Source organism: Heloderma suspectum, chromosome 2 (assembly GCF_057233095.1).
Source record: "Heloderma suspectum isolate Gila_16-S chromosome 2, 16-S_ref, whole genome shotgun sequence".
Lineage (NCBI taxonomy): Eukaryota > Metazoa > Chordata > Lepidosauria > Squamata > Helodermatidae > Heloderma > Heloderma suspectum.
Genome location: NC_139459.1, coordinates 184,164,219 through 184,452,576, shown reverse-complemented (window position 1 = coordinate 184,452,576; position 288,358 = coordinate 184,164,219). Strand labels below are relative to the sequence as shown.

The following is a 288,358-nucleotide window of genomic DNA, read 5'->3' as shown; positions in this document are numbered from 1 at the left end:
TGCCAGGAAGCTGGGAGCCCCCAGCTGCCAGGTGCTGTCGCTGGCCCTGAGCCTCAGATGCACCCACTGCATCAGCCAGAGCCAGGTGCAAAAGGCATACATTTAGAATTAAGTGTGAGGCCAGGGATTTCTTTTAAGCACCAAAACTAAATGGAGCTCACATTGTCCTTCCACATAAAAGTCTACTCTTCCTGGCTACACTAAGCTTTCTTCATTTTGGCAGTATAATTTAGGGTGAGGAAGGGGAAGTTATTCTATTGCTGCTACTGTTGAACACTGGGGAGTCAGAAATCCTTGCCAGTCTATTGCAAATCATCCACAGATCTACTGGTAGATCCTGATCTACCTTCTGCCCACCCCTGTTCTGAACATACCTGGTCATGATTTGGCTTCCTGTAAATGGGTTATGTTTAATGTTGGTCCTACTTACAGCAAACCCATTGAAATGAACTGGACTTAAGTTGAGACCTGCTGAAATGAATAGGACTTAAGTTAGTCATGACTAACTTAAGAAGCCCCATGCATTTCAATGGGTCTACGCTAACTAGGACTAACATTGGATACAACTCAGTGTTAACGTCCACATTTTGCAAAGAAGTATCAAGCCTTTTGTGATTACAAAAAAATAAAGAAGCAAAACCCAAAGGTGAACATGCAAAGAGAGTGACTGCTGAAGGCTCTGAAATTAAACTTCATGGGTGTGCAAGCAAATGAGATGTGCTCCAATCACAGGCAGCCACCAGCCATCGAAAGATATTAAAGGAAAAAACTTCAGCTTCCGTATAATTTAGCAACCAGAGTTCACTTGACACAACATTCCAGCAATAACACTCCAATTTCAAGATAGTGTTGCACATTCTCCAGCAAAGACAACTCCATTTCAAATGGCATGAAGTTTTGCTGAGAACAGAATTTGGACTCTTTGCTGGGAAGCCTTGCCATCAACCCTAGAAGCCCTACTTCTTAATCCTGGGAGTGTGGGGACAAGCTGTGGTTACTTGATGGTAACGAATTCTTTCTGTACATGCTCGGAGGTGCTTTTATTTGTTATTACTTCACATACTCCCATTTTCTGTCCAACCTAGATTTTATGCCTGTCCTGCAGCACATATTCAGCCCTGATAAGAGGGGCAAGGGGCTGCATTTGTAGAAGGAACTAGCCATACTGGGCACAGTTGTAAATATGGACTGGGAAGCAACTTCTCACTTGCAGACTACAAGAGCATGTGTGGGCAGAAAAGTATAGGCAGAAATGGGCCATGCGTAGCTCTACATCCTCCCCTATTGAGACTCATTAGCATGCCTTGTTCCTTTTGCCTTACCTAGGACTGGTGGAATTCCACTTCGTTTTCAACATACTGCTGAACATGGAATGTGGTTGTGCATGACTGGCTCTACTACTAAATCTATCAGGACCTCCTGTGGGAAGGTGAGGCTTGGGGAAACCACAGTATAGGGAGAGCCAATGTGGTGTACTGGTTAGAGTGCCAGACTGGGACTCAGGAGATCCAAGTTCTAGTCCCCACTCAGCCATGAAGCTCACTGGGTGACTTTGGGCCAGTCACAGATTCTCAGTCTAACCTACCTCACAGGGTTGTTGTGAGAATAAAATGGAGGAGGAAGACCATGTACATCACCCTGGGTTCCTTGGAGGAAAGGCGGGATATAAATATAACACGTTAATAAAATATATAGATCAGGGGAAGAGGGCCTGAGGGCCTCAAGATGTTGGACTCCAACCCCCATCAGCCCCAGCCAGCATAATTGGTGGTCAGGGATGATGGGAGTTGTAATCCAACATCTAGAAGGCCTAAAGTTGCTCAGCTGTGATACAGACAAGCCATTTTGGAACACAATCCATGCGCCTTCCTTGCCACACACAGAGAAAAATTAATAAAGCCTTCTTGTGTGCAAAGCCTTGCAACTCACCTGTACTTCTTGCCTTCCAGCTGCTCAGAGGGAAAGCCCGGGTTGTGGCTAGGCTGTCTGCCTTCATTGTGTCGGATGCTGTCCATGAATAAGTCATCACCTTGTGCTTTGGCTTCTTCTACCCTGTTATGTTCATGCTCTTTGCCATCTTTGGAGGTCAGTATTGCCTTGAAAGATTGGTGCTCATCAGAGAAGCAGCCATTTAAAAAAATTAAAAAGATTGCTTTTTCTCCGCCATGTCTCCAAATGCACAAGGCTTCTAGCATCGTAACATTATTTGAAAATGATTTTTCAGAAAATGGTCGCAATAAAGCCAACCATAACTACACCCAGTGCTCAGATTACAGGAGGGGACATTTTGTAGCAACCCCCTTAGCTACTCTTTTAGCTCCTACTTACCTCCCCATTTTTGATGGGGAAAGAACCCATGAACCAGAGCTTTGCACATGAAGGCTAGCACAAAACCTCAAGTGCATGTGTTTCTGAGTGTGAGAGAGAAACAAACATATCTGCCAATCCTCCACCATGTGTTTAGGAACCCATCGTTTGCTTGTGTGTATATATGCCATACCCATGAATCACAGATTAGACCCTTCATTGCAGAAACTCCCCTATCCAACAGTCCAGCCACCTCCTTAGCTTCTGGTGAATTTAAAGATTTTTTAACTGTTGGTCTTTATGGTATTCATGATTGTTGTTGTTGTTCAGTCGTGTCCGACTCTTCGTGACCCCATGGACCATAGCACGCCAGGCCTTCCTGTCCTGCGCTCTCTTCCGGAGCGTGCTCAAGTTGGTATTCATGATATGTACCACAAAATCCTTTTTTGCGAGCGGTGGGTGGGTCAGGGTGTTCTTTATTGTCTGCTTGTGTTTGTTTTGTGCCTGTTTGCGTTCCTTTTTCTTCTCCTTGTTTGGGCACCACTTCCATTTTCTGAAGGAAGCCCAAGTTTGTTTCAGCTCTACTTGGGGGTCAGCGGAGATTGGTGGCTCCAATTTCGGTGGGCTATGAATCCATTCTGGGTTTCAGTCAGAACCAGCCAGAACTCTAAAGAGCTATCAAAGGTGCTGAACCTATTTTGGGGACAGGGTTTCATGCTTTGGATAGCTCCTTTAGAGTTCTGGCTGGTTCTGACTGAAACCCAGAATGGATTTATAGCCTCACTGAAATCTAAGCCACCAGCCTCCACTGTTGGGGTGGATGTTAAAATAGGAGTTGCTACTCTTCCAGGATCCAGGAATTAAGAGATGTATAGAGATGGCTCTCAGAAACAGCTGGTATAGGGATATAGAGACAGCTGTATAAGGATGGCTCCCAGAACAGCTGGTACAGGAATACAGAAAGAGCAGTATAGGAATGGCTCTCAGAAACAGCTGGTATAGGGATACAGAAACAGCTGTATAGGGATGGCTCTCAGAAACAGCTGGTACAGGGATATAGAAAGAGCTGTATAGGGATGGCTCTCTGAACAACTGGTATAGGGATATAGAAAGAGCTGTATAGGGATGGCTCTCTGAACAGCTGGTATAGGGATATAGAAAGCTGTATAGGGATGGCTCTCTGAAATAGCTGGTATAGGGGTATAGAAACAGTTGTATGGGGATATAGAAACAGCGGTATAGGGATTGCTCTCAGAAACAGCTGGTGGAGATGTCCGTTTGGTTCAATGTAGTCTAATCCTGCCCCCAATTCTTCTTCACAGTGATCTTTAACTTCATCCTCAATGATAAGAGAAAGAGCCCCATCTGGAACGTCCTCATGTGGATCTCCCTCTATGTGGGCCAAGGAATCCAGGTCTGCTTGTACTGCCAAGAGTGGTATGCCCAAGTCCACTGCCCACTCAAGGAGGTAAGCATACTCATGGAATCAGAGCAAGCCCTTCATTTCTCCCTCATGTCATTTGTTCTATGTATCCAATGTCTCCTGCCCTGAAATGTATGGGCCTGGATGGGTGCTAATTTATACAACAGCTTGTATAATTCTGCCATGATCTCAAGAATAGGGCCTCTCAAGACCATCAGTAAATGACAGAAGAACTTGTAATAATTTAAATCCCAGCAAGGGATGACTCCTCTGTTAGGCCTGGCAGCAGCCAATGACAGCTTGGTGGGTGCTGTCTGAATGCAAATCTGATGGACTTTTGTAAGTAAACAAGTTCAAGGCCCCTCAGTATCATGGAAGTTACAGGATTAAAAATACATATTGGCATGGATTTCAGCACCAGCTTCAGTTGCCGGTTGTGCTCACAGTTAAAAGAAAGCTATAGCAATGTCACCTTGAAAGGCAAAATATCTGCTTTGGATATAAACTGAAAGGAAAAGCCCACCTTAAGGTTGCTGGTTTTTTGCATTAATTCTGGTCCAGTAGGAATGGATCTGGCACATCAGTGCAACTTTTATGAAGGCATCCCCTTCAGTGTCTGAGTGCTTGTTATCACAACAGTCATAAGGGAGGGGGTGGGATATTAATCTATTAATAAAGTATCACTTCATTATTTATATTGCAATACTACTAGCTACTAATACTATTACTACTTATAATTCTATTATCGCTCCATCACTTGCACTGCAACGAGTGTGGAGAATGTGGTTAGGGAGACATTTTTCTCCCTTTCTCAAAATACTAGAATATGGGGTCATCCTGTGAGGCCAATTGTGGGAGATTCAGGAGAGATAAAAGGAAGGACTTCTTCACACAGTGCATAAAATTATGGAATTTGCTACCACAGGTTGTAGTGATGGCCACCAGTTTGGATAGCTTTAAAAGGAGGTTGGACAAATTCATGGAGGAGAAGGCTGTCAGTGGTTACTACTTCTGATAGCTACTGTATGTGCTCCCTCCAGTACCAGAGGCAGTGATCCTATGCACGCCAGTTGCTCAGGTACATGGGCAGGAGGGTGCCCTTGCACTCGTGTCCTGCTTGTGGGTTCCTGGTCGACAGCTGGACGACCACTGTGTGAACAGAATGCTGGACTGATCCAGCAGGGCTCTTTTTATGTTCTTAAAAGGGTGGAAAGGCAGGACTCTGCCCCAAGGAGCTTACAATCTGAATTTCAGCAGTGGAGGGGGGACAACAAAGGGAAGGAAGGGATGGGTAACAAGGGATGACTGCAATGGTGGTAATGATGGATCTATTAAAAAAATAGATACATAAAAATTAGATACATAAGAGGAGTCCTGTTGGATTGGACCAAAGTCTACTGCAGCATCCTGATGCACACAGGGGCCAGCCCAATGCTTCAGAGAAGCCCACAAGCAGGCCATTCCACACTGTTGTTCCTCATCAGCTGGTATTCATTGGCATGCTGGTTCTGTATGGCCATCATGTCTATTCTTCAAGTCCAGGTCACCTGCTGGCTCCAGGATTTTGGGAGGCCCATGGCCAAGGCACCCACAGTGGGTTCTTTTAATCTGCAAGGGGGCAGGACAAACAGACATAAGAATTCTCTCACATTGCCTTTGTGAGGCAATTCTCTCACACTGCCTTTGCCAGTGTGGTGGCTAGACTGTTGACTGGGAATCAGGAGATCTGGGTTCTAGTCCCCACTCGGCCATGAAAGCTCACTGGGTGACTTTGGGCCAGTCACAGACTCTCAGCCCAACCTACCTCACACGGTTGTTGTTGTGAGGATAAAATGGAAAGGAGGAGGATTAGGTACGCCACCTTGAGTTAAGGAGGAAAAAAGGCAGGATATAAAATATAATAAATAAATAAATGAAAATGAAAATTGCCCTTAACCTTCCTGATGCTCTGGGTAGACACTCTATTATAGTCTAGGGATGTTGAACCTCTTTCAGCCTGAGGGCCAAATCCCATTTTGGAGAGGCTCTCAGGGGCCGCATTCCAGTGGTGGGCGGGGCCAGAGACAAAGGGGCGGGGCCAAAACACCAGCATATTTTAACTTCAAGCTCTTCCTGCCAGTAACTCAGCCTCAGGAGAGGCATTTTGACCCTTTAGAATGAGGAAAAAATGGCACAGAAGCCAGGAAACCACCAAACCATCCATGGTCAGGGGAAAGGCCTCTGATATGGCCCCTGGGGCTGAGGTTCTATGTCTCTTCTATAGAGAAAATGGTGTTGTTGTTGGTGGGCCTTTTGGTGGTCTTGGAGCCCCAACATATGCCTGGCCTTGCTGACGTCTGGACCCAAACCTAGCCACCAAATACAAATGGAAGGCTCGACATCTTATCTCTCTTTGCCTCATGGACGTTCTTTTCCTCAATGTTCCCCTCTCTCTCATGTTTTCTTTCTTTCTTTTTTCTTTCTTTCAGAGTACCTTCTTGGGAATAGTGACCCCACGTTCTTGGTCATGTCATGTCTAGGCCGCTTCTCCACACCAACAACCTTTCGGAAAGCCACCTCTTCCCATCACCTCTTTCCCCCACCCTCTCTTTCTCCCCGTATCTGAGTCTTCTATTATCTTTCATTGATCTCCCTCCTCTTCTTGCCGCTTTTACTCTTTTCACAGAGGAAACTGAAGCGGAACACAAGGGGGGGGTGTCATCTGATAGCTTATTGTTGTTGTTGTTCAGTCGTTCAGTCGTGTCCGACTCTTCGTGACCCCATGGACCATAGCACGCCAGGCCTTCCTGTCCTGCGCTCTCTCCCGGAGCGTGCTCAAGTTCATATTCATTGCATCCGTGATGCTATCTAGCCATCTCATCCTCTGCCGTCCCCTTCTCCTTTGGCCTTCCATCTTTCCCAGCATCAGGGTCTTTTCCAGGGAGTTTTCTCTTCGCATTAGGTGGCCAAAATATTGGAGCTTCAGCTTCATTATCTGTCCTTCCAATGAGCACTCAGGGTTGATTTCCTTTAGGATGGACTGATTTGACCTCCTTGCAGTCCAGGGGACTCGTAAGAGTCTTCTCCAGCACCACAGTTCGAAAGCATCGATTCTTCGGCGCTCAGCCTTCCTTATAGTCCAGCTCTCACAGCCATACATTACTACTGGGAAAACCATAGCTTTGATTAGACGGACCTTTGTCGGCAAGGTGATGTCTCTGCTTCTTACTATGCTGTCTAGGTTGGCCATAGCTTTCCTCCCAAGGAGCAAGCGTCTTTTAATTTCATGGCTACAGTCACCGTCTGCGGTGATCTTGGAGCCCAAGAAAGTAAAATCTGTCACTGCTTCCATTTCTTCCCCTTCTATATGCCAGGAAGTGATGGGGCCAGATGACATGATCTTCGTTTTTTTAATGTTGAGTTTCAAACCAGCTTTTGCACTCTCCTCTTTCACCCTCAACAAGAGGCTCTTGAGATCCTCTTCGCTTTCTGCCATTAGGGTGGTATCGTCTGCATATCGGAGGTTGTTGATAATTCTCCCGGCAATCTTAATTCCGACCTCTGATTCATCCAACCCGGCATTTCTCATGATGTACTCTGCATATAAGTTAAATAAGCAGGGTGACAATATGCAGCCTTGTCGTACTCCTTTCCCAATTTTGAACCACTCGCTTGTTCCATGTGTGGTTCTTACTGTTGCTTCTTGACCCTCGTACAGGTTTCTCAGGAGACAGGTAAGGTGGTCTGGTACTCCCATCACTTTAAGAATTTGCCACAGTTTGTTGTGATCCACACAATCAAAGGCTTTAGCGTAGTCAATGAAGCAGAAATAGACGTTTTTCTGGAATTCTCTTGCTTTCTCCATGATGCAGCGAATGTTGGCGATTTGATCTCTAGTTCCTCTGCCACTTCGAAACCCAGCTTGTACTTCCAGTAGTTCTCGGTTCGCATAATGAAGAGAACTTCTGAAAGTGTCTTGACAGAGGGTGAAATTTCATTCTTCATACACAAAGGTCCCTTAGAGTGACAACACTGGAGTAGCTCATTTGAGAAATCAAAGCCATTATTCAAAAATGTCTAGAGAAAAGTAAGTATGCTCTATATATTCCACGTGTGCTGGACAGTCACTGAATCTTGTTGGTCATGCTGCAGCTGATTGCTGCCTAGATGCAGTAATTTTTTTTTTAAAAAAAAAATTGCTGTTGTGCAACAAGTATACACTTTCTCCTAAGCCTCTACTAAATGCTATTGTTGTTGTTGTTGTTCAGTCGTGTCCGACTCTTCGTGACCCCATGGACCACAGTACGCCAGGCCTTCCTGTCCTCCGCTCTCTCCTGGAGCGTGTTCAAGTCCATATTCATTGCATTGGCGATGCTCTCTAGCCATCTCATCCTCTGCCGTCCCCTTCTCCTTTTGCCTTCAATCTTTCCCAGCATCAGGGTCTTTTCCAGGGAGTTTTCTCTTCGCATTAGGTGGCCAAAATATTTGAGCTTCAACTTCAGTATCTGTCCTTCCAATGAGCACTCAGGGTTGGTTTCCTTTAGGATTGACTGATTTGACCTCCTTGCAGTCCAGGGGACTCGTAAGAGTCTTCTTCAGCACCACAGTTCGAAAGCATCGATTCTTCGGCACTCAGCCTTCCTTATAGTCCAGCTCTCACAGCCATATGTTGCTACTGGGAAAACCATAGCTTTGATTAGACGGACCTTTGTCGGCAAGGTGATGTCTCTGCTTCTTACTATGCTGTCTAGGTTTGCCATAGCTTTCCTCCCAAGGAACAAGCATCTTTTAATTTCATGGCTGCAGTAACCATCTGCGGTGATCCTGGAGCCCAAGGAAATAAAATCTGTCACTGCTTCCATTTCTTCCCCTTCCGTATGCCAGGAAGTGATGGGGCCAGATGCCATGATTTTAGTTTTTTTAATGTTGAGTTTCAAACCAGCTTGTGCACTCTCCACTTTCATCCTCAACAAGAGGCTCTTGAGATCCGCTTCGCTTTCTGCCATTAGGGTGGTATCGTCTGCATATTTGAGGTTGTTGATAATTCTCCCGGCAATCTTAATTCCGACCTGTGATTCATACAACCCGGCGTTTCTCATGATGTACTCTGCATATAAATTAAATAAACAAGGCGACAATATACAGCCTTATCGTACTCCTTTCCCAATTTTGAACCAATCGGTTGTTCCATGTCCGATGTTGCTTCTTGACCCTCGTACAGGTTTCTCAGGAGACAGGTAAGGTGGTCTGGTACTCCCATCTCTTTCAGAATTTGCCACAGTTTGTTGTGATCCACACAATCAAAGGCTTTAGTGTAGTCAATGAAGCAGAAATAGACGTTTTTCTGGAATTCTCTTGCTTTCTCCATGATGCAGCGAATGTTGGCGATTTGATCTCTAGTTCCTCTGCCTCTTCGAAACCCAGCTTGTACTTCCAGTAGTTCTCGGTTCGCATACTGCTGAAGCCTAGCTTGTAGGATTTTGAGCATCACCTTGCTGGCATGTGAAATGAGCGCAATTGTACGGTAGTTTGAACACTCTTTGGCATTGCCCTTCTTTGGAATTGGAATGTAAACTGACCTTTTCCAGTCTTGTGGCCACTGTTGAGTGTTCCAGATTTGTTGGCATACTGAGTGCAGCACTTTAACAGCATCATCTTTTAGGATCTTAAATAGCTCAGCTGGAATACTGTCATCTCCGCTAGCTTTGTTGTTAGTAATGCTTCCTAAGGCCCACTTGACTTCACTCTCTAGGATGTCCGGCTCAAGTTCAGTGACCGCACTGTCATGTCTATCAGGGACATTAAGATCTTTCCTGTATAGTTCTTCTGTGTATTCTTTCCACCTCTTCTTAATCTCATCTGCTTCTGTTAGGTCCCTGCCTTCTTTGTCCTTTATCATGCCCGTCTTTGCACAAGACGTTCCCTTGAGATCTCCGATTCTTAGGTCCAAAATCTACAGTAACAAAACACCTATCTGACACCAGGTGGGAAACACATACAAAGGTTACTTCAGCTACAGCTATAATACAGTTATTGATGCTTTTACTCATATCCACACTAATGACAGTGAAAAGAGTTATACAAGAGAAGCTTGCATTCTTCTGTAGAAAATGGAACAATTAGAGTTTGTTCATGTTAGAACCTTGGAATCATTTGATAGATCAGTTCCACAAAACTAGCAAGGCCCTACAGGACCCACAGATTAGCCTTAGACATGTGCAAATTTTACTCATCACTCTATCAGTTTTGTGAAATAAACCAGAGAGTTTTGATGACATTGAACTCAAAGTGAAAGGAAACTCACCTGATGTAGACTATGGCTGAATCTACACACAGCAGTTTTACCACTATCATACTGCAGTAATAACTATTGGTGCCCATTGGTGTCATGTGCACCAATAGTTATCACTGCAGTATGATAACAGTAAAACTGCTATGTGTAGATTCAGCCTATAAGTGTGTGAATAAAAGAAAAACAGTGAACAATAAGGAAGTCAGTTATTATGGTGCACCTAATGCTGATGAAAGGCTTTCTCCAAGAGACGAATTTCACATAAAATGCTTTCATTCCAATAACGGATGCCCTCGAAGTCAGCTTAAAGAAAAAGAGCAATCATGTTCAATAATGTTGCAAAAAGAATCACATTTTTGATTGATTTAGAAGCCTCAGAAGAACAGCTGTGTGAAGGTGTAAACCTTCTGATGAAAGGCTCTCCCATCAACCTTGTTGGGAAATAAAATAAAATCCTACTACTATGAACTTGAGCACTCTCCGGGAGAGAGCGGAGGACAGGAAGGCCTGGTGTGCTATGGTCCGTGGGGTCACGAAGAGTCGGACACAACTGAACAACGGAACAACAAATCCTACTACTACCGTGATCCGCAGATCTTAAGATGCACACACAGCTACGTGCAAGAATCTCTGCAGGCTCCCAGGTTATTGGTGCTTAACCTTAGGGCAGAGCTTTCCAAACTTTTCATGTTGGTGACACACTTCTTTGACATGCATCATTTTGTGACATGGTAATTCAGTTTTACTAGCAAACCGGAGGTTAAACTAACCCGTTATAAGAGATACGGACACATACATAAATTGTAATAACAAAATGTATGGGGATAGAACATATCTCATGAAAACCTTTCATTTATATTTTTTAAAATATATGATTTGTAAGATAATAACATACATTGTTGTAATTTATGAGTAACAGTATGTAAATATGTGCAAGAAAATTTGAAAAATAAACAAAATTAACTAAAGTATTTACAATACATATTAGGACACATAGGCCCAGGTAGGAGCTCAGCTGCAAAAACACATGAAGTAGAGAAGCAAAAGTCCAACAAAAATGGTGTAAATATACATGTCTCACTACAAGGCTGTATTGCTGTAAATATTTGCAATGCCTATATCCAGAGTCCAGTGCCAGCACTCTCCGGTGGTACACTGCCGGTGGGTGGCTAATCCACAATTACAGCAGAGTAAAAATAAAAATGGCAGAAATCAAATCATAAGTGCCACGTGGTGGGTGGCTTGCTGTTTGCCACACTGGGTTTGGGAGGGTGGCCTCCCTTCAGCCAGCAGCAGGTGGTTGACTGGGTGACAGCCTGCAGCTGCGCTTGCCTGGGTGACTGGGAGCACACTGATTCTGGGGCTTCTGGCCTCCACTGAGCTCCGTTCCGACTGGCCAAGATGGCGGACGGCCCGCTTGGTGCAGTCCCAGTCCCAGGCGGTGTTTCCACCTGTGCGCTACTCTGGCCTGGCCGCACAGGAGCACGGTGCAGAAGTCCGCGAAGGGCGTGCTCGAAATCTCGCAGGGCTGGGGGCCGCTGCCACTTCTCCGTGCCAGCGTCCGCCAAGCTCTGTTCCCAGGGCGGCGCCTCCCCTCCCTCTCTTCGCCCCGCGCCTCTGCGTCGCCGTACTGCTCCAACACCACCAATCACGTGCGTCCTACGTCAAGACGCCACATGATCCTAAAGCAGCAATGCCTTAGCTGCTTTAACATTAGCTGCTTTAGGAAGCTCCGGGGAGGGGCCAAGGGAAGCAAACGTGGGCAAGGGAGCTTCGCAGTGCCCTTCCGCACAATTTTCTGCATTTTGCGCGACACACCTACACACTGCCGCCAACAGTTTGGAAAGCTCTGCCTTAAGGAGTGGGAGAGAAGGGAGATTTAGAAAGGCGACACAAGTTCAAGCCATCTAATCCAGCCTTCTCCAACTTGTTGCCCTCCAGACGTTTAGGGACTTCACCTCCCATCCGCCACAGCCACCATAGCCAATGGTCAGAAACGTTGGGAGTTGTAGTCGAAAGCATCGGGAAGGCACCTAGCGAAAGCTGCCCTAATCCACCCCACGCCTCCAGCCTTCCTCGACCCTGTTCCTGGCATCGAGGCTCCTCCCCTTCCCAGCAAATCGGACCGAAAGCGAAACATCTTGTGTGGAAGGAAGCGCCACGTAACATCCTCCGCGCGCGCTTTTTGCGCTTCCTTTGTCCTTCCCAGCGGCTGCAAGGCGGAGCCCGCCTCGGCTCGGCTGTCGGTGCCGAGAGACATCGGGGCGGCGGCAAGACCCATGTTACTTGGGCTGACCCGCCCCTTGCGGCCTGCTGTCGCTTCCCCGCTTCCAGGGGTTTGAGTAGCCGCCATGGACGTGAGAGGGCGGCTGCTGCGGACCCTCGAGGACCTGACCCAGGATCAGCTCCGGACGTTTGTTTTCCATCTGCACTCGATCCCACGGGGAAAGCTTGAGAACGTCACCCCGGTCATGCTAGCCGAGCTTCTCATGCAGTTTTATTCCGACAAAGTATTAGCGGTCACCGCCGAGGTGCTAGCGAAGATCCCCAGGATAGATCTCCTCCGAGAGCTCCAGCGCGAGGCCGAAGGGGCAGGGGGCACCGCGGAGCGCAGCGGAGGGGACACGCTTCGGGAGGAAGCCTCTGCGGCGGCAGCCACACCACCACGACCAGGTGAGTAGAGAGCGCGGTCTGGGCTCCTCCAACCCAAGCCAACGGGCTGGGCTCTGGGGGCGCTGTCCAAGGGCAAAACCCAACATAAGCCCTACTTAGAGTAGACCCATTGGAATAAGTGGGACTTAAGTCAGGACTAACTTCAGCCCCACTCACTTTAGTGGGTCCACTGTAAGTAGGACTTATGTTGGATTTTGCCCACTGACTTTTACTTTATCCTACACTCAGTCCCAGAGCTACTACTTGTTGATACGATTGTGATTCTTTCTGTGCCATCAATATGTGGTCCTGGCACTTTAAAGAGTAAGCACGTACACACACATGCATGCACCCGCAAATCAAAGGCCGCAATGTTGATCTATAAGGAGAGAGAGAGGAAAAAACCCAAAATCCACAGCCAAGACCAACTAAAATGTCACAAAAAGGTAATCGGGCTTTGGAGTTCTCCGCAACTCTTCATCAGGTGGGACGGTACACAGAGCAGGAGGGAGCTGGGGGGACAAAACAAGGTTTTAAAAAATAGTCTAGCTCCTGTTTCCAGAGGCAAACGGGTTGGTAGAGGAGCCTGTTGCCTTTTGCAGCTTGAGTGTGTGGAGAGGAAACTGTTCCAGATTTGGAACAAATCCATGCCAAGCGGGCTGCCCTATTTGGCAATCGGTGACCAATAGTTCTCTCACAAGGGACAATGGGTAGACATTCTTCACTCAGCCTCAAACTGCATTTGCTTGCTTGCCAAAAAAAATTAATGATATATCGACATGGCCCTTATTTAGGGGACCAGCTGTGCTGAGCAGGGAGATGTGTTGACCTGGATGGTTCTTACAGGTTCACACACTTGGCTGTCAGGGCTCTGTATGACCTGTATGGTCTGTATACATGGCTTCCAGTTTCAAGCTGGGTCGAAGTCATAGTAGTTCTTTGAGTTTGGCTATATATATATATATATAAAATGTATTTATGCAAAATATTGTTTAGCCTGCTCTTCAGCCAAAAATGTTCCCGGGAGTGGCTTACATGCAGTCAACAAAACAAGGCATAGGTGGCTTCACATATGACAAGGCAGCTATCATTAAGCTGGGACAACTGACCCCATAGTAGGGATGTACGAAAGTCACTCACCTTTTCGAAGGGTGATATCACCGGGGGGGGGGAGGCGCTCCGTTCCTCCCCCCGAAATTCTGGCTGGGGGGGGCGCTCCGTCCCTCCCACCCCCGAATCCTGGCTGGCCGGCTCCGCAAATGGCGGCGGCCATAGCTGCCGCCGTTTGCATCCCTGCAGACAGCCATGATAGGCTACGTAAATGTTTACGTAGCCTATCACGGCTGATTTAAAAGAAAAAAAAAACAGTGCATACGCAAATGGCGGCGCCCATGGGCGCCACCATTTGCGTTCCTTATTTTGGCACGTCTTAGTCTACGTAAACATTTACATAGACTAAGACGGCGAAAATAAGGGGAACGCAAATAGTGTAGACGCCGCTATAAGGGGAACGCAAATAGCATACCGCTGCCGGAGCTGCCGCCACCAGGAAGATTCGCCGAAGGTAAGTCCCGTCCCGGGGGGGGCAGGGGGGCAGACCGTTTCGCCACCGATTTCGAGGGGCCGAATGCGCTGGCATTCGGCCTCCCCGAGATTCATGGCGAAATTCTCTGACATCCCTACACCATAGTAAGCTGTCCAGCAAAGAAGTCTCGGAAGTCCAGGAGTCACCCTGTATCAGCTGCTTAACAGCTTCCTGTGTGGCACCTGCAGCTGTCCAGGAACAGGACTGTCCATAACATGCAACTGTCAAGGCTCACATGGCTCTTACCTGTCCATTAATTCCATGGTGCAACTGCCCCATTGAAAGTAAGCATGGCTAGGTAGAAGTGATGCGGCGCCAATGTCAGGCAGAAGTGGGCAGATACTTGGGGAGCACAGTCTGTGGGGGCTGTAGGGCCTGGGCAGATGCCTTAGGGTTCTTAAAGGAACTGCAGTCTAGAGTGGACTCAGCAAACACAGGAGCAGAAGTCTGGGTTGCCACTGCTGAAAATTGAGGGCAGGGACATGCTGAGAGAGTCTGAAAAGCATGACATCTGGGCCATCTAAGGGGGCAGAAGCAAGTGAGGATACTTTCCCCAACCTCCATGCCCACCCTTGATACTGCCACATGGACCACGTGGTAAAGCCCAACCTCTCAGAATTTCAGAGGAGCAAAGGAGTGGCAAGATTGGTCTTAAACCTAAACAACTGTCTCTGTATGTGGTATATAGGGTCTGTTTTTTAAAGAACGTACAGTGTGGATTGTGATCGACTGGATTGACTTGCTGAATTATGAGATTGTACTCCTCAGAAATAACTATTCTGAGTTTTTGGAAAAGGCTATGGTTTGTAAAGAAATCCATGAAACTTGCTAGCCCCTGAAACATTCGGTTTGCCTGTGTTATATTTTACATACCTATGTTAGTGTGCTGTAGCCTTAAAGATGTATTTGTTATAAAGCTTTTCAGCCACTTCTTTAAATACCCAGAGCAATATACAATAAAACAAAGCATTAAAACATTCTAACAACCAAGGATTGTATCCAGTGTTAGTCCTACTTAGAGTAGAAGCATAGAAATGAATGGAACTTAGTTAGACTAACGTTGAATACAACCCCCAAATGCCTTTTGTAAAGTTTGTTGCCTGGATTCTTACTCTTACCAGGCAAGAGGTTGCCCGTCTGTCTGTCTATCAGTCTGGACTATATAGCAAAGAATAGATCTCTGGCAAGCCCCATCTTACATGCACTTATGCATCTCATAACCTTTCTCTCTCCCCCGCTCCTCCAATTTTGCAGTGCAACCCAGGGTGGTCTCAGACCAGGACCTGATGAAGCTATCCCAAAAGATGGGCAAGAAATGGAGGGAGATCGGGATTGGATTCCTGGGGGTTTGCTGCTCACTCCTAGAGCAGATTGAAGAGGACAATCCCAGCAGCACGTCCATGCGAGCCTTCTACATGCTTAAGGATTGGAAGAAACGTGAAAAAGGGGGAGCCACTGCAGCCCGGCTGTACAACATCCTCAACCAGGAAGAGGTGCAGCTCGATCACAGTGCTTATGTGTTCCTGATAGAGGACCCCTGAAAGAGTTTTTCAAGGACAGAAGGCTACCCGACAACCTTTCAAGAGATGGACTTCACCAGCACTCAGGAGCTGTCGTTCCCTATCTCACCACATGTGAATGCTGCCCTTGAATACACATGTATTCAGTATGATCCAGTTGCAGGAAATGTTACCAAAAAACCCCACAAATACAATAACAGGCAGAAAATATTGACACATTTACAAGGCAGCCTGTCAGGCCCCATCCTGTAGCCCCAGACACAAAATTAGCCTTTTCTTTGCCCACTTCTTACCTTCCCAAAGTAAATGCTGGCACTAATTGAGAACCAGTTTGCTGTAGTGGCTAGACTGTTGGACTGGGAGTTGGGAGGTCTGGGTTCTAGCCCCCACTGAGCTATGGAAGCTCACTGGGTGACTTTAGGCCAGTCACAGACTCTCAGCCCAGCCTACCTCACAGGGTTGTTGTTGTGAGGATGAAATGGAGGAGGAGGAGGATCGTATATGCCACCTTGGGTTCCTTGAGGAGGAAAAAAGCCAGGATAGAAATGTAATAAATAAAGAATTGTCCTCTTCCTTGGGCATCCCCTGCCTACATGACTTGATGTCCATTCAGTGGTTCCTGTCCATCAAAGTCACCTCCAGCCAAACAGCACATAACTTGGCTAAAAGCCCTTTTTGAATTGTCTCTTCATTGTTCCTCGCCCTTCACCTTGACCAATGCAAGATGCTCTCAGAAATATCAACAACGGATCCCCAATATATCTCTAGCTCTCCTAGATAATTTTAGGCAGACCAAGAGTTGTGGTGTAGATTTTGTTTTCCTGTTTGATTATGCTTTCTCACTACTTTCTTCCCTCTATCCCATTTTTACCTATAATAAATTTGCTTAATGGGATTATTGGGCTGGATTACCTTCCATATTTGCACCTTCGAGGGTTGGCTCTTCCTCCTATGTTGCCTAGACCATTTGAGCTATGCTTACCGAGTGCCAACTGAGGCACCAAGGAAGGGGAAGCATGATGGGCTAAGTACTGGCCAGCAGAGGCTGGGGCCTTAGCTAGCTATCTTTCTCATGAGTAAATGCTTAGAGGATTCTTAACTCACTATGTGAACTACCTGCGGACCATTCATTGACTTGGTTTGCATGTAATGACAAGACTATGATTTGTCATTGAATCATGGGTTGTCGTTACAAGCGAAACCTGCACCGTGGTTTAACTATGGGTTGTTAATCATGAACAACGCACAGTTCACAACTCAACAACAAACCATGGGATCTCTTCCTGGGTTGCTCATAGTTAACACTTAAACCATAGTGCAGGATTCACGTGTAACAAGAACCCATGATTCAGTGACAACCCATACTCAGCCCACACTCTGGGTTGCTGTTATGTGCAAATCAGGCCATAGAGTATGCCAGGGATCTTGAGGAAGCCTTTTAATTTCAGCCCCTGGCCTACCTTGGTAGGTCGCTTTCACCATCCAAGGTGGTTACGAGGCCATACCTTATTTATCATTGGTCCATATCTTGCAGTATGTACAAATGAATGACTAGTTTTATTATACATGCTGAAGATTTTGCTTCCTAATTGTGTTCCAGATAAGCACTCATTTTAAGTTTTGTTACCATCCACACTTGTGCCATATTTGCCTTTGGGGGAGGGATATGAAAAATTGTTAATACTTTCCAAATAAATTTAGAAGAATATCTACATCTCTCCCTTCATTGTATTCCTCATTGTCTGTTTTAAACTGTATGCTCTTTGGGGGCAGGGACCTGTTTTTTCCCCATGTAAGGATGTTGTTGGATCAAACAATACATTAAAAAGCACAGGAGGACAAGGACGTGCTCATGCATAGATTTAAGGTTTGCAGTGCATTGCTTGGTCTTGCTTTTTATGTTTTCTTCCATTTAAAAAATGATTAAAGAGATAGAGCAGGAAAATACATCTTAATAAGCCTTTATTTTAAAAAAAAAAAAGGTGAAAGAGAAAGCAGACCAAAGAATAGGACTTTGCACCCTTGGTCCTCTACGGTGGGGATGGGAGGCTGATAGGTGCTACCGCACACTCACCCTCCACTTCTGCTAGCTCCTTGCAGCAGCCTTGGCCATTCCACTTTCTTTCTGGTGTTGCTGCTCTTCAAAAGGTCCAGTGAAAGATATTCCAGATACCTTTGGAAGAACCATGGTGTTTCAAAGAGGGGTGAAGTGAGAGAGACCCAGGAAGGGTGAGTTATAAGCACTAGGGAGCTGCAGCATTCCCTGTTTTTTGCAAGGTTGGCAAAAGAAGGCAGTGGAGAAAGCGAACTGTGAAGGCTCCTAGATTTCAGAGACAGTCCATCCCACCTTCCTCACAGAAGGGTCTACAGAAATGGGCTGAAGGGAAGAGCAGCAGGTCACAGCTGCTACAGGTCTCTGCCAAGCCTCTCAATCTCATCTAGGAAGAAGTCCAAATCCTCTCTGGTGACTGCTGGATTGGTGACCACCTGGCGGAAGAAGTTGACCCTGTTGCCATGTGGCTGGTAGCCCACCATCATAGACCCTTTCTTCATCATCCGCTCCTTAATAAGAGGAGCCACCTAACGCAGGGAAAGCAGAATTGGATTGAATTATTAGGGTCTTAGGAGAAGGGAAGGGTTGTGTTTTTATCATTACGCCTTTGAACCTTACCTCTTAGATATATACAAAATGTAATATAGTGGCTTCCAGACGTGCGTAATGATAGCAAAACAAATACTTGTGCTATTTGCATTTTTCTCTTACACTACATAGGAGGAATTTTCTATGAAGAGTCAGCAAAACCCATTCATCCAGGGTTGACTCATACATGCTTGTGCATCCACATCTTGTAACTTAATACTCAGTGGTATCAGAACAGCGCTGCTAGATCAGACAAAAGGTCCAACTGGCCCAGCATCCAGTTTCCAACCATTTAGAGCACTGGCTCCCAGCCTTGGGTCCCCAGATGTTGTTGGACTACAATTGCCACCGCCCCTGACCCAGCATGGCCAATGGTCAGTGATAATGGGAGTTGTGATTCAACAAGGCTGGGAACCACTGCAGTGGAGAATGAAAGTCATAGCTTTCCCCCAGTGGGTTGTATCCAATTGGGGGAAGTTGCATTCATTTCAATGGGTCAACTCTTAAGACTAACATTGGATACAAACCACAGTTGCCTCAGTGTTCAGAGGCAGCATCTGGTATTCAACAATGTGCCCGCCTCTGAACACTGACATTCCATTAATCTGTCATAGGCCATAGGCATTAAAACCTTTTCTCCATGAATTTCTCTCATCCCTTTTAAAAGCCTGAGACTGCAACAAGTTAATTATGGATTGTGTGCAGAAGTACTTCCTTTCGCCTGTCCTGACCGGCAGCTAAACATATGAGCTGTTTCCATTTGCAAGTGCCATGTTGGAGAGGTGGTGGCAGGTCATTGGAACACAGCTCTCTGGAGTAGTGGATCTGTAATGGCTTGTCTGCATGTGCAAGTCTCTGCTTGACACTGCAGTCATCAAGCAACGAATGTGCACGTGAACCTGCCTTGAAGCTTTCCTGTGTTCCAAGAAATACTGAAGCAGGAGTGAGTCCTGCTTCCCAATTCAGCACTGCTAGTGACTGAAATGGGTCTCGCACACAGCTGCCTGCCACCCCGCAGAAAGCCAAGCCTCACATTACTGGGGAAGGCAAAAACAAAATAAAAGAATAATCCACCATGATTATTCCATGAGTCTCATGGAAGTTTTTTTTATGCTTCCAAATTATGGTAAGCAGTCAGGGTTGCAGGGGTTGAGCCAGGAACTTCAGAATCTGGGCTGGACTCTGGCCCAGCGCTGGCCATGGACTGTGTGCGCTCAGGCCTGGCAGCTCTCGAGTCACAGAAGGAGTGTGCAACATTGGCCCCTGCAACCGGCAGGTAGCATGAAGCCTCTGAACTGGCCAGTCCTGATGTCAAGATTATGCCTGGCCATTGTATCCTGCGCTTCCAAGGATTTCAAGGAATCTGAGCCTCCCTGAATTTGGGGGCAGGTGCCTCTGGCCCTGGGCTGGTTTTGACAACCAGACCACAAACATAAGAGCCTTCCATTGACTCGTTCCATAGGGAATTCTTATTGGGTGTGACTCCAGCCTACCAAGGCAACTTCATGCCCTTAGCTGTGGCAGAGAAAAGGGGTCTACTTCAAACATAATCATTAAAAACGGGTGAGCAACACACACATCCCAGTTGTTTTTGTGGCTGTTTTGCCCTGCTCCCACCACTGCGAAATTACTGTAAGCAAAAAAGGTGCGTGGGGAGTGTGCCCCTTGCTTACAAGCAGAATCACGTTCTTGGGAGTGCAATTCTGCTGGCAAATAATGCTGCCTGCTCCCCACATGCCTTGTTTGCCCACAGAACCGCTGCTCTTTTGCAATTTCAGCAGCAGCAATTTTGGTGGAGGTGGGGCATGGCCCCCAGCAGGTTCCAGGAGGGCAGCGTGGCCCCCTGGCCCTTAGAGGTTGCCCACCCCAATTTAGAAGATTCTAAGCCCTCCTTGACCCCAATGGTGTTGCAGTAAGAGCATGTGTATAACCCCTATGGCTTCCTAGTTTCACAGGATGGAAAGGTGAGATGCCAGGGGCCTTTTTAGCCCTCCCAGCTCAGGGTCCCCATACTTGCCTTCCCCAGTCTTAGACAGTAATCGGTGCAATCCTCCTGCCCCCGTAGGCTGGGAGGCACATACCAAAAACACAGATTGATGAACTCTGGCTAGAAGCAAAAAAAGAGCAAGAAGATATCCTCAGGGAAGTGTTTGGGACCATAATTCTTCCCCTCACCTCTCCACCCCGCTCCACTGTGCAGTGCAATGTTTTTGGGCCCCAGTGAATATTTCAATAGCATACGTGGGCACCCACAAAACCAATCCCTATTTGTCTGTCTACATTAATCCTTCTATGCAACGCCCCCTAACCGAGACTCTGACTGGGGAAAAGGGAAATGTTTGGAAAAGGCCAAAGAACAACGCCAGGCATCAGCACTGGAAACCTTGATCCCTAATCCCAGATGCACCATAACACCAGTGGAGGAGCCTGTACTTTTTGCCTGTGGAACGCTCCAAGTTCAGTTCCTGACATCTCCAAAAGGATCTCAAGCAATGGGGCTAAGGAAGGGCCCTGCCAAGAGCTGCTGCCCGGTCAGATCTGACAACATTGGGCCGTAGATGGATCAGTGGTCTCCAAATCAGTGTAAGGCAGGTTCCCATGTGTGAAAGCAGTCTGAGATTACTCACTAGTGAGAGAAATAGAACCCTGGACATGCCTAGAGGCGCTCTTTTTCATGCCCCTTCATACGTCCTAGGGTTAAGCTCTGTCAATATCTTCTTATATAAGAATACGGTAGCGTAAGGCTTATTACTCGAGATCTACCAGACCAGTTTTGCTCATTTTTGTTTGAAGTTTGAGCAATGTAGAGGTGCAGAAAATTTTGAAAGTTCAGACAAGTTCAAAGCTCGAATTTTAATAGCAGTTAATTTCATCCACACCAAACAGGGAGGGCAGCCCCTCCACCAGAGGGATGATGGACAGCACTACTCAGCCAATCAGTGTGGTGTGAAGGTGGGCCCCAGGCACAGCCAGGCTATCGCTGCCAGTGGGGAGGGAGAAGGGGACAGAGGTGCCCAATTGGGGCATGTTGGGGAGGGGGCAGGGTCATGCCACATGTAAATTTCGGGGGGGGCTTCACTATGCATGAACTACATTTGCATTATTCATCAGCCCCTCTGTGGTGAGGGGACTGAGGGGGCAAACATTGGGAAAGGAGCAGGACTACTCGTGCCCATGACAACATGGGCTTTACACCAGTTGAATAGAGATTCCAGGTCTGCAGCCTGTTGAGTCCAGGAGCTCAGGGAGGCCTTACCTCTATTACCAGCTGAAAACCTTCTCTCTTCTTAATCTCATCAGTCAGATACCTAGAAAAAAAGGAAGGGAATGCCAAGGAACCATATTGACCTACATGCCATTCACCCGCTGATGACAAAGCAATGGAGGTGTTCACTCCGTTCCCTATGCTTTGGATAAGGAAATGTTGGCGGGAGAGCTCCTACTCCACCCTCACCCCTGGTGCACACCTGGCGAAGGCAAAGGCCCTGTCCACTCTCTGCTCCAAGCCCTTGGTGCCATTGGCCTTCCACATCAGCCACAGCTTGAGGCAGTCTACTTTGCGTCCGCACTGGATGGTTTGGTCCCCCCTGTCATAAGCCATGTTGTAGAACTTGTCCGTCTGGAAGAGGTAGGTGGCTTTGGCACAGTGGCACCTCTGCAGCAGGCCCTGCCAGGGAGGGGAGGTCAAAACAGATTTCTTTTGAGTACTTCTATATTTCAGTTTAAAACATGTATATCCTCCCTGTCCATTAAAAATGCTCAAAACAGCTTACGACAACAGTTCAAATAAGAAAGACCCAAGATAAAAACGCAAGATAGAGGGCTTCTTCACATGGAGCTGATATCGCGAGATCAAGATTGGTTACTCACGGAGTTTGCAGGTCGTTTAAATGACGCCGTCAATGTCCAGGGCGCCTCCTGCAATTTATGAGATTTATCCCGCAACTGGAAAGCGTGGAGAAAGTCCAACTTTTCTCTAGGAAGCGCTTATGAAACGCTTTACTCGGGCTGAATCTACAGATAGCAGTTATACTGTTATCATACCTTTATCATAACCATTGGTGCCCCTTGGTGTCATGTGTTCCAATAGTTATGATAACAGTATGATAATGGTATAACTGCTATGCGTAGATTCAGCCTTGCTGTGTACTTTACTTTCTGTAATGGTGCTAAAATGAGCAGCGCCATCTACTGGCTGTAAAATTGAATCTACAACTCCTCAAGAATGTATTTATCAAGAAAAACGAACAAAGGCAAGCAGCCTGTGTGAGGAGCCAATCATGATCTGGTGAAGAATCAGAAAACAGAAGCCCTGATAATTTGAAGGATAAAGGGTCTGGTGTGGTGAAGCTCAAAGACAGCTTGGGAGAGGGCAAATTAAAATCTCAAAAATTTAGGGCGTTTAAAACATCAACAGTTTGGCAAGGCTGGATAACTTCTTACCTTTTTTTTGATGGGATTCCTAGTTCATGCTAGCAGTTAAATGGTAACACTTCTTTGTACGTTTGTTTGCATTTCTAACTAAAAGCTAAAGGTTGCCTTTCAGTGAGCAGAAGATACTTAGTTAAAGCTCAAAATGTGTTTTGCAAATTGAACCTATGCAGTCAGAAGGAAGCACCACTGAGTTCAATGGAGCTTACTGCCATATGCATGAGATTGCAGTCATCCTATGTAAAGTTAATTGTGAGATTTAATTTGTTTTGGATGTCTGTGTTTTATGATGGAGTTTTTCACCAGAGTGTAAGCGTCACTGAGTATAAATAACAGAAAAGCAGGGTATGAATATATATTTACTGGGGGCAGTGACTATAAATTCTCCTTGGCACATCGCTATGTGGCCTGTCACGATGAGCTCCTGCACTTCAAAATTTACATCTCATTGTGCCCAATTAATTCAATACCTTTTGAATCCCAGTTTTGATGTATTTTTTAAGTTTCTAGCCTTTATGACTTGAATCAGGTTTAAATGTATGTGGGCAATGCTTGGTAAAACTTCAGAGACAGAGGGCAGGTAGGCAATATTTGCCTTAATCACAGTGGGGGGATTCCAGTGTTCTACATAGTTCCTCCCCTACAGTAGCAGGTAGAAGTTATTATGCAAAATAAATTAGCAAATCTATGCAAATCTGTATATCTTGGGTGCAGAGCACAAACAGCCATCCCCTAGACTTTTGGACAGGGGTTGGAATAGATAGCGTTTTGGTTCCTTTCAATCATATAAATAGGAGGGGGAGGTTTCTTAAGTTGAAATGGTTAACAATTCCCAGAAAGACTGTCTTCCTATCCAGGAAGGGAGGGTAGCTGAATACCTACAGAGCTGTCTTGGAGCAGGAAGGCAGAACACTGTAGCCCAGTCATAAGCATTTTGTGAGGGTTCCAAGCCACAGAATCTGCCCTATGGGGAAAACAGAAAAACAAATATCTTATGGCTGATTCCAACAATTACCAAAGTAGCCAAAAGTCCTAAGAGGCATGAGAAAGTAATACACAATGTATGTGGGGAGAGAGAAAATGGGGGCAGAATAGATTACAGTATTCAAAATGAACTAGACTTTTCCAAAAGGAAGTGCCTGTAAAGTGAATTTCAACATTTACATGTCAATGCAGACAGCCCTGGGTGAATTTTGTGAATGCCTAATTTCCCCACCTTTAGAACAGATGCAGGTGACGGCTGACAATAAAATTTAGGTGACCGTCAACATTGACTGGTGTATCTCTAAGTTTTTTGATGCTCACAATTGTCTGGGATTGTTATGCACACGTGAATGTTGACTGAAGATGTTCAGCTGGCCTCACAAGCCAATGGAGGCACAGCAGGCCTTATAAAACATTTCCACAAAAGCCACCGCCTTGGTCTGAGCAAGTTGCCACACTAGGTAACAGCCCTGGCTGTATCCTTCCAGTGATGTACAGCCCACCCTCTCACAAGAAATAGCATCTACCTCTCGATCCCATCCAGAAGTTGCCGGTGTCTTTGGGAGAGAAGGGCACTGCCACCCCAAGCAGCCTACAGGGGGGTAAGAGAGGCGTATGAGTCTTTAAGAATTCATCTGCGCTGAAGCAGGTGGGTGAAGTGTTCATGTGACCAGAAATCCCAACCTGAAAATACCCAGAGAGTGTTCCCATAACTCCAGTATAACTCCAGGGCTAGCTGACCAGATCTAGAATGGGAGCCTTACCCATTTGTGCATCTAATCCGTCACAGGGAGCTGTGGCTACTTACCAAGAAGGGCTGGTTGTGGGCCAAAGCCATAACTTCTCACCCTACACTGACAGCTCAGGCACCATTAATAAGTTTTAGTAAGTAGATGCACACCACTTATCTCCGTAACTATGAGGGTTAGAAATGTGATTGTTGTTGTTTTTTTAAAAGATGACAGCCTCTCAAGACACGAACTCTGCACGAAGCACCAAAATCCGGGCTTATGTGGTATGACCACAGACATGAAGTGAACACACTGCCCTGCTTCCCTCAAGCTTTTTTCCTGCCTTGATTTGTGTTCCTCGGTGCTCCTGTTTCCTTCATTCCCACATCCTCTGCAAAGACACATTGGATAGTAATTAAATAATACCCACCTCACAGAGGAGGCTGCCTGCTGCATCTCTCATGACTGATCCACTAATACAGCCTTTTCTCATCAGCCTCATGGGGTGGGTTACTCTGCTGCTTCACTGTGTTAGGTGTGAATGCAGCATACAGTCACTCATACAGAGACACAACAGAATTACCCACCCTCAGAAGACGCTGCCGGTTGCATCTCTGCATGAGGACAGTTTTGTAATCCCAGCCCAAGAGGAATGGGATTTGGACATCATCATCAGAAAAAAGATTGTATCAGGGAATGAATTTTGACATCACGAAAGCACTACTGGGGCAGCATCAAAATGTAGTCCCATGGATATCAAATACTGGCTAAGTTCCAAAGAGAACTGGCTGTAGGCAAAAGCTCTTCTGTGTGCATGGTGAAAAAGCTGATTTTACCTTCTGGCCACAGCCCCTCACACTACAATGAATGCCACTTCTGGAGAAGTTGGGATGGGAGTGGGGGAAGAGCTCAAAGGGCTGTGATAGGAAGAGGACCTTAAAAGCCTGGAACAGTGCGCATGGCCCTTTGGATCCTGGCCATTATGTCAGAAGAACCCCATCTGTCGCCCAACAACTTGGTCTGGTGGCATCCAGGGTTTAATTATACAAAATCTCTCCCCCAACCCCATGCCCCTAAACAGGCATCTCCCACCATCCCCAAGGATCTGTAGGGGGCTCTCCCCTCAGCATTACTGTACTTACATCCACATGTAGCCAGACCCTGTGCCTTGCACACACTTCTGCAATCTCAGCCACGGGATCAAAGGCTCCCAGGACAGTGGTGCCACAGGTGGCGTTGACAAAGAAGGGGAACGCCCGCTGGAAGGGAAGAACCACAAGAGCAGGCATTGGTTGAGGGAAGGTAAGTATTTAGGGGACCTAATTAAACATTACAGGAGATGCATGGCTGCCACGAGCCCACGTTCTCCCTCACCCCATGTGTCTCCTTGATAACATGTGTTAAAAGGAACGCATGACCTGACATCATGGCATTCAGCAAGTGGCAGCCTAAGAATTGGAGTGGGGCCGGGAAAATGATTAATGTGATGATGGAACAGCACTTGTCTCTTTTACCAACATTACACAGATGCGGGGGGGGGTAGGAAGGGGGGATGTACACTCATACCTATATGTCACATACTTATGCATGTATTTAAACCCTTAAGCAGAACCAAGTACGAAGTGCAAGTTCACATACCCTCAGTTCCTCCCCCTCCAGAGGAAACCTACCTCAGATTTGGCCTGATTGATCTGTTTCTCCAGGTCAGCAGGGATCATTCTTCCCCTGAGGAAGAAAGAAGTGACTGAAGTGACCCATGCACAAATGTCATTTCATAAATATCTCCTTACTTAAACCACCTTGGCTTAGACCCAATCTATCCAAGCAGCAGAATCATGTGGTGCAAGGGTTTTTCCCCCTGGATTTTATTATTTTAGTTTGCAGGTATGGAAACTCATGTTTCAATGCTCCCCTGTGCGAAACGCCCTGTGCATAGAAAACTAGCATATCAGGGGAAAGAGCTTTAGGCTTGCCTTCTCTCTGAAGTACTAGCTTTCTATGTGCAGGGATATTTTTTTCCCATGGAAAAGCATTCAAAATAAGATCCCCTACCTACTTGCACTCTGAAATGGCATCATCCAGAAAAGGGTGCTCCACATTTTTCTTCTGCTTGTTCAGATCAGCACTTACTGTAAGGATCCATACAGAACAACTTTGTTTTACCCCACAATGAATGGGTATATGCAAAGTGGCACAGAGGTCTAAGCACTGCTCACTGTAACTCTAGGTCCTGATTTAATGTGCTACCTTAACCTTTTAGAAATGTTTGTGAAAGGATTTGAGGGAAACAATATTTGTTGTCTTAAGGGCTAGAAACTTGGGTTGTAGTTGTTTTAAAAAAGAAAGCTCAGATTCTCAAAATGCTAATTTCTATGCCCATTATCAATTCCTACACAGAGCCCTGACTCCAGGGTTGTCATTTTTCAATAAACATTAGGTGGGGTGGGTAAAAACCTAGAAATGAAAAGGCAGTTCAGCAATGGAATAATGCAGCCTAGGGCGGTTGTGGGATCTCTGTCCTCAGGGATTTCCCAGGAAAAGTGGAGTGGCATCTGCCAAGGATGCTTTCAGTAGAGAAGTATCTTTTCATAGATCAGATGGCTGCTAGTTTAGATGATCCACTGTTAACATCGGGAGCCTTGGGTCTGGTTATCCATATATCCAAGGATTTCAAATTATGAAAACTCTCACTTTTCATCAACTGCAACAAGGTAGACGTTGTCTGTACCAATGCCCAAGAATGCTGCTCCCTTCTGGATGGAGTAGTGGCACTGGAAGGGAAGCCGGAAAAAGAGGGGATTGGAGATTATGCCAGCTCAAGAACCTATTATCAAGATCCAGGCATTTCATTTGGCAGTATGTGATGAGCTTTAATTGATCCTGGATTTGTTTTATGGTTTGGCTGATTATCAAAATTGGTTTCAGTATATACTGTCTTTGTGTATAGTCTCTGTATACTGTCTGTTTCTTATATTTTTAAGTTTTGCATATTGTATTTTTAATGTTTTAACCATTGTAAACTGCCCAGAGAGCTTTGGCTATAGGGTGGTATAGAAATGTAAATAATAACAACAACAACAACAACAACAACAACAGCCTTCTTGTATAATTTCAGCATTTGGGTCTACTTAAAGTGAGTTTCCTTAATTCAATATGATTTTTTAAAAAGCATTTCCAAATAATTAATTTAATGTTATTGATTGTAAATTGCTCTGTGTGTGTGTGTCTGTGTTTAACAGAAAGGCAATTAATGTATTTTATAAATATACAACTGCAAGAATAAATAGCAATTTGCATTTATATTCAGTTACATAAATCCAAGCAATCCTTATCACAGCCTTGGGGAGAACATTCCAAAGACAGGGTAGCATAGCCAAAAAAGGCCCTGTCACCATTCTCCACCCATCTAGCTTCATAGATGGGTTCACAGACCTCAAGCCACATAGGGCTTTAAAAGGAAGGGCCTTATCACTCTCAGCCTCAACCCTCTATTTGCAATATATGAGGTTAATAATATTGACCTACTTTATGAAGTTAGCCGGGTGAAGAATGGTGACAGGGCCTTTTCAGCTGTGGTCCCTGACTCAGGAATTCTCTCCTCGAGAAGGCTCACCTGGCACCTACTCTTACGTCTTTTAATGCCAGGGAAAAACCTTTGTATTTGGCCAGGCCCTTTTAAAAATCTGGTGAATGTGTTCGGGGGGGGGCGAAGAGAGAGAAAGACAACTCAACAAAGGGGTGCTGTTCTAGCCCTGTTAACTTCATGCCCTGCTATAGGCTCCCCAGAAGCATCTGGCTGCCAACTGCTGCCAAGAGGATCCTGGACTTGATGGGTCCTTGGTCTGATCCAGCAGGGCTCTTCTTATGTGCACATCTGGATGCAACTATGAACTCACTGTTTGTTTGTTTCTTTTATCCATACATACAATTTTTATCCTGCCCTCCAGTAACATACTCTTGGGGCAGATCACATCAGTAAGCCAACAATTGTAACAATCAAAATTTGAAGCAGCAGGGGACAGCACTAAAAGCATGCACAAGCTTCAGAGGGACAGACTAAAGAAACATTCACAATGCAACTCCATGCATGTTCTTCAACTCAAGGGGAATTACTTTTAAGTAGACATGCACAGAATTATCATGTCAGTCGATGTTTAAAAAGGGTCTGGAAAAATTAAAAAATATTTGCCTTTCCCCTGACTGGCTTGGGGAAAGAAGCTTTGTGGGGAGGTACTCGGTACTGTTGAAGCAAGATGTCCCACTGATCTGCGGTGCTTCCAGACAAGGCTTTTATCACCCCATCTCCCTGCCTCATTTACTGAATTTTACAGGGGGTCCAGACGACATTTTCTGTCATTTGTAGTCCTACGTTTTCCCACCACCTCTTCCATCTTTTTCTTATCAGAAAAAAAAATCTGTTAAGTGTGGGGGAGAGGGAGATGGAATAGCTGCACAAGGCCTTCTGATTGTAATTTATTTATTTATTTAATTTCATTTCTATATTGTCCAATAGGCAAAGCTCTCTGGGCATTTCACATTGTGAGTACCAGGAGCCCTCCATCTGGAAGCACCCTTGATCTATTTGGGCTAGAGAGTTTCCATCCAAATAAACAGGACACAAGTGGCAGGTTCAGAGTGGATAAAAGGGGAAAGAAGGGTGCTCTAGTGAACATCGCAGAGGAGTGGAGAGATTTCCCCGCACCAACCTCTCACTGGCTGGACTGGATCTGGCAGAGGGAGCCATCATGGATCCCAGATTATATGGCTTCTCATCACCTGTCCCCCCAGCCCACCCCAGACAACACACGCGCACACACACAAAGCTCACTGGCTGGGAGGCTGCCAGAGCCTTCTCTGCGCCTCGTAAGGTGTGAGGGTGGTAAAAAGCAACCAATGATTATATTATGGATCAGATCCTTGGAGCCGGTGGGCAGTGGGCTGCCCAAACCAGTTGGTAGCAGGAGACAATATCTACTAACTCTCACCTTAGACAGCAAGTATACCCACAGTATGACTGGGAAAAGCTGGCAGTTCAGCAGCGGAGCATTTTGCAGATCAGAAACGTAAATAAATTAAGGTGTTGTGGGGGCTCACAGTTAAACCTGTTTGATTATGTCCCGGGTCTTCGTTGAGGGATGGGGGGCCAGCCTGGAACTATGGCCAATGCCCAAGCGTTGCGGGGTTCAATGTCATCAGGGCCCAGACCCATGAAGGCCCACTGAGAACCTGTACAGCTATTTTGGCTCTCTCTGAAGAGAGATCCAGGCAGCTGCGAAACAGCGTGCCCGGACCCATGCCCAGTGGCATTGTGCCCCAGAGTCTCCAGTGATGATGGCACAGGGAAACTCTGGGTGTTCTCAGTTCACACACGTACGCCCTTCTACACCTCATTTGTCATGCCTTCACAGTCCCTGATGCTTACAAGGCATTCTCCACCCACCGTCCAAATGCTGGAGCCAGTCTGGCCTGGAATCATACAGCACTAAAAGGTTTATTGTGTGCTGGCTGTATACATGGAGAAGTGGACACCAGGATGTAACCCGGTGTTTGCCACTGCTACAGCCAAAAGCTGTAGGAGAATCACAAGCACCCCCAAGGAGACAAGTCTGTGTGAACCACAGGCAGGGCCAGCTCAAGGCATTTGCTGCCTAAAGCGAAGGTCAAAATGCCCATTCCACATACAGAGTCCAACCAGACTGACAGTAACCCATGTTATTTCAATGTTGGTAATGGAACAATGTCCCTCACCATACCTGATGGCAGCAGACTAGTTTAGGGGTTGCAGGGCAGGCTGCCCGGAACACACAGTTCTGTCCTGCAATATTTTGCTGCTGTCCCACCCATTTGCTACCTAAGATGGCTGGCTTGCTATTCCTAATGGCAGGCCCAGCCCTGACCAAATGTAAAATCTCCCTTCCTCTTGACATTAAAAAAGATTTGCCTCAAAAGAATACCATACCTCCTGTGATGTGAAAGCTGCCAGTTTTGGTATTGCCCAGTTACCCTTCTGCTTGCAGTCTGGGAAGCAGTGGTACCGTGCCACATTCATGGCATACATGTTGGAGATGGAGCCCCCTGCAGAGAAAAAGAGCCCAGAGAGCTCACAATCTAAATTATTTAGACACACACACACACACACACGTATAGCAAGGGCTATGTGTGTGTTGTAATTCTGCAGAAGCACAGCAAAGTCACAGAATTGATACTGAGTGCAGAATTCAGCTTCCTGAAAATATTAGCTTTCGGAAAATATCACTTTTTAAAAAAATGCAAGTTCCTACCCCTCATGACTCTAAAGATATGGTTAAAAAGCTGTGGGTAATGCCCTCTAAAATCTCAGAAGCCAGAGGCCTGGTTAAATAAGATTTCAGGTGGATGAGGAAGCAGTGAAGCACTGCATAGCTCCTTAGCCATCCCCTTGACTAGCAAAACCAGAATACATTATGCAAATAGTCAAGAATCACCATATAAATTACACAAATAGGGAACATTATAGAAATTGGCCCATGTTGCAGAATGCATAATTTTTGGTGCAGAACTTGGATTGCCTGGACACATAAATTGTATATTTATAGCTCAGAACACAGTCCTTCCTATAGCCCACACATCCTTTGGGAAACTCAGAGCAGCTTGCTTGGGATTCTCAGGCAATCTCCCAGGCTGCAACCTGCTTAGTTTTAAGAACGTAACAGCATCAAATCACTTTCTGTCGACAACAGAGACCAGCGAAAGATCAGAGATTTGCAATGAATAATGAAGAAGGTTTGGTAGGAAATAGGGAGGCATAAGGTGAGGCTACAGTGAATTGGGGAAGTCTCTGTTAAAGAGATATGTCTTGTATGTGAGGGAGGGAAGACAAGTATGATGAGGACCAGAGAGAGGGAGAGTGTTCCAGGCAGAGATGCAACATGGTGGAAACAAAGGAAGATGGCAATGGGTAGGGACTATTAGCTTAGTGGCAGAGCATGTGGTTTGCACGCTGAAGATCCCAGGTTCAATTGTTGGCATCTCTAGTTGAAAGGACAGGAAACATGAAAGACCCTTGCCTGACAGCTGCTGCTGGTCAGAATTGACAAAGATGGACTAGATGGACAAACATCCTGACCTGGTAAAGGCGGTTCCCTGTGACAATAGATGAAGTTGTGCCTGAAGGAAGAGAAGTGTAAGAAGGGGCAAGCCAAGAGATCCAAGAACTGAAGAGCATTTACATTAAAGGCTAGAGGTCAGGAACAACCTGAAACGAGTGAAGAAAAAAAGAGCAGAAATACAGCTTGTTTCCACCTACCGACACATGATCATTGTAATGTCAAATCTCAAGGTTAGCATAGGATTTCTGTGGTGATATTCTCAAATATGTTCAGTGCAACATGATCTAGATAGGACAGGTGGGTTAAATTTACTTTAACTGAACACTGAATGACACATGGTATAGTACTGGTGTAGAGTAGCCTTAAAACATGCAAGAAGTATCACCCTGTGGCTTTAGGAGGGCTCACACACCGGGGCAGAAGATCCCATCTCCACTCTCCCAGCCAATCAGCTCCCGCAGCTTCTTCAGCACCACCTCCTCCATCAACACAAAGACAGGGGCGATCTCATATGTGTACCTAGAACAGAAGGAACAGGCGGGTGGGTGGATTTGCCCAGGTCATTCACCTGCAACTGCAAAGGGGCAGGACTTGCGAGCTTCACCCAGGAACAGCACTTGTCATTCAAGTCAAAATCTCTCTGTGAATGTTTAAAGGGATATTGGCAGGCCTATGAGTAATCTAAGGTATAAAGCTATACAGCTGGATGAGAACCTCACCACTAAAGTTGCTCAGCAGGGAGAGCACAGCCGCTGAAACATATATCAAAATGTCCGATAAAATAAAATTAGTAAAAGGAGTTCACAAAATGGGTGTGGGCATGGGAGGGAGGGAGTTATGTCACTCATCACTAACTGAGTCACAGCGAGCATCTCATAGCTGTGCTGACACTCATGCAATCACATTTCACACAAAAAATAACAAAAGGAATGGATGCATTTTCTGGGGGAAGAAACCCATTTTCTCAGGTATAAAAATACTGTATTTTCAGAGCGCTCAAAATTCAGTGTGTTGGATCCAGACTAAAACCACTTCGAAAGGGAGAGCTCCTAGTGCTACTAATTAGAAAGCATTGTGCAGCAAGTCCATCTTTTGCTCGTTAATGGATTTTCAACGGCAAGGAAAAAGATGGAAGAAGGGGTGGGAAAACATGGGACAGTTATGAGTGGAAGATGATGTCATCTGGACCCAACCCGCCCCCACCCGCTGTAAAATTCTGTAAATGAGGCAGGGTGATAGCACAATAAAAGACTCATCTGGAAGCACCCTAAATTAGTTGAACTTAGTGCCCACTGAAATCAATGGAACTTAAGTTTTAAGTAATTTGTTCCATTTATTTCAGTGGGTCCCAAGTTCAATTAACTTAGTTCAGATCCAGCCCAGTATCCCTGAAACAAAGGGAACAGCGCAATCTGATGCATTTTTATATGGAAGCAAGTCCCGCTCATTTCAAAGGAACCTAATCCCTAATAAGTGTGCAGCCTAAGTCTCACAGAAAGGTGTGAGGAATGTGTGCAGCAAATGAATAACAAATGTGCTTTTTCCCCATCCACCTATTCCAAAGACTGAGGGCTTTTCTACACCAAGCATTTTTGTGGGCTCATCATTCCCTACTCATGGTTATTTACGGGTCCTCCAGTTTCACATCTGTGTCGAAATACCACTTTCAGCAACTTTTTTTTAGAGCAGGGAAAATGTGGTATTTAATCGAAAAAAACAAAGAAATCTCTTTTTTCACTTGTGTAGTTGCACTACTCCACTATACCACAATGCCACCTAGAGGTAATGAAGCAGAAAAGCAAGAAAGGAAATGCTCTTCATGTAGTGCTCGGATCTCAATTCTGTGACAAAACCAAAAGTAGATACAGCGGATTAACAGCTGATTAATAGCCTCATGTAGAAAAGCTCTTAAACTGGAATAATAGTCATTCCTTCTCCTGAGGGGGCCCTGAGAACTATAGTTCTGTGAGGTGGGTTGGAGATCTCCTCCAACAAAGAATTTTCAGCATCCTAACTAAAGTATTATTCCTAAGCCCCAGATTTCTCTTCCAGCTGTGCAACTCTGGCTTCCAAAAGATCCACCCTCCCTGTTATTCCCTCAATAGACTCTTGTAACACTACTATAGAGTCTTTAATCATCTTTAAGTCTCCAGCTATAACTCTAAATAATGTCATAACTTCTCCCTTGGGTAGTTCTTGAGGCAGAGCCTTCGCTGAACTAGCAGTACATGGGGTGGACTGGGTGCTACTTTCCCCTTGGTAACTTTGCTCGTCACCATTGGGCCAAACAAAGACAACAAAACAACAACACGTAGTTGGCAAAGAAAGAGAAAATAATTTATCACGAGTGAAAGACAGAAAATCAGGCAATTACCAGGATAATGAGGCAGAGGACGCAGGAGCCAGCCAAAAGATGGCAGCAAAAGCTGCCATTTTAAACGGGTGCATTCCTAGGATTCTTTTGGTGACAATTAAACTGGTATAAGGCTGATACACGGGTTTGGTGTAGACAAGCCCAGAGTGTGGAAACACCTTTAGGCCCAAACTTCAGGTTACGAGGCAATAGGTGGGAGCTGACAACCTGCATTTTCCCAGTAATGTGTAGTAGAAAAAGAAGTGTGATGTGACATCATTATGTTAGTATTCACTCACATGCTGAGACCCAGTATGACGTAGCAGTTTGAGTGTCAGACTAGGATGCGGGACACCTAGGCTCACTGAGCCATGAAACCCACTGGGTAACCTTGAGCCGGTCACTATCTCTCATTCTAACCTACCTCACAGGGTTGTTGTGAAGATAAAATGGGGAGGGAGAACGATATATAGCTCCATGTATAGAACACAGGAAATACATGTAATTAATAAAAGGAAAGGTTCCTCCTGTGCAAGCACCGAGTCATTGCTGACTCCTAGGGGGACACTGCTTGTGCTGGCGTTTTCATGGCAGACTATAAACAAAGACATAAATAAATTGCTGCTTTGCTTCATTGCTTGCTGATTGCAGTGGATGGGAAAATGCTCATAAAATGTCATGACATGACATCACTTATTTTTCCCCAACTACACATTACCAGGGAAACGCTGATTGGCTGCATTAAAGGAGGTGCTTTATTCTTAGAGGAACACTATGCCGTCAACCCTCCTGGATCAAGGATAGAGACAGATGATCTATTTGATATGATATCATTGAACGTTGTTTTTAAAAAGGATTGTTGTCCATGGTGGCAATCCCATTTTTGCCTCTGGTAAAGATTTTTGCACGTTTTGGTACTGTTTCACAACCTGCAAAACCTGTTTGATTACAAGCAACAACAGAGCACAAAAGAAATATGTGGGTATACCATAGGAAGCAATGCCTTTCCTCAAACCACTTTCAGCTCCCTTTAAAAATGACAGTCTTGTCTCCAGACCAAAAAAGCCACAGCAGAGTTGGTCTGTGTCAGAGCAGAGCCCTGTAACCTATTTTTAATGCCAAGTTTCACCAGAAAGCCCTGTTCACCAGAAAGCCAGTTCATCATCATCAGAAAGTGCAAAACACCTACTGGCTGGTGTTGAGCATCTCTGTGATCAGCCGTCCAGCCAGCGCGTGGGGATCAAGCCCTGAAAACAGCTGGTTAAAAAAGCGTGGATGACCTGGGAAAAAGGGGGGGGGGGGAGAGAGAGAGAGAGAGAGAGAGAGAGAACAGCTTTGCTAATTTTAGGCTACTTTAGATCTGCGATGATGTATCCAGCACCATCACTTTACCAAATACAATAATCTCTTGTAGGGGAAAAGTGAGGAACACACTGCAGTATATAAAGATTTAGTAAATTGCACTACTGTAAAGGACCTGTTGTCTGCAATAATCCCCACAAAAGTATTTCGTACTTTGGTTGCCTGCATTCATGTGAATGTTGTTGTCTCTTTTTGCCAAAACATGCTGCGTTGCAAAGGGCTTGTTTACATTTGCATTTCTACATGATTTATATTTGCAGGAATATTCATAGTGGTTTCCATATGGCTATCCTGAATCCTAGCCCTATGTTTGCAAGGACAAAGATTTCCAGGTTGCTTAAGCCACACACTTCGGCTCATGATTTCAGTTACCTTTGAGACACTGTGCTTATAGGATATTTTAAATCCACATGGCTTTACATCAAAAATAATGAACATGTTACTTGTTGCATGGTCACTCAGCCTGAGAGAAAACAGAGGCATAGCAAGAGCCCGAAATTATCTAGGGGCCTTCTCCATTATTTTAAACTTAATCTCTTGGTACACACTTAATTCATGCAAAAATTAATAATAATAAAATGACAGACTGAACTAAACTGAGAGATCATGATCACAAGGTAACAGGCCATGGAAACAAGACCTAATTTACTAAGGGCTTATTTACAGAAACTGGTACAGGAACAATATTCCTGTAGATTTGGGGGAGGAACTATACTCTCTTGCAGGTTAGTTGTCAGTGCAAAACACTCACATGTTTTCACACTGTATCTGATAACATTCCGACAACGCTCCAGCAACATCTCCTGTGGCTCCCCACAGTCTTTTAGATCCAGGTCCAGAATTTGCTGCAGCTCCTCAGGCTCTTTCCAATCACATACCTGCAAACAGGGTGGTCAGCTAATATCCAAAGATCCTGTAGAGTCACATATAAGCTAAAAATCTGAACAGCGCAATGCTCTCCTCAAGTTATGCCAACTGGATGAGGAGAGGATTGCTACTAAATCCTGTATACTAGCACAGCTCCAAATGATGCTAGCATACGATGGCACACTGATGCTGTTATAACTTTAAGTCAACAAAAGTTCTACATCATTGTAACTACAGTCGTGTATGGGAGTGGGTGGAAATGGGGGAGGAGCGTTCACCACAGCTAATTTATTTAAAAATAAGTTGTGAGTTACCCTTCCTCTACCAGGGTGCTGCACAGAAACATAAGAACAATAGTTACAACAACAACAACAAATATGAAACTGTTTGTACCATATATCCAGCGGTACCAGTGAAATTGTAAACAACATTCAGGCAGGCTTATGCAGGAGAAGGTGTTAAACTTGATGTCTTTTCTATCTGAGCGCCATACTAAATGAAACCATCGGGGATTCATGACTGGATCTCCGACAGATTCTTTCAGAGTTAAAAGCGGCCATACAAGCATTCTTGCTAGTCTAGGCACACTAGAGCAAGAAGCTGAGGGTGCAAACCTACGGTCCCTGGCAGGGCGTGCCAGAAACTATAGGATTCTGTGGACATCCCCTTCCACAGGCAGAGAGGGAGATCTGCTGCAAAGGTCCTCCCTTGACCAGCAATGACAAGGTCTGTTGCTGTCACTGCTCTACTGTTGCTCCTCCAATGACAGTAAAGGCGCGCGCGGGGGGGGGGGGGGGCATTCTAGGTGTGTGTGTCAGGGGTGGATCAGGGCAGGTTATGGTTCCCCCAGATTCAAAGCACCCTCATTCCCTGAACAAACACCCCGAAATGGGAGGAAAACGATCCCAGCTCTGGAGCTGGCATAGTGATTTCCCTTCCCATTGGAATCTATGGGGTGGGGGGTGGGGAGAACAACCAGGAAGGAAAAGGGAGAGAAAAGGTAAGAAGCTGTCCTGTTTTGCCCTAGTCTGTAGGGCTTAGGAAGTGGCAGTTCTTCTGGAAGTGGCAGTCCCATAGGATTGGTCTGCTCAAAATATATTTTTGACCCCTGGTCCAGACTACCATCTGAAGTATATAGTGGCCGCCCATAATGTAGAAACTGGCCATCCCTGGCCCAGAGAAAGTGGAGTGGGAAACCCCAAGGTCATATTGTGAAAATGAGCTCTGAAAGCCTTACCTTTTCAGAGACATCCATCCCTTTTCTGACACCTTCCTCAAGCATGATCTGGAATGCTTCCTGCAGGAACTCCTCACCAGCCACTTTATCAAAGCCAGGAGATAACAAGGCGTCCTCTGCCATTGTCAGCCACACCTCTTAAGCAGGCTCCTGCAGATCAAGGCAACATGAAATGTCAAATCACCAGAAAAAGGCAAAACCATCTTGGGATATTTCTGCATTGATACGTTACATATCCCAGAATATTCTACAGACAATTACTGCAATCTGCACCATATCCTGAATCGTGTTTCTGATTAGAATGCCACTCTTGGGTTTTGCCCTGGGTAAGTTGGTGCTTCTTCAAAGACAAACTAGCCTTCCTCCAGTATCCTTTCCAATGTCTATGCTAATTTAGAGGTTTAGCACACTCCCTTTTATATTCATGTATAATAACTTTCATGATCCAAAATGCAGTAAACCAACAGTTAAACTTTTCCTAATTACATTATAAAGGAGTCATAATTTAGAGGAAGAAAGAAATACTATAACTACTGCTGCTGCTGATCATCAGCTACTTTTAGGATAACACCAAAATACATTTAGGCAAAAGTGATAGCATCCACACCGGGGGCCAGTGTCAAGGGTAGGCACGGTTGGGCAACTGCCAAGGGCCTGGCAGGGGGCCACTGACAAGAGCCTCCTGGAGGCGTTCTTCCTCTTCACCACTGCAAGCTGCTCGTTCACTTGCCTCTCTCTCACTCCTCGCCTGCCAAACAATGGTGGCAAGCAAACAAATGGGAGCGCTGATGAGCAAAGTATGAGGAGAAAGAGCACCTGGTGACAATGACTGTGAGAAGGCAGATGCACTAAGGGAGGGAGCCCATTGAGGGTGTCTTGCCCAAGGGTCCTAAAAATCCTGGAGCTGGCACTGGTCCATGCACTCCCTTCTTGTACTGCTTTACAGCTCAAGAGAGCTCAGCTAGCCCTAATTTCTAAAAAGGGCAGACAACCAGCAACATTACATTACCACGCCCCTTATCACAATGCATTACAACTTCAGGATTCTCTTGTTTTTAAAAGATTTTGTTTGTATTTATTGGTTTGGTTCTTTGATAACAGTGTTTTCCCTCTACAGCAGTGCAGTACACATCTATAGTGTGTGGTCTATGTGTTTGGTTTCTAAAGCCTGCCTCTATTCCTGCAGAGGAATGAGATACCACACCAGTAGCACTACTAGGATTAGGGTTGTACTAATTAAGACTAAGTGCTGTGCTCATGTGAAACACTAGGATTTCTGTGCTAAGAAAAGCAGAATTCCATGAACCATATAAATTATGTATATTAAACAAATTTGCATATATATGCTTACTATATTACATCACTGATTCTGCCTCCAAGGATCAGGGAGTGGGCAAGAAGTTACACAGAAAACAGAGAAACTATCAGCTTATAAAACAGGCAAGATATAGCACAACCTAATATCATGTTCATACTGCTGAAAACTGAAATGATTAAATTTTATCTTTTGTCTTAATCTTATTTTTTATTATATAAATAAATATGATTATTCACTGTATAAATAATTTTCTCCATACCTTTTATATTACATTATATTAATATATTATAAAGGCATGGAGAGGTAAAATCTCCCCATCGTAATTCCCCCCCAGCAAAATGACAGCATAATTTAACAATGGTTAAGATCTTGATTTTTTTATATAAATTAAAAGTGCAATCCAATACATGTCTACTCAGAAGTAAGGCCCCCTGAGTTCAAGAATTGCTACCCAAGCATACTAATTTAACTTGAATCTTATGTAATAACTGGTACCTTGATTAGTTTATTTTCCTGTTCCTTCTCCCTACCTTTCCTCCCCTTGTCAGTAAGAGGGTATAGCTTTGGACCTGCAATGAAATGCTGCAGTGTGGAATATTTCTGTTCAGGGTTCCAGCCAGCCATGCCCACTTAAGAGGTTATTCCATTCCATTTCCTCTTCCACCCAATCAGCATTCTGTGGCCACTGAGAATGTTCAGTCCTCACTGGAATGCTTGGAGTAGGAGGGAGGGCAGGGTGCCTCCTTGACAGGTTTTTTTAAAAAGATGTTTGTACTTCTGCCAACATGCTGATACCTCCCGCTTATGCATGGGTGGTGCTATTTTGGGTACATAAGGACTGGCACTTACCCTCCCAAATCGCAAATAGAGAGAATGATGCCATTATTTTAAATGATAAACTGCCTTGAATGCACAGGCAGAAAGGTGATACGAGATATATATATATGTGTGTGTGTGTGTGTGTGCACGCGCGCGCGCATGTGTGCAATAAGTAAGTAAACAAACAAAGACACATTCCCCCACACACACCTTGTTTTCTGACCACTGGAAATATTAGTCATCACTCCCTGCACTAACCCACAATACCTTAAAGCTCTTATTTCCAGCCATAAAAGTTAAAACTGGTGTGCACATTGTTGTTGTTTTTTAATGCAACTTCTAATGCAATTCATAATGATGAATTGTGTCAGGTACCACATTCCAAACTTGCTGGTCTGACTGCAGCACAACTGCAATACATGTCTCACCCTAAGGATTACTAGCTTCACCTCCCTATAGCCTCGATTGTATCTTGATGATTTCTTTATGCTAGTAGTGTCATTCATTCATTCATTCATTCATTCATAGTGTCAGTCAGTCATTCAGCTGGATGTCCTCGCTGTTTCTCTCTTCCAGGGTTCATCAACCTTCTTTGGTTCTTTGGTGTCCAGCAACCTTCCTCTCTCCTGTCGAACGGGACTTAGGTGCTTTCTGTCAGACAGACTCCATTGCTTCCTGCAGAGGGATTATTCCATTCAGAGCATTCACCCTCTCCTTTAGATGGTCAAAATCTCTTCTAGCACGAAGCCCCATTCAGCACTGAAAACTCTTTCAGTCCACACAGATATCACTTTGTAGGGATTATTCTCCCACGTCAGAGTGGGAAGGAGGAGAGAACATTATGCCCAATTGCTATGGTTACCTGCTCAATTCTGCACCCGTCTCCACAGATTTCTGGGACAAAGTACAAAGAGAGTGACCTCTGTTACTGACAAGTAACATTATACACAGTGGGAGTAGAGATATTTGCGTGAGAACCATGCTATCTTGCTTGCTATACCAGAAAAGCCCCTTTTTTAACGTACTGTTTATTTTTAACTCTGAAGATTAAAAATGGGGCACACTGAGGTCCTTTTGAGATGCCAAAAGAAGCATTTGTAATTGATGGTGCCCAAAATGGCACTGTGTTCCAGTGGTTCTACATTTCCTATCACCATCTAATAGTAATATGGGGGGGTTGCATAAATATACAAAATACATATTTGGAGGCGACATGCCTCTGAAATTCCCTTCCCAAGGAGGAAGCATTGGTGCCTTCATAGTACTGTCCTGTTTACTTCTACAGGCTTTTGGTGGCTCATGCAGTATAACCCTAAGCATGCTTACTTAGAAGTCTCCCATTGAGCTCATGTGGGCTCACTTTAGCATGCTCAGAATAGCAGCTTCAGCTTGTTTTGTTTTAGCTCCTGCTTGATTAGCAGTTGTTGTGTTTGTTTTTGCTGCTACTTTTTATTCAGTTGCTGTTAAATACTGTTAAATACATGTTTTAACAAATATTATCATGATTTGGAGCCATCTTGGACACATTGCTGGAAAAGTGGAGTACAAATATAAGAATTGTTATAATAATTCTGGCGGTACGCAGATGGGACACTGGTGAAGACTGTTGATCCTTTCTGTTAGATGTGAATTGAGATGAGTGTAGCCTGCAACACACCCAACAACACAGTCCACTGCACTGCAGGGGAAAATCGGTAACAGTGAAAAATCTGTGTTTCAGGTAAGCTTGACCGCCATTCAGAACTCCTAACAGACAACTGAGGAAGTCCTGGCACACAACCACCACTGCAAAAAATACTGAAATAAACTGGAGGATTGTGAAATTCTTTTCTGAACCCTTGTAAGTGATCAACTTATGCCCTTTAGCACAGGATGTCCTCAGCCTTATCTGACTTGCAGAGCCATAAAAATTTGTTATTGGCTGCCACTATTGCCAGCCATCCAGCCTTGTGCTATATTAAACCATGCAGTAGGTGTCCTTCCTCAAAGTTCACTTAAGGTAGGGATATTTCCACAAGCTAATGCAAAGTCTCCCAGTTTTAACAGCTGGGACAAAGGTTTGGGTCTTGGTTTTTCCCTGTAAAATAACTGGTCACACCTCACTCTTACATTTAAAAAAATAACATATATTTCTCAGTTAGCTCCCCACACAACAGGCAGGCATTGTCTTCTTATAACTACAGGGCAGCCCAGTTAACAGTTAGGCATCAAGGAAAGAAGTAGTGCATTTTTGTAAATGGATAACCATGAATAATAAGACCCAACTAGACATAGGGAGATCATCATAGCGCAACATGTAAGTGAACCTGTTTGCACGGAAGGATGGAAGCCACCACCTCCTCCACTATGCAAGGAAAAACTTCAGCCTGCAGTGTGAAACAGCTGATTTACTTGTGAGTCACAAGCACTCCAGCGTAGCCAAGTTAGGGCACAATCCTGGCTGGGGCATGCTGGGGTTGTAGGCCTTTTTTCTGTCTAAAAAAGCATAGGATTGAGCCCTAAGCCTCTGAAGGTTTCAGCTGGCAGCTTTAGCTGTGCCTTTGACAATTGTTTTATGTGCAAACATTAGCAGGTGATCAAGCTTATCACCAGGCTGTGAAAAGCTCTGCCTGCTGGTTTTCTGCAGATCAAGCTGCAATTCAAGATATGAGAGCATGCTGGGGCAGTTTCCTCTGCTCAAGTTGGCAACTCTTACTTCCTCTGCCCAACCATGTACCCACATTTGTGATCATGTTGAGAAATTTAGCAATAGAGAACCCACAGTAGAGTGACTGAGCAAAAGTTTTCTGCAGATCAGGCTGGTTCAAGACACAAGGGCATGCCAGGACAGATTTTCAGCTAAGTTGGCAAATCTGCTTTCTATGCCCAACCATGTACCCACGTACATGATCATGGAGAAATTTAGCAATAGAAAACCTTCAGTAGAGTGACTGAGAAAATGCAGAGGAGGACAGGAATTCTGTATCTTTTAATAGTTCAGAAAGAAGGAACTTCAACAGGTGCAGTCTTTCCTCTCACCTGTATAACAAATTGCATCTTTTGAAATACACTGGGAGGTACACTGGTTTGATATGGATGTTGCTGTTACTATGCTACTGTTGTTGAATTGTTTTTATTAACTTAAATTACTTTAACTTTTCATTCATATGTACATATATATCTCACTGAGGCTCCTAGTGGTCTGAAAGACAGGACAGAAATGAGTAGGAATTGATAATTATAAAAAAAATATCAAAGCTACAGGACAAGGCCTGTCCTCCTTTGCATCAGGTCACTGTAGGCCATGCACATGGCTTTAATATGGATCAACGTTCAGCTCTGGAACATGTGATTTAAAACAGCATGCCTGTAGACATAGGGTGTTTTTACATTAAGCAAAACTCCCACAAAACCCCACATCCTTTCCAGAGTTTCCTGCTTTCAGTTTCTTTGTGGGATTAGGAAGGGCTTCTTTACATGGCAGCCACATGGTTTGAACTGAGGGAGTGTCTCCCTCCCTCCCTGGCATGTATGCAAAGCAGAGGGGTGTCTTGTTTCGTAGCTTAACTTCTGCTGTACTGATTTCTCACAGCCCCCAGGAAACTTCTGACTTACTTCTGAGTAGACATAAGATCACCCTGTAAGTCAGCAACCTTCAGCACACTTTCTTGGGAGTAAGCCTCACTGAACTTAATAGGGTGCTCTGAAACAATAGAGGATGTTGCTTCTGAGTTTGGTGGGGTGTGGGATCAGATGTGTCTCCCTTTGTTGCAGGGAGGCATTTTACCCTCCTCTCCCTCCAATTGAGAAATGCAGACGCAGGAGACGGAAATGGCAGGCGATTCTTGCCCTCGCTCTTGTCAAATCTCATCCTGCCTGCGCCCCCATCAACTGAAAACAAACGCCCACAGCAGGCAGACACAGAGGTTTCTTCAGCTATTGGGGAATTTCACAGGGAGGTCATGGCGCTCCTGTTCCATGGGCTGGAAAAAATACCACATTTTTTGCGTTTGGGGAAAACATGAGATTGTTGTTGTTCAGTCGTTCAGTCGTGTCCGACTCTTCGTGACCCCATGGACCATAGCACGCCAGGCCTTCCTGTCCTGCGCTCTCTCCCGGAGCGTGCTCAAGTTCATATTCATTGCATCCGTGATGCTATCTAGCCATCTCATCCTCTGCCGTCCCCTTCTCCTTTTGCCTTCAGTCTTTCCCAGCATCAGGGTCTTTTCCAGGGAGTTTTCTCTTCGCATTAGGTGGCCAAAATATTGGAGCTTCAGCTTCATTATCTGTCCTTCCAATGAGCACTCAGGGTTGATTTCCTTTAGGATGGACTGATTTGACCTCCTTGCAGTCCAGGGGACTCGTAAGAGTCTTCTCCAGCACCACAGTTCGAAAGCATCAATTCTTCGGCGCTCAGCCTTCCTTATAGTCCAGCTCTCACAGCCATACATTACTACTGGGAAAACCATAGCTTTGATTAGACGGACCTTTGTCGGCAAGGTGATGTCTCCACTTCTTACTATGCTGTCTAGGTTGGCCATAGCTTTCCTCCCAAGGAGCAAGCGTCTTTTAATTTCATGGCTACAGTCACCGTCTGCGGTGATCTTGGAGCCCAAGAAAGTAAAATCTGTCACTGCTTCCATTTCTTCCCCTTCTATATGCCAGGAAGTGATAGGGCCAGATGACATGATCTTCGTTTTTTTAATGTTGAGTTTCAAACCAGCTTTTGCACTCTCCTCTTTCACCCTCAACAAGAGGCTCTTGAGATCCTCTTCGCTTTCTGCCATTAGGGTGGTATCGTCTGCATATCGGAGGTTGTTGATAATTCTCCCGGCAATCTTAATTCCGACCTCTGATTCATCCAACCCGGCATTTCTCATGATGTACTCTGCATATAAGTTAAAAACATGAGATAGGCTGGAGGAAATGGCAAGAGACACACTGGAGGATATCGGCATCATCTGAAGAGCTCGCAAACTTCCCAGAGAGAGCCATCTCAACAGCAGGATAAAAGCTCTGTGTGATAAACCCCATAAGTACGGTGCTTTCCTCTTGGCACTGGGTAACCACAACTCAACTTGTCCTTGCACACTGGGAATTAGGAGGCAAGGTCTGCTGAGGGTGTGAACTGCAGGTACTCCAGTCTGAACTGAGGTACCTCTAGTTTTACGACTAACCAGTGCCCAAAGGCCTTCCCATGCAACACAGTGTATCCTGCAAAGAAATCCAGGCGGACTTCCTTAGGAAGACCTAGAGCGTCACAAGCCTCTCACATGAAACAGGGTGGGTACTGTAGCACGCTTTCAGGAAGGTTTCCTTCCTCTCGCTCATCTGCTTTACAGGGCCTGGTAACCTTGGTAACATCCCCCCTCCTTCCTCTGCTCCCTACCAAGATGGCGGCCGCAGGAGCACCCACAGACCCCCAGGAACCCCCCGGGGACGCGCGTGCGCGAAGCCAGCAGCCCAGCGGAAGCGGTTGCGGCGCGTACCGGGCTCCGATGCTTCCGCTTCCGGGACGGCGGCGGGGGCCGGGAGGGCGCGGCAGCGGCGCCTGCTTGCACTTGTCTCCCCGGGAGCCGGGGAGCTGGAGCGGCGGAGTCAGGTGCGGCTTCTGCACGCGCGCGCCGGTTTCCCGGAGGCTGCGCGCGCCTTTGGCCTGGCGCGGCCGGGCTGCCCGCTCACTGTGAGCTCTTGCGGCGGACGGGCTGCCCCTGCGCCGCGCCGCGCCGGCCGGGTTCTGCCTGGCGCCTGCTTGGGGCCTGGCCTCGCGTACGCTCCCCGCCCGGGGGCTTGCACGGCGCGTCCGCCCGGGGCGCCTGCTCGCGCGGTTCCGTGCTGGAGCCTTGCCCCGCTCGTGCACGAGGCTCCGTGGCGCGCGCGCCAGCTGCGCTGCTGCAGTAACGGCGGAGGTGGGGGCGGTGTTTGCAGAGGCGGCTCTGGCGAGAAGCGGGTATGGGGAGATCGAGCTGCACCGGGAGGTCTCTGGCTCGAATTTTGCTTGTGTTGTGAATTCAGTAGGTCAGCCGTCCCCCAAACTAGGGAGCCCTCCGGATGTTTTGGACTACAACTCCCATCAGCGCTTGCCAGCGTGGCCAATGGTCAGGGGTTATGGGGTGGGTAGTCCAAAACATCTGGAGGGCGCCAGGTTGAGGACAGGCTGCTCCAGGTGGTCCTACGTAAACCACCTCAGACACACGCGCCCATCTGCAATAAGGGACGATAACACTGACGCACCTTGGTCCACGCTTCCACCTTGAGCACTCTGAAGCAACCTATAAATACTAAGTATCCTTATGATTAGCCCTCACATTTATACCCCAGCTTTTCTCCAAGGAGGCCAGGATGGTGTACGTAAGTGAGGTTTACACCTCCCCTTTCCTCATTCCACGGATGGTCAGCTTGTGGCCCTCCAGATATTGCTGGACTGCAACTCCTGTCATCCCTCACCATTGGAGGCTGGTGCTATTGGGAGTTGCAGTCCACCAACACCTGGAGGGCCCCAAGTTGCCCATGCCTACCTTATTCTCACAACAACCCTGAAAGAGTGTGTAGTAGGCTGTCATAGTTGGAGCTGCTTCACACCATTCCTACATAGAACAGCATTTCTGTTAGGATCACGTGGGTTTTACATTCATTCCTATCTAGGCTGAAAGACAATTCATAAATTTATTTTATAAATAAACAAGATTTGTGAGAATGTATCACAAACACATAATGAGAATGTATGCAAAGGATTGCTGCATGTGAAAAACAATGTGGATGTGACTCTGAAAGGTCCACATGTCTGACTGCTTGGTTGCTTTCTCTTATGCCTGGAACACTATCCCAGACCATCTGCTGGAAATTTCCTCTCTTTGTTCAAGTTGCTTCTCAAATCCTACTTTTGCTATAAAACTCTTGCCTGATCCCTTATGTCTCCAGCCCCAAATGCAACTGAGACTGCAATCCTGTACCCATCTACTTGGGAGTAAGTCCCACTGAACTCAGTGGGGATTGCTTCTGAGTAGACATGCACAGGATTGCACTGTAAGTATGTTTAACTGCCTTTGCTGATGCTTATCTGGCCCCTATTATTTCTTTTGTTTGCTTCCTTTGACTTTCCCTTCCCTCTCCTCCTGGAAGGCTTCCCACACTAACAAAACTTAGATTGTATGCTCCTTGGGCAGGGACTTGTCTATTTCACTTATACCATAAAGCAGCATGCATATTAAGGGTGCTGTTTACATTGTAACTGTCACGCGTTATAATCTTTATGCAAATTTCATATTGATCGTTACACAGCAGAGGACTGTTGCAAATTGTGAGGCGGCTCTTACCCGGAATTACTTCTCAAGTGTCTCATGTAATGTAATTTGGGATCTCAGCAATTTGAAAGTGCATGAACATACACTAAACAAAGCTGGTCTAATAAAAGCAATTGGTTTGTTTATAATTCTGCCTGTTCCTCTTGGAGGAGACAGTTTGATGTTAGTAGCAGTCCTTACTTGGAGCCATTGACTGCCTGATGCCTGTTGTCCCCTCCAACCTTTACACTGATCCACTCTGAGCAAATTGCATAGAAAATACTAGACCCCAAGCCAGACCTCGTGTTGGGAACACTGGCCATGTTGGATGAAGATATAAGTATCTTCATGTATTTTATTCTGATACAGCAAAAGCTCACTCAATAATATACTTGGACGGGCCTTTTGTTGAAATGTGTTGAGCATTTTTCACAAAATATATTACTACATTGTAGCACCTGCCAGAAGTCCACCTCTTCATTTTTCAGTAGTGTGGATGACAAGAGTCTCAGCCCTCAACTGAAAAACTTCATGCAGCAATGAGCAGTGTTCCCTATAGGATCCAGGGGACCCGTACCTTTTGGGACTGTTTTCTTTGTCCACGCTATGCAAGTTTACTGTTTTGTGTGTCATTAATATTCACTCTCTTTCTGTGTGTGCAACACTGTAGATATCTGGTCACTGTATTGTGGGCGTGCATGCCCTTTTAGTGTGATAGGTGGAATGTGGTAGTATTAATTTACATGATTACACCGGGTTCTCAGCATTAGCTGTTTCCGTCAACTAATTACTGTTTTGTTACATTTGGGGGTTGTGCTTTGTAGGGTTAAAAGATCATTTGAGCTTTAAACATGCTCTTCTGTTATGCTTTGGTCATCCGAAGTCATTCTGTAACTTGTCTATGTGTATCAGTATTTTGGGTTCTGAACATCACATAGAAAGCTAAAAGGAATGCCTGGTTTTGGATGCTAGATTGATTTCATATGATGCTTGGATACCTGTGGGAACTTGCCATGAACTGCTTCCCTATGAATTTCTTAGTATTGTAATCTGATCCAAAGACCCATTGCTTATAGGGGAGTGTGTATAATGTGTTCACATGTGTCTCTGGAGATATTCTGAAATGGAGATTGCTCAAATGAGAGGCCTCTTGACTGGAAAAATGAGCATGTGGATTTGCCATTGGTATGTGAGCCTGGACAATTGCTTAAGTGCTGTGCATCTCTGTTCCCTTTTCTAGATTGACACTGGGAAGCTTTTTGATTTCCAGCATGATCCTAAAGTCTGCCATGCAAGGTTTTTTTTTTTTTAAGTGTGTAGGCTTACATGCAAAGGCTCTTGAACAAGTGTCATGTTGCAGGTCATGGTTTTGCAGGAGTGTAGCAAATGACCTAGGCTGTTGCACTAGCACAGCCGTGAGGATATTGCACAAACCATTTAGGAGTTGGATGTCAGTGAAAAGTTGTTCTTGCATGGGTGGGTCTGGGGAGTAGTATCAGTATCCTGTCCTTGTTAGTGAAACTAGGGACACCAGCACCTTGTGCCATTGCAATATTGCAACCACAATATATGATGAAGTAGAAAAAGGTCTGTACATGTGTGTGCTCCTAACATTTATTTATTTAGTTCAATAACTGTTTCTTTTGGTTTAACCCACAGGTGGACATTAGAGGAGGAGACACACTGATACCGTGGCAGCTGTGCAAGGAGGACCTTAGCATCCTTTCTCCAGAGAGTGTTATCCCGAAGGGGGATTTAGGTTTGGGGTGACTCATCCACAAAAGCTGCACAGTTTGTAACTTTCCTCAGCTTTTAACAAGGCTGAGGAAACTGGCTGCGCACCATTCTGGGCTCTCCAACTCCAGAAAGATGTCAACAAAGTGGAAGGTATTGGACGGGACCAGCGCAGAAACGATTTACTGAAAAATCTTTGTAGTCGTAAAATTCTTCCCTGGGCAAGAGAGAGAGAGCGTAAGGACTTGGCGTAATCTACGTGTTGAGGACTATCAGACTAACGCGATGGCTCAGGTAACAGGCCCCGGTTCTCCCATCCTATCCAACAGGAATTCATCATTGTAAGAGGTGGCTGCTGCGAAGGGCCCTTGGTGGCTATCGGTTCTGTGTAACGTAAACGGCTCAGCTCTCAATAGCCTTCTCCAGTTGCCAGCATTCCTAAGCCTGTGTTGTTGGACTCTCCCTGGTCAAGGTGCTCGGGGGCCAGGTCATCCTGGCCCTGTCTTCACAGCCATGATCAGGGATTATGGGAGTTGTAGTCCAAAACGTCTCGAGGGCGCCACGTTGTGTGAGGTAGTCTAGCCTGAGAGAGAGAGTGATTGACCTAAGGTTACCCATTGAGTTTCATGGCTGAGCTGGGATCTAAACCTGGGTTTCCCTGGTTCTAATACAGCGCTCTATCTCTTTAACAGTGAACTAACTCACATTGAATCTGGCCCAGTGCTTATTAGTTTATTGCAGTATGCACTTATTTGAGTAATTAGAGACAGATTTCCCCTTCTCATCTCCCCTTCCCCAATCATCACTTTGTCCTAGAATCCCACAGCCTTAGGAAAAGGCCACTATCGAATCAAAAGGGAGAGACAAACTAGATGTTCTCGCCATTAATTCTTACTTTGGCTGGCTGAATTTATTCAGTGTAGGGCTGGTCCCTACTACCTTGCCCAGTGGCAATACTGTACTTCTCTTTAAGTCATTTTTGTCATCAGTTACTGTGTGTGATGCCTTTACTGAGCATGCTGATGTTTGGCATAAAATGGCCCAGCTGCTGTGCAGTTAAGCCATCCCTCCCTACTACATTTGGTCTTAGAGCTGGAACTTAGCTGGGCTCTGCATCCCTCTACTTGTGCCTCATTTTGCAGCCTTCTCTGAATCTCTCGACGCATCCTCTTTTTCTTTGTGAGCTGCTTCCACTTTTTTGAAAATTCACACAGGGAAGGGGCTATTAGAAAGCCCAAGCGCTACTTTCTATGTGAAAGTGAATTTTGAGTAAGGCCCCTGGGGGCTCAAATCTCATACTTCTGATACCCAAAAGATGCGGGGTTTCCGCCATCCTCTGGCCATGTCCCTCCACTTTTTAAAATGCAAAAGAGGCAACATTAGAAGCAGTCCTTAAGTCTGCCTCTTGGCTTTGGAAGAAAGCAAGTGCTGTCGCTTGAGCTACTTGTCTTTACCTTATTTCACTTGGGAGAGGTTCAAATGATCCTCCGCCCCTGATTTAGGAATGCTTGCTAGGATAAGTTTTAAAAAAACCTCCTGTGGCCTAGATGACACACAGAGATAACCTTGCAAGCCTGCATGCATATAGTTCTGTTCTTATTTGTAACCCACCAACATACTACAGCTTGTAAACAACCACTTGACTGGTTGCCTCTAGTGAGTAAGAATTGCCTGCAGGTGACAAAGCAAGGCAGTTCTATAAAAGCTGGCCCTTTTATCTCTCTTTAAAGGTACAAATAGGTGGACTTGTTTAGAAGGCTTTGTTACTCAGATCACTTTGGATGTGTATCAGCATCTGAGAGCCAGAGAAGACAAGCATGTGTACCAAGCTGGCCTTTTCTGTTTCAAGGAACTGACAAAATTATCTCACTGTACTGACCTAGCTGGAGGTCTGCTCTCCATCAGATGCCAGTAGTGTTAAGCCACATCCTGTGTTGGTAAACATGCACCCACCTGGGGCGGCATGGGCACATGTCAGATTGCAACCCATAGCTTAGAAGGCATGGCTGCATTCTCATAAGGGCTCATTAGCTTGAATTGTATTCGCTTTCATTCCTCAGTTTGTATTTGTTTCTCTGCAGGCAAGTCTCCTGGCCTGCGAGGGACTCTCTGGGGTTTGTCTTGTGCCTACCGTTGCCAGCAAGAAGATGATGCCGAAGCAAAGCTCTAAGCAGGTGGAGAATGGAGAGAGAGGGGGTGCGCCGGACATGCTGGTACGGGCCAGCCTATTTTCAGCTGTCTGCTGCTCTACCATGCACTCCTTTGTGCCCTCTTCCAGTCGTGTCAGTGGGTGACAAAGCAGAAGAGCCAAGACAGGGAACTTGGCATGTAGAGTCCTGGGTTAAATTGCAAGCATGTTTTGTAACCTGTCTCCTGCTTTCTCTCTGCTAGAGTCATCGCAAGGAAAGTGAGAAATCACGCAGCCGGAAGGAAGAGGACGCAACAGAAGGTTCGCCACCTAAAAAGTCCCTTAAAAAGGCAGGTAATCTTACATCATATGGACTAGCAGAGCTCTAGCCCTCCTCAGAAGGATCTTCCTGCTCTTGTAAAGCCATCAAGCAAATCGTTGTGGGGCTGGACACTGGCTCCACAACTTGGAAGTGGCCCACTCCTTGAAGGGTGTGTGTGTTTGTGTTTGGGGGGGGGGGGGACTCTTGCATTGGACAGCAATATTTTAATTTATTTTTAGAATGTTTCTACCCCACTTTCAGTCCCTGAAAGGGCCCTCAAGGCAGCTTCCAAATTAAAAACATGAAAATATAATTAAACTAATGAAAGATAAAAACAAATACAATGCATCAATTAAATCCTTAAAACAGCAGCAAGAGAGGGACATAAAACAACAGGGTCAGTTTAAAAATACATTGCCACAGCAGGAGGTTAAAACAGGTTAAAGGCATGGTGGGATGAAAGCTCTCTGCCGCCCTCCCAAACCTTGAGAGAGGGGGCCAACTACATCTCTTTCGGGAGGGAGTTCCACAATCTGAGTGCCACTACCAATAAGGCCTGCTCTCATGTCCCCTCCAGAGGTAGTGGAACACCTGTGGAATGAGCTCCCTAGAGAGGTTCTCCTGGCACCTACGTTGTACTCCTTCCAGCACCAGCTGAAGACCTTTTTATTTTCCCAGTATTTTAACATTGTAGCTTCCTAGTCTTTTAGCTCTGGTGTTTTAAATCTGTATTTCAAATCCCTGCATTGCTGCTAAGTTTTATTCTGGTTGTACTGTTATATTGTGATTTTAAGATTTCATATTTTATATTGTTTTATGCTGCATTTTGCAGTTTTAATTTTTGTGAATTGCCCGTAGAGCTTCAGCTATTGGGTGGTATAGAAATAAACAAACAAACAAACAAACGTGGAGCAGGGCCTCAGATGTTGAACACAGTACATGAGGAGGTTCATGCAGGAGGATGAAATCTGGTCCCAAGCCGTTTAGGGCTCTGTAGGTAACACTCTGAATTGTGTCTGAAAATGAATTGAAAGCCAGTGCAAATGAAAAAAACCCTGGTATAAGATGTTCCGAGAAGCGGAACACCAGAAACCTCTTTAGCCATTACGTTTTGCACCAGTTGGAGTTTCCGCACACACTTCAGAGGCAGCGCCATGTGGATATGACCAGGGCATTCATGTCCATGGCTAAATCTGTATGATCCAGAAAAGGATGCAGCTGTTGCACATGCTGAAGCAAAGGCGATCCTGGCCAGAGCTGCCACCTGGGCCTTTAGGAGCAAGCCTGGGTCCAGGAGCACTCATGAACTGCCAACTTGATCCTTCAAGGACAGCCAGCAAAAGCTGTAATTCCAATTGTTAACTTATCCACTAGGTTGGTTGTTTTAAAATGTTCTCTTCAAGAAAGCCCCTTCATGCTTGGGCATGAGGCACTGGAAAATAAGAAATGAGAAAACGTGGCACACTGCACATTAACACTGAATTGGGAATGCAGGAAGTGGTACCCAAAGAAAGCAATGCTGTGTTTCTCATGGATTTGTGAAGCATCCCCCAACATGTCCACCATGTGATTCTGTCTGTCTGTCTGTCTCTGTCACACAAACACACACACGATGTTTGTGTTTTGATCTGGTGGGGATCAGAACAGTCCTACAGCTTGTTGTGGTATTTTAGTCTAAATATAATCTTTATTAACATGTCTTAATTGCAAGGAACATGGATCTTCAGTTGAAGCCAAGGTGAGGTGTCTTGTCATATCATAGGAAAGCTGAACAGGGAATGGGAAATCCATGGTTATCCCTACCACAGCCTCCTCTGAGCAAACATTATGTAACCTCCATTTAATATTAGCCACTATGGAATTTTACTTATTTAAAATTATTTCTAGCCCGCCTTTAAGGGCGGAACCCTTTCACGGGGAATTTCCTGCCCTGTGAAACATAAGGACTCTTGGTGTCCTGTGGAGCTGTAACCTGGGCCCAGTGGATAGCTTCAGATAAGTCATAGGAATTTGAGGTGCTCTCTTAGGCTCAGTTAAAGAGATTTGCAGGATTGGGACAAACTGAATTTAATCAGGGTTAATGCTACTGGGTTGGTAATTTATCTGTCACTTCTGCTACACTCCACAAATGGCAGATAGTGCTTGTTGGTTTCAGAGGGTGTGATAAGAACCTTGGGATTCCATGAGAGACTTTTAGGTACTGACCTTCTATAAGGGGAGTTGAGTGCCTCTCATTTGAGGAGTACACCACATTACATAGGCTTACAACGTCGGAATAAATGGCTGGAGATGGAGCAGGCATCTGTGTGCACTGGTGTGGATGAAGAAAACAACCCCAACCCCTTCTATCTGTAATAATCATTTTCTGCAATCCATTTTGAAAGTTTGAGACACCTGCCACAAAGTTGTAGCTCCAGGTGTCTCTCCAATATCTACTTTGGGAAGACAGGGCTTCCTTATCCCTGAATTTCAAATCTGGAAGATGCCCATATTACTAGGTTCTTGGTCAAGGGCAGAAGAGCTACCGCACTCACTTTGTGAGTAATAATGAGCGAGTTTCTTTACCTTGGTATCTGTACTTGCAGCTGAAGCACCTTATTCCATCTCCACAACATAACTCTGATAGTTCTCCCTTCAATTAAGGAGTGGTACAGTAAAGTATGGGAAGTAATTACCATAGAGTATTAACTCTGTTAAAGACATCAAGTCCTAGGTACAAAGATGATTTTAAAGAAAAGAGGTTCCCTTTCCTGACTGTGAAGTTGATTCTGCGGATTGGAAATATATAAAAGGCCATGTTCATTTCCTTCAATTGTTTGTTGATCTAGAGTACTTTATGTTTTTGTTAGCATCAGGTTTGTATGCATACTCTTGTAAGCTATATCTTAAATTCTTGGAATGGGTCCTTCCAGTCTTTCGTCCCCTGAGTTTGGTTTACTTGTTTTCCTATTTTATTTTTTGTTACAGAAAGGAGTGCCCTGTTTGCAAAATGTTTTTTAAAAACATATGTATTTAGAAAATACAGATTTTTAAAAAGTTAAAAAACTCCAGAAGTTAATAGCCTGTCTGAAACAGACCAAAGACCCACCCCACCCATCTTCAGTAGTGACCAAACCCAGATGCTTCTGGTTTGTTAACAGCACAGGGCATTAGTAGGTCTGTATCCTTCTTTAAAAAATAAAATTGTGTGTTAATTCTTCAGCCTTTCTAAGTCATGCAAATACAGCACGTTTGCATGGTTTAACATTGTTTTTGTGTTGTATGATTCATTCTGTTTTTGCTAGTTATGGGGAATAGCTAAGAATCTATGTAGGAAACTAAAGCATGAGCAGTAAAAATCTTATTCAGAACACCCTCTTGTTTCTGAGGGCCATTAAATGCACCTTTGCATTTAACAGGGATGTTTTTTCAAAGGCAAACAGTATCAGCTGGGAGGGCTGTTAATTATTAAGGTTGCCCTTCAAAGCAAATACTAACTTCAGAGGAGGGTTTTTCATCAGGAACACAGATGAGGAAGAAAGGGTTAAACTCCCCCTCCCTGCCTGCTGCAATCCTGATAATGATCAGCTCCCTTCCAGTTTGTTTGTTTGCCTGGGGGGAGGGGGGGGGACACCCTGCAGGTTAAGTGCAAATACCCATTTAACATCACATTTGGTTTGGCCCTGATACTTCATCAGGTTCTTTCTGTGCATTTTCAAATGTATCTTCACATCCATAAGGGCTAGAAACTTGCTTTTGTAAAATTATGATGATAATGAAATGAAAGCTGAGACCAGTGTGGTACAGTTGATAGAATTTTGGCTTGATCTGAGGAGGCCTGGGGGTCTGTTCCAGCCTAATGTCCCATGCCTTTTATCCAAGGTAGATTATCTATGCCACCATGAACTTTTTCCTTTACATAAAAATATAACTTTGTTGCTTTCCTGCAAAATTGCAGCATACTCACAGACCTTGCTAGTAGGACTGAGAAAGTATTTCAGATTCCTTGGTGCCATCATTAATTTTTTAGGAGGCCTCATGAGAACTTGCAGCATTTGCTATACCCAGGGCAGCAAATATCTTGAGCTTTGAGTCAGAGAACTGTGAGTAGAAGGAAAAATAGTATTTATTGGAGCTCTCCTGTGAACGCATGCAGAAGACTTCAAGCAGTGCAGTACCACAATGCTTTGGAGTTTGCTTTACCATACAAGAAACATGGTGAATAAGGAAAATATGGGTTTTAGCATATAAATCCTTGGAGGCCATAAAAAGAGACGATGCAAAGTCTTGTGTAACGGCTTACACAGATGGCTCACTTTTCTCATGCAACGCTTTCCTTATAAGCTGGAAGCATCCCTTCCATGAGCAGGAAAGGCACCTCTGGATCCAAGCCTTTGATTCCTGGATATCTTCTGGAGGCAGGATGCAGGCTTAGGTGAACTAGAGCACAGATGATCTTATGGCATCAAGTTCCATATGTCAGCATAGCTGACTGTAAAAAAGAAGAAAGGGGGAGGAGGAGAGATAGAAAGAGAGAGCGCATCGGCCAGTATCCAAAGAACCATGAAACTTAAACTTCACGAGCCCAAGGAGACTTTGGATTTGTTTTGCTTGAACAGCCAGCTTTCTCCCCGTGTTGAATGCAAAACCACTTTTGAATCTTAAGAAGGCTTTCAAAGGCTATTTGCAGTGTCATTTAGGTCAGCTGTTTTAATCCAAACAGTTCTTTGGATCTGCTCATTGTTCATTATAATTTGTTTTACACTGTAGGCATGTTTGTTCCACTGGGTACCCTTGAACTGTAACATTATACAAAGGGTGAAGACCTGTTCTCCCATTTTCTTAGTTCAGGGTAGGCAACCTGGTGCCCTTCGGATGTTTTGGACTGCATCTCCCATAAACCCTAGCCAAAATGGCGAGTGGTCAGGGATTATGTGAGTTTTACCCCAAAACATGTGGAGGGCACCAGGTTGTTTAGCCCTGGCTAGTCCAATCCACTCATAGTTTTCAATACTTTAGGCTCAGTCACAGCATCCCCATTTCTCTGTCTGGATAACCAAGCCATGAAAGTCGATGTGAAGGGGTGGAGGGGGGTGGGTTTAAACCTTGCTGACTGTATTTGGGCCAAGGCTTCAGATTTCTCCTGGGAGCTTTTGGAGCTTAAACCAAGGCTGGGTATGATTTGCACTGCAGAGAGGAGACTCTTGAGGCAAGGATTTTTTTTTCTTCCCAGTCCATACGGCTCATGTGTGCTTGTAAAACGTGACACCTAGGACTGGAGAGCCAGCAGCCTGCCTATGCAGTAGCAGCAGAGAGCTGTAGAAGCCATGGCTGGGGAAGGAGCAGAGACATGGCAAGCCAGTCAGAGAGGCTTAGTGGCCCTGCTGCTATGCCCTACAAGCCCATCCTTGAGGTCAGGGGCCCTGATGGGCATGTTATGTGTTAGCCAAGAAGGTGGCAGTAACAGCATATCCCTCCATTGCAGGTGGTGGTGATTGAGCAGAATGGATCCTTCCAGCTCCGGATCCCCAAGAACTTTATTTGTGAGCACTGCTATGGTGCGTTCCGGAGTAGCTACCACCTCAAGAGGCACATCCTCATCCATACGGGTAAGTGGGAGGGAGGCGGTTTGGAAGCCAGGGTCTTCTGCAGTCAGTGGTACCTGAGGACTGTATGGGAAGCGAGTTGCTTCATTGCCAACATTGACCCTGTAAATACAGCTGCTGCTCAGATGTCAGCTTTCTGCAGCAAGGCTTTGCCCATGGATAGGCTTGTCTGAGGAAGCTTGCCTTAGAAAGCTATCAGAAGGTAAAGATTCTGGTTCTGTTTTCATTTCACCACACTGTTTGAGAGCCCCCCCCCCCCCCCCGTAATCCGTAATAACTGAGCTGCTCATTCTCAGACGGTATGAGTCAGTGTCAGGTTGAAGTTTCTGAGGCTTCTTGGCCAAACACCCTCCATGGGCCCCCTCCCTCAATGAGACAACCTACTCACAGTCATTGTGAGTCATTGTGTTACCAGTCATTGTGTTACCAGCTGCTGTTGCTCCTCATCCTCTTTCTCGTCCCAGCTACCATTTGCTTGCTTGACAGGCTAAGAGCCAGTAAGCAGGTAAACAGCGGCATTTGCTGCTGCTCCTTCTCACCATCACTGTTGTCTGGACCAGAGTGAGAGGCGGTCGAACAAGCAGGTTGCAGTAGTGAAGAGGAGCAAGTCCAGGGAGCTCTTGTCAATGGGCCCCTGCTGGGATGTGGGTCCTCGGCAGGTGCCCAACCACACCTACCCTTGATGTCAGCCCTGCATCAAGCATCTGTCTCCTCCATTCACCATGCAAGTGGCTGCAATGGCGCAATTCCACCAGCTGAAAAACAGTAGTGAAGGTGCTTTCTGGCAGCGCCTGTTGTGATGTAGGGACTAATTCAGGCAGGGTGCCTAAAAACTGTGTAAGCATATTCCCAAAGGTTCATCTCCACTGAATAGGCTCTGGCTGCCCAAATTATTTTCAGTTCCACAGGGGGCAACCTGACACATTCAGACTTCCTTTGCGTACTTTGGTATTTACTCCTTGGTATTTGCTTGCCTTGCATTGTCCTCCAGTGAACAAGAGCGTCTCTCTGTAGTTCGTTGTACAGCTTCAAAGTGCTGTTCTGATCACTTGCCCTGTCCTTGCTCTGCCACTAGATGGCCCTTCTCCCTTTGAAATGCATCCGGGGAGAGGCCCAGCAGGCAACCTTGACTGCTCAGCGTAATTTGGAAGGCTCAGACCAGCAACTCTATCCGGGAGAGAGAATTCCTTCCCAGTCTCATTTCAGGTTAGCCACTGACCTGGGCTGAAGGGCAAGCTCGCCCTTCCCAGCCTATGGCTTGGTTTACTTGTGAGATTTGTGAACAGTTTGTTCGCTAAGCACCCTCTCTTTTCTTGCCTTGTGGCGCATTGGTCCAGAATTTGTAGATTAATCCCTGGGTTGGATGAGTGGCCAGCTGTTTCTCAGTGCAGGAGATGGGAAGAGATTTGGTCCCTTCCGTCGCTGATGTGCCGGGCTAGGAAAAAGGGGATGAACAAGGCAGTTCCAGAAAAGTTTGCTGCTTGGTTCTGGAGGATGTGTTGCCAGTTTTGAATTGCCCAGTGAACTGCACCGATAAATACCCACATGTGCGTGCACATCTGTGTGCTCAGTCTCTGATACACACGCAACTGTGTACGTCCTCACAACCAAACGAAGCCACAGGTTTTATCTGTCGAATTGAGCGGAGGAGAGTCCCCTATTCCTCCTTTAGCCAAACAAATGGAGCCTGGGAACACAAGGAAGAGCTGCCTCTGGCCAACTCTCATACACAAGCAGCAGCTTCCTCCCTGAAGTAACTTGCTTGAGAAAAAGTGCTCCACCTTCTCATGATCTGGAGTGTCCATCTCCAGAAAAAGGATCCATTGTGCAGCCAAAAAAAAAAGAATAAGAGAAACAGCAGTAAGAGTGTTTACTGCAGTTTCATTTGGTTGTGGAATATGCATGGGGCACAATCCACTGAAATGGATAGAGGTTGCACAAGAATCTGGCCTTTGCACAGCTCTCCTTTGTTTCTTTGAGACTTTCATAAGACATTCCTGATGTACTGGGCCCTTTAAGCAATAATGAGCTCCGTCCCACCCATCCCCAAGCACTTGTTTGCTCACTCTTGCAGGTGAGAAGCCATTTGAGTGTGATGTGTGTGATATGCGCTTCATCCAGAAATACCACCTGGAGCGTCACAAACGTGTGCACAGTGGGGAGAAGCCATACCAGTGTGAGCGCTGCCTGCAGGTAATGCCTCTGTCCCCTTGATTTACCAGTCAGGTGGGATGTGTTAACACCCTTGTTTGATGTTTGCCAGGCCTCCCTGCATCAGCCATGGAGAGCGTCACTATTGGCCGGTATAGAAATATTAATTAATTAATTAATTAATTAATTAATGAGTGGTGCCTTTCTCCTCTTAAGAGATCCTTTGGTTGGGTGGGATTCTCCATGGAGTAGGTTCAGAAGGCTGTGGCCAGCAACTCTCCCCAGCAAGGGGGGCTCCTGGGAATATTCAGATGATCCCATTGTAGTGGCAGGAAGAGATTCCCAGCTGTGTAAAGTTGATTAGTCTATTTTGATGGGCAATTAATGTATTCTCAGAAGCTCTGGAGGGGACTGTACTTCAAATAGTCAGAGAGTAGGGCTTTAGTCAGGCCATATGTGTGGGACGTATACCAAGAAAAGCTGGATTTTGCAGCCTGTATAAATTATGCAGATCAAGGAACTGCATTATTTCATCTTATTTAGATGTTTTGTTTTGCTAATCATTTGCTGGTTCATTCTGCTAGTTAAGCCAAGAAGCTTTACAGAGTTGTGACTCTGTGAAATTTCACAAAGTCTTGTCCGTATACTCAACCCTGGATTTAGGGCTGTAGATGGCTCTTTGTGCTTACCCCATGATTATTACTCCCTACCTGTACAGCCCACCTTTTTTCCAGTCTACCTTTTCCCATTATTATTTTTTTGTACATGGCCTTACTAATGCTCTGCAGTCAGAGTCTATAGCCCAGTGCAGATTTAGCACCTCATCATACTTAGCCCTAACTAGGATTTGTTTCTTGAGCTCCAGCTATGGTGCCAAACGCACAGTGAAACTATGGTTTAGGCTCCTGGAGCACATGGGTAGGGAGACACCAGTTGGATCTGATTGTCACCTTGCCGACAGTAAGAGGTAGGAGAGGCAGGCATACCACGTTCACCATGGTTTGCTCTGGGCAGCTGTAATGCTTAACCATGGTTAAAACAAATGCTAGTTTTCAAACCATGATGTCTCACAGTCCCTTAACAGTTTATGTATCTATATGCAACTTGTGGCCCTCCAAATGTTGTTGGACTGCAGCGCCCATCAGCCCTAGCCAGCATAGCCAGTGGTGGGGAATGATGGGAGTTGCAGTCCAATGACATCTGGAGGGCCACAAGTTGCCCACCCCCATCTATACTGTATTGTACTTACGGTGGTGAAGCCTTGGCTTAGTTGGGCTCGTGCTCGGGTGCCCCTCTTTCATGCTGAGGGCCAAATTCAGTTTCAGAGAAGTTCTCGGTGGCCCTACGTTCCAGTGGTGGGCAGGGGCTTAAGGCAAAGGGGGTTGGGCCAAAATAGAAATAATACCAGCATATTTTAGCTTAAAGCTCTTTCTGCCAGTAACTTAAGCCTTAGGAGAGGCATTTCGGCCCTTCAGAATATGGGGAAAATGGCACGAAAGCTGGAAAACGATCAACCGATTGGTGGTCAAAGGAAAGCAGGTGTGGCCAGAGGAAGGGGCGTGGCCATCTGAGGGACTGTGGAAGGCTGGATAGGGCCTCCGGGCCGGGGGTTCGCCACTCCTGAGCTAGCGTGTGACAGAAATGGCATGGAATGTTTAGTTACTCGTGGAACTTTGAATGGTTTGCAACCCAGCTTCTGTGAGGGAAGAGAGATTGTCACTTTAGCTGCAGTTTAAATCTCTTGCAGGGCAAGGCAAGGACATGGAAGTTGACCCAGGGCAGCAGAAAGCTAAAGGATAGGGAGATGAGAAGTAAAGAGGCTGAAGAAAGGATGCAGAGTAGACTGTGGGCTGAGAAAAAACAACCTGAAGGCATGGTAGGGCTTGAGGAGGTTTGAGGAGACAAAGAATTGAGGCAAGAGGTGACTTTGAAGAAATGCTTAAGATGAGCAGGGGCTGTGTGCTATGATATGTGGGGAGGGAGAGGAGTGCTGTAGGGGCTTGCCAAGAGAGGGTGACTGAAGGACATGAGACAAAGTAGGCAATAGGCTGAAAAGCAGGGAACTGAAGGAACAATTGGTGGTGGAGATATAAAACGGGGGCCAAGTAGGATTGGGGCAAAACTACAGATGGGAGTTTGGGGCAGAAGAGACTGAGCACTGTACATAAGAAGAAGTAGGCAGACAAGGGAGGGAGCCAGAGGGGCATCCTGTCACTTGCAGCCTGTGCCATCACTACAGAATGGTGATCCAGCATTCCAAAGGCCAAGCTGCACATGGGAGGCTGAATTTCCCATATTGATTTCAGTTAGCCAGCTACCACTTTGGCATGCAGGCGTCTAGTTCAGATGCAGTGCATTTCCATGGTGAAGCAAAACAAACCACAGTTCAGCACTAAGCCTGCTTAGTATAGGACTTGTAACTTCCCCTTTGAGGCCCCTGCATGGACACCATTGTGTTGCTTCCTTCCATGGGCAGCACAATGGTGTCCATGCAAGGGCCTCAAATGTTTCTCCTGAGCTCCTGAGATGTTTCTCTCCTTTTCTCTCTATTCCTTTCAGAGCTTCTCCAGGACAGACCGGCTGCTGAGACACAAACGAATGTGCCAGGGTTGCCCGAGCAAAGCATCCGACTCGCAGCTGCTACTTTAGGGGTAGGCCAGGAAAGGGGCATTTAGAAGGAGCTGGGAAGCCAAGAGGATTCTCTGTGGGTCCTTTTCTTTGTTGTTTTGGTTTTTGCGCTTGTGTTTGCCTGCTGGGCCTACCCCTGTGGAAGGGGCAGAGCTGAGCAGGGCACAGACTTTCCAACAAGGTCTTGACACTGTAAATAAGTTGAGGACAAACCAGGGCTGGCTCTCAGCCAGCAGAAGTCCCTTGCGCTTGTGGATAAACTTTGGGTGTGTGTTTTGTTTTTGTTGAAGATATCACCATTTGCCTCCGGAAAGGCTTTGAGAGAATGGCTGGGCCTCCTTCCTGCAAGTCCTTGTAATGATGTTCGATGCTGTTGATGGACAGATGGTCTGCCAGCTTGCCCAACCTTTGGGCTTGCAAAGATGGGAGAAGAACCGTCTAATCATTTTTTTAAGTATAATTTGGGGGGGGGGGGGGGGACACATCAAGCACCAAACTGTTTTACAGAGCTGACACACAAAAGCAATGGATATAAGAGACTGGTTAGCAGCAGCAGATTTTTTTTTTTTAATTCCAGGGTTCACAGGAATCCATCTCATCTGAGCTTTGACATAAGGTCTACAGAACCTTTTTTATTTTTTACAGTATCTGGGTTTGTGATTAAGTTCCTTTCTTGACCTTCAGGTTTCAAGAAACAAGGTGTGAAGGGCCTGGCGTATGCTGCGGGGTCCCTTTCAGGTGTTACTGCTGGCACGATCCAAGAGAGGATGCTGATGAGATCCAGCTGGCTGAAAGGACAACATGTGGCTGCTTCCAGTGAGGGAAGGAGCTTCTGATGTTTTATCAGAAGTTTACTCCTGTCCCTCTCCCCCTCCACATATCCATACATTCAGGACCCACCCCACTGAATGCCTCTTCACACAAAGCTCTTAGTCTTGTCAAATGGGAGTCCTCGTTTTCCTAGATATATGAGCTGGCTGTAGTCCAGGGTCACTAATCTCAAAAGTCTTCCTCTGGCAGCGGGGAGCTATAATCTGTTTTGGGTTGCACGGGAAAAGAATTCAGGCCTCTATGAACCTCAGAACAAGACATTTGGGGACCAAGGACCAGCATGCCCTTGCTTATTAAATCAGTTTATACTGCCTTGGGTCAGACAAAGCTCTACTGCTATCTTAGGAAAACCATGGCCCGAGAGAGGCAAAGGTCACTGGTTGCTCTTGGCTGTCCAGCTGAAATGGAAAAAGAAGGCACTTTCCAAAAGATTCAGCCTGATTCAGAATATGCAGTTCTGGCCAGTGCTGTTTTCTCTGCAAGAAAGAGTAAGGAAAGCAGAAGTCCACCAAAATCTGGCATTGGTTCTAGCATTCACAGATGGGTGCCTCTGTGGGTGGGGTAAAGAGAACAACCTGCCTACTTTGCCAGTGGAACCCACGTGTTGTGAATGGACATCGATATCAGCTCCAACTACATCATTTGTGTGTAAGCAGAATTCCCCCTCTCCTTCCCACCCACCTCCATGGAATTAACTTCTACCAGGCTTTTGCAAGCTTCTGTTGGGTCCTGGTTCCCACTCATCCCTTGTGGCAAGCCAGGTTTTGAGACATACATCAGTAGAGGTCTGGTTTCCCCTGAGCTCATTTTGTGCACAGAGAGAGAGAAAGAGCTGTTGAAGGCTTAGGTCCCCCCCCCCCCAAATGCACTGGAAAGGTTTGTAAATAGAGGGAGGACACTTAAGTTCAAGAAGGTTTTCTCCAAAAGTAAGTCACCTAAGGGATCCCAGTGTACTAGCAACAGGTGCCGCTACACTGCAGAGGCTGAGCTGAAAAACAACACTTGTTAACTTGAAGAGATCATATTTTTATTACATTCTTGATAATTTCCTAAAAGCCTGTCTCCTGGAGCAGCTTTGCTTCTTAGACTCTCTTGCCGTTATGTAGTCAACCTGAACTTTGGTTGGAGCTCTACATGGGAGAAGAGGTTTTTTTTTTAAAAAAAATTAGTCATTATGCTTAATATCCTCTAATGTGGGGCTCCCGGTGGCTTGCCATCCTGGGAGCTGACCCAGCTCCACACCTGCTTAGCTTCAGCAGTGCTACAGTTTCAAATGCTCCCAGACCATTCAGCAGGCTTCAAACATATGAGAGAGTTTGAGTACTATTTGGCTGTCTGGATAGGCAAAGTGCCAACTGGAACAGAAGGAGCCATCGGGAATATATGGAGGACTTCCATCACCATTAGTTCTATCTGTGCTTCTAAAGAGCGAGCCGTAGGTCCAGCGGTCCTGGTGCAAGGTGAGGATTATGCTAAATCTAAAACGGCTTCCAACCTTATTGGCTGCTTCTCCTGTAGGCTGTTCAAGCAGACATGGAAGAGAACTTTTCAAGTTCTTTTTCCTTTGTGTGTGGTGGAAGAGCCAGTGTTCCTTCACTCCCTTCACCTTAAGTAGGTCAGTGGAAAAATGAGCCCATTTTAGCTGAAATTACTAACTCTGCACTTCATTGTGCTGAATGATTAGTATGCCTGATTTTAGTATAACTCTGAGAATAGCCTGTTGCTATTTTGGTGAGCCACCAAGCTTAAAAAGAATTGGCAAACGAGATCAAATATTTATTGATCCAGTGTGTTTCCTGTGCATTTTGTAGCATAGAAGACTGAAGAACCAGCACACTTAAATCTGTAAACTTCTTTGTTCTGAATTTTCCCTGATGAAGGACCATTATATACAAAGGAGTCTAAAATGCACTGGATCAATAAATATTTGTTATTTACCGCATTGCTTTTTTTAAACTCTTGGTGGCCTATTTGGGGTTGCTGTTTTGTTGGATGCTGTTTTGGTGGGACCAGCAAAAAGAGTCATGCAGAAATGGCAGCTCTTTAGAAAAATAAAAATGTTGAGCAAACATGCAGCTTTCTTTCAACTTTCTGGGGACTGCTTTTCACAAAAGAAAACGGAACAGTGCATTAGAAAATGTTTGTGGAAATTCGGGATGTCAGAGAATTTCGCCACGAATCTCAGGGAGGCCAAATGCCAGCGCATTCGGCCCCCCGAAATCGGTGGCGAAACGGTCTGCCCCCCCCTCGGGACGAGACTTACCTTGGGCGAATCTACCTGGCGGCTGCAGCGGCGGTTCAGCGGCGGCCGGTCTTCTGACCGGCTGCCGCCATTTCCAAGTTAAAAACAAAACAAAACACGTGATAGGCTACGTAAAGATTTACGTAGCCTATCACGGCTAGATTTTTAAAAAAAATACCGTGATAGGCTACATAAATGTTTATGTAGCCTATCACGGCTGAGTTTAAAAAAAACAAACAACCGCGCATATGCAAATGGCGGCGCCCATGGGCGCCGCCATTTGCGTTCCTTATTTTGGCACGTCTAGGCCACATAAACATTTACGTAGACTATGGCGAAAATAAGGGGAAGGCAAATAGCGTAGCGTCTACGCTATTTGCGTTCCCCTTATTTTTGCCGTAGTCTACGTAAATGTTTACGTAGACTAGACGTGCCAAAATAAGGAACGCAAATGGCGCCCATGGGCACCGCTATTCGCGTACATGCTGTATTTTTTTTTTAACTCAGCCGTGATAGGCTACGTAAACATTTATGTAGCCTATCATGGCTGACTGCAGGGACGCAAACGGCAGCGGCTACGGCCGCCGCCATTTGCAGTCCTGGCCGGCCAGGATTCGCTGCGGAAGGGACAGGGCGCCTCCCCCCCCGGGCAGAATTTCAGGGGGAGGGACGGAGCGCCTCCCCCCCACCGCGAATCAAATTTCGTCACAGGTAAGTGACTTTCGTACATCCCTAGGAAATACAGGGATCCTGTCTTGTGCCACAATTCTAGGGGGAAGCAGTGGTGTGTTAAATTGGGACAGTCTTGCTCCAGCAGGAAATGCCTCATTCTCAAACACTAAGCAATGTTGTGCCTGCCCTTTTCTGGTTAATCCTTTGGCATTAATCCATCAGTAATTGAGACATGGAATACAAAGCGTATTCACTGTTGCCGGTTATTTCCCCATTCAGCAGGCTAGAAGTCTGAATCGCTTGAGTGAGCTGCCTCATTCTGCCAGATCACTTGCGTGCCAAACAGGGTAATTATCCATCATTGCTTAGATAGGTTTTTTAGAGGCCTGCTTGCCATCATGCCTGCTGCTTGTGGGAAATCAGGAGGCTATCTTAACACTGTGTGATCTGTGGAGTGAGCACTCTTCCACCTCCTGTTACACTTGGTCAGGGTGATCATTTGGTAGCCCTTAATCTAGTTTTTCATTGAACAAGCCAGCAACGGAAAACTCTGATGGAGTGCTGCCTTTGCTCTGTAGCCAGTCCTCTCTGCTCTTAGGATTGTGAAGGCATAGAAATAGCTAACGTGAAACATTGACTTGCACGTGAGCTTTGCAGCTGAGGTTTTTCTCAGAACCTGGCTAGTATGTAGAAAGGAAGGGATGGGAGAGAAGGCAAGCAGGCAGTGTAGCTGGTTGATGGGGAGGGTGTAGCCTCTGTTTTCTGTTGCAGCCATCTTCCTTGTACATTGGAATGCAGCCAGCTTGTAGTCCATCCACTACCACAAGTCACCATTTCAGCACGCTGAGCTATGGTTCCAGTCGACCCTGAAGGTGAACTGTTTGTGAGGCAGGACTGTCTGTAAACTCACCTACCATATTCAAGTACTCTGTAAGGATGTTTTCTAAGGAAGAAGCTTGCAGAGGTTTCAGATTTCTGGGGACAAATGGCTTTGGGGAAGTACTGAAAATAGGTCCTCATGTGTTCAGGGGACTTTAGCCCAGTTTCCAATATTTACTCCGGAGTGAGTAGAGCAGTTCAGCAGAACAAGATGGTAAAGTTTTTTCTAGACTATACTACTGAAAGAAATGATGCCCTGCACACAGAAAGATAGCATGTCAGGGGAAAGGGGTGCAACCTAACCTTCTCTCTAACATGCTATGGGCAGGAAGTCTCCATTCAACCTCTCCCACTTTGTCTCTGCCTGAAATAGCATGGTGAGTAAAGCAATTCAAGCACCTCAGCATTTGTAACTTATACAGGATTTGTTGTCTGATTTTTGGCAGTTAACTTTGTTCCCTCAAGTAAATTGGTATCAGCACCTACAACTGGATGCTGATATCAATTGAAAATGGTCCACAATAAAATAATAGGTGTCATTGTTAAAAGGGTTCTTGCAGTTCTTATTAGTTGACGTGACATTGACTAGATAGAAACGGAAGTGAAACTTCATTAGAATTTCACTGACAGTCACTGGGAGAGGTGCAAAAGGCCATGATGGTTTCAAAATGAATCTTGTTTGTTCAAATACTCACACGAAGAGGCAGTTGTGTTGAAAGAAAGTTGTAATTTGACAAGGGTTCAGGAAAGTGAGATTAACAATTCCTTAAAGTCAAAAAACACAATGTGGTATCAATTCACTCCTATTTTTACATGTTCCTGATGGTGCCAGTAGGCTGCTAACTGAATGGGGATGGCTCGGCAAGTCCACGCAGCAGCTTGGCAGTTGGGTTCTGCATAAACTGTGACATTTGTTCCCCTAGCATGGAATATGTCCACCCAAACCCACATGCAGCTACAGCCTGTGTTCATGCAGCATCTTCCTTTCCTGGATGTTGTGGAAATGCCAGTGTTTTGAGAGCATATGCCATGAAGTGGTGGACTGTTGCCCACTGGTTTCCTCCAATCTCAAGATGTTCTTTGTCATGGCCTAGCATTGATGCACATGTGGGGAGGCGGTTTTAGGGGAAGCTGCGTTTGTCCCCAGCCCTCTACCTTCTCTGTCTTCCTCATTGGAAGTTGCTGACCATCTGTCAGCTGGCATGGCCTGGAACTTGTTGAAACTCCCTTTTTCTTTCCAGTGGCTGGTGCACAAGATGAATTGGACCCTGTGATTCTTCGTGTGTGCAGTGAGGTGCGTTAGGGTGCTTCCCTGTGGGTAGAGATTTTGCTGGCCTTGATTTAGGAATTTGGGTGAAGTGGCAGAAATTAAGAGGATCTGTTCATGCAGTTCATACTGGCTTTCACACACTCCTTCCATTCACAGGAAGAGGAAGGAAAATCCTAGCACTTCAGCCTGAACAGAGAATCTGAATTTGCCCATATTGTTACAGCCTCGTATCAAAGTACAATGGCTTATATTTTTTTTTAAATTTTCCTTCCCCACCCTCCCTTTTAATTCACTTAATTTACTATGGGGGAGGGAGTTGAGGGAGGGATATGTTACCCAAGGGCAGGATCACTTTTAAACTGTAGTTTTTATAAGATGTTATAAACTTGTATCTTTTTACCATTACAGTGTGGTGTCTGTTTCTTTTTGTGATGTTTAGGATACTGAAATAAAATGTGCTTGAATATTATACATGCAATGGCCCCACGCTGTCTGAGTGCCCAAAAATGGAGCAAGGGTTCCTTATCGGGCGTCAGGCCGCTGCTCCATCTAGTTCAGTACTGTCTGTGCTGAGTTTCAGTGGCTCACCAGAATGCCAGGCAAGAGTCTTCCCCAGTCCTAGCTAGAGATGCTTCAGATTGAACCTGGAACCTTTTGCATGCAAAGCAGGTGCTCTACCATTGAGCAGCTGCAGCCCTTCCCTGTGAGTTCTCAGAGGCTCCCTTTGATTTCTAAGGTACAATATACATGTAAGATTGGTGGATGGAGAGAAGCTCATCCCTGCTGCAGCTATTGGGAGAGCTTGTCAACCACCACCAGGAGGTGGCCTTTTGTCTGCGATGTCTGAACCAAAAGCAGCCATATTCAATCTGGACGAATTAGTTTAATTGGGTTTTTATCAAAAGCCACAAAAAAAACCCTCATGTGTTATCTCAAAAATGATTCGTTTCTTATACTACTAGACCATCCAAAACCCCGTTCTCTGAGCAGTGTACACATCAAATACAAAACAATGATAAAAGCAGCACATAATAAAACCAACAGCAAAGGATAAAACAGTGCAGCATAAAAATCAGAGTAACAAACCAGCAGCTGAATAAAAGTGTTAAGGTCAAAACGCACTAAAAACGTTCCTTAAAATCCCACAGAGAATAAAAGGGTCTTCACCTGGTGTTGAAAAGACTATAATCTAGTTGCTAGGTGAACAACTTTGGGGGAAGAATTCCACAGATGGGGTGCTACTGCTGAACAGGCCTTTCTTGTAGCCACCCACCTTGCCTCATTTCGTGGCGGCACCTGGTGGGTGGTGCACCCACAGAATCCCAGGGGAGAAGAAACAAGATTAATTGATGAGGCTGGACAGCCATCTGTCAGGGATGCTGTGACTTGGATTCCTGCATTGCGCAGGAGGTTGGACTCGATGGTCTGGTAGGCACCTTCCAACCCTACTGTTCTATGATTCTATGATTATTACTTTAATTTTATGGTGTGCATGCAGCTGCTAGCTATGACAGCCACTCAACGCTTGACTGGGAGTGTGCTGGGGGCTGACCATCCCTTGCTTGTGAGAATCTAAAAGGGTGTCACTGCTGGAAACAGAACGCTGAACTACGGTGAGGTGGGTCTGCGCTATTAAAGCAGCCTTCCCCAACCTGGCACTGTCCAGATGTGCTGGACTACAACTACAGCATCTGGAGGGTGCCATGTTGGGAAGGCTGTACTAAGGCGATTGCTTATTCTAGCAATTCCCAATCTCTGGTCTGGAGCCTACTAGTGGGCTATGAGAATCCAAACTACCTACCTACAGTAGAGCCTAGCTACTGCTGCTTTGAATGATTCGCTGCTCTACCTGTCTTCCAGCCAACCTCTGCTTGGTGGCATTGCTACTACATCAAATGAGTGGATAATTGCATAGAATTACCTGCCTCAGAGGAGAGGCACCCAGAACAATGACTCACACCCAAAAAAACAGGAGGAGAGGTTTCCTCCTGAAAGTGGATCATTCTAACTCTTATGCCACTGATTTGGGGGGGGGGGGGTACTTGAGAATCTGGATGAATCACAGTGCCAACAGGCTTTTACTTTGAGATCGCTCTTGAGGTATGATTTGCATCTGGTTCAAATTCTATGTATCGCATTTGGGGGTTATCCTGTTCTTGTCCTGTGAGATAGGTCAAACTAAGAGATGCGGGTGTGCCCAATGCTGCACTCAGCTGTAATGATGAGTGAGGATTCGAACACGCAGCTCTCTGGTCCAAGCCCAGGATTATATCCAGCAATTGGCACACTGAGACTGTGTTTGTGGTGCATTAGTCATTGAATTTGGGATTGATGAATGTGGTGGTGGCTCCCTGGAACAGTGGGTTGTCCACCTACAAAAGAAGTTGGAAGAAGTCAGTAACAGTGAGTGGTGTTTATGCTACATCTGCAAGTGGATAACCAGTGAGCAGCTCCATTTTGTGATACACTTAACTACATCGCACTACAATGCACTGAGGTTCATTATGTGACTTCTCTATAAAACCATCAGCAGCCTGCTTTGTTCCAGAACTGGTGGTTCTGGACCCACTTGAGTTGCAGATCTAGTTATGTTTTGTTTTTAAATAAGTGTTATTATTTATATAAATTACACATATATCTAATACTAAACATGATATGAACTAAATTGTATACAGTCAGTAAGATTTTTTAGAATATGAATGAATGAATATATATGTATGTATGTATATGTGTATGTGTATATATGTGTGTGTGTGTGTGTATACACACACACACACACACACACTTATTTATTTATTTATTTATTGCATTTCTATCCCGCCTTTTTTCCTCTTGCAAGGAACCCAAGGCAGCTTACATTCTCCTCACCCTCCTCTCCATTTTATCCTCAAAACACCCCTGTGAGGTAGGTTGGGCTGAGAGTCTGTGACTGGCCCCTAGTCACCCAGTGAGCTTCCATGGCCGAGTGTGGACTAGAACCCGGATCTCCCAGCTCCCAGTCCAACACTCTAGCCACTACACCACACTGGCTCTATACAATAATACAAACTAGAAACATAAATAAATCTATATGACCGTCCTAATTTAAATATAAAATATTACAAGAAAATCTTATATTTACCAATATCAAAATTGTACCTTAATTTCATAGAAAGGAGACCAGCTAATATTAAATTTTCCAATTCTTTATTTGCCTTCCCCCAGTCTTATAAACACTGTTCGTTTTGTCAGTTCTGCAATTTTCCAGCCCTTTGTTAACCATTCTGTAAGTGAGGAGACGGAGGTGCTTCTCTACAATTGAGCTACCAAACTTCTTGCCACCGTTAATAAGTTCCAAATTAACTCTCATCTGAATCAAATTGCTCAGAAGGCACATAGGGGTTTTAAAAAGAAAGCGGGTCCTCAAATGAATGTTTGAGCTAAAGATGGGTCTCGGGTAGGGATGGATGAATCCTTCAGTTTTGGTTTCTCATTTTTTCCGATCTTAAGTTTGGTTCGTTTCGAACTTTGAGAATTTTTCCAGTCTTCAGTTAGTTCTGAACTTTGAGAATTTGTTTTTTAAAGTTTTCATGGAAATTCTTTTTTTGCACATTTCTCCCAGGACGTGTATTTTTGTATGCATTATTGTCTAATACACACTTTCTGAAAGCAGTTTTCCTAATGCATTTTTATTATTTTAAAGTTATTAATTTTAAATAATTATTAAATGCATAATTAATGCATTTTAATATTATTTTCCCTAATATATGCATCTTTGTATCTTTTTTAATTGGCAAGCTCCATACCAAAATTCAGAGAATTGCATATTTCAAAGAGTAACTGAGTTTCAGTTCACATAATGGTTTGAAAGTGTGAAATGTGGTACGTATGGAAAATGTGAAGTGACTGAATTTCTCCTCCATCCCTAGTCTGAGGTATGAAATAGTGATAAGGAAATGGCCATCGTGGGGTAGGGGGAGGTATACAATCAGACAAATGAGGTGCATGTAATTGGCATTATAAAAAATGGAAAGTTTTTTAGCTCTCCAGGTTGTAGAGCTCTGGGCTTTGGACATGCTGCGAGGGTGACCTTGTTCTAGTCTCATTGTTCTCTTCTAAGACAAGAGTATAGTTGGGAGTCAGCTGTTCATTTGGATAGAGCCGAATCATTTCCTAAGCAGATGAGGAGAAGGTGGAATCCTATTTTAGGGATGTACGGATTGCGTAAAATCTGTCTGTGTTTTGCGGATTGTCAGGCACCTTTTGTTCTGTCATCTGCCCATCGGCGGAATCAGATTTTTTGTAGTTTCTGCTTTTGCACAAATGCTCATTTGCGCACATGTGAAATTGTGCAAATTCCTGCAAAATATGCAAATGTGCATTTTCACACTTTAGCCTGGAGGAAAATGCACATTTTTGGCAGGTTTTTTATTTTGCTATTTTTCTGCCATGAAATTTGTGCAAAATTCAGGAAAGTTAGAAGAATGGTGCGCAAGTCAACAGAATCTGCCCAATGGGAAAAGCCTTCCCGCTGCGGAATCCATGGGTCGGATCATAAAAATCTGAATTCATTTGGTTCCATTGCAAATTTCTCCGACATCCCTACCCTGTCCTACAGAATGACCACCTGCAGGGCTGGCTGAGTGAGCAAGATGTGAATTGTGGCGTTTCAGTCAAGGAAACTGAAAGCACTGACCTTGTTCCACTTGGCACCTTTGCGCTCCTTTTCAAAGCGCTTGAACTCTCTCCGGTCACGGACCTCCACAGCGCTGCGATATGCCAGAATGAGGGCAAGCCCCCCAGCCACCAAGCCTAGTACCAAGACCATCACCAGCATGTGTGTCTGCATAATAGCATCTGACAGGGTAGAAGAAAGGAGGTGAGGAAATCTGCAAGGTGGTCACCACCTTGCCCTGCAGGATCTGGTGAAGCTATTACCCTTCCCATCATCATTTCCTTGAGCTTTCCCCACTCCTGCTATAGTTGCACACACTGGGTTGAATCAGGATTTACACTGGGTCAACTGCACTGGGAGAAGTGGATTTCCCTGCCCTCTCCTTCCTGTGTCAGCCCCCTGAAAATGCTACTCTGAGAGTTGGGAGTCCCTGTCAAATGTGGTGAACTGTGAGGGGTGACCCCCAAAAATTTGGCAGAGGAATGGAGCCCATCCTCTCATAGAAGCCAGAGCCTGGATCCAACCCACTTTCTTCTACCAGTCAGCATTCATGCCCACCTCCTTCCTATTTGCAGGGTTCAGGATACCTTCTTCCTTATAACTATACCAAGATTCAAACTTCCTCCCTGTGTGTTTTTAGGGTTGGAAATGTCACATGATGCAGGTCTTCTACAACAGCTCCCCTTTAGCATGCAAGAATAGGCACCTATCGGGGATGCTGTAGTAGCAGGTTTCATGTATGGGCAGAGGGTGGACTGGAACAGCCATCCCCAACCTAGTCCTGGTCATGCTGGCTGTTGTAGTCTGAGACATCTGGAGGGCAACAGGCTGGAGAAGGCTGGACTAGACCCTTTGAGGTCCCTTCTGATTTTCTGATTCTAAGTAGGACACAGTCCTTTACCACAGCATACATCAGGCCGAAGCCTAGGCTTGAACGTTTCTTCCTGCCAGGCTAACTCTGTGGTCAGGGGTTGGGGGACGGACAGAGGAATTCAAATATGCAACGGTGTACCGGAGCCAGGGCTCCCAGAGAGGCAGCACCTCCTCTTTTTGTTTAGCAGGGACCCTGATCTAATCTGCCACCCCTGTCAAAATTCCCTATTTCCTCTGAGCTTAGCTGCAATTTTCACAGTTGCTGGGGAGAAATGAATTTTCCCAGCAACAATATATTTTTCCCTGCTGTGATGCAGAGCATTTGGCGTCTTGGCGTTGGCCTGGTCTTGAATGAGCAATCCAGACCCATGGGCTTTACAAAAGACCTGCTCCTGGGGGAGATGGAAATTGCCAGAACTGGTTCACTGATATGGCTCAATGCAGCTGCCTGAACTTTTGGACTCTCCTCAGGGCATGGGTGTGGAGACTTGTCATGATGAGCACCTGCCCTTCAAAATTTACCACGACTCCTTTGCAAATACACGCTTCCCCTTCCGCATTCTAAAGTGGCACAGTTGTGGCAGGGCTCTCTGGTGTGATTTTTCCGAGTATGTAGATCAGTCTACCTCTGTGACGTGACTTACTGGACCATACCACTTCACAGCATGTGTGGGAGAGTGCACATTTGACTATTCTCCCCATTTAAAAACAAATGACTAACCTATATAACTCGCACGTGCGGGAGAAGTCTTAACAGGGCAGTCCTATGCGTGTGTACTCAGAAGTAAATCCCACTGAGTTTAATGGGACTTGCCCTCTAGTAAGGGTGCTTACGATTGCACTGTAAGCCCGTCCCTCTTAAAGAGAAGAATCCTGCAAACTCTGAGGACCGTTGCTGCCAGCATGAGATGTGTCTGCCTTTTAAAATTAGAAGGGCTGGCACTGGCACAGGGGTGGATCGGTAGCACCTTTCCTCACAGGAATTACAGGGCGAGGGAAGGGATAGACTTGAAAATGTCTTCCACCTCTACTGGTGCAAGGAACTCTGTTCCCTACATAGGCAGAAGGGCAGAGTTTGGTGGTGGCTGTTATTTCTATAGTACCATCAATATACACGGCACGTTACATTCAGTCATACATATCTTGGGATACAAGTTATTTTGACTGGAGGACTTGGTTGCTTAGGTGACACCAAGACGTGTCCTGTTTGCTTTAGTTTAACGTGCTGCCAACAACCTAAGAACAGTCTGGCTGGACCCGACCAAAAGGCCCATCTAGTCCAGCACCCTGTTTCCCACAGTGGCCAACCAGATGCTTTCGGGCAGCCCACCAGCAGGACATGAGTGCAATAGCTCCCGCTGCTGTTCCTCAGCAGCAGGTATGTGGAGTCAACAGTTCTCTGACCCACCTTTTCTTCCTGTCAGGGGTAGGCACGGTTGGGCACCTGTTGAGGACCCACTGACAAGACCACCCTGGACCTGCTCCTCTTCACCACTGCAGCCTGCCAGCTCACCTGCCTCTTGCTCTGGCCCGGACGATGGTGGTGGGGAGGAGGAGCAGCCAGTGCCACTGCCCCTTGCTCCCTGGCTCTTGCTTGGCAAGCTAGCAAGTGGTGACAATGATAGGGGGGAGGAGGAGGGGGCTATGGGGCGTCTCTTTGGAACCTGGAGCCAGCACTGCTCTTTGGGCTCTCTCTTCCACTCACCCTCTTTGCTGCTCACAGTCAGGGTGATTCTGCCTGTCTCGTCCTTCTCGATGAGGTAGATGAGGAGGCTGCCGTCTTCTGCCTTCGCCTGGCACCACCTCTCGCTCACAGGGGCTGCTGGCACCACCGTCACCGTCTGGTTGCAGGCGGTGCTGCAGTTCCCACTCAGCAGCCCGGTCCCAAAGCTCTTGCACTCAGCACAGTCCCTGCAAGTGTACGGAGGAGCGAGTTCCCCCCCCCATGCTTTTACTCACTCCGGTTCCACTCCTGCGTAGAGCTTCCTCCTCTCCACACGCATGTCCCAGCACCCAGAAGGAAATATTTGGCCACATCAGCAGGGATGACCGAGGTCAGAGCGATGTAGCTTGATCACCGTGCCTGAGTGCTCCCAGGTTGGGAGCTGAGTTTGTAATGAGGCGGAAATGTGCAGTGGATGGAATCGTCCATTTTGGGGACTCGCAAATGAAATCTCGGAGGGTTGGATCCAGATTTATTCACGCTTAGAGTAGACTCACAGAGTTCATTGGTAGTTCATTTAGTCATGACTATTATTTCAGTGGGTCTACTCTTAAGTATGACTAAGTCTGAATCCAACCCAGATAGCATATTCATTGCTTTAATGAAGTCAGCTAACTGGTAGGCTTTCTACTGCTACTGGGCTCTCTGTACTGCACTGCACATTGTACCACGCCAACACAGCATGGCTCGCTAGAAAAATGTCCTTCTGCTGTAGTGCCTATTAGGCACTAGTGGCCTCTTTTAAATATTAAACACAGGGATGGATCCAGGGTTTGCCTTCAGTTAATGGAAGGGCTCCACTCACGGAAGGTGCCTCTGCCAGATTTTTATGGACCCCCCCTCCCGCCCACACCACAGCTCACCTCACTCAGCAAGGGCCCCTGACCCTCTGTGTAGCATTTTCAAATGGCTAGAGGCAGTGGAGACTAGTGGCTCTGATTTCAGTGGGGCTGTGAATCCATTCCAGGCTTCAGTCAGAGCCAGCCAGAACTCTAAAGCAGCTAAAGCAGCTCCCAGGTGCAGAACCCTATCCCCCAAATAGGTTCAGCTCCCTTAGAGTTCTGTCTGGTTCTGACTGAAACTCGGGACGGATTCCCAGCCCCACCAAAATCAGAGCCACCAGCCTCCACCAGCTGGAGGGGCTGCTTGGGGAGGACAGGGTGGGGAACTCTGCTCCTGCCAGCCCAGTGGCAAATGCCCAAATCTGGATCCAACCCAGAGTTAGCAGAATAATTGAAAGAGTGGTCCGTGCTCACACTGGAGTCATTTGATGCCCTGGGGTTGGATAGAGAATCGTTCTGCCATCAGAAGGCTACTGCTGCCAGAACAGGATTTCTGCATCCAGTCTTCCTCTCCTCTCTGCAACCCACCATGTGCCCTCCAAATCTCCAGAGGGTTCCCCAACCTCTGGAGCAGATTTGGAGGGCACGTCGGAGGGAGGGTGTTGCAGGGGGAAGAGAGAACATGGGAGTCCCGTTCTGCCAGGGGTATCCTTCTGCTGGCAGAACGATGATTCTGGGTCCAAGCCCTTCTTCCTTCCTTCTGCACACCTGTATTGTGATGGGTAGTGGACACCTCAGGGTTGCCAGCTCTTTCATTGCAGTTGTATACTGCAGCCTCAATACTATGAAAATACACAATCAAGGCTGCAGTATTTGCATATAATTACAAAAATGCATCCCAACACCCATTACAAAGTAGATCAAGCCTTTGCCTGCTGAGCCTCCTCCCCGCTCCCCTCATTTGTCCATCTCTACCTGCACTCCTGAGATCATGCCACAGTCTCACCTGTGCTCCTCGCAGGGTGTCTGGCAGTCAAGACAGTGGTTGCAGTGACTGCCAAACCAACCAGCGTCACATTGGCATCCATTGCAGACACAGTGTCCGTGACCACTGCATTCGGTGCCCTCCCGTGCGCACCCACTGGTATCCAGGCTGCACTCACATGCACTGCCCGTGTAGTTCGGATAGCATTCGCAGTTGCCACATCTGCATTGCCCATTGCCTATCAGCAGGGAGAGATGGTAGTTGGCACCATGGGTTTCCTTCGCAGAACCAGTTCCACCCATAAATATATGTAGATCTTATTCAGCCACTCCTCTCTGCCTTCTGAGATTTTAGCAGGCATTGCCTGCACGCTTTCAATCATCTCTTCATAATAGGGATGTCAGAGGAATCTGTCCATGGAGTGGAGTTCTCCGAGCTTTCAGTAGCTCCCCCCGCCCGCCCCCAGTCTTCAGCTCACTTCCCTGTGAGCTGGCCCGACTCGATCTGCATCGAGTCGGGCCAGCTCACAGATTTTCCAGTTGTTGTTTCTCTTAGCAATAGAAAGTTGCACATATTGCAGGCACAATTTGAGTAATTTGTGCAAATCCCATGCGTAATTTGTGCAAATTAAATTCCAGCTTCAATTTGTGCAATTTGCAGGTGCAATTTGTGCAACTTTCGATTGACAAGGGGAAAAAACACGAACAGTTCCCGGATTTTGAGGAAAGCCCACAGCTTGGCTTGCAAATGCAAGCCAACCCGGGTGGGCAGCAAGGATCTGTTGGGCAGCAAAATGGACAGATTTTTAAAGGATGGACATTCCTACTTCATATCCATATGAGCTAGAAACTTGCTCTCTTTAAATGAAAGCTAGCAGTTTGAGGAAGATGAATCCTGTACTCCATACCCCCCATTGCGGTGCACCTACAGTATTGGGCATTAATAACCAGCTTTCCATTAAAGTAATGGAGATACTCATGATGATACTATGGTTGTAAAAAGCCCCTCAGGCTGCCATTCTATACACAGCTGGAAGTAAGTCCCACTGAACTCAGCGGGGCTTACTTCTGAGTAGACATGTATAGGACTGCACTGTCAGTGTCATACTCATTTATCCCCCACTGGTGCAGCTAATGATGGCCTTTCCCAGAATTCACAAGGTTCAAGAAAGGTGACAATCTTAGCACTGAAAGACAACACTTGATTTTACCTGCACAGAGCTGCCCGTTGCGCCGGTCACAATCGGTGTTGTCGCAGCTGCAAAGGGGCCCGCTCGCCTGGCCATTGCACTGGCATTTCCCACACACACATTGGCCCTTCCCACTGCAGACTGGGCCCGTGTCGTTCACATCTTGGCACATGGCCTCTGGGTCAACCATCTCCTCTTGCTTGCACTCACAGAGCTGCCCGATGTAGCCCTCCTGACAGCTATAATGGCAAAGAGGGTGCGTGGGGGGTGGTCAAACTGGAGCTGCTCTGGGTTTGCAGAGTCTCATCATAGCTAACTGCCCACTTCCTGAATAGATCATGTCAGGCCTCCTGCTCTATTATCTCCCCCCGGGCCCACTGGCTCTACACCTTTCTCTTCTTCCCGCAACAAGCTTAGTTGACTTCTGTCACCTGGAAGAACAACCAAAATTATAAAAGGATTTGGAGCTCCTTCTTATGAAGGAAGACTAATGTATTGTAAATCAGATTTGTTTTAATTTGGGGGTGGGGGCAGAAAGAGATAGAGGTTTCTAGAATTTTGAACAGTGAGAACTGGAGATTGGATAGAGTAATTATTTGCCCTCTCATATAATACTAGATTTTAGGGGATTGGATCCAAATTTAAGATGGATCAATTGTGCTGGCAGAAGTGGACTTTCCAGACCCCTGAAAATGCTATACAGAGGGACAAGAGGAGCTTTTCTCACAGAAGGGCCTTTCCTTTCATGGAAGGCAGATCCTGAGTTCAACCCAGGGTCAGTCATTGTAAAACGGATTGGCAGTAGATTCAGTACAGAGGGGCAGGGAGAAGTATTTCCTCACACAACATGTAACTAACAAGGAATTCACTGTCAATGGCTAAGAGCTTAGATGGCTTTTTTAAATGATTAGACCAGGGGTGGGCAACAGTGCCCATGGGCCGCATGCAGGCCCCACCAACCCCCTGATGGCCCCCAACACGCCACAGAAATTCATGGTGGCAAAAAATCATTAATTTACCACTACAGAGCAAGCTAAATTTGACCTGTTTACCATTCTGGAGTGGTAAAGGGACTGGGTTTTTTTGCCAGCACTGGGGCAGGGGAGAGCAGCCCATGGGGGGGGGGGAGGTGAGTGACAGAGAGAGAGACAGCGCCCCTGCGCATAGATTAGGCAGATCTATGGAGGATAGCTCTGTCAACAGCTGTTATCTAGGATAGCTAAATGGAATGTCTTTACTCAGAGGAAGGGTAACCCCAAATACAAATTGCTAGGAAGAGGGTCAAACAGCAGAGGAATGCCCTGAAAAATCCCCTGTGCCCAAGGACATTGGTCTGGCTATATCACTGCTCAGCTTGCTGTGTGGAGCTAAGATGTCTCTCTTCCAGTGGGCACTGTTATTTCAAATCCAATTTTTGTTGTAATTTTGAGACATTCTGATCATACTTTAAAAAATTTTCCTATAACACTGTTAGCCACCTTGGAGGGTTTTAAAAAATGATACGAAAAGGCAGGGTTCTTTTAAAAAGTTGTAATAAAATATAAAAATAAATACATAAATACCTGCAGATGCCACAGGTGAGATTGCCGTAGCCACCAGAACAGTGTTGTGCGTAGGGTTGGCGGTCTCTGCACTGGCACTCACACATCGTCGTCAGCTCTACCTGCAGTTCCTCGCCGACTCCCAGCACTCGTAACACCAGTTTCTGGGGCCCAGGTAGGCAGGTGGTGGCCTTGATCCTCACTGTGAATTGCACCTATGGAAGGGAAGTGAATGAGATAAGCAGAGAGCAACGCCCCGCGTTAGGGCCAGCCCTACCATTAGGCAGAGTCAGATGGCTGCTTCAGGCAGCAGACACTGAGGGGCAGGGAGCTGCTGTGAGGACAGAGCTGTGATTGTAATGTGGCCTGCCCTAAGCCCCCTAAGCTCTCCTGCTGCCCTCAGGTCCAGTGGAGGACACGGCCTGTCACCAGTGTTGAGGTAAGCCTCAACCACCAGTCTGACTGGCTTCTGTACATGGAATGGTGAGGGCGTCATCTTGTCCTTCGCCTCTGGCATTAAAATGTCTTGGGCTGGCCCTGCTCGGCATGGCTATCCATATTGCTCTAAGCCACACCCATTGGGCTAACCCTGTTCCTGCAATATAGGCCTCATTTGTGATTTAGGCCTCCTTTGGAACTGAAGAAAGTAAGCACTCACCAATTCGTTGATGTGTACACCAAGGCATTCTCCACCCTGTGAACGTCCGTACGTTTCCGAGTTACCACAATGCGAGTCATAAGCAACAGAGATGCTGGGAGGGAGGTCTGTGGAGTGCTCCAAATTTACAGAGGATGAGAGGCTCTGTGGAGAGACTGACAATGAGGATGCGCCGTACCTGGCTTACAGAGAGTGATCCTGTCTTCTGAGGCTGTGGCGCTGCATTGGGAGAAGGGGCCAGAAGGCCATGAAGGCCAGCCTTGTATACACAAATCAGAGAAATACTTAGCTGCATTTGTCAAAAACTTTCCTCAGACTGTGAAAATAGACTAAATATAATTTGTTATTATGGAAAACCATAAAGAAAACCTCCAAGCTTCCAATGGATTTCACCTATATTTTTGTCTGTAAAGTAAAGGGGAAAAGATGTTAAGGGTGCAATCCTATGCATATTCAGGGAGAAAAAACGGGCATAGGATTATGCCTTAAAAGTACTACTATCTGTCAACAACTAAATTTAAATTTGATGCATTTGTTTGTTTGTCATTGTAATGTCTGTGTTTTTTTAAAGAAAAACTGCATTTCAACAATGTAAAGTGCCTGGGGAAAATGTGTATATTTAAAAAATGCATACAAACCCCCCAAAATATGGTTTTCCATATGGATTAAAAACAATAATCCCAATCTCGTAAGGAAACAGGATGGAACAAGCTTGACCTTACAAATCCAACAATCTTGGCCGGAGCAAGATTGACAGATCTGTCCATCCCGCTTTATTATTATAATATTTTATCATCATCATCTACTATTATTCCAGCCTTGTAAATAACTCCACAAAAGCTATTAGCCTGCAAAAAGGTTTACTAGCCTGCTTGGTGGCGGTGGAGGAGGGATGGAGAGCTCCTTCCCTCCACCAGCAGCCCACTGCATTTCTTTGCTAGGCGTAGAGGAGGGGGCTTCCTTCCTCCGGCAGCCGCATGAGGAAGGACGGGGGCTCTCTCTCTCTCCTGGCAACCTGCTCACTTGCCTGCATGCAGTTCCTTGCTACCTGTCACTACCAGGCGAGTGCTTCAATGCAAGGCTGTATTATTATCAAGGCAGGACCCTTCATGATTTCCCCCACTCCTGGATTAGAGTGTGCCACGAGGAGAGGGCAGAATCCGCTAATATGTACCATGCCAGAAGAGCCTGAAAAACAGAAGTCTTCACTTCCATTCCCTTATACCAGCCTTCTTCAACCTGGTGCCCTTCAGATGTTTTGGACTACAACTACCAGCATTCCTGACCATTGACCATGCTGGCTGGGAATGATGGGAATTATTATTTATTTATTATTTATTATTAAATTTATTAATCGCCCATCTGGCTGGTCACCCAGAATTGAACTGAAGTCTAAAACATCTAGAGGGCACCAGGTTAGGGAAGGCTGATTTGTACTGTGTTTTTCATCAAAGGAGCTCAGAGAGACTTACAACTGCTTTCCCCCCCCCACCCCCAGCAGTGCACAGTGCCTGCTTAACTCCAAGCAGTGTAACACCAGTTTTGTTCTTAAAAGTAATAATAATGCCTTCAAACCATTCCCTGACAGAGCTCAAGCAGAATACATGGTGCTTCCCTGTGGTCTCTTATACGAGTACAGATCAGGTCCATCCCCACTTAATTTTAGACATGCTATAGCATTGACAAGGGCCTACAGACAGCCCTGGATGACTCAAGCAAGTGAGCCAGGCTACATATGCTACCAGAAGGAAGGAATTGCCCACTGGCTTATTCGCCTATCTGATGAAAATGCCTTCCCAGACCCACATATGGATGAGACACACTTTTCATATGAGGGGTGGGGGAATGAACAGTGTTTGCTGCAGAAGACTAACGCAACTGCCCCTCTGGACGTTTTCACATGGAAACACTCTAAACCTCAGCAGCCGGCATGCCCACCCCCACTTTGGGCCTGGCTCTGCTCTGTGGAGCTCTGGGATTCCTGCTGACCTTCCCCACCCTCCCAAAGGCTTCTGCCCCTTTTGCTACCCCTGCTCCTCCTCACACGGTAGGCATCTGCAATGAGCTGCACCACATTGCTGGAATCCTCCTTCAGTTCTCCAACCACCGACTTGGGGATGTGTCTGCTCAGCTCCTAGAGAGGAAAAGAAAGGCCGAGAGTGAGGTACACCTACCCATGCCTCAGACACCCCCTCACAGAGACACCCACTCCTTCCAGATCAGCACTCACTTCATACATAAGTAGCCTGGAGCCCGTCACTGCAAAGATGGGCTGGATGTTGGATTCAGACAGCACCTCGGCCAAGTGCGCAACTGAGGGGTAGTCCTGCAAAGAGACAGCGCCTGGGATAGTACTGAGAGAGTCTTTACCCCATTTTCCTCTCTCTTGTCTACTACATTGTCCCCCAATCCCTTTGGTGTAGATAGCATGGCTCTCTGCCCTTTGATCTAAAAGTTCTAAATTCTGCAAAAATTAAGCAAACAATAACATCCCCGCCCCAGTCAAAAACATCAGTCATGATCTTTAAAAGACCGCAGATGCAACCATAGGTCAATAGTAGAGCACATGCTCTGCATGCAGAAGTCCCAGGTTCAATCCCAAGTATCTCCAGTTAAGAGGATGTGCAACGGTAGGGCTGTAGGGAAAGGCCCCTGCCCAAGATCCTGGATACACCTTGCCAGACAGATTAGATAACATTGGGTTAGGCAGACCCATGGCCTGACTCAATTATAAGGCAGCATCATACGTTTGTATGAATAGAACCTTCTCTGCTCAAATAACCAGCCATACACTTTATTTGACACAGTATGGGGCATTCACAAGATACTTCTCTGTGCCTGGAATAGATGCCCTCCAGATGTTTTAGATTATAACACCCATAACCCCCAGCAAGCATGGCCGGTAATGAGGGATTATGGGGAATGTAGTCCAAAACATCTGGATGACACCAGGTTGCCTACCACCGCTCTATGCCAAAGAAGCTGGCTTGTAGTGATTTCACAAGACATCATATAAAAAGTGAATTTACTCCATGGCCCAAAGTAGATGTGATGCTAGATACACATCTATCACCATACATGGCAGTTTCACGTCTATAAAATTTAGTTGCATTGTGATATCATGACAAGCATGCATTCCCCCAACCCACCATCATTGACTGCCATTGGTGGGAGAAACGTGGGATATCATGGCATCATGACACAGATATTCCTAGGCATGCTGGAGGAGGTGAGCTAGACCCACACCATTTTTGGTGTGTCACTGCCATTTTTGGTGGCAGTGACACAATTATTGCCGTATCTTCTTGTTCTTGTTCAGTCGTTCAGTCGTGTCCGACTCTTCGTGACCCCATGGACCATAGCACGCCAGGCCTTCCTGTCCTGCGCTCTCTCCCGGAGTGTGCTCAAGTCCATATTCATTGCATCAGTGACGTTATCTAGCCATCTCATCCTCTGCCGTCCCCTTCTCCTTTTGCCTTCAGTCTTTCCCAGCATCAGGGTCTTTTCCAGGGAGTTTTCTCTTTGCATTAGGTGGCCAAAATATTTGAGCTTCAGCTTCAGTATCTGTCTTTCCAATGAGCACTCAGGGTTGATTTCCTTTAGGATTGACTGATTTGACTTCCTTGCAGTCCAGGGGACTCGTAAGAGTCTTCTCCAGCACCACAGTTCGAAAGCATCAATTCTTCGGCGCTCAGCCTTCCTTATAGTCCAGCTCTCACAGCCATACGTTACTACTGGGAAAACCATAGCTTTGATTAGACGGACCTTTGTCGGCAAGGTGATGTCTCTGCTTCTTACTATGCTGTCTAGGTTTGCCATAGCTTTCCTCCCAAGGAGCAAGCGTCTTTTAATTTCATGGCTACAGTCACCATCTGGGGTGATCTTGGAGCCCAAGAAAGTAAAATCTGTCACTGCTTCCATTTCTTCCCCTTCTATATGCCAGGAAGTGATGGGGTCAGATGCCATGATCTTAGTTTTTTTAATGTTGAGTTTCAAACCAGCTTGTGCACTCTCCACTTTCACCCTCAACAAGAGGCTCTTTAGATCCTCTTCGCTTTCTGCCATTAGGGTGGTATCGTCTGCATATCGAAGGTTGTTGATAATTCTCCCGGCAATCTTAATTCCAACCTGTGATTCATCCAGCCCGGCGTTTCTCATGATGTACTCTGCATATAAATTAAATAAGCAGGGTGACAATATGCAGCCTTGTTGTACTCCTTGCCCAATCTGGAAACAATCGGTTGTTCCATGTCTGGTTCTTACTGTTGCTTCTTGTCCCTCGTACAGGTTTCTCGGGAGACAGGTAAGGTGGTCTGGTACTCCCATCTCTTTAAGAATTTGTCAGAGTTTGTTGTGATCCACACAATCAAAGGCTTTAGTGTAGTCAATGAAGCAGAAATAGACGTTTTTCTGGAATTCTCTTGCTTTCTCCATGATGCAGCGAATGTTGGCGATTTGATCTCTAGTTCCTCTGCCTCTTCGAAACCCAGCTTGTACTTCCGGTAGTTCTCGGTTCACATGCTGCTGAAGCCTAGCTTGTAGGATTTTGAGCATCACCTTGCTGGCATGTGAAATGAGTGCAATTGTACGGTAGTTTGAACACTCTTTGGCATTGCCCTTCTTTGGAATTGGAATGTAAACTGACTTTTTCCAGTCTTGTGGCCACTGTTGAGTGTTCCAAATTTGTCGGCATATTGAGTGCAGCACTTTAACAGCATCATCTTTTAGGATTTTAAATAGCTCGGCTGGAATACTGTCATCTCCACTAGCTTTGTTGTTAGTAATGCTTCCTAAGGCCCACTTGACTTCACTCTCAAGGATGTCCGGCTCAAGTTCAGTGACTGCACTATCATGGCTATCAGGGACATTCAGATCTTTCCTGTATAGTTCTTCTGTGTATTCTTGCCACCTCTTCTTAATCTCATCTGCTTCTGTTAGGTCCCTGCCTTCTTTGTCCTTTATCATGCCCGTCTTTGCACAAAACATTCCCTTGAGATCTCCAATTTTCTTGAAAATATCTCTAGTCTTTCCCATTCTACTGTTTTCCTCGATTTCTTTGCATTGTTCATTTAAGAAGGCCTTCTTGTCTGTCCTTGCTATTCTCTGGAAATCTGCATTCAGCTGGATATATCTTCCCCTTTCTCCCTTGCTTTTCGCTTCCCTTCTTTCCTCAGCTACTTGTAAAGCCTCATCAGACAGCCACTTTGCTTTCTTGCATTTCTTTTTCTTTGGGATGGATTTCGTTGCTGCTTCCTGAACAATGTTACGGACCTCCGTCCATAGTTCCTCAGGCACTCTGTCTATCAGGTCTAATCCCTGAAATCTAGTTGTCACCTCCACTGTATATTCATAAGGGATATGATTTAGGTCATACCTGAATGGTTTAGTGGTTTTCCCTACGTTTTTCAATTTAAGCCGACATTTTGCAAGAAGCAGCTCATGATCTGAGCCACAGTCAGCTCCAGGTCTTGTTTTTACTGACTGTATGGAGCTTCTCCATCTTTGGCTGCAAAGGACATAATCAATCTGATTTCGATATTGACCATCTGGTGATGTCCATGTGTAGAGTCGCCTCTTGTGCTGTTGGAAAAGAGTGTTTGCTATGATCAGTGTGTTCTCTTGGCAAAACTCTATTAGCCTGTGTCCTGCTTCATTTTGTACACCAAGGCCATGCTTGCCTGTTATCCCGGTGATTTCTTGACTTCCTACTTTAGCATTCCAATCCCCTATGATGAAGAGGACATCTTTTTTTTGGTGTTAGTTCTAGAAGGTGTTGTAGGTCTTCATAGAACTGATCAACCTCAGCTTCTTCGGCCTCAGTGGTTGGGGCATAGACTTGAATTACTGTGATGTTGAATGGTTTGCCTTGGATTCATATTGAGATCATTCTGTCATTTTTGAGATTGTACCCCAGTACTGCTTTTCCCACCCTTTTGTTGACTATGCGTGCTACTCCATTTCTTCTAAGGGATTCTTGGCCACAGTAGCAGATATGATGGTCACCTGAATTAAATTCGCCCATGCTTGTCCATTTTAGTTCGCTGATTCCCAAGATGTCGATGTTCAGTCTTGCCATCTCATGTTTGACCACCTCCAGCTTACCTTGATTCATTGATCTGACATTCCAGGTTCCTAAACAATATTGTTCTTTACAGCATCGGATTTTATTTTCACCACCAGACACATCCACAGCTGAGTGTCCTTTCGGCTTTGGCCCAGCCGCTTCACTCTTTCTGGCGCTACTTGGAAATACCCTCTGCTCTTCCCCAGTAGCATATTGGACACCTTCCGACCTGAGGGGCTCATCTTCCGGCGTCATATCTTTTAGCCTTGTGATAAGTTCCATGGGGTTTTCTTGGCAAGAATACTGGAGTGGGTTGCCATTTCCTTCTCCAGTGGACCACATTTTGTCAGAACTCTCCACCATGACCTGTCCATCTTGGGTGGCCCTGCATGGCATAGCTTATGGCTTCACTGAGTTACGCAAGCCCCTTCGCCACAACAAGGCTGTGATCCATGAAGGGGATTGCCGCATCTAGTGAGGGCCTAAGAGCATGGTTGTGCAGTATACACTCTCATATTCAATATTGTTTCTCAGAGAAGACATTAATTTTTTTTTCCCATGGGACTCCCCCCTGCCTACAGTCAGACATAAGGCCTACATAATCCATGCCGGCATCACAGTTGTCACTGGCTCCATGTAGGATGTAACACTGCCTAATTGGCTACTCAGCCAATCAGAAGCACACACACCTCTTCCTCCTTATTCCTACTTCCTCACACTCCTCTCTCTTTCAGTTTCAGAGCAGTAACTACGGTTACTGATAACATTAACCACAGTTACAGCCAGAACACTGCAAGCATCAGTAAAAATAGGTTTGCATATTGTGGGTTTGGACGTGCTTTTGCACATGTAACACTGACCATCTTTAGTTCCAAAACTGAAAGGGGCTGAGAGGGATGCCTGTGTGAGAATGGGAGAAGCACACGAGACTAGGGGTGGGGGAGGATGGAGTAGCCCACGAGGCACTCCTGATCACCTAACCATTGTTAAGTGATCGGGCAGGGTTACAACTGCACTGAGCCATCAGCATTTTATATACCAGGGATGGAGAATGTATGGTCCTCTGGATGTTGTTGGACCGCACTCTATCGCTATTGCCTTTCAAAAGGGTTGAGAGGGACCTACATATAGGTGGCTTTTTGTGTATAGACCATTGGCATCCAGGTGGCATCGCCCATCATTGGGCATATAGACTCCACCCAGCTTTCCATCCCCTGCTGTGTGGAAAGCGGCGTCTGAAGTGAAGACCAATAACCTTGTCACATCACGCCAGCCAATCTGTTCCTGGAAGAAGAGAGAAAATTATACTGCAATTCACCAACACAAAAGTCTTCTTTCAAAGGAAAAACCTTGATACACCAAAATTTTGTGTTTGGGTATCTGTACATGAGCACAAAACATGACATGAGAATGTAACATTTTCAGGGCAGGTTCACATGGCATGCTAAGAGAGCCGGGGGCGGGGTGGTGGGGGAGGCGGGGAGAAAGATTCACAAGATTTCAAGATTTGCTACATTTAGAGAGTTCAAAATTCAGATTTTTGAGCCAGATTCCAGAATCAAACCAAATTCGAAATTGGTTTTTTTGATTGGCTAAATGAATGAACAAATGTAAGATAAAATTCAAACTGTGAATTTACATGGCAACTGTGAAATACATTCATCTACTGCATGTCATCTCTCAAATATTATCAAGTACTCCTATGAACTGGTACAAAATTAGCAACAGTTCCCCTTGGATAGCAGCTTTAGGCTGCTTCAGGATGCCAGCTATCAGATACTGCCAAATGTTTACTACTCCTACTGCAGGCTCTCTGGATGTCATCGGCCAGTGACGTACTTCTTCACATAGCATATAGTTAAGTATGGAAAACACTACCAGAAGATGTAGTGCTGGCCACCAATCTGGATGGCTTTAAAAGGGGATTAGACAAATTCTTGGAGGACAGGGGCTACTAGTCCTGATGGCTATATGCTACCTCCAGTATCAGAGGCAGTGAGCCTGTCAATACCAGTTGCTTGGGAACATAAGCAGGAGGGTGCTTTCTTATTCATGTCCCTCTTGTTGGCTTCCCACAGTTATCTGGTTGGTTAGTGTGGGAAACAGGATACTGGCCTAGATAGGCCTTTTGTTCTATCTAACAGGGTTCCTCTTATTATGTTCTTAACCACAGAACATGGTCCAGATGAGGAAAACTAATGGTATTGATCAGCAGGTATTTAGCATCCCTTGAATGGAAATTTGAACCCAGGATAAAACGTACAGGTGGACCAAGTCAATGTGAAACCTTCATTGCTTTGGGATCTCTCTTAGTGCTGTTCCCCATTTGCACAGGTTCAAGGCTGCACATTTTGTACAAGCATGCCTCTATCTGCTGCCTCACAACTATACCCAAACAGAAGAGGATTAGCGTGGGTTAGTTACTGCACACGTTAGTATTTGCGCACATTTGGGGTCATACATTTGTGTGCATGTGTGCGCACACTCCTGCATATGCGTTATTATCGAAACCTATGTGCACCTCCCAACCATAGACCATCAGTGGCTCTCTGGACAGCTGTGCACAGAGAGCCCTCTCACCTTGCAAACAGCCGCCTGCATGATAGCATCAAAGCCTCCCTCGGCATCATCCATGTTACCCGAAATGTGTTGCTGACTGACTCTGCTCTCAAATTCGCTGGCGTTGTCGGTGAGCGCCAGCACATGCCGATAGCTAAACGGTGACTGGCAGGTATTGCTTGAACTTGGGCAGGGCCTCCGCCACTTTGAGGGTGCTGTGCTCACGTAGGGCAGCACTGTCTTGTCAACGAAGGAGCCAAATCCTACAATGCAGAGATTCTGCTGTTTTCCTTAGTCCATGTTTGAGATGTGCTTTCAATCTCCTCCCTCCTTTTTCTTTTCTGGACAAAACCCCATAGCATATCCCGTCCTTGCCATCTCAACCAGCTCATACCAACAAGGTTAAAGCAGCAGCCAGGAGGATTTTGGAGGGACCCGCCTCCTCAACTTGGGGATATCCCACACCCTTTCCTTTAAAATTTCAGCTTTCACTAAAAAAAAGATTTAAAATGATGGTGCAAAGATACAATCCATCCAAAAGGTAAACACTTTGAAGTCCAACTGATCTCAATGGGGGAAAATCATCAGGGTTTATGGTACACTTACTAGGGCAGCCTCCCCTAACCTGGTGCCCTTCAGCATGGCTATTTGTGATGCTGGCTGGGGATGATGGAAGTTGTAGCCAAACACATCTGGAAGGCACCTTACTTACTTACTACATTTCTATACTGCCCAACAGCCTAAAATACAGCATGACAAAACAAACACAACACTTTAAAAAGTTTAAAACAGAATAAAACCAAAGTAAAAAACAGAGTCAAAGCCAGCACCAGGTTAGGCAAGATGGTACTGGGGAGTCAGCCCCATTAAGCATGTCTGAGAGCATCTCTACACCAGCCTAAAATCCTGTATTAAAACGGGGCTTTCTGCTTCCGTTTTAAATGCAGGATCACAACTGACTCCCTTTACACGTGCTTCCTTTCCCCCCTCCCCTTCCCCCCTCCTTCTCCCAGTATCCGAGTCTTCCATTATCTTTCACTGATCTCACTCCTCTTCTTGCTGCTTTAACTCTTTTCACTGAGGAAACTGAAGTGGCATACAACGGGAACACAAGGGGGGGCAATTTGATAGTTCATTATCTGCAATCTATTTAAAAATGGAACAAAGGGCATTTAGTGCAAGAGATGCCTGGAGGGTCATGGCAGGGACGTGGCGTCAGGCAATCTCAATCGCAGGATAAAAGCTCCATGTGAAGGAGCCCTAAATTTGCATTGTTAGAAGTATTTAACATTGGCTGAATCATGCCAGAGGTTGCAATCCTATATAAACACTTAGGAGTAAGCCTCATTGGAGTTATTGTTTACTTACTTCTGAGTAAACATGTAGAGGGTTGCACTGTTAGTCTCTGGTCCATCATCATCATCATCATCATCAACATTATTATTATTAAAGAAAACTTATACTCCACCCTTCCAATGCATTTGCATTGCTCAAGGCAGATTTCAAAACAATTCAAAACAAAACATTTTCCTAAAAGAAATAAAACAGCACAGAAGTGACACATATGGGTACATAAGGAAAAATGGGCAGGAAGTATTCTACCCGGCTACTCAGTAGGAAGTTAACCTCTTTCCACCTTCCAGTGATCTGACCAATGAATGCAAAAGGCCCTGAGTTGACAGACAGGCACCTGACACAGGAATTCCTAAAATGTTAAATAACTTTAGTTTAAGCATATCTGAATGCTTTTCAGTTAGGGGTTCTTGTTTTGCTGTTTTGCAGTGACTTACAATGCCTCTCCTGCCCTGCAGCTGTAGGGCTGGATACATATTTAGGTGCATGCAACTGGGCTGGCAGAAGCAGTGTTCCCACCTCCTCCTCCTCCTCCTCACGGCAGCTCATTAAGGCCCTGGAAACACTACACAGAGAATTGGGGGACCCTGCTGAATGGGGTGAACTGTGGTGCAGGGAGGAGGGAGGGATCCCTGAAAATCAGGTGGCGGCACCTTCCGTGAGCAGAGCCCTCTGTCCATGGAAGGCAGCACCTGGATCCAACCTGTAGCCACTGCACAAGTTTTGACTTCAGTCCACACACCAATCTTCACCGAGGTGGTCACGTCACGGAGGGCAGCCAGCAGGTCACTTCCAAGTCGCTTGATGTTCTCCAGGTCATCCTTCATGGAGTAGGAGAGGTCCATGAGATAGTACAGATCCACAGGATAGCCTTCAGCCCGTCTGAAGCGGACTGTGAAACTCTGCTCCTCTCCTGGGGACACAGAATAGGAAGGAAAGATGCTGGAATAGGTGTGAGCGAGAGGAAACCCAAGGCTACTAAATTAGTTATCTAGCTATCCATTTGCCAGACTTGTGAATAGTTATTCCCAGCCTTCCTCAACCTGGGCCCCTCCAGAGGTGTTGGACTGCAATTCCCATCATTCCCAGCCAGCATGGCAGAGGAGTTGTAGTCCAACACATCTGGAGGGCCCCAGGTTGGGGAAGGCTGGATTAAACATTCACCCAAATAACTAAAGAAGCAGTTAGTCCCATAGCAACCTGCCCATCCTTTAAGACCTTCTGCCAAGGACCTTCTCCAGGTACTTCTTCCACCAGAAGTATAACAATGATCTACAGGGCAGAGGGCTTCCTTGGCAGTTGTACTACAGCTATGGATGCCCCCTTGCCAAAAAAGTCCACCTCGTGCCAATGCTGCAGCCTTTTAGATGCCAGTGAAAACTTTTTTTCTTAATTTACCCAGGGGTATTAACAGCTTTTCCCAATTAATTAAGCATGTTTTTGGTCTATTTTAAGGTTTAACCTGCCATTTTATTTCTTGGGGGGGGGGCATTGTATTTGTTTTATGCTGTACCCCACCCTGAAATCTGATTTGATGAAACATGTTTTAAACACACACACAAATGCCCAGATCAACTCATGGTTTATATGCATATCTGAACCACGAATTCACCTGCCCCCATAGAAAAAAAAAGTGTGTGTGGAGGTTATGGTGTTCAAAATAAGACCAAACAGCACTACAACTACCAATACATACACAACAGTAATTGGATAGACCTGCTTATATAAAACAAACATAGATTTCATAGAATACAATTGCGACATTGCTCTACTTCAGGGAAAGGCAACCTTTTTGGGCTGTGGGCACATTTAGCACTTTAAGAAACTGTCATGGCTACCACCACAAAATGGCTACCATGGGAGGTGTGGCTAACCATAAAGGAAAATTAACCTCCCAAAAGGCTGAGTACAAGGCAGAGGTGAGGTCTGAGCCCCAACACTTGGCTCCCTTGCCCCCCGCTGCTCTCTTTATCCCCCACCCCAAGCTTAGCAGGCAGAAATGAGAGGAGGAGTACCTTTTTCTTTTTTCTCTTCTTTTTCTTGGCGGCTGGGCATGCTACAGAGGCTACTGTTGCCCTGCAGCTGCCCGCCAACTTCATTCCTAGGAACGTCTCTGAGCCCCACCTGTGGCTGAGAGACATTTCTGGGGAAAGAAGATGGCAATGGCTGCAGGCCCCCCGTTTCTTTGAAGTGATCCCAGCTGCAAGTAAGAAAGTGTGCTAATTCTAAAAAATGGGAGGGGTAGGGCACCACGGTGGGCACCAAGAAAGATGTCTGGGGGCACACTGGTGCCCATGGGCACCATGTTGCCTACCTCTGCTCTATATGGTGCAATTATTATATCCGAGTAACGTTAATAATGCCAATCCCAGAGGCTTTGCCCATTTATTGTTGTTTATGTACTGAAGATGCTAATGCTGTTTTGGACACAATTCCTTAGTCCGAGGTATTACGCCCATGCGCGACTCAAATAGACTACTAGACCAGGGTGGGGAACCTGTGGTCCTCCAGATTTTGTTGGGCTACAACTACCATCATCCCTGATCATTGGCCATGCTGGCTGGGGCTGATGATGTCCAACAACATCTGGAGAGCCACAGATTCCCCATCCCTGGACTAGAGAAAGAGTTAAACATTAATATGGGGAAGATTGTGTGAATCTCAGGTTATATTACTATTACTACTATTATTATTACATTTATATCCTGCCCTTTTCCTCTTGGAAGGACTTCAAGGCAGCTTACATGATCCTCCTCCTCTCCATTTTATCCTCACAACAACCCTGTGAGGTAGGTTAGGCTGAGAGTCTGTAACTCGCCTAAAGTTACCCAGGAAGTGTCATGGCCAAGTGGGTGCTTGAACCCGGGTCTCCCATATCCTAGTCCAACACTCCAGCCACTACTCCATACTGGCTCTCAGTTCATTTCCAGCACAGAGGTAGTTCTGGTAGAGCACGGAGGGAGGAGAAACAGTTTTTAATAAAAGCGGGTATTTGCCCTGCCATTCAGTGCTGCTCTGAAAGAGGCAGCAAGTGCAGTTTCCCCAGAAATCGGGGGGTGGGGGGTGGCACTGCTTCTACCTGGACCATCTTTGCAAAACAGCCACAGGCTGTTCTTTCCACTTGAAGGACTTACCAGGCCGAAGCTGAAGAGAAATCTTTTGAGGTGCCAGCTGAGTGATGGTCTGGTGTTGGGTGCTGTTGCTCAGGGGCCTGTCCTCCAGTATATGCTGCTGGCCACGGGGGTCCATGATCTCACTGGGGAGGCAGCCACGACGCTCCAACTCCAGCCGAGGGGCACAGCGCCCTGTGTCTGACTCACCTGCTTGCATGAAATCCTGGGGAAGAATGGAGAAGGGAGTTTCCAGCATTGCCTCAGTGCACACACACACTTCTCTTCACAGGGATGTACTAAAACGAATGGCAGAAAATGACCAATGGCATGCATAGGTTCCTTCTGAATGGCTTTTGGGATATGCATTAAACCCAGGTGATTGCTTACTAAATGGTGGCATTTAAGGATCATCCCCAACCAGCCAGAGCAGCTTTCCAAATGGCCATTGAAACGCATCGGAATGAGTTGGGTTCCCACACCCTGACATTCATTTTAATATATCTCAACTATTCACAGTATTGCAACGTAGGTTATACAGTATCTTAGTCACTGCATGTCAGAAGGAAACAGAAGAAAACATGGCAGCTGGAAATGGGGCACTGAAAGCCATAATTTGTCTGGTTAAAAGGGGGCAAGGTAATCCTAAACTTAATAAGTTTAAGTTTTGGCATTTGATGCAGAATTCAGCATCTTGAGAATAAGGGGCGGGAGGGGGTAAAGAAGAAAAGAAACAAGATTCTCACTATTGGTGAACTGTTTGCTTAATTAGACTGATAGACTGAAACCTAAGAAGGCACCCCCCAATTAACCATTCTGCAAACATTTAAAACATCTTAAACATTGTCAGCATAACACAGGCACTTAGGAAAACAGCAAGTGGCAAGTGCCATCTTACAAGAGGCATCTCGGAAGAGGGAGCATGCCTTTTCTAAAGATTAAGCTTCCTGGAGTACGTTAATGTCATCTAAAAACAAAAGGGTGCTGTTTTTCTCTACAACTGTAACAGTTTTCTCATATGGAGGTGTAAACTCACTCACAAGATTAAAACTCACGGATATAATGACTTGACTATGATTTCTTTAAACAGGGGACAGCTCTAGTTCTCTCTCTCTCTTACGGATTTGCAGAGAAGCTTTGGAAAGGGAGGAGGGGGCCTGCCTGGTGAAATTGTGTTCAGGTTGAGAGGAGGAGGTAACCAGCATTTCCACAGCCAGGCGCTTCTGCACTGCATGGCTGCCTTGTCTGCCACCCGCTCCCCACTTCTGCCACAATCTATGCCCACCAGAGGGGCCATGGCTCAGGAACAGAGCACCTGCTTTGCATGCAGAAGGTCGATCCCTGGCTTCTCCAGGGAGGGCTGGAAAAACTCCCGCCTGAAACCCTGGGGAGCCAGTGCTGCCAGTCAGTGTCCACAATACTGGGCTAGATGGACCGAGAGTCTGACTCAGGATAAGGCAGCTTCCTAGGTTCCTACACAGGGCAAATTATGCAAAATAAGTAAATGTGTATTACTGTACATAATGGGCAACATGCATTCAGTTTACAGAATCATACGTTTCCCCGCACCCTTAAAAATAGCACATACATAAATAACCCTGGCAATTATGATGCAGGAAACCCCAAACATGTGAGTGTCTTTCCGGGGCCGGCCCTACCATTAGGCAGAGTGAGGTAGTTGTCTCAGGTAGCTGATGCTCAGTGGTGGCAGCAAGGTGTTGGAGTAGAGAGCTGTGGGCCACATGGCCTGCCTTGCCTAGGGATGTTGGAGAAATCACCCTTTGGAATCTGGCCTCCGGAGTCTGCGTCGGGACGGCGCCTCTTACCTCCGCTCTGGGAGGATTCCTGCCGGACCAGCACGCCTGCTCCGGATCCTCCAGCAATAGCATTTTGCTTTGAGAAAGACAGCCATGAAGCCCTGAGTTTTACATAAATAAAGCCATAAACAGCTGCGAGGGCTTTACGGCCGCAAGTGGTGTCCACTACGCCATTTGCGGCTGTCTTTCTCAAAGCAAAACAGCAATGGCAGTCGCCATTGCTGTATTGCTGGAGGATCTGGAGCAAGCGTGCCAGTCCACGGAACCCAGCGCACACGCGGCCGCTCAAGAGGATCCTGGGGGGGAGGAACAGATCGCCTCCCCCCCATCTGCAGAACCCCCCGAACAGAAGGTAGGGGTTTTGTACATCCCTAGCCTTGCCCTGCTAAGCTAGCCTGCAGCCTTCAGGTGTGATGGAGGATGCTGTCCGTTTGTGAGCGTTGAGGAAAGATTCAGCTACCGGTCCAGTTGACTCCTGTACATGGAATGGCAAGGGGTGCCATCTTGTCCATCATCTTAGGCAGCAAAATGTCTTTGGCCCTGATCTCATGTGTGCCACTGGAGAAACCTCTTGCTTTTCATATAAAAGCCAGAAACCCTTTCCCACCTCTTCTCCTCCCCCATCTCCCGCCACTGCCAAATTGCCAAGGCATGCGAAACAGCAGCCCCCTCATATCAGTCGAGCTGCAGTGTTTTCCTATTTCTATAGGTGAAAAAACCACACTGGGCTGAAGCCTGTTTGCCTTTTAACCACTGTTTTATCAAGATAATCTGTCCCCACCCAACTTTTCAGAAGGCCTTTCCACGATGCAGAAAGAACAATGCACAGCTCAGTTGATCAGGGCTGATATCAGCGGTCATGGAGCACCCGCCAAGGACCACACCCTGCCAGGGGGCCCACAGCGAGCCCCCAGAGCCCTCTGGCCCTGCTGTTGCTGCCCTGTTCACTTGCCATCTCTAAGATGGGTGACTTTGGGCCTGTCACAGACTCTCAGCCCAACCTACCTCAAGGGTTGTTGTTGTTGTTGTGAGGATAAAATGGAGAGGAGGAGAAGGATAATGTAAGCTACCTTGGGTTCCTTACAAGAGGAAAAATGGATATAAATACATTAAATAAATAAGATGAAAGCAGTGACAAGACCAAGGAGATAGAGCAACATCCTCGCACACTCTCTCTAGATAGTTGGGCAGATTGAGTCCAGAGGGAGAAGAGGGGCCCATTTAGAAAGTAGGGGAGCCCAGTGATAGCATCTTGCCCAAGGGCTTCCCAAAACCTGGACGAGGCCCTGCAGGTTATATTGGTACATCATATAACCCCTTGTGACTGAATGTGTCCCATTAATTGATGTTTCCCTCCTACTGTCCATATTGAAATATTATATACGTTCATGAATTGTATAGATGCGTACTAGTCGAACAGATGCCATGGGTTGCCATGTTTCTGAAGTTCAGACCCCCCAAGACTGAGAGGGAAGAGCACAGGAGCTAAAGGATGGGACCTGGCAGATCAGGCAGTGGAACCTGGTGTCACCTGGTGGGATAGAGGAAGGCACTTATTGGTAGGGGGGAAGAACATGGTTCCTAGACAGCAAGAGAGACATCAGGGGAGGGGGGTGTTGGGAGGACAGGTGAACAGCAAAAGTTATCATCAAGCCAAACAGAAAATACCCCATGCTTTTGTTCCTGAGATTTTACACCTTACCTTGAGAAGAAGGCTAAAACCTGAAGACCTGGGAATCCTAGCAGAGGGTTATAGTCATGCTGTTGTTGTTTTTAAGTTAGTTCCATGGGGGTGCCCATAGGAGAGGACAGCTGCAACTTAACTTGTACATTGTGCTAGCTTGTTTAAAACTGGAGATATAATAAAAATCTGAGAAGGGAAATATGAAAAATAAGATCACCCAGCTCAGTGCTTGATCTTGGTGAGATACAGGTTCTAGTAGCTAGGGGCTAGATTTGGATGTTTGTGACAGCTTGCAAACCAACAAGAAAACTTTACTCAAGTTTTCTAGCCCTTATGGCTGCAAAAAAAAAGAGTTTTGTCCTTCCTCCGTTCAGGTGCTGGAGAGAACTTAGTGTCTATTGAAAATAAGAGAAGCGGGTGGGAGCGGATGGGAGTCATGACTCCCACGTTCTATTCTGAACCAAAACCAATGCAGCCTGATGGAACACACTGACTGAATTAGTCCCTCGCAGATCAAGATTCCAAATAGTGTAGCTCAGCTGTGGGCTTGCTCATTTCTTGACCTTGGAGGCAAATAACTCTCTCTCTTTTACAGTGTAATCCTACACAGGTCTAATTGGAAGTAAACCCTATTGGATTCAATGGGACTTACTCTCACATAAATGAGGGGCCTCTTCTCCCATTATGTTCTTTTCTCTCTTCTCTCAGGCATTTGGCAGTGTATAATGAGTCTCTCTATTGTCTCTGGCTGATGGTTTAAATTGTTTTAGATATATGTTGTTGTTGTTGTTTGTGTTATTTGTTCTGTGTCATTACACGAATGGTTTTATATTTTATATAATGTATTTTAATGGTTTTTAGTTTTTGTGAACCGCCCAGAGAGCTTCAGCTATGGTATAGAAATATAATAAATGAATGAACGAAATGAATGTTCCTGGCATGGGAGCTGCTGTTAACACATCTACTTTCCATGTGTTTTGGGTAACATGACAAGCCCCCAGGAATATGGGAAAGCCAATGCAAATGTTGATGATGGTGGTGGTGGTGGTGATGTGACTCTCCCACATGCCAGCTTCATCCACTCTGGAAACTGAAGAAATGCTGGTGTGGGGATGAGGCACAGTACGGGCTCCTCCCAGGTAACTGGGGTCTTTTCACGTTTCCTCAGTAGCACGGGAAGGATCCATGCTCAAAGGGGCTGGGAAATGATGAGTGCAATTGCTGTGTCCTGTGTTTCTTTTAAGACACTGTAATGGAGAAGCTCCCATGTGACAAAAACAACATTAGAATAGGACCTGAGGTGGCAGAATTCTTGACTGTACCACTTTAGACAGCAGGTGGATTGGAGGGGGGTCATATTTATGAATGCTCACCCATATATATATATATATATATACACATACACACACACACACACACACTTACATACATATCCCATTACACTTAGTGAACAAGCACATCAGGAAGAATGGTTCAGCACATCCCTCTCCATGCTGGGCTTGTTTACTACATGCAGGGAAGTTGTTGTTGTTGTTGTTGTTTTTAATCATAATATGAATTTAAACTCTGAAGTGGTATGCTCTATAATTCTGAAATTTTGTCATCAGAAGGCTCCAGGACCCCAACAACACATGCACTGGCAGGCGCATAGTTTCTGCCAAATAGCGTCTCCTCAATTACAGTTTATTAAAAGAGACACAGGACACACCAGTTGTGCTCACCACTTCCCTGCCTCTTCAAGTAGAAAATTCTTATGGATCCAGGGAGCCAGAGGGCTGTGGTGTGTGTATAATTGAACAATTCTACTTGTTTTTAATTCTATGTTCTGTTGAGGCATTTCCCCCACCTCAGCTTCAAATTCAGTTGTTACAAGTCAATATACACAGTAAACGAAAGTGACAAGACCGTACTACTATTCACACATAACACAATTCATAAAATAAAGCCCAAGCCTCAGCTCAAGCAACCAGGCAGGATGTGGTGAGCAACAATTTCCCTGTGGCAGGGATGGCACCTGCGTGGGTTTCCGGCCATAGCAGCCATCCTTGCCCTTGTGGGCTGGCTGATCAGTAGCTCCTCTTTTACTCAAAGAGGCTTTTGCTAGGAGGCCCATCTCTGCTGTGCTTGAAGCGGGAGGCATATGGGCCATCACGGCCTCACCCAGAGAACATTACCAGCTCCAGGATCTAGAGGGCCCTTCGGCAAGACACCTTCCATGGGCCCCCCGAGTCTCCCTTCTCACTTCCAGTCTCACCAGCAGCTCTTGCTCCTCCTCCTCTTTCTCAGCATGGCCACCACTTGCTTGTTTGGCAGGCAGGGAGCAAGTAGTCAGTGGCATCTGCCGCTCCTCCCCACCACTGTCGTCTGGGCCAGAGCGAGAGGCAGGGAAACGAGCAGGTTGCGATGGTGAAGAGGGGGAGCAAGTCCAGAGAGCTCTTGTCAGTGGGTCCCTGCTGGGGTTCGGGCCCTCAGTAAGCTGCCCAGCCATGCCTACCCTTGATGCTGGTCCTGCCAGAGAATGATGGTAGAGATTTCTTGGGAGAAGGGTGGGGTTGTTTCCCCCAATGACACTCACCCAGCTTACCATTTTAGGAATAAACCAGGCCTACAGAGGTGCCAGCTGAGGGGTAATATTCAAGTTTCATGGCCCGCTGTCCTTTGGGCAGTCAGAAAGCAGTTGGCTTGTGGTGCTAGGCCAGAAAGCGTATGCCATTTCTGATGCCATCTTGCCCTTTGCCTGAGGCAGCAAAATATCTTGAGCCAGCCTTGATCATAAGGTCCCATGGCATGAGAACACCGTAATAAACAAGATTTAAAAACTTCCTAAAAATTGGGACTGTGTTTGCTTTTGAAAAAGAAATGCCAGGCCTCAAGCCTGTGTGGAAGCCCTGGAAGGAAGCCCTGCTCCTTAATTTCATGTGTCTGTGTCTGTGTTGCAGTTGCTCAAAGCTGAAGGCACTTTGTACATGTTCAGAGGTACTTTTCTTATATAATGTTATTTCATTTCTGTTTCTTTAAAGAAGGGACCTGGCCAAAGACATGGAGAATCAGTGCTACAAAAATAGCTTGCAAGAAAAAATAAATCCCTGATGAGAAGTCGCTGCATGGCTGCTTTGCTGACTCATAAAAGCAAAAGAAAGTCTTAAATGTATTATTTTTTTAACTACTCTGCTGTGAATAGGGTTGTCACCTCTTTTTTCTCATGGATCTCATGCCTTTTACAGCTGCATGACAAGCTAAAATTCAACATATGCTGCATTCTCCAGATACTGATGCAATGATACAGAGAGCATCACCTGTTGAATTTATGCTTACTAGGCAGCTGTGATAAGGCATGTGAGCCCTGCTTCAGTGGTGGGCGGGAAAATATCACTCCTCCTCAATTTGAAGACAAATGTATGATTGAAATATCCATACTGCATGTGGAAGTAGATTCCGATGGATCCCAGTTTTACTGTACTCAGGTAGGGGGTCGCAGAGTCTGCAATAGCTACATAGGGAGAGTTGGTGGGGCAGGAGAGAGCAGAGAAGCAGGATGACAGGCTACCAAAAGAAAAATCTCACTCCACCCCTATTGAATCCTGTTACTTATTCCCACCATGGTTCCTTGAAGGAAATCTCTAAGCTAAAGGTCGGATCCAGGATCTGCCTTCCACAAAAGGAAAGGCTCCATTCGTGTAAAGTCCTCTGTCTGTAGCATTTCAGGGGGCTGGAGGGGCTGCTGTGGGAAGGAGGGGGCAGGAAAGTCTATTTCCACCAGCACAGCTGATTCAGCATCAATCTGGATCCAACTCTTGTCAGATAATTTCCAAATCTGAAGAAGGTTCTCCAATATAAAGGCCTGGCTAACAAAAGGCACGGGAGCACTCTCAGGGCTTCAGTAGCCTCAAACCTGAGCAGTTGCCAGTATTGACTTGCTGACTCAGTCCTTGCCTTTCTTACACAATGAGAGAAAGTCTGTGGGAGAAACTGGACTGAAAGAGGAAAGGGGTGAACTGGAGGCCAGGCTCACAGCTTGCCATCTACAGATGCTGCTGCCTTCAAGGAAACCATTCGTCTTTGCCAAGGGCGCAGCTGTTTTGCTAGAAGGGTCATAGGATCGGGAGCCCAAAGGGCTGTCCAAAATACTCACCCTCCAGCCCATCAAGGTTACACACACTGCAGCAGTACAAGCAAGGACGTACAGCTCAGAAAGATGACAATAGCTTTAATTATGGAGAGAGGTGGCTATGGGGAAAGAGGTGGATTTTGGATGCTTTTCTGTGTGGCTCTGAGAATGTCATCATCATCATCTTGTATGGCTGTGTGTATTCTTCCCTTGTGATATGTTCCATGGGGTTTTCTTGGCAAGAATACTGGAGTGGGTTGCCATTTCCTTCTCCAGTGGACCACATTTTGTCAGAACTCTCCACCATGACCTGTCCGTCTTGGGTGGCCCTGCACGGCATAGCTGATGGCTTCACTGAGTTCAAGCAGTGACAGATTTTACTTTCTTGGGCTCCAAGATCACCGCAGATGGTGACTGTAGCCATGAAATTAAAAGATGCTTGCTCCTTGGGACGAAAGCTATGGCACACCTAGACAGCATAGTAAGAAGCAGAGACATCACCTTGCTGTCAAAGGTCCGTATAATCAAAGCTATGGTTTTCCCAGTAGTAACGTATGGCTGTGAGAGCTGGACTATAAGGAAGGCTGAGCGCCGAAGAATTGATGCTTTCGAACTGCGGTGCTGGAGAAGACTCTTACGAGTCCCCTGGACTGCAAGGAGGTCAAATCAGTCCATCCTAAAGGAAATCAACCCTGACTGCTCATTGGAAGGACAGATACTGAAGCTGAAGCTCAAATATTTTGGCCACCTAATGCGAAGAGAAAACTCTCTGGAAAAGACCCTGATGCTGGGAAAGATTGAAGGCAAAAGGAGAAGGGGACAGCAGAGGATGAGATGGCTAGATAGCATCACCGATGCAATGAATATGGACTTGAGCACACTCCGGGAGAGAGCGGAGGACAGGAAGGCCTGGCGTGCTATGGTCCATGGGGTCATGAAGAGTCGGACACGACTTAACGACTGAACAACAACAATTCTTCCTTATTGATTTGAGCTTGCCATCATAAACCTACTTGATTCTCTGTGTAATAGGAGTTGGTGGTACAGGTGAAAGTGAGTCGAAGTGCTTTTGTATGACTGTGTGAATTCTTCTCCCTCAACTTTGCACTCATGATCTTCAAGTTCATGTGCCTCAGTTCTGCCTTTCTGTGGTGCAAGGGATTCAAAGGACTGCTCCACCCCCTCCCCCCATTGACATAAGAACAACTCTGACTCTGGTGACCCTTTGGCTCCACAGCTGGTGACCCTGTCCACACAGGGTCCACACGCCCTACCAGTTCCAGTGGACACCAGCTCCCACTGCCTTCAGACAACTCAAGCAAGCAAGCAAGCCAAGCTGCATGCTACCATATCTCATGGTGGTTAGAAATATATATCTTTTCCCAGGCATCTGTTAGCTGGTTGGAGAAAAGAAAGATGTTGAAAATGCACAGAATACCTCTCGCACACAACACTAATGAATCACAACCAGGTCCTTAAAGCGCTGGGTGCCCATCCTAGGAAAAATGCTCCCTGAGTCCCCCAAGGGAATGTTAGGTAGGTTGGAGAGAGAAAAAATGTCAGAGGTCCATGAGATGGACGACTCACCAATTGTTTGCACCAGGCACAGCTGGGGTGGGACTGAATACACTCATGGCAGGAGGGACGAGGCTGGCATGACCCTGCAAAGGAAGCATGCATGGGCATAATCAGGCTCAGCAAAAAACATTTTGCTGCCTGAAGCAAAAGACAAGATGGTGCCCCCCATTCCACATACAGAAGCTGACTGGATTGGAAATTGGATCTTCAGCACTGGCAATGGAACAGCATTCTCCACCACACCTGACCTGAGGGCAGCAGGCTAGTTTAGGGGGTGCTGGACAGGCTGTGTGGTACACATAACTCTTCCCTCCAAGAGAGGAGAATGGCCAGGGGGCTCTGAAGGAACAGCTAGGAAGCTGCTGCTGCTGCCCTCCAGCATCCGCCGCCTGAGGCAGTCGCTTCACTCTGTAGGCCAGCCTTGGAAATAATCCATTCACTGCTGGTCCCAGATCACCATCATCACCTCCTCTGTCTTCCCCTCTTTATTCTCTTTATTTCTCTTTATTTCCTGAGCAAAGAATCTTCCCAAATTCATTCCAGAGATTAATGAGACTTCATTGAGACTGCTTCCTTCTCTGGACCATTTTGCTGTCAGTTTGCCGACAGCACTCTCCTAATACAGCCCTCCACTCAGCAAGTTAGGAGCAAGGATGCCTCTACCCCACGAAACTGGGTAAAGCCTCCTCCTTTGGGTGCAATCCATATGTTTCCCCCTGCAGGGCAAGTAGCAGTTTCAGGGGAGGAGAGGGAGAATCAGATCAGGGGAAACGGTACGGGGGGGGGGGGGTTAAACGATCCCTCCCTCAGTGCCATGGCTCCAATCCGATTCTCCCACCAGCACACGTATCCTAAAGAAGTTTCATGGTATTATGCTGAGCTCTTGGAAGAATCATGGCCCAGCTACTGTATGCAAATTTCAGTTACCCGAATTTCAGCCTTGAGGGGCAGAGTTTGTTCATTTTGTTTTGAAATTCATACATGTGTTGATGAATCCTGAGTCAAATCCCACTAAGTACCAACTTGCCAAAATGATACTTGTTTTCTTCCTCCTCCCCGCTCCCAACCTCCTAAAAGCAGCAGCATCTCCAATAGTGGGGAGAAAAAGGCAAAAATATGCCAGTTCAATGCAAAACTTGGAGAATCTGCATGAAATTTCCCCACCCGCCTATCCCCAATTTGTGTTGGCTACAGAATCTGCATTTGTCAGGCTTGGGGGCAGAGACCCATCTTGGAAAAGGGCGCCAGTGTCATCACTGCCAGCCTCTCCCAAGCTGGTGTCCAGCAGATGTGTTGGCAGTGGCATAGGGCAGCCAGGGCTCACAGGGACACAGCACTGACATGTTTTGATTAGCAGGGATGATGATGTCATCCGCCGACCCCCTTGGAATTCCCTGTTCCCTTTCATCTTAGCTGAAATCCTCACAGTAGCTTTGGGGAGGAGGGTGAATTTTCCAAGCAACAATTATTGTTCCCTGTTATAATGCAGAGTATTTTCCAGTGGCTTGATCTTGAATGGGAAACTGAGACCCATTCGCTTTACAAAAGACCTGCTCCTGGTGGAGATGAAAACAGCTAGAACTAGCCTGTGGATCAACACAGCTGCCTGAAGTTTTGGACCTTCCTAGGGGGCATGGCTACGGGGAATGTGTCATTATGAGCAGCGGCACTTCAAAATTTACCGCTATACCACTGTATGTTGGACTGCCACTCACACAATCTCCCGCTAGCATGGCCTTTGGCCATGCCGGCTGGAGATGATGGGATGGGAATAGTAGTCTGACACACCTGGAGGGCACAAGGTTGCGTAAAGCCAGCATTTCATTTCATTTCTTATATTTCTATATTGCCCCACAGCCTCTGGGCGGTTCACAAAAATTAAGAACCATTAAAAATACATTATACATACCGCAAACCATTCACATAAACACATATAAACAGTCAGCACACACACAAAGACAACGTATGTCTAAAACCCATCCCATCTGCTCAGCGCTCAGGAGTGGGTGTGCCCCCGAGTATGTTGCTAGTCCCTCGGCAAAATTAATCCAGGCCTTCCTCCAACCAGATTCCCTCCTTCTCTGTCCTATGAACTGTCACCAGCAGCAGCCATTCCAGCAGGCTGTGTGCAGAGGGAGGTGAGAGGGGAAGCAGGGCCATTCCTCCAGCCCTGCTGAAAGACTTAGTTTCCCCCTCTTCCCTCCCCATTCCTTTTTCCTTGTGTGTCGTGTCTTTTTAGATTGTACGCAAGCAGGCGGGGGCTGTCTTGTTCTACTGATTATATATGAGCCGCTTGGGGAGCCTTTTTGGTGGAGCAGCACCATAAAAATACTTCAAATAAATAAATATTCCCATATTTTCCCCTGCCCCCCCCCCGACACCCATTTTCTGTAAAAATTTCTCCCTGCTGACACACCTGGTGGTTAACCCACTTCAGTAGGATAACTTGTCCCATCTTCTGTCTCCTCCTCCTCCTCTTGCAATCTTGTTTCTCCATGCTGGCTGCCACTAAACACTCTGAACCCACGATGGCTCCAGCTATCCAGCAAAGCACCAGGCTCAGACCAATAAGGCTTCATTCCTTATACACACTTACCTGGGAGTATGTGTTGAATACAGTGGCATTTACGTCTGAGTAAACACACATAAGATTGCTCTGCAAGTCAAGAGGGCTACTCTGGAGAAAAACGATATAGAGTTTGTAGGATGGCCAAAATTCTGATCCCCATCTTCACATACACACACACACATGCCACTTCTCCACTTTACCTATATCTGGTATCTTCTCTCCACACGCCATTGCTAGGAACATAAGCCAAAGCCACAGTCCGGAAGTCCACCTTGTGGGAAGCATGGCCTGGAAAGCAAAAGAAGAATGGTTACTTGGAGCAATTTGGCAATTGCTGTGAGTGAGAAAGAGAAAAGAGACAGATGCTGCTTCCTTCCTCCCTGAAAGAAAAGGACGGTAAAATTATTATCAGAATGGACATTTAGGGGAGGGGCCAAAGCTTAGTGGTAGAGCGTACACTTTGCATGCAGAAGGTCTCAGGTTCAGTCCCTGGCATTGTCAGTTAAAAAAACAACCCTTCCGCTCTTAACCGGCCCAGGATAGTGCTTTCATGTGTGCAACCCGTCAGAGCAATGCACAGTGCCGGCTCTAGATTTTGGAGTGTGCTTGAGCAAGACACCCTCCATGGGCCCCCTCTTTTCTCTGCCTTCTCACCACAATTGCCACCAGCCATTCTCTTTCTCATCACCGCTACCACTTGCGCGCTTGACAGGCAAAAAGCCAGTGAGCAGGGAGGCCGTGGCATCTGTGCTCTTCCTCCTCACCCCCCCCCCTTGGGTGCGTGAAGGTGAGGAGCATGTGAAGATGTATGTTGCACTGGTGAACAAGCGGAACAACTGCAGAGGGCTCTTGTCTGCTGGGACACGTGTGGGGCTTCGGCAGGTGCCCGACCATGCCTACCAGTCCTGACAATGCATACAGATATACACGTGCTTGCAATCCAAATGTGATGTTCTGGAAAACTCAACGAAGTGATGAAAAGAAGTTTGCAATGGTGTTTCCAAATTGAGTGCCTTTCCAGAGGGCACCTTTTCTGAAATGTGAGTAAAATCATGCTTTTGAAACAAGAAGGGAGATGCATGCACGACTTAGTCATTCTGTGCCAACTGCAAGAGCTAGGAAATCTCACGAAAGCGTGCTCAAAAGAGAAAGCTTACTCAAAAGAGGAGAAAGCTGAGAACCCCCACCCTAAACGTTTCAAACCAAAGCCAGCCTAATTCCCAGTCTTTGATTTCTGCAAAAGAAAACCAACAGACGCCATGAACCAGAATTCAAACCTGCCTTGAACCTATAGCCTCTCTGCTGACCACATATTCTTATCCTTTGTATTATGCGCTAAGGGTCAGATTATTAGGGTAAGATTTTAGAGAGAGATTTGGGGAGGTCTGCATTTGAGGAGACTGTAATCTATCTGCTTTGTGGGCAAGATAAACATCTACCTGCAAGGACTGCATGCTTTCTCACTACAGTAATTGGTGTTAGAGAAAATTTCTTAAAGGAGAACGCTGAGCCTTGTCTGGTAGATTCATGAGTGGTTTAGTATCATTTTATACAGGTTTGTGTGCACTGTAGTTGTTTTAGCTAGAGATCCAGAATTTTAAGATTATTCTATATCAGCAGTGTCGAACCTCAAGCAAGGGGCTACACACCCCTTCCTCCAACCACTGATCATTTGGTGATTACCCAGGTTTTGCATGTTTTTTTCCCTATTCTAAAAGGCTGCAGTGCCTCTCCTAAGGCTTATTCACTGGCAGTAAGAGCTTGAAGATAGAATATCCTGGTATTTTTGATATTTTGGTCCTGCCCCTTTTGCCTTTGGCCCCACCCACCTCTGGAATGGGCCCCCAAAAAGCTTCCCCAAAATTGAATTTGGCCCTTGGACTGAAAGAGGTTCAACATCTCTATTCGATATGATTTGGTTTTGTGTAGGGCTGTACACAGACCCTCCCCCCTGCAACCCGCTTCGGAGCTTCTGAATTGGCCCTGACCCACTTCGGACCACTTCGGCCCAATCCTGACTTGCTTTGGACTCCGGATCCGAAATAAGATCCAGACATCTAAATTGCTGCCCACCAAGGTCCCTGTTCCTTACTTGGACCCGTCACAAACACCCGCAACCGTCGGCCTCTTCAAGGGAGTCGCCATTTTCTTTTAAAATGGTGACTTGTCTATTTCTGTATATCAAATGTTGTGCAAATGGCAGCCGTAAGGCAGTCATTTATGCAACATTACAGGCGTAAATGGGCCATTTTAAAAGAAAATGGCGACTCCCTTGAATAGGCCGATGGCTGCAGGCGCTCGCAACAGGCCTGGGTAAGGAACAAAGGACTTGCATGGCTCGGCAGGTGACTTGCATCCGGGGGGGGGGGGGGCGGAGAGCACCCAGATTGGTCTGAAAGGGTCCAAAGTTAGTCAGATCGATCCGACCTACTTTGGACTGCTTTGGACCAAATCACCCCACTTTGGTTCAGAATTCAGATCCAGATCTGAAGTGATGCACAGCCCTGGTTTTGTGTTCACTTTATATAATTATGTTATCTTTGTATTGATATCTAGCATCTTTTGTTAAATGTTTGTTTTGTGATGATCTGACAGCTATACACAGATAAACAAATCTAATCTGATCTGCTAACCACAGCTGTAGCTAGCAATTCAGCAGCAAGGCAATGGTGCTCCGCATATGCTCAGAGGCAACTTCTTGCTTATGGCTCCTTCTCATGTTCCATATTGGAGCCCTAGCAATTGAAACAACTTCTGAAGCTGACGCCACGATTTCAAAGTCAGTGTCTGGCTCAAAATTTAAACTCCAGTTACACCAACAAACATCTCTGCGGTATTACAAAATCCATTGTTTCAACACTGCCCCTCCCTTCCTTTGAAAAAGGCCCACCCTAAAAATGCGTGGCTAGTTTCCTTCTGCCTGAGCTGTGTAAAGGGTTTGGAGAGAGAACCACTGCCTGCACTTTTAGAGGAAGTGTACAGAGGCAGCTAATGAACCTTATTTATATCCTGCTTTTCTTTTGTGGCGCTTCCAGGCGGTGTACATGGGATTCCCCTGCTGGTCTTCCATTCAGGCACGGACCAAACCTAGCACTGCCTAGCTTCAGCCAAGTTGTTTCTTCATGCACCTTCAGGCCAGGGGTGTCGAACCTCTTTCAGCCCACGGGCCAATTTCAATGTCCGAGAAGCTCTTGGGGGCCTCATTCCAGTGGTGGGCAGGGCCAAAGGCAGGAGGAGATGGGGCCAAAGGCAAAAGGGGTGGGGCCAGCATGCCAGCATAGTATAGCTTAAAGCTCTTACTGCCTGTAATTAAGCCTTAGGGGAGGCATTCCAACCTTTTGAAATGGGGGGGGGGGCTTACTCCCTGGTAAGTGTACATAGCATTAGAGTCTAAGAGAGGTTATTTAAGGATACATTATTCAGTAACATCACCACCACCACCACCACCCCCGTCCAGCCAAGCTCAACAGGCTAAATTTGCAACCAGGAGTTTAAAAATTAAACGTATAAGAGACATTAAAAGCGTCAACAGTGTTTTTTCCATCCACACTAGAGAGACCAACACTGCAATTGCATTTTATTGCAAAAAAAAGAAGAAGCAACAAATCAAGCCTGAAAAAATACACAGGGCAACACAGAAAACCCGACTGCTATGGAATTGGACAACAATATTGTCTGGATTCTCTGTAAAAATTGAATGAACAAAGGATGGCAATTCCAGACAAAAAGGCTAGTGTTGAACAGGGTGGCCAGCTGTCCTACTTTACAGCCAACAGCCCTCTATTTAAAGGGCTGTCAGAGGACAGTCCTCTATTTGAGGAGCTGTCCAGTCCAAGTCCAGTTTAAAGACAAAAAACCCTAAGAAGGGAGAGCACGGAGGGGCCTTGACACTGCTCATCAACACTTGGCAGCAGAATGGGCAGCTACATAGGTCAGCTGGCCATGGTGGTGAGGTGTATTTCATTTATATTTTAATTACATTAATTATTTCTAAATCTGCATCTTCACATATAAATTAGTATCTGCAAATTTAATGCAAATCTGTGCTTCTTTTGTCCATCTTTTGGCAATGTATTTCTGCTTCTTTTTGGCAATGTGTAAATGTCACCCTAGTGTGGAAGCAAAGTGTATTGATTTCTAGCACTTGGGGACGGGGGGCGTCTGGAAGCATGGATTGCTTAGGAAATTATTCTTTCTTTCATTCATTCAGTTTATGAGGTGCCCTATAGCTGAAGCATTAAGGGTGACATACATAAGAAAAGCAAATACAATAAAACCAATGCTAAAACACATTGGAAGAATTGTTTTCGTGGTGTGCATGTGTGTTGGTGTGTGTGTGTGTGTGTGTGAGAGAGAGAGAGAGAGAGAGAGAAGAGGAGGAGGAGGAGACCGGGGAGCATGCATAAACAAGTACAATTCCTCTTTGGCCAGTTGTCTTTCCCATATACTAGATGTGTCACACAATATTGAAGTTACCCGAATTATAAAGCAAAATGAGCCCTTGACCATTTGATGTGCTGTTGCTATTCTGCTCAGCATATAAGAAGACACAAGGGTAGGGTGTGGATTTTCAATTCTTCTCTAGGGGAGAACAATCTTTTTGCTGTCCCAGCTCTGAGAAAGAAATGCCACACCACCCTGATGCCTTCATATAAACAAATCAAACAACCAGCAATCTACATTTGCCTTATTTTTCATGGTGGACAGCCACTTGTCAGCAATGCTTTGAACTGGATTCCTGCATTGAGCAGGGGGCTGAATCGATGCTCTCATAGGCCCCATCCAACCCCACTATTCTATGATTCATTGTGTTGGCTTCCTTATAAGGACTTTTTTGTCTGAGTTCACACCTGCTGTGGCATCAGGAACAAAAACAAAGGGTGTGAAGATGCAACACAGACTTGAAAGAAGTATGATATATTTCTCGTTTGTGGTATACACACGCTAATTTCATTTGTCCAATGTCTTCTCAAACTGTTTCGCCATTTTTTTATGCTTCAAAAACCTTGCAAAACATATAAAAGACCAGGACAAAACATGTGTGTACATACTAGGATATAAACAATTTATAGCTGCATGAAGCCACTTCCAGGCAAGTCCCTTAAAAATGAATGTCATTGTGTGTGTCTTGGCACAATTAAAACTTGATTTCTTTACTTTAATGTCCATTATACAAAAAATAGAAGTCTTTCCATTTGAATACATCTTGAATTGACTATTTTATTATGGGGCAATATGGGAATCTATAGATGGAAAGACTTGAGAGAAGGCGTTAAAAATCACAGATACGATCTGAAGGAAGTTAGGTACATGGAAGAGCTGGTTAATTCATTACTCACTGTGGCTGTAACATTAGGTGATGAATCATATGTGTGAATGGGTTATCTCACATATTTAATAGAAAAGAGGGAACTTTCAGATCAATGTTTTTCGGAGGAATCTGTTCACATTTCAGCGGATTATTCTGCGTGTGTGAAACATCCTGAAATCTCCTTGAAATCATTATTATTTAAGCACACTGTTAAGCACTTGAATCCTATCAACTTCCATACACAGCCATTAGGGCATTCTACTCTGTTAAAAAACAAACAAACCTGGGTTGTGAATAAAATGCAGGGCATCAATTTGACCAGTATTTTTAGATTAGGGTCCTTCTGAATCAAAATCTTGTTATTTTTACTCAGAGAAATGTAACACAGTTTGGGAAATATGGGAACATAAATCAGATGAAAGAAACACTGGAAACAGTTTATGATATTCTAAATAAATATTAATGTAATTGGGTTTGTTTTAAATAGCTTTTATTGTACTTTGAATTCTATGTAAGCCACCCTGGGAATTCATTGAAGGGAAGGGGTATAAATCCCTATAATTCACACACAGAGGGTATTGTGGCAGGTTAAAGAGTCATCAGTTTGTGTCATGAGCTTTTATGGCTTGGAGTTTCAATAGAAGCATGAAGTGTTATTCTCAGTTGGCTGATAATATGCACTATAATACTGTAACTTTAAGAATTAGTACCTGAGTTTGCTTGTTTTCCTGTTCACTCCACATCCTCTTTTCATTTTGTATTGTGTCAATTAGATTTTAGCCTTGTTTTTAAAAAATCTTTGTACAGTGCCTAAGAAACTTTAGTTGCTTGATAAACGAGTAACAAAAACAAGTGGGTCTTGCAACAAGATTTTGCAATGTGAAGTGCTTATGTTTAGTGATGCTGTTTTCTAGGATACTCCATTACGATCTCCCTCCCCTGGTTCTATCTATCTTTGCCCTTTAGGTTTTCCCCTACATCTTTTATAAACCCATTTACCAAATATATTTTGTATTTCTTTTTAATTTTTTATTTATAAACACAAATACAAAGTCAGTCAAATAACTTTAACAAGAGAAATAGTGGGGTGGGGGAAGCCTATAAACCAATATAATACAGTACCATTTCATCCTATCCTAAGGCTGCAATCTGTTTGATTCTATGCATGTTTAAACAGAAATTTGTCCAACAACTCCCAGCATGGCTGGCTGGGGAAAGCTGGCAGTTCTAGGCCTTTCTTCTGTCTAAACATGGATAGGATTGTACCTTAAGGCTGCAATCCTATGCACACCTATCAAGGAGAAAGCTCCATTGAATCCAATGGGACATGTCTGAATAGAAATGCATAGGATTGTGCTGTAAATTACATAACACAGAAACACTATTCTAATACCAAATAAAAGGGCTGCATTTTAAGAAAATAAATCTGTTTGAAGCATTATTAGCCCATTGCTTTTATGGACCAGTTCTGTCCATTTGTCCATACGAGCCAATTCTAGTACTTTAAACCACCATTCCCTATTACTTGGTACAGTTGGTGATTTCCAACATTTTGCCAGCACAATCTTTGTAGCCACCAAATGATTAGCAACCACGTACACCTGATTCACATTTGAGACATCAGTTATATAACAATATTAATAAAACATGCACAAATTATATTCCATCATTTTTTCTATTTCACGAAAGATTTGCCTCCAATATAATTGTACTCTAGGACAACACCAGAAAACATGTAATAAACCAATATCCAGTTCACCACATTTCCAACAACCAAATATGTTGAGACAATATAGTCTCTTCACTCCAGCTGGATTCATATACCAAGAAAATATAACTTTTAAATGGGCCTCTTTCAATGTCATAAAATGGAAAACTTTTTATTTATACCAAAGACCTTCTGCCAAACTTCATTTCCAATAGCCATACTTAAACCCCTTGCCCATGTCAACTTACAGTCACGGCCAGAAATATTGGAACAAGGATAACTGTTTTGGCAGTTGGCCTCTGCACACCACCACATTGAAGTTGAAAGGAAACACACCCAGATGGGAGCGAAGTTAGGACTTTCAGCTGTAATTCAAGGGGTTTGACAAAAGTGGGGCACTAACCATTCAGGAAGGACAGCCAGTGGCATGCACACACACCCGTCATTGGGGGCTCAAAAGTAATGGAACAAACCAACATCATTTCAAACTTAAGGGTCGCCTTTAATACCTGGATGAAAACTCTTTGCAGTCAATGACTGCCTGAGGTCTGGAAGCCATGGACATGACCAAATGCTGAGTTTCCTCCCTCGAGATGCTTTGCCAGGCCCTTACTGCAGCTGCCTTCAGCTGCTGCTTGTTCGTGGTTCTTTCTGCCTTCAGTCTTGTCTTCAGTAAGTGAAAAGCATGCTCTATTGGGGTGAGAACAGGTGACTGACTTGGCCATTGAAGAACATCCCACTTCTTTGCCTGGAGAAACTCTGGGGTAGCTTTTGCTGTATGTTTTCGGTAATTATCCATCTGCAATATGAAGCGGCGTCCTATCAGTTTGGCAGCATTTGGCTGAATCTGAGCAGAAAGTATAGCCCTATAAACTTCAGAATTCATCCTGCTGCTTTTATCAGCAGTCAGGTCATCAATAAACACCAGTGACCCTGTTCCATTGGCAGCCATACATGCCTATGCCATAACACTGCCTCCACCATGTTTGACAGATGATGTGGTATGCTTTGGATCATGAGCTGTTCCTTTCCTTCTCCATATGTTTCACTTCCCATCATTCTGGTACAAGTTAATCTTGGTTTCATCAGTCCAAACAGTCTTCTTCCAGAACTGGGCAGGCTTTTTTAGGTGTTTGCCGGCAAAAGCTAATCTGGCCTGTCTATTCTTGAGCGTTCCCAGTGGTTTGCACCTTGTTGTGAAGCCTCTGTATTTACATTCATAAAGCCGTCTCTTGACTGTAGATGTTGACAATGACATGCCTACCTCCTCAAGAGCGTTCTTGACTTGGCTAGATGTTGTGAAAGGGTTCCTCTTCACCATGAGCAGAATTCAGCGGTCATCCACTTTAGTTGTCTTCCATGGTCTTCCAGGCCTTTTGCTGTTGCTGAGCTTGCCAGTTAATTCCTTCTTTTTCAGGATGTTCCAAACTGTTGCGATGGCCACTCCCACTGTTTTTGCTACCTCTCTGATGTGTTTATTTTGTTTCCTCAGCCTAATGATGGCCTCCTTCACTTGCATGGATGCCTCTTTGGACCTCATGTTGGGAGTTCCAGGGAACAGCTACCAAATGCAAATGTAACATTCAGAACCACCGCCAGGCCTTTTATCTGCTTGGCTGGTCATGGGGCACCCAGGAAACAGGCCACACCTGGCCATGCAGCTGCTTGTCAGCCATTCGTTCCATTACTTATGAGCCACCAACGATGGGTGTGTGTGCATGCCACTGGCTGTACTTCCTGAATGGTTAGTGCCCCACTTCTGTCAAACCCCTTGAATTACAGCTGAAAGTCCTGACTTCGCTCCCATCTGGGTGTGTTTCCTTTCAACTTCAATGTGGTGGTGTACAGAGGCCAACTGCCAAAACAGTTATCCTTGTTGCAAAATTTCTGGCCCTGACTTTGTTTTACTTTCTGAAATGATTTAGAGCTTTTCTACAAGAGGCATTTATTGCGTGCTCATGATTCCTCACTCACGGTAGTTTGCAAGTGCTTTAGACAATGTCATTCTCCTCCAGGGCCTCTCCCATGCTTTCCAGGCATTTTCACGGGCATTTTTTTTTATCAAGGAAAGTCTGGTATTTGTGGGAATGGTGGAATAAAATGCTAGTGTAGTTGTGTAATTCCGCTATGCCACAGTGCCACATAGAGGTTCTTCAGTGGAACATATAGAAAGGCAGAGAAAGGGGGGAAACCTGGGAAAAAAACCTGTGTAGAGAATCCAGTCTTAATTCCACAAATAATCTGGAAGCAGAAACCATGGTAAAGTGATAGATTAAAAGCCATATATAGAAAAGCCCTTAATATATCTTAGAATACACGTCTTTGCCCTCTAATGTCATCAAAAGCTCCTCAAATCAGGTCATTTTTCAAAGTTGTGTTATTATTCCTTGTTGGATCTGAAGTTATTGGTACCACGGTGGTATCCACTCCTGACTCCCAAGATGTTCCCTACGGATCATCCCTGCATTTGAAATTAAGTCCCTTAAATCTATAACAATTTTTCTCTCCCAAATCCTCAATCTTCAAATAGATTTCCAAACTTGTCATGCTTAAGTAGAGAGGCCAAAGGCGAAATCTCCAGACTTAACTTTTGGTACCTAGTCCAAGTTTTCAAGATCAGATGCAGGATCAAGTTTCAAACCTACCATATTTATTCGTATTTCTTTTTTCCCCCAGGGCAAAATATCCAAGGGAGCAGAAACCCATTCCTGCTCCAACATATATTCCTTACTGGACTTCTGTGAACCACATCTTCACCCATAAAAGCTCAGCTGGTTTGTAACATAATAACATAAACTTTAGTCCTCCTCCTAATTTTGAAGCTTTTAACATATATATCTTATTTCTAGAGGGTTTCTTATCCCAAACAAAATACATCAATTCTTTTTCCTTTTCTTTCTGTTGCCAATTGGCAAGGACAAAGCCATAGACAAAAACGTAGATAGCACTGCCATCTTAATAACTGAATGTTTTGTTAACCAAGATACATTTAATGTAGACTACTGTTCAAAATCCTTCTTTATTCTGACCAACAGTTGTTGATCATTTACCCTTACACAATTTCTAATATCTTTAGAAAGTTTAAATCTCAGAGACCTCATTTCTTTACTAATCTGTTCCAATACCAATGCTTGCAACACTGCCCGTTCTTGTTTTTGACATATTTGAACAGATTATCTCAGACTTTTTCTTACTGACTTTATAACCTGAAAGCACTGCATATTTGTCTACAATTTGGAATAATAGTACAACAGATAACAGGGGATATTCTAATGAAATCAGAACATCGTCTGCATATAAAGACATTTCAACAGATTTGGAACCGGCTTTAACTCCCTTTATCGTATTATAAACGATTCCCCCATGCCAATAGCTCCTTCTTGTGTGTGGGAGGTGCTGTTTTGGCTACATACAGATCGGCACTCACCCCCGTACATCACTCACAGGGGGAACATGTGGGATCTGCATCAAAATGTTCCAGTGGGGACTGCTTCTGTCCAGGATTCCAGACATCCCATTCCATCCCCTCCCAGGTTTTCTTTCCTTTTCTCCCAACCATGAGTCAGCCTTCCATGCCCACTCAGCATATTCAGTTGCCTTCAGGCTATTTTTAGAGGGTTTCTGCCTATGAGGGTTTCCCCCCTAAAGATGTACCTCTGCAGAATGTGGGGCTCCCCCAAGTCTGCTGATACCTCCCTTTTGTGCGTGGATGGTACCATTTTGGCTACATGAGGACCAGCACTTGGAGAACGTAGATTGCACTGTGATGATTACACACGCACAGGTATAGAGGAAAACAGACCATGAAATGCAAGACATGCAGTTTCTGCACAGCTCAATTGTATACAAGATATCCACAGTCACTATAAACAACTATACAGTTGGTGATAGCACAATTTTCCTAACTCTTCTAATTTAACACCTGTAGTGGGAGACCATAAAACCTTGCACCTCACTGAGTCCTAAATGAATATAATCAAAGTTACTGAAATTCACAAGCTGAAAAAATATACAAAAAGGAGGATAAAACTGAGGTGTAATGCTTAAAGCTGAGCAATAGACAGAAGATATATATAGGAATTAACAACCTTCATACTCTGAATGAAAGAAAAATCAATATGAAATGATGCATTAATAGCATTTTAACACCAGAAAAATTACATATGATCAATGATGAGACACGATTTTTAGTTGTTGGAAACTTAATTTCCAGAATGTTCGGAAGTGAGGAACATTATACCTCTGGTGGTGGCAATATGGTTTTGGTGTAGCAAAAATAATGTTGGTGTGACATTTTAAACATTATTAATAATATGACTGACAACACTGAGCTGACCTCCACAACCCCTTCCAACCCTTAAATGCTCTGACACTAACAGAATGGGAGACAGATCTGGGACACGTTCTGCAAATAAAATCCCCTGTTCAAGCCTCGTGGAAATGAACAGGATAATAACAATTATCTTGGGTTTCAGCTGTAGGTTATATCCACTAATGGTGCTGCAAATTTGCTACCTGAAGTAGCCACCTCATTAAGTCTTACTTTATTTTCTGTCCTGCCTTTCTGCCAAAAAAAATGCTGCTCAAGGCAGCCAACAGTAAAATTCTGATTAACAAAATCTTAAAACAGAGCATGAAAACAAATTAGTTAAAAACACAATTAAAAATACAACAATAAAAGAAATCAACAGCACCAACCAACTAAAAACTCCTTCAGTAGCAGACCAACTTTCATGCTAAAGGCCTGCCTGAATAAAAATATCTTTGCTTGCTGGTGGAACGACAACAGAGTGGGGATCAACCTAACTTCTCTTGGCAAGGAGTTCCGGAGCCTGGGAGCAGCCACTGAGAGAAGGGGGGCCTCCTCCAAAGACCTTAGGACTAATTGCAAGGATGGGGATCCCCTGGCCAGGAGGCCAAATTTGACCCACAAGACTGGCCCATCCAACTCAAAGAGCCTCAGGCAAGGGCCCTCCCCTAAGCCGCACTCCCTGAAGACTAGCAGAGGAAGGAATTTCTGCTGTTATCTCTGATGAGAGACTGGAGATACCTTGTGTGCTGCTCCCCCTCCCATCTGGGAGGGCAAGTGACATGCTAAAGGGAATCCCTGCTGTTATCTCCGATCAATGATAGGAGATAACAGCAGAGATTCCCCTTAGTGCACTGCTTGCCATCCCAATTGGCAGGGTGAGCAGTGCGTTAAGTGCTTTGCCCACCCTGTGTCTTCCTCAATGGGGAAAGACGCGGAACAGACCAAGCCATCCCAAACTATGCCCTGGCTGATGGAGTGCTCCTCCAGTCAGGTCCCCAACAAAAGCGCTGGCTGGAGGAACTCTAGCCAGCACAATGGCCAGGGACCAGATGACACCAGAGGATATGGGTGTGGCCCCACCCCTGACGTCATCTGGTCCGCAGAGGGCTGAGTGGGTGGGTCATTTGGCCCCCACCCAAATACAGTTCCCCACCCCTGCTTTATGGACTTGGTAGGGTGACCTACCTTAAAAACAAAAATCAAGCTAAAAGCTTTCATGAAAGAAATATCCAGGACCCATGGAGTTTGTCAATGTGCTGTTTGTGAGGAGTTGGTTTTCAGAATGACCCCAAAATGAACTTGCCTCAGTAGGAAAAGACAACAATAAACCCTAAGTAGAACCACCTGCATGGCCACAGTCTGACACAGCATGTGGTGATGCATTGTGAAAGCTCACGAAGTTTCCTCCTCAGATTGTTAGAAATTCATCACTGAGCATCCTGTTCTTACTCAAATTATTTTGCGTGCCATGTTTATTTTATTTAAGTAGGGAGGGGCTGTTGCTCAGTGGTGGAGCTCCAGTTTCCATGCAGAAGGTTCCAGGTTCAGTCTCCAGCATCTCCAGTTAAAAGGATTCCAGGTACCAGGTGATGGGAAAGATCTCCTTGGAGACCCACTACTAGTCAAAGTAGGTAATACTGGTTTCCTACCTGTGTCAGCCATCTGCCTCTCTCTGGGTGCCTCCAGAGTCCAGACAGAGGGGTCCTAGTGCTAGCCCGCAGAAGGCATTGTGCAGCTATTCTGTCTTTTCTTTCTTAACATATTTCCCATAGTAATGAAAAACTATGGAAGAAGCAGTAGGAAAGCAAGAGAGGGCTATGAGTGGAAGATGATGTCATCTGGAGCCCCGTAAAATTCCATGAATGAGGCAGGGCAATAGTGCAATAACAGCCTAGCCTAGAAGTGCTCTCTCTCCTTCCATACAAATAAATACGCAAAATACCTAGGGAAGTCTTCCCTAATCTTGTGCCCTCCAAATGTTTTGGACCTCAGCTCCCATCAGCCCCAGCCAGCATGACCAATGGTAAGGAATGATGGGAGTGGTAGTCCAAAACATCTTGGGGCTCAGCCTCCCATGTTCCCTGGCACCCATTTAATCATCCTGTCAAACCCAAAATCTGGATGGCAGAACAGTGGGTTTCTTCTTCTCTCTCCCACCTTCCCACTTAATGCATATTTATTGGTAAATGATTTTTAATGCACAATTATTGGTATTTTTAACATTCTAATCCAACTTAGTGACTGTAAATATGGAACCAGGTGGTGATAGCCATTTCGGATTACTAAACATCGAGTATGAGGATGTTGTGATCTGGGCTATGTTACATAAGTAAAGTAAGACTGCCTTAGTTATTTCCACTCATGTGACCTTAGATTAACAAATGTATTTTCTCTAGGTTTCTGTACTCACAGATTTCTTATAGAAAAGAAAAAAAGTTCTACGATTTAAATATGTTGGGTTTGCAAATTTGAATCAGTTTACTGTTCTGTTTCAATCTCCTTCCTTCTCTTTCCTATCTGATTTGAATTTTTATCTCTCATCCTCTTGCTTGCATCATTCAATCACATTATCATTAAGTCAGTCAGAAAATGTACATAGCCTCAGACAAAAGAACAATGCCAGGGTGCTGTAGTCACTCTCTTTCCCAACTTTTTGCATTTAAGATTATGAAACCCTAAATACACTTGCCAGAAAGGGTCCTGTTGAACTTATTGGGACTTGCTCCTGAGTAAACATGTTTATGATTGCACGGTAAAACAGGGTGGGCAGAAGGTAGATAGGGATCTACTGGTAGGTCTCTAGGTTAATTTGCAGTAGGTACGGGTTTCTGATAACCAATTGTTTAACAATAGCAACAGCAAAAGGACTTTTATCATCTAAATTACGCTGTTGAAATGAAGAGGTGCTTGGGGTAGCCAAGAGTGTTTGTGTGCGGAAGAACTGTGAGCTCAACAAGTCCTATGATGAATGCTTGAAAGCACTGGGTATGTTTAGTCTTTCAGAAGAGAAGATTAACTATAGCTGTCTTCAAATATCTGAAGGGCGATCATGCAGAAGATGGAGTAGACCTGTTCTCTGTTGCTCCAGAGAACAGTGCTAGAACCAATGGATGGAAATTACAGGGAAGCAGATTTCAACTAAACAGTAGGAGAAACTTCCTAACTGTGAGAGTTATTCAGCAGTTGAACAGAATGCCTCGGGATGTGGTGGGTTCTCATTCACTGGAGGTATTCAAGCAGATATATTTCAGGGATGATGCAACTGCATCCTGGGCCCAATCTGTACAGATGATTTAGTGCACAATGAGAGAGCACATCAAGGTAATTCATGGCACATGATGCTGTCGTCACCCTGCAGCAACTGCGCAGCTTCCTTCTCAAAAAGGTGCATTTTCGCAAAGTCCTTTTAGTGCATCTTTTTTCCTTAAACGCGGCTCCCACACAGTTCTGCTGCAGTGTGCCCCATTTCCTGAATTAAATCCTGCATACTGGGTGTGCCTAGGGGTGTGTCTGTGACCTAGCTGTGACCTGGTCAAGGGTGGGGCCATCCCTCCCCCCCCATTCTTCCCACCCCCACCCCAGCAGTAGCCACTTTGGACACAGGCTTCTCTTCCCACTTAGCACTATTACACAGTAATAGCAGCACTATTTGCCTGCTGGCCTTTCCTGATTATTTTTACTTTGCACTACAACATTGCTACTTCACAATCCTGTAACTGCGCAATTGTGCAATGTTGCATTGGCACGATAATCAGAAATGAATTGTTCCGGGGGCAGTCACTCACATGGGGAACAGGTCTTCAATACTGCTGATTCACAGTCCTGTAATCGCACAATAGTGCAATGTCGCATTATCCCTCTATAATACCTCATGTGGGGAGCAGGGCTTCCATATTGCTGCTTCACAGTCCTGATGGATGCGAGGGGAGAGAGGTGTTGGGTAAACTATGGGACACAATTCATCTCTTCCATTAAACTTCCCTGAGCAAGGAAGCATTGAAAGGGGCAGGGAAGCAAGTCTCTCTCATGCACTGAGCAGCATCTACATGGTTGATGATGTTCAGTTCTACATGCTGGACTCCTCCCACCCAACCCCGAAGTATGGCAGCTTCAAGTGCTGTTTGGCCTGTGAAAGTGGAGTTTTAGGTAGTCCACCTTTTTTTACTCCACCTTTTTTTGCTTTGTGTGCCACTGATGGGCCAAAGTGATTTCATGTAAATCCGGATATAACCAAACGACACTTCTGAAACCATTTCCATGTAGATTGGGCCCTGGAGTGCAGAACCACTGAGCAGGGGGTTGAACTAAATGATCTCCAAGGTCCCTTCCAGCTCCATAATTTTATGAATCCTGATTCCTAGGCTCAGAGGTACCCTGTTCCTTAATTCTAAGAGTATGTCTTTTCCTGGTTCTGGTTGGTGGATCTTTGGATTCTAATAAAAAGAAAAACAAAGTGGATCCCTCAAGCCTGAAGTACCCCTGCTGTAAACGAATTGCAGATTCCATATCTATTCTAGATTGTCAACAATTTACTGTACAAATGGCATTTTCAACCAAGGTGTTTTATATCCTTGCTTTAATCAAGCTGAGAAATGTAGTGGGTTGTTGTTGTTTTTTTGCATAATTTGGAAAAGTAGAAGGGATACGTTTGGTATGCAGAAGCAGTGGGGGGAGACAATGGGCCCCTCAAGGATGAGGCTGCCTGCCCAAACATGCACATTCTTCCTGAGTTTTAAACCCTTACCAAAAAATGGCCACATGTTTGTATGCAGCCATGAGGACTAGAATCTTGCTCTTTCATTGTTGTTGTTGCTGCAGTTGTAAGAAAAAGCAAACAAAAGATATTCTTTCTAATGTCAAAGAAACCATAAAAATAGAAGGGACCATTTACTCCAGTGATTCTTCAATTCTGGTCTACGGACCAAAGAAAATAGCAGAGGGAAATTCTGAAGAGGCAATCTACTGGTCAGTTTAAATTTTAGAACTCAAAATAGAACGGCAGTTTGAAGTTTCCACTGTAACAATTTGTAAGATCATGCATACACCACTTCAGCTGTGTGCCTCCCCATGCATGCATAGAGCTTTGCTGGATCATGGCCCAAATGGACAAATGCAACAGGTGACTCTTTTATACATCATCCCACCAGGTAGCCATAAGAAAACACAGTAGCCTAGAAAGAACCCTGATGCAACAAAGCAGAAGAACCTCAGATGCAGCAGGCATGACATTCAAATTACAGATGCCGGGGAAATACCAGCACCTGATTTAATTGAGAAACAACCTTAGCCTTTCTTCACAGAACAAGCATATTTGTCAAATGGCAGGAAAATAGGTAGAAAAGGTTTTTGGAAATGGAATAAATACTATATTCTCCAACAAAAGGCAAACAAGAGAATGAGCTTACACTGTAACATTCTCTGAACATTATGAAGAATTTCCTAACGAGAAGTCAGACCGTGGAGCAAATTATATCCAATGTAAAATATCAGAACTGGTGTGGGGCAGCAAAGAGAGAGTTGGATTTGAATCCCAGACATCTGGATCCATGTCCCACCTCTCTGCAATGGGCTTAGACAAATGGGCTCAGTTCATCATCTGCAAAATGGAAACAATTGGGACCTAACTCACAGAGTAGCTGGGAAGGTAAAAATAAAGGATTGTAACACACTTCATACACCAAAAGTACTAATACATGTTAAACAGAAGAAATATCATAAAGGCTTCTTTCTTTTTCTTTTTTTGGTCACAGTTAGCAGAAACGCCTTCCAAGGATGGATGGTGCGAAAGCAATTTTGAATCAATGTGAGTGTGGACTAGGTCAGGGGTGGGCAGAAGGTAGAGTTAGATATACGGGTGATGTGCAGTTGATCCACAACCATTTCTGACTCCCAGGTGTTTGATAGCAGCAGCACAACAAAATGACTCACCTCCCTGCCCTTAATTAAACTGCTGAAAAGACAAAAGCTTGAGGTAACCAAGAATGGATTTCTGTGTGAAAGGATTGTGAGCTCTGTTCAGTCTTGGTACTCTATCAGGATAAATCCCTGGGCTCAGAATGCTTTAATTCTAAGTGTATATCTTTTGCACCAGGCTCCAGTTGGCGAGTATAGGGGGTTCTAGTAAGAACAAAAAACATACGTCCTGCAAGCATGAAGTCTCTGCCCACCCCTAGACTAGGTTATCTTTTTGATTTATGCATCTAAGGGCACATGGCTGGCTGGGGAATGCTGGGAGTTTTAGGGCTTTTTTCTGTTTAAACACTCATAGGATTGTGCCCTAAGAATATCAGAAAGGTCATGCTGGTTTCTCTACACCACAATTCACGGTGACTAACCAGATGCTTCGGGGAAGCTCAGAAGCATGGCCATTTGCCTGTTGTTTGTCATCAGACTATTCTTCTTTGGAGGTACACAGCCTCTAAACATGGAGGTTCCATTTAGCTATCCATTGAAATTTCATTTCATTTATTACGTTTCTATACTGCTCAATAGCCAAAACTCTCTAGGCAGTTTATAAAGAACAAAACCTTGAAAATACGATTTTGTACATTATATAAAAACCGTTGCATGTAAACAGACCGCACATACACGCACAAATATATATACAAACAATTTTAACAATCAACAATAAGAAATCCCATGACTTGTTTAAAAACTTTATCATATGCTACCAAATGCCTGAGAGCAGAGGAAGTGCTTAACCTGGCACCTGGAGGTTTCATTTCCAGGTATTGACCTATCCTCCATCAATGAGTCTAATTCTTCTTAAAAATAAATTAAAAAAATATTATTTACATAATGCCTCACAATCTTTCAGTCTCAAAGACTGGAGAAGAAGCATGTGACACAACACACAGGGAGAGAAAGTGGGGGAGATATTTAAGGGCTAGATGCCTGGGAGAATAGAAGGGTCTCCAACTGCTCCTTAACTCCACCCTCCCTGCTCCTTTAATTTTTAGGATCCCATGTAGGGTTGCCAACTCTTCAACCAGTGAACGTTGCTATGCCATTAACGATCCACAGATCCTAGCAGATGATGACATTTCTGCTGTAACAAGCTTCATCTTTTATTTCTGCACACTGCACAGCTCTTAAGGCACAAGAGAAGCCTGGTCAGTCATGTGTGTTTTGTTGTGCTTTTTTCTCATCCGATAAGCAACCCTACCCATTGTCCTGCAGTTCAAGACAAAGCATTTCCAGTCCTCACAAAACAAATAAATAAACAAACCTTTGTTGGAAGTACTAAGACAACTCACAATCCCACGCCTTTGCTCACTTGGAAGCTGGTTCCTGGTCACTCTGTCATTGAGGATGGAGCAAGGGAAGAGCAGCAGGGTGGGCTGGAGGGACCTTGGATCCTGGGTCTTTGGGGGCTGTTTCCCAGTTCACAGGAGCAGCAAGCAGGCTGGCTGGGCACTTCCTCAGCTGCTGCACTCAGCTCTTCTGCTTGTGAGTGACAATTTGCATGCATCTTTTGTTTCTTCTACAGGCTGAGAGGAAGCCCAAAGGTCTTAAGCGAATAGAAAGAGAGCGAAGCTGGGGAAACCTAAAAGGGATTGGTATTAGGAAGAGAGGAGAGAGAGAGAGAGAGAGGCCAAGTTTGAGGGCTGGCTCTACCATTGGGCAGAGTGAGGTGGCTACCTCTGGCAGCAAATGTTGAGAGTTGGGAAGCAGCAGCAAGGCGCTGGAGGCCACCATTGTGTGTGTGCCACATGGCCTGTCCTGCAACCCCATAAGGTGCAGTGGACACTGTCCTGTTACTGGGGGGGAAGGGGGGGCAGTAGGACTCCCAACATGGAATGGGGCAGGGGGAGGGCACTTTCTTGTCCTTCCTGTCAAGCAGCAAAATATTGGGCCAGCTGTGCCCTTTGATATGAGGAAAAGCTTTTGACATAAATATTATGAATTACTAATGTAGAGCCAGCCCTACCATTAGGCAGAAGGGGGCAGCTGCCTCAGGCAAAAGATGCCAGGGGATAGGGCAGGAGCTTCCTCAGTGCTCCCTCTAAGTCCCTTAAGCTAAACCTCTGCCCTCAGGTGTGGTGGAGAATGCAGCCCTGTCACCAGTGTTAAAGCAGCAGCAGGGGGAAGATATCTTGTTCTTCACCTCTGGTGGCAAAATGTCTTGAACCATTCCTGTGCTAATGTTTCACACAGGAACTGCTGTTAAATAGCTCGACTACAGCTGCCAGGGAAAAGTTGGAAATCCTGGCTGAAGGCTCCTGTGCCTTTGACAGCTATGCAACAGGTAGAAATTCAGTGGGCGGTGCTCTTCCCATCAGTGCCCTCTCTGACCTAAAGAAAGCTCCACTTGTTGGTTTTCTGCCTGCAAAACCGTTATTAATGTCATGGGGGCCCTGAGAGTGGCAGGCTGTGGGAAATAAATGCAATGGAGCAGAAACTGAAAAATAGGCAGGGAGGGAAGGTAAAAGTGGGTTGCTTTTGGACCCGGGTTCTGTCTCGGTGTATTATTTATTTATCTGAAGAAATTTTACTATCATTCTTCATTTGAAACAGGCTCCCCACCTGCCCCAGAACTGCTTATGAAGATCAGTCATAAGACAGTCCCTGCCCTCAGGGTTACAATATAAAAGTCACGACACAAAAGGAAAGGGGATTGGTAGGGAAGAGGAACAAAAAAAACTCAGGCAGTGGTTTCTTAGCTACAGAGTTCATCAGATAGTAATTCAGCAGGTCACAGAGCTGGATGTAAGCACCATGGAACGGCAGCTGCTTCCTCTTGCTCTGGTGGCCTCAGCAATGGCAGTTGGTAGCTGGAGGGAGGGAAGCCGTCAGAGCTGGAGCCGTATCTAGGCATGATGGAGGGCTGTAGCTATGGATAAGCCCTTATCTCTCCATCCCAGTTCTTTATGTACAACACTGGAACGATAATATTAATGGTGTACCTCAAAGTATTATTGTGAGCACAAATGAAATTAAAAATTATTTGCAAATTCAGTGGTCAAAATAAATGACTGCCATAGCCAATTGTATCTTTGTGGTGTAAGCAGCTGCTATAAATTATAGTCAGTATAATCTGGCTGGACTGGCTGCTGCTTCAACACTGGTGACGGGGCTGAATCCTCCACCACAACTGAGGGCCGAGGTCTAGCTTAGGGGACTTAGGGGGAGCACCGAAGGAGATCCTGCCCTGTCCCCCAGCATCTCCTGCCTGAGGCAGCTGCCTCCTTCTGGAAAAGTGAGATATAAATATTTTAATAAATAAATATAACCCAATCCACAGCTGACGCCAGAACCATAGCCAGGGGTCGGTGGGTCAGCCCCCCCCCCCGCCTCATGACTGTGCTATCCCAGCTGGAGAACTCGTTTGCCCCACCTCGCTGGGTAGGTTTGTTTCAGAGAAAAAGGTTTTTACATTTGCGAAGACAGCTTTCATTTAATGACGAGGAGCTTGGATTTAGAATAAAAACATTTCTGTGTTGTTGTTTTAAATCATCCGCTGGTGTTTCCCAAAAGGGGCAGTTCTCCAGACTCCACCCATCTGGCCCACCCAGCACTCTCCACTCAAAATTCCCCACCCGCATCCACCCACCCGGGCTCAGGGTGAATGTTCCAAGATCACTGTCCCCCTTGTGTGCTCCTGGGGGGTAAAAATCTCCCTTTAGCTACAGTGTGAGAATGGCAGGATGTTGTTTAAGAAGGCTGAGAAATAACTGTAGGGGTGGATTTCTGTCCTCCACATACTGCTTTAAGTCTGTTAAATCCTAACCCTGCATGAGTGCCTAGATAAGGATAAGGCCTGGCCAGGCTACCTTCAAAGAGAAGACAGCAAGTGCAGAGTCCGTTTTATGTAATGTTTCACAACATCTTTTTACCTCAGAAATGGTTCTCTCTGACTGAAGTATGAGGTGCTAAATGTATTATACTCTATAATAATTATAGGGTAGCTAAAAGATGGGGTTTTCCTAAGCTTACTCAAGGCTGACAGTGATCTCAGCTTTTGCCAGTACCTCTCTTTTCACACTGAAGTGCCTTTCCCCCCCCCTTTTTTTTTTTAGGAATCCCCCCTTTTAGCCCCCATAATGGTGAGTATGGCAGGATCAGGGGGCAGGGTGGGGGGAGTAAGGGTAACTGAAAACAGATATGTTTCAAGATCATTTTAATATTACCCTTTTAGGGCGCAATCCTATGCATGTTTAGACAGAGAAAAGGCCTACAACTCCCAGCATTCCCCAGCCAGCCAGCATGCTGGGAGTTGTAGGCCTTTTCTCTGTCTAAACATGCATAGGATTGCACCCTTAAGCACCTTGCCACATTCACAGTCATAGTAGCTAAAAGGGGATCCCCCCGCCCCCCAAGTTTCCAGAAGGAAGGAAGAAAACTGGTAAGAGATGGGAATGCAAAGACATCTGTGAGGTGGTAGGAAGAGAAAAATAAAAGGTGGGGGGAGCGAAGGGGGTTCAGAAAAAAAAGGGGGGCAAGGTAACAGAGAGAGAAGTGGTGACGCAGAAGTAGAAAGTAGATGCAGAAAGAAAAAGAAGAGTTGGGGGGGCAGGGGGGACAAAATGGTTTTGAGAGGCCAGTAGCATGACAGCTAGGATTTAGGGACCTGTGGTAGTAGAGAGAGAGAGGGGAGCGCATGGTATGGGGTGTAGGGTGGGGGGAAAGGGCAACTGAGAGATGTGGTGCAAAGAGACAGTTCAATCCTATCCATTTCTAGTCAGAAGGAAGTCCTATGGAGTTCAGCAGGACTTAATCCTAGGATGGTATGTATAGGACTGCAGTCTGAAAGTTGTAGAACAAAGTGTCCTATGAGAGACAGAGAGAAAAAGGGAAACAAAATAGGTTAAAAAGAAATCACTATGTTAAAAATAGGGCAAAAATATATTTTTTTGTTCCACAATTAATGTAGGAATTATTAGTATTTCATGTTTAACTAGTTAGCTTATTATAAGATTTCAACATCATTGCAAATAGAGAAAAGAAATGATTAAAAATGCACAACAAAATAAAAGCAAGCAACATAGGCAGGTTATATGTTAAAATGTACTCAGACCTGCTTCCAAATAGTTAATGTCATTAGTTGCAATAAATTTTGCTCTCAGTTTTCTGTGTGGCCACAGCCAGTCTTGCAAGTCTGAATGTATCATGTTTCTCTCTGTTTGGCAGAGAGACTGTAGCTCAGTGGTAGAGCGCATAACTTGCAGGCAAAAGACCATAGGTTCAATCCCTGGCATCTCCAGGCAGACCTGAGAAAAAAACCCATCTGAAAATCCAGAGAGCTGTTGCTAGTCTGTTTTAACCAGAACTAGATGGTCTGGCCTGGTAAAAGGCAGCTTCCTATGTTCCTAATTATTTTAACTAAAAATTAGCAACGTAGTCCTCCTGAGTGAGTTAATAAAAATGTGACAGGGGCCTTTAGAATTCTAGGAGTTGTGCGCCTGAGTTGTAGACAGGTGCAGTGCAGCAGCTCCTCCCCTTCCATTTGGGAAAATTGTGCTGCAGACACCCTTTCTGTCTTCTTTAGCAAGAGGAAGAGCTCCAAGAAGAGGAATAGGGGGGTTCTGCATGCCCCCAAGCAGCATGACACTGTGCTTCCTGATTAACAAAGGCCTGCAAGTGCCCCCAAACATCCATCACTTGCCCAACTGTCTCATGCACACAGCAGCATGAGACTTTTTCAGCATTACCACATAGATAAAAAATCTATACAGCAAGTACACACACACTCACACGCAGATCATTAATTTAACTAGGAAAGTCAAATATGCACTCAGCACCATTCTGCATTTAAAACAAAGAGGTCTAAAAGTGTTCCATTGGGGCTGGATTGTTCCTTTCTTGTTTCTTGACCTTATTCTTTTCTTTTTTCTTTTTCTATTTTTGTATTGGTATCTCATTAAAGATTAAAACCAAAAGTTGGAGGAAATAAGCTGCAGTTGTTTTTTCACTTCCTACTAGTTGAAGCTCACACTCTGGGGTTTTTAACATTTTAAATCTGTCAATAACTTTATTTGTTGTATGCTATTAATATCTTTAATTCTCCTGAAACGGAACAAAACTCAAAATATACTCATCAGTTAGTTGAAGAGGTTTGTAATGTAATTTTCAGTTCTCTTTGACTCATATAGTCTGCATACATTCACTCTTTTTATGTGAGATGTATATTTAAGGAATGGGCTCATTTTTAAGGGGTGGGAAGCATCTGCACTTAAACATAACTGCCCCTATTTGGCTGATATCTTTCTGATGTAACAATTTATTGACAGTAAAATACACATTAAAAAAACAAAGGAAGCCATGTTGGCCATAAGAAAAAATCCAAAATCCATAGTGGTGTTAATACTTTTATGAGGCCAGCCCAAAGATTACCCCCAAATATGCACGTTTTCAAGATATCCAGATCTCTTCATCAGGCAAGATGGAAGTATGGCTTTTAGAAATTCACGTAGATGCTTAGACATTTCTGTTGGTTATGAGGAAATCACCGATTCTCAATTAATTTCTTTGAAGCCCTATCTTGCAAGGAAGGTTGGCTAAAGTGCTGCCTGAGGGTCAGCCCCTGTAGCCTTAATCATCCATGAACTGGACTTGATCAGTTATTCTGATATCACAATTTTGTAATTGGTTTCTCTCCATCAGATTTATTGGTATATTCAAGAAGTTATGGTCTGAAGTGACCCTGATTTATTTTTTTTTTTTAAATGAAGCAGGGTCCCTTTCATCCCTGCATAAGGATTTGCCTGCATACTGGCAAGATCAGCTGCCTCAACTGAATTTAATTTTCCCCTTTCCACTATGAATATTGGTGAGCAACCAAGCCATGCTGCCTGTCATAATGTTATTTCATTATTACATTTATATTATGCCCTTCTTTCCTGAAATGCTCAGGGTGGTGTACTTGGTTTTCCCTACACCTTCATTTTATCCTCACAATAACCCTGTGAGGTAAGTTATGCTGAGAGACAGACAGACAGGCCCAAGGCCACCTAGTGAGCTTTGTGGTTGAGTGGGGATTTGAACCCAGGTCTCCCAGTTGGTAATCTGACACTTTCACCACTGTACCACACTGAAGTTATGGTTCCAGTGTTTTAGCCAATTGCTGTATTCATGCCTTTAACAACAGCTTCGGCATTTTCTCCATGCTGTGAAAAGTGCCACCTACTAGCTTCTACAGACTGAGCTGTTGTTAAAGGAGGAGGAGCAGCTGGGCCAGGTTTGTTTTTGGTCATCTGGCAATCCCAGGTGAAGTGCTTGGGCAAAAGAGGGAGGCTGACACACAACGCCTGAGAGGCTGTGACCGCACCATCTCCTGTAGCTTGTGGTTTACCTAATCTGGTGCTAAACTACTTCTCTTTGCTCAATGCAAGGGCGGGGAGGAACCTCTTTCAGCCCCAGAGCAGAATTCAGTGCAAACGGGCAGGCCCAAAGGCAAAATGGGTGGGGCCAGAATATTAAAAAAACACCCAAATTGGAACCCCAGGAGGCCTGGATTTGGCCCCTCAGCCCAAGGTTCTCCACCCCAGCTTAATGGATTGCTCGGATAGCACGAATTGCTTTGTGAGGAACTGACTGGAATAAGAATGACACTGCCAGCATTGGCAACAGTTTGAACCGGATGGTCTTTTGTTTCTAGTCTGGCCAGATACAAAAGAGGACTCAGGGCTCCGACAACTTTAATAGCTGTGTAGAAGAGGAAATTTCAGTAGATGTCCAGCAGGTGGATGACAGCCTACAACGTCTGGACACCCCTGTAAAATTATGAGGAAGACGGACAATGGCGCCATACAAACCTTGTCTGGAAACACCTGCTGTGCCTGTTGAGGGTCAGGGCTAGGGGTGGGGAAATGTGACTATATAGATTCATCAGTCATACACATTGAAAATAATTTGGCATTGATATAAGTTACGTTTTAGGAAACTTTTTAACCAGCCTGTCATATACACAGTTAGGGTGGTTAACAGATTCATAAAAAGGTGGATTTTGACCTCTCTCTTTCTCTCTCATTTTACATTTTCCTATTTATATTCCTAAAGTAAGGGAAAACAACTCTTTTGGATCAAATGTGTTTCACGGACAGAATTTCAGCATTTGATTAAAGGAGTCTCTGTTATAAAGAAAGCACTGGGTCTTTTGACTACTTCCTCTGAGTACATGCAAATTGATTGTTAGTCTGAACATAATTGCTCCAGAATTCTAGCTGAAATGGTCATCTATCATAAAGAATATGGAATCAACCCCCTTATTTCTTTCTAGGATCTAAAGTTATAATAAATGATTTTCACATCGTGTGTGTGTGTGTGTGTGTGTGTGAGATACTGTATCTCTCTCTCTCCAGTATATACTCTGTGTGTGTGTGTGTGTGTATATATATATTCCTGTGCATTTTTAATTTATTACACCCTTTAAAGGCTTATTTATGGATGAAGTAAGGATCCTATTCCCTGGTGGTTGTGAGTACAGGATCGCTAGTATTTCAAGCAGCCACAGTAGCTTTGCCAGCAGATTGCTCTGCAGGCATTAGGAGACTTATCTCCCTGCTGCTGAAAGCGTCACCTGCTGATTTCTGCATATCAAGTAACTGTTAAAGGTACAAGAGCAGGTCAGGCTGCATTTCTTCTGGTTGGCTGGCAATTCTCAGAATTAGCCTCGAGTACAAGGACATAAACTTGTGTGCAGAATATGGGCACATAACCTCTTGGATGAATTTATGCAGACACATTTGTCTGAGAGGAAAGAGCTATGTGTATGAGGAAGGAAGGAAGGATGTGTGTGTGTGTATACACATGTGTATGTGAAAGAGAGAGAGAGAGAGAGAGAACTGACTGACTGTCTGTACATGAGGTAAGACAGATGGGGAGATTGTGTGAGAGAAGGAGCTGGGACGGAAACGTTTGTTTCAGTATGTGGTGGGGAAAATGTTTTGAAAGTACACATAAGCGCAGGATGCACTACAGCTGGATTACACACGCATAGACGTCAGTATGGGGAGCAAAATTCAGGGTTCTGAGAATCCCAGCTTTTGTCTTTTTTTTAAAAAAAAGGTACAGTTGCTCTGGGAGTGCGCACCAGAAGGGAGGCCAGCTTGGCCTCCAGCAATGGCCAGTGGGCCAAAGGCCACTGGGAAGCTGTACCCTCTAGCCCAGGGGTGGGACACCTCTTTCAGCGCAAGGGCCAAATTCCATTTTGTAGATGCTCTCGGGGGCCACATTCTAGTGCTGGTCAGGGCCAAAGGCAAAACAGGTGGGGCTAAAAAAATTAAAGGCTTTTTAGCATAAAGCCCTTACTGCCAGTAACTCAGCCCTAGGAGAGGCATTTTGACCTTTTAGAATGGGGAAAGAACTGCACAAAAGCCAGAAAACAACCAAATGATTGGTCATTGGGGGAAAGCGTACTTAATTCTAAGTAGACATGTATAGGGTTGTGCCATTAATAAACACCAGAGGGTAGCCATGTTAGTCTAATACAGCAAAAACATCAAAGAGTCTTGTTGAACTCGCTGTTTACAATTCTCTCTTCCCCCCACCCCCCACCTCATATGCACTGTATATATACCTGGAACTCCCCATAATACACCATGCATCTGATGAAGTGAGCTATTGTCCAGAAAAGCTTATGCCAGAATGAATGTGTTAATCTTTGAGGTGTCGTAAGACTTTGTTGTTTTTGCTGTTAATAACGTTTCTTTGAGTTTATGTTCATGCAGAAGATGGAGTCATATGGGTGGGGCATAGCCTTTCCTCCAAGGAATTCTGGGCAATGGACATGGTTCTCCCTCTCCCCATTTTATCTTCACAAAAATCTGTGAAGTAGGTTATAGGCTGAGAGGGAGAGAGAGTGGCTCAAAGCCGTCTAGTGAATTTCATGGCTCAATGGGGAAAGTCCAGGTAGAGCAAAACCAAACTCAGTCCCCTTCAATCCTCTGAAGTGTAGCAGCTGCCTCACAGACAGAAATACAAGCTGTGCAGCTTTCCCCACATTTAATAGCTAAACTGTTGGACACTGGACAGAACATAGGGTTGGTATAGTTTCTGCAAATCCTAGTTAGAATAGATAGGATTAAGTTGATGGGACTAGATAAAGATTGAACAAGGAGCTGTGAGGAATGGGTTGAGGAGAGCTTAATGCATAGGAAAAAGTTCTGGGAATAGACTATTCTACATGTTCAGCATGGAATCTCTGCTTTTTTCCCCGTATAAAAACACACACCACAACTTTCTAGACATTATTATGTAAATAAACTAGAAAACCCATGAGCAGTGCCTGGTGAAATCTTGGAGGCCAAACAGAGACAATCAGGGGATGGAGTTTCAGTGTTGCAAATAACTCTCCTGGCCCTACCTTTTCGCCAACTGAAGCAGAATAAATTATTTTAAAAATAAGCAAATATATGCAAATTTCAGAATATATCCAAACCTACTCAGTCTAGTAAGAATTTCAAAATATATGCAAATCTACCCAATAGATTTAGGGAGCAATCTTATGGCCACTAGTCAGCAGCTAGACTGCCATAGGATATGTCGGGTTTCCAGGAACCGACCTCAGAGCCCGTGCTCTGAGGTCGGTTCTTGGAGAACTGCCCTTCCCCCACTCCCATGCTGTCTCAAAAGCAGCTTGGAACAGCCTTGTGCAACGCGCTCGGAAAAGCACGGAGCAGCGAAAACGGGGCAGTCCAGGGCGTCCTGGGGCGAGGAAGGCAGAAATGCCGGTACGACACTTCCCCTGCTCCGCCTTCCCGCAGCTAGCCGAAATTGGCTGTCTAATCTCAAATGCAGAGTGGCTGAAGCGTGGAGGGGATGTTCCACTCTGTGGTTCTCCTGCCCTGTATTGGATAGGCAGTCGCCTCCGAGTTCAAAGGCAGCGGGCCACCTATCCCCATAGGATTGTGCCCTTAGAATGTTAGCGTATATGCATATTTGCCCAATATATTCAGAATTTCAGTGCATTTTTGGTACACCCAATTCAACTATGGAGAAGGGTTGCCAATGGATCAGAGAGGTCTGCTCTTGTGCTTTTAAAAGGGACATGACACATGGAAATGGGCAGGTAAAGCCTTTCACAACAGGGAGGTAAAGAAAATTGGTTGCTAAAGTTGCAAATTTCATTGCTGATAAAACGTGCATTAAGTTGCTAATTAAGGCACAACTAAAGAGGCTGGCGCGCGCACACACACACACACACACACACACGAATGAACAAACAAACTTGGCTATGCCTTCCTCACACAGATAGCTCAGGCCTGTCTTTTACCACGTTAGGGGAGGCCTGGGCCCAAACTCAAAGTGACACACAGTTGTGTCTTGCTTCTCCTCCCTCCATTATTTTAATCCAGGGATAGGGAACTTGTAGCTCTCCAGATGTTGTTGAATTCCAGCTCCTATCAACCCAAGCTAGCACAACCAATGCTTAGGTTTGATGAGGATTGTAGATTCCATCCCTGATTTATCCGAAAGGCTGTGAGTTGAAGCAGAGAAATGGCAGGGGAGAATAGGGATGTCAGAGAAATCCGCAATGGATTCAAATGAGTTCAGATTTCTGTAAATCTGACCCACTGATTCTGCAGCAGACCACCTTTTTCCAAGTTGTGCAGATTCCATGGATTTGTGGACTGATTTTTTTTTTACTTTCTGGGAATTGTACGCAACTTTAGTGGTACAAAAATATGAAGAAAAAACTCTGTCCCAAAATGCACATCTCCCCCCCCCCCCAAGTGTGAAAATGTGGATGTTGGGGGAATTTTCACATTTTTTGATTTTTTATTCAGTTTTGGGGAGATTTGCACAAATCTGCATTAACGCTAATGCACATTAGTGAATGCAGATTTGCGTATTAGCTCACATGCAAATTAGCACAAGTAGAATGAAATTCTCCTACAAAAAATCCGATTCCATCAATGAGTGGACAACGAAACGAAAGACGCTTGACAATCCACAAAACACAGACAGAACAGATTTAACAAAATCTTTACATCCCTAGGGGGGGATTCACTTAATCTTAGGGTGGCCAGATGCAAAAGATGACAGGGCTTCTGCACCTTTAAGAGTTGTGGACAAGAGGGAATTTTAACATGAGGGAAGTTTCCAGAATGGCGAACATGTCATCACAGCAGTGCTAGCACCACCTGGTGGACAAAATGCAAACCTACAATCATATTTGCCTGGCAGACATCATAATTCAACCCACTCCTTTGTTCTTTGTTTATTGGAAGGAGCTTGTACAGAGGTGCAGAACTTATAGCGCAGCTTAATGTAGATCTAAAATAATAAAAGAGGGCATGTGTGTGTCTGTCAGGTGTCTAGGTTTCATGATTTAAGACTAGGAAACCTTGACAACTGAAACCTTGCATGCGTACTAAGGGGGCCCTAGGAATGTGCACCTCAGGGTTATTTTTTAAAACACATTTTAATAATTTGAATGTGACCATGTGTTTGGAGTCTGCACTGCCACCTCTGCTCACTAGGTGGCAGACTTCCCTAACCATCACGTAACTTTCCAGTCAACGGTTTGAAGTCAGGGGAAGGTAATCAGAGGGGCAGATACACACATCTGCCCCCTTGCCCTTGCGGTGTGGCAGACCCCCCCCCCAGGGAATAGACAGACCCCACCCTCAAAGGGCTATAAAAGGGATGGCACGTCTCAACTCTGACAGATGCTCAACTTTCCTTGAAGGCTTCGCTGTAGCAAACTACGGGCTATTCCAAATCATGCAAAGCTGGGTCCTAGTAACAAGTAAGCAAGCTGGTAAATAATGCCTTTCCAGCTACTAATTTAAGGTAATTGCAAATCAGCTCGATGTATTCCCTCACACACCCAAATCGAGCAGGTAAGACTCAGTGAATCTAGTTTGAATCTCTTGACTGCCACAAACTCACTGGATGGCACTTACAGTCTCAGTCCCCCCCCCGCCTTCTGGCAATATAACAGTAATAATGGCCTCCCTCCTAAGCTTGTTGTACACATTACTATGAGAATGGATTCGATCCAGATTTGGGCATGTGCAATTGGGTTGGCTTAAGCAGACCTCCTTGCCCCCTCCTCCCCACAGCAGTCCCTCCAGCCCTCTGGAAATGCTACACAGAGGGCCAGAGAATGAGAATCCTGCTGAATGGGGTGAGCTGTGGTGCCAGGGAGGCGAGGGGGAACCCCTCAATGGAGGCAGATGAACCGTCCATGAATGGAGACCTTCCATCTTCAGAAGAGAGACCCTGGATCCAACCCAGTGTATGCAAAATGCTTTGAACATTCAAATGTCTGTATAAAAGCCTTTTTATTCTCTACCTCTCTCTTCTCGTGCTGAGGGAGGTTGTAGTTAGAGCAACTGGTATTCAGAGATATGCTGCTTCTGATCATTTATCACAGCTATTAATAGCTGTTCGTAGACCTATCTGCCACGAATTTTGTCCATTTTTTTTTAAGCGATCTACACGAGTAGCCATCACCACAGCTTGTGATTCTGAATTCAGAGACAGGGCCATTTCTGTAGCAGGACTCCCAACGAGGGAACTTCTTCCAAGGGAGGTCAAGGTTGGCTCCATCCCTACCGAGTTTTAGGTGGGCAGTAAAAAATGTACTGTTTTGCCAGGCCTTTGGTGGATTTTGATATTATTGTTTCTGTTTTTATTCTGTTGTGATTTCATGGAATTGTTGTTTTTAAATGGTACACCACTTTGAGGGCCCTGGTGGGCAGAAAAGCGATTTATAAATACTTTACATAAATAAAAATGTGTGTATTGTAATCAACCTACTTGATATCACCCAACAGAAATGAAAAACAAGCAAACAATAGTACAGCTATATCCCCATTTTGAAATGGTAGGTAGGTGTGAATACAGCCAAGATGTAATCCAGGCCTCACTTCCTACTCCAGTAGGTATTATTTTAAAATCTTCTACACTGGCTTTCAGTATAAATAGTATAAAAAGAAGCATCACAGAAATGTAAAAGAAAGGTATGTGATCCAGGCTTGAATTGATGCAGAAATGGTGCTTGCATCAACCTCTCTGCCTCTTGTGGCAAATCCAGCATGGTTTAGCTTGAAGCTCTTAGTGCCAGCAATGAAGCCTTAGAGAAAAATAAATTCAGAAGAGGGTGTTTGAATTTCCATCACTTTATTTTGCAAAAATAGAAAAGCCCCCTCTTCTGCGGCACGGCTGGGAGTGCAGGGGCAGGAGAGATTCCTCTAAAATACCATGGGAAGCTGGTCTGTAAACATCACAGAAGGGCTTCACCCTCTTTTCCATCCCACCCCACAGCAAACAAACAGACCCCATTTTAAGGCCTGGGGTATTTACTTATTTCATTTCATTTCATTTCATTTTGGCAGCTTAAAACGACTGGGGAAGAAGCCAAGGCAGTTGAGCAGAGCCCCTTGTTCCTTGGGGAACTGGCACCCCTCATCCTGCTCTGGGATAAGGTAGGGTGAAGACATAACTCTCCTGTGCTACCTATCCCCCTCCCTGGTGTAAACATAGGCAAATAAATAAATCTACCGAAAGTGTTGCCCCACTCATGGCCAGCAGGGGGCAGCAGCACTTTCAGCTCTCATCCCAAAGCAGCAGCAGAGGCGGTCAAGATAACCCCTCCACCCTTGCAATGGGGCTAATGCCCTCCCCCAGTGCTGATGCAAACTCCAGCAAGGGTGGCCGCCTGCCTTTCTCCCCTGATGAAGGTTCTGCAGGGGGAGGAGATGTAGAGTGAGATGGAATAGCAGCTGCTAATGGTGAAACATCAGCAAAGGACGATGATGCGATGCCACCCTCCCCCCTCCAACCCCCTTGTAGTGTTAGGGTTTCATTCATTTCATATCGCTAGGAGCAGAGGGGGGTGGGATAATAATAAAAGCCTTCAGAAAGACTTTGGTCCTCGAGTGATAAGAAAAAGCATCTGCTGTATCTTTTATTTGGTCCATTGGAATGGGGGTGGTTGCGATGTTGCAGCAAAGGCAGTCCCATCTAGGCCTAAGGGAAGGAGACCCACTCCATTTCCAGAAGTGGTCCCACCCCTTCCCCTCCATCAAAGTGCTGGGGAAGCAGAGTTAAAGGCAAGCAAGAGTGCCCCCCCCCCCACCTTTCCATATGACCTTTGGAGAGCGGCAGCTGGCTTCTTGGGAGGAGACAGAAGGGGGCGCTGAGGGACAGCAAGTGGGTTCAAGTCTATAGCTCTACACCCCTCACCTCCACCCTTTCCTTGATATCTTTGGTATCTGGCATCCTTTGCAGTCTGTTTTCCCAGAATTCTTAGCACCGGGGTCAAAAGCATCCCAAGCAAGAACAGATACAGTTTCCCCCACCCCCACCCTGCCCCACAACCCTGATATCCCCCTGCCTTGGGACTGGGGAGGCAGGGGGAAGGACTGCTGCCCCTCCCCAAACCCCACTATGGGATTGATCTCTGCCTCAACAATAAAACATTAGCACTTTATACAGCTAAAACAAAGAAGCCCCCTTCCCCCACCCAACCCTACAACTCACCTCCCTCAAAAACAATTCCACATCCCATTGGAATCCACAAGAGATGGATATTAACACACACACACGCACATCCAACAAGCCCACAATGGGAATGCCAATACTGAAGTCCTCCCTGGCTTCATTCTCCCCGTGCCCCATAATCCTTGGTCCAAGTTCCCTGTGTGTGCAGTGGGGGCAGGCAGGCGTGCATGAGGGGTGGGGTGTTGGAGGGCATGCCATCCCTCTGTCTTCAGAAACTTGAATAAATAGTGTCTTGGATGTCTGGATCCCCTGGCTTGGGAGGCTGAAGAGTACAGCTGACCTCCAGCCAAGACTGTGGAGTAGGTAGGAGGGAGGAGGCCACGAATCACTGCATAGGGCCCACGTGCTGCAGAGTCTCTTTATTGGCTCTTGCGGTGCCCCTTTTTTCTCACAGGTGCAGGGGGGCGGGGAATTGCACATCTGGAGCTCATCCCATTTTGAAAGGGAGAGTCTCCAAGTCTAAGCCCCTTGGGGGCTTTCCCAGGTCCTGAATATTTGGCTTGAAGGCGCCCGACTCAACTGGACAGGCCATGGGGGGACTTTGGCAAAGCTTTGGGGTTGAGGAGCAAAGGCTTCAGAATATGCATCCAAGGCCCCCAAAAGGAAAAGGTTAAGGCAAGAGGCATCCACCCCAAGTCACCAAACACAGTGGAGGAGAGGGAGATGTGGCTGGCGCCTCCTCGTTGGTTTTAAGTGTTGCCGTGACACCCGACTCCGGCTGATGGGCCAAGAGCAGGAAAGGCAAGCATTAATGAAAGAGTCTCAGAGGATATGGGCAACGGGAAGGACGGAGGAGATACATGTAGAGGGGCTTTCTCCTGGCCTTTCCTAGCCTAGATCCTGGCTCTCTTGAGATGCTAGGGTGCCTTCTCCTGGCTCCTGGTGTCGGCTGGGCTCTCCTCAGTGCTGGGCGGATCTGCCAGTGGCGGGGGCTGCGACAGCTCATCTTCGAACATCTCAGGATTTTCCAGCATCTCTCGGATGAGCGGTGGCATGGGCCCGGGGATCTCCATCTTCAGGGTGATGGCTCGTTCGGCACCTGTTGCAGGGGAGAAGAGAGAAAAAAGGAGGCATGAGAAGCCATGAGTTTCCCAGCGGGAAAGGCGGAGCTGCATATTGCAAGTTTGACCACGAGCAGGTCTGTCCAGGGCACAACCGTGGAAAGTGCATGGCAGGAGCCAGTGCATTTTCATGTACCGATTGCCAACTCGCCCCCTATGGACGAAATCCAGCCCCCAAGAAGGCCTTTCACGGGGAGAATGGGCTGGAGGTGGAGGAACCAAAGATTTGCAGTGGAGGAGAAGCAGAACCTTTCTGCTTCAGTGCTGCCACTTTTTCCCCTTGGTGGGGGAGCTGCACTCAGTGACTTCTGTCTTTCCATCCCTGTTGCAGAGGAACCAGAGATATCAGAGATTCCACCCACCAACCAGCACATAATGGGCAAAGGGGGAAGGAAGGAGTCAAGGAGAACAGCATTTCCTCCACAATGTCAGGAAGCAAAAAATGGCAGTACTGAAAATGAGAAGCACTCTGCATCATTCCACCACGAATCCAGTTAAGCCTGTTTGGAGGTGAGGCAATCAGCCCTGAACCATGCAAGGTCTCTCAATCTCCCTCCCCACCAAACAAAATGCAATTCATAAGTCCCAACAACGTCTATGAGTGTGATTAACCTTAGACACAGAAGCCATTTCCAATGACTAAATTATTGCAATTAAGAGGCATGGGGGAAGGTCCGTAGCTCAGTGGCAGAACACCTCTTTTGCATGCAGAAGGTCCCAGGTTCGATTCCCAGCATCTCCAGGTAGGGCTGGAAAGACTCCTGCCTGAAACCCTGGAGAGCCGCTGCCAATCAGTGTTGACAATACTGAGCTATATAGACCAATGCTTTGACTCAGTATAAAGCAGCTTCCTAAGTTGCTATTCAGACTGAAACCAATCATTGGGTGGCCACGAGGGGCTGCTTCATGCATTACAGAAGGTCCACATAACAATCAGTTCTATGTAGAAAACTGCACACATTCACATCTAGAGCATTACATAGATACTCCTGTATGTGGAACTGGAATTATAATAAGAATTATTATTATTATTATTATTATTATTATTATTTTCTTGGATGTCTTTCTCCCCCCAAAAAGAAGCAAGGTGACTTACAATAGAATTAAAACATACAAATGCTAAAAGAGCTACAAAAATTATCCATTAAAATACAACCATAAAACAGCTGAAACATCAGTGATGGCCTTCAACTGAGGTATTAAACAGCCCATCATACACCAACAAATGCCTGGGAATAGAGGAAAGTCTTAACCTGACACTGAAATGGTGACAATGTTGACACCAGGCAGGCCTCACTGGGGACAGTGTTCTGTAACTGGGGGGTTGGGGGCACCACCAAGAAGGCCCTCTCCCTTGGTGCCATCCTTTGAACCTCGCTTGGAGGAGGTGCTCAGAGCAGGGCCTCAGTTGATGCGTGTAGTATATGGGTAGTTCATACCAGGAGAGGTGCTCCATCAGGTATTGTGGTCCTGAGCCATATAGGGCTTTATAGATTAAAACTAGCATCTTGAATTGGGCTCAGAAATGTATAGGGAGCCAGTGCTAGCAGGCCAGAATGATGATTTGTGTTGATGGTTTGTGCTCACCTTTGGTGCTGATCCCCCGCAGGTCAGTGATTTTCATCAGCATGCGGGGGAACATGTAAGGCTTGTTGGGCCGGCGTCGGCGAGCATAGATCTTCAGCGCTTCCAGCAGTGGCTCCTGCAGTTTGTCCACTTTCTCGGGCTCTTCCAGGTCCATTCGATCTGTGGAGAAGAGAAAGACGTGGAGCACTGTTTGGCTGGTTGGTTGCTTTATTTTCTGTAGGATGCCTTGATCGTTTCATAGAAAGGTGGGGCAGAAATGCTATAAATACAGAAGGTGTAATTTAGAGAGGGTTCCTGGCCAAACTTGAAGGTTGTGATGGACTGTGGAATGGAGGCTGAAACTAGGAATGCTGGAGAGATTCAATACGGACTAAAATGAGCTCGGACTTCTAAGAATCCAACCTGCGGAATCTGCTGCGGAGCGACCCCCTCAGGCCGTGCACAGCCCGTGGACTTTCGGATGATTTTTTTACTTTCCCGAAATTTACACATATAAATTCATAGGAAAATAGTACATTTCTGCTGAGGAAACCTTGAATGGAATGGGGGACAATCCACTACATGTTACGTACTAAGGTAAATTATGTAAATACTTACATAATTATTTGTGTATTTTTCAGCACGACAAAAAAAATGTATTTGCATCCGTCTGTGGGCGGACGATGGAACAGAAGATACCTGACAATCCGCGAAACACAGACAGAGCGGACTTTACACAGTCCGTACATCCCTAGCTTAGACCACTTAGGGTATTTTTGGTGGGTTGAAGGGCCACAATGGCTTCCCCAGAACCCGTGGCGGGCCACACCCCTCCCCTGCCATCAGACATGGCCGTGTGGCTGGATTCCCAGGGTTGCTGCTGGGAAACAAGGTGTGTGGAGAATGTGCCCCTCGTTTCCCAGCAGAATCACAGTTTCTGCAAAGAAACAGGGTGTGCAATGATTCCTCTGCAGAATTGCATTCCCCACCCCTGCCAGTTAAACAGCGCGATTCTGCTGAGAAACAAGGCACGTGCTCCGCACACGCTTTGTTTCCCAGCAGAATTGCTGAGAATCTGGCAGCCATGACAGTGGACCCAGTGGGCATCACAAAAACCTCCATGGGGGGTGCCACGTGCAGCCCATCTGTCACGTGCCGCCCGCCCCGATTTGGGGCATCTCCAGCAATTCAAATTGCATTCATAAGATGGTAAGGAGCCAGCATGGGCACTCGTAACAGCCCACCTTATCCTGTCGAAAATCTCCTTGGAGGGAAGGGCCCAAATGAGAGGAGATAAAATAGATTAGATAGATAAATTAAATAGACAGACAGATTCACCTAGAGTAACCAGTGCTGTAACAGCAAGTGAGCAACCATTTAAAAACACAGCTATGTACATGTGTCTAATTGGCATAATTTTTCAAATTGCAGATCATAGCCTCTCTGGTTGCAGAATTGGGGAGGGGGTCCCCCACACCATATACACACTATTCTTTTAGAGTACTATTCTAAGCCTCCTGCAGATGCCATTCCCCAGCCTTGCCCCCTCCAGAGGTGTTGGGCTACAACTCCCATTATCCCCAGCCAGAATGCACAACAAACCATCTGCTGGGGATGATGGCAGTTGTAGTCCAACCCTTCTGGAAATCGCCAGGCTGAAGAAGCCTGTCTTAGTCCTTTGCCTTCTGATGGAGAAAAAAGATAACTACACTGTCAGCGCTCTTGCCTGCTCCCTACAGCAGCTCCGTAAGCAGCGCTTGTGAGAATCAGAGCCTTCTCCTCTGTAAGACAAGGCTCCCTTCACCACCAGCTAAACTTAAAAAACCTGCAGAGTCCTGCTACAGGGTCCTTACCTCCACAGATGAGGCAGATGGCGCTGAGCAGGCCTGTCTCCGTGTCGTCCATCTCAAGGGGCAGGAGCTGCCCAGCAAAGGCAAAGACCAAGTCAGTGAGAGGCCCAAATCCAGCATTGTGCATCTGGGTACGGTTCAGAGTCAGCCCGTCAGAGAAGGTCATGGTGTCCTGGTCCGGGGTGTAGCGGGTGCAAATACGGAGCATCTGCAGCAGACAGGTGGGGGACAGGGGGAAGATGGCACAGGTAAGATGGTCAAAAAGAATATCGCAAGGAGAGGGAGCCAGATCTGCATGCCAGCTTCCATCATATCTTCCCTGGTTCTGTATAGGTGCACACAATCCAGTATCCTGAGAATCTCAGCCTTTCAAGTGCATTCTGCCCTTCAACCCTACAATGATTGGTCTGAAAGTGCTTGGAAGATGCCCAGAGAAACCTGAGCAGCCAGATGTAAAGCTGAGCAGAATTTCTAGCAGACAAAAGGAGTGGGGGGCTCCCCAACATCCCGCCTAGCCCTCCCCATACTTAGCAGGAGCATCATGATTCAAGTATCTACATACTTTCGCATCATTTAGACACCTTGCCAAATTTGGGCCACCTTGGAACAAATTTTATTCCTGTGGTTACGCACGTGCAGCCCCCACCCACGCACTGACAGCCAAGGTCACACACCCTCCCCCTTTCATCAGCTCCCACGGACTGCTGTGGCTGAGCCCCTCACCAGGATGTCTAGGCAGGCCGCTTTGAGCAGGGTGATTTGGTCAGCAATGCTGAGACTGGTGAAGCCTGGCAGGCGTTTGGCAAACTCCACGATCTTGATGATGCACTTGGTGGCCAGTTCACTGAACTTGTCCCATAGCCCCAGGTCCAGCTGGACTCTGTGATCTGCGCTGGAGTTCTGGAAGGGAAGACAAGAGATCAGGCATTAGGACTGCTGCTGCTTTGCCCCCCACCCCTCGCATCTCTCTCTCTCTCTCTCCCCCCCCCCTCCCTGTGAGATAGATGAGACAGACAGAATCATTCATCCATCTGTCTCAAAATATATTTAGTGCTAAAGGTTTTGGCTTCCACCCTCTTCAGTAGCTGTGATATTATGTGTACACACACACACACACACACACAGGAAAACAAACCAGCTTCATAAACTATGGTTTGAAGTTAGCTTGTTTCCACTAACCACAGTTACAATTAACCACATTTTGTCCAGATTTCTGATGATATGGCATGCTGTGGTTATTCTAAAATAGGGCTGTAGCTCGGTGGTAGAGCACATGCTTGCATGCAGAAGATTCCAGGTTCAATCCCTGGCATCTCCAGGTAAGGCTGGGAAAGAATCCTGCCTGAAGCCCTGGAGAGCCGCTGCCAGTCAGTGTTGACAATACTGGGCTAGACGGACCATGGCTCTGACTCAGTGGGGTGGTTTGCACAATCACCACGACTTAAGCCATGGTGCCTTGTTTAAGCCATGGTCTGTGCCGGGCATCATTTGAATAATCACCACCTGGGCGTGGCTTGTTGTGTCATGTGAACCCAGGCAACATGGCTTGAGGGTTAAACAAGCCACAAATAACCCAACAATAGCCCACAGGTTATTTGAGGATTGTTTAGCTATCAAACAAGCCATGCCGCCCAGGAAGAGACAACAAGACAAGCTGTGCCTGAACAGTGATTATTCAGATCGTGCCCAACATGCGCCATGGCTTAAACAAGTGACTGTGGCTTGTTTAAGCTGCGGTGATGGTGTGAACCAGTCACTACAAGCCAGCTTCCTATGTCCCTATGTTCACAAACTCCTCATTGTGTCCATGCCAGGAGAGGGGGAATCAAGCCTATGGGGAGGCCAGGATCATTCTTGTAATGCTAAATGCCTTACCGTGGTGTATTTGCCCAACTGGCAGAGGGAAGGGAAGGTTTCCTGATGAGCTTTGCTGACTTTCTGGATGAGCTCTTCCAGCTCAGGCGTCATTTCATAGCTATCCACCACCACCTCCTCTTTCACATCCTTTTTCTTCTTGTTGCGGTCATTCCTCACGGCTGAAAGGAGAAAGGGGGAAGGTGAGGGGAACGGGACATGCTGTGGACCTGAGCCAGGCTGGTAACTTCTTAGGTTCTTATGATCTGACCAAATCAATTCAGCACCCAAATGCTCAGGGTTTAATTTACATCTCCGGGAAAGAGCAAGTGATAGAGATCAATCGCTGTCAAATCATTCTCAGGATACACAGCGGGAGCAGGGGTGTTGGCTCTCCTGCAAGAGGCATCTGCCTAGGAAGACAGTACTGCCTAGAACAGGGATGTTGAGACTCTTTCAGCCAGCGGGCTGAATTCCATTCCATTCCAGGGATAGGCAGCACTGGAGGCAAAAGGGCTGGGGCCAAAATTACCAAACATACCAGCACACTGTAACTTCAAGCTCTTACTACCAGTAACCAAGACTTGGAAGAGGCATTTCAACCTTTTCGAATGGGGGCAAAGCAGCACAAAGGGCACAAAACCACCAAATGACTGGTGGCTGGGGGGAAGGGGATGTGTCTCCGGGGGAACCCTAGAGGGCAGGATTGGGACCTAGGTCTGAAGTTTTGCACCCCTGGTCTAAAGCAGGGGATGGCAACCTGGCATACTCTAGATGTTTTTGACAATAACTCAGAATGGGAGCTATAGCACAAAGCAGGCACCAGGTTGCCTACACAAAGACAAAAAAAGAAAAGAAAAGCCAGCGCCAATATTTATAGTTCCTGATGAGTTTCAAGAATGTCTCTTTACAAAGGGCAACTGAATAATATAGAATATCAAAGCATCTTTAAAAACTGATTTACATGCCTTAAAAAATCCACAGTTTAAATACATCTTACAACTTCAAAGCATACCAACAATTGCAAACTATATATTTTTCACACTGATATATAAGATAGCAATATTGCAAATACCAGAAAACAATTCAAAAAACAAAAACCTACTTCTTATTAACGTCCAAACAATGGGCAGTATCCAAGGTAGTCCTACACAGACTAGGCCCATTCATTTCAACAGGTCTACTCTATGTAGGAGTACCACTGGATACTGCCCAGTGCTTAGAACTCCTGGCTTCTGCCCAGTGCTTAGAACTCCTGGCTTCTAACTCACACATGGAAGATAAACGAACCAGCTTACACACACACACTGAGAGGATTTTTCTTAGCTACCAGTTCCTTACTAAGTGAATTGCAGGTCTCAATCTCATTGTTAGACAAGTGTGTGTTTTTTAAAATCCTGTTATTGCTTACTACTTCACTGTAATGCTATCCCAAAATAAATATATTTTTATAAAACAAAAATGAAAAAATCAAACTATATAAAATATACTCCTACAATTCATATTCTAAAACAGTACTGCTGACCCATGTCACCACATCCCCAAAGGCTGGAGTAACTATCAATCAGTTAGCATCTAACTCAAAAAAGGAATATAATGCCTTCATTTAACCCTTTCAGGGTCACAGTGCCCAATCTCAGGAACCATGCAGCCTCCTTCCACCTTCCTGGTGGCAAAAAGTGGGCTTACCAGGTGCCACTGAAAGCAATAGGTAGATGGGACAGTTGCCAGCATCCGAGGCAGCAGGTAAAGGGTGCGAGGGAACTGTAGCCAACTAGTACATTTGTGGATGAGGTGAGGCCTGAACCAGGGCCAGCCCTATCATTAGGCAGAGTGAGGCAGTCGCCTCAGGCAGCAGATGCTGGAGGTGGCAGCAAGGTGGTAGAAGACAGAGCTGTGGCTGTGTGGCCTGCCCTGTGCCCCTGAAGCTAGCCTGCTCCCTTCAGGTATAGTGAAGGATGCTGTCCCATTGCCAGTGTTGAAGAAAGATTCAGCCACCAGTCCAGTCAGCTTTTGTACCATCTTGTCCTTCACCTCAGACAGCAAAATGTCTTGGGCTGGCCCTGGCCTGAACTAGAGATTTCCCACCTCACAGAAACATTGGAAGCTGCCTCATACCAGGTCAGACGATTCGTCCATCTAGCCCAGTATTGTCTGGCTGGCAGCCGCTTTCCAGGCTCTCAGGCAGAGAAGTGCCCTTTCCCATCATCTCCTGCCTGATCCTTTTAGCTGGAGACTCCACGGATTAAACCTGAGACCTTTGGTGTGCAAAGCAGGTGCTCTGCCACTCAGCTATGGGCACAGTATTAGCCACTGCAACCCCTTTCTTTGCCTGGCGCTGAAGGATGCTCCTAAGCCTTCACGAATGCCTGGCAGGGAGAACTGCAGCCAGTGCCGCTTCTCCTTTCACTGCACCTTTGTGAACTGAGAAGCCACCCTTTTGCCAAATACCACTCCACCATGCTGCTGCTGCTGCTATTTAAAAACCAACAACACAGCAGTCTGCTTGGGATCAGAAAGGAGCCATCTTTTTCTTCCAGATTCCAAGCCTCTGCCATCACCCTGCTCTCTAGGCTGCACAGCAGATTCCTCAACCTGAAACATGTGCCAAGCTGTCACGGAAGCACTCTGGGAGCGGTGCTCAGCCAGAGGCAAACAGGAAGAAATAACCAAGACAGCCAGATAGAGGACTGCAGAGCTGTTGGATAGGATGGGGGTGGGGGGTTACTATAACTCACTCCACCCAACAGGGACTACTTCCTCTTCCCTAGGGAATAACAATAACTGAGGTCAGAGCTTCTCCAGCGACAGGACAGAGATCCCATCTCTGTATAGCTTGTGATGCACTGAGCTGAATACAGCAATGTACTGTGGCCTACCAGGGGTGTGGCCAACCTCCCCTCCCTATTTTTGCAGTCTCAAGCAGGTTGGGGGGAGGGGCAGAGAGCCCCTGGTTGGTCCCAGCACATGATCACTGGGCTGCCTTTGGCTTGGTGAGCTACAAATTGTGCGGGCCTGCGGCAAGCTCTGATGGCAAACTAGCTCAGCTGTAGCATCCATCTCAGACCTTTGCCTGGCAGTTTCTGAACAGACCGGAGGTCCCATTTTAGTGCCTGTACGAAAGATACAGAGAGAACATTCAGATTGCTGGAGCATGAAAACCTATTTGGCTTCTAACTCAAAGGCTTCTGTTCTGTGTGTGTATACTTTTTTAAAATCCTGTTTGCTGTGCAAAAATGTAACATTGCAGGACTATGGTCTGAAAGCACATGATGCTACAACCTTGCTGAAGCTAAGCAGGTCTGGGTCTGGTCACTGCCTGGATGGGTGGCTGCTCAGGATCCCCATGTACGTTGCCTTGAATTCCATGGGGAATTCCCTTTTCATGGGGAAAAGGTGGGGGTATACGTGAAATAAATAAGCAAGCATCTTCATTACCACCTCTGAGAAATGGCTGGAGTTAATTCTATCCATGGGAGAGCAAATAAAAGACTGACATGGAAAACTGATAGAAATTACCTTGGTGGTAAAAATTAGTTTCATCCACCCCAAATGTCAGAAAAACATAGTGGGCTGAATCCAGACATGGTCATACTTAGAGTAGATTCACTTAAATCAATAGGGCCCATAATTTCAATGGGTGTAGACTAACCATGATAAAATCTGGATCAAACCCAGTGTGTGTAAAAGTCCCAAATTCTGTACGAGAAGCACAATATTAGTGGCTTGGATGCTACAGGCACTTCACCATAACAGCTCAGCATGAATTCACTGGGTGGTGTCCAATGTTGGTCCTACTTCAAGTAGACCCAGTGAAATGAATGAAGCTTAAGTTAACACTGAATGCAACACATTATCTGTCTTCTCCAATCTGGTGCTCCCCAGACGCTGGGATCATGGCTAGGGATTATGGAAGTTGTAGTCCAACACAACTGGAGGGCACCACCCTTAGGGAAGGGTGCATTTGTTCTTTGTACATTTTTACCACCCTCCTGTACACCCAAACAGATTGGTTAAAGAATAACAAAAGGTCCTGGGGGGGGGGGGGCACACACACTTTAATTTTTAACCTGTCTCTGATTAGGAAGGACTATGGGACTAGGGGATGGACATTATAAAAGATACTTAAGATTACTTAGCCATCATACTAATAATCTTGTTGTATTATTATCAGAGTGCTTAAGGAGCAATTTACAGTGCAGTCCTATGGGTACAGGCTGAAATCCTATGCACACTTTCCCGGTAATATAGTGGGATTTACTTCTGAGCACACATACACAATATTGTGCTTCTTTTCACTGCTCTGGCTTTTCAGTGAATCCTTATGGGAAAAAGCAGGGATTCCAATTCACTCGAGCAGTTGTGAAGGCAGCGAAAAGGGATGTGGTCTTGTCTGTGTGGCAATGGAAGGAAACCTTCTTCCCGTGTCCAGGAAGAATCAAAAGGCTGAAATGGAACTGGGGCCATCTATCCCAGTTCCCACAAGGCAGGACTGTCCACTTACCGATGCCTCACAGGTTAACCAGGCAGACCACAGAATACCACAATGGGGAGAGCATCTGCATTGCCAGAGCAAGTAGCTCCAGATGTCTCGAAACAAGAGACCCAGATCCAGGGCCCTCTAGGCAAGGAATCTGGAAAAGGCCCATAGCTCAGTGGTAGAGCACCTTTTGTGCATGCAGAAGGTTCCAGGTTCAATCCCCGGCATCTCTAGGTACGGCTGGAAAAGCTCCTACTTGAAGCACTGGAGAGCTGCTACCAGTCAGTGTCAACAATACTGGGCTAGATAGACCAAGGACTGATTGGACTAATTCAGTTACAAGGGAAGCTTCCTGCGTTCCTATGGATGCTGCAAAAATTTCTCAGACCAAGGTTCTCTTGGGCTGGTGTGTGTGTGTGTGTTCACTGGGGGGCTGGAGATGTCCTCCTCCAACAAGGGGTGTCCGCCGCACCAGTACCACCCAAGCCCTGCCACCATCATGCCTCCCTTATTGAGAGTCCTGGGGTTGCGTGTGCACTCTCTTCGGCCTGAGCCTTCCCTGGCTGCCCTTCCTGTTCACCCCAGGATAAAGCGCCAGGGATCTGGGAACAGGATACGCCAATCGACAGGATATACACTTATAGCCACAGTCAGCACAATGCTGATGGGGGCTGGGGGGGGTGACTGCCAGCCAAGCCATACAGCCGAGCTCTGGAGGGGGGATAAAACATACAGTGCAGACAACACAACACACTGCCTTGAGGGAGTTCCCCCCAAATTACCCCCCCCCCACACACACACACACACACGCACGCACACAGCAACATGAATGCGGAAGCCCTCGCTTTCAAGATGCAAAGGTATACGGTGAAAGAGGCGCCGAGGCAACAAGGTTGAATGGGAGATGTCTAGCCAAGAGGGCAAACTCCTCATCTCCTCGGTTCTGTGCTTTCGCCAGCAAACCCCTGCCCCCCAGTCCCAAATCTAAGCCTAGATGGGATATGGAGGGGAAGGGAGGAGGGACTCCGCTGGCCCAAATCCCTCAGGCTATCCGTTTCCTGTCTCCGTAGTGACAACCCATCGGGATAACATTCTCCCCACCCCCAGCCCAACTGCCACACACCCCTCGCCCAATCCTCCCACCCACTTCTCCCTTTAAAGTGACAGGCCCTTGGAAATAAATCGCCAGCTTTTGAGACATAGACATTCCTAATTAGGGGCTCTTAAAGAGACGGTGATTAATGTGAGCCCTGGCCCAGGCCCGTGCGAAGACATGCCTAAGCAGTCGGGAGTAAAAGCAACAGCCGCTGAGAGGCACTCTGTCTCTGAAAAGGCTCAGCAGCTGACAGCACTCTGAAAGTGGTGGCAAACCCGCCCTGCCCGGCCCAGAAATGACCAAAGGACCTCCTCCTATGGGAGTCTGTTTGTTTGTTGATACTCCATGGGAGCGCTTTTGGAATTGTTTCCCCTCAGAGGAAGACACGTGGAAAACATTTCATTAGAACAAAATATCAACATGGATTCCTCCCCCCACTCCCACCCCCAGGGGGGAAATGACCATAATCTAGTCTCTTGCTCAGGCATCTTTCCTGAACAATCCAGGTACGCCTTTTCAGTTCTGAGGTAAACGTTTCCCCCAACATTTTCCTCCAGGGGAAAATCCATCCCAAAGCGCCACCTTGGAAGAAAATGTTATACAGCCTGAAACCAGATATGGAAAGCAGATGGCTGAGCAGGAGTCTGCAGACTGCAGAAGATCCCTTGCTCTGGTCAGGACCGTGTGCATTCTCTGAGATGCGCCTGCGATTGTATCTCGGCAACACAGGCCTTGGTATCGGGCGCAAAAACTCTGTATCCCATGCGTAATGTGTAAATCAGTCCACAGCGACAGAGGCTGGGGTGGGGCAGGGGTGAGGAGCTGCATATACATAGGCCATTCCTTAAAAGAATGTGGTTGTAGACTCAGAAATGCCTCGATCATTTGGACATGCCCTGGAACACAGAGACTCATAGACTCATAGGGTTGGAAGGGGCCTACAAGACCATCGAGTCCAACAGTGCATGCTCAACTTTGCCTCTACATGGACGCAGATGTGATCAGTGGATGGGTGCACATGGATCCATGATATAAATGTTGTATGGTCCCTGCCCAAATCCACAGGAGGAATCTTTTAATGGTTACTGGGGTGTCTGGTTGGTCCCTGTGGGAACAGAATGCTGGTCTAGATAGGCCTTTGGTCTGATCCAGCACAGGTCTTTTTATGTTCTTAACCCGCTTGGTCTCCTACTTGCACTATACTGCTCCTTATGCTTAGAACATGCATCCCTCTGCCAGTCTATCGTACCACTTCCCTTTATACTAGGGGTGGGGAACTACTTAGTCCCCGGGGGCTGGACTGCACCTGTAGAAGACCCCCATGGGCCAGATGTTGGCACTGGGCAGGGCTACGTCCACAAAGTGGGTGTGCCACATGCCCCAAATGGGCAGGGCCACTGCTGGCATGCAAGGCACTCAGCAGCAGGGCCATCTCCAGGTTTTTCACGGTACCTGGGCAAGACACCCTCCATGGGCCCCCTCCCTCAGTGAGCCTACCTTCTCGCAATCATTGTCAGCAGCTGCTAGTGCTCTTCATCCTCTCTCTCACCATTGCTACCACTTGCTGGCTTCACAGGCAAGAGAGCCTGTGAGCAAGCAGGCCACAGCATTCTCCTCCTTCTCACCACCACCGCTGTCTGGGCCAGAGCGAGAGGCAAGTGAAGAAGCAGGTTGCACTGGTGAAGAGGAGGAGCAACTCCAGGGGCTCTTGTCAGTGGGCTCTTGCTGGGGGGTGGGCCCTCGGCAGGTGACCAGCCCTGGCACTGAGCCAGTGCCTCAAGGAGGCACCAGCTCAGTGGCTCACTTGTTCTGCCCACCTCATGCCCTCCCTGTTAGGGGAGGATGCGGGGTGGGTGAAGCTCTGACTGTGCCTGTGCCTGGGGGAGATGCTCTTCTGGACTCCAGCTCAGTGACGATGCCTTCTGCCCGTGGGAAGGATGAAGGAGGAGCAAAGCACAGAGCTCTGCAGCCTCGAGGACCACTTGGCTTGGCTTCTTCCTGCCTCAGGAGCCAGATGCACCTCCCCCTGCGCCTTTCCCAGTCAGGATAGTGCCCAGCTTCAAGGAGCGCTCTTAATCTCCCCCTCACAACTGAGCTGATGGGGAGAGCAAAGGCAAGGAAGCATGGCCTAGCAGAAGGGGGTGCTCCTTCCTAGAATGCCTCACAGGCCAGACTGGGGAGCCTTGAGGTTCCCCACGGCTGCTTTGCACTTTCAGATCCCTTCTCAAAACCCACTTCTTCCCAAAGCCCTCGCCAGCCTACCACAGCCTCTTCTTTTCTGTTCAATTTGCTGTCCATTCACCTTGCCTCAAGCCCTGTCCACGTCAACTCTGTGTTCTGTACGGCGCTTGCCATGCTATGGATGCCCCAGTCCTGTTAAATAGGAGATGGCGACCACCCTGGCTTCAGCTTTCCACCAGGCCACAGGAAGGCCTAATACACTCCCTTCCCCGCTCCCAAAGTGGACCCAACACGCAAGCCCCAATGGAGGCGCTCACCTTCTTTGGACATGCCAACCTCAAAGCACTTCTGCAGGCGACAATATTGGCAGCGGTTACGGGTGACCTTGTTGATCTGACAGTTCTTGTCCCGGTGGCAAGTGTAGACCATGTTTTTCTGGATGCTCCGCCGAAAAAAGCCCTGGAGGGTCATGGAGAGAAGGTGACCAAGTACGTTGGTGAGGTGGAAGAAGACCACCCTCCCAGGGAGTTCCAGGGCATGGTCTGAAGGCACATGAAGCAGCCACCTTGCTGAAACTAAGCAGGTCTGGGTCTGGGAGACCACCTGGGTACCAGATGTAGCCACTTTGAGTTCCATGATGGAAGAAAGGTGGGATGGAAATGCAATTAATTAATTAATTCCAAGCAGTCCTCTCTCCAAGACTTCTTTCCCAAGGCCAACTGTACTAGCACAGGGCACCGACTGACTCTCTCAGCCTGCTGCTTAAAGGGCCACTGAGCAGCTCAGAGGGCTATTTCGGATGTTGCCTCTTAACCAGCATGAATCCGAAGACCTATGGCAGTATTAGTTTTGAATCTTTACACACATGTATATCAGGATAGAAAAACAGCCTACCCAAGCTTGGCACCCTCCAGAGGTGTTAGATGGGAGTTGTTGTCCAACACATCTGAAGGGCACTAGGTTGGGGAAGACTTATATAAAAGGAATAGAAGCAGCTGCCTTGTATGCACTCAGACCATCCATCCTTCTAGCCCAGGATGGTTTTGGCAGACTGGCAGCCACTCTCCAAGGTCTCAGGCACATGAAGCTATTCCAAGGTCTTCTATCTGTGATCCTTTTAACCTGTGAAAAGAGCTGTGGTATCGTGTAAAGCAACCTCCTCTTCCTGGTGCCCTCCAGATGTTTCAGACTACAACTCCCATCAGCCTCAGCCAGCACTGCCAGTGTTCAGGGCAGATGGGAGTTGTAGTCCAAAACATCTGAAGGGCGCCAGGTTAAGGGAGGTGTGTGTAGGGACTAGGTGTGCAAGCCGAGAAGTCCCAAATCCAAATATGGCCTCCGCTGCAAAGCTTCCCTGAAAGGCCTTAGGCAAGCTATGAGCACTCAGCTGCCTCTGTTCCCCAGCTGCAATATGGGGACAATAATACTGGCCTGCTTTACAGGGGCGATTGTAAGGATTGCTGAGATAATGCTTTGGATGCTCTAGAGCAGGAGTGTCAGACCTCTTTCAGCCCAAGGGCCAAATTCAATTTTGGGCAGGGCCAAAATATTAAAAATACCAACATATTTTAGCTTCCTGCCAATAACTAAGCCTTAGGAGAGGCATTTCCATCTTTTAGGGTGCAATCCTATGCATGTTTAGAAAGAAAAAAGTCCTACAACTCCCAGCATTCCTCAGCCAGTATGCTAGGAATTCTAGGACTTTTTCCTGTCTAAACATGCATAGGATTGCACCCTTAGAATGGGGAAAAACTGCACAAAAGCTGGGAAACCACCCAATGATTGGTGGTTGGGGGAAAGGGGTGTGGCCATCTGGAGAACCCTGGAGGGCTGGATTTGACCCCTGGGCCTGAGTTCCTGCACCCTTGCACTAAAGCATGTATACATGATAAAGATTACAAAGTCAGTGACTGAACCTGGGACCTTATCAATGAAAAAAGCTCCAGCACCGAGGAGCAAACTGGACAATATGTGAAACGTGTGATAGCACTGCACGACCCTCTTGCTTTTGCTGTTGTCAAACTGCAGCCATGGGGGTGGGAAAGAGAACTGGGATCAAGGCTGCGGCAGGGAGTTCAGTCTTTACCACCACACACCATGGTCCCAATGAAAATTGCCTCCCCTCCCCGGCGGCTAACTGCTGTGCCAATATTGGTGCCAATATCAGCTTCCTCCTATGGCAAATAGAACTTGAGAGATTTTTTGTCAGGACTGCAGCACAGAAGTGGGGAACAAGGGGAGGATTAATCCCAATCTTGAGTGGGAACACACACACCCTTCCCCCATGGCTGCTACTGAACAACAACAAAACCGGACACGTGAAATGCGATCGTGCATTTCACCTCTCGTCTGGTTTGGCCCTGAACCTTGCCTAGCATGCTGCAGAATCCTCTTCAGGCAGAGAAGGGAAGAACGAACATGCACACTTGCAACTGGGCAAAAGCACAGCGCCTCTGAATTGGCCAGCTCTGGTATAAATATGAGGCACCTGTCCTTTTTCCTGCCGTTCCTTGCTGTGCTTTCAGGCAGAAAGTCTGAGTATAGTTCTCAGCTCCAGCGAATGACCTGAGGCATCCTAATTTGGAGGACATGCACTCCAGGTCAGGAATCAGGGTGGCCACCCACAGCCCCGGCCTAACTCTGATGATATTTAGAGGATCTTATAGAATATTCCGGGCAGAATTTCTGCAACCAGAAACCCCTGATTCTGCAACCAGAAAACCCAGCTTCAGCAACTGGAACAAAGGATGCCAAGTCAGCATACATTTGCTTGTTTTGCACATTTCATCTGGTTTACATAATCTGTTTTGGGTGTTGGCACACTTGGAATTCCCTACTGCAAACATTCTTTTGTGGAGGAAGGGAGGCCTGGATGAAGTAGCCAACCACACCCTTCTGGCTGAGCAGCTGCAGGCACAATGCTGGCTTTAGCTCTGGATTTTGGCGAGCCCAGCCATGAGGAGGCCACTGCCCCAGGTAGCTGGGGAGTACATCCCACCACCCTCCCTGCTGCCCTGAACCCAGCAGACTCCTGTTACTCACCTTGCAGCCCTCGCAGGAGCTAACCCCGTAATGGTAGCCAGAGGACTTGTCGTTGCAGACAAAACAAGGTTTGTAGACACGTGGCGGTGGGGGTGGAGAGGGGGAGCTGGGCACCATCTCCTCTGAACTTGTGCTTTGGGTCTCCACCGCTGCAGAGGGAAAGAAGGGAGCGTCAGACAGAAATGCTGACATTCAACACCCAAGAACAAGCACTGGTAAAAATAGATAAAATGTCAGATTACATTTATTTTATTTTATTTTTTTTTTTTAAGGAAGCTTCTAGTCCCCAGCGTTATGGAGTAGGGTGGGGAGAACCATCAAGCTCTAAACCAGCCTTTCCCCAACCATGCTGGCTGTGGCTTATGCGAGTTGTAGTGGCTGGGCAAAGGCTGGTTTAAACACATGGTATCCCTCTTGGAGGAAGAAGCTATCCTTCTGTTTCTTCCATCATAGAATATGGAACCACATATGTCTGTGCATGGTTGGCTATACCTTTTAAAACAGGGCTTCTCAAATGGGGGGGGCAGGCTCCTAGAATCCTAGAATAGTAGGGTTGGAAGGGGCCTACAAGGCCATCAAGTCCAACCCCCTGCTCAATGCAGGAATCCAAGTCAGAGCATCCCTGACAGATGGCTGTCCAGCCTCGTCTTGAACGCCTCCAGTGTGGGACAGCCCACCACCTCCCTAGGTAATTGGTTCCATTGTTGTATTGCTCTAACAGTCAGGAAGTTTCTCCTGATGTTCAGCCGGAATCTGGCTTCCTGTAACTTGAGCCCATGATTCCGTGTCCTGCACTCTGGGATGATGGAGAAGAGATCCTGGCCTTCCTCTCTGGGACAGCCTTTCAAGTCTTTGAAGAGCGCTATCCTATCTCCCCTCAGTCTTCTCTTCTCAAGGCTAAACATGCCCAGCTCTTTTAGTCCCTCTTCATAGGGCTTTGTTTCCAGTCCCTTGATCATCTTTGTTGCCCTCCTCTGAATCCTCTCCAGCTTGTCTGCATCCTTCTTAAAGTGTGGTGCTCAGAACTGGACACAGTACTCCAGATGAGGCCGAACCAGTACTGAGCAGAGGGGAACTAGTACTTCCCAGGATTTGGAAGCTATGCTTCTATTAATGCCGCCCAAAATAGCATTGGCCTTTTTTGCAGCCACATCACATTGTTGGCTCATATTCAGCTTGTGATCGACAACAATTCCAAGATCCTTCTCGCTTGCAGTGCTGTTGAGCCACGTATCCCCCATCTTGTAACTGTGCATTTGGTTTCTTTTTCCTAGGTGCAGATCTTGGCATTTATCCCTATTAAATGTCATTCTGTTGTTTTTTGCCCAGCGCTCCCATCTATCAAGATCCCTTTGAATTTTGTTTCTGTCTTCCAAAGTATTAGCTATCCCACCCAATTTTGTGTCACCTGCAAATCTGATCAGCATTCCCTGCACCTCCTCCTCCAAGTCATTAATAAAAATGTTGAAGAGCACTGGGCCCAGGACTGAGCCCTGTTGGAGGGAACTGGTGGCTTTCAAAGAAGGGTGAGTAGTTTCCAAGAAAAATAAGATCCCACAGCAGGGGGACTTTCCTTCTCCGATCTACCTGGATGGGCTGAATCCTCCAGCAGTGGACACTCACCTGATCTACACTAAGTTTTGAGGGGGGCCTGCATCCCCAATGCCCCATAATCTCAACCTGATATGGGAAGAAGGAAGTTCAGGAAGAGTTTTGTTCAGCAATAGCTTCTCCGGATATGATTCCTATTGGGGTTTGCTCCTTTTCAAATGCCAATGTTGGGTTAATACCCAAATCCATAGATTTTCACTTGCTGCAGTTGTAGGCTTTGAGAATCTCCACCAGCTCACCCATGGAACAGATTATCAGAGCTGGGTTTGGAGAGTGTTGGCTTTGGGGACCATAAGATAAAGAAAGTACAGAAGGCAGGGACAAGTTCAGAAAGTCTGAGGAACCCTGATTTATAGGCTTTAACAGAAGGGACAGCTAGACCCATCCATCAGGGAGATGTACTCCCACCTTACAAATAATTTATACAGGACTCTGCAAAGTGCTTTACAATCTTTTGCAGTTTCCACTCACAACACTAAAGGAAATGCCTGGAAAAAGTTTTCTGGAACCTTAGAGATTAACAGGTCGATGGCAGCATAAGCTTTTGTGCACTAGAACCCATTTCATCATCAGGTACCATTCATCTAATCATGCATCAGTCTTTCTCTAGTTCACAAAAGCTTAGTACACAATAGATACCTTCTCATCCATCTAATTACTTGGGCTGTAGTCCATGGAAGCTTACGCAACAAACAAGCTGTTAGTTATTAAAATGCCACAAGATTTTGTGTGCCACATAAGAAGAGCTGTGCTGGATCAGACCAAAGGTCTATTTAGCCAACATTCTGTTCCCACAGTGGACAACCAGATACCCTAATGCAGTGGTGGGCAACTTGTGGCCCTCCAGATGTTTTGGCCAATATAGTCAATAATGAGGGATCATGGGAGATGTAGGCCAAAACATCTTGAAGGCCACGAAGTGCCCACCCCTGCTGATGGAAAACCCATAAGCGGGACATGAACACATTAGGACCCTCCCTGTTGTGTACCCCAGAAACTGATATTGAAAGACATTCTGCTTCTGAGCACAGAGGTATCATAGAGCCATCATGACGGCCACTGACAACCTTATCCTCCATGAATTTGTCTAATCCCCCTTTAAAGCTGTCCAAGTTGGTGGCCTACATCTTGTGGTAGTGAATTCTATAGTTTAACTATGCTGTGTGAAGAAGTGCTTCCTTTTAACCTGTCCTGAATCTCCTACCAATCAGCTTCCTTGGCTGACACCCCTGAGTCTCCCTATCCAGTTTCTCCACACCATGCATAATTTTATATACCATACAAACACACACACACACACAGAGTAACCGACTAACATGACCACCTCAAGAATCACTTTTGTTCCCATTTTATTTTGCAAAATGGGAAAACTGAGGCCAAAAGAACGTTACTTGCCTGCGGCTGTCTCATGACTGAGTAGAATCTTGACCTCAGGTGTTCCAGGTCCCCATCTGACACTTAACCACAGACGGCAGAACAAAAACATGTACTGGGAAGAACTCAGCCAAAGGCCTGGGGCAAGTTTGTTGGGTATTTGGGGTGGGAGGGGGGAACATGGTCACAGCTTGGTCAGCCAGTATTACAGTACAAAGTGTAACTGTGCATGGCTTATACAGAGAGAGAGAGCACAGTTGCTTGGGAAGGAGTCAACACTGAAAGATTTAGTCCTAAACTCCATGCCTCTTGCCCTCACCGTGACCCAGGGCGCCTGGACAGAGTTCCTTCAGCTCAAGCAGCGTTTTTCCACCGCCCCAACCTGGGCAAAGCATGGAACTGTTTGCAATTCTAGCTTTCAACACAGACCGAATTTCCTGTGACAAGGCCCTAAATGCCACATTCCAGGCCAAACAGGTTGGAATTGTTACCAGAGCTGTGTAACCTAATCCCTTTCCCTGGGGGAGGGAGGAAAGGAATGACCCTGCCCCAAAAGAGACATAGGTTAGAAAAGCTGGGGTGGGAGGCAGCCTTTTTAGTCCAGTTTTCCCTCCTGTAAAAGTCCCATTTTCCCCAGGAATTGGGGGTGTTTGAATTTTCAGGGTTGGTGAGACTGAGGGGGTGGGACCTTTCTCCCCTGGCAAATGGGGACTTGGGCTGTATGGAGCCATAACAAAGAAAAGAAAGATGTTTCCATAAAATCACTACTGTTTCATCCGATTTCACTTAAGTCTCAGTTAAAAGTTAACTCCAACTTTCTCATCTTCTATTTGCAGTTTTGCTCAGCTCTGCTAATGACCTTCTTGAATGCAGCATGTTCATTTTTTAGCTGCCTCTCCTTAGGTCTGGACCTTCACTTCACTCTCATGATTAGACAGATGAAGGCAACATCTTTCTTTCAGAATATACCATTTATTTAATTAATTACATTTCTAATCCACCCAATAACTAATGTTCTCTGGGTGGATTACAAATACGCATTGATGAAAAAGAATGCTGAACCATTGTGGTTTGCTTTTAGAAGCAGCCAGAGGTGAATTCTTAAATCAGACTTCCCCAACCTGGTATGCCCCCCCAGTGTGTTGAGGGACAACGCCCATCATCCCAACCCAGCACGCCCACTGGATTGGGGATGATGGGAGTTGTAATCCAATACATCTGGAAGGTGCCAGGTTCAGGAAGGCTGTCCTAAATGTTCATTCGTTCAGGGAAATGAAGCACCAGGATTGGGCTGAAATGATTTTTTGTCAACTAGAAAACAACAGTGTTGCAGCTGATCGGTTGATCTGGGGGCTGTTTGAATGTTTGTGTGGGGCAGCCTTTCCCAATGGTGCCCTCCAGAAGTGTCAGATTTCAACTCCCATTATTCCCAGCCAGCACGGTTATGAAAATGATGCGCGTTGCAGTCCAACACATCTTCAGGGCACCAGTTTAAGGAAGGCTGGTGGAGGGAATTCCCTGCTTACAATATGCCAGGGGTCCTATGAATGGGCAGGAGTGAAGGGATACAAAAGCCTTCCCTCCTCACCCCCACTTCAGCTTTCCACTATCTTCCATACCTTCCAATCCTGGCTCTAGCACAAACTTTGTTTGCAAAAGGAAATCAGCATTTTGTAGCCACTCTACTACAATAGATAACCAGCAAATCCCAAGCAGCCATCCTGTCTCTTGGGCCCAGTCCTTATAAGTGAGCTTACAATAAACAAATGCAGCCTTCCCACCCTCACAAATAACCCTCCAATGAATATTCAGTGCACACGACAATAACAGCCCATTTGTGTATTTCTCTTTCACCCTTTATGAATGACTCTACAATAAACAAACTAATGCATGCAGCTTGGGGCTAGGCAAGAACACGGCAAATCTTCTACTATTATGTCTCTACTGTGCTGAAGCAGATTCTTCACATACTGCAGAAAAGCCACAGAATGTGGTTTTGGGCACACAATTCCTGAGAATCTCAGCATTCTTTCATTTTTAAAAAGAGCAAGTTTCTGGTCCTTGTGGTCGTGACCATATGCTTAAAAGCACATGCATGGATAATGCCTGGTCAAATCTTAGAACAGGTTTCCCCAACCTGGTGCCCTCCAGATATGGTCAGGAATTATGGGAATTTTAGTTCAAAACATCCAGACAACATCAAGCTGGAGAAGGCTGTCTCATAAGTGAGGAGTGGATGAAAAAAAAGTGGGTTCAAAAAAGGTGATTTGGAGCTCAGACCTCACGTCTGCCTTGTACTTGGGTTCTTGGGTAAGTTACTTCTATTTTAGTCCCACCAATTTGCCTTCTGGGAAATGGGTGTTTCGTGATGCGCCACTCCCACCATGGCAGTCATTTTGTTAATATGGGAGCCTCCTCCGCCATGGCAGGCATTTTGTGAGAGTGCCCACAACACTCTCAAAATTCCAAATGCGCCCACTAACCCAAAAAGGTTGGGGACCCCTGCATTAGCACTGATCAGCTTTTCAGTGGTGACAGCTGATCCAACCAACCAGCTGTGTCCTGTTAATGCTGAACAGCTGATCAACAATGGCAGCAGCTGATTGAAATCCACATCTCCTGGTTAAATGACATTTCTTCCATCCAACCTGTTCCATTGTTCCTCACGCCAATTAGATAAACGAATTCTGTATTACAATAGACACAACACATAAACCAGTAGTGTGAAGATTGTGCATGGATGCCATTTGGAATTAAACACATTTTCATATTACATATTCTTTACTCTCTCCCAAGATGAAAGTAGGAGAGGGCCCAAAGCTCAGTAGCAGAGCACATGCTTTGCATGCAAAAGGTCCTGGTTCTAGTATAAAGAATCTTAGTTGCGCATCTGCCCGAGATCTTTGGGGGCTGTTCCCAGCCAGGGTAGCACACAAAACTGAGTTGTATGGACCAATGAACAGTATGTAATGCAGGGGTGGGCACAGGAACATGACATATACTGAGTCACACCTTTGGTCCATCAATCTCAGTGCTGTTGACACTGACTGGCAGCAGCAGCTCTCCAGAGTTTCAGGCAGGATTCTTTCCTAGCCCTACCTGGAGATGCCGGGGATCAAACCTGGGATGTTCTGCATGCAAAGCAGCTGCTCTACCACTGAGCTATGGCCCCTCCCACTTGTGGCAACCTGTGGCCTTCCAGGTGTTGTTAGACTACAGCTCTCATCAGCCCTAGCCAGCACAGCCAATTGTGAAGGATGATGTGAGTTGCAGTCTAATGACATCTGGAGGGCCACAAGTTGCCCACCCTGATATAAAGCAATTCCTGGAGATGCCCTGATATAAAGCAATTCCATACACTCATTTCAAATATGTGCTTCTGAGACAGTAAAGACTGCTCTTTCAGCCCATTTCGGAGAAGCTCTCAGGGGCCACATTCCAGTGTTGGGCGGGGCAAAAGGGGCAATTGGTCAAAATACTAAACATATCAGTGTATTTTAGCTTAAAGCTCTTCCTTCCAGTAACTCAGCCTTAGGAGAGGCATTTCAACCTTCTGGAATGGGGAAAAAATTGCACAAAAGCCAGGAAACCCCCAAATGATAGGTGGTTGGGGAAAGGGGGTGAGGCCAGGGGAGGAGGACTGGATTTGACCTCCAGGCTTGAGGTTCTTCACCCCTGCTTTATTAATTACATTTCTGTAGTTGCTACAGGAAACCCCAGAATTAAATCAGTGGTAATCAAGGTTGCTGCTTTCCTCTAAGATAGCGTTGGGAGGGAGATTCAGTATCTGTTGTCCGCATCCTGGCGGCATCAGTGTTAAAGTGACAGTCACAGTCAAGGGGCAGCTCCTTGATTCAAGGTGGCTCCTTCCATTTTCCCAGAGAGTAACTGCTGGAACAGAGTATCCGTTTCAAAGCTGTGCTTAAGGGCCCAACACAGCCCAGTCCAGGCTTGACTGCCCACCCACTTAAGTTCTTCACACAGCCAGAGTGCAGACTGCAGATTACCTCTCAATATAGCCAGGGCCTATGTGAAGGAGAGGCAGCTGGCAGGCTGGGGGCTAAATCTGGCCCCCAGAGCTTGTCTCCCATTCCAAAAGGCGCCTCAGCTGCTTTCTCCCACATGGGAGTTAAGAGATAGGCAAAGGGCTCCTTTAACACCCTCCTCCTCAGATCTGCAACAGAGTCTTTGGCAGAGGTCTCTTATTACACACCTTGGCTGCTTTCCACTGCCTACAAATCAAGACACGGGCAAACAGATGTCAAGGGGTATGTTGCTGTTCATACTTGGAGGAGAAGGAGCCCTTTGCTTGTGTTCTGGCTCAAGTTGGAGCAAGTCATAGGGGCAGGGAGCCAATGTTGATGGCCCTTCCACCCTTATTCAGAATCTAGCCTATTAAAAGTAGTTGCTGAACAAATGCCTTTACCAGGGCTGGGCAAACATATTGCCCTCCAGATGTTCTGGCTTACAATTCCCCTCACCATTGGCTATGTTGGCTAGGGCTGATGGGAGTTGTCAGCCAAAACATCTGGAGGGCCACAAGTTGCCTATAGCACTGAGATCCTTTAAAAGGCCCCACAACCCTATTCTTATGGCAAGTTCTTTGCTTCCATTTCAGCCACATCTTCATTACTTCGGATGTAGATTAACATTATATTTGCACCAGTTTCTTTTGATATTTCATGTATGTTATTTGTAGGGTTATTATTAGTAGCAGTATTGTTATCAGAGCACTGCTAGAGCATCCTTTTTTTAATGGGAGTTTGATGTTATGTCTCTTAACATGACCTGTTTAATGCAAGTATATTATTGATATTGGATGTTGTTAACTGACCTCTTTGTACATCTTGCACTTATTTAGATTTTAATGTTTTAAATGAACTGTAGCTGAGTTAACAATGTATTGTATTCTAATTATGATTGCATTTATTTGTTTTGTGAACCACTTTGAGCACAATGTACTGTGGAAAATGCAGTATACAAATACATTTACTATGAGTATGCTAGTATCTAGTGGGTATATACAATCCCTTCCCACTCTCACCATAACCCTGAAAAGCGGGTCACCAGCATTCCCATGATGCCAATGAAGAACTGAGGCCAGGAGACAGTGATGTGATCTGTATATCCCCCAAGTTCCAACATTATATTCAAAGGACCACACAGGCATTGTGCAAGGAACTGCTGTTTGTCTCTCTCATGCAGTGACTCATAGATTGTGAAGGATGCTGTCTTAGCTAAGGATGTTCTCTAGGCAACTGTTTCTAAGTGATGCCTCTTAAGGGAACTCTTGGATACAAGCTAACATAGAATTGTACATTGTATTTGGATCTGACAGTGCTGGGTTCAAGTCCCACAGACTCATCCCTCGCCCCACCAATTCTCACTGCCATGGCTGCTGGTGAGGAGGAACAGGGTTCAGATCTAAAGCGGGGCAGCTGGTGGGTCTGAAGCAAGCACCACTGGTGAACAGAGTGGGGGCTTGAAGCCTTGCCAAAGATCCTGAAGGTAGTCTGAAAAGATGTGTTATGCAAGCAACTACTGCACAAAACTGGGGGATTAAATACCCTCAGGCCCTGCCCTTTGTCACCCTGGTCTAGTGGTGGCTGAAACCAGGCCTCAGTTCTGAGAAAAGCCCAGGATTTGTGGAGAACGTTAAATTTCTTAAGGAGTGACAAACAGAATAAGCCATCAGTTCTCCACCTCATCTGGCTTACTGGCAGCAATATTCTGTGGAGCAAGGCAGTGACTTTGGGGGGCTAGTAAGAACAGCCTCAGGGCTGGTCCCTCTTTTATCCCAATACTGGGGCCTCAGTTCCTGACCACAACCTCCCTCCCAGCCTTCCCCACCCTGCTGCCATTCAGATGTTTTGGACTATAACTCCCATCAGCCCCAGTCAGCACCACCTATTATCAGGGATGATGGGAATTGTAGTCCAAAACATATGGACGGCGGCAGGGTTGGGAAAGCTGCGTGTGTGATTCCTGAGAAATGGTACATACCCCATTTGGTCTACTCTCCTGTTAGGCCTCAGCAATTCAAGAGTAGGCAGATATCAGAAGGACCAGAGGCAGAAGTGTAATCGAAATCAGGCAGGGGTCAATACTTGAAGTAGCGGGGGGGGGGGCTATACAAGCAAATGCAAGGTCAATATCAAGCAGGGGGCGATGATCCTAAACAGGAAAAGGGAAAACTAGCAACAAGTTTCTCAGACTGAGGAGCAACTCTAAGGCTAGGGCTTTATAGAGCTTGGTGTATGGGGACTGGCCCTTGGGGATCAACTGACTGGATATTCAGGCAGGCTGGTGCTGCAGCCTAGATGTGCCCGGAGCTCGGTTTGTTGTGCTCATAGAGGAGACAGAGTGCCAATGGCACAGGGGGTAGGAACATAAGAAGCTGCCTTATACTGAGTCAGATCATTGGTCCATCTAGCCCAGTATTGTCAACACTGACAGGCAGTGGCTCTCCAAAGTTTCAGGCAAGAGACTTTCCAGCCCTACCTGGAGATGCCAGGGATTGAACCTGGAATCTTCTGCATCCCAAATATGTGCTCTTCCACTGAGCTATAAGGCACCAGAGCCTGACAAATGGGAGCTCTGGTCAGAGACACATGCACCAGAATCCTACACCTTTGTCCTTCCAGGTGGACTTGCAAGCCACTGAACTGCATTCAGATTCAAGCCCAGCCATGATACATTCTCAGCCTCTGCTCCCTGCTTGTAAAATGGAAACAACTGTGGCCTACCACACAGGGTTATTGTGAGGTTCAATGCAATAAAGCAAATCAAGTATTCTACAATTTTTTTAAGTGATACATAAACAGGGCTACCTACTCTTCTGCAAGCCAATACAGATTCCTACCATGACTCTTCTCCTGGTCTTGATCTATAATCCAGTATCTCCCCGCCTCCCAAGAAACACACCCTTCTTCCATGAGATCGAAGGAAAGCATTTTCAGTTCTCCTTCTACTGAATTCCTTGCTTAGCAATTCTGCCCCAGATTCTTCTCAGCTCCCCCACAAACCTCTGCCTCCCCATGGAGCCCTCATCAGCATCAGAGAAGAAGGGACAATTAGAAGCTCATGAATGTTAACCCACTGCATTATCCTCTTCTTTCAGATAAGACAATAGGCATTTGGAGGCTGCTCCCTTGGCTCCAACAGTGCATGACTGACTCCCCAGGGCCAGGAGATAGAGGCAGACAAAAGGGGCCCCCGCCAGGTGATTAGATCTCAATGCAAGGCCTTTATTTACCTGAAAGTAGCCCGTAAACACAGAGAGATATGCATGAAAAGCTGGTGAGAATTAAAAGAGACTGATAAGAGAGAAAGAATGCAAGATCTTGGATGAGGATGTGCAGGGAATGCTGATCGAATTTCAGGTGACACAAAATTGGGTGGGATAGCTAATACTTTGGAAAACAGAAACAAAATTCAAAGGGAACTTGATAGACGGGAGCGCTGGGCAGAAAACAACAGAATGACATTTCATAGGGATAAATGCCAAGTTCTGCACCTAGGAAAAAGAAACCAAATGCACAGTTACAAGATGGGGGATACGTGGCTCAACAACACTGCAAGCAAGAAGGATCTTGGAATTGTTGTCGATCACAAGCTGAATATGAGCCAACAATGTGATGTGGCTGCAAAAAAGGCCAATGCTATTTTGGGCGGCATTAATAGAAGCATAGCTTCCAAATCCTGGGAAGTACTAGCTTCCCTCTACTCAGCACTGGTTCGGCCTCATCTGGAGTACTGTGTCCAGTTCTGGGTACCACACTTTAAGAAGGATGCAGACAAGCTGGAGAGGATTCAGAGGAGGGCAACAAAGATGATCAAGGGACTGGAAACAAAGCCCTATGAAGAGGGACTAAAAGAGCTGGGCATGTTTAGCCTTGAGAAGACTGAGGGGAGATAGGATAGCGCTCTTCAAAGACTTGAAAGGCTGTCCCAGAGAGGAAGGCCAGGATCTCTTCTCCATCATCCCAGAGTGCAGGACACGGAATCATGGGCTCAAGTTACAGGAAGCCAGATTCCGGCTGAACATCAGGAGAAACATCAATATTTAGAGCAATACGACAATGGCACCCATTGCCACATTAGAGGCATTCAAGATGAGGCCGGACAGCCATCTGCCAGGGATGCTTTGACTTGGATTCCTGCACTGAGCAGGGGGTTGGACTCGATGGTCTTGTAGGCCCCTTCCAACCCTACTATTCTATGATTCTAGGATTCTATGATCTCTCTCTCTCTCTCTCTCTCTCTCTCTCACACACACACACACACACACACACAGTGCTGTAAGGTAACCGCACAGTGGGATTTTTTAATTGCAAAGCTCACCTTTGCAAACACTACCTCTTGGGAGTCCTCTGAACCACATCAAGGCTGTTTTTCTTTCTTGCCTCAAGAAGACAGAAAGTGGATAACATTCTGTTCCTTAGTAGATTGATGTAGCTATATGCACAAGTTTGTGCTTCATAGGGCTGTTCATTAGGCAGAATGGAAAGACAGGTAAATCTCAAGCATAGAAAGGTCACCCTGTTATAAGTGACTGAAAAGAAGACACAAGTTTGGTTGTAGACAAGTTCTTGTGGCTGTGGGCCTCAGGAGAACACCTCAGTGAAACAGGATTGCCACTTTTTTTTTTTTTACTGGCCCCTGCTTGTGTGCCTTACATTGAAATCAGAAGATGAAGGTTTCCACTTTGCAGAGATAAACAATCTTGCTAAAATCTGCATATCCATCTCCTATTAAAGGCACAAAAGCAAGGGCCCATAATTTTTTTGGCAACCTAAATGTGAAATGATTCTCTACTGAACGAACTAACAGTCAAAGCGAGTTTTTGAGTTACACAGATCTCTTTCAGGCATACGTATTAAACCAAAAATCCAAAATAAAAGATTAGAGATGTGATATATAGAAGAAATATTTGTTTGGATTGCTGAGACCTAGTCAAAATGAAGATGGATCAATTTAAGCTGATATTCTCTCTGCCATTTAGGCTGCAATCTTAAACATACTGACTTGGGGGTAAGTTCCACTGAAATCAGCAGGGCTTATTCCTGAGTAAACATGCGTAGATCAGGCTGACAAATGTGTTCCTTTCAAAGTAACTGAATTTGCAGTAGCAGCACAGTATAAGAGAAGGTTTATGGGGAAAATGCTGTGAACTGTAAATCATCCTTCTCTGAAGTTTTGATCACCATATCTCCCTTTTAGAAAGTTTGATTAATAAATTGGTGATTGATTAACTAGAGATGTGACACATACATGCAGGTTTGGGGGGGAAATCATATCTCTAGTTGACACTTGTATCAATTTTGTTTTCATTTGATTTTAGAGAAAGCATAAAGTTTTAAAGTACCAGCCCTACCCAGGGCTGAATAAACACTTCAAACACTTAGGTCTCAGTATCACATTTCTAGGTACATAGGTGATCATGGGTCTGGGATTTTTTCTGGGCTATGCTGTTTAGATACACCTTAGCTATTCACATACACTGCTGAATATATATACACGTGTGTGTGTGTGTGTGTGTGTGTGTGTGTGTGTGTGTATTATTTATTTATATATATATATATATATATATATATAAATATATATATATAAATGTTAAAGAGTCAAACATGATTATGGATTTGTTTGGGGTTGAAAGGTGGTTCTTTTGAAGTGGTGGGTAGAATGGTTTTCTGTCCAAGCAACATTTCAAATCATGTTGCACCAAACAAAGCAGTAAAAAATATGTCAACACAATAATCTCTTTTGTTTAGGCAAATGGTAAAACTAAATATACAGACATTTACAGTTGTTGTTGTTACTGTTGTTATTATAATACAGCAATCTTTATACCTTGTGCCATACAGAGTTTCATGGGCAAAACAGACAGGGTCCCTGCCCTCAAGGAGTTCAATACATTTTTTAAAACTTTCTACTTCAAGGCAGGAAGAAGGATCAGATACAGGTGATGGGAAAGAGTCTTCTCTGCCTGGAGAGTTGCTGCTGGTCAGGGTAGACAACTAAGGTGGCCATGTGTCCTATTTTACAGAGGACAATCCTCTCTTTGAAGGTGTCCTCTATTTGACGGGCTCTCCAGTCCAAGTCTGGTTTAAAGTCAAAGAACCCTAAGAAGGGGAGAGCAGGCAGGGGCCTTGAAGTTGCCCATCAACACTTCACACCTGGACAGCAGACTGAATGGGCCCAGAATCCTAAGTTGTTATTTTTACAGTCGCAGCTATACATACAAATTAGCACATGCACATTATATGCAAACATGTTTGTCGTCTTTTGTCCTCTTTCCTAGTGATGCATTTCCTCTTTTTTGGCAATGAGTAAAGTGGCCACCCTATAGACAATATTGGACAAATACCTGAGCCTGGTATAAGGCACCTTCCCAACTAAGTAAGGAATACTTTCCATGCTAACATGTCTGCTGAGGAGCCCGCAAAAGTCTCCCAAGGAGACCAGCGTGGATTGCAATAAAATGCTAGGGCATGTTCTGTGGTACAGTATCAGCTCATGTGGAGCTGTGCGTCCAGGTCTTTTAGGTCTCACTGATGACCTGCAAGAGCTGACAGTGTGCCTGGGAACACATCCAACTTGCCCTGCCTTGTGGCTGCCCACTGGGTAGAAAAGAAGCTGCATACACCATGTAAGGTATGGAGGAGAGCATGATTTTTCTAAACCCTTACTGTGAACACCTAGACCTCCGCGTGGCAAGTTGTAACATGCAGTGTGGAGGACCTGACAGACATTTGCACCTAACCATTTGTGCATTAACAAAGGCAAGCTTCCATGGCCATTTTCTGTCAGCTTTCCTACATGGGTTTGCCTGAATGCAGTCTAGAAAATACGCTTTGGAGAGTACCCTTCCAAACCATCAATGCTGAGAAGGAGTAAAGCCCCTCCTGGCAGTTCAGCGCAGGTTGCTGAGCCAGAGAACAGACATGTTTTACTGGACTCCCCCTACTGCATCCGACAGCTCCCAGCTTGCCTGCCTGGCACTGCACAGCATGGAGAATGGAACGATCATCATGCTGTGGCAAAGGAACCAAAGCCAAGGCCACCCAAAGCTCCCCGAACAGCCACCGGAAGCTGAACTGTCGGGCTTTTGAGGCATCATTAAGTGAGATAAAGAGCATGTTCCGCAACAGGTGGGAGCAGAGGGCAGGACATAAATTCCACCGCAGCGGGACAGGGCTCTCCTGCCTCTGCAGACAGAGGGGAAGAGCCGGCCTGGCCATAAATCCCCCTGCGCTGACAACAATCTGATGCTCCGACAGAGGAAACAAACCCAAACATGTTCCCAGAGGGCAGGAGGCCACTGCACCTTCGCCCAGGCAGGACAAGTGGCATGAAATATGGTTGTCAGCCCCCACTGGGAATGAGGGGAAGTGTCCAGCCCTGGCCCTCCGAGGAACTCTCGAAGGCAGGAAATCCTAATATACAGCCCAGCAAGAGCTTGGGAACAACACATTCATTATGATTTCAAATGCTTCTATAGCTGGCCGAGTGCATAAAGTGCTTAGGGGCCCTGGAGCCCTTCTTTGATTCTGCCAAACAAGGGGGCAGAATTTTGGACTGTATCACTTCAGACTGCAGTCGTATTTTTGAATGCTTCCCATGTGTTGTTGGTTTTTAAATGCCCAACAACCCCCTGCATATAGTCTACTAGAACATGAGAAAGGATCAAAATAGGCCACTGCCTGATGTGCCTGTTTTATTACAGATTAATTTGTTTGTTTATATGATTTATATACTGCTCAACTGGCAGAAGCCCTCAGGGCGGTTTACAATCCTAAAAACAAACGGAAGAATAAAATAGCAACCAACACAATACAGAACAACCAAAACAATAATAAAACAAGTAAAATTTTAGAACGTGGTAGGACATTCAAAAATATTACCCTCCTCTTTCCTGGCAGTCTGAAGCAAAACATTTCTGAAACAGGGCACTTCTAAGTTGCATTCATCTTCCCAAGTCTTTCAAGGAGATCGTCAAAACACCCATTTTACAGACAAGGAATCCAGATTACATGTTCAAAACTTCAAACACAGGTCTACACTTGCACATGGGGGCATGAGTCACATGGGAGTGAACAACTGTGCTGGCAATTGGTTTTCCATCCCACTACATGTGCTGGATCTATTTCAAATGGTGTTCTATCAAATATTAAAAACCAAATAAATAAATAAACAAACAAACCTGACAGCCATTCTATTATGGAATATATATGTGCGTGTGTGTATATATCCTTGTACTGGAATGTGGACTGCACATGGAAATGAGAGTGGGAACATCTGCCTGAGGAATAGGAACATAGGAAGTTGCTGTATTCCAGGTCAAACTATCTGTCCATCTAGCCCAGTATTGTTTACTATGACTGGCAGTGGCTCTCCAGGGCCTGAAGTTCCCATTACCTGCTACCTGATCCTTTTCAATTTGGAGATAGAAGAGATCAAACCTGGGACCTTCTATTTGCAAGGCATGTGCTCTACCCCTGAGCTAAACCTCACAGGGCTGAATTAACTATTACACAAAATCATCTGCAGCGTAGGCCCTGCTCTAATTGTGTAGAATTGCCCATGTGAAAAGTGAGCCCACCTAGTCCAGCAAGATCTTTCTAGGAAGCTAACAAGCAGATCACGAAGACAAACAGCCATCCCCTGTTGCTCGTCCCCAGCATCTGGTTGTTGTTGTTGTTCAGTCGTTCAGTCGTGTCCGACTCTTCGTGACCCCATGGACCATAGCACGCCAGGCCTTCCTGTCCTGCGCTCTCTCCCGGAGCGTGCTCAAGTTCATATTCATTGCATCCGTGATGCTATCTAGCCATCTCATCCTCTGCCGTCCCCTTCTCCTTTTGCCTTCAGTCTTTCCCAGCATCAGGGTCTTTTCCAGGGAGTTTTCTCTTCGCATTAGGTGGCCAAAATATTGGAGCTTCAGCTTCATTATCTGTCCTTCCAATGAGCACTCAGGGTTGATTTCCTTTAGGATGGACTGATTTGACCTCCTTGCAGTCCAGGGGACTCGTAAGAGTCTTCTCCAGCACCACATCTCCAGCATCTGGTACTCTGGTACTATCTCTGAACATGGAAGTTTCATTTAGCTGCCATGTGGCAGATTCAAATCCCGCCTGACTTTTCCCAGAGTTGAGAACACATGTGAAGTTAGTGCATCCTGGACTGAATACACATCTGCATTAAAGATTTGGACTGTTTTGTATCACTATTTTTTTTTTTTCAACCACAGCCACTTTTCTACTCAACATATTCATTCATTCCAAGTCGGACAAAACCCAAAAGCTTTCACCCCAAAACAGCTTAGGGTAGAAGCTACAACTGACTCATTCCTGCCGGGATTCCTGGCAAAATGCAAATCCCCTTGCCCTCCCACCTCCCAACACTTCACAGAGTAAGACTTTGCATTTCTAAAAGGGGGCTGGGAGCTGCGTTCTTATATCAGCTTATTGATGGTAGCCACTGTTTGCAGAGGGAGAGGCACCAGCAGACAGACAGGTGGTGTGCTCCATACATGTCTGGGATCTGGACACCAGTTTAGCAAGAATTACCAGAAGAAGAATCCCAAAGGGGTAAGCATACTGCTTTAATTATCTATTTACTGTATTTATAACCCATTTTTCAACATAGGTTCACAAGGCAGTGTACACAATAATAAACACACACACATCCAATTATGTCAACAAGTCTAAAAATATTCCATGTCAACAAGTGTAAAACTAATTAAAATAGTAAAAAAGAAGCAGCAGCAGCAGCAAGAAAACAATCTTAGTCTGTAGCAGGTAGAAGTCAAAAAGGAGTCAGGGCACCTTGGAGGCTAGGGCCCAGTTTTACACATTGCAACATGACTGCTACCTCCTGCCCCACATGGCTGACCCGCTGCTGTAGAGCTAATGCTCCACGTCATGCAGGATGCCCCCACTGCATGGTGCTTCCCAGGTTGGCAGCCATGGCCCGATGGAGGTGTAGCACCAGCATGGCAACAGATCCTGCGATCCAGGCTGCTCACACTTTACTGAATGGACAAGCAGGGCTGACCACAGAGGGAGAAGCAATCAGGCCCCAAAGCGAATGTGTAAATTGGGCCTAAGTGGTTTAGTATAGCAGGAGCCACTCAAGTAATGTATCTCTTATTCAGTGCACTTGGGGAAGTATTGTAGTTCAGTGGTAAAGAACCTGCTTTGCATACAAAAGGTTCTGACTTCAACTCCCAGCATCTCCAGATAGTGCAGGGAAAAAACCCTGTCTGAAACTCTGTAAAGCTGCTGTCAGTCAGTGTGGACCAGGGATGGGGAGCCAGGTGCCCACCAAATGTTGCTGGGCTACAGCACCCATCATCCTTCATCACTGGCTATGCTGGCTGGGGCTGATGGATTTTGGAGTCTGACAACATCTGGAGGGCTACAGGTTCCCCACCCTTGGTGTAGGCAATATTGAGCTAGAGGGACCAAAGCTCTGACCTTGTATAAGGCAGCTTCCTATCTTCTCAATTGTTTAGCACAAATTTCTGTGGATAGTGTTCTAGCTCTCCGGATACTTGGCCTGCTGTATGTGTTTTATATTATTATTTCTTCATTATTTTTATATTTAGCTCTGATCTTATTTACTTGGCTTCTATACAATATATCTTACTCCATGTGCATATATGCCTACTAAACCCATGGCAAATTTGTCCGCTTGGTGAAGTAAGCACTTGCCTATGAAAGTGCATGTCGCAGCAATTACGCTGGCAGTAATACTCCACCAGGCGTTCAAAGGGGAAGGGTCTAAGGCTCTGGATGTTGCCAAATGTTACTTTGGAGAATGGTACCGCTGGTATTAAGAGAGCAGAATTTGGCCCATGTGGATGGCTGTGCTCTTTGGAACTAGAGCTTTTCCCATACTTGGGGTTGGATCCAGATCCATCGTTCTGCCAGCTGAAGGATACCACTGGTGGAATGGGACTTCCACATCCCTCCTCCCCCATGCAGTGGTCCGCACACCCTCCAAATCTGCCCTGGAGGTGTGGGGGACCCTCTGGAACAGATCTGAGGCACATGGGAGGCTGCAGGGGGCAGAATGGGATGCAAAAGTCCCGTTCCACAAGCAATATCCTTCCACTGGTGGAATGACGAATATGGAGTCAACCCCAGGCATTTAGTGTAAAATCGCCATGCCTCATTCACTTGCATTTTACAAATGGCTCACACAACACCATCATCCATTTGTAATCCACAGCTGTTTTCCCAGTACTTATTCTCTCTTTTTTCTTATTGCAAGAAGTCCGACTTTTTTAGAAGGATGGAAGCTTAGTGCGGTCTCCACAAGTGTGGATGCGCGTAGCGCTACTCCTTTGTCTCTGTAAAGATGTTTTAACATTGGCAATTACATATCAGGCAAATGAACTTATCACTGCTCAGCACACATTTACTATAAACTTTGCGGGAGGTACCATTATATAACCCTGTTAATTTTTTAATGATCCTGTAACACTAAAGTGCTTCTTCAGCTATTTGTTTGACATATTAAAATATTAGCAAAGTACTGCTTAAATGAAAAAGCATCATAGCGCTACAGCACTAATAAAGGGGGAAAAAACCCTTTGGGTCACCGCAACTTTAGCAATATGTTTTTTCCTAATGAAATATTTCCAATCTAGTTTTTTTTCCTGCAAATAAAACATTTCCAATCTACACTTCCAAAACAAATGTAACACACTTTGTTTCTTGATATCTCATGGGTAGCAGTGACTAAACACACTTAAAGGAATACATGCACTAAATAAGTTGATGTTCCTTTTTAAGGGATTGCTCAGATTTCCCCACCCACCCACCCACCCAAACAGCCATTCAGGTGAATTGGTCTTTTCACTTCCCCACCCACAGCAGTTACATCATGCTCACTGTTGTGGATGGAACATAGGGGTTAAACATAGAGAAGTGCAATATCTTCAGTAGTATAGGAAGTCAACTGCAATTCCACTTGTAGGTTACAGTAGAAGAGCAATGCTTTATTAGTGTTGGGAGACACCCATCTGGAAGCAGCCTGAAGCCAGGTCTTGATGCGATAAAAATAAAAGTGATGTGGACGGTCCTATAACAGATAAAAAGAATTTACTGCATGGCTGCAATTATGCACCACAAATTGTGTAAACTGACTTCCAACAAGGTATTGAGAGCATGCTGTTAAAACTGAGCTATAATTTATAACTTCTAGGCAACACTGGTGGGCTGATAAACTCTTAAGAGTGGAAGAACATCTCCTGAAAGCATCAAGAACAAACGGCAAGACCTTTCTAGAGGCCAAGGAAAATTGCTGTTTCCACTTTCACTACCCCTTCCTAGCCCTATAGGATGCACCCTGGGTACTTGTAAGCCTCCAGACATGGAGGCTTATGAGTATCCAATGCAGAGTGGGAGGCACCTCATGCCTCCCACTCTGAATTTTAGTTAGACAGGTAATTTCGCCCATCTAGTGGAGGCTTTGGGGATGGGAGGAGGCTGGGGCAACCACAAGATTCATCATATGGCTGCTGCCCCAGCCTCCTCCCCTCCCCGCCCCGGGAATGCCCCCTTTCCCTGTCTCCACGCTCTGTTTTGCAAGCACAGAGAGGTAGATGGCACAGTTCTCTTTGTGCTGGCTATGAGCAGGATGGGGGGGAACACAGTTTCCTGACGCTGTCTGGTGGGCATAGGATTGCTCTCTAAATCTCCAGTTCCCCTAGCTCAGCCTTCCCCAACTTGGGTCTCTTCAGATGTTGTTGGACTCCATCAGCTCAGCAAGCATGACCAATGGGTGGGATGATGGGAGTTGTAATCCAAACCATCTGGAGGGAGCCAAGTCAGGAAAGGCTTTCCTAGCTGCTGCCCACTGCTATCCTCTAAAGCTGGGGATCCTAAGCACACTTACAATACATTCCACTAATACCAACAGATGTTGCTTCCAGTACCAGAACTGATCCTGGTGGCCTTGCTCTGAGATGCAGGCAACCTGTGTCATTCTCAAATCTGGCTGCCCTTTGGAGGATTCTGGTTATGTGGACAGCTAGTTAAACCTGTCAGAAGGAGAAGGAATTCAGGAACTTGGGTGCCTTACAGGTGGGTGCTTGTTCATGGAAACAGATGAGCAAAAAGGGATAATCTCTTGTAAGTGGCTTTCAGCTAGAATCTTCCAAATGGTTGCATCTAATCATGAATTAAAGATAATCCAGGCTGGCATTCTATGAAATGGGGAAAAGGAAGCACAGAAAAGTAAAAAATAACAAAGGGTCTTGTGGCACCTTAAAGACTAACACATTTATTCTGGCAATAGCTTTCATGGACACAATCTACTTCATCAGATACATCTGATGAAGTGGCTAGGGTGCATGAAAGCTTATGGCAGAATTACTTGATTAGTTTTTAAGGTGCCATAAGATTCTTCATTGTTTTTGCTGTAACAGATTAACACGGCTACCCCTCTATAAACAGAGAAATCATTTGCCCAGGATCACATGGGACTGTGACAAATTGGTGCCAGAATTTGGATGAGGCTTTAACAATTTTGCCCTACAGCAGAGATGGGGAACGTGGGACTGCAGCTCCCATCAGCCCGCACCACTGGTTGATGGGAGTTGCCATCCAACAAGATCTGGGGGGACACATATTCCCCTCCACTGCCCTACAGCTTCTCTAAGTATCCCTTTGTTGAACCTCCCTCCCCAAGGCTCACGACAACAATGTATTTTGGGCTACTCAGCTGACAACACTCGCTCTCATCCCATGGCCTTGGGAAGCAACAAAATCGAAAAACAAAGAGGGAGCTCTTCAAGCCCTTGCCCAACAGTATGCTTTAGGGTCCATAAGAGAAGAAAAGAGGGATGCAACATAAATAAGCAAAGAAATCCACCCCCAAACCCAGAAAGATGTCCCCCAGCATCAACAACAGAAGGAGGGCTGCATAGCTTACTCTGTCTTAGTAATCTGACCCCGTAAAATAACTGAGCTAGGAGGAATGCAGGCCTCCCCAGCAACTGGCTATATTGTAAGGAGGCCCATCCCACACTAGAACCCCAGCAATAGATCCTGCTTCAGTCCCTGCAGTGGAAAATAGAACCCAAGAGTCCTAGCTCACAGCTCCTCCCACCCCCACACAGGAGTATTTGCATGCTGATCATCTTCTTTATCTTTCTCCCTTTGCAGCCCCTCCAAATTTCTACCCCAGCCTCAAGACCCCAAAGTCGCTGGGACCTTGTCTTTCCAGGATTCTTCCTCCATGTCAATCAAGCTCCTGATTCTATGCCATCAACCCCAGCTGAATAGGGAGGGAGAAAAAAGGTCCTGTTTATCCAGGCATCAGAAAAACTACTGGCAAACTAACATAAGGCTCCTTCAAGGCCCTTGTCAGACCAAGCTATTATCAAGTCTGTCTTTTCCTGGAGAGCATCACATTTTAGCCCTAACTTAATCCTCTCTAAATAGCTTCTGTACACACCCAAATAACTGCCTGGAGCCACTCAGGGGAGAGGAGGGAAAAGGAGGACTCTCTGTCTCTCTCAGTGTTTACAAACCATCCAACATCCACAGTGGAGCTCAGGTACCCGACAGATACCAAAGCGGTGAAGGAGAGAGATGCGTAGGGAGATATGGAAGCTGACAATCCAAATCCAGGGGGCATGGAGATGCTCGAGCCTTTTGCATGTTCAGGGGGCAGAAGCAGCAATGTAAAGAAAGCCATGATGGCCCCCCACCTGCCCCCAATCAGGTTACTGTCCTGCACAGCATACAGAGGGTCACGCTCTTGCACTCCACATTGTAACCATCACACCCACAAACATTCATGGTGATTAGAATTTGTCCTTCAGATTACCCTGAAGGAGTAGGAAATTGTGCTTTACAAATCTGTGGTTTTAGTGCAATCTCACAACATTTGCTATGATTTCCCCCAGATTGTTAGTTACGTGTTTTTAGCGCCTTTTTAGATTTCACACTAATCATTCTCCCTGCTCTATGTGCTGGTTTTAGGCTGGTGGGGAGGGGGCTGGACTAATTTCATGTTGCTTGCATTAATATTGCTTTGATGTTATGTTACTGTCTTTAATGTATATTACTATATTGTTTTTAATATATGTTTTGAGGTTACTACGACTATATGTTTTGTATTTTATGGATTCATAACGTTTACTAACTGCCCTGAGGAGTTGATGGGCAGTATAACAATGCTGAAAGTACATGAATGAATAGATACAGTCAGGGCCAGAAATATTGGAACAAGGATAGCTGTTTTGGCAGTTGGCCTCTGTACACCACCACATTGAAGTTGAAAGGAAACACACCCAGATGGGAGCGAAGTCAGGACTTTCAGCTGTAATTCAAGGGGTTTGACAAAAGTGGGGCACTAACCATTCAGGAAGGACAGCCAGTGGCATGCACACACACCCATCGTTGGGGGCTCATAAGTAATGGAACAAACCAACATCATTTCAAACTTAAGGATCGCCTTTAATATCTGGATGAAAATCCTTTGCAGTCAATGACTGCCTGAAGTCTGGAACCCATGGACATGACCAAATGCTGAGTTTCCTCCCTCGAGATGCTTTGCCAGGCCTTTACTGCAGCTGCCTTCAGCTGCTGCTTGTTCGTGGGTCTTTCTGCCTTCAGTCTTGTCTTCAGGAAGTGAAAAGCATGCTCTATTGGGTGGAGATCAAGTGACTGACTTGGCCATTGAAGAACATCCCACTTCTTTGCCTTGAAAAGCTCTTGGGTAGCTTTTGCTGTATGTTTTGGGTCATTATCCATCTGCAATATGAAGCGGCGTCCTATCAGTTTGGCAGCATTCGGCTGAATCTGAGCAGATAGTATAGCCCTATACACTTCAGAATTCATCCTGCTGCTTTTATCAGCAGTCAGGTCATCAATAAACACCAGTGACCCGGTTCCACTGGCAGCCATACATGCCCATGCCATAACACTGCCTCCACCATGTTTGACAGATGATGTGGTATGCTTTGGGTCATGAGATGTTCCTTTCCTTCTTCATACTTTTCTCTTCCCATCATTCTGGTACAAGTTGATCTTGGTTTCATCAGTCCAAAGAATCTTATTCCAGAACTGGGCAGGCTTTTTTAGGTGTTTGCTGGCAAAGGCTAATCTGGCCTGTCTGTTCTTGAGCGTTCCCAGTGGTTTGCACCTTGTTGTGAAGCCTCTGTATTTACATTCATAAAGCTATCTCTTGACTGTAGATGTTGACAATGACATGCCTACCTCCTCAACAGCATTCTTGACCTGGCTAGATGTTGTGAAAGGGTTCCTCTTCACCATGAGCAGAATTCTGCGGTCATCCACTTGAGTTGTCTTCCGTGGTCTGCCAGGCCTTTTGCTGTTGCTGAGCTTGCCAGTTAATTCCTTCTTTTTCAGGATGTTCCAAACTGTTGTGTTGGCCACTCCCACTGTTTTTGCTCTCTCTCTGATGGGTGTATTTTGTTTCCTCAGCCTAATGATGGCCTCCTTCACTCGCATGGACACCTCTTTGGACCTCATGTTGGGAGTTCCAGTGAACAGCTACCAAATGCAAATGTAACAGTCAGAACCACCTCCAGGCCTTTTATCTGCTTGACTGGTCATGGGGTGCCCAGGAAACAGGCCACTCCTGGCCATGCAGCTGCTTGTCAGCCATTCGTTCCATGACTTATGAGCCACCAATGATGGGTGTGTGTGCATGCCACTGGCTGTCCTTCCTGAATGGTTAGTGCCACACTTTTGTCAAACCCCTTGAATTACAGCTGAAAAGTCCTGACTTCGCTCCCATCTGGGAGTGTTTCCTTTCAACTTCAATGTGGAGGTGTACAGAGGCCAACTGCCAAAACAGTTATCCTTGTTCCAATGTTTCTGGTCCTGACTGTAAATAAATCCAAGCACAGTTTATTTTTTCATGCTCCCCTGGTCCAACCCAGGTTGTTTCCTCGCAGTTCAGCAAGGTGTCCCATGCCATCCCATACTACAGAACCTCAGGTATGGGGGCCAAATCTGGGCTAGACCCCAATGGCCACACCCTTTCTCCCAACCACTGATTGTTTGGTGGTTTCCCAGGTTTCCCCCCTTATTCTAAAAGACTGACATGCCTGTACTAAGGCTTTCAGTTACTGGCAATAAAAGCGTTGCTAAAATGTGCTGGTGTTTTTGGTCCCAACGCCTTTGCCTTTGGTCCTGCCCACCAATGGAATGCAGCCCCCGAGAGCTTCCGGACATGGAAGTTGGCCCTCGGCTTGCAAGAGGTTCATACGCATTTACATCACCACCATACTATAACTGCCAGTAACAGAGGCATAAAACAGTATGACAACCAATTAAGACATAGACTGTGGATGTTCTCAGAAACCCAACAATGGCCATTGGGCAATGGCAGGAGATGCTCAGTGATGGAGGTGGATGCATCTCCCATCAACCCCATAGACTGCCGATGGAGCAAACAAGGGGGCAGCATCCTCAGAATGTTTCACTTGCTAAGGCAAAGTCTCCAGCTCATCTCTACACAAAGGAGGCTCCAAATTACGTACTCTGAATACATGAAACAAAATGGCATGACTCTGCAATTAAAAAATTCTTGATTTGCATCTCTCTGCCTCAGTTCCCCATCTATATAAAACAGAAATTCGCACTGCGCAATAACTGCAGAGATGGCCACTAGTCCAGGTGGCTTTTTTTTTAAAGGGCTAGACAAATTCTATCATCCATTATTAGTTATGATAGCACAATGGAACCTCCATGTTCAGAGGCAGTATACCTTTGGATATCAGATACAGAGGATGGGCAAACAGGGAAAGGCTTCCCAGGGGCAGCTGGCTGACCACTGTTGGAAGAGGAATGCTGGACAAGACAGTCCGACCCAGCAAGATCATTCTTATATTATTGTTCCATGGACAAATCAGTCTGTATAAGTGTGCAATCCTACGCATGTTTAGACAGAAATAAACACTACAACGCCCAGCATTCCCCAGCCAGCCATGCTGGCTGGGGAATGCTGGGAGCTGCAGGACTTATTTCTGTCTAAACATGCGTAGGATTGCACCCTAAGTCATGTTGTATATTAGAAGTGACATATGTAATTGGTTTTCTTTACAAATGTAAATGGTAAAATAAAAGGTAAATGCATAAATGCTGATACTTTCTAACAAGGACAGGAGGAGATGAAGGACAACAGGAGAAAAGGGGCCTTCACTTAACAGCAAAGAACAGGAAACTGTGAGGGCTCAAGCTCAGCTTCTGTAAAGTATACGGCGCCTTCTTTTATTTTTCCTCAGAGGCGTCTGCCTTGAAACAAGCTGGAACTCTTGAGTTTTGTGAATAAATCATCACATCAAATATTGGCTTTTCAGTTGAATTTCCTTCAAGTCACTGGATTTCCATATTGGGGGCTTTGCATATGTTCACACTTTTCAGCCTAACTAGGAAAACTAGAGATGGGTGAATGTCTCAAGCTCGATTTCACTCAGGTTCTCATTTTTCCAATGGTAAATTTGTTCCATCCCAATTCTGCATTGGATCGCAATATTTTTTTTTAATCTGCAATACTTTGTAGGCATTCTTTAAAAATCTGCATTTTTGAATGCCTTTCCCCCAAATGTATATTGTGTGCACTTTTGTAAATGTACACATTTTTCCATGTTGCATTTTTGTGTACCTTTAAAAAAAATACACACTTTTGCACTTTTGTGAACTGCATCACAAACTTCGGAAATGTACAGATTTCACCTGCAAATTGCATTTCGGTTCATGTTTTGGTTTGGGAAGTGTGAATTTGGAATGTTTGCACTGAAATGTGAACCAAACGAATTTTTCACCAATCCCTAATGGAAACTAGAATGTTGGGGTGTTTTGTTTTTGTTTTTAAGAAACATTTTTAAAAAGGAAAGAAGGGAAAAGAAAACTGGATCCTTAGAAAGCCAGGATCAACACTGTACACAGCATGGACAGATCATACCAATAGCCCCAGGGCTCTGTGGATGTTAAAAGAAGGCCCTTCCCATGCTAAACCTTCAAATCGCCATCCTCTTCCTTTTGTCTTGATTCAGCCTTCACTACACTGGTGTCCTCCAGATGTGTTGGACTGCAACTCCCATCATTCCCAGCTAGCACAGGCAATTCCTTTGTACCAATTATACCACATGTGTCTTAAACCAGGTTCCAGGTGTTCCAAGTATCCATAGTAGAATATCCCTTGTTATTAAGAAGCCAGGATAGTCCTTCTGGGTCTGAGCTGGCCAGAGTTAATATTTTAAAGCTCTGGGATTTTACATATATGTTTCAATCAGTTTATGTGTATTTTAAATTATCACATGAGATATTGTTATGGGTTTGTAACTCATCCCAAATCACAGGGATGGTGCAGGCTAGACATGATTAAACAGGATTTAAAACAAAACACCAGAAACCCTTTAATTTATTCTTCTGGAAAATATCATGACATGCATGACCAAGGAATTAAAAATATAACTGGTGCTGTTACCTGAAAGCCAGCAATACCTATTCATATTCATGAGGCCTAAGAGAACAGTGATATGGGGGCCCAGCTGGGCATACATGCCCACATCTGCTAGTATCTAAGCTAAGAAATAAAATCAAAGTGACATCCAAGTCCCTTCTCCCAGTAGGCACTGGTCCAGAGGGTAGGGCAGCAGGAATGCCAGACCTGCATGGGATTCAAAGGAGAAGAGGAAGATTTTAAATCAGGAGTAGGCCACTTATGGCCCTTCAGATGTTCTGGCCTACAACTCCCATCATCCCTCACTATTGGCTATGTTGACTAGGGCTGATGGGGATTGTAGGCCAAAACATCTGGAGGGCCACAAGCTGCCCATCCCTGCTTGTGTTCTTAGAGTAGCTTTCACTGGGTGCGGACGAAGGCATTTTTCTATGCAAGCCAAGCCAAAATAAGTGTGGTCTTTGCCAAAGCAGGGGTTCCTCCATACAGACTGGTTTTAAAAACACATGCCAAGTTTGCAATCCTGAGTGTTGGTCAGAGCAGCCCTGTGTTCTTATCTGTTCTTGCAATCGACCCAGCAGCCTCTAAGCAGCCACAGAGGAGGCCAGCAAAAGAAAGGCATAGAATCCTGAACAGTCTCTTATAGTCAGCAGCAGCTGCTTAGCACTTTTAGCCCCACAAGTCTGGAAGACATTCCTCCCACCCTTTTGTTTCATCAGCTAGGAAGGCTACAAGCCCCCAGACCAACCCCAGCACAGTCAGAAGTGGTGGTCCATGGGCATTTGCTAACTCAGGGTCCCTGTTCCCTGCCCTTCCTTGAACACTGCCTAACCCAGGTTGAGGAGCAGGGGTTGTCGGAGGGCTTTAAAAGCCTAAATTGCTGAAATTGAGGAAATTCCTGCCCTTGCCTTGCCAGAGCTTCAGACAAGCCATTTATAACCAGCTGTAAAATGTTTGCAGCTGGGATGCTATATAAGCCATTTGTCTCAGCAACAGCATTCCTGATGGCAGAAAGCATGTCCCACACATGGAAATGCGCGCGCGCACACACACGCATGGCCAGTCCTACCATTAAGCAGAGGGAGGCAGCTGCCTCTGGTGGCAGATGCTGGTGGCAGAGGGGCAACCCCCACCCTTCTCCCTGACTCCCCTAAGGCAGCCTGTCATCTGCCCCCAAAGCTAGCCTGCTTCCCTCAGATGCAGCGGAGGAAGCTGTGCCATTACCAGCATTGAAATAAGATTTAACTGCCAGCCCAGTTGGATTCTATGGGTCAGATTCAGATGTAGTCATACCTAGAATAGACCCACTGAAATCATTGGGACCTGAGTTAGTCATGACTAATAGAAGTGCCACTGATTTCAATGGGTCTACTCTATGACTAAATCTGAATCCAACCCTCTATGTGGAATGGTGGGGAGCACCATCTTTGCCACAGGCAGTAAAGTGTCTTGGGGTAGCCCTGTATGCGTGTGCACACACACACAAATACACCCTATTAGACACACATCTTACCCAGTGCTCACATACCCTACACATGCCATACTCTACTCACATATTTAGCACCCCCACCCACAGAAACCCAGCATGCTCACTGCACTTACACATTAGTATATCCATAAGCGACACTAATGCACATCCATGTTCTCTTTCACCCGGTGTATAGACATCACATTTTTATGTAAACAATGCCACATTCACACATATTCAACTTTTTTTAGAACATACTGCACATATATATATCATGTGCAACCCACCATTGGTACATCAAAACCCTAACCTAAAGCGCACAAAACTCTCAAGCTTAGGATGAGTTTGGTTTGGTTTGGTTTGGCATCTTGAACAGCCTTTCAGGACTAGACTCTAGGTTTTTTTTAAATAAAAGAAAACAACATGAGGCTGAGGTTCTCAAGATACGGAAGAAAATCCTCACCTACTAGACATTTCTGTGCTTGGGCAGTAGAAACACAGAATCATGGAATATACGACACCTTACTTATACTTTTCTAGCAATGGGCACAGTCAAAACTAAAGTCTGGTGACTGGAAAGATCACTGGTCTAATTCAACAGCCAGTGGGCTGAATTCATGTTTTCAGTATGTAACGATCCCATCCCTTACAAGATCAGATTGGTGGATGAATCTGTTTTGTATTTATCTCCACCTTCCCTTACAAAAATGGGGCACGGTTCCAGTTAGATACAACAGGAACAGTTTCCAAACTCTGCTCAGCCACAAAGCTCAGAGTTGCCTTGGGCTGGTCATGCTCTTTAGGATAACCTACCTCTCAGGATTGTAGTGGAGAGAAATGAGATTTCCTATGAAACTCTAGAAAAATAATACAGAAATGACAAATAAGACAATTTCCTGCCACTGCAAGGGCCTCTATCATTGGTGCCAGACTAGTTTCATTGACTGGTATTACATTACTTTTATCTCATCTAGGGATTCAGATTTCACACAGAAGTAAGTTGTGCAAGAAGACTGGATGGCCAATCATGTGTGGCACTGGGGCAGTGTGTGCATGGCAGATTACATGGTCAGGAGAGGTCACTATATGGATACAGATGCTCACCTGCCCACATTTTCAGGCATGTTCTGCAACCAAAGCCTAGTTTTCCATGTGGGCCTCCATGCTTCACTGTAGGTGCTGAGACATAAAGCAGCCTTGTAAGTAATCCCAACAAAGTTATTAGCCCACAATGTGATTTTTACTCATTTGCCTGGAAACACATACCTATGTTAGTTATTTGCTGCACAGGAGGAAAAAAATAAAGGACCAAGCCTCTTCCAACATTCTTGGCGTGGTCGTTTGGAGGCAATTCTTATTTGCAAACCTGCAGAAAGTCCTCAATAGAAATGGAAAAATTTCAGAAAAAAGCAGGGGCGTAGCAAAAAAGGTGGGAAAAAGCATTTTTTCTAGTTTTTTCAGGAATTTTGGGAACATTTGAAAGAAAGAAAGATTATCCCCAATGTTTTGTTTTTTCCCCATTTCCAGCTCCCCAGACTTCACATCTATAATCTTCAGTACAGCACAAATGCAGAGCCCCCTCCCCCCTACTGTCACTTTCTCATTGTTCCCTGGATTCCTACTTCATTGGAGGGCGGGGGGAGATGGGGGAATCACTAATGCCAAGGCAGCTGAGACATAAAACAGAGATATGTTCATAAGAACCAAGGAAAATAAAAGGCTTGGTGCAGAGGGGACACCCCATCGCTCTCTCAGTTTCATAGCTGCTTCTGCAAAAAAGGCAGCATACACTGCTGGTTGAGAAGGGTGGCTATTGGTGACGCCAGGATGCATCAGCAAATGTACCAGATATCCAAATCAGAAGAGACAGCATGGTGCCATGCAAATAGTTTCAGCTGACTTGCAATCATCAGCAAAGCCTTTCCTACATGGGCCCATCCTCACCTTACCTTTATTTCCTCCACCACTCTCTATCCTCACTATTCCCTTTGCCAGTGCCTGACCCTTCCTGCCATCTTCACTTTGGCTCACCTAAAGTAGATTTATTAGCCCTCCCAGGGAGAGACTCCAGATCAGTTCTAGATCCTGAGAAGTTTCTGGCACACTGTTGGGTGCCAGATACTCAAATAGTAACAGTCACTGGTACAAGCCACCGGTAGGGATGAGTGGGAAATGAAGCACTGTGTTATTATAAGAAAGGCAAAACACACACACCAAAAAAACCCTATAATGTTTTGTTATAGGGCAGCATAGAAATATAAATAAATAAAGCCTCCTTCATTTTTAAGGGGAAAAAGATGCTGGGGCTGAAACCATACCCTATGACCTGGAAACCCTAATTCCAAATTGAGAAAAGGGTCTCTGGCAAGGGTTACTCCGTGGTGACGAAAATGCACCTCGCCTATGTCCAGGGGCACTCTATCACTTAACATATGTCAAGAGTTGAGCCTTGTCATTAAAAACTGGCCGCAGGTGGAGGCCTGGCTCCAATTCTGACCCAGAAGCCTCTTCCCCGGATAATCGAATTCCCCTGAAATGCCAATTGTTGAGATATTGCTATTATTTCCAAAGAGTTCTATGCAAGGATACTTCTCATTGTGCCTTTGTACCTTACACGAGCGCCCTTTTGGGAGGGGGGTTGAATCCTTCCAGGGGTTCAGTTACAGATCTGCAGGAAGCGTTTTGGTTTCTAGGCGCCTGCGAAAGAGTTAAAGTGCCACATTTCTAGCGAGCGCTTTGGCAGCCAGGCTGGGGTGGGGCCGCTCCAAATGAAATCGCTTTGAAAGGGAACGAGAGAGAGCGAGCTCCCATCGGACGGGGGGGGGGGGGGAGAGAGAGAGAGAGAGGAAGAACGGGACGTAAAACTGCATCCCCAGGTGCCCCCAAAGGTACTAGGAAGTATCTCCACCGCCGTGTCGTATGCTCCCCCCCTTCACGTGTGTGTGTGTGTGTGTGTGTGTGTAAATCAAAGACTTGTTCTTCTGCAAGTTGTAAACACTCGTGGTGGGTGCCAGCAAGCGGGGAAGGAAGGGAGGGAAGAGATTTGGCAGCTGCTCAAAGAGAAAAAGGGAACGCAGGACCCGCTGGGGACATCCTTGGGTGTCTGACAGATCTCTCCCACACCCCTTCTACTAGCAGATTCCTCCGGTGTGTATGAATATAAAGGTACAACATCGGCTCCCCATCGCCGGCTCCTCGATCTAATTGCATTTCGTGATGGACTACGGATAAAACTTCAAGCTGCCCCCGCCACACACAGACACACTCTTTTTTTTTTTAAGCAAGGAAGGGGAACAAAAGTTAAACTCAAGTTGACCACAAAGCCAATTATTGGGGGAATGCCTGCCCATCAAGTCCATGCCCCCCCCCCCGCTTTCTACCATTTCTGGACCACTCTATAAACCCTCCCCCCCGCCGTCGCCAAAGAAACTTCAAGGTTTCCCTCTCATCCTGTGTACATAATGTGCTTCCACATCAAGACAAAGAGCCGCCAAACAGAGGTATATCCCCCTGGTTCCCATGTAACTGAGGCACCGTAGATCCCTCCCCAGATCCGAAGACGGGCTACAAAATCGTCCAGATAGAAAAAGATCACGCACCCTTCACGGGGGGGGGGGGGGGAGAGAGAGACAGAGAGAGAGAGAGAGAAGAGGAGAAAAGAACGGCTATTTAGCATGGTCATATCCCACTGTCCCGTCCCCTCCCCCCCGTCCCCCGGCGCGCGCCTGCCCTCTTCTGCAACACCGGAGTTCCAAAGCAGGAAACAAAAAAGTTGGAAAATTGGAACTCGAACCAACCAATCAACTCCGCAAACATACCAAACAGCGCCCTCTAGGAGGATGCCCACGCCGATCCACTCGTGCTCAACGCCCACGCAAGGCTACAAAAAAATCCCCCAACCCCACCCACGTCAGCACCCGTAAGAAGCCGAAATCAAGTCATTCCTTCAGATGCGCCCACCACCCACCCATTACACTCTCCCTCCCTAGAAGAGCCACCCACCCAAAAGATCAAGCAGCCCGAGCCTGAATCGGCGCCGGTCACCTACACTGCAAGCTCGCCGGCTGAGGCCACCCGAAGGGATCCAAGCCCACGAAACACGGGCTGAGGCTCGACTTTCGCAGCATGCAAGCGCTCCGGTTGGTAACATCGTAGAGTTGCCGCGGCGCGACGGCGAACGCCTCCATGCAGTCGTACATCTCCCCCTCCGGAAAGAATCCGTTTGGAGTGGAAATGGACGAAGGAGAAGAAAAGTAATGATGGTAGTGGCGACGATGATGATAATAATGGTGCGTTTAGATTATGAAGATCCAGGAAGAGATGGAAATGTTCACCGTCTCCCTTTACAGCTTGGCTTGGCTGCGGTCACACGAGCGCGCATCACCTTCTCAACTCCACGCGTGTAAGGCGCGCGCCACAAGTGAAGTTGGGCGCTTCAAAGTCCAGGCGCTGCGATCACTTTTGACTGCCTGCTTAAGAGGCTACTACCTTGAGGAGAAAGCGGCTAAGGACTCCCAAGCTTTGTGGGCGTGGCTTGGCGCTGAAAGGGGCTGGGCCATGTGTGGGTGGGAAGGACACTCACGCACACGCATCTGAGTACACGCCGCCGCACAACAACGCGCTTCGAGGAGGACCAAGGAAACGCGCACACAAACACTGATTCGGCAAGCACGCAACGAGGAAATATAGACACACACGTAGGCAGGGTTATTCTTGGTTTTTCCCCCGCTCCTTCTGTTGCTTCTTTTTTCCCAAGCCCCACCCGCGAGGGCACTCAGAACACGGCAGCCGAAAGATTACGAAGTTTAGCAAATCGTACAGCCTACTTGTGCATGCTTACTCCAAAGCCAATTGAACGAAGTGGGGACTGAGGACCAAACCAGACATTATGTTAAATCTGTGTCTAGCAGCTACGTCTTTTAGTCATTTTTATTTTAGAGTAGGCGCAGGGGCCCAATCCGGATCTTTAAAGACCCCCTACCCCCCACCCCAACCAAGGCACCAATCCAGATAGGGGGTGTCCTGTGCCTATATATATATATATATATGTATATGTGTACGGAGCATTACATTTACAGTCATGTCCCTTTTGACCCTTAGCTCTGAGGTAACACTCATAGGCTCAAGTTGGGGGCCGTAGGGAGGGGCCATGGCTCAATGGTAGAGCACCTGCTTCGTGTGCAGAAAGTCCCATGTTCAATCCTTGGTGTCTCCAGGTTGTTGTTGTTCAGTCGTTCAGTTGTGTCCGACTCTTCGTGACCCCATGGACCATAGCACGCCAGGCCCTCCTGTCCTACGCTCTCTCCCGGAGCGTACTCAAGTTCATATTCATTGCATCGGTGATGCTATCTAGCCATCTCATCCTCTGCTGACCCCCTTCTCCTTTTGCCTTCAGTCTTTCCCAGCATCAGGGTCTTTTCCAGAGAGTTTTCGCATTAGGTGGCCAAAATATTTGAGCTTCAGCTTCAGTATCTGTCCTTCCAATGAGCACTCAGGGTTGATTTCCTTTAGGATGGACTGACTTGACCTCCTTGCAGTCCAGGGGACTCGTAAGAGTCTTCTCCAGCACCACAGTTCGAAAGCATCAATTCTTCGGCGCTCAGCCTTCTTTAGAGTCCAGCTCTCACAGCCATACATTACTACTGGGAAAACCATAGCTTTGATTAGACGGACCTTTGTCGGCAAGGTGATGTCTCTGCTTCTTACTATGCTGTCTAGGTTTGCCATAGCTTTCCTCCCAAGGAGCAAGCGTCTTTTAATTTCATGGCTACAGTCACCGTCTGCGGTGATCTTGGAAGCCCAAGAAAGTAAAATCTGTCACTGCTTCCATTTCTTCCCCTTCTGTATGCCAGGAAGTGATAGGGCCAGATGCCATGATCTTCGTTTTTTTAATGTTGAATTTCAAACCAGCTTTTGCACTCTCCTCTTTCACCCTCAACAAGAGGCTCTTTAGATCCTCTTCGCTTTCTGCCATTAGGGTGGTATCGTCTGCATATCGGAGGTTGTTGATAATTCTCCCAGCAATCTTAATTCCGACCTGTGATTCATCCAACCCGGCATTTCTCATGATGTACTCTGCATATAAGTTAAATAAGCAGGGTGACAATATGCAGCCTTGTCGTACTCTTTTCCCAATTTTGAACCACTCGGTTGTTCCATGTGTGGTTCTTACTGTTGCTTCTTGACCCTCGTACAGGTTTCTCAGGAGACAGGTAAGGTGGTCTGGTACTCCCATCACTTTAAGAATTTGCCACAGTTTGTTGTGATCCACACAATCAAAGGCTTTAGCGTAGTCAATGAAGCAGAAATAGACGTTTTTCTGGAATTCTCTTGCTTTCTCCGTGATGCAGCGAATGTTGGCGATTTGATCTCTAGTTCCTCTGCCTCTTTGCTGGCAAAGAGACTGGCAAAAGGATGGACATCCATTCCTCCTCCTCTCCCGTCCCCCTGCATTGACTTGTAAGCTTATAGCTGAAGGGAGGGTGCTTTCTAACTAGCAGTTCACCAACTGTGAATATGGACATGCACAGTCACTGTTCTAGGTTACTATGTACAGCATGGATACAGCAGGTAGGGCTGGAAAACCCAGGAGAGCTGCTGCCAGTCAGTGTTGGCAATACTAGACTAGATGGACCACTCAGAATAAACACAGCTTCATATGTGCATTTCATAAAGTGCAATTTCATTTGCAAAACTATGCACCTATGATCCATGCTGTACATATTAACCTAGAACAGTGACTGTGCATGTCCATATTCACAGTTGGTGAACTGCTAGTTAGAAAGCACCCTCCCTTCAGCTATAAGCTTACAAGTCAATGCAGGGGGACGGGAGAGAAGGAGGAATGGATGTCCATCCTTTTGCCAGTCTTTGATCATCTTGATCGGAAGACTATGGCAGGGTTCTCAAAAGGCATTGGGAAATAATGCCTTTTGATGTGTACTCACAAGGTTACTTGACAAAGTCTAGCACAATCCTAAATGGGAATGGGGTCGCAGAGTGGAAGGTTGCCCACCTCTGCCAAAGCTGCCCCCCCCGCCCCCGCACCCTTTGGTTCCAGTGGTGGAGAACATCCAGGCCATCAGGTTTTGGAGGACCCTTGGACAAGACACCCTGCATGGGCCCCTCCCTCAGTGAGTCTATCTTCTCACCCCAATTGCCACCGGCTGCTCTTGCTCCTCAACCACTTTTTCATCATTGCTACCACTCGCTGGCTTGACAGGCAGGGTGCCAGGGAGCAAGGGGGCTGTGGCATCTCCTGCCCCTCCTTCTCACCACCACCATTGTCAGGCCCAGTGCAAGAAGCAGAGAGGAGAAGCAACTCCAGGGGGCTCTGGGGTGGATAACCCCTCTGTTGACGGAGCTCCTCTCTGCAAGCAGGGAGGCACCTCAGACAGCTGTCTGAGTGGGTTAGGATTGCTCTGCCTATCATTACACCTTTGTGGTCCACTCAGAGATCCCCCAGCAGATCAGTTCCTCCACAGCCAACTTAAGTGAAAGCAGTTGCAGACCAGAGCAAATGCTCACTTTCTTTACAGTGCTCAGGTTTATGGTCTCTCACTTTCTGTTTCTCTCCCACACGTATGTTCAAACCCCACTTTCAGCTGCTTTGTAGTGGTGCAGTAACCATGGGTAAAGCTGCAAGCCGGGCACTCTCGGCAGGCAGGGCAATCAGGCAACCACTTTACCACATGCAAAACTCAGCTTGGATCAGTTTAGTCCACAAGGCCAGCAGCTTGATCTGCAGACATCAGCAGATGAAACTTCTCACAGCACGGAGACAAACATGATTGCCTATTAATTCCTGCAGATCAAACCGCTGTTAAAAGGCACCACTGGTCAAAATTTCCAGAGGGGTAGCTGTGTTACGTCCATTACAGCAAAAACAGCAACGAGTCCTGTGACACCTTAAAGATGAACAAATGTATTGTGACATAAGATTACATGTACTACGGTCCACTTCATCAGATCCATGATCAGAAACTGGTGACCCTATTGCAAGGGTGGGGAACTTGCGGGCCTCCAGATGTTGTTGGATCGCAACTCCCATCAGCCGTCACTGCTGGCTAGGGATGATAGGGGTTGCAGTCTGACAACATCTGGAGGCCCACAGGTTCCTCACCCCTACTGGTCACTGGGAAGTGGTTCTTACATGCCACAGAACAAACCTGCCCTCAAACAAAATCTCTCTCTCTCTGCACCACAATACGATAATGCTGTTCAGCTAAATCTTATATATGGTATGCTAACTCTTGAATTGCAAAGCTTCTCAGCTGACAAAAAGGAACAAATTAATCCAAGGACACTTGATATTAGTTAGAATTATGGCCTTGCTAAAATAAGGTGGACCAGTAGTAAATAGTTCGACACTGACCAAAAAGTAGGAAGAAAAGGTGAATTTAATCTTAAATATACTCAGAGTATCCCACTCTCTGTCTCAGTCACATACACAGCCTTAACCTCTCCCTCTTTCTCCCCCCACCCCGCACAAACCACATAACTTTATCTTAACGCCTCCTCCCAGAGGCCTTTCAGCTCTCAAACTACAACTGCAGCCATCAGGAAAATATGCTTGGCCATCTGCGTGGCCTATAAATCCCTCTCCCTACCACACACCAGAATCAGTCAAGGATGGACTGGCTATCAACTGGACTGGGTCAGAGCCCAATGGCTTACTGTCCACAGTGCTGACATGAGCCACCAACCACATACTGTTGGGCAAGAAAGTTTATTCTGTTCCAAGGGCTCAACAGCAAAGGAATAACAATGCCAAAAAAGGACCCCAGGAAATTCCACCTGTTGACTCTGGTCCACAAAAGCTGATACCACAATAAATAAAATAAGCTCATACCTCTTCATGGGGGGGGGGGGGTCTGTTAGAGACTAATAGAACTCCCTCTCTGGAAGTTGCCAGCTGTTCAGTGATCTCTTCCAAATCTGGCCAGAAAGCCTGGCCCTCAAGTGGTGACCTGTTCCTCAAGGTCTGGCAAGGCAGCCCATCTGGGTTCAAACTCTAGGCCAGGGGTCCCCAACTGTTTGAGGTTGGTGGGCACATTTGAAATGTTGAGTGTTGTGGACATTCTCACAAAATGGCTACCATGGGGGCAGGGGCTTGCTCATTCATAAAATGACTACCATGGTGGGCATGACTGGTCGCAAAACACCATTTCCCAGAAGGAAAATTGATGAGACTAAAAGAAAAGTAACTTAGCCAAGAACCTAAGTACAAAGCAAGATGGGGTCTGAGCTCCAAATCATAAAACCAATCTGTTCAACTCAGATGAAAATGGTGCTGGACGGCAGCGCTTTGCTTTGCAGCATGGCAACCTCCCAGTTGGTTCTTAAAAAAAAAAAATCTTAAGAAATAAAATTAAATTTGGGAGATGTGGGAAGCCTGCTGGGCATCAAGAGAGGTGTCCACAGGCACATTGATGTCCACAGCTCTAGGTAGGAGACCCTAGTTCTAAGCACTTAAATTTTAAAAAAAAATTAAATGAGCATGAGCATGGTTGTCTTCTGGCTTCTTCAGTTAGCAGCCAGGATCAATGTAGCACTTGCCCCGTAAGAACAGAATCGGCTGTTGGTCCAGCAGCATCTGGTGCTGTGTCCATGGCAATGCCATAGACCGTGGACCACAACAGACTCTGGCCCCATGCAATTAAGAGCCAGTTTGCCTTTCAAACTGAGTGAAATGGTGAGGCTGGTTCAGCAAAATGAACTAAGGATGCAACCCTATGCATGCTTAGACAGAAAAAAAGTCCTACTACTCCCAGCATTCCCCAGCCAGCACACTGGCTAGGGAATGCTGGGAGTTGTCGGGCTTTCTTCTGTCTAAGCATGCATAGGATTGCACCCTAACTTTGTCTACTTGGCCCATTATGGCTGAGCTGTGCCATCAGTGACTTGGTGGTGCCTGGCTTCTCCCCAGAGGCTGGGCAATCTCTCTCTCTCTCTCTCTCTCTCTCTCTCTCTCTCTCTCTCACACACACACACACACTCACTCACACACACACTCACTCACACACAGAGGCACACACAGCTGATAGGCCTTTTTAGCCCTCCTCTCTGCCCTGTCCCCTGCTCCCACTATCTGGGCCAACACATACACACTTGCTAGTTGTGTTGGACAAGGCCTACATTTGCACCGCCCTCAGTCCTGGCTGAGCTACCCTGTCTCTCCACCCTCCTCCCCCAAAAACCCTCCAGCTGAGCCAAACCTCATTCCTCCATCCCTTGTGGACTGGGGACAAACCAACATTAGCTTTTCCCACTGGTTAAGCTGGGCTTCCCCCTCACTAGCTAGGCCTGACTCTCTCTCTGCTGGTTGGGCTAGGCTCCCTGCCAGTAGCTGGCCAGGCCAGGCCAGGCCATTCCACCCCCCCACCCCCCACCCCCAGCCTCTCCCTTTCCTTCCAGCGCAAAGGCAGAGCAAGCAGCCAGCAGCATGAACTCTGCAAGAACCCCCTTTGGGTGCAGTAACCTCCGCATGACCCAGCTCCATGGCAGACCTTCCCTTCCCTTCCCTTCCCTGCCTGCAGCACAGCAGCCAAACCAGACCCTTGCTCCCTCTCCTTCCTCCGGCTCAGTTTTTCCAGAGCCTTCTTGTGCCCCACCGCTTTCAGAAAGAGGCTTGCAGACATCAACCATCATAGCCCCAGAGAATCCATCCACCCGCTCTCCATCAGGTTGGCAACTGGCCGGTTTTAGGCTGGTATTTTTAACTCCTCTTTTGAACCCTGACTTCAAACTGGGATTTTAAAACAAGCGGGTGTTTTGTTTTAAAACTTAGCCGAATCAGCAAAACAGCCTCAGATCTGCATGCGCTTAAACTCATTAACATAAACAAATGAGCAGAGAATTCTTCCCTGAGCAGATTCCCACCCACCCCTCTCACCAATGCTCTCTGCCAGTTTGTGGGAGCAGAGAGAGGGAAATGGGGAGAGGGAAGGATCTATGTAGCCCCAAATACCCCCAAAGCAAAGGTTCCAGCAGAACCTAAAGGCAGTTTTAATTTGCAAACCACACCATGCAGGGACAGAGACAGAAAACACTGGATTTGCTGAAAGACAGATCAAGTCCCGCAGCTAGCTCATACCACACCAGGACAAGATCAACTTGAGGTTTTTCGGGGTGGAGGAAGGAAGCCCCAGTCCTTGTGCCCTGTCCCATACATTTCCTGTAACTAACTTCTAGAGTTGCGAGGAGTCCATTCCACTAAATCACAGTCCTTTCAAGTACAGTCAAGGCCTAAAACCCCATTCCACCACCCTCATCCCATCCCCCAGTACCAATGCTGCATGTTAGCATTCACAAGAGCTCATTTTTAATTCCAGATTAAATAATCCAAACTATCCGCCTCTTCTAATTTTGTCCTCACAATTCTTACAGCAAAGTTTTAGAAGAACAAAACCCACTCCGCATACAAATAACAACCCACCCTTCATAACCACTGTGTAGTGATGCAGGCGGAAGGGGAGTTTATGATTAAAAATGGGACTGATCTGCATTTTATCACTTTGTGAGTGCAAACTCAGAGAACTTCTGCCACACACACAGGGGCTGCTCCTTGTCCCTTTTCCCTCTGCCCTCCCCCCAAACTTCCCAAGCCTAGACTGATACATGATTCTACCCTGCAGCTGCTCCCCTTTTTCCTGCCTTGTGGCTTGTCCTTGCCTGACTGGGACTCTGGCCCACAAGGGATTCTTTCCTGCATCTCTCTCGCTTGCACTGGCGGGATCTGAAAGGTCCCAATTAGCCTGACCCGCCTGCCTGCTAATTCAAACCAGAAGCTGTTCTGCACAGGCTTGTGGTGCACAGTGCGCACAGGCATTCGCTCACTTGCTCTCCCCTCATTGTCCCCACAGCCAGGCAGTCCTGTTGGTAACAGGAGAGGGACAGGGTAAGGAAGGGCGGGATGGACAGGAAGCATCTCGTTCTAGTGCCTAGTCTGAATGTCCTCATGAACCTCACAACATCCTTGCTGCTGCTTCAAGAAGCCCATATTGGGGGAAGTGATGGGGGCTCCAACTCTGCATCACGAAACAGACAAAGGAGTATGTTTTCCAGGGAAGGGGGAGTCTCTGCAAACGCTCTCTCACCACCTTTGTCACCTTTTTCATCATTGCTACCATGTGCTTGCTTGCTAGGCAGAGAGCCAGTTAGCAAAGCAGGCAGTGGCATCTCCTGCTCCTCCTTCTCACATCCACCACTGATTGGAGCTGAGCAAGAGGCAGGTGAACAAGCAGGTTGCAATGGTGAAAAGGAGGAGCAACTCCAGGGGGCAGTTGTCTAGGCCCTGCTGGGGTGTGGGCTCTTGGCAGGTGCCCAGCTATGCCTACCCTTGACACCAGCCCTGGCTGCAAATCATCATCATCATCATCAATAATAATAATAATAATAATAATAATAATAATATAATACCATTGAACAGGTTTGAAATATTGCTAAGCGGATAGTGAGCATATCAAAATCTACAGCACTTCAACGTATACGGGTATGTGAACCAGCAAGAGGCTTAATTGCAATCTTGTTATAATGACCTAGGAACCCAAGATTGCACGTCTACATTTCAGAGGAAGAGCTTTGCCTGTGTTAGTCTGTAGCAGCAAAAAATGCTAGGGTGCCTGGGAGACTAACAGTGCCATCCTATACATTTCTATTCAAAAGCAAGTCTCATTTAGTTCAATGGGGCTTATTCTCAGGTAGGCGGATATAGGATTGCAGCATAGCAGTGATTGTGGCAATAGCCTAGTTCAGCCTTCCCTAACCTGGTGCCCTACAGATGTTTTGGATGTCAATTCCTATCAGCCCTGGCCAACATGGTCAATGATCAGGAATGCTGAGATTTGTAGTCCAAAACATTTGGAGGGCACCAGTTTGGGGAAGGCTGGCCTACTTCATTAGATGCACGAAGTGAACATATGAAGCTCCTCAGACCAGGAGTCCCTCTAGTCCTGTGCAGTCTACTCAGTCTGGCCGTGGCGTTCCACATTCTCAGGCAGAGATCCTTCTTGGTCCTGCTGAGATCCTTTAACTCAGGGGTAAGGAACCTCTTTCAGCCTGAGGGCCAAATTCCATTTTGGAGACGCTCTCAGGGGCTGCAATTCAGTGGTGGGTGGGGCTGAAGGCACAAGGGGAGGGGGCAAAGACAAAAGGGGTGGGGACAAACTTCAAAAAATAGCAGCATAGTGTAGCTTAAAGCTCTTATTGCCAATCACTAAGCCTTAGGAGAGGCATTTCAGCCTTTTAGCATGGGGGATAATAGCACGAAAGCCGAACTCTGGGGAGGAGCAGACTAGAGCAGAAGCAGCACTATCAGACACAAAATCAGAGGTCAGCAGCTCAATCCACCAGAGAATTACAGAACACCTGCTTTGCATGCACAAGGCTCCTGGGTTCAATCCCTGGCATCTCCAGGTAGAGCTAGGAAAGAATCCTGCCTGAAACCCTGGAGAGCCGCTGCTGCCGGTCAGTGTTGACAATACTGGGCTAGGTGGATCCATGGTCTGTCTCAGTATAAGGCAGCTTCCTATGGCCCCCCATGTTCACGCAGACACCAGAGAGCCTGCCAAGAAACCCCACAGCAGCAAAGGAGCAGCTAGGTGTGAGGCCACAGCAAGGCCCCTTTAAGGAATTATACCCCTCCAAGGGCTCAGTTCAGCTCTGGAAATTGTTGGAGCAAGTTGGTCTGCCTTGGAGTTACTGGGTTTCTCTAGCTCTGCTATCCTTTGCCAGTTCTCTTACCAGTCCTCCAGCTGCTAATTTCTTCTGTCTGCTTGTGCATCTCCAGCTGGCCTGCAGCAGGCTCAATCCCACCCCTACATGCTTCCAGTGCCCAGACAGGACAGATCTCATGTACTGGATTTATTCCTAACTACTGAAGCTTGCTGGCCAATAGCATCCATCTAGCTGGCACAGAACTGCCTGGCTGACTTGAGAATGAAGCCTTACCATTTCCTTCGGGTGACCTTTGACGTTCTGCAAACCATAAAGACTATGGGGCGAGAGAGCGAGTGACAAGAAAGTGCACTTTCTGGGTTGCAGAGAAATGTTTATTCCTTTTGCAGCTAGTATTTCAAAATGTGCTTTGCTGAGTCACCCCATCTGGCCCCACAGAAGCGGCTGGCTCCCCACTATACCACAATCCCTGTCGTTCCCTTTGCTGCCCAATGGGATGCAGAGTTACGCGCCTAATCCCATTGAAATCAATGGACGTCGGTGCATCTCATTTTGTTTAGGCTCAAGGGCTGTTAATGCAAAACCAAGAGCCCTAGTTTTGCTTCCCTCTCTTGCTGGGACCACTGGGGAGGAGTTTGGGATTTGGGCGACTTGAGAGCTCCCTGGGTCTGCTTTGGGATGCTGCAGCAAGACACTTTATTCCAAGCCATTTTTAGGAGTATTTAAAACAGCCTTCTCCAATCTAGCGCCGTCTAGAAAGTGTTGTGCCACAACTCCCATCATCCCCAGCCAGCATGCTGTCTGGGGATGGTGGGAGTTGCAGTCCAACACAGCTAGAGGGCATCAGGTTGGGGAAGGCCGATTTAAAACTTTCCTCCTTGATAAAGGGTTTTTCAAAACACCACATGGCGGTCTTTTTGGTTTTGGTGTCTTTTTCCACATCTGTAACTGATCTTGTTTCTACATCCCTTGCTGCCTTGTATCCTGCCCTGTCACACTTTACAGGCAGTAGCACATCATGCACTTCTGTGAAGCAGAGTTATTCATGTTTGTGCAACAATGTTAACTAAATGACATCCACTCTGCCTAGGAGCTCATTGTACCCAGGGCTTTTCTGGGGGTGGGATGGGGGGAAGAGGGACAGACCTTCTAGCCCCCCCCCCTCCAAAACTCCAACACATCTTTCTAGCAAAAAAAGATTGCACGAGCCCTGTTAAGTGAAGCCAGGAAGTTCCAATTGTGGGAACTGGTCCTGGGCACAAAAAGTCTTCGGTTCCCATCAGAGGAGAGGCTGACGACTGTTTCCTGTTGCTGCAATGTTGACAGCTTCCTCTGCCGGCCCCGGGCTGTGGGGCTATAGGTCTGGGCACTCTGAAGTCCCTGGCATCACTCTCTAGAAGACACCTGGTGGCAGCCAATACATTTGCTGGCTGTAAGGGCGTTATGATTACAGCTGAATCTATGCACAGTTATACCATTATCATACTGTTATCATAACTATTGGTACACATGACTCCAATGGGCACCAATAGTTATGATAACCTTCCCCTCTCTGCCTGATGGAGGAAAGTGCACAGACACACCCATCAGTAAGAATGGCCAGAACATTTAAGCTGAACAGCCACACTCAAACTACTTTACATGGACAAGAGCCACACTTCCTGCTGCCACTTGTCCTCAACAGTTCCCCCACACACACACAACACACGACTCTGGCATCATCCTCCAGTTCTCAGTTAACCAGCCGCTCCTTTTCTCTGGTCCTCCAACATAGCACACAGTCCTCAGTGACTCTACTCTGAAGCTCTGCAGACTGTCGCTGCCTTCAACATCTCCTCCTCTCAGCTCCCTCACAGGGGGGGCAAACAAGAAGAAAGACTTTGAACGGCAACAGAATCATTCATGAACTGTTGAGAACTGCATGAGACTCCCAAACCGCAGTTCGGCTTTCCCTGGGCTTTATTGTCACAATCCACTTTGCTGACATCTGCACACATGGATGGGTACCAGAGCCAGCATCAAGGTAAAGCATGGTTGGGCACCTGCAAAGGGCCCACACCTCAGCAGGGGCCCACTGACAAGATCCCCATGGAATTACTTCTCTTCATGACTGCAACCCGCTTGTTCACTTGCCTCTCACTCTGCCCCAGACAATGGAGGTGGTGAACACGAGGAGCAGTAGATACCACTGCCTGCTTGCTCTCTGCCTGTCAAGGAAGCAAGAGGTAGCAGTGATGACAAAAAGGATGTGGAGAAAGCAGCTGGTGACAATGGTGGTGAGACAGTAGACTCACTGAGGGAGTGGCCCCATGGAGGGTGTCTTGCCCAACGGCCTTCCAAAACTTGGAGCCAGCACTGACGGGTACAATGAGCTCATATGGGTTTGCATATGGGTTGACTTCACACGGAAATGCATTGGTACTTGTTCATCTGTCACAATTATTCTAACAAGTATTCTGGAGATCCAGGATTTTGGAGTTGCACCAGGGAGGCCTGGATTCAAATCCATACTAAGCCATGAAGCCCCGAGGAAGTTGTAGTCTTCCTGCTTAACCTACCTCGCAGGACCGTTGTGATGATAGAATACCCTGTCTTGTGGGTTGGGGAAGGAGAAACAAATTTGTTTCACATGAAAAAGGGGAGAGGAGTGGATTCCTCACTCCCCTAACTGTATAAGAACTTACCATGCTTGGGCAGTGCTTTAATCTCTCAGATTGGCCTATTGGAGAAAGTGAGGGCAGATCTACCTTTCTTTCTTTTCTTTTCTTTCTTTTGCCACAACATATCTTCAAATCATACTACTGCAGGGATTGGGAAACTTGTGGCCCTCCAAATACTGTTGGACTGTAACTCCCAGGCACCACGTTGACTAAAGCTGCAGAAGGGTAGCTAGTTAAATTTGAATTCTCTGCTTGACATGTTTTCCTGCTCTTGTGAGCAAGTGCTAAGACAGGGACCAGCAACCCAGTTCCAGCCAGATGCTTTGGACCACAACTCCCATGAGGCCAAGCTAGTATGGCCAATAGTAAGGGACCACGGGAGCTGTAGTCCAAAACATCTGGGGGGCATCAGCTTGCCCGTTCCTGCACTAAGAGGTGTGGTATATCAGGAGCCATATTTTTTTCCATAGAGAAACCCAGCATCCCAGCTCTCTATCCAGGGCTAACCCAGAACATTTTGCTGCTTAAGGTGGAAAATCCTAATGGCATTCCCTCGCCATCCCAACCCGTGCACCAATTAACATGGGAGCATAACCCACTCGGCAACTCATTCACAAGATTGCTGCAATACTCTGTACACTGGGCTTCCTTTGAAGACCACTCGGAATCTCCAGCTGGTGACATAGAAGCTAGACTGCAGGGTGGGACTGGGCAAAAGCAACATGATCTCCCCAGTCAGTTGTAAAAACAAACAAAACACCTTGCACTCGCTCCCTGTCTCTTTCCAGGCATCCTCAAGGCTTTCCTTCACGTCCCCCATCACTGGAAGTGAGGCAGGTGGAGACCCAAGACAAGGCTTTTTCAGTTGTGGCACCCCAGCTTTGGAATTCATTATTTATTTACTTACAGAATAAATATTATTTCTTTTACTTTGTTGTTGTTCAGTCGTTAAGTCGTGTCCGACTCTTCATGACCCCATGGACCATAGCATGCCAGGCCTTCCTGTCCTCCGCTCTCTCCCGGAGCGTGCTCAAGTTCATATTCATTGCATCGGTGATGCTATCTAGCCATCTCATCCTCTGCCGTCCCCTTCTCCTTTTGCCTTCAGTCTTTCCCAGCATCAGGGTCTTTTCCAGAGAGTTTTCTCTTCGCATTAGGTGGCCAAAATATTTGAGCTTCAGTTTCAGTATCTGTCCTTCCAATGAGCAGTCAGGGTTGATTTCCTTTAGGATTGACTGATTGGACCTCCTTGCAGTCCAGGGGACTCGTAAGAGTCTTCTCCAGCACCACAGCAGCATTATTATTTATTTTCTTGCAGCATTATTTATTTACTTGCAGAATTTCTTAGTGCGGGAGTGAGCAACCTGGTGTCCTCCAGATGTTTTGAACTACAGCTCCCATAGTTTCCTTTTAGCCGAAAAGGCTCCCAGAGTGGCTTAGGGTGCAATCCTATGCATGTTTAAACAGAAAAGAGTCCTACAACTCCCAGCATTCCCCAGCCAGCCTTGTTGGCTGGGGGACGTTGGGACGTGTAGGACTTTTTTCCCTCTCTAAACATGCATAGGATTGTGCCTTCACAAAAATAAGTAGCATGACAATTCCTGCCCCCCAGTTTACAATCTAAATTTAAGACATGACACTCAAGGAATAAGGGATGGAGAGGGAGGAGGGAATGCAAGGAAGCTTGAGCCTGGAGTCAAGTTTGCTGTATGTTTGTTACCAGGCGAAGATCTTTTTATTTGCCCAGTTCTTTCCGCTCTAAGTTTTAGTGTTGGATTGTGTTTTAACCTAGTTGTCACTGGCATCTCCTCACTCTTCTGACTATTTTTTGTTTTTGTTTCCATTGTTGCTGTATTTTGTGTTTTAAAAATTATTTTTAGCTGTCCTAAGAAGCCTCCGGGTTGAAAAGCAGGATATGAAATGCTCAAAACAAATGCATAATAAATAAATGGAAGAAGCCCCATCGACATCAACAGGCGCTGATTAAGGAGATCAAAATTTTCAGGGTTAATGTGAATGACTTTGTAAGATGTAGTGAAGGGGGGCAGTGGGTGTCACAGCCTTTTGCACTACCTTCTTCCAGACAGGATAACTCCTGTTCTTTAAGGCCTTCCCCAATGTAAAATTTTCCAGATGTGTTGGACTACAACTCGTCTTCCCCAGTCAGCATGGCCTGCTGGGTGAGAATTATGGGAGTTGTAGTCCAACACATCTGGAGAGAGCTAAGTTGGGGAGCAGGAGTATTATACACTAAGCGCATCTTATCTACCCATCCTCCAGGTTGGTTTCCACCCAGGAAAGCCTGATAGCCTCAAGCTAGGTTTATGTGGCTGGTTTGCTTGCATGCATTGTTTAATAAGTCAAAGGAGAAGTGTGGTGGGGCTCAAAAGCTTGCCTGGTTGACTGGAAAGCCCTGCCCCCAAGCCCCAAGGAGGGGGCAGGCTGATTGTGCTTGCGCAGTGGTATGGGAAAGGTGCACTTCTCAGTTACTGCTTCTGGACCTGTTGCCACAACAGTAGGACAAGATGCAGTCTTGAATATTACCAAACCAAATACAGACATTGGAATGAGTCAAGGGAGTTTTTCAGTCAAGCCTCCCATTGATCTGACTATGCAATCCAGATAGGAGTGAAGGCTCATCATTCTGGCTTCCAAATATCTTTCAAGACAGGGTCTTTAAAATAAAAGTGTTTAAAAAGCCATTCTATATACTATCTGGGAGTCTCCCTCTCGCTATGCAGGTAGGATGAAGGCCCTCTGTTCATGTGCAGAATGCCTGACTGCTACCAATTATTCCCTAAAGCTGTTCAGCTGGCACTAAAAGAATAGGGCTCCAACGACAAGGGTATGTCTTCTCAGCAGGCTTCAGCATCCAATGAATGACTGGAGGGAAGGAGGGAAGCAAAAACGAGGTGGATCCCATGGGTCCCCTATGCAGGCATGGTTCTCTCTTTCTGGGATGCTCTCAGTTCTGATCTCTGCACATTCTGAGGGTGTAAAAGGAAGGAGAGGGGTTTTTTTGGGGGGTAGGGGATGAGAGGGGTGAGTGTGTTGCCTGATTCTCTCTGGAGCCAGCAGAGGAGACGGGAACAGCCTCAGGCACCTTCCAGCATTCCAGCCAAATTGATGCCATAAACACACTGAAAATATTCAGAATCCCAGGGCCAGAACACAAGGGGGAGGGGCAAAGCAGGGAAGGGTGGCTCACTGCCCTTGGGGAGCCCCTTCGCCCACCCTGCTGCCTGCCAGGGGTCAGTGGGCACCAGCCCCTTTGAGGAGACGTGGCTCCTCCATACTAGCAGTGCTGTGGCCAGGGAGGGTGCATTGAGAAAGGCACAGTAAGCACTTAGGGCTGCCTGCCCCAACCTGGCATCATCTGGACATGTTGGACTGCAGCTCCCATCACCCCCAGCTGGTTGGGGTGATGGGAGTTGCAGTCCAACACATCTGGAGGGTGCCAGGTTGGGGAAGGCTGATTTAGGCTCATCCATACTTTTGATACGTGGAACAGAGGTTTCCCCCACCCCTGCCTGGATTAAAACTAGAGGCAGACTTCACTCGCACATTAAAAAAAAAGCAAGCAAGCATCTGTCTACTTTCTTGATCAGCTCCAAGAACAATGAACAAGCGTCCTCCCTTAAAACTTTAGAGAACCCAGTTAATATTGCTTCCTGGCACCCTCTCCCCAATCCCTCTGTTGCCCAGTCAGTCGGGCCAAACTACACTTCACAGACAGACTCCTAGAACTGTAGCCCCTATGGCTCTTTTTGAAAAAGGAATAGCAGATTCTGCTCCATATCATATCCCTGCCAGCAGCTTTTCCCCACATCAGGGCCTCAAATGTGTGCGTTGCATTTTGAAGAAGGGAAAACAGCAACCAGGGAAAGGGTTAAGCACCCGCTCCCCATTTGCCACTTCACTCCCTATTGCCAGCCGCATAGTGCTAAATTTGGAAGCACAGAAACTCATTGTGACAGCCCCCATAGGTTCGCCCCAATGAAGAGTCCAAACTGAGATCGACAGACAGACAGACCTGATTCACATGATCACCGCAGCTCACCATGGCTTATTAGCCAATCCAAGCCCCCGCAGCTTTTCGTTACCTGTGAACCTGGCGCAGGTGGGTTGTTGGGGTGGTTGACAAGCCGTCTAAAACCTAGGGGCTGCTTTAGGGCTGCAGGTGGCTTGTCAACCATCCCAACAACCCATCCTCGCTGGGTATGTACACAACAAGAAGCTATGGTGCGTCCCCGCTGCTCCCTGAATATTCAAAATGGTGGCAGCCACCAAAACGATAAACCCCACAGGAAAATTCATCCACAGTGGCTTCTCATTATGTGTGAACCGGGCCACAGACAGAGAGACAGACAGACCTACCCACATATGCATACTACCTATCTACACATACACCCACCCCCCAAACAGGATTGGCACATAAAATAATACCCAAATGATTAGGATCAGCTGACAGTCACAGTGACTTTGCCTCATTCTCTGACTTCCTCTATGCTAATGTCACAAAGAACAGTAAAACTCAGAAGCCTCATCACCACTTCATTCACTTACCAGAACAAAGAGAGCCCATCCATTACCCAGTGGAGGATGCCATCGCTCATGCTGGAATTCCAGGAGCTGTGCTCCCACACGCTCCCCCACCACTGCCTATCGCCCCCTCTCAGGAAGCAGCTTTTCTTCCTCAAAAAGGGCCATCAAGCTAAACTACACACATCTATATCCTTTTGGTCCTCAGAAAGGGGACTGGGTTTTCTGGCCAACGGTGATGGTTCTGGGATCCCCCTTATGCTATAGCATAGGCTGCATCACAGTATCCCTGTGTGGCATGCTTACTTCCTCCTTTGGCATGCATATTGCCCATATATTGTTGCAAAGGTACTGAGGAGCAGCACAAAATAAAATTAGGTGCACATGAATCTGGAGTTCTTCAGAACTCGCTGCCCAGGAAAGTTTCAGTTCCTCATTTCCTGCTCATCTGCTGCAGGATGTTACCCTGTGTAGGGGAGAGCAGTGGACAGGCAGCCGGCTCCCCCATCTCTTTAACACCAGTAGCTGCCTCATGTGGAGGAGGAGGAACACTATTAAACAAGGCTGGAGATAAAGGGTGCATACCGCTTTCAGAAGCTGCTGGAATTGCGGCCTCCCCCGTGAGCATCTCCCAGCCAGGAGAGCCAAGGCCAACTTCAGTGGACGGCTGTTACAAGGCTTCCTTGCTCTGTCTTGGAGCAGATGGACAAAGGGCTGGGCAAGGAACACAGGGAAGTTCGGCAAGCAGCAGGGACGGAAGTAATCCACCGCCACAAGTAAGGGATTTACTGCAGTGCAGAAAGCCTTGCCCTGTGCAGAAAGCCCACAGGGGTTAGCACACCTATTGGACCCAACTATCAAAAGTCAGGTCTGGCTAGAGAAGCTACAGTACGTGTCGAAAAGGAAAGAAAACCCAGGCACCTATCGGCAGGTGCATTTGTGCCACAGAGGAAGAGTCAGAGCACGAATGCTCAGCCAGGTTTAACGTAGCCCAATGTCTTCCTGTGCTGACATTAATTTTGCTGGGTCCAACTCCAGACAATATTATTTACTGGCAAGATGCCCACCAAATGGGAAAGAATGGGTATGGAAATGTAGCCATAATGACAGGTCGCAGCTGAATGGTTGAGTCCAGATTGAACTAGCCTTCCTAGCTGGTTCTGTCCCACCTTTCTTTCTCTTGGCCCCTGGGAGCTCCCTCTTGCTTGCCCATCCCTTTGCACCAACCTTACCCAACTTGGTGCCCTCCAGATGTGTTAGACTACAACTCCCATAATTCCCAGCAGCTATGCTGGCTGGAGATTATGGGAGTTGCATTCCAACACGTCTGGAGGAGATGAGTTTGGGGAAGACTGCTTTGGACCATCGCGTCTACTGCTTTGCCTGCACCCTCACCTCAGCTACCTCCTCCTTCCCCTCTTCCTTCCAGCTGTATCCAGGTGTAGCCACTTCCTGTGGCCCTCTTAGGGACAGCTCAGCCAAGTGGTGGAAATATTTGAAATTGACAGCCCAGCTTCGCTTGAGCTCACAATGGTTAGGGATGCAAGTAGGGGAGGAGGCAAAGGAAGAGGCCTGGGCTACTGATGGCTGCTGTCACAACAGTCCTTAACCCTGGGCTGGTTCACACGATCACTGCATGGTCTGTTGTAGGGTTATCTGAAGGTTGTTTCCTCCTCCAACAACCCCTGCCACCTTCGGATGACAGGGCAAATTATGGTAACCCCACACCGGGAGGTTGACTATTCAAAATGGCCACCAGCATATGCTGCAACGCGTTGCGGTGATCGTGAGAATCCAGTCTGCCTTTTCTTTACTGCCATTTCTAGGGTAGCCTTCCCTAACCTGGTACTTTCTAGAGGTTTTGAACTACACCTCCCATCATTCCTTACCAATGGTTGTGCTGGCTGGGACTAATGGGAGTTGACATCCAACAGGTTGGGGATGGCTGTTCTAGAGGCAGGGGGCATTTGGGTCTCTCTCTCACACACACACTCTCTTAAAGCTCCCTCAAACTCAACATATTACTTTCCCATCCCATTCAAGTTTCTGGCAGTACTTCTCTAGCTCACATGGGTGAAGTGGTCAGGAGGAGGAGGCTGGCCCACTAACTTGCATGCAGACAACTGGAGCATTATTCTAAAGGATTAAATGTTTCTACTGCACAATGATAGACAGTGGGTCTCCCCACATCTACACCCAGTACTATCTACTAGCCCTTTATACCTGCAGACTGCAATTAACCTGCTTGGGCTCAAGGTGTACCTCTCTGCTCATTTTATCCTCACAGCAGCATAGATTAGGCTGAAAGACACTGACCGGCTGAAAGTCATTGAGTCTCATGGCTAAGTGCAGACTGTCCAGCACTCTATCCACGAGACCACACTGGCACTCTTGGCTGATCTGGCTCTTTCCTAATCACTTCTGCTACAGGTACATTAGTCCTTCTTTTGTTTTAAGGGGACAGGGCTGGAGAGGTTCACGGGCACCGTGGAGGTCCCTGAGGGCACCGTGGCATCCACAGGTGCCACACTGGGGACCGCATGAAGTAAATAATATAGGAAGCTGCCTTGTACCAGGTCAGACTGCTTGTCTATCAAGGCTGGGATTCACCTCTCCAGGGTCTCTAGCAGCCATCTGAAAGAGATTGATCCCAGAACCTTCTGCATGCAAAGCGTGTGCTCAGCCACTGAGCACTGTCAGATAATGGTGCATATTGCATTTGCTGTCTTGGAATTTGAACTTGGGGCAATTCAGATTATATTTGGCTTCATCCAGTACTAAAAAGCTAGTGCAAACAGTTTAGACTGTTCCTTCTGACAAAAGATGCCACATTTGGAACTGTTTGTGGCAAGAGATAAGGATGTCTTCCCTCTTAGTTATGCTTCTGTTGTGGTGAAGTCTTATTCTTAGGGATGTGCAAATCAGCAAAACTCGAGCTTGCCAAAGTTGTTCGACTTCCATCTCAAAGCTCGTTCCAACTCAAGTCCGGATCAGATTGCAAGCTTTGTTTTTTTCTTTTTGCATGAAAATCCATGCATATTTTCTTGCGTTTTTAAAAAATGTGCAATCAACTGTGCGCATCTTTGAAATGTACACATTGTTTTCCCATTGATTAAAATATATTTGTGCACATTTTTCAAATGTATACATATCTTCCTACATTTTAGATGGTACGCTGATGCTGCTGGTTAAAAGTGAAACTTTCCCCCCATGCAGCTAGTCCCCCACACTGCTAGTTCACTGTGTCAAATGGCTGTGTGGCTGACACAAGGAGCTACTGGATAGTGCCCATGCCATCACTAATAGCAAGGCACACAGGCCTTCACCCCGTGATACATTATTAGAGTTTATTTTGCTTTCAATTTATGTTTGTTTGTTCTTTCTGGAGTAAGCATTTCCGCACATTACCAGATGGAATTCTCATATGGACCTTTATTAATCATAGAAGATGCCAGATGGGCTATCCCTTCTCCTAACATCCTGCCCTTTTCAAAACCTTTCTTTTTTATATTGGATTTATTGTTGAAATATATGCATTCCATCTCTCCAACATTGAAGTAGACACCTCTCCCTCCTCCCCCATTTTTCTTCCATCACAAGAAAGCTTTTCCCTTTCCATTTATAAGGATTTGTGGTTCTTGCTGCAGTACTGGATGCAACACACCAACTCAGCAATAACAGCAAAACTACACACTGCTGGGCAGCCTTGTGCAACCTTAGCCCAAGAGCCCTTTTCCACTGCAAAGCACAAATGGGAGGAGGAGCTTTGCAGAGGAGAAAGGACACGGGGAAGGTGGTACTTAGACCTGCCTCTGCCAGCCATTTTTTCCTGAAACTCCCCCTGCCCCAGATGCTTTTGCCCCCACTAGCGTTTTAGAACCATGTTCACCTTGCAAATACAGGTCTGGGGTGGGGGGAGCAGCTGAGAAGGGCTTTGGGGAAGAAGCGGCTGGCAAGGGAAGAGTTGAAGCACCCATTTCTTCCTACCTCTTCTCTGCTACAAAGTGCCTCCCCTTAGGGTGTTTTGCAATGAAAGAGGATCAGCTATGCTAACATGCAGTTTGGCTTTAAAGAGAACATTTTCCATTTTGCTCCAGAAAAATGGAACATCCGTACAAACTCTTGAGAGCAGACAGATCGGGAGCCAGGACTCCAAATTCCTAGTTCCTATTATGTGCGGGGAATGGGATCTAAGTGGGTAAAAGGTGACGGCTGCTGCAGGGGGCAAAACTGTATGGGATTGTTCAGGATAGAAACCAGGAATTCTCCCCCGATTCCCCAAACGCTTCTCATTTTGCTCTTGCAATCCAGGACTCCTTCCCACTTCAGTCTGAGGTATGGGAGAACAGAGACATTTTAGCATGGATTCTTCAGACTTCAGTTCACCTTCGGAGGACCAAGGAGGCCGGCTCAAGAGCAAGAGGCGTGAGAGAGGAAAGATGGGAGGGGGCTGAGTAGGGAGAGGAACAGACAGCAGCACCGCTCCCTTTTTGCATGGGCCTTGCTCTCTCCTTCCAGATGAAATAATTATTTCCAGCCACCCTGCCAGCTCATTCAGCTGGCCAGGAGGGAGTCCCAATTCATTCCAGGCAGTGCAGGCCAAAGTAGGCCTCAGCGCTCATAACGGGGGCCCTGCCACAAGAAGGGCTTAGCAGCTTCAGGAGCCAGCACAACCCTGTGCCTCAGATGTCTCTGCTAGATGGGAAATCGGGGAGAGGAGCACTGTGCTTGGTTTCTGAAAGCTCAGTTACCGAGGGCTCAAATTGCTCTGGAAGCCTTGCTGTCTGGCCCTGGAAGCTTTACTCCTTACTCCACATATGCGAGGCCCGACTGTGGTTACTCAGTGATGGTGGAGAAGCACTTTTCACATGCTGAGAGGCACTCTCTTTCTTTTCACCTCATGCTTTCTAGGGAATGAGCCCTGGAGGTAAAACTGAAATAACACTTTAAATGAAACCCTGTGCTATCCACATCTCCAGACACACTAGGCATCATGGCAGCCCGCCCAATAAATCAGCGGCAGGGAACCTTTTTCGGCCAAATTGGCTCTGGGCAAGCAAGTTGGAGGACGCATGTCTGCAGTGTGTGGGACCATGCCCCAAAGTGGTCACCCCACTGCTGACATGTGGGCCCAATGTGCTTGCCCAGACCCCATTCACTGACACACACTCACACAAAGAAAATATCTCTCTCTCTCTCTCTCTCTCTCTCTCACACACACACACACACACACACAGAAACATCACCCCTCTCCCACTGCAGTAAGATGCCTTGAGTCGTTTTTAGGGAAAGGCATGTAATAAATTTTATATATAATAATAATAATATGCTGTCTGAAAAGCCTCCATTGCTGCTAGTGGAGGCTTTTAAAAAGCATGATTGCAGTGGGTGAGGGGTGATTTTTCAGTGGGGGGGATTGCAGCATTGGGGATGGGACAATTAGCCACTTTGTCTCCAGCAGTGACCCCCCCCCATGCCCCCCATGCTGCAATATGGCTTTTTAAAGCCTCCAATGGCACTAATGGAGGCGTTTAAAAAAGCCTCATGACAGCGTGGGAGGGAAGAGGGGAAATCCACCATCTCCAAACACTGGTCAGCGTTATGGGCAGCAGGGAAGCTGACAGGCCCTCCAGCGGACAGTATTTGGGCCATGTTCTGAAGGCTCCCGGTCCCTGCAACAGATAAACAAACGTTTGGCCCACCTACCCCTTGTTGCTGTACGTGTCCTGAGCCAAGTGCTAGTTAAAAATGGCTTTTTTCCCCTTTCTTGCACTGTCACTTGTGACAAAAGGATACTCTCCCACCCCAAAGTGAAAGGGCCCTAAGCAGAAAGAAGGGTGTTGTGCTGAGGCTCATGGAGTATATGTGGATAAGAACAGAGAAGGGTAAGAGCCAAGCCAGGAAGAAGAGCAGATGTCTAGCTAATACATGATGCAGAGAAAGGGAAGCCTTTGAAAAAGACTGGCATGTGTTTACTGACTCTGCAGTTTTTTAAAAAAGAGGAATCAAATGCCAAGGAACCAAATTTTGCAACCAAGAAAAGCTGAATTTTGTAACCTGTATGCAATATGCAAAATGGTTCTAATTTGCACATTCTGCATCATTTGGGGTGGTATAGAAATGTAATAAATAATAATAATAACAACAACAACTATTGTTGTTGTTGTTGTTATTATTATTCTGCCTCCAGCAGCCACAGAGAGGGCCAAAGAGCCTTGCAGGACATTGGTGCCCCCATCCCCAAACCACTGGAAACCTGTGCTCTCTGATCTCCAAGTTCTGAGATATTACAAGGCCTTGCCCATAAACGATCTTATGCTGCGTTCTGTATAGATGCTGCACTTTGGCACAATTCAAGGACATGCAAAGCCCTGGGCATGATGCGCTGCTGCCACAAGGCAGCTTTGTCACAGGAGATGTAGTCCGTTGATGCAGAATCTGGATGGGATGCTGCCATTTGGGGGCTTGTGCAGACACTCATGGTCCTCAAGTAGGACAATAGCTTGCTATGAGAGATGCCACTTAGAGATATATTTTAAATACTTTGAGATATAAATCATCATCATCATAAGCACCATGGAAGTGCTCCAAGCAAAGAGATAAGAAGAAAAGATAGCTAAGACATCCCCACATGCACAGTGAGTGCAAGAAGCCAGCCATACAGATTCCCTTGCTCTGCCCATACTGGTCCTGTGCTTTTCCTTTACAACCACGCAGGTTGCAGGAGAGCAAGAGAGCATCCCGGTGCCAGGCTGTAACCCAGAAATCTGCCCTATACATTTAAATTCCCCAGTGCACCAGGAGGGAGGGCAGTCAGGCTCCCCCCATGTGTTCTCCCCTCGCCTCACCTGCTGTAACAAGCTGGGCTCCAGCTGTGGTGCACAGGAAAAAGAGGAGGGGGCTGACTGACAAGACCAGAGGCAGAGCAGGCAGAAGCAGCCAGAGCTCCCCCATCTCCTGCTGCCCAAGGAAACATAAAGCTACATTGTGGATCGCTGGGATGCAACCTGAAGCTCTCCCTCTCCAGGAGTCCACATAATAGGCCTGGAAAAACACAGGCCTGCAAGGGCAGAACAAGGCAGGCTGCCTCACTGGCTTCTTGCTCCAGGTGACAACCAGGCAGCCCTATGAGAGCAGGATAAAGCATCCTAAACAAAAGGTTTCAGGGCTGATGACAGGGCTGGGGAGCTCAGGTTCAGGGACTAAATATGCCCCCCCCCCCAGGTCCTAAATCCAGCTGTCTGAGAGTCACTGGTTGACCACACACCCTTCCCCTGGCCCCACCCCCATCACACGGCCACTGACCACTAACCATTTGTTGGTTTCTTGGCCTTCGTGCTGTCCCCCCCCCCCATTCTAAAATGCCTCTCCTAAGGCTTAGTTACTGGCAGAAAGAGCTTTAAGCTCCTGTATGCGGATGTTTTTTGTATGGGGGGGTCCCTGCCTTTGGCACCACCCGCCACTGGAATGCGGCCCCCAAGAGCTTCTCCAAAACTAAATTTGGCCCTTGGGCTGAAAGAGGCTCTCTACTCCAGGAACAAAGAGAGCAAAGCACTTTGGCGTATGGGGCAGTGAATGCTTGCAGTGGGTCATTCCTGCCATGTTAAGACTTTATTTTTATTTTAGTTATTATTACATTTATATCCCGCCTTTTTCCCTCTTGCAAGGAACTCAAGGCAACTTACATAGCCCTCATCCTCAACATTTTATCCTCACAACAACCCTGTGAGGTAAGTTAGGCTGAGAGACAGTGACTGGCCCAAAGTCACCCAGTGAGCTTCACGGTCGAGTGGGGACTGGAACCCAGATCACCCAAGTCCCAGTCCAACCCTCTAACCACTATACCACGCTGGCTCTCCTACACCACGCTGGCTTAGGGTGACCAGATGCAAAAAGAGGACTCTTTTAAACAATTTTTGAAAGAAACGCAGAAGAAAAATGTTTAGCAGGTGCAGCTTGACACAACAGAAGTGAGAAAACCTGCATCTGCATTTTGTTGTGCTGCTAATGGTACAAGAGCCATCTCTTTCTTTGCTTCTGGTTTCCTAAGAGATACTGCAGCAGGCAGAGCAGCTCCCGCCCCCGAGACCGAGAACCACATCAGCCGTCCAACTACACAACTCGGTTGTTCCATCAACATCCACCAGAGGGAGAACGGCTATAACTCCATTTGCTCGCGCAGATACGCGCACAAAACACTGCCCACAGTAGAACGATAGATTTGGCGGTGATCAAATGCATTGTAAGGTCCATTCCCTGCCTTTAAGACAGAAGATCCCCTAACTAAAGCCTGGCAAAGGTTGTTCAAGAACAGGTTCGGGGGAAATCTTCTCAGCAGCCTTTTGCATCAGAGCAGAACCACTCTAATGGTTAGTTGGGAATTCTGCACCCTGTCACATGAATCCATTTTTCTTGTCCTCTCTCTGGTTGACAAGAGAAACCATCATGACGCACTAATGAACATCCCTGATGTAAGAGGCAAGTCCATTTAAGTGTTCTGCCTTCTTTCTTACATCCTTGTAAAATATTTTACCACTGCCAACATTACCCACTCCTGACCCCGTTATTGTAAAATAATACATATGTCTGAACCCGAAAATCCAAAGTAGGGGTGGGCAGCTTGTGGCCCTCTGGATGTTCTGGCCTACAACTCCCATCAGCTCTAGCCAGCAGAACCAATGGTGAGGGATTATGGGAGCTGTATGCCAAAACCTCTGGACCGAAAGAGAGGACAATTATTGTTTTGTGCTTCGACTCCAAGCATTCCTGACATTGTTCATAGGAGCTTCTGGGAGCTGAAGTCCTAAACAACTGGGGATCTACCTTCTGCCCAGTATACTGACCCTCCCTACCCAAACACACATACACACACCATCCATTATAATCATGGCCATTTCATTAGTTTTATAAAACAGAAGTTTGCAAAAACCCACCTTAAGGAATCTGCTACCTTCACTGTAAACCAGTAGCATGGTACCTGAGTATTTCTCAAAGAGGTAGCAAATGAGAGACAGTGACATGAAACTGAACCATTGATACCATCGGCCACCAAACTGCAGTGGATGGTCATGTTAGGCTGAGTGTCTGAGCAGGGAGAGGGATTTGCTCTGTAGGAGTTCCATTCTTCCCTGTCTCAACAGTACCATTAGGAGACAGCGCCTCTGTCCCACAGAAATTATTACTGTGTGGCATCCTTCAGGGGTCAGCTGTATCTGTATGCAACCACTGGTTGAAATTGTCCAAAGGACTCACTCTGGAATACAGCAGCATCAGTATGCTGACAACATCCAGCTCTGTTTTTCATTCTCCTTGGATCCAGGATCAATGGTAACAACCTGGAACAGATGTCTGAAGAACATTATGGGATGGATGCAGAATATCGGGTTGAAGCTGAACACGGAAAAGGCTGACATGTTGAGAACTGGTGGTTCTCTTGACCCAGGAACTGAAATTTTTCCAGTTGTGAAAAAGAGGAGGTATGTATCTTGGGAGTGCTCCTGCATTCACAGCAGACAGAGGTGGCCAGGTCTGCATTTTACCAGCTTCAAAAGAGGTGGCACTCATGGAACTGGCTTCTCTCTCATTCATGCGCTGATAACTTCTCATCTGGACTACTGTAATGCCCTCTCTACCTGGGGAAGATGGTTCAGCATCTTTGATTAATACAGAGTGATGCAGCTTGATTAGTATCTGGGGTTAGCCACAGGGAGCACATTAAACCACAGTGGAAGTTCTGCATTGGCTACTCATTTGTTTGAGCCCAGTTCAAGGTGCTGGCTTTGACCTTCAAAGCCCTAAAATGGCTTGGGTCCTGGTAACTCAAGGGAACATCTCTTTCCAAAGACTCCTCCCTACCCTCTTAGATTGGAAAGAGAGGCCCTGCTAGCACAAGTTTAAGCCAACAAGGCCAAGGTACAAGACCTTCTCATTCTTGGCACCCCAACTGCAGACCTCCCTCCTCAAAAGATGCAGCTAGATCAATCTCTGGGTCTTTTCTTTGAGGAATGTAAAATAAAAGCCCCTTTTGGAAAGTATTTGGAGCTCTGTAAGAGTTGTTCTGAGGTTCACTTTTATGCTGGTTTCAGATTGCTGGGTTTTGAAATGATTCTTTATGATTTTCTATCAAGTTTGCCTGCCCTGGATTTCAAAATGGATTAGAGCTAGAATGAATGAAAGAATTCTACAGCGTTAGGTTGAGCCTAAAAGCACATTTGAGCCCCTCTTGAGATTTTGTGTGTGTATGTCACAAACAAATGCTGTTAAGGCAGGAGAGAATTTGGAAGTGAAATTAAAAATGTACATTGCAGTCGGTTTAAGTTTTACATCAGGGCTAGGAGAAGATTTTAAAGCAAAGCCAATTTATGCCTTATGTGTGAAGTGCCAATGAAAGATAACTTCAGAAGGAACTTAACAAGCTCCAGTGCAGCATAATTGAACTGAACTGAAACCTGAATCTGGCTGAGTCACGTGCCCCCTGGTGGACAAGCGAGACACACACCAACATGCAATAGCAATAGTGGTGTCTGGAGGACAACGGAATGAACTGCTGTTGGCAAAGCTGAAGCAACAGAAGATCTGCAAAGATAGAAGCACTGTTGGGAGAGGTGGAGGGGAGGAGATTCTGGGGCTGAAGCTTTAGAATACCACGAATAAACCAAAAACTGAAGGGCCCAGAGTACAGCAGAGTACAGGAAGCGAAAGCAAGGGGCACAACCCTTGTTCCCTGGGCATCCCTTCTTTCCAGGTAGCCCCATTGAGGCAAGGGCCAGACACACGTAGGATTACATCTGCACAGCCCTGAAGCTGTAGAGACACACAGTGAGCTGGAGGCACGAATGACTGACAGCCCTTCAGCGTGGGGACGCTGCTTTGGCATGTCAGAACCCGCACCCAAGAAAGCATGTAGGGCTCCAGTCCCTGCATTGGCAGGAGGGAGGAGCAGAGCCAAGCAGAGCCTGGAGGTCTGGCACAGAGCCTGGGCACACCCTGGGGCGGGATAGGGCAGAGCGGCCGGGACATGCCCCAAAGTGTGGAGAGCAGAGCACAGAACCCGGTAGGAGCCAGGAAGACCCACACCCAGCAAGCCCTAGGCACAACATCCCTTGCACCCCAGGACAAAAGTGCCAACATGAGGTCAAGGCACAATGTGCAGAAATACACACACACACACGCTCACTCACACACAGAGGTTATTTTCAGTGCCTTCACAATAAGGACATTCCCCTGCAAGCCCCTCAGTGAGAATGGAACAGAGAAACTCCTAAAGGGTGATGCAAGATCCCCTAAAAATAAAAAGCTAAGGCCAAGTGTGTGTCTCTGTCTCCCAGCCCTCTCCACCCAGGGGGTCCATCCAAGAATAGCTTCCTGAAAAGCCTCATTCCAAGTCAAGAGCATTGTGTGGGCAGATTCACTCCACCCACAGTGAATTTCTCCCCAAATATCCATGTGATGGAATGCTCTTCTGTACGCACACACACCCATGTCCTGGAAATCGCTCATTTTTTCAATGGCATGATAAATAGCAGCGTTATTGTGGGTGGGTGCTTTCCCCCTTGAATTCTGACATAACTGAATGGCCTTGTGAAAATTGCAATATGGCAGGTTCCCCGCACACCTTGTTTTAAGAAAAATCACCACTTTTTGCCACCATGCTGCCAAATTACTGCTTTTCCTTGTTGCACTGGTTACATTGCACAAGCCTTAGTTCACACTAGCACAATATCATTAGTGCTAGTGCTGGGACACCATTGAATACTACCTTCTGTGTTCAGGTTTCAGTGGCTCCAGCCTCCTAGGGGGTCAATCTGGTAATAATTCTGAACTCAAAGAGTCTCTGTCTTCCCACAGTACCCAGCATCCAAACTCCCGTTCAACTCTCAGTGCCCAGTACTGGTATAATCGGCATGTCAGATTGCAGTCCATCGCTATTCAGGGACAACTAAGTTTAGTTTGTCAGCCAGCTATACTAGGCACCAGAATGCATCTAAGAGTCACACACAGCTTTTGGCTACTAAGATTTTTATATTAGGTTGTGGCAGACTGTGCAGAGGTCTTGCCATTTTTAAGTCATTTTGCTATGCAGTGCTACAAACACACTTACACCAACATTGCTTCCATAATGAGTCTTGCAAGGCCTGCCCATATTTAAATCTGCTCCCTGATGGTTTGCTAGGGTCCTGGCAATTCATGGTTTGGTAAACTCTAGGACTGACAGCTGCAATGGGCTCTATGTGGGACTGCCCTTGAAGATTGTTCAGAAGCTCCAGCTAATGGGTGCCTGCTAGCTTCCAGGCACAATTCAAAGTGCTAGTGAATAGCTCAGTTAATACGTTCAGACCACAGATTCATTAACTTCTTGCTCAACCCACAGACTAAAGCTTTTCCAAGTTGAGATAAGGCACCATCCTGACATACGTCAGATCACCCTCAAGGCTACTTTGCCCTGTGGAAGTCTTCTCCCAAAGGTCAACTCCTAGTGACTTCTCTATATTCATGTGAATCACCCTTAAGAATATAGACCCTCTGAACAGGAACTATGTGATTTCTTTCATCTGTACAGCACCTAACACAGGAGTGGAGAACTTGTGACCCTCCAGATATTCCGGCCTACGACTCCCAACATCCCTCACCATTGGCTATGGTGGCTAGGGCTGATGGTGTTTGTAGGACAAAACATTTGGAGGGCCACAAGTTGCCCACCCATGACCTAATGCAATGTTGGCACTAAACAAAATGTTAAATAGGGTAAGAAGCCCAAGATAGGAGTCCATCTGCACAAAGCCTTCGCTGCCAAGTTCAGATACTGTTTCATCTCTCCTATAATACCCTTAGGATGTGAAGTATTTTGGAGGTGTTGTCTCCATCATTAAAATGGCTTTCTTATAGCCATTTTATGCACAGGTTCCTGACCCTGAATTGAGACCTGAAGTAGTCCTTAATGAAGATGGGGTTTGGACCACAGTTCAGGTTCAAAACTTTTACTCACTTCAGGCCAGGGGCATTCCTATCAGGGATACTATACTAACCCGGTATCAGCTTGTGAACATTCAGCCAATGAATCCCAGTGCCTAGAAAGTTTGCTAGCACTGGTATGGTGCAGGAAAGCCAGCCTGGGAGCTAGGACAGAAACTAATCCGCACCCAGCAGCGTCTCTATGTGGCTGAAGTGGTCATCACTTGCCACAGATCACCCGGTGCTCCTACTCTCCCCATTTCATCCATTTCACCACCTTTGTGAAGCACTCAAAGCAAATGACACCCCCCTTGCTGGAATGAGCTTGGAGCATCACAGCTCAGCCTGACATCCATACCATTCCAGCACAGAGCCCCAACCCTCCACACAAAACCCACCTGCCACCCCCAGCCATCTCTTTCTTCCTTGAAACTCACACAGTGATGCCATTTCCTTGGGCAGGTCAGTAGGATAGCTCCGGAAGTAGCCTCCATTGGTGAGCACCTCGAAGTGTGGATTGGGGAAAGGGAAGGGGTATACAGCAGGAGGGAAGCCATTCACGTGAGCCAGGGGAGTTCCACCAGAGCAGCCCCTCTCCTTGTTTCCTGCCATGGCTGAGGGCACTGGGGAAACAGGCTCCCAAGGGAGAGTCAAGGGTCTCCTTAGAAGATCTGGGTTGTGCTGTCACTGCTCCAGGAAGATGGTTCCATGGCTGGGGACCGTACAAAGATTCAGCCCTAGGAAAAGGTGTCTTTTCTCTCCTTTCTCTTTCCTGTTGCAGTCCTGCATGGGGAAGAAGAAGCACATGATCTGACATTAGTATCATCTAGCTAGATATAGATATATAAATTAAAGAGAATCAGTACCGAATATTCTGTTTCTCTATCACCATCTTGTACAGTTGAGAGCAAGAGACAGGAGCTGAGAAAACAGCTTCAGGAGGTAGGGGAGAGAAACCCAATGCATCAGAGACATATTGCCTCTCCTCCCCAGTCACTTGGAAACAGGGGTGGGAGAAGGAGCTGGAGCAGGGGACGAAGAGGCAGGAGAGGGAGAACAGAGTGAGTGGGAGCAAGGCAACAAGGCTTGACACCTTGTTACACTAGTATGACAATCCATGACTCAGGGCAAAGGTCCACAGAGGAAGAGGAAGGGCTATGCAGGTAAGAGGCAGGACTGGTTAAGGGTAAGCATGGCTGGGCACCTGCCAAGGGCCACTCCCAGCATGGGCCACCCTCAGCCACTGCCTACTTTCTCACAGGCTTTCTGCCTGTCAAGCATGCAAGCAGTAGCAACGAAGAGACAGAGGATATGGAGCAAGAGCAACTGGTGCCAATGGCAGTGAGAAAGTAGACTCGCTGAGGAACAGGGCCCATTGAAGGTGTCTTGCCCAAGGGCTATCCAAAACCTGGAGCTGGCACTGCTCAATGGCACCCACTGATTTCTACTGGACAAAGGAAATGGACTGCAATCAGCAAGATGGTTGGTGGAGGGGAAAACCTGCTTCTCCATCACCTCCCTCCCAAGAAACCAGGGGCAGGTAGTAGACACTGGAACATAGGACGCTATTTTATATCAAGTCAGGCCACTGGTCCATCTAACCAAGTATCATCTTCAGTGCTGACTGGCAGCATCTCCAAAAGGTTTCAGATAGGAGGCTTTCCCATCCCTAGCTGGAGAAGCCGGGGATTGGACCTGGGACTTTTTGCATGCAAAGCAGGTGCTCTACCACGGAGCTACAGCTCTTCTCCAGGTGCATCCCTCATCCCAACATTACCCCTTGATCAGACCTTCCCCCCATCCACTCTGTCCATGGGGAAAAATGGCTATTCTTGGGTGCACACTCTTGTGGTGGGGGCAAAACCTGTCCCTTGCCTGTGACAGAACCCAAGAGGCTCAATTACCCATGGGGGCGGGGGGGGGGCGGGGAGGGCTAACCGTCCCTGTTACCTAAGGAGCCCCTCTCCACTGCCTGCCTGTCATGATGATGGCCATGATTATTTTTATTATTTTATTATTTATTTGATGTATACCCTGCCTTTCTACCAAAAAAATGGCACTCAAGGCAGCTTACAAAAACAATTTAGAATAGATTAAAATAATAAAACACATTAAAATACAATAAAAACATAACAACAATACCTCATAATGCATGGGCCCACATTTGGTTGTTATGTTTGGTAAATATAGGCCAGAAATTCCCTGCTCTGCCCAGAGCTGAAGGTATCCTGGCACCCTCTGCATAGCCAGTTGTGCCTGCTGCGAGCTGGTATTTCAGGCCTGCTTTGACTATCTCAGTGACAAAAGTGAATTCATGGGTGTTCTGCTATAGAAGCAACATCTGTAGTCCATAACAGTCCAAGTTTAGCTGTCCCACTCTCTCTTAGGAGAGTCAGGTGGGAATGGAATTACACACAAGTTGAGGCTAAGGTGATTCAGGAAAGGCATTAAGAGGAGCTTTGAGGAGGGCAAGGAAGTAGCTAGACAACAAAGAGGAAGACTGGCCCAAGTATAAGGAACATGGAACGAATATATCAGTCTCTAATCCCGAAGAACATATTTCCCTCCACTGGAAACACCAGACACTTGCAGGGTAATAGTATATAGAAGATGACACTCCAGATGTTGTTGGACTGCAGCTCCCACATCCCTCCCCATTGGCAATCCTGGCTAGAGCGGATGGGACTTGCAGTCCAGCAGCATCTGGAGGGCCACACATTCCCCATCCCTGCTTTAACTGGAAATGCCTGGGATTGAACACGGGTAAAGCAAGTGCTTTACCTCTGAGCTATGGTAAAGAGAGGTGGATATATGTTTTTCCTCCTGAACTAAGCCTAAGGCAGCTACTTCCCAGCACCTTATCATATCATCACATTCATGATTCACCCACACTCTGGCCCACCTTGAAGCTGATTGGTGGGAGATTCAGGACAGATAAAAGGCAGGACTTCTTCACACAGCGCATAGTTAAACTATGGAATTAATTTGCACAAAATGTGGTGATGGCCACCAACTTGGACGGCTTTAAATGGGGGTTAGACAAATTCCTGGAGGAAAAGGCTATCAATGGCTACTAGTCCTGATGGCTATGTGCTACCTCCAGTACCACAGGCAGTATGCCTATGTACACCAGTTGCTGGGGAACATGGGCAGGAGGCACTGCTGACGCACTCATGTCCTGCTTGTGGTTTCCTGGTCAACAGCTGGTTGGCCACTGTGTGAACACAATGCTGGACTAAATGGACCCTTGGTCTGATCCAGCGTGACTCTTCTTATGTTCTTAAGTTCTTACCTTGATAATATAGTCCACCTAGCGCAGCTATTTTAATATTTGAATTAATTAAGATCACATCCCTAAAACCGGTGCCAAAAGTCAAAACGGACTGACATGTTACTTGGTATTAAAAGATGAAAAGTACACGCTAAACCTCTGGGTTGAGCCCATGAACATTTTAATATTTACACACTAGCAACTGAATCCTAGAAAAACATAAGCTGCTCACTTTCATCAACCTATAGGAGGTACTGCATTCCTGCAAGGGCCCAGAGCTAATCTAGTAGTTCAACACTTTCAAACCTAAACATTCCTTCTCTCTTAGCCCAGTCTTATCCATGTTTTTTCGTAAGTAACTAAGAATGTGTTTAATGGGGCTTCCTCTCAGCAGCAAGTGCGCACAGGACTGCCACCTTTATCAGCAAAAAATGACATTATACAGAAATCAGTAAGTGAAGAAATTAACACTCAGTAACATTTGGGATGAATCTGTCAGAAGGGAAACAAAATGACTAGGACTGGATACAGATAAGATTCCAAAGTGGTAGAAAGACAGATCCAGCAATCTGCCTCCTAAAGGAAGCAGAGTAGGCTGGTCTGCCCAAAACAGTACCACATACACAGCACATGCCAGTCAGGAGACCATGGCCCCCTGTTCCTCAACAGTGAACTTCTGAAGGTGGAAAAAAGATACAAGCAATAACACTCTTATCTGGGCTTTATACCAGTTTCACACATGCCACTTATAAACACTTTCAAGGCCCTCTGACCCAGATGGGGTGCATGCTCAAGAGACAGAAATGCAGTTTTAAATCTGCTCGTACCAGCTTTTTAAATAATTGATAAATGGACATGCAGGAAGGTAGATTAGATTTGCAATCCCATTCAAAGTCTTTCCACGTCTCCCATGAACAGATGGTGCTCTATCTGAAGCAATTTAAAAAATTTATTTAATGTTTTAAATTTATTAAATTTCGATCCCACCTTTCCACCAAAAAAAGGTGCTCAGAGCAGCTAACAATAATAAAACTAAGATTAAAATTAAACATAATGTAAAATAATCATAAAAAACAATCAATTAAAAGCACAATTAAAAACACAACAATAAAAGAAATAGACAGCATGCAACCAATTAAAAAACCTTCAGCAACAGACCAGCTTACATGCCAAAGACCTGCCTGAATAAAAATGTCTTTCCTGTAGGGAAGTATGAAAGTTCCGCCATGGATCTCGGGGAGGCCGAATGCCAGCGCATTCGGCCCCCCGAAATCGGTGGCGGAATGGCCCGCCCCCTCGGGACGAGACTTACCTTGGGCGGATCTTCCTGGCGGCGGCAGCTCTGGTGGCGGCTCCAGTGGCAGTGTGGCGGCGGCGGCCGGTCTTCCAACCGGCTGCCGCCACCGCCATTTCCAGGTTAAAAAAAAAAATGTGATAGGCTACGTAAAGATTTACGTAGCCTATCACGGCTAGATTTTTAAAAAAACACCGTGATAGGCTACGTAAATGTTTACGTAGCCTATCACAGCTGACTTAAAAACAAAAACGCGCGTACACAAATGGCGGCAGCCATGGCCGCCGCCATTTGCGTTCCTTATTTTGGCACGTCTTAGTCTACGTAAATGTTTACATAGACTAAGACGTGCCAAAATAAGGGGAATGCAAATGGCGGCGGCCATGGCCGCCGCCATTTGCGTACACGCGTGTTTTGTTTGTTTTTTAAATCAGCCGTGATAGGCTACGTAAACATTTACATAGCCTATCACAGCTGGCTGCAGGGATGCAAACGGCGGCGGCTACGGCCGCCGCCATTTGCATCCCTGCTAGCCAGCGGCCGGATGTCCGGCCGCTGGCGGAGCCGGCTGGCGGCTCCGCAGAATCGCTGCAGAGCACAGCCAGCCAGCCAGGATTCCAGGGGGGAGCACCTCCCCCCCCCGGCCAGGATTCCGGGGGGAGGGACGGAACGCCTCCCCCCCACCATCAACATAATCCACGGAAAGGTAATTCACTTTCGTACATCCCTACTTTCCTGTCTGCGGAAGGACAAACTAGCCTCCCATGGCAGGGAGTTCTACAGCCTGAGAGCAGCCACAGAGAAGGCCCTCTCTCACGTCCCCAGAAACATCCCCCTGGTGGTGGTAGGACCATGAGAAGGACCTCCCCAGAAGATCTTCAAACCCGGGCAGGCTCAGATGGAGAATGCAATCTTTCAGATTTTTCAGCCCTCCACCATTCTTCCTACTATAGAGTTGTACACTTTGGGGAATACCTTATTATTATTTTTTTTTGGTATTTTAACTACTTGTCCTTGTATAGAAGTGTCTCTTTCATCACTATTAACAGGTGAAGCATGGCACTAGTTAATACTATCCATGACCCTGGAAATCTGGTGCACAACCAACCACTGTCATGACACTGACAAGGTTAGGGAAGTTCTGGGTTGTTGTTTTAAAATTAAAATATTACTTCTCCACCAAGGCTGGTGCACATATACATGCTCTTTTGAAGGTGGGGAAAAGCTAGTAAAATGGATAAGGCTTTCCCCATCCATGTCAGTTTCAGTAAGTGTTTGTGTTGTGTGTCTGTGTGTGTATCCTTCAAAAGAGCATTACTGTCAATATAATACTTTGGATTTAAAGAATAACATCCCCCAACAATGTCAGTTTCATCAGAGATGTTGAAGGAAATGGCAGCAGGGCAGTTAATGCAGACAAGTGGGTTACATGCGATCAGAGTGTCATCAACCATGTCACAGCTCATAGGTAGAGCTTGAGCTCAGGTTCAGTCCCTGGCATCTCCAATTAAAAGAATCAGGCAGCAGGTGAGGGGAAAGATGTCAGCCAGAGTGTTTAAGGCAGGGCTGGCCTTAGGTGCGAGCAAGCTGGGTGCTTGCCCTGGGCACCAGGCTGAAGGGGGCGCCGAGCTGAGCTTGGTTACTCAGTGTTTGTTGAGTGTACAGACTGCAGCGAGCAAAACAACAAAAGAAAAAAGCAGTGACTTTAACCTTTTTTTTTTTCAAAGTTCTACAGGTCATCTGGGTACTAACTGCAAAAATGAACTTCCACCAGTTAGCTTTAAAGAATGTTTCTTTTTAAATTTCCAGTTCAATGCCATTCCTGACCATAAGCCATGGATTGAGCTGATGGGAGTTAAAGGCCCAAACATCTGGAGGGCACCAGGTTGGGGAAGGCTGCTGTACATACTATAAATAATAATAAAAAAAGCAATCTGCAAGGTGGTGGGGGCACCAAAGGCACTCCACACCCAGTTCACTCTTCAGCCTAAGGCTGTCCCTGCTCTAAAGAGCTGCTGCCAGTAAGAGTATATAATACTGGGTGAGATGGACCAATCGTGTGACCCAGTATAAGGCAGCTCCTTATGTTTGTGTGGTAACACTTAAAGTAGGATAAGCAGAACTTGTGATCAGAGGTAATGCAGATTATCTGAAGCAGGAGAGACTTGCAAGCAATACTTACAATGCATCTGTGATTTTGGCCTCAGGCGAAGGTATCCAAAAGCGAGGAAAGCAGGATTAAACAAATGGTGAGAGGAGACAAGATGCTGAGAAGAAACTCAGGGTCAGACTAGATGTGACATTTGCCCTTGTGTAGTTAAGGACTCAATCCTATGTGTGCTTAGACAGAAAAAAGTCCTACAGCTCCCAGCATTCCCCAGTCAGCCATGCTGCCTGGGGCATGTTGTGAGTTATAAGACTTTTTTCTGTCTAAACATGCATAGGATTGCACCCTAACTTTTCTTTTCACAAATAGCAGGTGTGTGTGCATGGGTGGTGGTGGAACCAAATCAGGACCATGGTGTGGGAGGAGGAGGGGAGCTTTTTAACCCTTTGCCCCCACTGCGGTCCCAGTCAGGACACCTCCAACCGCCCAGTGCCTGATACTCACACTGGGAAGAAAGCTCACATTGGCACCAACTATGCAAGGGCAAACTATGTGACAAATGTCACCTCTGGCTTGGCTTGCAGTTGGCTGGACTTCTTGCAACACCCCACACCTAGAAGAAAGCATATGGGCAGAGGAGACTGTAAGATGGCAGAGGCACTGAGCTGGACCTGAACTTGTACATGGAATGCAACGCAATGGGAGTGAAAATGTAGGCTTGCCTCTCCTTGATAATGAGAAAAGGAGCTCAAGGGGTCTTGAGGCACTAAAAGGAGTCTTGGCTCAAGAAATGTTGGGATCACATATATTGGGGAGGGGACCACTGCAGGCAGATAAGGCAACAGGCATCCTGTATACAAAGAAATCTAGGCACTGCCTAGGGGAAAACTAGCTGGATAGGTTTACGGAACCTGAGAATTGGGATTGCCAACTTTTTTTTTTAAACCAGCCTTGCTACTGTGCCTGTAAACAGCAGCCTGAGACACACTGGAATTTAGCAGATGAAGCTTTTTGTGCCTCTTATTCCCACACCATTTAAAGTGGCATTTGCTTAATTTCTGCATGTGAGGATGCTTTTAAAGGCACAGGCACAAGGCCAGTAAAAAAAAAAAGTTAGCAAACCTACTAGGGAAAGCAGCAGGGACATGAGCTGTGATTAATTTCTAAAATAAAAGTTGTTGGTGTGCTGAAGCCTGCCTGGAAAGCAGGCCTCCTGACTTGGAAATCCTGCCCTAAAATCCCAGATGCCCATGGGATTGGTTGGGGTTACTCAATGGTAAGGGAAATGCACTCGGCACATGATCAAGGGTACTCATTACTTCCTGTTTTTCAAGAATCAATGTTGGCACTGGGGGGGGGGGAGTTTCAGACTGAGCTCTAGATGGGATATTATGACTGCAGAGAGCCAGGCAAGTATCATGGGGTAGACAGAAGAACAGGGATGGGCAACTTGTGGCCCTCCAGATGTTTTGGCCTACACCTCCCATGATCTCTCACCCTTGGCCATGGTGGCTAGGTCTGATAGGAGTTATAGCCCAAAACATCTGGAAGGTCACAAGTTGCCCATCCCTGTGGTAGAGGGCAGACTACAATGATTTTGGCAGCCCAAGCAGTCCTCCCTAGCAGACCTTTAAAAAAACAACACCTGTGATGGCCACCGAAGGCTCCTCTGTACAGTCCCCCTCCCAAGCACACACATGCAGCAAGTGAATTTGGCAACCAAAATTACCTGCCCCCAAAGCACTAGGGTTTACATTTCAAGATTTTCTTTTGCCTTTGGCATTTTTAGGGATCTGCACACATGCAGTTCATAGCGACAAACATGACACTTCCCCCCCAGGAAAAAGATCTAAATCCTCACCCACTGGCAGCAGGCTGCCAGCTAAGGGCACCCTTCTAGGTAGATGGTCCCTTAGAGACCAGCTTTACGCACTTTGTCTGATGCCTCTTTTAATTCTTTACCCTTATGTCCTTCCTCTCCAAGGCAATTTAGAGTCTGGTTTCATCATTTCAGAGCCAGCCACTGTTTCAGAATGAGCCCCAATCCCCAGATCCAGCTGAAAACAAACTGCTGGGCTTCAGTTTGCCCCCCTGCTTCCAGCCTGCCTAGGACACTGGGAATGGAGATACTGGCCCTTTAAGCAATTCTCTGCATGAGGGCGTGTGCGTATTTTCCCTTTTGAACCATCTCCAAAAGCAGGCAAGTTTTTTTTTCTTCTTTGGGTGCTTTTTACCATATGATTTAAATCAAGAGTCATTTCAGGTTCCCAGATAAATGAAGCTTATGTTCTTGCTGCCAGCGCTTGGCTGGGGCTGTACCACCCTGGGGGTAGAATGTGAGCTCACATCTTCCACATGGAACCCAACACCACAGGCCTAATTTACAACAGCCCAGGCAGCGCCTTTTCCTGCCTGCCGACTCTGTGTCTCTGGCTTTCAGAGCTACCCCCTACCCCACCCCCAACCCATCATTCATTCTTCACCTTCTCCCCTCCCTGTACCCGTAGCCTCTTTTAATGAGTGCACACACACACATACACTTTCGCCTCCGCTTCATGCCTTGTGCCCCTGTTCCCTCTTTAGGTTTTTTTTTCTCCCCCCACACCCGGACTTTCATTTTTCTTCTCCCACTGGGATGTGGTTCCACCCCAGTATGAGGCCAATCTGAGGGGGCTAATGCAGCAAGAGTACCACAGAAGAGGCATGAGTTGCCTCAGTAATGCTCTCCCACAAAATGCCAGTTTGCCGGGGCGGGGGTGTGGAGGGGAGAGAGAAATACTCCACTACTGTGAAACCAAGGAACACACACACAGACACACAAAATGCACACCCTTTGAAACTTCAGTGATGTGGAGTTTCCTCACGCAGCAGTTCCCTCAGTCAATTATCTAGCCAAGACCCCAGACTCTTGTCAATCAGTAGAACCAGTTCCTGGGTTCTGGCACCATATCTGCCCCAGCCAAATCAGCCCACCAGCACGGGGGCAACGCTTTGTGCTCGGCCCCTTTAAAACGGCAGAGGCTTGGGCTCACTCCCCACACCCCCTCCCCACTGCCGTGGGTTCTGCCAAGTGCCCTGAGCAGCTAAAGCCACGAGATTTCAAGCGAGCAGCTAACTTAAAGGCTTCATTTCCGTAAACTTTTCCATATGTGAGGGCCCCTCTTGAAGCTCGTGTTCCAAAAATAAACGCGCCGTCAGGCCGAGGTGTCCAAGCACACAGAAACCGGGAAAGAAACCCACTGAAAGAAAACAGCCCGGGCTCCTGCCAGCAAGCTCGAGGGGCACAGTTGCCTCAAGGAGGTGCAGAGGTGGAGCTCTGTGTGTGTGTGTGTGGGGGGGGGGTACAGAAGGGAATGTTTTTAAATGGGCAACATCAATAAAACCCCAGCCGAGGCTCCTGTCTCCCTCAAAACACCATTTGGAGTTCAACTTAATTCCAGGCATGTGTTCGATTCCCTTCACCGTTAGAGGGAACCTGGCCCTTGGATTGCCCCACCACTGGATGGGAGTGTGGGGGTCATTGGGAGGTCACTCTAATGGGGCTCCTTCTTCTTTGGGATACATCCAACATGGAGACACTGAAACCCATATGTTCTCCCAGGCTCCTTAATTGTTCCTAGCCCTCATGGGCAAAAGGAGGTTATGTCTCCATATTTCTGTGGTGTGGGGCGGGGCCACGTTTCTAAGAAACCAGTTCTGCTTAAAAAAACACACACACACACCATTCTTTGGAACAACTAACATGATAGCTCACAGAAGCCTGGAGCCTTCTCATCTCAAAAGATTTTTTGTATTATCGTGTTCTCTATGGTGCTGCTCTCACACATGCTCGCTTGTTCACACACCCACACACACACACACATGCATGGCCAGTCTCTGTCTGTGAAAAGCTAACACTTTTAAGCAAAGGGGAAACAGAGGCCAGGAATGGTATTGGCCCAAGCGAGGTAGCAGACTGAACTTTGGCATTCGTCTCACGCTAACCTCAAAATGACACCCTGCACCAACACATCTGTCTAGTCTTTATTTTTGGTAGAATACCAAATTCCTCCCCCCACCCACACATACACACACACCACCCTGCTCCTTTCTGGTCCTTCCTTCAACTGAACCAAATTTCCGGTTCCCCTGTGCTTTCCCCACACAAAGGTTTCTTCAGGAACCCCACAGCCTAGGAGGAGAAGGCAGAACATGGAAATAGGCACTCAAAGGCAAACTGTAATTGACCAGGGTTAAAAAGAAATGGGGCACCCAGACTTTCTGCTGTGGGGTGGGGGTGAGGCATGGCTAGGGGGTGAGGAGAAAAGCAAAGAGGGGTGGTATGGAAGAGGTTGTGAGAAACTGCAGATGTCTAGCTTTTCTACAGAGGAGCAGACATGGTGGTTCTGTGAAAACTGAAGGCAGGATGGAGATCCGTGTATGTAGGTCCTGGCAGGTTAGGCAGAAGGCACAGGAGAGAGTGCAACATCGGTTTTCATGTCCCGGGCACGTGCGGGGGGTGGAAGGTGTCAACAGAAAAAAAGAGCCAGAACTTCTGGCAAGCTTTTTTCTTCCTTAAGGTTTCTCCCCACTCAACTGAATGCATGGGTTCTCATCTCTTGTGACAGTGAGTGTCCATGCAGGCTAGAAAGTAACTATTCAGGCCTTACACTAGAGCAGGGGTGAGCAACCTGGTGCCCTCCAGATGTTTTGGACTACAACTCCCAGAAGCTCCAGTCAGCATGGCCAATGGTCAAGGATTATGGGATTTGTGGTTGAACACCTCTGGAGGGCACCACGTTACCTATCCCTGTGCTAGGATGTAGTTACACTACAGACTTTTAAGAGTCATTCCCTGTTCTGGGGAACCCTCACCCCTGCAATGGGACTGGAGGAGGGGCTAGCAATCTCCAGCAGAGAATTCTCGGGACCCTCAGAAACGAAATTTCCAGGACATCAAACCAATATAAAACAGACATATGTCTACAGTATGTATAGGTCCCAAGAGTGTAGCCAAGACAAGAACATGAGGCAGGGATCTTATAGTGTCCATTCCACTGGTAGACATACTTCATCTAATATCCGATATACTTTGGAGCCCCTTTTGCTAGAGATCATTGCAACGTCATATACAGTTAATTGCCAAAGGGCATAATATGAGTTATGAAGCCTCAGTTTAACGCAAATTTGTGTGGCTCATGAGCTTGTGGAGTGCAGCATCTACACTGCCAAGAGGGCAAAGGCATGTTGCTCTCAGAGCAGGGATGCCCCCAAGTTCTTAAGCAGCGGAGCTGCATTTTTTTTTAATGGCCAATATAAAAGTCTTTACACTTTATATGGTTCAGCTATTGGACTTAGAACAGGGAGAATCTGCCTCAAATACCGGCTCAGCCATTAAGCTCACTGAGTGATCCTGGGCCAGTCACACACATACACATACACATACACACACACACACTCCCCCCACCTCTATCTCTTTCCACTTTCCCTACCAAAAAGTTACAAGCCTGGCTTATTTCACAGGGTTGTTGTGGGAGGATGAATGGGGGAGGGAGCTTTTTGGAGTGTGGGGTGGATATTAATGTAATAACTAGATAAATCTTACACATGAATCCCACCCTTCCTCCAAGGGTCTTCAGCTTCCCAGTAACTCTGATGTAGCATTAGGCAAGCAGGTGGCTTGAATGGCTGATTGTTTACATCCTAGGCTAAGCACAGACTTGGACCAAAGTCTTCCAGATCCAAGCCCAATCACGCCTTCTACCAGACCAGGCAGCCCTCTTGAGCTGACGCTCCGTGGCAAGACTCACACAGTAATCTGTTCCAGATTAAAATGGAGAGGTTCCGTGTCTCCTTCCATCTCAACTTTGCCTACACATGTCTACCCAGGCTCCCTTCTTCTCCACAATCCAAATCCCTGCCAAAAAGTTACAAACTCTGCCCCATTCCCTCCCCACTCCCCACACACACTCCAGTTGGTTTTAATGAGAGTACTGAGCCGCTACACCAAAATTTGGTAACTGGAATACATTAGGAAAATAATGCACTTTTGCACGTTCATCCAGTGTGCATAATTTTTTAATCGCTGTACTTCTGAGTTACGGTTTCAAGAATGCAGGGCTCTTTCATGCAAAAAAGAGCCCTTCCTTAGTTATAATAACCCATAATTTCAATTTGCTCTCCTATCCAAAGCATCCTGGCAGCCACAGACACTAAGGGAACACTGAGCACACTACATTCCTAACCCCCTCATCAAAAAAAGGGGGGGGAGAAAGGGGGGGAAGCCCTTAAACTTTCCTTTGCTGTCTGCAGTGTCTCTGGAGTAGTCCGAGGCCCAATAGAAGGAGAGGTGAGAAAAAAAATGGTTTTGTGAAGAACTGAGGGAAGGGATCCGGGTAGGGGTGGGGGTTGGATTTGGATTTGGATAGAAGCCATTCAGTTGGGTTTGATGGCTTTAAAAAAAAAATTATTCCAAGGTGGAAAAAGCTACATATATTTTCCACTTTACTTTAAAAAAAAAATCCAGAGGAGAAAAAGGACAACAATACAATGACAGGATTGTGTGAAAGACTGACTTGGCACTTAGCGGGCAAAGGTTATGGTAAAAGGTGTTTATAAGGAATATACAAACATTAGCATCAAGGGAGTCATTGCTCATGGTCAGGGGCACTGAAAGCCTCTGAAATTAAGCTGCCATGGTCTACATTTTCCATAGTCTGCAGTGCCCACAATTGAATGAATTCTTGTTGGGTTTTTTGTTTTACCAAAACGGAAAAAGAAAGAAAAAAGACTCCACCCCCTTTTTAACTCAAAATTTGCAAAAGCCCTTCAAGGGCAAACATAACGACAGCCTTTTGAAAAGCAACACTGGACACCTAAGTGGAGAATTAAACTCTTTTAAAAAGAAAATTTGGCCTACCCCATTGAGACATTTGTTAGTTTCTGTTCAAGAGTGAGCTACGGTGTTGCCAACCACAAAAGTTGGGCCACATCCCCCAAATCATAATATTAGGACAACTGAAGTTCTTTTAATATGATTTCTGGGCCTTCGGGTTACAAAGAGGTCATTCCTGGGAGCATTATTTTTCTAACTTTGTGGTGAGAATAAGTTATCCAGGATGCTAGAAATGGAAGGTTGGCTATTAAACATCTCTATTTGTATGATATCTGCAGTGCTTTGCCATTCCATTTTTCATTCCACATCCAGTAAAGTTCATGTCAATTATCCTTATTTTACAGGAGAGAGATAACAGTGTGACTGGGCCAAATCCCCCTAGGAAATCCAGCAATGAACAGAGGTCCAAACCCAAGGCTTCCAGCTCCAAGCCCCTTGTCTTTCATCTAAAACTATTTCTGGTGCTTGATTCCATATTCACAATTGTTAAAGCAATTTAGAATCCACACAGTACCCATAAGCAAGCTTTGGGGGAGAAACTGGGGGGGGGGATCTAATATTTCAACATTTTAATACTACCTACCCCCACCTAGCTCCCAGATTGATTGACTGATTGATTTATTGTATTTCTGTACCATCTTTCTGAAACCAACAAAGGCGGTAAACAAAGTGTTCCAAAAAATGAATACCATAATCAAATAAAAACAGTAAAACATTAAAAACAACCTTTAAAATCATAACAACAGTTTAAAAAGTGAGGTTAAAATGATGTGTCTTGACCCCCTTCCTGAACACAGTGGGGGCCAGTCACAACTCCAAAGGGAGAACATTCCAGAGTCTGGGAGCAACATAGGAGGAAGCTCTTTCCTACATGCTCAACAAGCACACCTCTGCAAGTGGCGAGTGTCTTCAAAGGGGCCTGGTGATCTTGGAAACTGAGCAGGTTCATACTGAGATAGGTGGTCCCTCAGACAGCCAAGCCCTATGCCATTTAGGACATAATCCTACGCATGTTTAGGCAGTTGTAGGACTTTGTTCTGTCTAATCATACATAGGATTGCACCCTTAGATATTTAAAGGTTAAAACCAACACCTTGAATTGAGCCCAGAAAGCAAATGGTAACCAGTGCAGGTTTTTCATTATTGGAGTGGTGTGATCACGATGCCGTGCACTGGCTAGCAGCCTAGCTGCTGTGTTTTCCATCCGTTGAAGCTTCCGGGCACTCTTCAAGGGTAGCCCCATGAAGGGTGCATTGCAATAGTCTAACCTTAATGAAGACATGGATAACTGATGCCAACCTGTACAACAAGTTGCTCAACAGATGTTATAAGGCAATGGCTAGAAGATTCTGCATCTGGGAAGCAGGAAGCCATAGTTTGTCATTGTGTCCAAATGCAGCAGAGCAGGAACATAAATTACAATCGAGTTGTGGCTTGACAAACCCTGGCTTGTGGCATATGGATGAACAGCAAACTAAGCATCCAATCTCCTCTTCTGTCTATGGAAGAAGGGGAAAGGGAAGGAGGAAGCATGTGAACTCAAGGCTTGCCACTGCTCATTCATGTCAGGGCAAATCATGGTTTGTCAATAGGTCTGAATGCAACCACGAGAGGCCATCTTTACAATATTCTTCTTCATTCCCTTTTACAGTAACCCACCACAATCAAAGTAGCTTCAGAAAGCAAGCCAATATGTTCTCAAAGTACAACCCCACCAATTAAAATTAGCCCTCACCAGTTAATCAGCTAAAGCAAGGAGATGATTAATTTACCAATGAAAAGCTGAAGCCTTAATTACTACAAGCAGCCACCTTGAGTGCCATTTCCTGGTAGAAAGGCGGGTCATACATTAATTAAATAAATACAATTGGGTGTTATTCATTTTTATATTTTTCAGTTTGTCATGCAAACATTACCCCCTAATTTCACTTGTACAAAATTCAGTGTGCCAAAGCAAGGAAGACGGTGGCTACCAACAAACAGCACAATCCTACACATGTCTATGCAGAAGTAAGTGCCACTGAGTTCAATAGGGTTTATGCCCAGATAAGTGGGTATGGACTGCAGCTTAAAAAGGTACAGCTGTATGATGTGTTCCACATGCAGTGCAAATTTTTGCTGCCATATTGCATACAGCTCGGTTGCTTATATCCCGCCAAAATCAATGGGACTTAAGCAGCTTGATTGTGCACAGGACAGCAGCTTTGATGTATACAAGCAATTGTGTGTATATAAATTACAGCTGGAGCATATTCTTTCTGAGGAGAGCAGAAAGAATTGGGGTGCTGTGGCATATGACAGCTAGGACATATTTTGTCAGATGCACAATGTGGTTATTTTTTAAAAAAAGAAAGCAGGAATGAAAAGAAAAAAGAAAAGAAAAGAAAAGCCCAACACAGTAAAAAGATCACAATCACAAAAAGTATTAAAAAGGTAGGAAATCAAGTATTTTTGGTTATACACAGCATGGGGGGGGGGGCAGATGGAAAAGAGGACATGGCTCTTGCAACTTTCAAGCAACGCCTGCTAAAATTCCCTCTTCTGCCAAATTATTAACGGTGCAGGAGCCCTGTCCTCTTTCACATCTGGCCACCCTAAACACCAAAATGGGGGGAAAAGCATAAAAGTCCACCACAGCATCACCCAAGTAGTTTGTCCCAGTGTAGATTGTAACCCAGGAAGCTTATGTCATAATAAATATTTTTGTCTTTAAGGTGCCACAAGATTTTTCGTGGTCTAAATAATGGGGAATCTAGTTGGCCATGCAAAAAGGAAAGCTTATCAGAGCTTACATGCCTATTCATAGAGCACTTTCAATAAGCAAACAAAGTCCTGGAGGCAGAGTACTTCATCCTGTTATCAGCATAACAATGCTGTGGAGTAGATCACTATTATTCTCATTATAACAGAGGCAGAAGGCCTGAGCCTCCCACTTTATCCACTGCAGTTTTTCTGGTCCATGTGAATACCCTGCCTGCCTTAAAGAAAATTGCCTTTTGGTTCCAGGGCAGTGAAAAAACTTGCTTTGAAGCAAGTGCCAAAATTAGCCAAAGGACTCTTCCACAGAGGAGCCCAAAAACACAAGGGAGAATTCCCCAGAACAAGGGAGAATTGTGCCACAACAAATATTTGTTTTGATTGGGATTTAACTGCTAAGTGGCAAACGTCTGTTTATGAACATACAAGCAGTGTTGATGCATGGCTAATTCTCCCCCCACACACACTTCAGACATTACAACAGCATGCACATGACATTTTAACCCATGATAAGTGACCCCGAGGAAAAGCCATTTCCAAAGCCTAACAGTGCATGTATGGGGCATGAATTTTTTAACACAAGCTTCTCTAAATATTTTTTTAGGTCCAGAGAAGCTCTACGGCACAGTACTTCTGCAGATACATGCAGAAGTACGAAACTGTGGCTGTAGATCTTTGCGTACAACTATGATCATGGTGGGAAATGGGCTGTGCAAATTCGAGCAAAGTTAGGGTGGGAACTGTATGATCTGTAGGTATGTATTTCATCGATTGTGGATGTGAGGTGAATATTTGTGTGTGTGTGTGTGCTGGAGTATATGTATGCATCTCCGTACAAGTTTGTGGGGAGCAATGAGGGGGGCGGGGCGGGATGTACATTGAGGAATTCGGTACACTGACAAAACAAATTAGCAAACGAGTGTGGCAGCATTAAACTTTGCTCTAATCCCAAGGCTGTGGCCTTTATCTGTTTTCTACAGGATTATGAAACATAGGTTTTCTGTAGATGGCATATGACAGCAGGGAAGGTTTCATCATAGGGCGCCTTTGTGCCTTGCCACAGTATATATTAAGTACCAGCAGGATACAGTCGCTAGCAATGCGCAGAATAAGCTATCCACATAAGCACCAAAGCTTTGAAAATAAGACACAGATCCACCAGAGAGGGCACACGTATGGGCAGCTAAAGCTAGGGCCACTGTCAGGGAGACAGACAAGTATGTCATAAGCGCTCTTAAGATACCATCTCATCAATGTCAGCTCTTATGAAACTGGGGGCTTCACTGATTTTGTTGGGGTACAAAAGCACATTGGAAACAAGCAAAAGTAATTCAAAACAGAGGTCTTCCAGCAACTGTACCACACCCATGTTGAAGGTAGGATGTGACAAGACAGAAATTAGAAGCCATGCTTCCAGGAATGAGTCCATGTGACACACGCAGGAAACTGTCTGTATTGTTAACCAAATTTTACTGTCATTAGGTGCATATAATCCCAGCGTCAAGACTCTGCCACGCTTCGCAGTCTCTCTCCTTGTCGTGTGCTTCTTGTGTGTGCTTGGAGACTACATGGGGGGGGCAGAGTGTTTCTGGTTTAGGCAGAATTAGGATTAGGCAGCTGTGTTTACCTGTGGCTGTTTGGGGGTGGGAGGGGAGGGGTGGAATCAGAGCATGTGGGTGAATGATGTGCTTTGCTCTGGCCCTATTCTTATTGTTACTTCCATTACTTCCACTAAAAAGCTCTGCCTTTCTGCAAGTTCCAGGGCTGAGCTCGGTCAAACTAAGCCTTGGCTCACAATTAAGAACTGAGTACACATCTGTGCTCCTGAACCGCTTTGAACACAGTAGGGGCTCCTCCACTCCTTCCCAGGGTGCTGCTTTGTACCCTAGAGAGAGCTACTACTTCCTTTCTAGGAAACAACTCTATGGTAGCTGCTGCCAATAGAGAAAAACATGATCAACCAGAGCAGTCTTCCCCAACTTGGTGCCATCCAGATGTGTTGGACTGCAACTCCCATAATTCCCAGCCAGCATTGCCATGTTGATGGGGGTTGTAGTCCAACACATCTGGAGGGCACCTGGTTGAGGGAGACTAGACTAGACCCACAAGGAATTTCTAGAAACACAGCAGAAAAGAACTCTGGCATATGAACTAGATTTGTACTTAAGAGGAAGCTAGGACAGAATCTGTGAACAGTTCATGTAAGACATGTACCACTGAGTAATCCATACAGAAGTTACATGTCATGGGTCCAGGTGAACACAACTTCTCTAGATCAGTGTATGTAGCTAAAGTGTTTTAGTGAGCATGACTCTATGAACAGAGCTATGTGTAGGCATTTACATTCAGGTGTGTACTGGTATGTATGTCTTAGGGGCACATGGGTAGGCAGGAAGCAGATCTCCAGAGGTTTTGGACTTCAACTCTCAGCATTCCTGCCTGACCATTGGCCACACTGGTAGGGACTTCTGGGAGTTAAAGTCCAAAACATCTGGAGACCTACCTTCTGCCCACTGCTGTGTTAGGGTGTGTATAAACATGTGCACACAAACACATATTTATATACATACACACACAAACACACATATATGTATATAAACGCACACACGCACACCTTGATTTCAACCTTCCAGCTCACTGTTGAATGTTCACTGTGGGTGTGGCTGGCTCAGAACCCACAGAGAGTGAAACACAGGAACTGGCTCCCCAACCCATCCCATATGGGAACAAGCCCACAAGCTTGAGCAATAAAAACAAAACAATCCCCAAAGAGGTTCTTGGGCTGAGCACCTGGGAGCAAGGCCCTTCCCCTGACTGGCAGCACCACATTCCTGAGCCGTCAGCATCAGTCACTAACCCTTTTCATGCCGGCATCACTCTCTCTTCCATCAATGATCCTGCACGCAATGGGGGTGGTGGTGGAGAAAACTAGTTTGGAGCTACAAACAAAGGAGGGTCAGAATTCTCATTTTAATTTCATGTCTGTTTTGGACACGAAAGTGGCAGGACAAAAGGCTTCTAGGTTTTGCCAGGGAACAGCTTGCTATGGGCAACCAAGGGAGTGCAGGGATGTGAGTGAGCAAATTCAGGCATGAAGCAACCTTATGAACCTGCAAGGCTGGCTTTTACTGAGTCAGGCATGGGTTCACCTAGTCTAGGACTACTCTGTTCTCTGAGTGGCAGCACTCTCCAGGGGCTCAGACTCAGGTGTTTCTCTGGCTTGAAGTGCTTTTAACTGAGCCTTCCCCAACCTGGTGCCCTCCAGATGTGCTGAATGGCAACTTCCATCATTCCCAGCCAGCCATGCTGGGTGGGAATGATGGGAGTTGCAGTCTAATACATATGGAGGTCACCAAGTTGGGGAAGGCTGGTGATTTTTTTAAGTAGAGGGAGCATGGCCTGAAGCAGAGCCTTTTACTTAGGAAGCATGAGCTCTACCACTGAGCTAGGGACCTTTCTTTATTGGGTGTCAGAGCTCGATTTGGGCCAGAGCTCACAAGTGCTCCACACCAGCATCCATTCTGAATACCAGGGCTCAGCGCCTGCAACAAACAGGAGCAAGAACAGCTGGAAATGCCCCTGAGCAAGTACAAAATGCATTTCCTTCATCACTAACTACTGAGAGTCCCCACACCACAAGAATTAAAGGGGAAGGGCCTCCAGATTAGAGCAGTGGTATAGTGGAGCAGGGATCACAGGGGTGCAGTGCTGCCATGTTTTTATTAGCAGGGACACTGTCGTCATCTGCCACCATCCTACCCCTATTCTTTCTGAGCCTAGCTGCAACTCTCACAGTGCGCGGGCAGGGGGGGGAGCAATTAATTTTTGCAGCAACAATTTATTGTTCCCTGTTGTAATGCAAAGTATTTTGGGGTGGCTTGCTCTTGGAAGACCAACTAAGACCTATTAGCTTTACAAAAGACCTGCTCCTGGTAGAGATGCAAATTGCTAGAACTGATTTGTTGATGTGGGTCAACAGAATCCCTGAGGTTTTGAACTCTTCCTGGGGGTGCGACTATGGGGATTGCCATGATGATCGCCTGCACTTCAAAACATACCACTACATCACTGCATTAGAGGGTAAATGTTTATAAGTGTATATATAATGTTTGTGTTATCAGCAACAACTGAACTGTGAATGACCACCGTTAACAATGTGATTGACACTTTTTGCATTTAATTAACTTCTAACCTCACTATATATAGTTTTTCCCCACCGTCAACATACATACGGTATATAAACTTCAAACTCTCCATAATACTCCATGCATCTGATGAAGGGGGCTATAGAGTCAATGAAAACTTATGCCAGAATAAATGTGTTAGTCTTTAACGTGTCCCAAGATGAGTCTTTGTTGTTTTGACAAACCCGAAATAGGCTTAAAATTATTTAGTTAAACGTTTCAGCTTCCACCTGAGCCAGTACTCTGGGAGCCAAAGTTCATAAAATTCAAAAGCTGGAGACAAGCTCAAGAAAGAGATATTTGTGATGTAAGTGTAAAAGAGGTTTTAAAAATAATTAAAAGCAGTGATAAACATTTCAAGTATTCTCCTCCAAGTCAAGGCCATGGAGGGTATTCAATCTGTGAATCCGGACATTGTTCTCTCTAACTTCTAGTATCCCGGGGTTGCATTATATTTTTTCTATTAGAAATGCATCCAAATCTGAAAGGCTGTGGTCACCTAAATTAGAAATGTCTTGCAACAGGTTGTTCAAGCTGCTAGCGCATGGAGAGTTCAGCACTGGCCTGTCACTGCAAACCACCCTCAGTGTAGGTTCGCAGTAGTGTTTCAGAAGTTAGATCCAGGCAGAAAACCAAGCCTGCTGGGAGCTTCTCACACCTGTCTTCCCAAAGCCTTATGTAGTTAGAGAAGTCAGCAAGAGCTGAATTTTTCTGCTGTATCCACTAGAGATTGAGATGGTCTTGAGAATCAACCCTCAAATCAAATTCCTATGGTTTGACAAAGACAATCTGAAATGTAAAGAAAAACAACAACAGCCACACCATGAAATCAAATACATTAGCTAGCACCCATTTGTCAAGTGCACAATCATATATATATGTACATAACACTAGGAAATTCATAGCAGTCAGGACTAGGGCACTGAGAGTCAGCAGCAGCAGGTATGCTGGAAAGCTGATGGCTGACTTGGCACCAGGATGGCATCTGTCAGCAGGTAAGGCAGATCCCCTTGACAACTGAATAACTATTTTAAGGAGGGATTAAACATTTTTATCCCTGAGATATTTGATACAGTTGTCATAATATATATTCTTTCTTTTTTTTAAAAAAAAGTTTCTAGCCCTCATGACAGCAGATGCTCAATTACCAAGATGGCTATCAAATGTTTTTGCATAGCTAACAATTATAAATAAATGAAGAGCATATTTCAAGGAAGTCCTTCAATGGCGTGTACTCCAAAACTGCCCAGTTATTAGTATGCACAGTCATTTGCCAATACAGCTATTGTCTCATCAGCTACACCTCAGACACCAGTATTGTATTACATTTTTTAATGCTGAAAAATCAATGCCATCTGAAGCCATTTTTTGGTCTCCTTGGGAGCTCTGTCCTCACTTTGTTTTCAACCTGCTAAAGTTATAAAGTACTATTTTCACACAATACGCTGGAATGCACCTTTGAGTTTCTCTCACATTATTTTTGCCACATGAGAATTTTGCCACTGTGGAATAGAATGTGGGAAAGAAAGCAAATTCTCCCCAATGGAAGATATACAGCCCACATTTCTCAGAAACTGAGAGCCAATGTAGCCCAATGAAAATATGCTGACCCTGAATATGGGAGAATGTAGCTCAAATCAGATCTTCGCTTGAGTAGTTTTGGGCAGGTCGTTTTCTCTCTCAGCCCCACATTCCAAACTGTAAAATGGAAATAATCATGACCTATCTCAAAGAGTTGTTATGGGAAGAAAACTTGCAAAAGGCTCCAAGGCATTTTTTGCACTCAGCATTCTGTATAAGAAGTGGTCAGGCTACATCTTAGTTTGAGCAGAAATACAGTCCCAACACATGGCATCCAGGGCCACCCAAGACATTTTGGCATCTGAGGAAGAAAATCATACACACACACCCCCAACACACGCATGCACATTCTTTCCCAAAAGAGCAATGAACAAAAATTCATATATTCTTATGAAGCTATCTTATACAGAATCAGACTTATACAGAGTCCATCTAGCCACTACTGCTAATTCGGACTGGCAATAGAAGTTCCCTGTCATCCTTTTAAAGTGAGGTATCAGGGGACTGAACCCAGAACATTCTGCATACAAGGCATATGCTCTACTACTGAGCTGTAGGATTCACCCATATATTGTTGTGTCTGTGACAAAGGACCACATCAAAGTCGTTTGCCTATGTTGTCTCTCCAACACCTTGAACACATCAAAGAAAGTTTTCTATACCCACATCACTATACTCAATGAAACAGCCCTTAGGGACATAAATAAACTAATACGTTGCCATCCTAAATGGTACCCCAAATCTGTTACCAGCAAAAGCCAAATCACTCAGCCCAACTTCTTCCCCTGGGCCTGGGGCAAGTAGATTGAACGGAAAGGAAGGCATAGGGAGGTCATGTATCCCGCTTTACAGAGGACAGTCCTCTATTTGAAAGGACTGACAATCGACAGTCCTCTATTTTAAGAGCTGTCCGGTTGAGGTCCAGTTTAAAGATAAAGAACCCTAAGAAGGAGAGCCCGGAGGGGCCTTAAAGTTACCCATCAACACACAGCACCTGTCCTAGACAGTAGGCTGAGCAGGCACACAAGTCACCTAGTGGTTACAGTCTTCTCCACTATGGGGAGATGTATTTCCACTTACATAACAATCATTATTTCCAAATGTGCATCTCGATATATAGATGAGCATATGACATTTTACACAAACCTGTATCCACTTTTGTCCTCCTTTTCAGTTATGCATGTCCTCTCTTTTTTGCAAGGTGTAAGTTCCCACACTAGGGAGGCACAGGGCTCACATGTGGAGTACAGAGTGGACCCTAAGGGAAGGATGTTTCCAACTCCCCCAGCACTGACAGTTAAGACCAGGGGAACTGAACAAAGACCAGCATTTACTCTTGATCAGAGGGCAGGAGGAGGCTGCATTTTGGTACAGCCTCCTGGCCGAGTCCAGGGGCCCACCTTATCGTGTGCACCGGGGGCATTGCTAGGTTCTTAAAAGATCCGGGGCACAGGCCCATAACACAAATTTGCATATATATATATATACACACACACACACACACATACATGAGGAAGTGCACATCTAATGTGTGTGTGTGTGTGTGTGTGTGTATGGTGTGTGCATGCAGTGTGCTTGTGTGTGTGGGTATAGATTACATACATACATACATACATACATAAGAAGTGTGCACTGACCCCCCCCCCACCTCAACTCAGACCCCGATTCAGCATTTTGGAAAACATCCCCCTTCTGTTCTGGCCGATTTGTAGTCGGACCACTTCAGCTCAGCACCAAACCTGAGTCAAGGTTTGGAAAAAGGAGTCTTTATGCTTGCTGTTGACTACAATGGGAAATTAGAAAAAAACTGTAACTTTTTTCTCTGGGTCAGAACTGGGTAATTTCAGACATAGTAGCCCCCTAGAAGGGGATTACACCTGCCACATGTCAGAAAAGGAGGTGCAGGGTTTGTATTTTGATTTTCTTTTAAAGGGAACTGCCAATAACATTTTCATTCCTTGGAAGAATTGGATAAAAATTTCAGGATTCATCGCCCCATCAGAGGAGATCACGTCTGCCAAATTTCAGAATGCTAGCCACAAGGGTTTTGGTGCAAGAGTGAGTGGCCTTGACATTTTGAGGTCTCCAAAAGAGGACACACTTATCTCTCTATGTTCTTTGTGTACCATTGTTCTGAAAATTACAGACAGCCTAGAGGTGTCCTTAAGTAAGAAACCAGCAAAGTTTCAGAAGGATAGGTGCAGTAGTTCATGTGGAAGGAGAGTTCTCCAATTTGGGGGAAGGGAGTGATTTGCTTTCCCTTCCATTCACCCCTTCCCCAATAGTTTTGGGGTAAATTACAGGTCGTTAGAGGTGTCCCACAGGTAAGAAACCAGCAACGTTTCAGAAGGATATACATGCATTCTAATTTAGAATGACTAGAAGTTATTTACATTTCACCAATGTTAGCAGCAGGGGAACATGAGTGGGAAAGTGCTACTGCACTCATGTCCTGCTTGTGGGTTTCCTATGGGCATCTGGTTGGCCACTGTGTGAACAGAATGCTGGACTAGATGGACCTTGGTCTGATGCAGCATGGCTCTTCTTATGTTCTCAAATATAATGAGCATGTGCAGAATGTTTTTCCTTCACCACTGAGCACTTACATTCTCCCCCTACCAATTCTGTTCCCCTCCATGCAACCATCCCTCCTCATCCTACCATCCTCCAGCAACAATTCATCAAAACAGATGTCTTCTTTTGTGCAACTCCTCTCTACCTCCTCCTTGTTATGCACAAGCTCTCATTGTATCTTCCTCCCCATAACTTCATATGTGCCAAGACTTCACCAGGATTCAGCCAATGAGTCTGTTTTCAAAACTAGGGCTAAGTCATGGAGAAACTCTGAACATGTACTAAGTGCCTTTCCCTTACCACTGAAGCTAGAGCTCATGCAAAAAAAAAGAACCCAAACCCAAACCCAAATGACAAACATGCATAGGGCTGAGCTGAAAGGGTAGTCAATTCATTAGACGGAATTGGGTAAGCACTGTATTAAGCCTGCAGTACCGTGCTCACAACTCAGGACTTATTTCTGAGCAAATATGCAGAACATCAAGGTGCAAACCTCCCTGCAAAAGTAACTTGTGCTGGAATCCTATGGACACTTTCCTGAGGGTAAGCCTCATTAAACATAATGGGGCTTCTGAGTAGGCATACATAGGATTGCATAAATTAGCGATATTTATCTCCCCTCCACTTAATAAACAAACCAAAACCTCCTTTTTTTAATTAAATCTTTCTGTTCAGAGAACATAGAAAGCTGCCTTATACCAGTCAGACCCTGGATGCATCTAGCTCAGAACTGTTGACACTGACTGGCAGCAGCAGCTCTCCGAAGTTTCAGGCAGGATTCTTTTGTAGCCCTACCTGGAGATGCTGGGGATTGAACCCCGGGACCTTCTGCACGCCAAGCATGTGCTCTACCACTGAGCTACAGCCCTTCCTATTGTTGGATAATGGCAACTGACAAACAAAACAGCCCCAGATCTGTTTCTCTGCAGCCATGTGAACCCACTCTTCTCAAAGACTTGAGTGAGGAGAAAAACCACCCCTCTTGTCTGTTTGTATAAAGTCAAATACAGTTCAGAACTTCTCTTGCCCGCCGAAGAGATTTCTCATTAAGAATTCTCCGAGATATGCTCTGGGTGGAATAAAGAAGAGAAAGAAAGAAAGAAAGAAAGAGGAGGGGAGGGGAGGGAAGAAGAAAAGAAGAATGGTGACTGGAAATGTGCTGGGGATGGGGGGGTACAGAGAATTCCCTAAGCCAAGTGGCTCCTTTCAGAGATGCAGTACTTCAGAGGAATTTAGGAGGCTGTGCAGGGTTTGCAAGGATTGCACGTACTTAAATGAGCTTTATGAGGTGAGGTGGCTGAGGGCTTTTTCTAGCTTTTTTAAAACTGTAGAACCTATTTAAAAGCCCCAGCAGTTTTTTGATAATGACGCCACATAGTCCTAACCCTCCCTTTGGGATTATTTGAGTCCTACAGCTATTTAGGAGAAATTAAAGTGGAGAGGGAGAAAGAAGTTTGTGGAGGCTGATTGGACCCTTTGCTGTACTGAAGCTCCTAAACTTCTGCAGAAGCCAAAGGTTCCAGTTTGGGGCAGTAAAATCAGATGCTGTGTGAAATACCAGTATTTCACATGAAACTCTTTCTTCCCTTCCTTCTCCCTCTTCAAAATTTCATTGTAGGCAAGCTCCCAACAGTGGGCACGTAAGAGCAGAAAAGAAAAGTAGGCGGAGAGAGGTTTTTTGCACCTCAAAAAAAAACCCTACACCAGAGATTAGGGATAGTGACCTCCTAATGGTCACCTTAAACACCTTCTGATTAGGATCTCTAATCCCTTGGGTGACTTGACAGTTTTTACTTTTTGTTTTAGACTTTGAGAAAAGGAAACTTTACGCATGGCTAGCGCAAAAGCCACTGGACCTAACTGTCTGAAATTTGGGAGCTTCAGTCAGCACCATAGGGCCTGCTAGGTCCCCAAATTCCATGAATTTATGTGGAAGCACAAAGCTCTTTACTTTGACAGATTTTCTTGGAAAAAGCAAATTTTACCTGTGGCTAGCACAAAAGCCACTAGATCTAACTGTCTGAACTTTGGCAGACTCAGTCATTTCTATAGGGGATGCCAGGTCCCCAAATTCCATGCACGTATGTGGAAGCACAAGAAAAAATAAAGCTCTTTGCTTTGACAGATTTTCTTGAAAACAACAAATTTTACCTGTGACTAGCACAAAAGCCACTGGACCTAACTGCCTGAAATTTGGCACATTCAATCGGCTCCTTGGGGTATACTGAGCCTCCAAATTTCATGTATTTATCATACAAACTAAAAAAGTTATGACCATTTTTGTTTTCCAATGCATGTCAATTGGAAAATGTAAAAAAATGGCTATTAGGACAGCTCAAAAGATCCTAGGCACAGCTCAAATGATCCGGGGCCTGTGCCCAGGTGGGCCTGTTACTAACAACGCCCCTGGTGTGCACCCTTGACAACTACTGCCCCTCTTGGGAGAAGCTTCCTTCCTCCTTGGAGAACCCTTATGATATGATGGATATCTTTGAAGGACACATTCCAGCATCCTGTCCTCAATGGCCACAGTATCTCTTCTAGGACTTCCACTGGTGAAACTGGGCCAGTGCCACTGATGCAGAAAGAAGTAACAGAAAGTGAATTGCTTGGATATTTCTAGTCTAAAGAAAGGCCAGTGCAGTTGAGGCAGAATGTGTCCAGCCTTTAATAGCCAATTCAATATGTATCCATTTAATACAATAGGCCATATTTATTTCATTCACAGTGCATTCCAAAGGAAATTTTGAAGTGGGGAAAAAGCAGAGCACCCAATGCCGTCAGTGAACATTTGCAAAGACCTTCAATCCCACGCTGGCCCTCTTCACCCTCCATAACAAGTTACGTCCAATGTGGGCTGTGGGTTCCATACAATTTTATCCTGTATACCAGCCTTCCAGCTGTTTGGAACTTCAACTCCCATCACCCCAGCCAGCATGCCCAATGGTCAGGAATCTGGGGAGTTGTTGTCCCAAACATTTGAACCAGGCACCAGGAGGGGGAAGGCTGCCATATACTAATAGTGAACACATTTTCCAAGATTGGATCCTTACATAGCCAATAGAGCACTACTCATGCACTGGGATGGGGGGAGGAACCAACAGTTTTGGGGGGAACCCCAAGGTTTGCAGAAGCATAAAAAGGCTTTAAGAAAAAAAGGCCGAAGGTAGGGGGAAACCCTGCCCCAAACATCCCTATGAGAGAGTGGTACAGCTACATAATTTTAGACCCTGGACTTAATAGTCTTACGGGAAGCCCATTACATGGCCATGTGTATTACTTCAGTTGTGAAGCACACAATTAACAATTCTCTTCTCCCCAACCACCACCACCCTATGCTTTACTACTGCTTCTACATTTCTGATAAGTTAGAACAACAACAAACCAAACCCCTGTTTGCCAACCATGATTTAAAACAACATGTGCAGTTTCACACTTTAAGCTCACTTAAACCATAGCACCATCAAATGGAGTTCACTTCTGTTGCCCCGCTGCCAAACACATTTACTTTAGCATAAGCACCATTTTGTTGTAGAAAAGGATGATGTATTTTAAAAGTGAAAAATAAAATGAGCATCTGGAAAATGTATATGCCTGGCCAGCTGACCCCTGACTATAAAGTGTTTTAAAAATAAGAAGAAAGGAAGGATGCTCTGACAATCAGCACCAACCCGTAGGCCCCAGCATGCCCATGCTGGTCCAAGTGCTGATGCCAGCCTATTATCTACTGTACCCATTATCTACTGCTCTCTGGGGCTGTGGGGCTCTGGACTTCAGTCCTAAGGTCCTACCCTAGCTGCACCACTGCAGTGAAGATTGAGAGTGCTCAGTACCCACAGAACCTGACTGTCTGTTGGGGAAAACACCCAGAAAAAAGGGGTGAGATGGTGGAATGGCATTTTCTGGACAAGGGCATGGCTGGCTAGAACCTTGAACAGGAATACTCCACACTGCAACATTTTGTTGCAGGTCCCCCTTGTACTTGGTTACTAAGGGCCAAGCTAGACAAGGCATTAGAGATCCATGACCAGATCTGCTGTCTCTTTCATATGCAGCGGGGTGGGGATTTAGATTCAGACCACAGTCTTGTAGGATGGAGTTAAACCCTTCACCCATGCCATTTTCCCCAACATAAATCACATAAAAATACACACACCCAAAGCTGCTATTTGCCTCATTAGGGAAAACTTACAGAGGAAGATTCCCAAAGGATCGTGAAAACATTTGAAAATAAACATTTGATTTAGGCCTTGAAATGCTTTCAGATGTGCATCCTTTTGGTTTCGGTCCCAGGATCGAAACAGGCTCACATGCTATCTGTTGAAGAACTGTTCACATAGGACCCTCTTGTAGCATGCCCCAGTGCTTCTCCGTGATGGGCCAAAAAGCCACATGGACAAGACCACGTTGTTTCCATTCGTCTGCCTGACCAGGGTCAGCCAACAACACCAAGACCAAATCACTGACAAGCTGTGGATGTTCTGTGTGAATGGCCCTATGCCAGCCTTCCCCATCCTGGTGCCCTCCAGGTGTTTTGGCCTTCAGCTCCCATCATCCCCAGCCAGCTTGGCCAATGGTCAGGAATTCTGGGAGTTGTATTCAAAGCATCCAGAGGGCAGTAGGTTGAGGAAGGCTGCTCTATGGCATTTAGTGTTTGGCATAGTAACCCAGGTCGGCTTGCCTTTGGTTGAATAGGGTATGCCTGTATGTATAAGTACACTTCATCCAAAAACCATAACAAGGTATCCCAACTTGCCAACAGGAATATCCTAAATCCAACTCCCTCCCGAAAGTTAAGAAGAAAACTTGGATCTAGGCTCAAGGGGCAAACACCTCAGCTATGATCTAACCCACCAAACCACACTGCCATTTCCTCCTTGTACTTCACACCTTATCTAGAGAACCAATTTGATAAGCTTTGCACACAGGTCAGATGTGCAATTTTTTACATTTAAAAATGCCATAAAAATCTGCATAGGTGTAGAACATTTAAAAAACAAATACATATCACATATGTTGTTGTTGTTTAATAGATTTATATACTGCTTTCCATATTTAAAAATATCTCTAAGCAGTTATGTTGTGGGTATGTTGTGTCTGGTGTGACAGAGTCACAATGAAGGGCTGTGGCTAAGTGGTAGAGCACCTGCTTTACAGGCAGAAGGTCACAGACTGAATCCTTGGCACTTCCAGGTAGGGCTAGGAAGGAATCCTGCCTGAAACCCTGGAGAGCTGCTGCCAGTCAGTGTCGACAGTACTGGCCTAGATGGCCCAAAGGTCTGATTCAGTATAAGGCAGCTTCCTATGTTCCTACGTAATGTTCCACATAAAGTATGCAACATCTTTGCATGCTTAGAAATAACACTCCCACCCTTTTCTAAGGCAGGAGATGCCAATTCCCCAAGCAATAAGCCTTGATGCTACATTTCTCTATAGCAAACCTGGCAATTAACACACATGCTGCGAATATTTGGGGCCACGTCTGTTTGCATGGGAATGGGAAAGTGCATATACACCAGATCTGTAGACATTAGAGATACAAAGGTGGTCTTGACATCAGCTGTAAGCACCCACAGTTTTATCATGCTTCTAAAATTGCGCAGTATGACGATGGGAAACACCCATTCTTCAGCTTAGGGGTGAGTTTGTGAAATTCAGCTCTTCCCAGTTTGCAGATTCATCCAATGTTTGTTGTTCACATTATCTCTTCAGGTGCTGCACAGAACATCCTAAGAAACTTGTTCCTTTTTACTCAAGATGTCCACTCTAGGATTTGGTGCACGGGCTTTTCCAAGGATGTATGCTGGGAAAATAGCCCAGCAAACACACCCTTATGCCACACACACACACACACACACACACAGGTGTGGATGGAAAATTAACAAATCCAACACTGTGTTGACTGTCAACTGCAGGCAAACGTGATGGAGTTTAAAGATTGGCCCTCCAAGCTCCACCTTCAAAGACTCGCTCAGCTCTCCCACTCACCCCAAGTTCCCTCCACCATTCCCATCAGTAAAAATGCTTTTAACATAAAGTATACATTTCCTTTCAAAATATTTTAGCTGTTCTTTGCAACAGAAGTGCCTCAACAGTTCTTAAAAATATCTCTAAGAACACATACCTAATTAAAGTTGAGTGAATCCACAGGGGAGCAACTATACCAGTCCATAGATTGCAACATTTTATCCAGAAATTGGGCCTTTCTTACAAACCTGAACAATATAAGATCCCAAGAATTGCACAGGGAAAGCTACAGAAGAACACTGCCAGAACATATCCAGTTACCTCCTGCACCACACACAGTGGTGGTGACCTACATGAACATGATCCTCCAATCTTTATCATGTTTGCCTTCCAAACATCCCCTGAGACGTAGGTCAACACTATACTAGCCCAATAAAGATGAGGAACTGAGGCTGAGAGAAAGTGATTTGCTCCAGGGCAGCCACACAGTGAATAATCCACAGAGGATGAGTGCCTAGACTTCCAGAGGGCAAGGCTGAGTGCAATGGGCAACATTATATTCCCTGCTACTCCATCCCTAGTGCCCTACTTACACACACACACACCACGAAAGAAAAAAAGTTAAGAAGGTAGGGGCAATACCTTAATAAATAAATGCTGCTCCCTCTAGTCCAGTGTTCCCCAACCTGATGCCCTCCAGATGTGTTGGACTACACTTCCCATCATCCTTGGCCAACATGGATATGTGCTCCCATCATCCCTTGCCAGCTTAGCTAATAGCCATGCTGGCAGAAGATGATAGGAAGTGTAGTCCAACACATCTGGAAGGCACCAGGTTGAGGAAGGCTACTCTAGCCTGATCACGTTTACCCTCAAACACCCCTCAGATGTAAGTCACTTTGAATCACTTTCCATCCAACAGCCATTTAAAAAGGGGGGGGGGACACTGGCATTTACACATGCAAGAAAAGAGGCTTTTTGGCACATGCATGCACAGTAATTTTTTTTCTTGGTTTTTCCAGTGGAGCAGCACACTGTGCACCTAAGTGGAAAAAATCAGGGCCACTCTATACTTCACATGGGAGATAACTAAAGTATCTCCCATCATTGTTTGTTTAACTTCTGTTGTAGGCTCCAAATGTAACTGAAGCAGCAACTGGGGAGGGAGAATACTTAACTCTTTCCCCCACGGTGCCATTTTTCCTATCAAAATCACGCCATGCCCCCCTCCCGCAAAGCTGCTTACCCATCCACAGAGGAAATGATACCTGAATATTTTCCCCTGAGCAGAGAAAAACAACTGGGAGGGGTGATTTTTTTAGTAAATACAGTTCAGAGGGAAAGAGCTGAGCATGCTCTCTGCATAGCCACTGCTCTGATCAAATTCAGATCCCCACACACGCATGGCTGCATTTGGGGGATACAACATCACACCCAGCTTGGCCCTCAGAAGCACAGATACAGCCACTTACACCCTTTTGCCTCCACCCCCACCCCCACCAGGTCTGTCTTGCCTGACTGCAATTTCCTCCCCCTTTTTGCTTGCTTTTGGAGGTTTGGGCAGTATAGTACAGGAGACAGTGCTGGATAAACATGCAGGAATCCCATGTTTCAGTCACAACTGAGCCACAAACTTCACTTAGTTCCCCTGGGCAAGTTCACTGCCAAGCTAACCTATATTCAGGACTGCTATTAGGATAAAATGAGATAAGGATAGAGTGTAATCTGCCCTAAGCCCTTGGGATACACCATCTCTGTTGTCTGGGACAGAGTTAGAGGCAGGTGAACAAGCAAGTTTCAGTGGTGAAGAGGAGGAGCAAATCCAGGGGACTCTTGTCAGTGGGCCCCTGCTGGAGTGTGGGCCCTCAGCAGGTGCCCAACCATGCCTACCCTTGACGCCAGCCCTGTCTGCATCTCGGGGCGGGGGGGATGGACGACACATGCCATGAAGGTGCGCCTGTTTCCCACTTGCTGTGCAGACTCTACACAGGTTCCCTCACAGTTATGCCTTTGTTGTCAAGCTGTCACACTTTCCAAGCACTCACAAACTCAACAGAACATATCTAGGAAAATGCAGTGCTCCCCTCTCCCTCCAATAACACATCCATTGCTATTATGATTGCTGCATGGAATGTGATTGTATGAGTGAGCTGTCTTGAGAACTGTTTTTGTTACAGGGCAGCATATTTATATTTAATTTCTATACCGCCCAATAGCCGAAGCTCTCTGGGCGGTTGCCCAGATATGCAGATATGCTCTCTGGGCATATAAGCATCATAAATAAATGAGTGTCAAAGCCACCTTTTTGATATTTCAAAATCCACCATCAGGCAATACATTTATCAGGACGAACCAAAATGGTCAGCAAGCTTTTGAAGTTTCCACATCTCTTCATCAGGCAAGAGTTACAAAAATGCAGGTTGTGGCTGGTGGCGCAGGGAGAGAGAGAAATGGCTGCCTTGATGCTGAAATCATGAAGTCTCCATGATCAGAGTCTTGCAATGGAGTGGAGGAAGAGGCGCAGACTTGGGGGCAGTCATGTAAGTTTCAGGTTACACCTCGGACTGTTGGGACAAAACACCTAATGGCTGCCACCACCCCTTTTCTTTTAAATATAAAATCCAGTTGTTACTCAGATTCGCTGACTATGCGGACTTCATAACTTCAACATCAAGTTAGACTTCTCTCTCTCTCTCTCTCTCTCTCTCTTCCTCCCTCCCACCCTCCTCCCCCATGACCCCCTTGCTCGATTAAGAGATCTGGAGATCTCAAAAGCTTGCCCACAACTTTGTGCATATTTGCTTGCTCCTGATAAAGGTATTGCCTGACCATGGATTTTGGAATGTTTCTTATGGCCCAGCAGCACAGCATGCTTTGCTATTGGGATACTGTTTGTGATGTAATTAGTGACAAGTGACAACTCCCCCTCCCATGCTTATGCCATTTAGAAGCTCTTTTTGTTGTGTGTGTGTGTTTCTTTGATCAGCTTTTAGTTCTTGGGAACTGTGCACTACACTTTTTAACAGCGCTCTGCAGCAGTCCACATCTAACCAGATTTTAAGAAAAGGGAGAGCAAACAGCAGAATGGAAAATGAAGTACAGTGGCATAGGGCTGTATTTGTCATGTAGTTTGGTGCCTGAGGTGAAGGACAAGACAGCATCCACTTCCACTCCACGTACAAAAGCAGGACTGGACTGGCAGTTGAATTGACACTGGCCATATGACAGCATTTTCTAACACACCTGAAGGCAGCAGGCTAGCTTAGGGGCCACAGGGCAGGCTGTGGGGTACCCAACACTCTCCCCCAACACTTTGTCTGCCTCCCACCATCTGCTGTCTGAGACAGGTCCCTCACTCTTGCTAATGGTAGGGTCAGCTCTGTGCATAGATTTCTGTTAAACAAATAGCCAGAGCGATGGCCCTGAACCAGATTGGGACTATGGTGTGAGAGAAGGGTGGCTTTGCCCCCACCATGGTCCCAATCAGAATCCTCCCCCCGCCACACACATACACACATCCTTGCTATGCACAATTGGAGGATCGCTGCCATTCCACAGGAATCAGCATGGGCCTGCATATGCATCGATTTAACAATTGTTACTTCTTACCAAGGAACTCTGGGAATTGTAGTTCTGCCTGGAAGGAGTTAGGAACCCAGTTCTCAGCACTGTCACCAAATGACAACTCCCAGGATGCTTTGGAAGAAGCTGTGAATGTGATCCAAAACCAATACAAGTTGCAGAAATAGAACTTGAAAGATCCCGCTTTCCCTTCACTTTCTATTTAGTGATGGCATTCCTAGGGAAAGCTGTTATCTGGATGCATCCAGAATCCCTACCAAATTCAGCTGGATCAAAAAAAAATCACTAAGAAGCATGCTTCCTTCACATTTTGTAAATGCCTGGACTACAAGTCACCAGAAACCTACCCAGTTCTGCCTCCAAACATCTCACATGGGATGAAATCCTCAACTCAAGTCGCCAGTCCACAAGCAGGACTGAAACTATCGCCCTCATGTCCTGCTATGGGCTTCCTATAGGCTCCTCGTGGTTTGCTACATAATGCTGGGCTGCATGGGCCTTTGCCCAAACCAGCAGGACTCTTCTTATGTTCTTAGGAAGAGGGCCTCTGTGCCTTTAATGGTTTGTGAAAAAGAAAATATTGATCAGTGCAGCTTTTCCCACGCCAGCATGGCAAGACGTACCTGACAGAATTCCCACATCTGCAGGAGTAAAAAAGATACAGGAACCCTGCCTCTGATTGCAGTTGGGTCACCCTAATCCCACCCCAGATAACTAGTGGTATTATGGCAGCAACTAATATTGTAGTTCTATCCTGCTATGTCCTGTACACATTCCTATCACTATGTTTTTAATTTACGCAACAAACCTATCATCATGGAGCAGGGCTGGCTCTAGCCATTAAGCCATACAGGCAGAATTCAAGAGGTACTGGGGTAATAAGGAAATCCCTTGAGAGGGATGGAGTACAATCCCCCCTTCCTAATCCAGGCCCTTGGGACAATAAGCATGCCCCAACTCCACGGGTTTCCAATCTGAGGTCTTCTCACTCCATTCACTTCTGGAGCAAGGGGCTGAAGTTGAGAAAACTACTGAGGACAGAACACACATCTGCCTCTCAATACGCCCCCTTCCCCCTTTTGTTCAACAAGATGAGGGGGACAGCAAAATTAACTATTTTTACCCAGAGCAGCAAAAATAGCTTCAGCCAGCCCTGTGGTAGAGGCCGAAATATACTGGAAGCTGCCCAGGGCTTTGTGCAGTGGAGACTTGAGTCACATTTGGCACCTGAATTGCCACATCAAAATGCCAAGTTTAGGTGCTAAGGTCTGCAAGATGCCCCAGATGCTTCCAAGGCCACAGAAGAAACAGTGCCATTTGCATGAGAGATGTTTGCTCTATACCTACCCCACCCCGTCCCACCACACAGTTCTGGCCCAAGTGGGTTTGTATACACTTGTATACACTCATTTGTATACACTTCCTCGGAGCCCCAATCCAAGATAGCATAAGACCCACACCCAGTATGCTCCAACAGTTCAATGGATCTGGCCCAGTGTGGAAGCAGCTTAACACTACCTGTGCACCCATGGGCTCTACCCTGTGTTATAATTGGTGCAATTGTTAATCCGGGTCTGCTGTATCCTGGGAGTGCTATCTGTACAGTGCTCTCTTGTGCTGCACCACCCTCAGTTTACACCAGAGGTATAAAACCTCAGGCCCAGGGACCAAATTTGGGGGTCCCCCAAAAGCTGTGCTCCTTTCCCCACCCCTGTTCCCCCAGCTACTGATCATTTGGTGGTTTCCAGGCTTTTGCTCAGTTTTTCCTCCATTCTAAAAGGCTGGAATGCCTCTGCTAAGGCTTAGTTACTTGCAGTAAGAGCTTTAAGCTACAATAGGCTGGCATTTTTGGCCCCGCCCACCACTGGAATGCAGCCCCCGAGAGCTTCTCTGAAATGGAATTCAGCCCTTGGGCTGAAAGAGGTTCTACACCCTGATTTATACAATGTAGATTACCTTGTTCCCAGAGCTGCAATTATTAACTGTTCAATATCGTTAATCAACAAAAGCTTTAATTGTGGATAACAATCCACCACCACCACCACAATGACAATTAATTGAAAGGACTGACCATAAATAAAATCTTCAGGATTCCTAAAAGGCCCACTGCCATGCATGCCATAAAGGCTCATTATCATCTCTTCCTTCCTGCACCTGATGTGAGCAAATAATACGTGTGATAATGGCTTTTCTTTCTAGTTTATATCAAAAGTTTGTAGCTACTTTGCCCCTGTAGGCAAAACTATTATGGCTATCCATATAACCCCCCCCCCCCCGAAACAACTGGAGCCAATGATGTTACACTGAATGCAAAATCTAAAGGTCTTTTAACTCTAGATCTCTCACAATGCTGATCAGTCTTGAACTTGTTTCTTTTCAAAGCCATGGGTCTGTTGTGTTACTGCAACTACAAATAGTCCATATACTCAACTTTGATTAAGAGACAAGGAGTAAATTTGTTCATCAAAATGTGCATTCTCATTCTTAAGAGAAAGAGCCTATTTCCTTCAGGATCTCCAAAAAGAGGCACCTTCACTGAGGTCTGATATCATGTACATTTCTTCCAGTTTAAACCTACTGAATAATCCATTGCCCATTTGAAAGTCAAAAAGTTGGTTAGAATGTTTTTGTTTGAAATGCACTACTCATATAAGTGATAACCCATCCTATTCTATGACAGTAGTGATGGCAAAAAAATGCAGACATCTTCCACAGCATGAAGACCTTAACTCAGGTGGAAGCTCAGGGAAAGCAAAATACATGTGTATTTTGCTGATACACATTCTTCGGTCATTCATTTGATCCTGTAGGCATCAACCTGCCACGTTCATTGAGATCTACAGATCAGGGCCTCCTGGTTTTCCCATCACCTGCACAGGTACCTGACAGCAACCAGGGGAGGGCCTTTTCTGTTGTGGCACCCTGCCTTTGGAACTCTCTCCCTCCTGCAGTGCAACAGGGGCCATCTCTGACAGTGCTTGGGTGCCTGTTGAAAACGTATCTGTATACCCAGGCATGGCTCATTTTAATACTTAGCTCAGTAGACTGTCTTGGTTGATGTTTTTATCCTTGTGTTTATTTTAATTGGTTTAAGGCACTTTGTTACTAACCTATGATTTGGTAAGGAAGGGTGATATATATTATAAATAAATAAATAAATAGGCAGCAAAAACCCAGGAGTGAGGCACTTGAATAACTGTTAGCAGCGTGGTTTCCAAACGTTCTTCAGGGAACCCTTCCCTCATGGATTTGTCTGCTGTGGATAGGGTTGGCGGAGAATTTCTCCCCGAAACTTCGGGGGGCCGAGCGCCAACGTGTTCGGCCCCCTGAAGAAGTTTCGGGGAGAAATTCTCCGCACCTCCCCGCCCCCCGCACCCCTCCCGGGACGGGACTTACCTTTCCCGAATGTCCCTCCCGGTGGCGGGTCCCGGCGGCGGTTCGTCGGGTCTTCGTCAGGGGCGAGGGCAGCAGCCGATCTTTCGACCGGTTGCCGCCGCCGCCATTCCAAGAAAAGTAAAAAAAAAAAAAACGCCCCCGTGATAGGCTACGTGACGATTAACGTAGCCTATCACGGCTAGATTTGCAAAGTCAGCCGTGATAGGCTACGTAAATCGTCACGTAGCCTATCACGGGTGACTTTAAAAAAAAAAGCGCGTACGGCTAATGGCGGCCCCCATAGGGAGCCGCCATTCACGTTCCTTATTTGGTCGCTGTAGTCTACGTAAAGATTACGTAGACTACAGCGAAAATAAGGGCAATGCTATTTGTGTTGCCCTAATTTTCGCCGTAGTCTACGTAAAGATTTACGTAGACTACAGCGACCAAATAAGGAACGCGAATGGCGGCTCCCTATGGGGGCCGCCATTTGCGTACGCGCTTTTTTTTTTTTTTTTTTAAGTCACCCGTGATAGGCTACATGACGATTTACGTAGCCTATCATGGCTAACTTTGCAGATCTAGCCATGATAGGCTACGTTAATCGTCACGTAGCCTATTTTTTTTAACTTTTTATTTCGCGGCCGGGCGAGGCGAGGCGCCTCCTCCCCGGCCTGAATTTCAGCCGGGCGAGGCGGGAAGCCTCCCCCCCGGCCTGAATTTCGGCTGGGCGAGGCGGGAAGCCTCCCCCCCCCGGCCTGAACTTCGGGGGGAGAGCAGCGAAGCGCCTCCCCCCCACCGCGAAAAGCTGCGAGACCAGGTAAGTGGCTTTCGTGCACTCCTAGCTGTGGAGGTGGTGAATATCATCTGGCAAGGAAACTATTGTAGAGAATTCTGGGGCATGTACTAGGCATGTGCACACTGAGTCCATCAGGAGCACTGACAGGGCAGGTGTCAGGGGTAGGCATAATTGGGCACCTGCTGAGAGCCCACACCCCAGCAGGGGCCCACTGACAAGAACCCCTGGACTTGCTCCCCCTTTTCACCATTACAATCTGCTTGTTCACCTGCCTCTCGTTCTGGCCAAGTCAGTGGTAAAAGTGAGAAGGGGAAGCAGTAGATGCCACTGCCTGCTTGCTCCCTGGCTCTCTGCCTGTCAAGCAAGTGAGTGGTAGCAATGATGAGAAAAAGGATGAGGAGCAAGAGCAGCTGCTGACAGTGGTGGTGAGAAGGTCGACTCACTGAGAGAGGGGGCCCATGGAGGGTGTCTTGCCCAAGGGCCTTCAAAATCCTGGAGATCATGGCACTGAGCAGGTCTGCTGTGCCTCACCACTGCCAAGGTCCACTCTGAACTGAGAGGGCAGCTCTATATTGCCGGGGAAATTTGGAAGCGATGGTGGGCAAGCCATCTCTCAGGGAAGCTTGTCCACCATGGCTGATCTTCTTCACTGAGGAACCTGGCCTCTAATTAAACTCCAAGGAACCAAAGAGTTCCCTGGAACTGTTTGCAAACCACTGCCTGGTAGAAATGCACAACTGGTAGAAATGCACAACAAAAAGGACATTGGAAAGGATTGGCACACAAATGGAGCTAATCTGTTTTTGTTTTACTCCTCAACCAGGTGCCCTCCAAATGTGTTGGGCTATTTATGTATTTATTTATTATTTACAGAATTTAAATACCACTCTATATCTAATAAGATTCCTGAGTAGTGAACAATTTTAAAAAATTAAAAAGAATCAGAATACAGGATTAAAATATTTAAAATCATTTTATGCCAATAAAACTGTGGCTGGTCAGTCAGGGAAGGTCTGTTTAAATAAAAATGTCTTCAGCAGACACCAGTCACAAAACGTCAGTGCTTGCCTGGCATCAACAGGCAGGGAGTTCCACAGAGAGGGAGCCAGTACACTGAAGGCTCTATTTTGAGTGGATTCTGAATGGACAACAGATCCATGTGGGAGCATCTCATCTGATGATCTCAGTGACTGGGCAAGCTGGGAAGCGAGAAAGCATTCTCTCTAACCCCCAGGCAGCATGGCCATTGGGCACAATGGCTGGGGGTGATGAAAATTATAGTCCCAACACATCTGGAGGGCACCAGGTTTGGGAAAGGTGCTCCTGAGGGTAGAACCCAAACCAACAGGTCCAAATTTCAAGAAAGGAGATTTTGACGAAAATTTAAGAAATTCCTGACAGTATGAGCTGTTTGACAGTGAAACAGACCGCCTTGGAAAGTGGAGAATTCTCCTTCATTAGAGTCTTTTAAGCAAAGGCTGGATGGCCACCTATCGGAGATGCTGTAGTGGTGGATTTCTTGCATCCAAAAAGGGTTGGACTATACAACCTTCAGGGTCCCGTCTAACTCTACAATTCTAAGATACTGGCACACTGGCCCATATGGAAATCTTAGTCCCTTATTTCAAGATGTGTAGTGGTTCAGACTTGCTCACCCTGCCATGTGATTGCAGTTACTAAGTGCCGTGGGCCTCCGAACATTTATTTTGGGCCTCCAAAATAATTCAGGCTTCTAAACATTTATGTTCAGTCCTCCAAACTATTCCTTTGATGTTTCAAGGCTGAACCATGCCCTTGACAATAGGTTCCAGAGTAAACCCTGGTGTGCCCTTGGGCTTGTAGACATGGCTTAGAGTGAGTACAGAGGAAGAAAATTTGGTCCCATAGTTTAGTTATTTCCACAAAACACCCCACAACCCATCTACAGTCTTCCAAAGTCTTCTAGGCCACGTTTTTATCAAGCTTTCATATTTGAGGGATTTTATTTGAGGGGGGGGAGTATACAGGGTGGATTGGGGTGGGGGGAATTTAGCTTCAGCACTCCTTCCCCTTGGCCTCCTGGCTCCAGCCTGCGAACAAAGCCCGCATTTACTGCCTGAATATCACACTTATGTTTAAGGTATTTCCACCAGAAAGAGAAGAAGAAAAAATCCCAAACCTTTTTCCATGACCGAATTAGCTCACGTTTTTAATGGCTAGCAAGCCGAGGCCTGTCTCGCAGACAGCAAGGCAGGAAAGTCTGAGCAAGCCTTGCACCTCCCACCCCCCGCACCCCTCGTTCCCAGAGCACTGGGAGGGGAGGGGAAATTTCAGCATAGGCATCTGGCTTGCCAGACCCACCCCCACCCCAGTTCAAGCCAACTCAAGATTGCAGTGGGAGACAGACAGGCAAGAAAACAACTTTGGGGGAGAGTGGGGTGGGATGAATGACAAGTTGGGAGAGAAAGCCTTGAGAGAGTGGTGCATGGAATAGAGGTGCACAGTGTGAATCAGCATCCAGAGTGTGGCCCTCAAGTATGAACGAATGCTGGCACCAATGTCCTTGGGCACAGGCGGGCATGGTCCAAGGTATGTTGGCAACTCCTAGAAAACTATTAAAATGCCCCAGCCCACCCCATATCAGATTCTAGAGCTCCTTGGCTTGGCATTTCTTCCCCACCCTTTCCAATACCCACACCAGACAACTGTCTCCTCCTTTAATTGCCTGCTCAAGCCCCCTTTTTCCCTTCAAAATCCTGGCTCCCATGTCTGCCAAGATTCTTGCTGTTCACCCACCCAGTTCTGCACAGTGCTAATTTCTAAAAATGAGAGGTCCTGGAGCTCAAACCCATCTGAAAATCACACATCTTAATCCCAAGCGTGTTAACTGGTTAACCTGGCAGTAAGGAAAATGCACTTTGTATATGCTCAGAGACACTTTTATTCCCCACAGTCAAGGGCTGTGCTTTAGTATTGAAAACAAGCTTGAGGGATGAACCTTGACTCAGATTAAAGCATGTACTCATCACAGCCTTCATCTTGCTGCTTTGCTTGCTTGCTGATCACATTGTCTGGTCCTTCCTCAAGTCCCAATAGCAGCCACAGCACTGCTGGGACGGTTCTTTCTCTCTGCTGCTGCATCCAAAGTGCAGGCAACTGGGGTGGGCAACTTGTGGCCCTCGAGATGTTTTGGCCTACAACTCCCAGCAGCCCTAGCCAGCATAGCCAGTGGTGGTGACGCTTGATGGGAGCTGTAGGTCAAATCATCTGGTCTGGAGGACCACAAGTTGCCCACCCCTGTACTAAAGGCTTCTGTAGTGAGGGCTACATTAGACGAAACAGTGGGAGACAGGATATCACAGATCTCCGTTTTTAAGTTTAAAAAAGCCACAGCTGCAGCGCTTGGGGCACTACATATTTCCCCCAATTTAACCTGCTCCCCCCATCCCAAGCTGCTATTTGCACATGTGGGAAAACATACAGGTACCTATATAGGACAGCAGTGTGGAATCTGGTCCACACACCCAAGGATGTGTGAGACCAGTCCCAATCCTCATGCAAACACTTTGGATTGTGCAACCCGCTTCCTACTCGCAGCTCTCCTAGGAAATGCAAGAAAAAAAGACTAGTCCTCATTAGAAAGCACCCCAAATGAACAATATTGATCCTTTTTCCAGCCATCAAGCATCTATCTACATCTAATGTCCAAAAAGACAATAGGAAAAGTCCCTTCCACAAAAAGAAAAGACAAAATCAACCATGGTGGTTTGCAGTTGATTGTGTGTCTAAATGTGCATCTCTTCATGTGTTCTCCTCCCATCCAAAAACAGCCCTCTGCTACTGAAATGACTTTGAAATGAAAAGAGGATTTGCAGCCCCTAACGCTCACATCCCAGAGGTTTGCAGGGCAAGGACAAAATCTGATATTTGGGACATAATTTCACTCAAGCAGTTTTAAAATATATGTTTCTAGCCCTCAACGTAAAAGGGAGAAAAGTCTGAGAACAAAGTAGGTAAGGTAACAGAGATCCATGATAGAATCTCCTGTTTCTTTAATTAAATATTGCTAAAAAGCAGTTGTGGTGGGATAGCATTTGGCTTGAGAGCATGATGCTGGAGCCCCCCAGCCCCACCCCTTACACACACACACACACACACACACACACACAGAGTTATCCCCTGCTTTTTGTACTGCTTAGCCTGATGAAGAGATCTGGAGAATTCAAAAGCTTGCACAATTTTGTGGAATTTTGGTTGGTCCTAATAAAGATATTGCCCAACTATGGATGTTAGATTCATTTTCCTAATTAAAGTTATCCACCCCTCCCAGCTGCTATTTCCCTAGTTAGGGAAAATGTATGGAACCTTCTGGGACCCACACACCTACCCACCCTTTCATGTACACCAGCCTTCTCCAAACTGCCACTCTCCAGATGTGCTGGACTACAACTCCCATCACTCCCCCAGCCAGCATGGCCAATGCTGGCTGGGGATGATGGGGGATATAATCTGACACATCTGGAGGGAGACAGGTTGGAGAAGTCTGATGGACACAATACCCTTTACTGTGTGTGAAAGTCCTTCCGCAGCAACGCCCCCGGCCAAGAATGGTCTTGTGAATTGTCCCTTAGAGATGTAGATCAAACTGCAACCTTCTCTCACCTCATCTCCTGGACACCCTGTTGTGAGGGAAACTGGGGAAGGTCACCAAGTACATCCTGAACTCCTGTTCTGCCATATAGGCCAGCCTCCCCTGGCTAAAACTTCGCAAGGGCAGAAGCTGGGGAGAGACGCCCAGACTGTGCTTCTTCCAGGCATGAGCCCAGAAGGCAGAGCAAAAGAAAGAGGCCGGTGTGGCAAGTTCCAGCCTCACACGGAGGTCAAACGAGGGATTGCACAGGGCGGGCAGGGCCAACAGAGACATGGGCAGGCTCACCCGGCGTGTGTGGGTGAGCGTTCTTCCCTCTCCCTTGGGCATGGGTCCAAGGGAAGGCATGGAAACAGGAGGTGCCTGTCCAGTGGCTTCGGGAGCCAAGAGGGTGGTGCTCGACGCCTCGAGGGAGGCGAGGTTGTTTTGCTGAGCATTCCCAAGTCAGGATTTGCATGGCCCTGGTTCACAGGGTCGACTGCCTCTCCAGGCCTCAGGCCCGCACTTCCCTGAAATGCCATCCTGGCAGAGGGGACTCCACATGATCCAGCCCCCTCCAAGGCCCCTGCCTCTCTATCCATCTTGGAATCCCTCTTCTCCCACCCACCTTCACAACCACAAAATGACGCTCTTTGCCACCTCCTGTTTGGCTGGATCTGAACCAGAAATGTCAGAGACAACACCCAATCCAAACCCCCGTTAGGACGACTGACACAATGCAGCATTCACATCGTCCTGTCAAGAGGTGTTGTGCTTCCAGGCCCTGGGGCTGTTGTGGGGAGAGGTGAGGCAGGGCCAGGACACCATGGAGAAGTGAGAGTTGGCGTGGGAACCAGGCAGGGCTGCATGAACGTGGGCGGCAAGGGGAGAGAGGTGGGGCTGCAGCTGGATTCTAGAACAACCTTGCAGGCACTGAATATTGGGGTGTGGGGAGAGAAACTAAAATGCTCTGGGGGGAGGGGGAATGAAGCATGCTGTATGTTTGCTTGAGGCAATAACTAACTTTCTAAAATTCTGTGTACCTTCACTTGGGCACAAGTATTAATTTTCTCCATTTTGTCCCCTGCTGTTCAATTCTGTGCATGCAACCAGGTGCAGCAGCATTACTACTGTGGTACGTGGGAGCATTTCTGTGGCCAAAAGTGCTTGCAGTAATAAGGGAAGAGCACTATGCAATTCCCAAAATCCCCCAGCCAGGTTTGAGGAAGGTTGGAGAAGAACCTACACATCTGGAGGGCACCAGGGAAGGCTGATATACAGCAACAATGACTACAACCATCTTATCATCCCCGGTGCTGGTTGTTCACAGAAGCGTGTCCACAACCAAGCTCCTGATCACCACCAGCAGATACGAATAAACTCCCTTACGCAGAAATTAGCCGAGCCTCTGAAGATGTTATGCCTGTAAATGTCTGCTTTCTCCATCTTTTGTCGTGCTTTTATGGGTGACTGGTGCTCCAAAGTACCTACACTACAGATTTAAACCAATTTAATCCCTGTTAAACGTGGATGCCTCGCAGTCAAGGAGCTCTAGTAACAGAACTACATAATACCCACAGCACTATAACACTCCCAGTTCTTTGGGGCAAGCCCATGGCCGTTGAAATCGTTGAGTGCTTCCAGACGGAGGACTCCTAGCGCTACCAGTGAGGAGGCGCTGTGCAGCCATTCTTTCTTTAAGAGGTTTTCTGCCATTAAGAAAAGGATGGAAGAAGCGGGGGGTGGGGGTGAGGGAAGGGGCATGGGTGGTTTACCAAAGGAAGATGACGATGTTGTCTGGACCCCCTGTAAAGTTGCATGGACCAGGAAGGGCAATGGTGCTATAAAAGCCTCATCTGGAAGCACCACTTTCAAGGCAGTCTAAACTCTTGGCATAGATGAGTCCTAGCGTGCCAGAAACTCACAGGCCTGACATCACAGAATCATAGCGTCGAAAGGGGCCGTTTAGGCCAGCTGTCCCCAACCTGGTGGTCCCCAGATGTTTTTGGACTACAACTCTCAGCATTCCTGACCATTAGCCATGGTGGCTAGGGCTGATGGGAATTGAAGTCCAAAATATCTTGAGGGCAGCAGGTTAGGGAAGGCTGATTTAGATCACCAAGTCCAACCACCAGCTCAGTGCAGCAATCCAGTTTAAAGCAGCCCTGACAGATGGATGCCCAGCCTCTGCTTGAATACCTCCGTCTCCAGTGACGGAGAGCCCACCAGCTCTGTAGGCAGTCAGTTCCACTGTCTGACTGCTCTGACAATTAGAAAGTTTTTTCCTGATGTTCATGCGAAATTCGCCTTCCTGTAACTTAAGCCCATCATCTCATGTCCTGCAGTCTTCTGCAGGTTGCAGCCCTCTTCTGTGAAACAGCCACTTAGGTACTCGAAAAGTGCTGCTGTATCCCCCCTCAGTCTTCAGCTGCAGTGGTCCCAGTGAGGATCACTGCTAATGCAGACATACTGGCAGGCACAGCACAGCTCAGGCGAAAAGACACAAGTGCAGCATTTGTAACAGTACTTCCAGCCCCAACCGGCAGCTTTTCTAGGAGGCACTGCCTGTTCAGCTTCTGGGTTTGGGTCTACTGTTACTAGAGAAAATGACATCTGCAATTGCCCATACCACTTAAAGGCAGGAGGACGCTGGGCTAAAGCCCCAGCACCACCAGGTCTGTGCCAAGCGTCACACAGCCAGTATCTTGCTCAGTGACATAGTCTGTGAAGACAGAGATCATATTAAAAAAAAAACCTCACAGAACATCTGTCAGCCAAAGGGTGAGGCCAGCTTCCCCTTAGCTGTGTAACTGAAAGGGCCGACCTGTATTCCAGCACATCAAATGTTCGCACAACCATCCATCTTTTCCCTCTATCTGTGCTTTAAATAGGCCATCCAGTTTTGGTTTTATTTTTGAAAGTGCCGCATGAACATTCATATATTTCTATTTAATTTGTCACTTTTTTTTTAATGGCAACTTTTTTTTAACAATGCAAAAGGGTATTGAGGGGGCAGGTTCCTTGGTGACATCATGGGGAACCAGCCAATCACTGTTGTGCACAGCCAGCTTGTGTTTCAAACCTGCAGAACCAGCCCCCCCGCCCCCAAGCTCAATCCTGGAGAGGAATGGTACACTTGGATTGAACGTGGTAAGGTCACTTCCAGAGCCACCCTAAAAATATTAAGCCTATCTTCAACCAAAGCTTAAAAGCTGGGTTTTGCCACTGACCCCTGAGATCTGGCTCTGCCACTCAAACGCCTGGCAGCAGAACCAGGGTCTATGATGGCAAAGTACTGAAGTCTCCTTGACAAAGGTTAGTCTACAGAACTCAGGTTCAGAGGGCTACTTGTATCTAGTAGTATCTGTGATTTAGCATATACCCACAGAGATTTCCTCCACCCCACCCTCGTCATGCTTTAGCACAGCGGTGGGTAACACATGGCCCACACGGTGTCCCCTGCTATCCCCTGGCACAGCCTCACTGCTGCTGCCCCACCACTGAAAGTCATGGTCATCCCCCCACCATTGGTGGTTTGCTGCCAGCCTGCCACATTTCAGCAGCAAACTGCTATGGAAGGCTAAAACTGACACATGTAGTTTGGAAACATGCTACATTTGCCCATTTTATCCCTCCAAAGTGGTTTACCACCGAACCATTGATCGACTGATTGGTTGATTGCCTCTGCTGAATTCAGTGGTGCAACAGCAGGAGTGCAGCCCATGGGCGGCATCTGGGCAGGGTCAAATGTGGCCCCTGGGACCCCTGAAGTTGCCCATCCCTGCTTTAACACATAGCCAGATGGAACACAGTTATCAAGAAAAAAAAACAGTTGTGTGGCATGGGGAAATGTTTGCATCCACATTTCCCCATGAGGACTACACTGCCCTTGATTCCACCTATCAGCACAGGGTGTAGCTTGTGGTCCAGTAAGTATATTCTAGCCCTGCATAGCATGCCCTTAGGCTAAGTTCAAAGGGCAGATTTCTCTCTAGGAAGAGATACCTTTTAATGCAGGGGTGCAGTCACCTATTTGCACTGAGCCCCCTGTGCTGATCCTTGTAGTCCACTTGGATTAGTAGGTTTCAGAAAGCAAAATGGCACAGCAGCAGCACCACCCCCGCTTTGGGGATACCATGCATATGGATTCAGCATACCCGACAAGACCTCACAAGATCCTGCAACTGCAAGCTCTTTTGGTAAAGCCTGATTCACATACCCTCCCCCCCCCCGCCCCCCACGCAAGGTTAAAAGTCAACACAACTTGATGTTTTTTCTCAAGTGGATTTGCATATGCTGATTAAGCCGCTCACAAGATTCACTCGACCCATGGTCCAGGTCGACACTGCTAGCTAGGAACACCAAACCATTTTTCATACCATTTTTCAGGAGGAGTTGCATTACAGTCCTAGCAGAAGCTCAGCCATTCACAACACCCACAGAAGAGGTTGACGCATTAACTTTAGCCTGAAAAAAACACAAAGAACTGCCTGTTTACATGCACTAGTCCTAAATCTGTGCTAGGAAATTGCTCCGACTCTCTGTCCATTCCCCTGACAAGTGTTGGATCTCATGCCGCCTCCTTTTTCAGTTTCAAACTTTCCATTTCTCCTACCCTCCTCAACGAAGTAGTCCTAATCGACAGCTTGTCCCAACTTGTAACATACCATATTAACACAGTTTTTCCTCTCTCTCTCTCTCTCTCTCTCTCTCTCCCTTTCCCTCTCCCTGCACCAAGCCATTACCTTCCCAAGGTATGTCCTTGGCCATACCACACAAACAATGGCCATTTCACCCCAAATCCAGCGAAGACGATTAATGCAAACAGTGTGGCAGTGGCAGCTCTTCCCTTCCAGTTCCTTAGGCCAGTGCTGCAGGAAGTTAACATCAAATCAAAAACAAGGACTCCAGTCCTATAGCCATTCGTTTTCCTACAAGCCAGAGCACATTTTTATTCCATTAGTCCATTGCTCACATGTTTTTAGATGCAATCTTATGGCCTCTAGTACCCTGCACTCAAGAAACACTCCCCGCTGTCAGCCACAGGTAGGAATGGGACACAGGATGGGATGGGGCATTCAAGGCTGAACCAATAACATTTCCTGTGTCACTATTTTTGGCCTGTAGCTGGTTGGTCCAGTTCATGCGCTCACGGTCCAGTTAACCTCCATATTCAGATTAGGCATGTTTGCATAGGTCACATTTAATAATGACCCTGGGAGAAGGATTGCGAGTAGTGCACCACACTGATTAAGATGACAATAACTCCCTTGATTGCCATAAATCTACCCAAAACTCAGAGAACCCCAGGGCCTAACTTCTCCTTTGTCCTAACACAAAGTCGGGCTATATTCAGGCTATCAGGGTTTGTTTGTTTGTTTGTTTGCTGGTTTGTTTGCTTGTTTGCTTGCTTGCTTGCTACAAGTACTTACATGCTGCCTTTCAAGGTGACTTATGGAAGATAATTAGCTTTATGTACACAGCAGGAACATTGTGCTTCCAAATGATTTAGAATACAATCCATTGGCAATGCTTCCAGTTTAAACCCCCAGGAATCTTACTTTTACAAATCTACTTCTGATCTGCCATGCCTATCCACTAAAGTTGTTCCCAGACCTTATGCCTTCCCTCCCGCTGCTTCCCCCTCCCTCCTTGGATGGTCCAATGCTCCAGTCTATCAAACGTGGTTCTAATGAGGGAAGGATTTGGGTATTTGAATAGCCTTCCCTTTCAGTTATGGTTTAGACTGGCATGGTGGCCTTTAGATGCTAATTCAATCTTCCCCAGCTTGGTGCCCTCCAGATGGGTTGGACTACAACTCCCATAATCTCTGGAGGGCACCATGTTGGGGACGTTTGTGCGAATACAATCAAAAGGTAACAGAAGTCTGATTCACTCACTGTCATGTCAGCATGCATAATCTAGCCCAAGATGGTGCCGCCCAGATGTGCTGGGCTACAACACCCCTCAAGCTCACCCAGCATGGATGACAGGAGATGTGATCTAACACATCTGGAAGGCACCAGGTGGGGAAGGTTGATCTATTGCTTTGCTACCCTCACCATACCCTATAGGTACATTTTAAATAGGTTTCAGTTCAGTGTGTTTCAATATGTTTAAAGTTATCCACTTCTGTATCTCAGGTTACATCCTTTGGGGTTTGATTTTCCCAGCCTACCAAAGCAGATACCTCCCTGACATACAGCTGAGGAGGCAGACACTGGGTATATCACCCAGTAGTCAATTCAAATCCACCATCTTTGGAATCATGGTTGAAACATCTTAACCCTTTGGTCACCATGCTCCTACTCATTTGACTAGACCTCAGTTCCTTACTTTGTTAATGGTACAAGAGTGGTGATGGATTTGTGAAGCAACAGAGGGGTGGTGAATCATTTGTGCCAGGACAATGATATTCTTCCCTGTGTCCTACCACTGTTTTGTTACGCCTGCCACTGTTTTGTTCACAATAACAAAAGAAAGGGCAGGGCAAGTCAACATAAACATGGGAATATAAGAACCTGGGAAGCTGCTTTCTACTGAGTTACACCATTACTCCATCTAGCCCAGTGCTGTTGACACTGACTGGCAGTGGCTCTCCAGGGTTTCAGACAGGACTTTTTCCAGCCCTACCCAGAAATGCTGGGAATTGAACCTGCAACCTTCTGCATGCAAAGCAGGTGCTCTACCACTGAGCCACAGCCCTTTCCATACAGCCTTGTCATATTGTTTCCTGAGAATAGGGAATTTTTCTCAGAAGCTCCTTCCCCACTCAAACCCCAGAGCTTTAAGATCCCCAACATCAACATTGCAAAAAAAAAGCTTTAAAAAAGAAAAGTGAAGACTTTCTCTTACAACCTCTGAACTAGCTCCTAGGGGATCTAAGACACCACACCAAATATCCCTACTCACCCCTCTAATGTGCTACCTCTAGGTCCACATGATCAAAAGCAGGAGTGAGCTTGCAATTAGAATACTGCTATCAACTAAGGATGGATTTTGCTTGCTCCCCATTCAGGGGCAGTGGGAAGAGAGAGTTCGATAAACTTTATTTTGGCCAGCAACCAATTTTTTTTGGCTAGCCCTTTTTTTGCGGGGGGAGGGGGGAGGCAGCAGCAGAGACTAGTAAGAAGAAAAAGAGCAGCAAAGGAAGTGGGGGCAAGGAAAGGACAGTAATATGTGCCAAGTAAACCCAGATTCTGCAAATTAAGTATATTTGCATGCATTGCTTACTTCGCATGGAAGTAAGCCTTTGCTGGGCTTCGCATAGAAGCCCAGTAGAGAGAACAGTAAGTTAAATCATTGCAGAGAGAGAGAGAGAGAGAGAGAAGGCTATATAGAGCAGCAATGCCTGACTTTGGGAAACTGTCGCTCTCCTCTAGGTTTAACCTTCATCAGACACTGTTCACACATATCCGTTCTCTATAACCCAACGACTAGAAATGTAAAGCTTGCATTTTCAGAATGCCCGATTCCTTGCTAACCCTGATTCACTGGACACATGCTGTCCTAGTGTAATGGTACCCAATGAGCTTCAAAAAGAATAAGACGAGCCTTTGGAACACAACACTTTACTTCCACAGGAGAGAGGAATTGCCAAAGCCATCAACTAGCCATTTCTCTTGTTGGTAACCACCTCACAACTATCACCCCTGTATTATGGCTTATAATCTTTAAACAAAGGCATCTCAGCACACCCTCAAGGCAAGGCATCACACCCAGCTTTGGGAAGTAGGTCAGAACTATCCACGTGGGGCAAATGGAGAAACAGAGGCCTAAATGATTCCCAGTGGAAGACACACAGGGAGGCTAGACAAAACCCAGAACCAGGCTCCTTACCTAGCCTTTCAGAAACACTGTCCCAAGCCACTGACCTGTGAATAGGGATGTCAGAGAATTCCACCACAGATCTCGGTGAGGCCGAATGCCAGTGCAAAATGCCCGAATGCCCCCGAAATCCGTGGCGGAATGAAGCCCCCCCGCCCCCCTGCCCCGCAAAAGGGGTGCGAAACTGGATACCTACCTGCTGCCGTTTGCGCTGCTTTGTGAATGGTGGCCGTGTCCGCAGCCACCATTCGCTTCTTCATTACAGCTGGGATAGGCTACGTAAATACTTACGTAGCCTATCACAGCTAACGCAGGGAACCATGATAGGCTGTGTAAGTATTTACATAGCCTATCACGGCAAAAAAAGGGAACGCAAATGGTGGCGGCTACGGCGGCCGCCATTTGTGTTCCCTTTTTTTTTTTTATGATAGCCTACGTAAATATTTACGTAGCCTATTACGGCAAAAGAAAGGGGCGCAAATGGCATGATGGCTGTAAATATTTACGTAGCCTATCATGACAAAAAAAAAGGGAACGCAAATGGCGGCCGCCGTAGCCACCGCCATTTGCGTTAGCTGTTTTTTGTGGTTTTTTGCCATGATAGGCTATGTAAATATTTACGTAGCCTATCACGGCAAAATACAGGGATGCAAATGGCGGTGGCTACAGCCGCCGCCACTTGCGTCCCTGATGCAGGCTGCCCAGTGGCCGGATGTCCGGCTGTGGGCGGCCCCAGCCGGCAGCTCCGCGGAATCGCCGCGGAGTGGAGCCGGCCATAGAGAATTTCAGGGGGAGGGACAGAGCGCCTCCCCCCCACCGCGAATGTCACCCTTCGAAAAGGTAAGTGACTTTCATACATCCCTACCTGTGAAGAGAAACCAGGAGTCCTGCTGCTCATGACACTTCCAGAGTCTAGTTTACACTGCAGTAACAGAGGGTAGCTTCCTGCTGTCAAATCCTCTGGCCAGGCCATGAACACTTGTTAACGCAGAGGGCCTCATTGGAACTTCATATGGCTAAGAGCCACAGTTAAAGAAGCATATTTCAGCTGCAGGTAATTTTCAACATCCTGATCTATATTCACATGGCAAAACTACAGCTGGTTGATAGCTTGAGGAGCTGATTTCATAGAATCATAGAATAGTAGGTCCAACCCCCTGAGAGTCCAACCCCCTGCTCAATGCAGGAATCCAAGTCAGAGCATCCCTGACAGATGGCTATCCAGCCTCATCTTGAATGCCTCCAGTGTGGGAGAGCCCACCACCTCCCTAGGGAATTGGCTCCATTGTCGTATTGCTCTAACTGTCAGGAAGTTTTTCCTGATGTTCAGCCGGAATCTGGCTTCCTGTAACCTGAGCCCATTATTCCATGTCCTGCATTCTGGGATGATCAAGAAGAGATCCTGGCCTTCCTCTCTGGGACAGCCTTTCAAGTCTTTGAAGAGCGCTATCCTATCTCCCCTCAGTCTTCTCCTCTCAAGGCTAAACATGCCCAGTTCTTTCAGTCTTTCTTCATAGGGTTTTGTTTCCAGTCCCCTGATCATCTCTGTTGCCCTCCTCTGAATCCTCTCCAACTTGTCTGCATCCTTCTTAAAGTGCGGTGCCCAGAACTGGACACAGTACTCTAGATGAGGCCGAACCAGTGCTGAGTAGAGGGGAACTAGTACTTCCTGGGATTTGGAAGCGATGCTTCTATTAATGCAGCCCAAAAGAGCTTTTGCCTTTTTTGCAGCCACATCACATTGTTGGCTCATATTCAGCTTGTGATTTACAACAATTTCAAGATCCTTCTCGCTTGTAGTGTGGTTGAGCCACGTATCTCCAATCTTGTAACTGTGAATTTGGTTTCTTTTTCCTAGGTGCAGAACTTGGCATTTATCCCTATTAAATTTCATTCTGTTCATTCTGATTTCAAAATGGATGTTATGGAAAACCCTTGTGGTTCCTGGGAAGCTTATCAGGGGCTTCTCAATAAGGTCAGTAAAGGCAATCAAGGTTTCCCCTGAACAACAGCTTGCCCATTGCCACTGCTCTTCCTCTGCTATTTGCATGGGGAGTGTTGAATGTACTCTGGCACCACAGGCCTGGCTGAAGCTCTGTGTGAACCAAGAGTGCACTCTAGATGAGAGGTGGGCAGAAGGTTGATCTCCAGATGTTTTTAACTTCAGTTCCCAGAGGCCCCTGCCAGCATGGCCAATGGTCCAGAATGCTGGGAGCTGAAGTCCAAAACCTCTGGAGATCAACTTTTGGCCCAGCCCTGCTCTAGAACTCCCCAGAATCCTCTGCAATGAGCAGAGGTGCCTTGGCAGAAATATCAGTGGGAAATTCCCCAAAAGAAAGGATGCTTGAAAGCCACTGCCCAGTGTCTATAGTGTTCTTCAGAATGGATTAACAAACCTAAACTTGAGTCAGGCTTTGAAAGCTTTGGATATGGATAAAAAACATGAGACATGGAGGTGGGGCATGGGTTGGAATAACGCACAAGGGTTTTACTAGATCAAATTCTGATTGTTTACTACGTACCTTGCTATCATATTTGTGTAGCTTATTCTGCAACAATGGCTGCCACAATTACCACTATTATTTAACACTCCGCTGCCTGTGGCATGCTGCGTGCTGCACAGAACACACACAAAAAGGACACTGTCATTGCCCAGGGAGTTTATAATATAACCCGGGACCCTTTCACATATTCCAATAGTGGGTTAAACAAAACTGGCTTCTGCTCACAGGGAGTGATTCAGAAGACCCAAGAAGGGAGTCACCGTGAACAGGGGCATAAAAGTAACTGCCGCAAGAAAAGAAACTGTGGGCATCCGGGGCAGGGGAGATGTGGCCCTCCAGATGTTGTTGGATTGTAACCCCTATCAGCCCCAGCCCATATAGCCAATGAGGAGGGATGGTGAGAATTGTAGGCAAAACATCTGGAAGGCCATACATTCCTAATCCCTGCCTTACAGGGACAGAACAAAGTTGAAGGGCAGGGGAGAAATAAGGCTTGGAAAAGGGATGTACAAGATAAACAAGAGATCACAAAGGCAAGAAATAACGTTAAGAATGAAACCAAGGAATCATAGTTTTGAAGGGGTCTCAACAGTCCTCTAGACCAACCCCTGCTGATTCAGGACTCCGATGAAAGCCCAAGTGCCACCCAAAAATGTATTGGGGCAATATTCAGCCCACTGTTTTCCCATCCCCTGACTAGTTCCTTTAGGGCAGAGGTGAGCAACTTGTGGTCCTCCAGATGTTTTCACCTAGAACTCCCATTATCTCTCACCGTTGCCTATGCTGGCTAGGGCCTATTAGAGTTGCAATCCCACAACATCTGGAGGACCACAAGTTGTCCACCCCTGCTTTCAGGGACAAGCAGGACTAACATACCTGTAGCCAAGAGGAAGTGACTAGGAAGGAGCCAGATCAGCCAAGAGTGCCAGTGTGGTCTCATGGATAGAGTGCTGGACAGAGAGACCTGGGTTCCAATCTGCACGTAGCCATGAGACTCAATTGATGACTTTCAGCCAGTCAGTACCTCTCAGCCTAACCTATGCTGCTGTGAGGATAAAATGAGCAGAGGTATGCCATATATGATGCCCTGAGTTAGGTGAGGTCATCAAGATAAGGAAAAATGACTTTATCACTATGTGATACCACTGTATGACTTTTACTGTGTGTATGTGAGGTGATCAATGTTAGGCCACAGAGTAATAGGAACATCAAGAGGAGAACAATTTGGAGGTAGGCCAGGCTGGCTAATAAGTTCACAAAAGTTACTAGCCCACCTTGCCAGATATAGTTATTCTAGTCCTTTGTGACCCAAAGTAAAAAAGAAAGAACCAGCTTCTGTAACTTTTCTCTGCATGGGTTGCCTAGATACAGTTTTTACTCACCACGAGCAACCAGTCAACAGGCTATTTACAAGCCTGACTTCAATTGCACCTTTTAACGGTTTGTTTTTGGACAAGAGTTCTTGCTAATGACTAACACCAAGGAGGTGTTCCACAGAACCAAAACGAACAGCAGCCTGGATGCCAGAGGATTTTGTCATCTAGCAAATTGTCTCATTCTTGAGCCTTGGCGACAGCCGGAGAAAGTGAGCTTGGATCCAGAGACAGGAGGACCCCACTAGCCAATCTCTAGAGAGCCACTTTAGTAAGCTCAGGCAGAAAGACAGTGCTCCCCTTTTTGCTCCAAGCTAATAAGCTGGGCGGAGAAGCTAGCCTTATTTCATGACCAAAGGGACACCAGATGGGCAAGGACAGGGGAATTAGTTTTCACCTACATACAAGATTCACGTGCTGCCATTTTTCAATCAGGCCAATTTGGAGAATCTAGAGCTCAGCTTAGTTCATTTCAGTGCTGTTCTTGATGGTGTCAATTATGTCTTACATCCATCAGCTTTGCCTCCCACATGTTTACAACGGGGAGAGTAGTCTCACCCCTGCATACCAGAAAATGCAAAAGATTAGGGATGTATGGGTTTTGTTAAATCCGTCCTGTCTGTGTTTCGTGGATTGTCAGGGAGGTTTCGTTTCATCGTCCACTCATTGACGGAATCGGAATTTTTAAACCAGAATTTTGTTCTTCTTACACTAATGTGGATTAGCACAAATCCACACCCACACCCCGCCCCCATGCAGAAAAATGGTCTGCAAGTCTGCAGTATCCGCATGACTCAGAAATAGCCAGTCCGCTGTGGAACCGGCAGGTCGGATTCATAGAAATCCAAACTCACTTGAATCTGTTGTGGATTTCTCCGACATCCTTAGCTCAGATGCATAGCAAACTGGAGGACAGAAAGCGATACACTGGGAAATAAACTTAAGTCAGGAAGGAATCCTCAAATTTTCCTTTAGGGGATGTTCATTTAAAAGATCCAAACTGTACCTGGGTTCCATTTTCCAACGAAAAGCTTAACATAAATATATTAATCTACACAAACAGCACAACAAAGCCAGAATGGAGAGACGTCTAGGTCTGTATTCAGTCGACTCCATTACAGATATCTTGACCTCCCTATTTCTGGAATCCTATACACCACCACATCCTTGACTGAGGTCCATACATCTGGGCCTGAGAATGGGATCCATTGCTATGCTGGCATCTAGAGAAGATCACCAAGGTAACAGAGTCATTGCCTAATCAAGAAAACAAAAGCAGATGCACAGCCATGCTATCCACCACAATCATCAGCCAAGCCCAAGCCACAGGCAACACAAGGTGTGTTCTTTGTACATGCAACAAAGAGGTGTTGTACACAGAAGAAAAGTGTGAGAGAGAGAGAGACTGGGGTGTAGGAAGATGTGACTATGGGTGGGTGGGTGGGTGGATGGATGGATGGATGTGGAAACTAGTATGTAGATAGCGGTCTTCTCTGTGGGGAGAAAATGGAGTATGCATTTTGGGAGCAAGTCAAAGGTAAATGAAAGGATGGAAAGGTTTGTATACCGATGGATCTATGGATGCAGAAAGGTTTCTTCACTCTCCCCCTGTTCCTGGCAGAATCAAGGAATCCGCCAGTGAATAATTGTGGAATCATAATCATCCCTTCTCCATGGGATGTTTTTTGGCAATGGGTGTCAAGATGGCAGCACTGTTCAATTGAGAAGGCCCAAAATCAAATGCAGAACAGAGCATGGTCAAGTCATTTGGAGAACTTGTGGGGGGGGGGGAGCACAGTTATTCATAGCATCAAAGGACTTAAGAGGGAGTCCCCAAAACATATTCCTACAATGGCCCAGAAGACTGGAGAACAGGCCAAAGAGCTCTTCTGCCCCACCCGACCACAACCACCCACCACTGCAATGCTGTTCCAGCCAAAGGCTGGAGCCTTGCTTCAAAATGCTGCAGATGCTGGATGCTCTCCCTTAGGGATGTTATGGGCAGCCACACCCTCCCCCCACAACTGAACCTAACAAAGTTATTCTCCCCAGCCCTGACACCCCCACAACCGTCACCAGTTCAATATGCTTTTATGCATCTTCTTTCAAACAATGTGGATTCAAAGGAGTAGAAAGAGACACTCAGAAGGGACTCAGGGTAAAAAAGCAACATTCTTCTCCCTCTGTATGCACAGAACCAGTCCCATATATCTGCCCAGCCTGCACCCTCTTGTGGTTCACAATTAGCGAAGGTTCATTGGTGCCAATGACTGAAAGTAGCCTGGATGGATACCAGCACCTCCCCACTTCCATAGGTAAGTAACACGCCCTTACAAACACACCCCAGCTTTAGGTAGAGACAGCACTCAAAGCCCCAAGGAAGGCTAGAGTGGATAGGGAGTTGTGGGAAGGGAGAGGAAGCAACCACTGAGGGCAAGCAGGAAAAGTTGTCCCACCCAAAGCTTACCCAGATGAGGAATTCCCCTACACACATATACCTACACACACACACACACACGTCCTTACACGCACTCTGTCTCTCTCTCACACACTCACAGCCACAGTCCCCTGCCACTTGCTCACAAGTCACAGAAATCCATCACACTGTCACACAGGCATTCAGAATCACTGCCTCACACGTGTGTGGCCAATCCATCTCAAATGCCTGTCTACTCAGATACACACAGTTTCTCTCTCTCTCTCTCTCTCTCTCTCTCAAGCAGCCTTCCTCACACCCGCCCAATCCCCACAGTGCCACGCAAAAGTAAAAAACTCAAAAGGCCTTCAAAAGTCAGAAGAAATAAGAGTCAACAGATGTCCCCCAAAAGCCGGCATGGTGTTGAGGAAAGGAAATCCAGATGCCAAACCACAGATCTGACCTCCCACTTCACGTCAAGGCCCTGCATATTGCCCACTCACCTGGTCGCTTGACAGTCTAGGTGCGGGGGACACAGACAGACACCTGGAGTCAGGGGAACTTTCCACGTCCTGTCTCTCCCTGCTGTTCCTGAGCGAGTATGAGCCTCCCTCTCGCTGAGAATCACTCTCTCTCTCTCTTTTTTAACGTTCACTAAGAAATCATTATACTCGGCTATTCATAACCCCAGCAGATCATGTGACACAGCCCTGAAAATATACAGCACATTTTTTCAAAAACCACAGAATGACTTCAGGCGAAGACACGGAAAATATTTTCTCTCTCCTCCTCCTCTTGCTTTTGCTTCTGCTGTTGCCGCTCCCCCCTGCGTCCAGGCGTCTGTCAGATTGTCAAAAGGACTTGACATCAGGACTGTTCCAGTGTCACAGAGCTGAGTGGTTACATTCACTAAATGAAGGAGATACGATGCGTCAAGAGCCTGTTCCTCACCTACACACAAACACACATGTGCATGCATGCGCGCACACACAAAACAGAAACACAAGATTTGTTTTCCTTGTGCTGAAGAAAACCAGGAAGGAGAGACCAATCAATCCAAAGATTAACTCTTTCCCCACTGCCCCCCGCCCTGGGTGCTCCATTCATCAGAGGGAGTTTGGGGCATCTCATCGTCTCCCTTTCATTACATAAGAGGGAGTTTTTAAATAGTGTTACCCAGGTGCATTTGTGTGCCACACCAGTTTTCAAACGGTGCTGCAGGAAAACCTGCCGTTCAGCAGACAATTATCAGACATTTCTTGGAGAGAGCAATGGTGAACAAGCTTCCCTTGAAGAGTGCTTGCCACCTGCTATTCATCTCCACTGCCACTGCTACCTGGCGATATGTAGATGCTCAGGAGTGTTAAGGGTGTTTTATGATGCACTGTCAGTTCACATGAGTTGATGGTGAAGCCCAAGAGGTGCGTCCAGTGACCAGAGTTAATGGGGCGTGCACTGTAGACTATATCCCAGAATAATCCGTAAAGTACAGGGCTTCCATGGCAGCTCCTCAGGGGTTCCTCGTCTGACAAGCAAATGTGGAAATAGTTAGGAATACAAGAAGCTGCCTTATAGCAAGCCAGACCACTGGTCCATCAAGCTCAGTATTGCTTACACTGACTGGCAGCACTCTCCAGAGTTTTAGATGCATCTATCCCAGCCCCATCTGGAGAAGCCGGGAACTGATGCTGGACTTTTCCTCAGGCAAAGCATGGCGCTGCCACCGAGCTCCTAGTAGAAAGTTTGACAACTACCGTGCCACACCAACCACCCTTCGGTACAACAAGCCAAAGGCCAAGCAACAGGCAATTATGCCCACTGGGATGGCCATTACCTAAGAGCCATCTGCCATGGACATCATGATGGCCATACACACAGTGCACTTTGCCAGCAAGCACCTATGTCACACAGCTCCCATTTTCAACAAACTTTGCCTCTGTGCCTCACTCACGCCAACTGTTGGGCCAGGGAAAGCACTGGCTGTGCTACATGGAAGCTCAGTTCAGGCCAATCCCTTATCACGCCAGCCAGAGTCTGAAGAGCCACCTGTTTATTGATTGATTTGATTTATACCCTGCTGTTCTACCCAAAAACGGCACTCAAGGCAGCCTACAAAAACAATTTAAAATCGATCAGAACAATAAAACACATTAAAATACAATAAAAACATAACAATTACAGAATAAAAATGGCACCCAACCCACAGATCCACATACAGGCCAAAGGCCTTCTTGAATAAAGCAGTCTTTTCCTGCTGTCGGAAGGATAGCAGAGAGGGAGAGAACCTAGCCTCCCTTGGGAGGGAGTTCCACAGCCTGGGAGCGGCCACCAAAAAGGCCCTCTCTTACATTGCCACCAAATGCACCTCTGATGGTGGCAGTCTCGAAAGAAGGCCCCCCCCAGAAGATCTTAGGGAGGGGGCAGGCTTGTATGGGAGAAGGCAGTCTTTCAGGTACCCTCGTCCCAAGCCACATATGGTGATGCAAAAGCCGCCCAACCTGCTCTAGCAAGAAAGCATGCACACCTCTTCTCTTCATAAACTGCATGGCTCCCAGTCACTAGGGCAGCCTTCTCCAACCTGGTGCCCTGTAGATGTTTTGGACCAACTCCCATCAGCCTCAGTCAGCATGGCCAACGGTCAGGGATGCTGGGAGTTGTAGTACAAAACATCTGGAGGGCACCAAGTTGGGGAAGGCTGGGATAGAGTAAGACAGACTACCCTCGGGCAAAGATGTCCTACCTTCACCACCACCACCGCATCAAGAGCACTGTTTACCTGGGGGCAGGGGGGGGGGCTCTCAGGCATAGAATAAGAACTAAACCTGGCAGAAGGAAAAGTGTGTTGCTACAACTAGCCAAAAGCACTTTAAAAACAAATTGTCAGAATGCTTTTCAACAGCGCCTTCCCGCATTACACAAATACACACCACCCTAACTCTGTGAGACAGGGGTCAGGGAATTCAGGATCTGAACCCTCTGACTCAACGCAGGTCGCTCAACCTCACAATTCTGTGTAGGGGAGACATGGGAAGTAGAAAGCACAGCCTTCCTCAGCTGATGGCTGGACTGCAAAACTGAGGCAGCCTCCAACCTGATCGGATGGGTTTGAGCAATCCTGGCTGAACTGGTTGCCCCCACCCCCCACCTGAATAAATGCTGCAGGCTTATCAGCTAGGTAGCAGCCTGCCTGTTCCAACAAGAAGGCTCTTCTGCCCTGCTGCTCCCGACACCCATCTGTTCTCTATGCGCTGCTGTTAGTGATCTGAGACTCTCCCCTCTTTACTTCCCAGACATTCCAATTTAGCTCTTGCATCTTAGCTTTGCTACTGGTTGTCCGCATTGTGATCTCAATGCTGGGCTTACCGTTGCCTGATGTGGACCCTTTACAAAGCTGCTGGACTTGCTATTGGAACAATCTGGGCCAATCTATGGTACCCATCTATGTCCCAACGTGTGGCATTTCCTTCCTGGCCTTCACCCTGTCAAGGCCCACTCATGCCAGGCTGCTGCTATTCGTATTCTACAAATGGGTGATCTCTGGCAAATGGTGACTTCTACTATCTATCTAAAATAATTTCTAGGCCACCTTTAAATGTGGAACCCTCTTTAGGCAACGTACAAGATAAAAACCACATGGAGAGGATGCAATAAAAATCCATAAATAAATATATTCAACAAAATCCATAAAAACAGAAATTGACAATCAAAAACAAAACAAAACAAAAGTTACCAATGAAAACCAACAGCAGAGGCATACAGGAAGGCCAGCAAAAAAAAGTAGGTCTTCAGAGCTTTCCTGAAGACCTGCAAAGAAGGAGCCTGACGAACCCCTGATGAAAGTTGATTCCAGAGGTGGAGGGTCACCACTGAGAAGGCCCTCTCCCTGGTACTCATCAGCCTAACTGCCCTTGGCAATGGGCAAATGAGAAGGGTTTCTGCTGATGACTTGGATTCTTTCAGTGGCTTTGTCCACCTCAGCAGCAGGAACCCCACCACATCCAATTGTCTATCCTCAAAGATCTACTAGCATTCATATTTCTGCATCTTGTTGGGCCTGTTATCTAACACTGCTTTCATGGAGTCCTTTGGAAATATTTGCAACTTCCTGTACACAGTTCTGCCTTCTCCACATTCAGTGGAGAAAGAATAATCTTGGCATTCTTGGTTTGCCATGCTCTCACAGCTGCTGGCATGTTCACTGTACAAGCCGTAGGTACAAATTCTGGCTAAACCAGCAACAGCTGGGCAGGTCTGAGTGATGTGTCTGGTTGCCACAGGAGCCTCCAGTAGTTTGTGTGTTCTGCAGCCTTTGGACTTCCATTAGTCCACTTGGGAGCGTATCACAGTTCTAAAACTTCAAATGTGAGAACAGCAAGTGCGAAGTGATCTGGCAAAATGGTAGGCTCATTAAACATATTGATCCTCTTTCCTTTGACCAGGCTCAGCCAAGCAAACCAAGACCCGGAGCCAAACTAGATGAGATGCCATTCGCGCAACCAGCCACCTACTGCAGTCCCAATCCAAACTAGGGACCTGCTATTTGCATTGGACAAAATGTTCCCTTTCATTCCAATTGGAGTTCTCCCACCCACAGTACAAATAGCAGGTGCAGAGTGTCTGAACTGGATCTGGATGTTAGTGGGGGCAACAGATTAAAGCCACCACCTCCCACCCCACCCTAACTCTGTGAATGGCGTCTCATCTAGCCAGATCCTGTGACCCACTCAATCATAAGAGGACTATTAAAGCCAAGTAACCATTAAGTGACTGTCCTACCCAACTTCAAAGTGATAAACTTTTCATTGGATTTATTCAGGGTCACAATAACTCTGACGGTGTGAACAACATTTCCTAATCCACTTGGCAAACCATTGCATATGGCTTGCCATGTAGAGGCATCCGACAACATTTCAAAAGTAGGCTCTGTCTGTCCCTCTAAATCAGGGATGTTGCACCTCTTTCAATCTGAGGGCCAAATTCCATTTTAGAGAAGCTTTCACAAGCTGCATTCAATTGATGGGCGGAGCCAAAGGCAAAGGCGGTGGGGCAAAAATACCCCAAATACCACATATTTTAGATTAAAGCTCTGCCTGTCAGTAACTAAGCCTAAGACTAGGCATTTCCTCCTTTCCGAGTGGGGAAAAACGGCACAAAAGCCAGGAAACCACCAAACAATTAGTGATTGGGGAAGGGGCATGGCCACAGGAAGGCAGTGTGGCCATCGTGGGAATCCCAGAGGAACCTCAGGAGGGACAGATTTGGTCCCCAGGACTGAAGTTCTGCACCCCTACTCTAAGTAAATCATGAGTTATACTTGGGGACACCCATAACAGTTCTCCTGCAACATCACAAAGGCTGCAATCTAAAGTACACTTTCTAGGAAGTCCTATTGCACTCCGTGGTAATTTTAAGAGTTAATTTGCTTGCAAATGGGCTGGGGAGAGGTCACAACTCAGCGGGAGGGAGATTGCATGTTTTGCACGTAGAAGGTCCCAGGTTTAATTCCCCATATCTCCCCCTAAAAGGATTTTAGTGGGGCTGGAAAGGATTTTTAGGGGTTTCTGTCTGAATCCTTGGAAAGCTAGTACCATGATATTTCCTGATAGACAGCTCAAAGCGCTACCAATCACAAGTCATTGTGCAGCTGTTCCATCTTTCCCTCCTTAACAGATTTTTTTGTGCTAGCCTGGCCAAATGGACTGAAGTCGTGGTGGAAAAACACCGAAGGGTGACAAATGGAAGACAATGCCATATGGATGCCCCGTAGAAATTCAGTGAATGAGGCGATGGTGCCATAAACACCTTGTCTGGAAGCACCCTGGACCAATGGTCTGACACAAAATAAGGAGCATCATGTGTTCATTAGATTTATTACCTTTGATCTTGGTGAAAATCTGGTCTTGTCAATGTTCTGATATGTTCTAAGATCATCACATACCACATCTTGGAAAGCATTTAAGAAATGGATTGAGCCAGCATATGACCGAGTCAGGCCCGCTCCCTGCAAAATAGCATCCTCACTGGCCAAATAGCATCACCAAGCATTGCCCCTGGCAGAGGCTGTGAGAAGAAGGTACACCTTAGTGCAGGGGTGAGGAACTTCTTTCAGCCTGAGGGCCAAATTCAGGGTTGGAGAAGCTCTTGGAGGGCCATTTTCCGGGGCGGGGGGGGGGGGAGACAAAAGGTGGCAGGCCAAGACAACAAAAACGGCAGCGTATTTTAGTTTAAAGCTCTTTCTGCCAGTCACTAAGCTTTAGGAGAGGCAATTCAACCTTTTAGAATGGGGGAAAACTGTGCCAAAGCTGGGAAGCCAGCAAACAGTTGGTGGTCAGGTGAAAGGGGGTGCAGCCATCTGGGAAACCCCAGAGGGCCAGATTAGGACCCCAGGAGGGCTGGATATGGCCCACAGGCCTGATGAGGTTCCCCACCCCTACCTTCCTGACACACAATAGGCTCTGCAGGGCTATTTCTAATGTTGCAAACTGAACAGACCAGCAAGGAGGAGGTGGCATGTAAAACATGGATTTAAGTTTCAGTGAAGCAATCCCATCCCAAGCACATGGCTGCATACAACATGGATCCATTCCATTCACATCTCTGTACATTGGTCTGAGAACAGAGGAAAGAGCCCCTAGTAACAAACCAGCTGGCCTTTTCTTTAAAATATAGATGTGCCCCTGCAGCTCACAGGGATAACGAAAGTGACCCTCCTGGAGGCAGTGAAAAGTTCTGGCAGGTTACTGAGCATCTCCGAGATGGGAGTCCAGCATGCCCACCCTGCTTCCTTGTCCCCATATGACTTCAACACAGCGGGATTACAGAGATCCAACCATGACCGTAACAGGCACATGAAGCGTGTCAGTCCTGGGCCATGACAGACCCATGAAGTTCAGGCCAATTTGCTTTGAAAACAAAACTATGCTCTCGTTTTAACAGGCAGTAGAGCTTGTCTTCTCTCTGTGGGATGCCCAAGTAATAATAGGATGTTGTGGAACACAAGTCCTTTATCTAGCCTAGAGACCATACCATAGGTGGAGCTTCTATCTATAGGTCCAACCACTCCAGAATGGGCATCTCTGACCTACTTATAGCCCACATCCCAGGAAGGAGGACATTATGCCTTAGAATGCTCATTACCAGCACTGTGATGGCTGAAAAAGGGGGGAACTGCGTCCCACAATTCTTTCTGCCTCACAAGAGAGTCAGTATGGTGTAGTGGTTAGAGTGTTGGACTGGGACTGGGCAGTTTGTTCTAGTCCCCACTCAGCCATGGAGCTCGCCAGGTGACCTTGGGCCAGTCACTGATGCTCAAGCTAACCTACCTCACAGGGTTGTTGTGAGGACAAAAAGGAGAGGAGGAGGACCAAGTAAGCCGCCTTGGGCTCCTTGAAGGAAAGGCGGGATATAAATGTAACAAACAAACAAATAATAAAGCCATCCTGAAGAAAACCCCTAAAGCTACCCATGCAACAGTAATGCTCATGTGTACAAGATTTTGTGTGTGACCATAAACGCAATGCAACTCTCATCAAATAGCAACTCATGGAAATGCAAGGATGAAATACTTGCTCATTTTCCCACTCACCCCAAAAACGCAACACCTCTGCATGGCAACACATTTGTGTCAGACTTGCCTTGAGTACTTGCATGACCCGGTAGAACACAAATCTCTTGCCACACAAAGGTGCTTCCCCTTTGGGGTGAGAGGGAAAATGTAACTGTATTTGATCTTTTTACATGCAAGTTTTTGTGTTACTCTTTGCACAACCATTGCCGGAGGTGCACGTTTTCCTAAAAGCAGCCTGTACTAGGTGTGTTACCGTGCAAGGCATCTTTTTATATCTGCTTGTCACTTGCATCTAAGTGGCACTGTGTGAATGTGGTGAGTGCAGTCCTGTTGCTTATCAGCAGTTAGATTATTTAATTAATTAAATTGGCCAGAAGGCCAATCTAGAGCAGACCCCAATGGTGAGAGACCGTCTCCCTTCCCCTTACCAAAGGCTTTTCTGAACAGGAGTTCTGGGGGGCTGCACTCCTGTCACTGTGCTGCCAAATTTGGTGATGATGGCAAAAGCTTGCTCTCAAGCTAAATTTGACTTTTTTACTGGTCTGTAGCTGCAAACTGGAGATTTTTTTTGCTGCTGCTGCCACCAATTTCATCAGCACAGCAGGGAGAAGCGGGGGGGGACACGAGGGGGACACATCTGGCCCTTGAGCCTCTTGTTGCCTCACCCTTGCCCTATAAAGCACCATTTACATGGAGGACACTATACTATAGACTTCAGGCTTGTGAAATTTACTTTGTATTTTACTAGAACCCCGAGATACACTAACCAGAACCCAGAAGCAAAACAGTGGCTCAGGTGGGCGGACATATGCTACAAATTAAAGAACAGGGTGCCCCCGAGCACATGCTCAGCCCAGGAAATTGTGATCAGTACCAGATCCAAGTTCACAAGTCCTTCTTCTCCAAAATCCACTCCTGGTTTTCCCCCAAAGCGTTCTTTTCCAACAACCTACCCTGGGGAGGAATGCTCTTTAGTTGTTGTTGGGACAATTAGGAGTCAGAAATGCTTGCCAATCTACTGCAAATCATCCAAAGATCTACTGGTACATCCTGATCTACCTTCAGCCCACCCTTGCTATACAAAACAAGAAGAAAGCACTTGAATTGCATCTCCTTGCATAAAACCCATGCATGTTTGAAACACATTATTTCTAAAAAAAAATCTCATGATTGGATTGGAATTGTGAGTTTTAAAGTGGGAAAGGTGGGTGGGGGTCTTCTGATTTATTATCAGAGCCAACTGAGCTTATAGCTCTTTCAGTTGTTATTACCAACATCTGATTTTCCTTCTCCCAGCCCAGAAACAGAATAAACTTTCAGGCCCAGTGGCACCAGGCAAGCAACCCAGCTCAGGTCTCTAGAGAGGGCTGTAAGACTCTGTCCAGAGTCAGTAAATAACTAATCTGCCCATAGGCAGGTTTTCAAACACACACGCATGCACACACATGCACGCAGTTTAAAACCAGCTGAATTGGCAACTCCAGAGCAAGCTGCCTTCAATCTGCTCGATCCTCTCTCGTGGGAGCAGGGAGAGAGGGGCCTGTGTGCCTTTTTGCTGGGCTCTTTTTTTACTCCAGAATCTCAAAGATGCGGAGAAACCACAGAGCAGGCAGGGAGAAGAGGCATCGTCCACTCAGCTCCAGGCCCTTCCTTTTGCAGAACTGGGCACTGATCTTTGGCAAAAAGGAGAAGCTGGTGTGGGACATTATTGAAGGAGGCTGGAGCAGCTGATGTTTTTACAGGGGAAGAGTGCCAGCAAAATCTTCAGGCCCTGCACCCCTGATTCCCTCCCCTCTCCTCTCCCTCCCTCTCCAGCCAGCCAAGGGAAGTGTGGGGCCGGGTTGGGCTCAGCTGGCGTCACTGATGCCTAATCCATTCAAGATGGGGAAGGCACAGCACATAAGCAGTACACATGCAGTCACTCAGGGAGTCACACCCAATCGTGCGCGCACACACAGCGCACATGTGTGGTATACAGAAACACACAAGAAACCCAGATAATCACATACAAACACAATCCCACAAAACAATCCCCCCCACACACACACACACAAATAGCTCCCTTTATGCTTTTCTCAGAGTCACACAGAAGCCTCCTCATACAAAATACACAGCCACCCGGAGAACCAGTGTGGTGTAATGGTTACAGCAGCCCTCCAGACTACAACTCTCAGCATTCCTGATCATTGGCCAAGCTGGCTGGGGCTGATGGGAGTTGAGATCCAAAACATCCAATGGGCACCAGGTTGGAGAAGGCTGGATTAGAATATTAGACTATGTGTTGGGGGAGCCAGCTTTAAATCCCCACTCAGCTGTGAAGCTCCCTGGATGACCTTTGACCGGTCACTGTCTCTCGGCCTAAACTACCTCACAGGATTGTTGTGAGGATAAATATCATCAGGGGGTTAAGCATCATGAGCTGCTTGGACCCAAGACAGGATATAAATGCAATAAACTGATTCACGTATACAAAGACTCCCAGTCTCTGGGGTTGCCAACCATTTTTCCTGGCCATACTTGCCTTTCATAACACAAAGGCTTACTAGGCTAACCCTTTCCAGGCATGAAGCGAAGAGGTAGGAGACTTTTGACAATTTCTCCACGCATCAGCTGTTGCTGACGGCACAAGAGCAGGGCCGGTGGAAAAGTTGGTGATCCTGTCAAGCAAATCCCCCTCCTGAAAGGGGGTGACTTACCAGGGCCACAAGAATGCATTTGTGGCCAAGGTGGAACTTGAACTCAAACCACCCAGACCCAAGGTCAGCTTTTGGTCTGCTGGACCACACTTGCTCTCACAGGCCCTTCATCAGCAGCATACACTCAGGATCAGTTTACAGATTGTGTCACCAACTAAGCAGAAGCCATTTTGAAAGACCAGCAGCTGCCGCTACATAGAAAGCTGTTTGTATGCAATGATTTGCAAAAACTGGGACACATTGTCCACATTATCAGAAGCCTCTCCTTTTGAACACTTGTGAAAATGCCGTCGATCCTATCAATCACACATAGTATGGTGCTGAGCCATGCATGAGAATGAACACCTTTGCATTTTTGTTTCAAAGTCCTGTGATTGCCCTCACCCTTACTTCTCCACTCTCTTACTTGATGCATCAGTGCCTGTGCCCTTCGCTCCTCCAGCACAGCCTCCCTCAGCTGCCACAAGTCTTCTGCTCCTGCAAACAATCCCACCCTTTCTCCCTTGCTGCCCCTTATGCCTGGAACTTCCCTTTAAATTAATCCTGATGCTACATGTCTTACTCCCTTTAAATTAATCCTCAAAACCCTTCCTGTGAAGCCTCTGGCACAACCCCTTAGTTCCCATGTACACACTGAGGGATCTCAAATGCATATTCTTCCCATTTACCCCTGGGTCCATGTCGTTCCCCTTTGTCTGTTGTCTCCCCTGTGGTGAATTGCAGATTGCATGCTCCTCAGGGCAGGGACCTGTCCTCTTGTATTTTGAAAAGCATCATGCGCATTGATGGTACAATATGATGATGAAGAAGCTGTAATGCAGAGGTAGGTGACCCACAGGCTGCAGGCAGCTCCTGACCTCTCCCAATGTAGCTTCCAATGCCTCCCTCAGCATCTCCTGCCACCAGGATTGTCTACCTTCAAAGACCCCTTGAAAAGCGTGGATCCTGCCTTATGGACACTTTCCTGCACTTTTGCCCTGTCCAGATGGGGAAGGGGTGGCACCTACCCTGCCCAGGCAGAGAGGAGAGTCCCTTTGACAATGCAGATCCTGTGTGTGAGACAGAGACAGAAAATGAATGGATGTGGGTGGGCCTGCCCACCCAACCCCACCCAGAGTGCCACCGTCAACAAATTTCCAGGGAGGGAATGTGGCTCTCAGCAGTAAAAAAAGGGTTTTCGACTCCTGCTGTTATGTGTGAACTGGGGACTCACATAAAGATCCCAAGAGCCAGTATTCTGGGAGGGACAGAGAAGTGTAACTTGGGTGGGGTGAAAGGGCACCTGCCTTGTCATAACTTGGATGGAGCACAAAACAGGCATCAATTATGTAATATGCTGACAGGTATAAAAATAATGTTAAATTATGTTTTCTTGCTCAGAGGCTTGGTAAGGGCAGCAAGCTAGGAGAATGGCATTACTGCCATTTCACATTGGCCCTGTTCATGTAGCCTAACACAGTAAAGCACATTCAGTCACTGAATTCAGCTGGTGGGGAAGGAAAAAAGCAGGGACATGTAACATCGGTCAGAAACAGCCTGAAGGTTGTTGTTTTTTACATAACACCTGCTCAGCAATGGGAGTTTTAGAAGCAGTACTAAAGGTCCACAACTCTTCTTAATTTGCCACAAGCAGGTTTCAGGAGTGGAGGGGTATAAAACTGAAGTCTGCCCCAAGTGTGGAAATGACTAGTTATGGCACTAAATAGAAGATCAGACGTTGGTCTGCTTTAATATCCCTGATTCACTGTTATCTCATACAGTCAAATCAGATCCATCTGCCAGCTTTTGCTTCCTGTATCTACAACAGGAGGTCATGAAAGTGACCTACTTCACAGGGGTGTTACGGTGATCAACAAGTTGAAGATGGCACAGTATTTCTGCAGACCTACTTAAAGATGCATTTCCCCCCCTTCCCATACACATGCAGGCCTTTGTGTTAGATATGCAGAACACCCCTCCCCACATGCTGTGTAACCAAACACTCTTCCGTGAACACACGCAGAGTCCCTCTTTTGGTACCTCCACACCCTGCTCCACTTGGCAGCATATCATATGCCAAGCTCTTATTCCTCTTCCCCACCCCCTGACCCCGACCCCTTCCCCACTCCCCACGACACTATTACTTTGTGATTTCTTTGTTCTGTAATGACATCGGGAGGCTTCCCACTGACAGAGGGCACCCCATCCCGCAAAAGGGAATAGAAGGAGTTACACACACACCCCTCTACCTCCTAGCTTAATTTGAGCCAAATATCAGCTACAAAACTTGTTTCTAGTGCCAGGTCTCAGCCCTATGAAGCAATAGTATCTCTGAGAACATACAGAATGCTTTCCCCTCACCAGTGAGTAACCACCACTCATCTCCATACCTGTCTAATTGGGGTTCAGGGCTTCCAGACATGCTTGCTTGAGAATGGATCCTTTTGAAATCATTAAGCACCACCTCAAAAAAAAGGAAAGACATAATTGCCCAGGCATCATTTTTTATAAGGGAAGTATAGCTTCATCAAGGCCTTCATGCGGGGGGTGGGGGGATTCTTTCCTCTGAAAATTTCATACACATCCCTTCTAGTCTCTGGGATGAGTGGGGAATGGGGGCTCTGCTATAGAATCATCTGGTATAGAATCATCAGACTGCAGCCCCACTAATGGCAAGTAACTGCAGAGTGCCCCAATCCATGCAAGGCAGAAAAGGGACAAATCAATAACCTGTTTCTTGTGACAGGAGCAACAAAAGGAAAATCCCCTTGTTAAAAAGCAGCAAACTCAAAATGCATTGAGTAAACCTTTAAAAAAATCAGTTTTCTACAGCACCTCTTGTTTTTTTTCTAATCACACAGGCCCTGCTGGGATCACCAACGGCATTTGGTCCCACTAGGTGTACAGGGCATGTGTGGATTCTAGTCCTGATCTAGCATGAACCTGTGGCAGTCCCAGTTCTAACAGGGTGAGGCTAAGGGCAAAGATCTTTGCCTATGGCATATGCACCCCCTTTGTCCCCTTGGTTCTATACCTTGCCAGCTACAACTTCCTTGTGAAAGACAGAGCTGTGTGGGCTATGTGCGTGCACGTCTTATACCTTAGATCCTCTCCCACTCTCTCGCTCTGCCACGTCTCTTTCTTATGAGCAAAGGGTTAAGGGCAAGAGACAGCTATACAAAGGGAGCCCACATGAGGCCCACCAGGACAAGCTATGATCAACATGGGCTTCTTCTCCACTATGCAGCAGCGCCTGGGGGGGATATGCCGCTGGAACAAAAAGGGCATTCATTATGTAAATCATCCGCCTGACAGCGGGACGCCTGCCAGGCTCCTGGCCAAGTCTGATCCTGACCCCAAACTTTCTCCTGACCTGCAGAATGTGATCTGGGGAGCCTAAAAGGCTCAGGTACAGGGGCCTCAAGATCAAGCATCACAGCGAGGGCCACCCATGAGGAATGGCCACGGATTACAGGAACAGCCACTCGGCCATGGGTGTCTCCCTCTAATCATGTAGCATCACTGTCCCACAAAGCTCCCCTCCCTGCCTTCACCAATGCTCACAGCCCCAGTTTGTGCTTTTAAAAAAAGAAATCTGGCTCATGGATCCCAGAACTGATTCACATTATAGGCAGCTCATAGGCATCTTTGCTTTTCCACAGCGGCCTAGTCACTAGCAAATGAATATACCATGAAATGTGAACAAAGACACGCAGCTACAAATGTGCAGGACCAGGTGGTAAATCACATCATGGAGCAGCAATGGGTTGGAGTTCCCTGGAGCATGGCCACCACATAGCAACATAGGAAGCCGCCTTATCCTGAGTCAGACCCTTGGTCCATCTAGCCCAGTGCTGTCGACACTGACTGGCAGCGGCTCTTTGGGATTTCAGGCAGGCGTTTTTCCAGCCCTATCTGGAGATGCTGGGGACTGAACCTGGGACCTTCTGAATGCAAAACATGTGCTCTACCCGTGAGCTACAGACCCCCCGTAATGTGTTTAGACACATGCCCCCTCCTTCTGCCTTCTCACTCTGGCAAATGCCACTAATGCAGGGGTGGGCAACTTGTGGCCCTCCGGATGTTTTGGCCAACAACTCCCATCAGCCCTAGCCAGCATTGCCAGTGGTGAGGGGAGTTGTAGACCAAAATATCTGGAGGGCCAGAAATTGCCCACTCCCTGTATGAATGGAACAAAACACATCTGCCGTAAAAGTCACAAACTGACATTAAGAGGGTCCTTAACTCACAGACAGGCTGTGAGGGCCACTTCACATATCCCACAGTGCAAATCTGGGTTTGCCATCGACTGTACAGTTGCCAGAAGCTGTGGCCAATCCATGCTCCTCGATGAGCATATTCTCTGTGCAATATACATGTTTGTTACAGCCACACATTACATTACATGTTTGAAGTATACACCAATGATGTTTTATGTGTAGACATAAAACATGTCATGTGCTAAGCAGCTCTAACTGATATACACAGAGAAGTGTCTACTCAAAGGCCCCCAAGGTGAATATTTGGCATCTCATATCACTGAAAAATGAAGGGAAAGGTAGCTTAGCTCACAGGCAGAGCCTGTGCTTTGCATGCAGAGGGTCCCAGGCTCAATCCTTAGCATCACTAGTTAAAAGGATCAGGTGGCAGGGGATGTGAAACCCTGGAGTGCCTCTGCCAATCAGAATAGGCAATAGTGGACTAGTTGGGCCAATGGTCTGACCTGGTATAAGGCAACTTCCTATATCCCAGTCTAAGGGTGACCACAACTAAGGCGCCCTTAGTTATTTCCATAAATTCTGCAATCACTTCAATTTAAATATATTTCCTCATT

The 288,358-nt window shown here is 46.4% G+C and overlaps 6 protein-coding genes across 18 annotated transcripts in view; 3 read left to right on the top strand and 3 right to left on the bottom strand.

The window, feature by feature from the left end:
- SOAT2 (sterol O-acyltransferase 2) overlaps positions 1-6,249 on the top strand; it is a 22,732-nt gene extending 16,483 nt beyond the window's left edge. Inside the window, 4 exon segments of the mRNA XM_084829744.1 lie at positions 1,327-1,434; positions 1,950-2,085; positions 3,630-3,775; positions 6,199-6,249. Coding sequence (XP_084685870.1) covers positions 1,327-1,434; positions 1,950-2,085; positions 3,630-3,775; positions 6,199-6,249 — 441 coding nt within the window.
- Positions 6,250-12,199: 5,950 nt separating this feature from the next.
- LOC146353533 (uncharacterized) lies at positions 12,200-17,618 on the top strand. 2 transcript variants are annotated; one of them, XR_014788092.1, is made up of 3 exons: positions 12,200-12,674; positions 15,493-16,925; positions 17,111-17,597. XR_014788092.1 is itself a non-coding variant. In XM_084836687.1 (2 exons), exons 1-2 carry the CDS (start codon positions 12,353-12,355, stop codon positions 15,777-15,779), a joined length of 609 nt encoding a protein of 202 aa, XP_084692813.1. In that variant the 5' UTR covers positions 12,200-12,352; the 3' UTR covers positions 15,780-17,618. The 2 variants fall into 2 exon arrangements, 1 of the variants encoding a protein (XP_084692813.1); XM_084836687.1 differs by having other exon boundaries at positions 15,493-17,618.
- A 73-nt stretch (positions 17,619-17,691) lies between these two features.
- CSAD (cysteine sulfinic acid decarboxylase) lies at positions 17,692-45,047 on the bottom strand. Of its 5 annotated transcripts, XM_084836685.1 has the most exons (16): positions 44,958-45,047; positions 43,184-44,456; positions 37,453-37,602; positions 36,100-36,226; positions 35,176-35,266; positions 32,046-32,152; positions 30,505-30,620; positions 27,237-27,316; positions 26,216-26,270; positions 25,688-25,804; positions 24,342-24,406; positions 23,713-23,794; positions 21,867-22,066; positions 21,656-21,707; positions 20,417-20,506; positions 17,692-18,338 (listed from the first exon to the last, which is right to left on the bottom strand). In XM_084836685.1, exons 3-16 carry the CDS (start codon positions 37,573-37,575, stop codon positions 18,165-18,167), a joined length of 1,479 nt encoding a protein of 492 aa, XP_084692811.1. In that variant the 5' UTR covers positions 37,576-37,602; positions 43,184-44,456; positions 44,958-45,047; the 3' UTR covers positions 17,692-18,164. The 5 variants fall into 5 exon arrangements, with proteins under 5 accessions (XP_084692811.1, XP_084692809.1, XP_084692810.1 ...); XM_084836683.1 differs by lacking the exons at positions 43,184-44,456; positions 44,958-45,047 and adding an exon at positions 39,266-40,350; XM_084836684.1 differs by lacking the exons at positions 43,184-44,456; positions 44,958-45,047 and adding an exon at positions 39,301-40,350.
- A 1-nt stretch (position 45,048) lies between these two features.
- ZNF740 (zinc finger protein 740) lies at positions 45,049-67,694 on the top strand. 3 transcript variants are annotated; one of them, XR_014788093.1, is made up of 9 exons: positions 45,053-45,170; positions 48,511-48,879; positions 50,667-50,798; positions 50,977-51,063; positions 56,500-56,623; positions 58,695-58,813; positions 61,331-61,422; positions 67,265-67,317; positions 67,450-67,694. XR_014788093.1 is itself a non-coding variant. In XM_084836689.1 (8 exons), the coding sequence occupies exons 2-7, from the start codon at positions 48,871-48,873 to the stop codon at positions 61,418-61,420; spliced, it is 561 nt and encodes a 186-aa protein (XP_084692815.1). In that variant the 5' UTR covers positions 45,054-45,170; positions 48,511-48,870; the 3' UTR covers positions 61,421-61,422; positions 62,084-64,296. The 3 variants fall into 3 exon arrangements, 2 of the variants coding, with proteins under 2 accessions (XP_084692816.1, XP_084692815.1); XM_084836689.1 differs by lacking the exons at positions 67,265-67,317; positions 67,450-67,694 and adding an exon at positions 62,084-64,296 and having other exon boundaries at positions 45,054-45,170; XM_084836690.1 differs by lacking the exons at positions 67,265-67,317; positions 67,450-67,694 and having other exon boundaries at positions 45,049-45,170; positions 50,667-50,759; positions 61,331-61,874.
- Positions 62,053-124,633, bottom strand: ITGB7 (integrin subunit beta 7). Of its 5 annotated transcripts, XM_084836679.1 has the most exons (17): positions 124,589-124,633; positions 123,100-123,417; positions 104,741-104,828; positions 101,981-102,054; positions 92,809-93,010; positions 90,417-90,587; positions 88,343-88,584; positions 86,888-87,046; positions 81,929-82,024; positions 81,743-81,832; positions 79,699-79,842; positions 79,062-79,255; positions 77,521-77,738; positions 76,332-76,548; positions 74,526-74,731; positions 71,969-72,129; positions 62,053-69,665 (listed from the first exon to the last, which is right to left on the bottom strand). In XM_084836679.1, the coding sequence occupies exons 3-17, from the start codon at positions 104,823-104,825 to the stop codon at positions 69,603-69,605; spliced, it is 2,322 nt and encodes a 773-aa protein (XP_084692805.1). In that variant the 5' UTR covers positions 104,826-104,828; positions 123,100-123,417; positions 124,589-124,633; the 3' UTR covers positions 62,053-69,602. The 5 variants fall into 5 exon arrangements, with proteins under 5 accessions (XP_084692805.1, XP_084692803.1, XP_084692804.1 ...); XM_084836677.1 differs by lacking the exon at positions 62,053-69,665 and having other exon boundaries at positions 72,126-74,731; XM_084836678.1 differs by lacking the exon at positions 62,053-69,665 and having other exon boundaries at positions 72,126-74,731; positions 123,148-123,417.
- An 11,294-nt stretch (positions 124,634-135,927) lies between these two features.
- RARG (retinoic acid receptor gamma) lies at positions 135,928-274,255 on the bottom strand. Of its 2 annotated transcripts, XM_084836674.1 has the most exons (9): positions 273,786-274,255; positions 216,629-216,974; positions 154,455-154,603; positions 151,730-151,871; positions 143,677-143,837; positions 142,525-142,701; positions 141,805-142,009; positions 139,973-140,131; positions 135,928-138,363 (listed from the first exon to the last, which is right to left on the bottom strand). In XM_084836674.1, the coding sequence occupies exons 2-9, from the start codon at positions 216,801-216,803 to the stop codon at positions 138,182-138,184; spliced, it is 1,350 nt and encodes a 449-aa protein (XP_084692800.1). In that variant the 5' UTR covers positions 216,804-216,974; positions 273,786-274,255; the 3' UTR covers positions 135,928-138,181. The 2 variants fall into 2 exon arrangements, with proteins under 2 accessions (XP_084692800.1, XP_084692802.1); XM_084836676.1 differs by lacking the exons at positions 216,629-216,974; positions 273,786-274,255 and adding an exon at positions 186,410-186,852.
- Between the last annotated feature and the right edge of the window lie 14,103 nt (positions 274,256-288,358).

Bases quoted from the DNA above. Each gene is read 5' to 3' on its own strand.
- LOC146353533 (XM_084836687.1), top strand. From the start codon at position 12,353: ATGGACGTGAGAGGGCGGCTGCTGCGGACCCTCGAGGACCTGACCCAG. The intron at 12,675-15,492 runs GTGAGTAGAGAG...CCAATTTTGCAG, and splicing joins AGCCACACCACCACGACCAG to TGCAACCCAGGGTGGTCTCA.
- CSAD (XM_084836685.1), bottom strand. From the start codon at position 37,575: ATGGCAGAGGACGCCTTGTTATCTCCTGGCTTTGATAAAGTGGCTGGT. The intron at 23,795-24,341 runs GTAGATGCTATT...TTTTCCCCATAG, and splicing joins CTTCTGGATGGGATCGAGAG to GGCAGATTCTGTGGCTTGGA. The intron at 22,067-23,712 runs GTAGGTATTCAG...CCTCCCTGGCAG, and splicing joins TCCTGCTCCAAGACAGCTCT to GGCCTGCTGCAGAGGTGCCA.
- ZNF740 (XM_084836689.1), top strand. The intron at 51,064-56,499 runs GCAGGTAATCTT...CCTCCATTGCAG, and splicing joins CTAAAAAGTCCCTTAAAAAG to GTGGTGGTGATTGAGCAGAA. The intron at 58,814-61,330 runs GTAATGCCTCTG...TATTCCTTTCAG, and splicing joins AGTGTGAGCGCTGCCTGCAG to AGCTTCTCCAGGACAGACCG.
- ITGB7 (XM_084836677.1), bottom strand. From the start codon at position 104,825: ATGCTTCCCACAAGGTGGACTTCCGGACTGTGGCTTTGGCTTATGTTC. The intron at 93,011-101,980 runs GTGAGTCGTCCA...ATTCTTCCCCAG, and splicing joins GTGCCTGGTGCAAACAATTG to GATTTCATGCAAGCAGGTGA. The intron at 76,549-77,520 runs GTAAAATCAAGT...CCCTGCTGATAG, and splicing joins CAACGGGCAGCTCTGTGCAG to GCAATGGGCAATGCAGATGT.
- RARG (XM_084836674.1), bottom strand. From the start codon at position 216,803: ATGGCAGGAAACAAGGAGAGGGGCTGCTCTGGTGGAACTCCCCTGGCT. The intron at 142,010-142,524 runs GTGAGGGGCTCA...TGTCTGCTGCAG, and splicing joins CGGCCTGCCTAGACATCCTG to ATGCTCCGTATTTGCACCCG. The intron at 140,132-141,804 runs GTAAGGACCCTG...TCTTCTCCACAG, and splicing joins CATCTGCCTCATCTGTGGAG to ATCGAATGGACCTGGAAGAG.